This window comes from Equus asinus, chromosome 16 (assembly GCF_041296235.1).
Source record: "Equus asinus isolate D_3611 breed Donkey chromosome 16, EquAss-T2T_v2, whole genome shotgun sequence".
In the NCBI taxonomy this organism is placed as follows: Eukaryota; Metazoa; Chordata; class Mammalia; order Perissodactyla; family Equidae; genus Equus; species Equus asinus.
The window spans coordinates 51124825-51413182 of record NC_091805.1 but is presented as its reverse complement, the minus strand read 5'-3'; the positions used below and the strand labels follow the sequence as shown (position 1 = coordinate 51413182).

The 288358-nt window shown below is 41.4% G+C and overlaps 3 protein-coding genes across 52 annotated transcripts in view; 2 read left to right on the top strand and 1 right to left on the bottom strand.

Annotated features, from left to right (window-relative positions):
- Window positions 1–15391: 15391 nt before the first annotated feature.
- On the top strand, window positions 15392–39623 carry LOC123288017 (NBPF family member NBPF6-like). Its single transcript, XM_070486366.1, has 11 exons — window positions 15392–15636; window positions 21956–22170; window positions 26682–26733; window positions 27672–27753; window positions 28493–28614; window positions 29434–29646; window positions 32488–32537; window positions 33164–33378; window positions 34474–34526; window positions 35312–35483; window positions 38444–39623. The coding sequence occupies exons 4-7, from the start codon at window positions 27676–27678 to the stop codon at window positions 32495–32497; spliced, it is 423 nt and encodes a 140-aa protein (XP_070342467.1). The 5' UTR covers window positions 15392–15636; window positions 21956–22170; window positions 26682–26733; window positions 27672–27675; the 3' UTR covers window positions 32498–32537; window positions 33164–33378; window positions 34474–34526; window positions 35312–35483; window positions 38444–39623.
- Window positions 39624–71072: 31449 nt separating this feature from the next.
- PDE4DIP (phosphodiesterase 4D interacting protein) lies at window positions 71073–270178 on the bottom strand. Of its 50 annotated transcripts, none has more exons than XM_044749294.2 (48): window positions 269757–270178; window positions 230487–230542; window positions 225600–225751; window positions 208776–208886; window positions 181834–181910; window positions 179126–179249; window positions 178768–178943; window positions 175535–175652; window positions 149804–149935; window positions 148949–149068; window positions 148617–148709; window positions 148265–148477; window positions 147219–147377; window positions 146233–146346; window positions 145904–146041; window positions 144804–144983; window positions 143707–143901; window positions 140885–141052; window positions 140632–140713; window positions 136486–136577; window positions 132507–132623; window positions 132060–132197; window positions 130950–131062; window positions 129745–129872; window positions 119276–119364; window positions 113840–114072; window positions 110503–110938; window positions 109441–109633; window positions 108424–108540; window positions 107452–107980; window positions 105764–105999; window positions 104687–104738; window positions 103380–103603; window positions 102562–102714; window positions 100350–100535; window positions 96556–96807; window positions 95180–95311; window positions 94394–94513; window positions 85682–85871; window positions 84949–85073; window positions 81717–81950; window positions 77295–77411; window positions 76520–76746; window positions 75538–75681; window positions 74304–74442; window positions 73979–74025; window positions 72816–72867; window positions 71073–72134 (listed from the first exon to the last, which is right to left on the bottom strand). In XM_044749294.2, exons 1-48 carry the CDS (start codon window positions 269990–269992, stop codon window positions 71989–71991), a joined length of 7605 nt encoding a protein of 2534 aa, XP_044605229.2. In that variant the 5' UTR covers window positions 269993–270178; the 3' UTR covers window positions 71073–71988. The 50 variants fall into 50 exon arrangements, 41 of the variants coding, with proteins under 41 accessions (XP_044605229.2, XP_044605241.2, XP_070343271.1 ...); XM_044749306.2 differs by lacking the exon at window positions 269757–270178 and adding an exon at window positions 248053–248419; XM_070487170.1 differs by lacking the exons at window positions 72816–72867; window positions 81717–81950; window positions 269757–270178 and adding an exon at window positions 248053–248419 and having other exon boundaries at window positions 71073–72078; window positions 95186–95311; window positions 102562–102663.
- A 17614-nt stretch (window positions 270179–287792) lies between these two features.
- The window catches only part of SEC22B (SEC22 homolog B, vesicle trafficking protein), a 21071-nt gene continuing 20505 nt past the window's right edge, over window positions 287793–288358 (top strand). Inside the window, exon 1 of the mRNA XM_014831046.3 lies at window positions 287793–288101. Coding sequence (XP_014686532.1) covers window positions 288027–288101 — 75 coding nt within the window. The 5' untranslated portion in view covers window positions 287793–288026. The remainder of the gene's footprint in view (window positions 288102–288358) is intronic.

Below are 288358 nucleotides of genomic sequence, written 5' to 3'. Positions count from 1 at the left end.
TTTAGCTCTGAAGCTAGTGCCCAGGGCTTGGAGCCCTGTCTGCTGCATGATATCTCATTTAATCATCCACCACTCTAGTGGTCAATGCTGCCTTCTCTATTTTACATTCTACATTCTTCTCTATTATATGTGAGATAAATATGCTCAAAGAGGGTAATGAAATCCTCCACAAAAGCATTCTGGGTCCATGGTGGAGCTGGTCTTTGAACTTCTGACTGCCTTTCCTAAGGCCGTGCTTTTGTTGCTGCAACACAGACCTGGGATAGGGTTTGCCTGCAGATGTGGTTGGGACCAGAAGAAACCAGCAAGAGTTAGTTATTCCTGGGAACTCCTATTTATCCACTTGGCAAGTATTTCCTGAGAGGTTTATCTGGCGGGCTCTTGTGGAGGCCCTGGGGAGATGGGGTGGACAAGGCAGAGAGTGCGCCTGCTCTCAGGAGGATGATCTTCTGACACAGGAGCTAGACGTTTCACAGATAACCACAAAAATACATTTTTTCTTTAAATATTGGCACCTGAGCTAACAACTGTTCCCAATCTTTTTTTCCCTGGCTTTTCCCCCCCAAATTCCCCCAGTACATAGTTGTATATTTGAGTTGTGGGTCCTTCTAGTTGTGGCATGTGGGACACTGCCTCAGTGTGACCTGAGAGGGGTGCCATGTTCATACCCAGGATCCAAACCAACGAAACCCTGGACCACCAAAGCAGAGCCGGTAAACTTAACCGCTCGACCACAGGGCTGGCCCCTCTAAGTACATTTCAATTGTTGCTGTGATAAATTGTATTTAATACTTACGTGTGCACTGGTCTCATTGTGTCAACTAGGCTTGAAAACTGACTGAGTATATATAAGAAGAGTATAGAACTGTGATAAAAGAATTGTCCCAGACAAGGCCCTTCAGATATTTTTGTTTTAACACTGGAAATACTGATGTTTGATCCAATGTCCCTTGAAATTCAGACGTGGGTTCCTGGAGGGTTTGGTAGGTGCTTTTCGACATGGAATCTTGTGGCCAAGGCTTGTGTGGGGGCTCTGCTGCTGTCAAGTGGTGAAGGAGCCTGGGAAAATCTCCTATTGTCTCTGGGCCTCAGTTTTCTCCTCAGTAAGGTAAGGTTGTTATTCAAATTCTCAAAATCCTTTCCTGCTCGGTTTTCTCTAAGTGCATGAGGGACTAAGTTGTATTTTAAATGTGCCCTGGGAACTGCAGCCAAGAGCTGACCTTGGTCCCTTCTCTGTGTGTCTCCTGTAGTATCCTGAGATGAGCCTACACACTGAAAACACAGAACTGAGAGAGCAGATGGAAGAAAGAAAATCAGCAGGTTTGGAGGATGAGAACAAGCCAAAGAATGGCCAGGTACTGGTGGAGCAGGTGATTGCCAAAGGAGGTGAGAATCAGGCCAAGTTAAGTTCAAAAAAGTCAAGGGAAACTGAGGAATGCATACAGCATCACCCAGCTCCGCATGAGCAGGCCTGAGCTGAGCAGTGAGGAGTGGGAGAGCAACTTACTCCACAGTGAACCTGTGCACCTGCCAAGGAGATCCAAGGATGGATCGGGGTTGGTTTTTACTTCTGGGAAGCACCAATTCCAAGAAGAGGAGGAAGCGACCATGAGGCTCTGCCCTAGAACCCCCCCCCCCCAGCCTCCACCTTGGGGCCACCCTCACAGTGGATGCCCTCCCAGTAAGTGTGGGCTTAGAGGGATAAATGATGTTTGAGGAAAGGCTGGAGATGTCCATTCTTACTTTAAACAGTTGTGCCCTAAAGCCAGGAGGGCCATGGCTAGGGAAACCCTTGCATCTGAATCAGTGATACTAATAATATTCTTCTGCATTTATGTTGAGAAAGGCTTTACACACAATATCTGTTTAATATTTGTTAAGGGCTTAATTTTCCTTATGCTGTGTAAAGAACTTGGAGTTCAGATATCAGTGAGATTTCCCTGAGGAAATCAGAGCAGTGAAAGGAAGAATACAAGCAGATAGTTTCAACCCAATGTGATAGCTGTCGTAAGCTTGGGTGTCGTGGCAGCCCAGAGGATGGGAGGGGAGGCCGAGGACATCTCTTCCTAATGACAGGGTGAACCATTGAGTGGAATCCCTGAGGACAGTCCCGTCATCACCAGAGCTGACCCCAGGTGAGTGTCATAGGGCATAGAGAGTGTAGGGCAGGCTCCTCTATAAGGATGGGCATCTGCTACATCCTGAGAGAGAGCAGAGCATTCCTCATGCGACATTTGGGACAGGAATGTAGTGAGATGATGGTTTGCTACCACTTTGATTCGACCAGTGAGTCAACATCACGAGAGTCTTATCAGGGCTTGATTTGGTGCTGGGAGCCATGAATACATAGATGAAGAAAATATTCTAGCTTCACAGAGCTCTCAGTCTAGAAACCAGGAAATCATGAGAAGTGTAGTGGTGATGGGTCATTGGAGGAAGTGGCCAGTGCTGCCTAGGGATGACCTCAGTGGTTGTCCTGGTCCCCTTTCTGTTTTTTCCAGCAGGTGGATGACCTTTCCTGGCCCAGTGACACTAGACCTCAGCCACATTTCAGCCTCTGAGGATACAAGCAGTTGGACTCCATGTTGGCTCAAAGTGTTCAGCACTGCCAACGTCTCCAGAGAAAACTGCTGATCTCAGTAGCTACTGACTATGTCCTGGGTGGCTGGAGAAATAAAGAGGCAAGTCTAACTAGACTTTTTCTTTAATTTTAATTTTTTTATTTCTTTTATCTTTACTGAGGTAACATTGATTCATAACATTCTATAGATTTCAGATATACTTCATTATTATTCAACTTCTGTTTACATGACATCATGTTCACCACCAAAAGCCTAATTTCCCTTTGTCACCACACAAATGACCCCCTTTACACATTTTGCCCTCTCTTCTTCCCCTCTGGTAAACAGTCTTCTAGGGTCATCTTTGCCGTAATGATAAGTGATGATCTATTTTCTCTCTGAAAAGTTAAATGTTTACTAGACTTAAAGATTCTCTCCTCACATCAAAAATAATTAAAATATCAGCTATGTTCCTAAAATTTTTGAACTTGGTATTTCATCCTCAAATTTCAGATCAAATAATGGAAGTAAAAATGGAGAAATGGAGTAAAGCAACTTCCAAGTTTGTAGTGAGAAGGTAGGGGGTCTGGGACTAAAACCTGTCCCCTTTAGAAAACGATTAAACAGATATACATAAAACACATTTAAAGGTATTTGTGAGCTATGTTTTAGCCCATCAAGAAAAAGCTTTAGGAGAGATACACAATGACAAATGGATGCTTTGGTCTTTCAGAGACAAGTCATTTCACTCACTGGGAATGAGACCTCGTGAGTCATCCAGGTGAGCAAGCTTTACATGATTGGATGGAAAGGTCAGTGACTAAGGAGATAATTTAAATATGCTACATACACCAGTCATGGCATAATTTGAACTAAAGGTCATTCACCCTCTTTTGGGGGGAATGAAGCTGGTGCAAAGGGACTACAGATTCTTTTGCAGCCTCAGGGTTCTGATGCTGAGTGAACACATACTTCTGATATGGTATAGGAGGCAGTGTCTAGGCACCAACTTATGATATTTGAGGGCTATATCTTTGCGTACCGTTCGAAAGATTCTGGCAGTACATAATGCTGGAATAAATTATGGAAGACTAAATGAAATAATATGGGTGCAAACTGGCCCCTAAATCTTGTAACTGGCATTGCAGCTGAATACAAGGATAAACTGGCAGCCTCACCAACCGAATGGTTACTTTTAAGGAAATCTTACTCATGAACACACAAAACTTTTCACATTCATTAGTCCACAACAGCCCTCCTACAAACACCTCCCAGCCACAGGACTCATGGGTTTTTATTATCTTCTTTGACCTGATGATAAAGCCCCACCTGAACTGAAGAAAATTCTTCTCACTTGGCAAATACACAAGTCCCCAAAGCTGTGGTCACTGCCAGATCTGGCTTGACTCTGAAGCATTTGTTTCTAGCAGGATACCAGGTCAATATACAAAAATCCATTTTATGTCTCTTAATTCTGGTGCACAACTGAAATGTAAAAAATAATAGTATCAAACAAATGAAAGTACAAGATGTTGGTGAAAGAAATTAATGAAAACCTAAAACATGAAAACCAATTCCCCATTCATGGGTCAGAAGACTCATTATTTTTGAGATGTCAGTTTCCCCCAATTTGGTCTATAGATTCAATGCAAGCCAACTCAAATCTCAGTCAGCATCTTAGGGAGAAAGTAATGTCATGATTCTAAATGAATATGAAAATGACAAAGATCTAGCGTAGTCAAAACATTTATAAAATAAAAAACAATCTTGGAGGGCTAGCTCTACCTGATTTCAAGAACTATTATAAAGTTGTCATGTTCAAAGCAGTACAGTATTGGTGTAATGATAAGTCAACAGGTCAGTGGAGCCGAACACAGAGGCCAAAAATAAATTAATACCTATAAGGAGACTGATTTTTTAAATTTTTATTTCATATTTTTTTGAATAAGAGTAGCCCTGGCTAACATCTGCCACTAATCTTCCTCATTTTGCTGAGAAGAATTGGTCCTGAGCTAAAATCTGTGTCCTTCTTCCTCTACTTTATATGTTGGATGCCTGCCACAGCATGACTTGATGAGCAGTGAAGAGATCGCCACCTGGGATCCGGACCAGTGAATCCCATGCCACCGAAGTGGAGTGTACGAACTTAGCTGCTACACCACTGGGCCAGCCCCAGGAGACTGATTTTTGACAAATGCAAAAAGACACTGCAGTGGAGAAAAGATAGTCTTTTCAACAAATGAATGATAAAGAATGATCTTTTTCAAGCTTTTCAACTAGTGGTTGTTTATATCCACATGAAAAATACTTAAATAAATAAATAGAATTGAGGTCTCATACAATATCCAAAAATTAACTCAAAATAAATAATAGATCTAAATGTAAACCTTAAAACTGTAAAACTTCCAGAAGAAAACAAAGAGGAAAATATTGGTGACTTTAGGTTGGACGAATATTTCTTAGATTTATACCAAAAACGTAATCAATAAAAGAAAACATTTAGAAATGGAATGTCATAAAAATTGAAAACATTTGCTTTTCAAAAAACACTGGTAAGAGAATGAAAAGTCAAGCTATTGTGGGTTGAAAATATTTGTAACTCACTTATGTGAGAAAGGACTTATACCCAGACTATACAGGAGATCTTAAAACCAAATCATAAAAAGACAAACCAATTTTAAATTGGGTGGAAGATTTGTATAGTAATTCTGGAAATAGGCAATGTAAGCTATCCATCTTTCATCTACTTTTGTGAAATTGCTTTGATAATTCAAGATCATTTGTGTTTCCATATAAATTTCAGAATCAGCTTGTCAGTGTCCCAACAAACCTGCTGGAATTTGGATTGGGATTGTAATAGATCTGTTGATCTGTTTGGGGAGAATTGACGTCTAAAGCATCTTGAGTTTTCCAATCCACAACAAGTTTCTCTCTCCATTAATTTAGTTCTTTAATTTCTCAAATTATTGTTATGTAGTTTTCCGTGTACCTTTCTTACATATATCTCATATGATAAGATAATGCAATAAGAGAATTGGTCAAAAGACTTGAGAAAATACTTCACAAAAGAAGATATGTAAATGGCCAAAAAGCACATGAAAAGTTGCTCAACTCTGTCATCCTGGAAATAAATTCATACTGCAATGGTTACCATTCCCCATCCATTAGCATGACTGAAATTAAAGAGACTAGAAATACCACGTGTGGTGAGGGTGTAAAGCAACCAGAAATCTCTTGCACTTGTGGGAATGAAAAATGGGACAACCACTTTGAACAGCTGCACCACAGTTAAACATGCACCAGTCATGTGAAAAGCTGTTCCACTGCCAGGTGTTTACATAATATGTCCACAAAACAATCCGCACAAGAATATGCACAATAGCTTTATTCATAATGGCCAAAACCTGGAAACTACACAGATGTCCATTAGTAGACGAATGTATAAATAGACACAACACTGCCATACAAAAGAATACCCATTTGCAATAAAAAGGCATGAACTCTTGATGCCTGGAGTAATGTGGATGGATTTTAAAATCATTATGCTGCATGAAGAAATGCAGACATGAAAGAGTACATGTATGGTTCCATTGTATAAAGTTGTTAAAAACGCAAACCCATCTGTAATGACCGTGGTTGCCTGGGGATGGGGGTTGAGGGAGTGATGGACTGCAAAGGGGTGCAAGGAAGGTCATGAGCTAATGGAAATGTGCTGTGTCGTGATGGTAGCAGTAGTTTCATTAGTGTATAGTCTGTCAGATGCATTTAATTGTATACTTTAAAGTGGTGCAGTCTATTGTACCTAAATTATACCTCTGCAGCATTCGTATAATAATCAATTGTATTTCTCCATTCTAGCAATGAGTTATTGAGAAAATGAAATTCAGTAAAACAATATGAAGATTACCATCCACAATCATTAAATGCCTTAGAACACATATAATAAAGACCCCTGAAAACTATTACTGAGAGAAATTAAAGAAGATCTAAATAATTCGACAAAAATCTATGAAATTCATAGACTGGAAGCTTCAATATTGTTAGAATGACAGATCAACATTATCCCAATTAATATTGCAGCAGGCATTTTTTGGGTAGATTTTCAAGCTAACTCTAAAATGTATATGGAAGTGAAAGTACCTAGAATAGCGAAGACAACCTTGAAGAAGAATTAAGTTGGCGGACACACTCTACTACATTTCAAAATTCACTTTAAAGCTATAATAATTACAACATTATAACACTGGTGCAAGTAAACACAACACAAGCAAATTAATGTGAAAGAGTCGAGAGTAAAATATTTACCCACATACACACACAATTATTTGATGTTTTTTTAAATAAAGTCACCAATACATTTCACTGGGGAAATAAAAGACTTTTCCATAAAAAGTGTTAGAAAAAATGAATATTTATTTAAACATAAGTTAATATGAAAAACCACTTCCCACCATACATTGAAGTTAATTGGAGATGTGAAAGTTAAACCTATAAAACCTTTGAAAAAAATGGGAATATTTTCATGAACAATGAAGAGGCAAGGATTTCTTAGACATAATACCCAGGAACCCACTATAGATGAAAAATGGATCAAAGTGGATTTCATAAAGTATCGATTCTTTAGCTTATCATACATGACTGTTTAAAAAGTGAAAAAGCAATTCATAGGCTAGAAATAATTACTTGCAATACTTATATCTGACGAGGAACAGTAAATCCAAAGTATGCAAAGAACTTATAAAGTCAGAAGGAAAATTACAAACAACCTCATTTATTAATGAGCAGATTAGAAAAGCCACTTGACATAATAAGAGAGTCACTTGGCCAGTAAGCTTTGGAAAACCAAGATGGCAAACCACTACACAGCCTGCAGGATGGCTAAAATTAAAAAGACTGAGAATACTAAGTGTTGGGGACTATACTAGAGAGACTGGAAGTGTCCTGTATTTAGGGGGAAATGTAAAAGGATACAACTCCTTTGCGAGAGTCTCTGTCAGTTTCCACCCTTTCCCCAGGCAATTCTGTTCTTAGGTGTATGTACCCAGGAGACTGGGTATCTCCACAAGTGAATATCCCCATCAAAAATTATGTATGAATATTCACAGTTGCTTCATGCATAATAACCAAAAATGAATCTGTCCATCATCAGAAAAATGGATAATGAAATTTTGTGATAACCATAAATGAGAATATTTCTTGGCATGAAAAAACCAAATTACTGAGATAGTAATCTGTCAAGATTGAACCTCAAAACCAGATATTGAGGGAAAGAACACAGAACAAAAGAGAGTATACTGCATCATTGCGTTTATATGAAGTGCAAAAATAAGCAAAATTAATCTCTGGTGAGAGAATTCAGAATATGTTTATCTGTGGGGGATGGGTGTTGACTGGCAGGAAGTGTGATAGAACTTTGGGGGGTGGTGGGAAATGTTCCGTTTCTTGGTCTGGGTGGTGATTACACAAGGCGTGTGTATGCTAAATTCATGGAGCTGTCCTCTTAAGTTTTGTGCATTTTCTTCTAGGTAAATTATACCTCAATAAAAAAAGTTAACAATAAAAAAAGAGAGATGATGACAAAGAGTAAAAAGAGTGACAAATGACAGAAAATTGATAATAAATATTCAACATAAAAATAATATGAATCCCTTGAGAAGAAACCCAAAGCAGTGAAACAGAACAAACACTGAAAAGTATAGTTTAACCAAAAAAGATAATGAAATTTAAAAGCTCTAATAATATTAAAATGACACACTGTTACCTTAGGAAAATCACCCTAGAACAACAAACGCTGAGACTATTCCAGCAAAAGTACTGCCACTCAGTTTGACATCATGGTACGAGGCTGACTTCGAAGGCCAAACAGAAATGGTTTCTAGTGCTCAATCCTCTGCTTACTCGATGTGTGATCTTGGGAAACTGTGTAGTCTTTCTGGGTTTTCTCAGAAGAGGATAAAACGTGACTAATAGCATAACCAGAAGGACCTGCAATGGAATATACAACTATGTTATACAGCTATATACTGGGGGGCTTTGGGGAGAAGAAGAATAAAAAACCTGACTAACAGGATACTTCATAGGATTAAATATGAACACCCGAACAATAATAGGCCCTAAGGACATACGTGACGTTGAGTCCTCCTTTACTCACTGTAAATCTATAGCCAGAAAACTATTGGCAGACAGCAGATTAGTTGTTCTTAAAAAAACATTTTTTCCACCATTTCTGGAAAAAAGTCGTGGATGTAGTAAAAAGAATTGGAGAGGCACAAGAGCCTCTTGAACAACCATCCCCAAACCCTGAAGCAGGACTCGTTTCCATCAGAGACCAGAGAGGAAAGTCTTGCCTAAGCCCAACCCCTGCAGTCTTCCCTGTCTGGAGTGGACTGAGGGCGTCCACTCTAGCTCTAGAACAAGCTGGGCTCCCAAGGGTTTCTCAGAAAAACACTCAATCAGTGGTTCCACCCTAAAGATATTGAACAATTTTTGAAACCAGGAGAGGTCAAGGAGAAGCTGAAGCACGTAACCAGAACTCTCTCCTGAATCAAAGCCAGGATGTCAATAAATACCATTTCCAAGATCTCTGTTCTTTTTTTTATTTTTAATTTTTGGGGAAGATTAGCCCTGAGCTAACTACTGCCAATCCTCCACTTTTTCCTGAAGAAGACTGGCCTTGAGCTAACATCCATGCCCATCTTCCTCCACTTTATACGTGGGATGCCTACCACAGCATGGCTTTTGCCAAGCAGTGCCATGTCTGCACCCGGGATCCGAAGCAGCGAACCCGGGGCCACCGAGAAATGGAACATGTGAACTTAACCGCTACACCACCGGGCCGGCCCCATAGATCTCTGTTCTACTACATGGATGCTCCATCGGAGTGGTGGGCAGGCCTGTGAATATCAATCAAGAAGGATATAAATATATATCAATTTATAGGAATCAAAATTCAAAAATGTCCCCCTACCCTAACCCAGGAAAGTTCTAATTCAAAGCAGTGTGTTGAAAAAAACAGAGGTGTAAATCTTTGTGAGCTTTGATTAGGTAATGATTGCTGAGATATGACAGCGAAAGCAAAAACAATCAATGAATAAGTAGATCGATTGGACTTCACCAAAATTAAAATTTTCTGTGCTTCAAAGGATGCTAACAAGGAAGTGAAAATACAACCCACAGAATCAGAGATGACAGCTACAAAACATGTATCCAATAAGAGTGTAGTACCCAGAATATTTAACAAACTTTTACAATGCAACAGTAAATAGAGCTGATGTAGACATAGCAATTCCACTCCTAGGTATACATCCAAGAGAATTGAAAACATATGGTCACAAACAAACTTGCACATGAACATTCATAGCAGCATTATGCATAGTAGCCCAAAGTAGAAACAACCCAAATATCCATCAACTGATGAATGAACAATATGTAGCATAGCCATAAATGAAATATTATTAAAGCATGAAAATAATAAAAGTACTGATACATGCCAAACCATGGATTAACCTTGAAAACAGTATGCTAAGAAGCCAGACACAAAGACCACATGTTGAATGGTTCCTTTTAGAAGAAATGTCCAGATTCAGCAAGTCCATAGAGAGAGAAGGTTGCCAAGGGCTGGGAGAATAGGAGAATAGGGAGTAACTGCCAATAGGTATGGCGTTTCATTTTGGAGGTAATGAAAACATTCAGAAATTAGGTAGTGGTGATAGTTTCACCACCTTGCAAATAGACTGAAAGTCACTGACTTGTACACAAAATGCTGAATTTTACTGTTTATGAATTATGCCATGATAACAATAAGGCAGCACTGTGACTTTGCACAGTCCCATGCCCTGTATTTTCATGAAACAGTGTGTCCCAAATTAATAGCCGGTGGCCAGAATATGATGCTGTTAGCGTTTTGTGAAAAATATATTGGATGAAAAAATTAGATTCAGGAAAATTTTGGTAGAAATGAGGTATAGGCGAAGAAAGTACCTCCCAGGGAAGACATGACACAAGAATGAAAATGTGGGAAGAAGATTTTGGGGGAGAGGGGGACTACCAGACCCCTGGCTTCAGCCCTTACAGCCAGAAGACCTTGGGCCAGTTACAGACCCTCTCTGTGCCTTGGTTTCTTCATCTGCAAACCAGGGAAATGTCATGCTTTCCTAACAAGTCAATGGTGAAGGTTAGAATTAATAGTGTATCTGAAATAATCATCCCCAAACTGTGAGGAAGGTCGATGACAGCAGTGGGCCCTCCACCTGTTTCGCACCTGAGTAACTTCAGCAAATACATTCCATGCCCCACCTCCGCCCATTGAATCAGAATCACTACAAGTGAGAACTGTGAACTTGATTTGTAGTAACCCTCCCAGATGATTCTTATAATGATTCCCTCCCTTGGTGGGAAACGCTGAGCTGTGTAACTTTTACCCAAAAGACAAAAGTGGGACAGAGCAGAACCACAAGGACATTTTCAATCCATTCTCTAAGGCAGAAGAGGAACTGTTGGAGGAGCCTAGAATTGAAAGGCACCTGTACCATCTGACCCCGTTTTAACGTCATCCAGTTTACAGCAGAGACACAAGCCCTTGGGGATGTACTCCTGAGGAACCTGACAGTTCACCTTGAAATAGTGAAAGCCCTCATTTCAAATCCCGGCTTGCTTTGAACGGAAGTTAAATTCACCCTCTTTTGCTCATTGAAGGAACCAGTCTTCCACAAGCCTCTTACCTCAAAGCAATCACTTATTTGCTCGTATAAATAAGAACTGTTTTTCGTATTTTTTTCTATTTTTAATTTGGCCAAGTAAATTACTCAATGCCCCTCTTCTTCAAGTTTTTTACTTTTTGCTTATGGACAATAATATTACCTGAAATGATTATAATGAAAATAAGGTGCCATTCTATGTGTACAGAGCTTCTTAGAAAAATTCCCTGCACAATGTTACTCAATGCACTATGACTGTTATTATGATTACTATAATTAGCACTGCAAAACGCTCCTCCCTGTGACCTCAAGTATGTCATGTAACTTTTGCAAGCCTTCAGTTTCGTCACTTTTAAAGTGAAGGAATTTGACAATTTTTTCTTTCTCCAAGCGAAGGTTGGGTCCCATAAACACTAGAAAATAGGTTTCTTTAAAGCCTTTGACAGATCTCACTCATCAATATCATTCCACAGCATAGTTGGAGGATGGCATGGGATGAGGGAGCAGATAAGCTTCCACAAGTGGTTGATCCAGGCCTCCATCCTTCACTTTGACATGAATGCTGGGCCACACATGGTCACACCAGTTGCAGCCTTAACTCAGGCAAGTCCAGCAGCTAACCTGAAGAGGCCGATGCGACAGCGAATCTGCCAAGTCTCAGGCTCACAAGACCCAGTTGAGACCAGATGCAGAGAAAGTGAAGAGAGGGTTCAGGGCATCGTTTTTCCTGCCTTGCTCTCCTTCTCTTTGAAACCTCAGCATCATTGTCACTGAACCCCATTGCACATGTACACTGTGGATCATCAACCATCCCTGACCCTTGACCTTGAACTGACCGTGTTCTCTTAGTGGAATACAACTACAGGTCAGTGGCATGAGGACAACTTAAAGTGATCTATCTAGCGATGTTCCATAAAAACTGCCCTGGATCTGTGTCTGTGCAATATGTAGATGAATTGAAGGAACATAGAAAAGTATCTTCATGTTTACAAATCTTTCCAAAAGAAATGAGCACGACATGTATTCCGGGATGTATACCTAAACTATTTTAATCATTTTGACAGCTCAGAAAGAGCTCTTGTGGGACTAGAATGAAATCCATGAGTAAGAAATATGACGTATGTTGTTTAGCGACATTAAAAGCATCCTCTTCAAACATGGTGAACAACATTTTGATGAACAACATCCAAAAAGCAACCAAGAAATGGAGGAGGAGTTTGGGAGGTAGGGATGTTAAACTTGACTTGCTGCCCCAGTGATGGAAAAGAAGCCAACGTGACACCAGGATACAGCAAACAGAATATTTAGAGTTTCAGGACAGAGCACATTTTTTTAAATGAGTTCATTCTTTTATATGGTACTCTGCTCTTGTCCTACATTTTTTAATGGATATAGAAAAAATGGTAGAAGAACATCATCATGAGAGTCTAAAAATTTGACCTCTTTCCCTTGTGGAAAAGCCTTAAGCTCTGTTTTAATTTAAGGAGAAGGTTGCATGACTTCATGACAGCCCTCAAGAAAATAAAACTTGTTGGGAAACTATTTCTGCCTTGATGTTTTTCTAAACATACAAGAACGAACACTGAGAAACTGTTATGCTTAGATATGTCTTGGAAAGAGATAGGTTGGTACTATCAGCACAAGGGTAGACACCTCTTCAGAGTGGCTGCTGAGGGGTGGTCCCCATCAGTGGTGACCTTCAGAAGAGACCAGGTGGCCTTATGTATCAGCATGGCCTAGGCAACTGGAAGGCAGGGGCTCGTAAGATTCCGTGACAGCCCCCACCTTCCAATTCTGCTATTGAAACTCCAGATGGTTACCTGGCACTCTGGTTCCTCCCTCCGTCACTCATGTTGGAGTGTGAGCTACAGGCAGTGCATTGGCTCTGAGCTCTGGCGTCTTGAATCTTGTTTTGGGGGTTACAGACTTGCTAGTGTTGTGGGGTGTTGATCACATTGTTCCCAACAGTAAGTTAAGAATTCCTGGATCCTCACACCTCAGTCCTCATTAAACCTATTCGCTTTCACTTGTTTTTAACCCATTCTGTCTCTGGGTCTCTTCTCCCCAGTCCCTGACCTACCTCTTCTGCCCCACGTCAACATGGCAGTTTCTCTTGGCCCTGTGTGTGATCCAGGGGCCAAAATGACCCTCCTGGAAATCAACCAGGAGCTTCAGTCCTAGCTGTAACAAAGGAAACAGGACTTTCGAGACCTCAAAGAGAAGTTCCTTGTCTCTGAGTCCACAGCCTACATGCTGTCCAACCAGCTTCAGAAATACAGTAAGTCCTGCAGGTCACCAGAGTGATGAGTGACCACTGTGTTCCCCCTAAGAAACTAAAAACTCTCCAGACCTTTTCTTCTGTTCCCCTAGGCAAAATAAACTTCATTCTGACCACAATCCAGGAAAGGTACAAGTGGGTATTTTACCCTCAGTTTTTTGAGCATGGACAAACCGAGGCCCAAAGAGTTGAGGGATTTTTCCAGATTGGCAGTGAGGTATAGGTGGGATTAGCATTAAAATCCCAGTGACTGATTCCTGGTGCAGGCACAGAACTGCCTGTTTCTCTGTGTAACAGGCTAACCTGTTTCTGCCAGCATCCTCTCTGTACAGAATCAGATCAGCATCACTCTTGGCCTAAGTGTCCGGGACTAATGAGCTCCATCAGTTCAGGCTTCACTGAGGTCCCACTGGCAAAGCTCTGTGCTCCTTACACTGGGGAGACGGGGTGATGGTACACACTGGGGGAAGCAGGTGATGTTCCTGCTTTACAGGAGCCTGAAGATGAGTGTGCTCCTCACTGACACTGTGGTATCCATGAGTGATGCCATCAATACAGGGACAACCCTGCTGAGCGGGAAGCCATGCTTCCTGAGCATAGGCTTATTCTTTCTGAGTCCAAGGAAGCCACTTTGCTTCTTGCAGTGAGGTAGAGGGTGTTTCTGGGGAAATGAGAGAATCCGTACCCCCTCTTCTGTGTCTCTTTGAGCTGGTGAACCTTTGGTGATACAGGACTGCCAGCAGGTCCGGGTGACCTTGAGGGTCTGGGCTGTGAGACATGGCCAAAGTGAGAATGACGGTAAGTGGGGGTGGCCACCAGCCCCAATAAAAACTCAAGCCATTGTCTGTGGCAGGCCCTTCCCTCCCACAGTCAGCCTCGCAATTGGAAGCTCAATCACCGTTCAGTAAGACGGGGCTGTGGTGACGAAAGGGATCGTGAGAACAGGGGCTCGTGCAAAACAGAGTGATTAGAAGGAATCTTGACAACTCTGAGTCTGCATGGGTGTTATTTTCTAATAAACCATCGTGGGAGTGGTTAATTTAAAATGACTGACGCAGAGAAAAGCAAACATTGAAACCTGCTATTTAAGAAAGTGAAGAGATGAAGTTTTGAGAAGGACTAAGTTTTCCTTACAGCTTTTTTTTATAGGCGTAACATAACTGTAGGAAACAAATTTTGAAGATGATGAAGAAAAAAGATGTCACCCAAGATCTTGTGGCGAGGTAACACAGTGCATTGGTGAAGACTGAGCCAATCTTCCTGGACTCAGATCCAAGCTGTGGTTTTTGCTGAGCTTCACAGTTTCCTCCTCCATTAGTATGGCGCTGTCATAGTGCCTACTTCTTTGAGTGGTTGCAATGAATTACATGAGTTATTTCTGTAAAGTTACTAAAACAATTCTTTACACTCAGGAAACACTATTTATTAGTTCTTTCTTGTACTGCTTTGAATTGAAAACAACTTCTTTTACAGCCTGTGCCTATTTCCTTCAGGGATTGATGGTCATGACTTGTATTTTTCAGATTTGCATTCATATACATTTATATTTCATCGTGAAGGTACTTGTCCTTGAAATTCTGAGCTCAGAGGACCCAACCATCAGTAGGCCCAGGGGCCTTCCCCAGCACACAGGGATCGCTACTTCATGCCGCTGCTTAGTGTTTTACTCAAGAGGCTGCAAGTCTTGGTAAAGTGGCCCAGGACTCGAGGTCAGTCTCAGGACATGTGAATTCTGACCTTGCCAAACACCAGCTAATCTTGTCTGGTCACTTTCTCTGCCAGGGAGCTTCTTTTTGCTCAACTCTCAAATGAGGAGTGACCAAATGCCATGTATTTGGGAGGCTGAGCAATAGGATGTGGAAATCTCAGTGGAAGCCTGGTGCTGGGGTTGTATTTCTCTCTGAGAGAAGAAGATGGAGCCTGCCTCCTCCCTTGCAGGCAGTGACCACAGCAGCATGGCCAGTTTCCACTGAGGCCGGCCTCTCTGTCTTTCCTCAGAGTGTGGAGCATGCAATGACATCATTGAATTGGTGCTGGGGGAGAAGCTGCAGTTCCAGGAGGGGAAACCGACAGAGAAGTCAACGTTAGTGGAGAAGCTCAAGTAAGGTGGGCTCTGTGCTGGGCGTCTGGTGGGAAGTTGTAGGAATGTCTGAAGGGGGCAAGGAACAACTCTGGGCCAGGAGAATGGCCCAAATTTTCATGGCAGCCACATGCATAGGAATTTGCATAACACGATTAGAGAACAATAACTGGTAAATTATGGACTCCAATTACTCAAAGTTTCCTTGACTCTTTTTTTAAAATAAAATGTATTGAGGTGAAATTCACATAACCTAAAGCTGACTAAATTCGACTGAACCATTCAGTGGCATTTAGGACATTCAGGATGTTGTGCAATCACTGCCCCATTTACCTTTAATCACAATCACTTCCTGACTGACTACAGTTTGTCAGACTTTCTCTGAAAAAAAGCTGTCTTTCTAAAGTTTTTGAGAAACCTCCACACTGTTTTCCACAATGGCTGCACCAATTTCTATTCCCAACAACAGTCTAGGAGGGTTTCTTTTTCTCCACCTCTATACGGAATGTATAAAATAAACCAAACAAAACAAACAGACTCATAGACACAGGAAATAAACTGGTGATTACCAGAGGGAGGAGGGGTTGGGGGTGGGTGAAATGGGTGAAGGGGATTAACAGGTACAACCTTTCAGTTATAAGATAAGTAAGTCATGGGGATGGAATGTAGAGCATAGGGACAGTAGTCCACAATATTGGAACAACTTTGCATGGTGACAGATGGTAGCTAGACTTATCGTGGTGATCATTTCATCATGTATATAAAGACCAAATCACTATGATGTACACCTGAAGCTAAGACGATATTGTATGTCACTTATACTCCCCCAAATGTTTCTTAAATGCTGTTTTCTTGGCACTGACCATCTCGTGTTCTTTCCAATTAGCACCAGCTCTGCCTGTCTACATTTCTGTGCCTGGATTTGTGTCCATTCAAAACCTCAGGCACTATGTGCATTTTTCCATGGAGTGGACATGGCCATCCAGTAAGGAAGTGAAGGGACATCTTTATGAAGCAGCTTTAGGGAGACATTTGGTTTGCTGAAAGAGGAAAACAGAAAAGGAATATCAAGGGATCCTACAGGAGCACTCTCGGATACACAGGAACACTTTGTTTTACCTTCTTGTTTCTCTTTGCCACAGGCAGTGTTACCACCTACAAACACAGGTTCTTTAACTGCCACACAAGAGGAGCCAAATGGAAACTGGGACACCAGGTTTATGGCAAGGAGAGGGCTTCTATTTTGGGTAACATAAGCCAGGAGATGAGGGTGAGCCCTCACATTTGTCTCATTTCATCTCATGTCCCTGAAAGAGGGGTGGTGAGCGCTTTTAAAAGTTTGTGAGAAATGTGATTGCTTGTAGATGGCAGAGGAAGTCGGTGGCCTTACTGGTCGGAGCTTTCCCACCAGCCTGCATTCGGCCTTGGGATGCTGTTTGCAGGGAGGAGGAGGAGATGATAAGGCACCCAGGTGTGGGACCTTGGCCACTTTTCTCCATGGCAGATAGTGTATTCTGGAGTCAGAAAGTAAGCAGGCAAAGAGTGCTTTGGTTTTAACCTCACATATGTTGGGTTTAATGCAGGGGAACTGAGATCAGGGCTGGCATCAATTCTCCCCTATTGTATGTTCATTTCTCAATCTTGAGGGATTTGGGGGTGATGACTGATCTATCTACTTCCTGCTAAATCAGGGCATAGGTTGTCCCATCTCATTGAACCAATCGTTTAATAAGGTGGCGATTCAGGTGGGCTCCTAAAGTTAGGCCTGTATTATGTAAGTAAGTAACCAGGTATTTAATAAGAAGCATTTCCAGAGAAACAGAAAGAAAAGAAAGAATGTTAATGGTTGGAGCAAATTATTAATTAGTTCATGAGCCCAGGCGGAAGTCAATTAAGATTCTTGGAAGTCATAGTCAAAGCATTTTCTTGTTTTGAGTAAGATTAGCCCTGAGCTATCATCCACCGCCAATCCTCCTCTTTTTGCTGAGGAAGACTGTCCCTGAGCTACCATCTCTGCCCATCTTCCTCTACTTTATATGTGGGACACCTGCCACAGCATGGCTTGACAAGTGGTACAAAGGTGCACACCCAGGATCTGAACCAGTGAACCCCAGGCCACTGAAGTGTAACGTGTGAACTTAACCACTGTGCCATCTGGCTGGCCCCACAGTCAAACCATTTTTTGTGGCTTGAAATGTCTCTGATGGTGTCCTCGGGCACTCAGGTACCTTTCTGAGTGGCTCACACAGCAGCAGGCATGAATCTCTCCTAAGTTTACATGAAGTCCTCCAGGTTCACTTTTAAAGGCTTCAGGAAAACGGCAGGTTTAGTTTTCAATGATTGCAAATGGAAATGACGGAAAAAAATGGAAAACATTATTTTGGAGATTTGTTATTTCAGATATTTGAGGAGAGTAGATGAATTCAGGATCCAGTCCAGATTACAGATGTAAAACAACAATTTCAAAGATAATTAATGGAGCCAGAATCTAATATTCATGAATGTGTATTTTAGTCTGTATTGAAACATAATTTTTCTCTCTAAAATTACCCTCCATTTTACCAAGCATAGCCAAATGAAGAATAACTGGGCTGTAAAATAAGTTTAGTTTTAATAAATTTGGCCCAATTATTTACATAAGTACAGCAAGAATAGCAATTGATCGTATCGGCTCTTTTAAATCTGTTTGGCTGGAAGTTCTTATAAGGAATCTCAGATTGAATTTTAAAGGCTTCTCAAGGCTAAGAAAGCCAGACCAAGCACTTGTCATCAGATTCCATGTGCCAATACCTACAGATTTGGGTGAATTCCTCTCTTCACAGGTCCCCAAAATATTGAGGTTCCTTGTACCTGCCAGTGGGAGTGACATTCTTTACTTGACCTTCCCAGGTTTCTGGGAACCCATAAGCAAGGGACCAGGCCAATATTTCCAAGTGTCATAAAATTATAATTATCCCTATCAGTTTACTTAGTTTTATGTAACCAATTCTTGATTTTCGGATGGCAGTTTCATGAGGCCATCAGTTATCCCATTAGAGTTCTGCAAAGTTTTACCCAGTTTAGTTTTATTATCTGAAACTTTCTCAGAAACCTGTATTCTAGAGTAAGCCCCAGAATCCTTTCCGTGAATTTCTTTAAAGATGAAAGATATTTGTAAAAACACCAGAGTAAAATAAAAACTGTCTGTAAATAATAAAAGACTTAATAATGGCAATTGACAAAGAAACTTGGCTATTTTTGGTGACACATAACATTCCGAGACAACAACCAGAATTATGGCTGACAATCAGGACAGGTCAGAATTATAGTAACTTTACACAATTTTTAAAACATTTATATCAATGACATTTACCCATATAATATCATAGGTCCCTATGAAACGATGTTTACTTATCCCTTTAACCACAGTGACAGTTAAAGAATTTTAGGTGAATGCAGAGAATGATATATTTGTAAGAAAAACCCTAGTGTCTGTGACTAAGGACCCGACAAAAACAATATAGGAAATTTATTCTGATAAAACTTTATCCTTTTACATCTATTTGGTTTACCTGTTCTCAACAATTATATTTACATCATCTACGAAAACCTCATGAGACATCGAACAAAATGAGCTGTTATTCTAAGTTATTACTCTTGTTGACAAATTTTGTAAGAGAGAGAGCATGAGCTCATTTGACGAGTAAACCCAGGCCGAATGTCTGCATTATATCCGCTGCTGATAACTCTGAGAACATGTCTATTTTAAATCAAACCAGCAAACTTAAACAGGCTTTTATTTACCAAAGTTCATTTTACATCCCGTTAAATAGCTTTGTCTTTTAGATGGTTCTGTATGTTAATTAAAGACTGTGTTCCGTTATAAGAGATTTTGAATCCTCTCTTTGAAGGGTGACCCCTCAGGTGGACTCATCTGAAACAGCGGTTCCCCAGAGTGGCCATTATAATTCCAAATTATCTCAAAAGTTTCCCTATTTTCAGTTGTTTCGTTTCAGATCAGGCATTTTGGGGGAGTTGAAGTGGCAAATGTCAGTGAGAGAAGAGAAAGAAGCAGCAGGCTTGGCTTCTGCCCTGGCATGTTTAATTATTTGATTATTTTTCTCTTAAAGAGGCAGTAAAATATTTCTTATTATCTTTAGAAGCATCAAAAGATTAAAATAGGCTTCCTGTTGTAGCTGGCTTGTTCCGATTGCATGTATCTGAGTAAACTGAAACTGCCTCATTTTGGCCATTGTAAAGTGAGATCTCCTCTACATCTTCAATTCACAGAGCCTGAAGGGTGGGTTTATAAGCTCTTGCAATATCAGGCAAGGGACACGTTCCCCAGCGACACATAATGTTTATTCCCACAACAGAATCTATAATACAATCCAGCAAAACAGATGTAATAGTTTTACAGAAGGTCTATTTACATACACCAACTTTTACAAACCTTTATCTTAATTTTTTCAACTCTTGTACCCCTAATTACAACTTATATTAGAATTCCATTCACAAGTTTTGGCATTACAATATTATGTAGGGAATGCATTCTCAGCTAGGCATAATATTTATTCCCAAAAAACATCCAGGCAAAGTTGACATAACCTCCTCATATAATATTAGGGTAAACACTTTAATCTTTATACTTGTACCAACCTGAGCAGCCTAATTGTTGCCCCAAACAAGTGTTGATAGGTTTCTCGCTGTGATTTCTGCCTACTGACTTTTAAAAATTTTTTCAAACTGGGGTAAATAGAACAGGTTTGTCTGGTATTCTTTAATGTTGGGGGGCCAATAGGGGGTCCCTTTAGCCCATCCAACCTTAGGCAGTGTTTTAGTAGAAGCTTCGTTTTGACTTTATTTTGTGTCTCTTCTATTCACCCTACTCTTTCTTTTTAATGACTAAAGATTGCCATCCTGTTGGAGTGAGTTCTGTCACTCTTCCCTTCTTCACTTCTCTTTGTTAACTTGATGTTTCCATTTGCATCTGTGAGACCACAAGAAGAAGCTGAGACCCCAAGTTTGATTACGTTTCTGAGATTAGTCATTGTATTTTCCTTTTAATTTGGTCTTTTCATAGGTACCAATACAACAGCGCTTTATGAAGACAGCTCTCTAAAAGTTTTCTAACATAAGGATCCATTGTTTGGCCATTTTCTCTCCAGAGTTTAAAGAATATTGTGGTCAAGCAGTGTCACAAAAGAAAATCACCTGTTTCAGACGTTGGCTTATAACTATAATTAGACCATCTACTCAGAATTAACCCCAATGAGCTCTGCTTGGCGACAGACAGCATGTTTCCCATTCTGATACACAGAGATCCAGACACAGAAAAACCAGACACCAGCGAACCAGTTCCCAGATGGAGGGCAGAAAGTCCTACAACTGTTCCCACTCCAAATGCGCGCCCAGACGGCCCCTCCGTGAATGGAAAGGACCCCAGATAGCCCTTCCATGAATGGAGGGGACCCCAAAAGAGGGGAAGGAAGTTCACGGGCATCTCCGAGGCAACTTACTCTATTTCAGAGTCCATCGACTTCCCAGAAGGAAGAAGAAGCAAACAAACCAATCTAGAACCTGTTTCCTTGCCATAAGAAAATGGGCCTAGGGTCAGTGGCTCCAAGGCAGATGAAAAGTGCTGGGGGCAGTCCCTAGGGCAAATGACCTAGGTGGCTGCTGGACTGCTTCCCAGGAAATCCCAGTTGGCCTGGGGCCATGGACCCGTGGACAAGAGCTTCCCGTTGGCTCATCAGATGGTTACCACCTACAAACATAGGTTCTTTACCCGCCACACAAGAGGGGCCCAATTAAAACTGGAACACCAGGCTTATGGCAAGGAAAGGGGTTTTATTTTGGGTGACATGAGCCAGGAGATGAGAGCGAGCCCTCACATTTGTCTCATTTCATCTCGTCTCACTGAAAGAGGGGAGGAGAGGGGGTTTTTAAAGTTTTGTGAGGATTGTGGCTGCTTGTAGATGGTGGGGGGATTCACTGGCCTTGCTGGTCGGAACTTTCCCACCAGCCTGCATTCGGTCTGGGGACACTGTTTGCAGGGAGGAGGAGGAGATGATAGGGAACCCAGGTGGGTGAGCTTGGCTGTTTGTCTCCATGGCGGATGGTATATTCTGGATCCAGGGAGTAAGCAGGGAAAGAGTGCTTTGGTTTTAGCCCCACATATGCTGGGTTTAATGTAGGGGGACTGATATCAGGGCTGGCACCAGCAGGTTGCCATACATGTGCCAGAATTCTGCTACAATAGCTCCCTGGGGAATGTTCTCACAGAAATCTCCATTAAAAATCTTATAATCTATGGTTCGACTCTTTGCATGTTTAAATGGTCTCTTCTGTGCCACCCTAGGAAATATGATGTCCTAATCCAAGATCAGGCTCAAGAGCTGGCCCAGTTACGGCAAACCATAGAGAAAGGCATAGAGGTCTCTGTGCTCCTCAAGCAGCACCTCAGGAACCTTCTCACCCACGATGACCCTACCAACTTCCAGGGTCAGGGCTTTCAAGAGCGACTGGCTGAGGGATGCAGGCTGGCGGAGCGCCTTGGCCGAAAGCTCAGCCCAGGTAAGGCAGTCGTGTGCCCTGATTGCACTGAGCTGCTCCAAGAGATTCCACTCACAAGGATTTTTTTTCTTTTTAACCTGTCGCTCTGGTTCTCATGTCCCATTTGGGGCCATCACGGGACCAGCACTGGCGGGGTGGGAACAGAGAGGAGAAATGCACTGGGTACAGGCCACAGTGGTCCAACTAGATGTTTCTTTCCTGATGGACAGTGAATCACATTAATTGAGTTCTGAGTGTTGAACCCCCTTTTCATAGCTGGAATCAATCTCACTTGGTTGTGGTGTATAATTCTTTTTATACTTTCTTGGATCCAATTTGTCAAATCTTGTTGATGATTTTGGCACCTATGTTCGTGAGACTGATTGGCCTGTAGTTTTCCTTTTCGTAACATCTTCGTCTGGTTTTTGTATTAGGAGAATGCTGACTTCATAGAATGTGTTAGGATGTATTTCCTCTGTTTCTATTTTCCGGAAGAGATTGTAGAGAACTGGCCTAATTTCTTCCTTAAATATTTGATAGAATTCACCAGTGAATTTATCTGGGCCTGGTGCTTTCTGTTTTGGAAGATTCTTTCGTTGTTTCAATTTCTGTAGTAGATATAAGCCTATTCAGATGATCTGTTTCTCCTTGTGGGAATTTTGGTAGACTGTGTGTTTCAAGTAATGGATCCATTTCAAACTTCAGGGCACAGATCGGTTCCTAACATTCCTTGATTATCCATTTGATGTCCATGGGATCAGTAGTGCCAGTCCCTCTTTCATTTTTCATATGAGTAACCTGTATCTTCTGTCTTTTTTCTCATTTCTTCTCAGCATAGTGCCTGCCCTAGAGAATGTTCCATGTGAGCTTGAGAAGAATCTGTTTTCTTCCCTGGTTTGATGAAGAATTGTAGAAGTGTCAATTCTATCAATTTGATTGATGGTGCTGTGTGTTTCAACTATATCATTCCTGATTTTCTGCCTGCTGGATCTCTCTGTTTCTGACAGAGGGGTGTTGAAATCTCCAACTGTAATACTGGATTCATCTACTTCTCCTTGCAGGTCTCTGTTTTTGCCTCAGTTATTTTCTTGCTCTTCTCCTAGGTGCACCTTAAAAACTGTTATGTCTTTGGAGAATGGACCCCGTTTTGTTACATAATACCCCTCTGTATCCCTGATCATTTTCATTCGTCTGAAGTCTACTTTGTCTGAAATTGTTTGAGCTACCGCAGCTTTGTTTTGATCAGTGATAGCGTGGTATATCTTTCTCCATCCTGTTTCTCTTATTATATCTGTGTCTTTTTATTTAAAGTGGATTTCTTATACACAACTTCTAATTAAGTCTTATTTTTTCATCCACTCTGACAGTCTATCTTTTACTTGGTGCGTTTAGACCACTGACTTAGAAGGTTTTTGTTGATATACTTGGATTAATGTCTACCATATTAGTTACTGTTTTATATTCATTGTTCTTTTTCTTGGTTTCTCTTTTTTTGTCTTCCACTCTTTTTCTGTCTTCTCTGGTTGTAAAAAAGAATTTCATATGATTCCATTTTTTTCTCCTCTCTTGGCATATCAACTGTACTTTTATTTTTTCTTTCATCTTTTTCAGTGGTTGCCCTGGAGTTTGCAATGTACATTTAAAAATCATCCAAGTGCTCTTTCAAAGAACAGTATACTTTTTCATGCCTAGCACAAGTGCCTAATAACACAGTATTCCCAATTCATTCCACCCATCCGTTAGAGCATTACTGTCATTCATTTCACTTATCCATAAGCTGCTTATCCAAATCCATTATTGCTACTATGGTTTTGAACTGTTATCAGTTAGATCAATCAAGAAAAAGACAAATTATTGCATTTGAATTCATCGCTTCAAAATGCTCTTCCTTTCTTTGTGTAGATCCCAGTTTCTGACTTATATCATTTTCCTTTGTTCTGAGGAATTTCTTTCAACATTTCTTGCACGGCAGGCCTACTGGTGACAAATTCCTTCTATTCTTATTTGTGTAGGAATGTTGTCTTTTTCTCTTGCTTATGAAGGATAATTTACTGGATACAGAATTCGAGGTGGGCGGGGTTTTTTTCTTATACTCCCTTCTCTTCTTGCTTGCATGGTTTCAGAGAAGTCTGATATACCTCTTATCCTTACTCTTCTCTGGGTAAGATATTTTTTCCCTCTGCCTTCATTTAACTTTTCTTTTGTCTTTGATTTTCTGCATTTTGAATATGAGATTCTTTCCTAAGTGTATGCATTTTGGTATTTCCCTGGTTGGTATTCTCTGAGCTTCCTGGATCTGTGGTTCAATGTCTCTAATTCATTTTAGGGGATGCTGGCCCCACGGCCGAGTTGTTAAGTTCACACGCTCCACTCGGCAGTGCAGGGTTTGACTGATTCAGATCCTGGATGCGTACATGGCACTTCTCATTAAACCATAATGAGGTGGCATCCCATATGCCACGACCAAAGGAACCCACACTAGAATGTACAACTATGTGCTGGGGGCATTTGGGGAGAAAAGGCAGAAGAAAAAAAGAAGATGGGCAACAGTTGTTAGCTCAGCTGCCAATATTTAAAAAAAAAACCTTTGAGCGGCAAAAACTAAAAAAATTTTTAGGAAATTCTCAGTCATTATTGCTTCAAATACTTCTTCTGTGCTCCTTCTGATAGTCACATTACACATATTTACACATCTTGTGATTGTTCCAAGTTCTTGGATAATCTCTTCCTTGTCATTCTTTTTCCTCTTTACATTTCAGTTTTAGAAATTTCTATTGATATTTCTCCAAGCTCGCAGGTTCTTTCCTCAGCCGTGTCCAGTGTATTGCTGAACCTCTAAGGCACTCTTCATTTCTGTCCCAGTGTTTTTCATTTCTACCATCTCCTTTGGATTCTTTCTTAGAGTTCCCATCTTTCTACTTACCTTACCCATATGTTCTTGCATGCTGTCTACCTTTCCCTTTGGAGTCGTTAGCATATTAATCACTGTTGTTTTAAATTCCTGGTCTAGTAATTCCACCATGTCTGCCATTTTGGAGCCTGGTTCTAATGCTTATTTTCTTTCTTCAAACTGTGTTTTTTTGTCTCAAATATGTCTTTTAATGTTTTGTTAAAGCCAAACATGATATACTGGGTAAAGGATTTGAGGTAAGTAGGCCTTGGTGTGAAGTTTTGTCTTTATCTGGCTAGGGGTTAGGCTGGTTTTCCTGTTTATTGTAGCTGTGGATGTCAGAGGCTTAAATCTCCTCTAGAATTCTAGCTTTTGTGTCCTCCTCTGTCTTGAGTGTCCCTGGAGATTTCTGCTTAAATGAGGCCTGAGAACTTGCAGTTCTTTCAGTTGTATCCTTTCAGTTATATTCTTCTGTTATCATACAGGATCCCTATGGATGTGCTGGTAAGGTGTGTGTATGTGTGGAAAAATTCCATAGTCCTATGATCAGGTCTCAGTCTTTGAGTCAGCCTGTGTCCCTGGGCTGTGGCATTCACAGGAGCTTCTCCGGGTTCACCTTTCTGCTCTCTTCCATGGAAAAGGAAGGCTAAAGGGGCTGGAATTGGGTATTTCCTTTCCCCAAGGTCACTTGGGATGTGGTAAAATCCCAGTTGGTTAGGCTCTGGTCAAATAGTTTCTTTGAGAGCAGGCTTTGTCAAGAAAAACAAAATGCTCTGGATGTAGCTCCCAATAGGTACTTTCCTCTCATGCTGCCAGAAGTGTAAGGAAATTTTTCTCTTGTCTTCACTGTGAGAAACTGATAGGGCTCCTGGACATAAAACTCTCCAGAACTCTTGGGTTTATCCCATGACTGGGCCCCCTGATGCTTTTAACTCAAATTTCTCCACCCTGAGTCTCCAGCAATTAGTCAATACATGCTAAGTTTTCCTACTCTGGTCCTGGCTCCTGCCTAGGTTTCTGCTTCAATAAGTCGTAATTCTCTGTGTTTGCCTAGCCTGTCTGTATCTCCAGTTTGGGGGGCAGTGGTTTGCTCTCTGACCTTCATTCTCTGATGGATCTAAGAAGAGTGGTTGATTTTCAGTTTGTTCAGCTATTTTCTTGTTGTGAGGACAGGAGTGGTGACTTCCAAGATCCTTACATGTTGGACCAGAAACTGGAAGTCTCCTTAGACATCTTGAGGGGAGACTGAGAGGATTGCTTATGGTCTGCTTAGAGAAAGTTCCCACTGTGTTTGAGAGCCAGCTTTATGTCAAGACAAACAATATAGTTGTAGAAGTCCAGAGGGAATCTGGTAAAGTACATGTTGATCTTGGGAACAAAAGACGTTTCTAACATTTTTTCCAGTTTCACGTACAGCATGCCATCAGGGAAACTGTCTGATGGATCATAAGAACAAGAAAGGGCATTCGTTTAATACAAATAAGAGACCTTTCAGTATGATTCTCTCAGTGTATCCTGAAATTGTACTTGGGTATTTATGTCTTCATGACCAGACAGGCCATTGTGTTTACAATGAGTGGCATGGAACTCCTTAGTGCCTGCTGGACATTTCTGAATTTGGAATTTCTCAATTTGTCTGCAGAAAATCATGCAGAGGAAGAGAACAAAGAAGAAAAAGCATCAGTGGACCCCAGGTAACAAGGAATGATCAGGGCCTGGAAGAGGATGGGTAAAATATGAGGATGGTTCCCAAATAAAGACCAAGAGGTCAAGACTAGCCACAGATTTCTAAGGCAAAAGTGACAGGAACTGCTGGTTGAATTATTCCATTCACTTAACCAATCAGGAAATAGCCTTCTAAAAAGTTTGTCATTTGCTTTTGTGATACTTGTCATTCTTACGTAAGGGAAATGAACCAGTCTCGGGGAATTTGTTGTAGTCTCAGAATCCATCTGTTCTCTCCTCTGTGGCTAAACCTAAGATGAAATGGATATCTGCTTTCTGCATGGTGGGATTTAGCTTGTTGGCGTGCATTTCATAGCAAGAAATGTAATCAGACCAAAAAAATCATGTCCTTCACAATATTGATAGAAAGAAGTCTAGAAGGCACAATGTCTCTGGGCAACTATGATGTGTCAGGAACGTGTGTTCCTTGGGTGGCAGTGTGTAAAATTCAACACCATTTCTGCACACGGTTGAGCCACTGTTCTGGTTCTCTGTGTTTGCTGAGTGCAGTTTCTGTACCATACAGGTAGAGTTGATTCTCCTTCCTCATTTAGTGCTATCTGGCCAGTTCACTGAGCGCCCACTCCCCTCTCTCCTGCCCTCAGGGGCAGCCAGAACATGCCCTCATCATAGGAGGATTGTTTACCTTCTCTTTGAGGGGACTGTCCCTCACTTTCTGTGACCACTCTCTCTACCACCAATCAGGACCACCTGGGACTCTGGCATTCAATCCTTCTTGGTTTCATCATATCCTTTTTCCCCTAGCCTGAGAACAGAGCTACAGGAAAAAGAGAGTGTGAATGAAGCCCTGATGGGTTCAGTGGATGAAGGCCCTATGACTTCTTCCAGTCACCAGTACCCGTCTGGTTCACACGAGCCTCCCAACACCAATGTTTTCTTGTCTTAGGAGCATGAAGACTTCTCTGCTCTGGTTGCAGCTACTGAGTACTCTCATCAACAAGAGAAGAAAGCTCCAACAGGTCTCCAAGGTAGTGTCCATATTCATGTTCTCCACGTCCCTGTACAGGTCAAGATATGTCATCTCTTCAGTCTGGCCCTGAGAACTTAACTTGGTTTGAATCAGAATCTAGGACTCAGTTTTAAGCATACACATCAGGTGGGTCAGGTAGTTCAACACTCTTCCGAGTCCCAGGCCAAATCTCTGTCATCCCCGTTACCATGCCTGCTCCACTCCAAACAGCAGTCTCTGTCTCCTCTAAGTTGGTTTATCCTCAGTAGGGAGCCATTGAAGTGTCAAAAGATAAACACCTCTTGAATGTGTCTGGAATTTTCCCTGAATGCGTGGTGTGAACCCTGGGATCCTCCACCACTTTGTAGAGCAAGAATCCTGTTCTCTAGGTGGCACCATAGATTCTTTCCTATTTTTGAGTAAGTTTCATCCATCAGTCTAGTCTCGGTGTATAACTTCATCCAAACCAACAGCAGCCAGCATATCTGATGGAGTTAGAGCAGAATCTTGCAGGAGCCTTTCCAGAAACCAACTAGATGAGCTCCTCATGACCTCTGTAAGAATATGTAGAACTCTTTGCCCAGGTTCAGGGAAGAGAACTTCGTTGTAGTGATCTGCTAATTCAGAGACAGTCTGCCCTATGACTCAGGAAAGGAAGCCTGGTCACTTTTCAGAAGACCCAACCTGAGGCCTCCTGGAATATTCTCAGGCTATCCTGTTCTCACGCTGAGAATACTTATGTCCCTGTGTTTAAACAGGCCCCTGGCTTGGTGATGTGTCAAGAAGCAACTTTTTATTATGACTGGCCCTGTCCAAATTTATTTGCAGAAATTCAAAAAGATCAGAAGGATGAGGAAAGAGACAAGCCAACAGCCCCCAGGTAACTGATAATCCTGGTTGTGGAAGCAATGGTGACATCTGAAGATCTCAAATCCAGGGGAAATTAGAAAGTACCAGTAGACCTATTTCATCCCATCAAACTACGATGAATTACCCCTTTTAAGAATGCTGTCTATTTTCTTTGGACTTGTCCTGTTAGTTTCCACTTGGTATTAATTTCTCAAGTTTAAGAACCTAGAATCAGTTTGACACAAGGCAAACTAACCAATCTTAGAGATTTCCTGCACTCAGGGAGACCATGTGTCCTCTCTTGTTTGGGGAAAACTAAGATAAGATGCATAACTTCTGTCTGCACATTTGGCCTGTTTAATGCTGAGGATTTCATAGCATGACATATAGCTAGACAAAAGTGTGTATATGGTATTACAGTATTGAGAGAAACAGGCCTAGAAGGCACAAGACGTCTGGGAGCCCACAATGCCCCAGGAGCCTTTACTCACTGGGCCTCTGTAAGAAAAGTGGAACAGAAGTTATGCTTTGGAGTTGTAGGAACTCCTGTGGTTCTCGTTGTGTGCTCTGTGTCATGACTGTGCCATAGAGGAGAGCTGAGTCTCCTTCCTCATTAGCATTATCTGGACAGGGCAGTGAACACCTGCTGCCCTCCCTCCCCCCACTACAGCAGCCTCACTTAGTTGCAGTCATAGAAGGACTGTTATCTTCTTCCTATTTCAAGGGGTGCCCTCTTTACCTTCTGTGACCTCTCCCTTAGTCTTCCAATCAGAAGCAGTTGGGAAGTTGTGGTGTCCAGTCTTTCCTTGTTTAATATATCCTGTTATGTTTGTGCCTCTGGGCTCGGCAGGGAGCTCCAGGAGGAGGAGGAAATGAATGATGCGTGTCAGGATTCTTTGGATGAACAGTATTTGACTCTTGCCAGTCACCATGACTTGTCTGAATCCTGCCACCCTCCCGACAGTCCCACCATCCCATCTGATGAGCATGAAATCTACTCTTGCCTGGATGGAGCCCATGAGTACTCTTTTGTAAAGAAGACAAGCTCTGAATGGTCTGCCAGGTAGCCTCCATGTTCTTTGTGCTCACACCTCTGTCCAGGTACAGAAATGTCTCTTTGATGGCAGGCCTTGGAGACCCATCCTGGTTTGAATCAGAATCTAAGATTCAGTTGTAAGCACAGACACCGGGTGGGTCAAGTAGCTGTACACCCTTCCAAGTCCCAGATCAAATCTCTGTCACCCTGGGACCCAATGCCAAGCACAGGGTGGTGAACACCAGGTAAACCAGAGTGGGGAGATTGAAGAGATCATAACACTCTTCCAGCCACCACTGATGCTTGTGCACAGCAGGAGTCTCCATGAGCTCCTATAAAGATGGGCCCTCTGCTCTCTCCTGTAATTTTCTTCCTAATTGAGTTCCTGAACTGAGCATTAATGACTGTCCAAGTAGGGTGGTAGTCTTGCCTATCTCTTTGAAGATGTTGTTACCATGGTTCCTCAGCTCTGGACTCTGGTCCTTCTCACCTCTGAGCTATCTTGTCCTTGCTCAGGAACAAGACAAAGATACCTGTGTCTTTCCATGTCTGGAGTTTTCTCTGAAATCAAGGCATGCGCCCTGGTACCCCCACCTCTATGAACCACCCAGGATCCTGGCCTCTCGAAAGCACCAAACACGCTTTCCTCCGCGGGGCCTAGGGATTCCATCCATCAGTCTCGTCTTGGTGTATAATCCCATCTGTCTCACCAAAGACCAGGGTGTCTGCTGGGGCCAAGCTGACTCTTTCAGCAACACCTATTGAAGGCTGCTAAAATGTTCCCTGTGATCTTTGGTGAAAAAAAGGACATATTTAAGTGTTTGCTCGACTCAGGGCAGAGGATATGGGTGTGATGATGTACCAGGGCTGGGCCAGTGTCTGACTAGACATTTCTGTATTTGTTTGCAGAAAATCATGAAGATGCGGAGTATGTAGAAGAGAGAGAACCACTGTCCAAAATGAACTATCAGGGGAGGGTAAAGGACAGGGAAACTATGGAAAGGGTCCTAGAAAGAACAAAGAATGCAAAGGTGACCACATCTGTGATGCAATGGTCACCCAAACCTGCAGATTGCACTCCTGTCATTCCCACAACCAACAACATAGCCCTCTTAATGGGGTTGTGCAGTCTTTTTCTGGTACTTGTGGAGTTAGTCTGAACCAAGGTGAACTAACTACTCTCATGGATTTCCTGTACACACGGACATCACGTGTCCACTCATGGATGGTTGGTTAAAAGGCAGGGTGAGATTCATATCCACTTACTGCAGAGTTCATCTTAGGTCGTTGGCAGGTATTTCACAGCAAGGAAGGTAACTAGACCCCCCAAAAATTGTATTATGTTAAATACTGAGAGAAGGTGGCCTAGAAGGTACAAAAACGCTGGAGTCGGCAATGCCTCAGGAGCTGGTATTGCCTGGCTACTGATGTAACTTTCAAAAATATTTATGCATTTGCCAAACATGTCCCAAAATTCTGTTTTGAAGGCAAATGGGCGAAGTTCTCACAGAAACCTCTGTGGAGGTCCTAAGAACCTTTCACTCAAATTCCAATTAAACGTTTTCCCTTCTAACCCACCATAGGGAGTTTGATTTTCTAATTGGAGTTCAGGCATGAGAGCTGACCCAGTTAAGCCTAAAGACATGGGAAGGAAGAGAGCTATCCGTCCTGCTTAATCAGAACCTCAAGGACCTCCTGGGCCGCAGTGAAATTAACAACCTCTGGGGTCAGGCCTTCCAAGAGCAATTGGCTGAGGGATGCAGGCTGTCCCAGGCCCTTGTCAGCAAGCTCAGCCCAGGAATGGGGCCACTGGCCCTGATTGCACTGAGCTCTCCAAGGTCCCCGGCTCACAAGAGCCTCCACTTCTCCCCTTGTAATGTTTTTGCCATTTGTCCTGGTTTCCACATCAGACGTGGGGTCATGACAGGACGAGGAGTGGCTGGGTGGGAGGACAGAGAGGAGAAATGTACAGGGTGGTGTTCCAAGTGCCTGCTTCCTCCATGATGGGCCATGGCCCTTGGGACAGGGGGCAGCCTTCACCGAGTGTTAGAGCACAGAAAGGCAGACATGATAGGAGGCAGCTAGTTAGGCTGAAAAGAGCCCTGAGCTAAGCGTGGGTGTTCCCAGGCTCCAGCCTGAGTTCTGTCTTTTCCAACAGTGGGCGAGGGACGGAAGTATCCTTCCTGGATTTCAGTTTCTTCATCTCTAACGTGATTAACACATGTGTTGCATGCTAGCTGTAGCATTCCAATAGGGAATGTCTATGAGTGTACTTTCACAATGCTAGAGTCACTCACTGGGGTTGATTTCAGTCCTGGGTATGATAGATCTGGTAGTGGGATGTGGGTTTACTCTAGAATACTTAGCAGTTAACGAGGTGAGAATTTTCCTGGTGAACAGTAGACGCAGACGTGGAAGTCCCCACGAAGGTCCAAGTCATGTGAGACTCGTGGGACAGAATTGCTTTTCCTCTCCTGAGAGAAAGGAGGAGGTTCTCTGTGAAAGGCATGATGAGACACAGAGTCACTGAGCTTGGGAACCAGCCTTGTGGCAGGAGGGAGGAGAGAGTGGGAGGAGCCCCTAGGAAAGCTGGAGAAGCATCTCTTGATCTGGGTAACAAAATCCATTTTTAACTCCTTGCCCAATTCAACCCAGAGCATGCCATTCTGGGATCCATCAGATCAGGGCCACTTTGCCTGATCGATCAGAATACCATGGCAGCCCATTTCCTTACAGACAAAACATGACACCTTTCTGAACTCATGTAGAGATAATTAGTGTCTCCAGGCCCAGAGAGGCACCTGTATTTGTAACGGGTGAAGTGGAACTAGCTAATGTCTAAATGGACTTTTCTCAATTTCTTTGCAGAAATCCATGAAGAGGAGGCTGAAGAACAACTGGGATCACTGACCCCCCAGGTAACAGTGAAGGATCAGAGGAGGGTAATGTACAAGTCAAATGCAGAGAGGGTTCTGGAAAGAACAGATGCAGAGGTCAAAAGTAGCTACTTGCCTGAAGCAAGGAGGCACAAAACTGGCTGATTGTGCTGGTCTCCTCCACTCCCCCCAACTGGTCGTCCATGTTCTTTGCAGCATGTGGAGTCTGTCTCACTCACAGTGAGGTAACCAGGCCTAGAGACGTCCTGCCCCTTCAGAGATGCCTTCTTCTCCTCCAGAGGGTCAAAACCCAGAGTAAGATCCATACCTGCTCTCTGTATGTGGGCCTGAGCTTGTTGGCAGGTATTTCATGACAAGGAAAGTCACCAGACTAAATAAAAATTCATATTTTGTCTCAACCTTTAGAGAAGGAGGCCTAGAAGTTACAAGATCTCTTAGAGTCTCCAGTGTCTCAGGAGCATGTATTTACTGGGTCACAGTGTATAAAATGCAAAAGGAAAGAAGAAAAAATGTGGTCCACCAAAAATGAGCAGATTTCTACTGGGAAGGCCTTTTGGGGATATTCTCACCGAAATCTCTCTCAAACTCCTTATCATCTCTCATCACCCTGTTTCCACTCTGAGGATTTCTCTTCCCTCCCGCCTTAGGAAATACCACTTCCTAATTCATGATCATGCATGAAAGCTGACCCAGATACGCCAGACATCACGGGAAGGAAGAGAGGTCTCTGTCCTCCTCCATCAGCACCTCAGGGACCTCCTCATCCACAGTGACCTTGGCAGCGACTGGGGACAGGGCTTCCGAGAACAACTGGCTGAGGGATGCAGGCTAGCAGAGCGCCTTGTCCACAAGCTTAGCCCAGGTAAGGCGGCCACATGCCCTGATTGCACTGAGGCTATCCAAGGTCCCTGGCTGACAAGAGCCTCCGCATCTCCCCTCATAATGATTTCGCCAGCTGTCCTAGTGTCCACATAGCACATGGAATCATGAGAGGACCATGGCTGTATGGGTGGGAGCAGAGGGGAGAAATGCACAGGGGGACGTCATAGTGCTCCAAGAGTCTGCTTCCTCCCTGAGGGACCGTGCCCTTTGGGGCAGGAGGCAGCCTCCACCCGGTGTCACACTGCAGAAAGGCGGGCGTGACAGGAGGCAGCCTGTTAGAGTGAAAAGAGTCCTGGACTGAGCATGACCTCCTCAGGCTCTTGCTTGAGCTCTGGCTTTTATAACTACAGGCGAGTGATTGACATCTCCTTCTGGGATTTCTGTTTCCTCATCTGTAAAATGGGTCAAAAGATGTCTTGCATGGTAGCTGTAACTATTAAAGAAGGGAAGGCTCATGAACGTACTTCAGAAAAGGATGATACTCCTAACCGTTTGGAGTTTATTTAGTTATAATCCTAAAATGTGGGGGCAGACACATTGATTTGTAATAGAACACTTTCCACAAAGAAAATTTTCCCCTCTAATGCTGTAAAAGACAATTTGGAGTTCCCCATGAAGTCCTGGGATGTGTGGAGATGTGAGTCATGGAGTTTTTTATCCTCCTTTTAGAGAAAGGAGTAAGGTCTATGTGGGAGTTCTGAGAGGACATAGAGTCACTGAGACTGGGAACCTGCTTTGTGGAAGGAGAGAGGATAGAACTAGAGAATTCCAGAGGGTAACTGGAAAAGTACCCGCTGATCTGGAGACAAAAGATATTTGATCTTTGCCCAGTGAAACTCAGAGCATGCCATCATGGGGACCCAGCAGATCAAGGACATTTTGCCTGATGGGTCAGTGCACCCTCCCAGGCCATTCCTTCAAAGTCAAACATGGGGCTGTCAGCACAATTCTCTCAGTGTGTCCTGACCTCATACACAGGTCATTGCTGTCCGTGCCCAGGCAGGCCTTTGTGTCTGTAACGGGTGAAGGGGCACTATTTCATCTCCGTCTGGACATTTCTGAATTTTGTTTGCAGAAAACCTGGAAGACGATGAAGATGAGGAAGAACAAGAATCACTGACCCCCCAGGTAACAATGAATGAAGAGGGGCTAATAAGCAAGGGTAAAGTGTGGGGAGAGTACCTGAAAGAAAGACCCTGAGGGCCAAATAGCCCCAGGTTTCACATGCAAGGGGGAACCAGCACTGCCCCTCCCCTGGTGCTGATTCGAGTCACTCCAGCAACGATGGCAAAGCCCTTTGAACGAGGTTGTCTGTTGTCTTTGTGGTACTTGTGGCCTCAATCTGACAAGGGGAACTAAGCAGTCTCAGGGATTTCCTGCCCTTAAAGAAATCCCTTGTTCTCTCTTGGAAGGCTAAAACAAGGATGAGATGCATGTCTGCTTTCCCGACTGTTGGCCTTAGGTCCTTCATAGGTATAGCGTCACCAGAAAAGGAGCTAGACAAAAATTAAAAAAAAAAAAAACAATAACATAAAGGTCACAGTATTGACAGAAAATGGCCTAGAAGGCACAAGATCTGTGGGAGTCCACAATGCCTCCGAAGCCTGTATTCACTCGGCTGCCATATGTAAATTCAGCACAATGTATTCACAAACTGGAAGCCATTGTATTGGTTCTCCGAGTGTGATGAGTCTGCCTTACAGGGAGAGTGCAGGCCCCATCATCATCTCGTTGTCTGGCCGGTGTACTGAGCACGTTCTGCTCACTCTCTTTTTTTCTCTCTCCCTCTCTCCTGTTCCAGGACAGCCAGGCTTTACCCCAGTCCCTTGGACCACCCTTCAATCAGAACCAGCTGGGATACTGTGATGTCTAATCCTTATTCATCTCTTCTTCTCTCTTCCCTCTCTTACCAGTCTGGAGAGGGAGCTGCAGGAGGCGAATGTGAATGAAATCCTTCAAGATCCATCAGTGAACAGAATTTGACTCCTTCCGGTCCTTGTGATCTGTCTGCCTCCGGGGAGCCCCTCAGAAGCACTGCCTTTCCATGTGATGAGCCTCAAGTCAGCTTGGCTCTGGAGGCAGCCAGTGAGTACTCCTATTATAAAGCAGATAAATCCAAGTGGTCTCCCAGTTAGCCTCCATATTTTTTCAAGCTCACCACGGCTGGCCATGTAGAGAGATATACTTTCTGCAGGCTCTTGGACCAAGTTTTAAGTACAGATTTCAGGAGGGCTTCAGAGCTGTGCTGTCAGCCTGTCCCTCAGTGGCATCTGCAAGCCATTTTTCCCCAAGTGAGAGAGAGAAGGGATCATGACCACCTCACAGCCACCAGTACAGCAGGGGCACAGTAGGTATTTGTCAGACCTCTTTCTTTAAGATGACACATCTCATCTCCTGCAGTGTTTTTGCTAATTGCGTTTCCTGAGCAGTGTCTCCCACTCTTCTCTGGCCATCCACACATGGAACAGTTTTACTCAATTATTCTGGAGGTCTGTTCTCATGATTTTGGGTTCAAAGCTGATTCTCTACTTCCTCTGGGGTGACTACCTCCCTCTGAAGATTTAAAAACGAGATCCTGGATGCCCCATCCTGCCTGTGCCCCTTGGTTTCAGTGAAGCCAAAGCTCTGGCTCTGGTTTCCCCTCCTCCATAAATGGCCATGGGTTTCATTCTTTGTGTAGGCTCAGTGACTTCTTCCATGTGTGGGTTAGAGCTTCAAGCATGAGTCACGTCTCAGTGTTTTACTATCATGTAAATGTCAACAACCAGTGTGCCTGATAGGACCCTCGTTTAACTTATGAGCAAAGAAGAACATGAGGCCACAGGACAGAAGGACTACAAAGGTGGGGGGGGGAGGAGTCTGCATGTGTATAGTTGGACCATGATGAGAACAGGACTTCTGGGTGATTAGATTATTCAGACGTTTGATCGTGTGGAGATGATAGGATCAGAGAAGCAGAAGGAGATTCATGGATCCAGGTGTCAGTGATGAGAGTCTCATAGAGTGTGTTGTCAGGAATCTACATGGTAACACCATCCCAAATGACATTTTATGAAACATGTAAAATAAACACTTGTGGCAAATAGGATGTGCAGAGTGGAGGAGAAAGGGGAACCCACAGTATTTTTAGAAAGCTCTCAAGTGGTTTTTATGCAGCTAGAGATAAGAAGAACCCTTTGTCTCCTATGACCTCAGGTTCAGCATAGAAATGTGCCAAACATTTCAGTGCTTCATTGAAATGTCTGAGTGTCCATCAGTCCTTGATGGAATTGTATTCCTCTCTCAACTGTACTATCTGTATAACATGCAAGAAAATCAAGAAGAAAAAGAGGTAGATGAATGGATTCGCTTTAGAACAACTCTACTTGGAAAAGAGTTTCTCCAACTTTTTAGAATACAAGATAAAATGAGAAATAAACATTACATAGAAACCCAGTTTACAGATAACAATGCCTCCCTATTACAAATAACAGAATTTAATACTTTCTTTAATTTTTTTCTTTTCTTTTTTTTTTTGTGGTGAGGAAGATTGGCCCTGAGCTAACTTCTGTTACCAATCTTCCTCTTTTTCGTTGAGGAATATCGTAGCTGAGCTAACATGTGTGCCAATCTTACTCTATTTTGTATGTGGGAGTCTGCCACAGAATGGCTTAATGAGTGGGGTGTCTGTCCATGCCTGGGATCTGAACCCGGGAACCCCGGGCCACCCAAGCAGAGGGTGCAAACTTAACCACTACGTCACCATGCCAGTCCCTTCTTTCATATTTATAATGTAAAACTTGAAGTTCACATTCCATCAAATGGAAATCAAGTCCAATGGGTTCGATACTACACAGTTGGAAAATTTTACTATTGATCAATTTTTGTCATTAAGTAAAATCCTCAAAGAGAACCATTATATTCATTCCCCTAAAGAAAATATAATAGTAAATAAACTGAACGTTAGGAAAATGAGTTAGGTTTATGCTTCTTTATGCCATTGTTTACACTGGCGTAAATCCTGAAAAGGAACCTTTCCCGAGGGAGTGCTTTAGGGGAATCAAAGGGCGGGTGGAAGAGAACCTAGTCAAACCAGTTGCCTTACGCATTGCCTTCAGAGACTTTCTGGTCTAGACCTTGAGACTATTCCTAGCAATGGCCTAAGGTGTATCCTGGTGTGGAATCAACAGGAGGACTGAAGGAAAACGAGTGCATCCATGGTTATACTCCTTGCTGTTTTTTTGCTAATTCTATTGTGAATTTCTCCTTGTGGGGTTCTTCCTCAGTCACTCTGGAGAATATTTCTCTGTAAAGCCTTACTCTCATCCAGCCAAGGTGACCCAACAGTATCTACTCCTTGTCAACACCTCTGGACTGGAGACTTTCCTCTCACCTTCCCTGAAATGTACACAAAGGGAGAGGCCTGACTTCTGGCCCGAGGGTTGTCAATAACGGCTCAGGTGGCTGTAGTTAGGCCTCAGCCCCCTCGCATCCCCACTCCTCATCTGCAGAAGTTGGAACTGGATTTGGATATATTCTGAGGTCCCTGTAGGCTCTTTCATTCCAGACCTCTTCCCATCGCCTGCCCTTCCTCCCCAGAGTACTGGGACAGAGAGAGAAAGAGGGTGTGCCTCTCTGCCAAGGGTCCTCTCCTTCCGACAGCAGTCTGCTTCTGAATGTGTGTGATGGATGCTGAGCACATCCCTCCCTGGGAGGTGTGAGACAACCATCCCTTTGCTCCAGACGAAGGGGATTCAGGAGTGAAGTGGCTGCTGAGGATAGGGTGGTGGGGATCTGGCTAAGGCTCAGCAGACGCTCTGTTCTCAGACGTCACCAGCTCCTGGTGGGCGAGGACAGGGGTCCCTGGATCCTGCACCATGGACTGGATGGAAGTTTAGGGAGGTTCTTCTTCTAACTTTGGATCTTACTTTCCCCTTCAGCTCCTCCTCCCAGTAGGAGCTCAGCTTAGTCCTGGCCTCTGTCACCATGTAGCCGGCCCTCCAGGCTCAGCTCGCAGCAGGACCTGACAAACACTCACACTGGGTTGTTTTTGCTCTCTCTCTCAGATACCAAGTACTTCTGAAACCAAGAAAAGAAGAAACCCCATTATGAAAAGTCGCTTTTCCACTGGATGAAACACATCTAAAACAGCCAATCCAGTTCCAGCCCAAACAGAACACCAGAGGGATCCTTTGCTGAGAATCCACATCACTACCACAAACCACTCTCCAGGATGTTTACTCCAAAAGCCTGCTTCGATGGGAGCAATCCCAGCCCCTCAGCCTCCAGTTGTGGTACATCGCGAAGGAGCCCAATGCCTAGATGCACACACGGTTCTGAGAGACCTTAACCCTCGCTCCTCTCAATTCCCATCCCCTACGAAACCAGAATCAGGAGCAAGTGGGAAAAGACAACATGTCGAACCGGACGTTCTTTGCCACCAGCAGGGCTGTGCTAGGAGCAGGCAGCAGTAACCATGCAGTGTTCTTGTTGAGAATGTGCAGGCTGAATTTCATCATGAGGTCATCAGACAACTGCAGGATGTAGACCATTGAACAAGACAACTGGCCTTTCTTCCAACAGTCAGTGCCACCACAAAGACAATGACAAAGAGGAGAAGAGATATTTTGGGTTCCTAAGGACTGAAAAGATTATGTAATTATATTTCTTTAGTCCTTTTGGACCAAAAATATCTCCTCACCTTTTTGTGGTTGTCTGTGGTGGTGGTGACGTGGCCTTGTTTGCAGGGGACAGGTCAGTTGTCCGGTTCAGTGGTCTACATTCTGAAGTTGTCTGACCATTTCCTCATGATTAAATTCAGACTCACCCTTCTGCCAAGAACACTATACAGTTAGTTTCTGCTGTGAGCGTCCTAGCGCAGCCCCCTGGAGACCAAGGATGTCTAGTTTATCCACCACCGTTACTGTGAGACTAGCATGGGTCACTTTGTTCTGGAGGGCCTAACGAGACCAGTTCATTGTAAAGACACATTTTTCTCTTCTATCATTAGTAATTTGATGAGTAGTGGTTTGAGAATGTTTGAATATCCTCTTCTCTAAAGATCTTTCTCTGAAATTTTTACCATCGTTAAATAGCCCTGCTGTGTGTCACTTATCGTATTCCTGTTTGTACACTGGAGATTTTCTCATTTCATCATTCCTCTATGCTTGGAGCTGCTGGCACAGTGCTGTGGAAAAGAACTTTCCCTCCCCCTATCGTACCATTAAAGTTTCTGTTGTGACTGTCACTGTGGACTCGTGAATGTTTTCCATTCATCAGCCTAATCCATTATACTCAGGATTGATTTTGTTGGATATGGATTTAAGTCAATTGAAATATTCTTGTTCCTCCTGTTCATACTTATGTGCCAAAGCTTCCCCCATGAATAAAATTTCCTCAGTCATCTCTTATTGGGTAGAGTTGGTCCTGAAAAGACTTCCCGTGATGGAATCAGGACCCCCCGGGGGTTGCATATTTAACTCTCTTGTTCTGCTCCCTGATGCACGGACAGCTTGGCAGAATGTAAAGGACTTCCCCACAATGACTCTTATTCAGATTTTAAAAAATATTGTCTTGCTCTGTTTGTTCTGTTGAGATGGAGAATGTAAATCCATTTTCTCCCAGTTGTATGTGAATTGGCTTTGAGGGGTGGGGAAGTTTGGGAAGGTCTGAAACTTGAGAGGAATTTGTTTTTCTTTTTTTTAAGTCTTTTAGTTCTAAGAGGATAGAACTTGGAGTTCACCATTCCAGTCTATTTCTCCCAGGTATCTATGATTTTCTCTCTGATCCTTTCTCAATATCTTTTCTTCACTTTTGTTCTGCTTGATACTTTCTTTACTCAATGTCTCTTATAATTTTGAACAAATATGCTGCCCTTATGAAACTTGCCATTTAGCCTTTTTTCAGAGAATTTTCTTTTGCTTCATTTTTTTCCTTGGTTCTGCTAATTCTAGCTTCTCATTTCCTGTTTTGTACCCAGTTCTCTTTTGAGTATTTATGTGAAATTTTGTTTCTTCGTATCCACAAATTATTTGTCAGGAACATTTAATTCAGTTAAGGATGTCATTTTATAGTGACCCTATGTTTGCTCATTGCTTTCGAGGGGAATTTTTTCATGAGCTGAACTCTTTGACTCTCTAGTTCTGGTTTTTTCTTCAGTCATTTCTTAGGTCTGGATCTCTCTCTTTGGTGCAATTCGTCTAAGAGACGTGAGGTTACTTATTAAACGATTGGTTCAATGAGATGGGACAACCTATGCCCTGATTTAGCAGGAAGTAGATAGATCAGTCATCACCCCCAAATCCCTCAAGATTGAGAAATGAACATACAATAGGGGAGAATTGATGCCAGCCCTGATCTCAGTTCCCCTGCATTAAACCCAACATATGTGAGGTTAAAACCAAAGCACTCTTTGCCTGCTTACTTTCTGACTCCAGAATACACTATCTGCCATGGAGAAAAGTGGCCAAGGTCCCACACCTGGGTGCCTTATCATCTCCTCCTCCTCCCTGCAAACAGCATCCCAAGGCCGAATGCAGGCTGGTGGGAAAGCTCCGACCAGTAAGGCCACCGACTTCCTCTGCCATCTACAAGCAATCACATTTCTCACAAACTTTTAAAAGCGCTCACCACCCCTCTTTCAGGGACATGAGATGAAATGAGACAAATGTGAGGGCTCACCCTCATCTCCTGGCTTATGTTACCCAAAATAGAAGCCCTCTCCTTGCCATAAACCTGGTGTCCCAGTTTCCATTTGGCTCCTCTTGTGTGGCAGTTAAAGAACCTGTGTTTGTAGGTGGTAACACTGCCTGTGGCAAAGAGAAACAAGAAGGTAAAACAAAGTGTTCCTGTGTATCCGAGAGTGCTCCTGTAGGATCCCTTGATATTCCTTTTCTGTTTTCCTCTTTCAGCAAACCAAATGTCTCCCTAAAGCTGCTTCATAAAGATGTCCCTTCACTTCCTTACTGGATGGCCATGTCCACTCCATGGAAAAATGCACATAGTGCCTGAGGTTTTGAATGGACACAAATCCAGGCACAGAAATGTAGACAGGCAGAGCTGGTGCTAATTGGAAAGAACACGAGATGGTCAGTGCCAAGAAAACAGCATTTAAGAAACATTTGGGGGAGTATAAGTGACATACAATATCGTCTTAGCTTCAGGTGTACATCATAGTGATTTGGTCTTTATATACATGATGAAATGATCACCACGATAAGTCTAGCTACCATCTGTCACCATGCAAAGTTGTTCCAATATTGTGGACTACTGTCCCTATGCTCTACATTCCATCCCCATGACTTACTTATCTTATAACTGAAAGGTTGTACCTGTTAATCCCCTTCACCCATTTCACCCACCCCCAACCCCTCCTCCCTCTGGTAATCACCAGTTTATTTCCTGTGTCTATGAGTCTGTTTGTTTTGTTTGGTTTATTTTATACATTCCGTATAGAGGTGGAGAAAAAGAAACCCTCCTAGACTGTTGTTGGGAATAGAAATTGGTGCAGCCATTGTGGAAAACAGTGTGGAGGTTTCTCAAAAACTTTAGAAAGACAGCTTTTTTTCAGAGAAAGTCTGACAAACTGTAGTCAGTCAGGAAGTGATTGTGATTAAAGGTAAATGGGGCAGTGATTGCACAACATCCTGAATGTCCTAAATGCCACTGAATGGTTCAGTCGAATTTAGTCAGCTTTAGGTTATGTGAATTTCACCTCAATACATTTTATTTTAAAAAAAGAGTCAAGGAAACTTTGAGTAATTGGAGTCCATAATTTACCAGTTATTGTTCTCTAATCGTGTTATGCAAATTCCTATGCATGTGGCTGCCATGAAAATTTGGGCCATTCTCCTGGCCCAGAGTTGTTCCTTGCCCCCTTCAGACATTCCTACAACTTCCCACCAGACGCCCAGCACAGAGCCCACCTTACTTGAGCTTCTCCACTAACGTTGACTTCTCTGTCGGTTTCCCCTCCTGGAACTGCAGCTTCTCCCCCAGCACCAATTCAATGATGTCATTGCATGCTCCACACTCTGAGGAAAGACAGAGAGGCCGGCCTCAGTGGAAACTGGCCATGCTGCTGTGGTCACTGCCTGCAAGGGAGGAGGCAGGCTCCATCTTCTTCTCTCAGAGAGAAATACAACCCCAGCACCAGGCTTCCACTGAGATTTCCACATCCTATTGCTCAGCCTCCCAAATACATGGCATTTGGTCACTCCTCATTTGAGAGTTGAGCAAAAAGAAGCTCCCTGGCAGAGAAAGTGACCAGACAAGATTAGCTGGTGTTTGGCAAGGTCAGAATTCACATGTCCTGAGACTGACCTCGAGTCCTGGGCCACTTTACCAAGACTTGCAGCCTCTTGAGTAAAACACTAAGCAGCGGCATGAAGTAGCGATCCCTGTGTGCTGGGGAAGGCCCCTGGGCCTACTGATGGTTGGGTCCTCTGAGCTCAGAATTTCAAGGACAAGTACCTTCACGATGAAATATAAATGTATATGAATGCAAATCTGAAAAATACAAGTCATGACCATCAATCCCTGAAGGAAATAGGCACAGGCTGTAAAAGAAGTTGTTTTCAATTCAAAGCAGTACAAGAAAGAACTAATAAATAGTGTTTCCTGAGTGTAAAGAATTGTTTTAGTAACTTTACAGAAATAACTCATGTAATTCATTGCAACCACTCAAAGAAGTAGGCACTATGACAGCGCCATACTAATGGAGGAGGAAACTGTGAAGCTCAGCAAAAACCACAGCTTGGATCTGAGTCCAGGAAGATTGGCTCAGTCTTCACCAATGCACTGTGTTACCTCGCCACAAGATCTTGGGTGACATCTTTTTTCTTCATCATCTTCAAAATTTGTTTCCTACAGTTATGTTACGCCTATAAAAAAAAGCTGTAAGGAAAACTTAGTCCTTCTCAAAACTTCATCTCTTCACTTTCTTAAATAGCAGGTTTCAATGTTTGCTTTTCTCTGCGTCAGTCATTTTAAATTAACCACTCCCACGATGGTTTATTAGAAAATAACACCCATGCAGACTCAGAGTTGTCAAGATTCCTTCTAATCACTCTGTTTTGCACGAGCCCCTGTTCTCACGATCCCTTTCGTCACCACAGCCCCGTCTTACTGAACGGTGATTGAGCTTCCAATTGCGAGGCTGACTGTGGGAGGGAAGGGCCTGCCACAGACAATGGCTTGAGTTTTTATTGGGGCTGGTGGCCACCCCCACTTACCGTCATTCTCACTTTGGCCATGTCTCACAGCCCAGACCCTCAAGGTCACCCGGACCTGCTGGCAGTCCTGTATCACCAAAGGTTCACCAGCTCAAAGAGACACAGAAGAGGGGGTACGGATTCTCTCATTTCCCCAGAAACACCCTCTACCTCACTGCAAGAAGCAAAGTGGCTTCCTTGGACTCAGAAAGAATAAGCCTATGCTCAGGAAGCATGGCTTCCCGCTCAGCAGGGTTGTCCCTGTATTGATGGCATCACTCATGGATACCACAGTGTCAGTGAGGAGCACACTCATCTTCAGGCTCCTGTAAAGCAGGAACATCACCTGCTTCCCCCAGTGTGTACCATCACCCCGTCTCCCCAGTGTAAGGAGCACAGAGCTTTGCCAGTGGGACCTCAGTGAAGCCTGAACTGATGGAGCTCATTAGTCCCGGACACTTAGGCCAAGAGTGATGCTGATCTGATTCTGTACAGAGAGGATGCTGGCAGAAACAGGTTAGCCTGTTACACAGAGAAACAGGCAGTTCTGTGCCTGCACCAGGAATCAGTCACTGGGATTTTAATGCTAATCCCACCTATACCTCACTGCCAATCTGGAAAAATCCCTCAACTCTTTGGGCCTCGGTTTGTCCATGCTCAAAAAACTGAGGGTAAAATACCCACTTGTACCTTTCCTGGATTGTGGTCAGAATGAAGTTTATTTTGCCTAGGGGAACAGAAGAAAAGGTCTGGAGAGTTTTTAGTTTCTTAGGGGGAACACAGTGGTCACTCATCACTCTGGTGACCTGCAGGACTTACTGTATTTCTGAAGCTGGTTGGACAGCATGTAGGCTGTGGACTCAGAGACAAGGAACTTCTCTTTGAGGTCTCGAAAGTCCTGTTTCCTTTGTTACAGCTAGGACTGAAGCTCCTGGTTGATTTCCAGGAGGGTCATTTTGGCCCCTGGATCACACACAGGGCCAAGAGAAACTGCCATGTTGACGTGGGGCAGAAGAGGTAGGTCAGGGACTGGGGAGAAGAGACCCAGAGACAGAATGGGTTAAAAACAAGTGAAAGCGAATAGGTTTAATGAGGACTGAGGTGTGAGGATCCAGGAATTCTTAACTTACTGTTGGGAACAATGTGATCAACACCCCACAACACTAGCAAGTCTGTAACCCCCAAAACAAGATTCAAGACGCCAGAGCTCAGAGCCAATGCACTGCCTGTAGCTCACACTCCAACATGAGTGACGGAGGGAGGAACCAGAGTGCCAGGTAACCATCTGGAGTTTCAATAGCAGAATTGGAAGGTGGGGGCTGTCACGGAATCTTACGAGCCCCTGCCTTCCAGTTGCCTAGGCCATGCTGATACATAAGGCCACCTGGTCTCTTCTGAAGGTCACCACTGATGGGGACCACCCCTCAGCAGCCACTCTGAAGAGGTGTCTACCCTTGTGCTGATAGTACCAACCTATCTCTTTCCAAGACATATCTAAGCATAACAGTTTCTCAGTGTTCGTTCTTGTATGTTTAGAAAAACATCAAGGCAGAAATAGTTTCCCAACAAGTTTTATTTTCTTGAGGGCTGTCATGAAGTCATGCAACCTTCTCCTTAAATTAAAACAGAGCTTAAGGCTTTTCCACAAGGGAAAGAGGTCAAATTTTTAGACTCTCATGATGATGTTCTTCTACCATTTTTTCTATATCCATTAAAAAATGTAGGACAAGAGCAGAGTACCATATAAAAGAATGAACTCATTTAAAAAAATGTGCTCTGTCCTGAAACTCTAAATATTCTGTTTGCTGTATCCTGGTGTCACGTTGGCTTCTTTTCCATCACTGGGGCAGCAAGTCAAGTTTAACATCCCTACCTCCCAAACTCCTCCTCCATTTCTTGGTTGCTTTTTGGATGTTGTTCATCAAAATGTTGTTCACCATGTTTGAAGAGGATGCTTTTAATGTCGCTAAACAACATACGTCATATTTCTTACTCATGGATTTCATTCTAGTCCCACAAGAGCTCTTTCTGAGCTGTCAAAATGATTAAAATAGTTTAGGTATACATCCCGGAATACATGTCGTGCTCATTTCTTTTGGAAAGATTTGTAAACATGAAGATACTTTTCTATGTTCCTTCAATTCATCTACATATTGCACAGACACAGATCCAGGGCAGTTTTTATGGAACATCGCTAGATAGATCACTTTAAGTTGTCCTCATGCCACTGACCTGTAGTTGTATTCCACTAAGAGAACACGGTCAGTTCAAGGTCAAGGGTCAGGGATGGTTGATGATCCACAGTGTACATGTGCAATGGGGTTCAGTGACAATGATGCTGAGGTTTCAAAGAGAAGGAGAGCAAGGCAGGAAAAACGATGCCCTGAACCCTCTCTTCACTTTCTCTGCATCTGGTCTCAACTGGGTCTTGTGAGCCTGAGACTTGGCAGATTCGCTGTCGCATCGGCCTCTTCAGGTTAGCTGCTGGACTTGCCTGAGTTAAGGCTGCAACTGGTGTGACCATGTGTGGCCCAGCATTCATGTCAAAGTGAAGGATGGAGGCCTGGATCAACCACTTGTGGAAGCTTATCTGCTCCCTCATCCCATGCCATCCTCCAACTATGCTGTGGAATGATATTGATGAGTGAGATCTGTCAAAGGCTTTAAAGAAACCTATTTTCTAGTGTTTATGGGACCCAACCTTCGCTTGGAGAAAGAAAAAATTGTCAAATTCCTTCACTTTAAAAGTGACGAAACTGAAGGCTTGCAAAAGTTACATGACATACTTGAGGTCACAGGGAGGAGCGTTTTGCAGTGCTAATTATAGTAATCATAATAACAGTCATAGTGCATTGAGTAACATTGTGCAGGGAATTTTTCTAAGAAGCTCTGTACACATAGAATGGCACCTTATTTTCATTATAATCATTTCAGGTAATATTATTGTCCATAAGCAAAAAGTAAAAAACTTGAAGAAGAGGGGCATTGAGTAATTTACTTGGCCAAATTAAAAATAGAAAAAAATACGAAAAACAGTTCTTATTTATACGAGCAAATAAGTGATTGCTTTGAGGTAAGAGGCTTGTGGAAGACTGGTTCCTTCAATGAGCAAAAGAGGGTGAATTTAACTTCCGTTCAAAGCAAGCCGGGATTTGAAATGAGGGCTTTCACTATTTCAAGGTGAACTGTCAGGTTCCTCAGGAGTACATCCCCAAGGGCTTGTGTCTCTGCTGTAAACTGGATGACGTTAAAACGGGGTCAGATGGTACAGGTGCCTTTCAATTCTAGGCTCCTCCAACAGTTCCTCTTCTGCCTTAGAGAATGGATTGAAAATGTCCTTGTGGTTCTGCTCTGTCCCACTTTTGTCTTTTGGGTAAAAGTTACACAGCTCAGCGTTTCCCACCAAGGGAGGGAATCATTATAAGAATCATCTGGGAGGGTTACTACAAATCAAGTTCACAGTTCTCACTTGTAGTGATTCTGATTCAATGGGCGGAGGTGGGGCATGGAATGTATTTGCTGAAGTTACTCAGGTGCGAAACAGGTGGAGGGCCCACTGCTGTCATCGACCTTCCTCACAGTTTGGGGATGATTATTTCAGATACACTATTAATTCTAACCTTCACCATTGACTTGTTAGGAAAGCATGACATTTCCCTGGTTTGCAGATGAAGAAACCAAGGCACAGAGAGGGTCTGTAACTGGCCCAAGGTCTTCTGGCTGTAAGGGCTGAAGCCAGGGGTCTGGTAGTCCCCCTCTCCCCCAAAATCTTCTTCCCACATTTTCATTCTTGTGTCATGTCTTCCCTGGGAGGTACTTTCTTCGCCTATACCTCATTTCTACCAAAATTTTCCTGAATCTAATTTTTTCATCCAATATATTTTTCACAAAACGCTAACAGCATCATATTCTGGCCACCGGCTATTAATTTGGGACACACTGTTTCATGAAAATACAGGGCATGGGACTGTGCAAAGTCACAGTGCTGCCTTATTGTTATCATGGCATAATTCATAAACAGTAAAATTCAGCATTTTGTGTACAAGTCAGTGACTTTCAGTCTATTTGCAAGGTGGTGAAACTATCACCACTACCTAATTTCTGAATGTTTTCATTACCTCCAAAATGAAACGCCATACCTATTGGCAGTTACTCCCTATTCTCCTATTCTCCCAGCCCTTGGCAACCTTCTCTCTCTATGGACTTGCTGAATCTGGACATTTCTTCTAAAAGGAACCATTCAACATGTGGTCTTTGTGTCTGGCTTCTTAGCATACTGTTTTCAAGGTTAATCCATGGTTTGGCATGTATCAGTACTTTTATTATTTTCATGCTTTAATAATATTTCATTTATGGCTATGCTACATATTGTTCATTCATCAGTTGATGGATATTTGGGTTGTTTCTACTTTGGGCTACTATGCATAATGCTGCTATGAATGTTCATGTGCAAGTTTGTTTGTGACCATATGTTTTCAATTCTCTTGGATGTATACCTAGGAGTGGAATTGCTATGTCTACATCAGCTCTATTTACTGTTGCATTGTAAAAGTTTGTTAAATATTCTGGGTACTACACTCTTATTGGATACATGTTTTGTAGCTGTCATCTCTGATTCTGTGGGTTGTATTTTCACTTCCTTGTTAGCATCCTTTGAAGCACAGAAAATTTTAATTTTGGTGAAGTCCAATCGATCTACTTATTCATTGATTGTTTTTGCTTTCGCTGTCATATCTCAGCAATCATTACCTAATCAAAGCTCACAAAGATTTACACCTCTGTTTTTTTCAACACACTGCTTTGAATTAGAACTTTCCTGGGTTAGGGTAGGGGGACATTTTTGAATTTTGATTCCTATAAATTGATATATATTTATATCCTTCTTGATTGATATTCACAGGCCTGCCCACCACTCCGATGGAGCATCCATGTAGTAGAACAGAGATCTATGGGGCCGGCCCGGTGGTGTAGCGGTTAAGTTCACATGTTCCATTTCTCGGTGGCCCCGGGTTCGCTGCTTCGGATCCCGGGTGCAGACATGGCACTGCTTGGCAAAAGCCATGCTGTGGTAGGCATCCCACGTATAAAGTGGAGGAAGATGGGCATGGATGTTAGCTCAAGGCCAGTCTTCTTCAGGAAAAAGTGGAGGATTGGCAGTAGTTAGCTCAGGGCTAATCTTCCCCAAAAATTAAAAATAAAAAAAAGAACAGAGATCTTGGAAATGGTATTTATTGACATCCTGGCTTTGATTCAGGAGAGAGTTCTGGTTACGTGCTTCAGCTTCTCCTTGACCTCTCCTGGTTTCAAAAATTGTTCAATATCTTTAGGGTGGAACCACTGATTGAGTGTTTTTCTGAGAAACCCTTGGGAGCCCAGCTTGTTCTAGAGCTAGAGTGGACGCCCTCAGTCCACTCCAGACAGGGAAGACTGCAGGGGTTGGGCTTAGGCAAGACTTTCCTCTCTGGTCTCTGATGGAAACGAGTCCTGCTTCAGGGTTTGGGGATGGTTGTTCAAGAGGCTCTTGTGCCTCTCCAATTCTTTTTACTACATCCACGACTTTTTTCCAGAAATGGTGGAAAAAATGTTTTTTTAAGAACAACTAATCTGCTGTCTGCCAATAGTTTTCTGGCTATAGATTTACAGTGAGTAAAGGAGGACTCAACGTCACGTATGTCCTTAGGGCCTATTATTGTTCGGGTGTTCATATTTAATCCTATGAAGTATCCTGTTAGTCAGGTTTTTTATTCTTCTTCTCCCCAAAGCCCCCCAGTATATAGCTGTATAACATAGTTGTATATTCCATTGCAGGTCCTTCTGGTTATGCTATTAGTCACGTTTTATCCTCTTCTGAGAAAACCCAGAAAGACTACACAGTTTCCCAAGATCACACATCGAGTAAGCAGAGGATTGAGCACTAGAAACCATTTCTGTTTGGCCTTCGAAGTCAGCCTCGTACCATGATGTCAAACTGAGTGGCAGTACTTTTGCTGGAATAGTCTCAGCGTTTGTTGTTCTAGGGTGATTTTCCTAAGGTAACAGTGTGTCATTTTAATATTATTAGAGCTTTTAAATTTCATTATCTTTTTTGGTTAAACTATACTTTTCAGTGTTTGTTCTGTTTCACTGCTTTGGGTTTCTTCTCAAGGGATTCATATTATTTTTATGTTGAATATTTATTATCAATTTTCTGTCATTTGTCACTCTTTTTACTCTTTGTCATCATCTCTCTTTTTTTATTGTTAACTTTTTTTATTGAGGTATAATTTACCTAGAAGAAAATGCACAAAACTTAAGAGGACAGCTCCATGAATTTAGCATACACACGCCTTGTGTAATCACCACCCAGACCAAGAAACGGAACATTTCCCACCACCCCCCAAAGTTCTATCACACTTCCTGCCAGTCAACACCCATCCCCCACAGATAAACATATTCTGAATTCTCTCACCAGAGATTAATTTTGCTTATTTTTGCACTTCATATAAACGCAATGATGCAGTATACTCTCTTTTGTTCTGTGTTCTTTCCCTCAATATCTGGTTTTGAGGTTCAATCTTGACAGATTACTATCTCAGTAATTTGGTTTTTTCATGCCAAGAAATATTCTCATTTATGGTTATCACAAAATTTCATTATCCATTTTTCTGATGATGGACAGATTCATTTTTGGTTATTATGCATGAAGCAACTGTGAATATTCATACATAATTTTTGATGGGGATATTCACTTGTGGAGATACCCAGTCTCCTGGGTACATACACCTAAGAACAGAATTGCCTGGGGAAAGGGTGGAAACTGACAGAGACTCTCGCAAAGGAGTTGTATCCTTTTACATTTCCCCCTAAATACAGGACACTTCCAGTCTCTCTAGTATAGTCCCCAACACTTAGTATTCTCAGTCTTTTTAATTTTAGCCATCCTGCAGGCTGTGTAGTGGTTTGCCATCTTGGTTTTCCAAAGCTTACTGGCCAAGTGACTCTCTTATTATGTCAAGTGGCTTTTCTAATCTGCTCATTAATAAATGAGGTTGTTTGTAATTTTCCTTCTGACTTTATAAGTTCTTTGCATACTTTGGATTTACTGTTCCTCGTCAGATATAAGTATTGCAAGTAATTATTTCTAGCCTATGAATTGCTTTTTCACTTTTTAAACAGTCATGTATGATAAGCTAAAGAATCGATACTTTATGAAATCCACTTTGATCCATTTTTCATCTATAGTGGGTTCCTGGGTATTATGTCTAAGAAATCCTTGCCTCTTCATTGTTCATGAAAATATTCCCATTTTTTTCAAAGGTTTTATAGGTTTAACTTTCACATCTCCAATTAACTTCAATGTATGGTGGGAAGTGGTTTTTCATATTAACTTATGTTTAAATAAATATTCATTTTTTCTAACACTTTTTATGGAAAAGTCTTTTATTTCCCCAGTGAAATGTATTGGTGACTTTATTTAAAAAAACATCAAATAATTGTGTGTGTATGTGGGTAAATATTTTACTCTCGACTCTTTCACATTAATTTGCTTGTGTTGTGTTTACTTGCACCAGTGTTATAATGTTGTAATTATTATAGCTTTAAAGTGAATTTTGAAATGTAGTAGAGTGTGTCCGCCAACTTAATTCTTCTTCAAGGTTGTCTTCGCTATTCTAGGTACTTTCACTTCCATATACATTTTAGAGTTAGCTTGAAAATCTACCCAAAAAATGCCTGCTGCAATATTAATTGGGATAATGTTGATCTGTCATTCTAACAATATTGAAGCTTCCAGTCTATGAATTTCATAGATTTTTGTCGAATTATTTAGATCTTCTTTAATTTCTCTCAGTAATAGTTTTCAGGGGTCTTTATTATATGTGTTCTAAGGCATTTAATGATTGTGGATGGTAATCTTCATATTGTTTTACTGAATTTCATTTTCTCAATAACTCATTGCTAGAATGGAGAAATACAATTGATTATTATACGAATGCTGCAGAGGTATAATTTAGGTACAATAGACTGCACCACTTTAAAGTATACAATTAAATGCATCTGACAGACTATACACTAATGAAACTACTGCTACCATCACGACACAGCACATTTCCATTAGCTCATGACCTTCCTTGCACCCCTTTGCAGTCCATCACTCCCTCAACCCCCATCCCCAGGCAACCACGGTCATTACAGATGGGTTTGCGTTTTTAACAACTTTATACAATGGAACCATACATGTACTCTTTCATGTCTGCATTTCTTCATGCAGCATAATGATTTTAAAATCCATCCACATTACTCCAGGCATCAAGAGTTCATGCCTTTTTATTGCAAATGGGTATTCTTTTGTATGGCAGTGTTGTGTCTATTTATACATTCGTCTACTAATGGACATCTGTGTAGTTTCCAGGTTTTGGCCATTATGAATAAAGCTATTGTGCATATTCTTGTGCGGATTGTTTTGTGGACATATTATGTAAACACCTGGCAGTGGAACAGCTTTTCACATGACTGGTGCATGTTTAACTGTGGTGCAGCTGTTCAAAGTGGTTGTCCCATTTTTCATTCCCACAAGTGCAAGAGATTTCTGGTTGCTTTACACCCTCACCACACGTGGTATTTCTAGTCTCTTTAATTTCAGTCATGCTAATGGATGGGGAATGGTAACCATTGCAGTATGAATTTATTTCCAGGATGACAGAGTTGAGCAACTTTTCATGTGCTTTTTGGCCATTTACATATCTTCTTTTGTGAAGTATTTTCTCAAGTCTTTTGACCAATTCTCTTATTGCATTATCTTATCATATGAGATATATGTAAGAAAGGTACACGGAAAACTACATAACAATAATTTGAGAAATTAAAGAACTAAATTAATGGAGAGAGAAACTTGTTGTGGATTGGAAAACTCAAGATGCTTTAGACGTCAATTCTCCCCAAACAGATCAACAGATCTATTACAATCCCAATCCAAATTCCAGCAGGTTTGTTGGGACACTGACAAGCTGATTCTGAAATTTATATGGAAACACAAATGATCTTGAATTATCAAAGCAATTTCACAAAAGTAGATGAAAGATGGATAGCTTACATTGCCTATTTCCAGAATTACTATACAAATCTTCCACCCAATTTAAAATTGGTTTGTCTTTTTATGATTTGGTTTTAAGATCTCCTGTATAGTCTGGGTATAAGTCCTTTCTCACATAAGTGAGTTACAAATATTTTCAACCCACAATAGCTTGACTTTTCATTCTCTTACCAGTGTTTTTTGAAAAGCAAATGTTTTCAATTTTTATGACATTCCATTTCTAAATGTTTTCTTTTATTGATTACGTTTTTGGTATAAATCTAAGAAATATTCGTCCAACCTAAAGTCACCAATATTTTCCTCTTTGTTTTCTTCTGGAAGTTTTACAGTTTTAAGGTTTACATTTAGATCTATTATTTATTTTGAGTTAATTTTTGGATATTGTATGAGACCTCAATTCTATTTATTTATTTAAGTATTTTTCATGTGGATATAAACAACCACTAGTTGAAAAGCTTGAAAAAGATCATTCTTTATCATTCATTTGTTGAAAAGACTATCTTTTCTCCACTGCAGTGTCTTTTTGCATTTGTCAAAAATCAGTCTCCTGGGGCTGGCCCAGTGGTGTAGCAGCTAAGTTCGTACACTCCACTTCGGTGGCATGGGATTCACTGGTCCGGATCCCAGGTGGCGATCTCTTCACTGCTCATCAAGTCATGCTGTGGCAGGCATCCAACATATAAAGTAGAGGAAGAAGGACACAGATTTTAGCTCAGGACCAATTCTTCTCAGCAAAATGAGGAAGATTAGTGGCAGATGTTAGCCAGGGCTACTCTTATTCAAAAAAATATGAAATAAAAATTTAAAAAATCAGTCTCCTTATAGGTATTAATTTATTTTTGGCCTCTGTGTTCGGCTCCACTGACCTGTTGACTTATCATTACACCAATACTGTACTGCTTTGAACATGACAACTTTATAATAGTTCTTGAAATCAGGTAGAGCTAGCCCTCCAAGATTGTTTTTTATTTTATAAATGTTTTGACTACGCTAGATCTTTGTCATTTTCATATTCATTTAGAATCATGACATTACTTTCTCCCTAAGATGCTGACTGAGATTTGAGTTGGCTTGCATTGAATCTATAGACCAAATTGGGGGAAACTGACATCTCAAAAATAATGAGTCTTCTGACCCATGAATGGGGAATTGGTTTTCATGTTTTAGGTTTTCATTAATTTCTTTCACCAACATCTTGTACTTTCATTTGTTTGATACTATTATTTTTTACATTTCAGTTGTGCACCAGAATTAAGAGACATAAAATGGATTTTTGTATATTGACCTGGTATCCTGCTAGAAACAAATGCTTCAGAGTCAAGCCAGATCTGGCAGTGACCACAGCTTTGGGGACTTGTGTATTTGCCAAGTGAGAAGAATTTTCTTCAGTTCAGGTGGGGCTTTATCATCAGGTCAAAGAAGATAATAAAAACCCATGAGTCCTGTGGCTGGGAGGTGTTTGTAGGAGGGCTGTTGTGGACTAATGAATGTGAAAAGTTTTGTGTGTTCATGAGTAAGATTTCCTTAAAAGTAACCATTCGGTTGGTGAGGCTGCCAGTTTATCCTTGTATTCAGCTGCAATGCCAGTTACAAGATTTAGGGGCCAGTTTGCACCCATATTATTTCATTTAGTCTTCCATAATTTATTCCAGCATTATGTACTGCCAGAATCTTTCGAACGGTACGCAAAGATATAGCCCTCAAATATCATAAGTTGGTGCCTAGACACTGCCTCCTATACCATATCAGAAGTATGTGTTCACTCAGCATCAGAACCCTGAGGCTGCAAAAGAATCTGTAGTCCCTTTGCACCAGCTTCATTCCCCCCAAAAGAGGGTGAATGACCTTTAGTTCAAATTATGCCATGACTGGTGTATGTAGCATATTTAAATTATCTCCTTAGTCACTGACCTTTCCATCCAATCATGTAAAGCTTGCTCACCTGGATGACTCACGAGGTCTCATTCCCAGTGAGTGAAATGACTTGTCTCTGAAAGACCAAAGCATCCATTTGTCATTGTGTATCTCTCCTAAAGCTTTTTCTTGATGGGCTAAAACATAGCTCACAAATACCTTTAAATGTGTTTTATGTATATCTGTTTAATCGTTTTCTAAAGGGGACAGGTTTTAGTCCCAGACCCCCTACCTTCTCACTACAAACTTGGAAGTTGCTTTACTCCATTTCTCCATTTTTACTTCCATTATTTGATCTGAAATTTGAGGATGAAATACCAAGTTCAAAAATTTTAGGAACATAGCTGATATTTTAATTATTTTTGATGTGAGGAGAGAATCTTTAAGTCTAGTAAACATTTAACTTTTCAGAGAGAAAATAGATCATCACTTATCATTACGGCAAAGATGACCCTAGAAGACTGTTTACCAGAGGGGAAGAAGAGAGGGCAAAATGTGTAAAGGGGGTCATTTGTGTGGTGACAAAGGGAAATTAGGCTTTTGGTGGTGAACATGATGTCATGTAAACAGAAGTTGAATAATAATGAAGTATATCTGAAATCTATAGAATGTTATGAATCAATGTTACCTCAGTAAAGATAAAAGAAATAAAAAAATTAAAATTAAAGAAAAAGTCTAGTTAGACTTGCCTCTTTATTTCTCCAGCCACCCAGGACATAGTCAGTAGCTACTGAGATCAGCAGTTTTCTCTGGAGACGTTGGCAGTGCTGAACACTTTGAGCCAACATGGAGTCCAACTGCTTGTATCCTCAGAGGCTGAAATGTGGCTGAGGTCTAGTGTCACTGGGCCAGGAAAGGTCATCCACCTGCTGGAAAAAACAGAAAGGGGACCAGGACAACCACTGAGGTCATCCCTAGGCAGCACTGGCCACTTCCTCCAATGACCCATCACCACTACACTTCTCATGATTTCCTGGTTTCTAGACTGAGAGCTCTGTGAAGCTAGAATATTTTCTTCATCTATGTATTCATGGCTCCCAGCACCAAATCAAGCCCTGATAAGACTCTCGTGATGTTGACTCACTGGTCGAATCAAAGTGGTAGCAAACCATCATCTCACTACATTCCTGTCCCAAATGTCGCATGAGGAATGCTCTGCTCTCTCTCAGGATGTAGCAGATGCCCATCCTTATAGAGGAGCCTGCCCTACACTCTCTATGCCCTATGACACTCACCTGGGGTCAGCTCTGGTGATGACGGGACTGTCCTCAGGGATTCCACTCAATGGTTCACCCTGTCATTAGGAAGAGATGTCCTCGGCCTCCCCTCCCATCCTCTGGGCTGCCACGACACCCAAGCTTACGACAGCTATCACATTGGGTTGAAACTATCTGCTTGTATTCTTCCTTTCACTGCTCTGATTTCCTCAGGGAAATCTCACTGATATCTGAACTCCAAGTTCTTTACACAGCATAAGGAAAATTAAGCCCTTAACAAATATTAAACAGATATTGTGTGTAAAGCCTTTCTCAACATAAATGCAGAAGAATATTATTAGTATCACTGATTCAGATGCAAGGGTTTCCCTAGCCATGGCCCTCCTGGCTTTAGGGCACAACTGTTTAAAGTAAGAATGGACATCTCCAGCCTTTCCTCAAACATCATTTATCCCTCTAAGCCCACACTTACTGGGAGGGCATCCACTGTGAGGGTGGCCCCAAGGTGGAGGCTGGGGGGGGGGGGGGGGGGTTCTAGGGCAGAGCCTCATGGTCGCTTCCTCCTCTTCTTGGAATTGGTGCTTCCCAGAAGTAAAAACCAACCCCGATCCATCCTTGGATCTCCTTGGCAGGTGCACAGGTTCACTGTGGAGTAAGTTGCTCTCCCACTCCTCACTGCTCAGCTCAGGCCTGCTCATGCGGAGCTGGGTGATGCTGTATGCATTCCTCAGTTTCCCTTGACTTTTTTGAACTTAACTTGGCCTGATTCTCACCTCCTTTGGCAATCACCTGCTCCACCAGTACCTGGCCATTCTTTGGCTTGTTCTCATCCTCCAAACCTGCTGATTTTCTTTCTTCCATCTGCTCTCTCAGTTCTGTGTTTTCAGTGTGTAGGCTCATCTCAGGATACTACAGGAGACACACAGAGAAGGGACCAAGGTCAGCTCTTGGCTGCAGTTCCCAGGGCACATTTAAAATACAACTTAGTCCCTCATGCACTTAGAGAAAACCGAGCAGGAAAGGATTTTGAGAATTTGAATAACAACCTTACCTTACTGAGGAGAAAACTGAGGCCCAGAGACAATAGGAGATTTTCCCAGGCTCCTTCACCACTTGACAGCAGCAGAGCCCCCACACAAGCCTTGGCCACAAGATTCCATGTCGAAAAGCACCTACCAAACCCTCCAGGAACCCACGTCTGAATTTCAAGGGACATTGGATCAAACATCAGTATTTCCAGTGTTAAAACAAAAATATCTGAAGGGCCTTGTCTGGGACAATTCTTTTATCACAGTTCTATACTCTTCTTATATATACTCAGTCAGTTTTCAAGCCTAGTTGACACAATGAGACCAGTGCACACGTAAGTATTAAATACAATTTATCACAGCAACAATTGAAATGTACTTAGAGGGGCCAGCCCTGTGGTCGAGCGGTTAAGTTTACCGGCTCTGCTTTGGTGGTCCAGGGTTTCGTTGGTTTGGATCCTGGGTATGAACATGGCACCCCTCTCAGGTCACACTGAGGCAGTGTCCCACATGCCACAACTAGAAGGACCCACAACTCAAATATACAACTATGTACTGGGGGAATTTGGGGGGGAAAAGCCAGGGAAAAAAAGATTGGGAACAGTTGTTAGCTCAGGTGCCAATATTTAAAGAAAAAATGTATTTTTGTGGTTATCTGTGAAACGTCTAGCTCCTGTGTCAGAAGATCATCCTCCTGAGAGCAGGCGCACTCTCTGCCTTGTCCACCCCATCTCCCCAGGGCCTCCACAAGAGCCCGCCAGATAAACCTCTCAGGAAATACTTGCCAAGTGGATAAATAGGAGTTCCCAGGAATAACTAACTCTTGCTGGTTTCTTCTGGTCCCAACCACATCTGCAGGCAAACCCTATCCCAGGTCTGTGTTGCAGCAACAAAAGCACGGCCTTAGGAAAGGCAGTCAGAAGTTCAAAGACCAGCTCCACCATGGACCCAGAATGCTTTTGTGGAGGATTTCATTACCCTCTTTGAGCATATTTATCTCACATATAATAGAGAAGAATGTAGAATGTAAAATAGAGAAGGCAGCATTGACCACTAGAGTGGTGGATGATTAAATGAGATATCATGCAGCAGACAGGGCTCCAAGCCCTGGGCACTAGCTTCAGAGCTAAAGATGCCCACATCAGAGACAGTGTGGTGCTTGTTAAAAACCTCTGGGGATAAGGCCCAGAAAGCCGCTTTTCACATAAAAATTCCATGGAGAATCTCATGCAAAGAGAGAGCCCCACCATTAAACAAACAAGCTAGGGTGGAAACTTCCAAAAGCTCTGGTGGCAGCTAGAAAGACTCAGGTGGAGCAAAGCAAGTCCCTTGTCCCAGGTGTCCTTTGTACAGGAAATTTCCCCATTTCCAAGAAGGGTTCCTACCTGATGTGGGACACAAGGAGGACCCTGTTTCCACAGTCGGGGCTTTTGGTGCCTCCATTGTCCTTTAGGTTTTCTCCTCTGCTCTAATCGCTGGGGATCTCAACCCTCATCTGGGTCATTTCTGTCTGAAGACCTCTGTGATTTTATTCTCCTCTTGGAGAAAGAGATGGCGGAGATCAGTGCTGGGGCTCCACAGTTCTAGGCTTTCTCCTAAGCCGCCTAGGTGAGCAGAAAGAAATCATGATGGAGAGAAATCAGGTCAATAAAGAGGACCCCAGAGGAGCATGAGATCGCAAGGGCAGCCCCTCATGGGAGACAGTCAGAACCCCGACAGGGTCAATATCAGACCTATTCAGAGGGAGAGGACACACCAACCAATTCTGTGAGCAGAGAATGCAGACACATCCATCCAGACTTCTGACCTACAGAACTGTGGGATAACAAATGTGTGTTATTTTAAACTACTATTTTTGTAATCTGTTACTATGCAGGAATAGAAAACTAATTCAGATGCTTCTCTCTACTCTCCTGATTTTTTAATTTTCACAAATGCTGTGTAAATCTTGTGTTCCCCTTCATATGACTGTTCCAAAGCCCTTGTATCATGAAGGACACTATGAAGGGCATTTCAGGCACTGGAGGAACGTCTCTTTAATGTGATCAACCAAACCTCTAAAAGAGTAAAGAGGCCACAATACTTCACTCCCCATAACATTATCTACGAATCCATCATCTATCTCTATTTTCTATGGCAGATTATGTTTTAGCTCCTTGTTCTTCTGAACTCACCAGACAAGGTTTCATAGTAAGTACCAGTTCCCAGCATAGGTGAACCAATTCAAGGAGAGCAATACAACCACCACCATATTAAGTTCCCCAAATAAATTATTTACATTGAATGCAATCTCTCCTCCTATTTGGACTAGAAATAAAGAACAGTTCTATCTTTTGAACTCCATTTCAAATGAAAATTTCAACTTAAAGGTCTCTATTTTCCAGTTTTTATTCTGCTCAATTCCAGTCATGGACACCTCAATCCTTAGGGTTGGCGAGTTCCCAATGCCCTGCAGCCTGGACTCTCTCAGTGGAACTCAGGGGAACCCAACCTCAAGTCTCTTCTATGAAGCAGCCGCTCACCCTCAAAATCCAGGACAGTGTGCAAACCCAACAAGCAATAGCATCCACCCAGCAGGAATGATATGTTTGCACAGCTCTTGGCCCAGATTATCTGAGAGACCAGAGTAGTCATCAAATAGAAGACAACAGAGAAAAATCATACTGATTTCAGCTTTTCCAAGATGTCAGTTAAGTTGGACCAATGAGCCTAAATTCTTTGGAGGAAATTGGACAACACCTATGTATAGTGGTGCATCCATACCCTGAAAAAGAGTGAAGCTGTTTGAAAGAACAAGGCAGATAATAAAAATGCTGATGGGGATGGACTGGGAAGAGCTAAGATGTACTGAGTATTTACTCTGTGCCAGACACTGGGCTCAATGCTTTCCCTGCACATCTCATTTAAACCTAGGAGAACCCAGGGAGGAAGAACTCCTATTTGACCCATTTTTAAATGAGAAATTCAGCTATAGAAAATTCAAGAAACTTAGTCAACATCACACTGTTACCCAGTCAGGTTTGCACCTACAGCTTGTGAGACCAGGGTGCTCTCTTTCCTGGTTCTCTATTTTAGGGATTTCCAATGAGAAAGAAAAATACCAGTCTCCGATGCCCTGAACTGTTCTGACACTCACAGCCTGACCGTTTTGTTCTCACACTGGAAATAAACAATCTCACATACAGAATATCAACCTCAGATGAGATTACTCTGAGACCTGAATAAAATGAGACAAAACAAGGCTACCTCATAATTTTGTCCAGGCACAGACCAAGACAAGGTCACTATGCAACCTACAAAATCCCAAACATCCTCCTCTTTTCCTAAGGAAATGGCTGTTACTTCTTTAGCCCAATCATAGACTTGCCCCTGCTGACAACAGTATTCAGTATGGAACAAACCCTGCCTCCTTCCATCCTTCCCCAAATCACCCAGCCAAAGCCAAAATCCTATAATAGGTTCCTTCTAAGTCCCTCTTGCTTTGACAATGGGGTGTGTTCTTTCTGGCTGCAAGGAATAAAAAACCCAACTTGTTTCATGTTCCTGGCGATTTGGCTTAAGGGAATTGATACCAGCTTTCCAGGAATGAGCAGCTGTAAACACTCAGCCTCAGGAAAAATGGTTATGTTCTCCTGAGATACCTAGGCTCTGGAACACCACAACTTCTTTTCACCCTTAAAGAAAAAACAGATTCATTCTACCTAATCCCTTTAGTAATCAACGTGAACCTTAGGAGTTTAGGCAGGACTTTTCCACGTCTGATTTAAAGTAGAGAGATTGAGGATAAGGTTAAGAGAGAACCTAGTTGAGAGAGAATGTGCAGCACAAACATGGCTTAAAAGGACCTGGGATTAGTGAAAACCCAGTGTCCCTCGCGGGGCCTGACCACCCACCCTTCATTTGACAAATGAACAAGCCCACCGATTACCCAACGAAAGGCGGGCGCTGGTCCTCTCTGTGAGGTCTCTCTAGCCCCAAGCTGCCGCAGCCTGGGCTCTTCTCCCTTGTCTAACTGCGCCAGCGCCAGAAGACCTTGAGCCCAAGAGTCGTGTGGAGATATCTACAGTTACCATTGTGTGATATCCTAAGAACCAGAAATTTCTGTTGGTGACAAAGTGACAGGACTGTCATATGCCCACATTCAGATGGAAAAGCTACATTTCTTGAAGAAATTAGTCAAGTAAAGACGTCATTATCCCACCCACCTTAAATGTATGACGTTTTGCAGTGCATGTCTCTGGATCGCGTGGCAAGGGCTGTTCTAGCCGGTTTTGGTGACCGGGGGCCTCCATCAAAGGCATGGAGCACTTGGCTGGCTCTGTGGGGTCTCTTCCCACAACGGTGCAGGGCCCCTCCCTCCCCTCCGCTTCCCAGGAGACTGCAGGACACTGTTCCCAACTCCTTTCCCCTGGTGAGTGTGAGAGCTTCATAACAGCTCTTTTTTCCCTGGAAAGCCTGTTCCTCATATCTGTCCTTACCAGACACACCTTTTGAGTTTATCTTTCTTCTCCTTTTAGTCCCTTAAAATCTTGCTCCCATTTCTAAAACACATCCTTGGCCTGATCCTGAAAGTCTTTTGTTGTCGTTCTTCTTTCTATGATAATTTTCATTTTCAAGAGCTCTTGATCCAAATTTGCCTGTGGATGAATCACCACCCACAAGAATGCAGCATAGCACCCCATGCTCGGCCTAAACCTGGAGGGTTGATGGCGTCACTTTCTGCTCAGTTTGCTGTCCCGCTATTGGCCGGGAGGGTGGAGTGGGAGGGGAAAAGTGCGGGCAGGAGGCAGTGCGTGGGTCAGAAGGAAGTAACAGTGAATCATACCAGGCCAGGGGCGGGTCTTATGCAGATGAGGCAGCTCCAGGGGGTGCTGTTCAGACACCTGTTGGTCACAGACTCTATGACTTTCTGAGCCACAGGGATGGCGTCCAGGATAGTTGCCTGAATTTGAGAGCAAGTTCTTTGTAGAGGAGCCCGAGGGCTGGGGGAAGGCGTCCTAGAGACTGGGAGAGGACAGTGTAAGACTATAAGGCTATGCCAGGGCGGCAGGGAGTGATGTTTCATGCACTGTGCCACAGATAGCCCCAAATGGATGTGCTTCCTCAGGGTAAGGTTGCTGAATCATACTTCGTAGTTTGTTATCCCCGCCATTTTCCCAACTTTGAGGATCTGACTGTGTAATATGTGACCCTGAGTCATGGAGCATGGGCTATGTCCTGTTTGGGATTTCATTGGAGCTGTCTTAATCCCGAGCTGTTCTCCTAATTTTTCTTTCCTTCCAAGTTGATCACTCTAGCTCTTTCATTGATCTAGTGCTGTGGGCGCTGAGTTCTCTCCTGCTGCCTTCATGAGGCCTGCCACAGACTCAGGGGAGAAACAGCACTGGCCAGGTCCAGGGTCTTTACTGTCTGTTGCTTGGCTCCCGTTGCCATCGGCTAATGGTTTTTCTTTGGTTGTTGCTCTGTGAGTGAGTGTGTTTTGACACGTATTTACATTGGGGATGAGCTTTTGGGGACACACGAGAAAGCTGATGCTGGGAACCTCAGGCCACCTTCTGTGTGTTCTGCTGCTTCTCTGGCTGTCTGTTCTCTCCCGGTTGTTGACCTCTGTTGGAGCCCACTGTCCCCTCACCTCTGCATTTGAGCATTTCCTGTCTACAGGCCTCTGACATCCTTGGAATGCTCTGGCCACCCTCCCCTTAAGAAGCTCTCACCAATGAACCCACAAAATGCCTGGGGTAACTAGGAAGTCCTCTTCTCTGCCGTGTTTATCAAACATACTTCCTTCTTAGAAGGTCCCATGAGTTAGGACAATGCTCTGAGTCCCCCCACCCCCCAATAAAGCTTGGCATCTCAGTCCATGGCTCTAGAATGCACTGGATTCCAAGCTCCTCAGAGATACCCGCTGTTGGTCCAGGGACAATAGGTCAGAGCTATGGTTGCCAGCACCATGTTTGTCACACAGGACCTCCTCCAGTCCTGGTGTCACCACTTGTCTGGTTGGGACCAGGGCCCACCTCCTGGGCTTCCCCTGTGGGTCACATGGATGTAATAGTGTCGCACACCTTCTAGTGCTGTGCATATTGAGATACCCCAACTGCTCACTTAGCACAGTGTGCTTCCTGGTAGGATCTGCATTGACAGAATGATATATTTTCTTCAACTGGATAGCACAATATGCAGAAGGCTGCATAAAACATAAACGTACACCTTAATGAGTGGCTGTAAATTAAAATAACCCCTATCTAGAGCAATGCCTACAACATATGAGGCTTCCAGAAGCTTCACACATGCCCCTTCCTAATCACATTTTTTTCCCTGCCCGTAGCAGTGACCACAGTCTTATGTTCATGGTGTTCCATTCCTTGTTTACTTCATAATTTCGTTCATTATGCACTCTGCACAGGTCTAGATTTTAACCTGTAATCATACAGTATATATTCTCTTCTGTCTGGCTTTTTTCACTAAAAATTATGGATTTAGAAGTCACCAGTGATTCTTCCATTTTCATGCCTAATGTCCTATACCCTAATTTAGTTATCCATTCTATTGACGATGGACATTTGGGTTGTTGCCAGTTCGTGGCTCTTTCACACAATGAGGCTATGGTTCTTATTGTGCAGGTGTCCTGAACTCAGTGGATTACACAACAGGGAGTGGAATTCTGGGGTCCTGTATTACGCCTGTCCAAGACTTTCTGAGGTTAAAAAAACAAATTATAATGCAAAGCTTGCAGATTGTCCTGGGTCTTTTCCTCAAAGAAAGAATGTAAAATTTTACATATTCTTCTTTTAGTCTCTACTAATCTTTCGTTCCCTTTGGAGAGTGTGGAGTCAATCTGAGAATAATACTCTACTTAGTTTATGACTAGGGAATTTGGCAAAAGGATATTTATCCCAACGGCAGATTAGTATTATTCTTTTTTTTTTTTAATTTTTTTTTTAAGATTTTTTTATTTTTTTCCTTTTTCTCCCCAAAGCCCCCCGCCGTTACATAGTTGTATATTCTTCGTTGTGGGTCCACCTAGTTGTGGCATGTGGGATGCTGCCTCAGCGTGGTTTGATGAGCAGTGCCATGTCCGCGCCCAGGATTCGAACCAACGAAACACTGGGCCGCCTGCAGTGGAGCGCGCAAACTCAACCACTCGGCCACGGGGCCAGCCCCCCATTAGTATTATTCTTAACATTCATATCATAATGCTGACCCAGTTTCCCTCCACAGCAACATAGTGGGTTTCATATAACCCAGGGAAGGCAATGTTGGCATCCCGGTCTCCCTACTTCATCCTTTGTTGATACGTGTAGTTTGTTTTGTTCTTAGTTTCTGTAAAAATTAAACTCGGTATATGTAACTTATGAATTTCATTATAATTCCATAGGATCTCTTTCCTGCTCATCAAAGGCATTTAAGAATTTCACATACAGCACCTTGAATACATGTAGCAAATCTATGATATTAATTGTATTTGCCTTTGGACAAGCAATATATTCAATAGGAATAGATGCAACAGCAGTTTCTATGGAAAACTATGGCTGGATCTGCCTGTGTTGGCACATACCAGTGACCTGTGGTTGTGTTTCTCCGATGGATGGGAAAATATAGGCTATGACCAGGGGCAGGAAGGATATATGCCATGTATGTACAATAATGTTTAGTAGCACAGCAGCTGGGGTCAGAAAGAGAGGTGTGGCATGAGAGAGAGTCATCTTCTAACCTGCATCCTACCCATGGTTTGTGAGCCTGAAAGTGGGATGTCACTCTGATACATGTGTCTCTGTAACTCTATTGGGATTGGCTAGGCTGGTGGTTTCACAAGGGTGACAATGGCCACGACCTCCAAGTGTTCTACTAAGCACTCATAACTAAGTGAAGGAAGGATGGGGCGCATTACTTTTTTTTTTGTAATTGACATCATATTGGCTCGTAACACCATGCAAATTTCAGGTGTACATTATTATATATCAGTTTCTGTACAGACTACATCGTGTTCACCACCAATAGTCTAGTTTTTATCCGTCACCATACATGCATACCCCTTTACCCCTTTCACTCTCCCTCCACCCCCTTCCTCTTTGGTAACCACTAATCTGTTCTCCTTATCCATGTGTTTATCTTCCACATATGAGTGAAATCATACAGTGCTTGTCTTTCTCTGTCTGGCTTATTTCACTTAGCGTAACACCCTCAAGGTCCATCCATGTCATTGCAAATGGGATGATTTTGTCTTTATTTATGTCTGAGTAGTATTTCATTGTATATAGAGAGAGAGATAGATACACCACATCTTTCTATATTCATTCATTCATGGGCAGTTGGGTTGCTTCTATGTCTTGGCTATTGTGAATAATGCTGCAATGAACATACAGATGCATAAATCTCTTTCAATTGTTGATTTCGTGTTCTTTGGATAAATACTCAGTAGTGGGAGGGCTGGATCATATGGTATTTTTATTATTAATTTTTTGAGAATCTCCATACTGTTCTCATGGCGGCTGCACCAGTTTGCATTCTCACCAGCAGTGTGTGAGGGTTCTCTTTTCTCCACATCCTTTCCAACATTTATTTCTCGCCATGTTAATTATAGCCGTTCTAATAGGTGTCAGGTGAAATCTCAAGGTAGTTTTGATTTGTTGTTCCCTAAGAATTAGTGATGTTGAACATCTTTTCATGTGCCTGTTAGTATATCTTCTTCAGAAAAATATCTATTTATATCCTCTGCCCATTTTTTCATTGGGTTGTTTGGTTTTTTTGTTGTTGAGTTGTATAAGTTCTTTATTTATTTTAGAAATTAACCCCGTGTCAGACAGATGACTTGCAAGTATTTTCTCCCAGTTGATGGGTTGTCTTTTTGTTTTGTTCATGGTTTTGTTTGCCTTGCAGAAGCTTTTTAGTCTGTGGTGGTCCCATTTGTTTATCTTTTGTTTTGTTTGCCTTGCCTGAGTAGACATGGTATTCGAAAAGATCCTGCTAAGACCGATGCCAAAGAGTGTAGTGCCTATATTTTCTTCTAGGAGTTTTATGATTCAGGTCTTACATTCAAGTCTTTAATCCATTTTGTGTTAATTTTTGTCTATGGTGTAAGACAATGGTCTACTTTCATTCTTTTGCATGTGGCTGTCCAGTTTTCCCAACACTACTTATTGAAGAGACTTTCATTTTTCCAGTGTATGTTCTTAGTTCCTTTGTTGAAGATTAGCTGTCTGTAGATGTGTGGTTTTATTTCTGGGCTTTTAATTCTGTTCCATTGATCTGTGTGTGTGTGTTTTCTGATGGTACCATGCTGCTTTGACTTCTATAGCTTTGTAGTAAATTTGAAATCAAGAATTGTGATACCTCCAGCTTTGTTCTTTTTTCTAAGGGTTGCTTTGGAAATTTGGAGTCTTTGGTATAGAATCATGTCATCCACAATCAATGAGTGTTTTACTTCTTCCTTTCCAATATGGATTCCTTTTATTTCTTTTTCTCACCCAATTGCCCTGGCCAAAACTTCCATTTTTATTTTGAATAAGAGTGGCAAGAGTGAGCACCCTTATCTTGTTCCTGTTCTTGGAAGAATGGTTTTCCATTTTTCACTGTTAAGTATGATGTTGGCTGTGGGTTTGTCATGTATTGGCTTTATTTCATTTAGGTATTTTCCTTCTATACCCATTTAACTGAAAGTTCTTGTCATAAATCTATGTTGGATCTTGTCAGATGCTTTTTCTGCATCTGTTGAGGTGATCATGTGATTTTTATTCCTCAGCTTCTTAATGTGGTGTATCATAGTGATTGAATTTTGGATATTGAGCCATCCCTGTATCCCTGGAATAAATCCACTTGATCATGGTGTATGATCCTTTGAATGTATTGTTATATTTGATTTGTTAACATTTTGTTGAGGATTTTTACATCTATGCTCATCAGAAATATTGGCCTGTAATTCTCCTTTTTGTGTTGTTCTTTTCTGATTTTGGTCTCAGGGTAATGAGTAGAATGAGTTAGCAAGTATCCAATCCTCTTCAATATTTCAGAAGAGTTTGAGAAGGACAGGTATTAAATCTTCTTTGAATGTTTGGTAGAATTTACCACAGAAGCCATATGGTCATACACTTTTGTTTTTTTGGAGGTTTTTGATTACTGTTTCAATTTCTTTGCTTTTGATTGGTCTGTTTAGATTCTCTCTTTCTTTTTGACTCAATTATGGGAGGTTGTATGATTCTAAGAAGTTAGCCATTTCTCCTAGGTTATCCAATTTGTTGGCATATGCCCTTTCATAGTATTCTCTTATAATTCTGTATATTTCTGTGGTATCTGTTGTAATTTCTCTTCTTCCATTTCTCTTTATTTGAGTCTTCTCTCTTTTCTTTAGTGAGTCTGGCTAAGGGTTTGTCAGTTTTGTTTCTCTCTCAAAGAAGCAGCTCCTAGTTTCATTGATCCTTTCTATTGTTTTTTAAGTCTCTGTTTTATTTATATCCCTTCTATTTTAATTGTCTCCCTCCTTCTGCTGACTTTGGGCTTTGTTGGTTCTTCTTTTTCTAGTTCTGTTAGGGTAGTTTAAGATTATTTATTTGAGATGTTTCTCCTTTCTGATAGCCTCTTATCTCCATTAGCCTATGCAGGTCCTGTCCCTTTCCTCTTCTTTTAGGTTTCATTGTCACAGATTCTTCTCTTTTGGGTTGTAAGTTTGTGAGCTAAGTGGATTAGCTCTAGTTGTTTTTTATGCTTTCCCTTTATCTTTTATGTTATAATTGTTTACTAACCTATTCTAAAATAGAGCTTCAATTTTCTGATTCTGTCTGTCTATTTATCTCCTTGCTCAAGATTTTGTGGAGTTTTGCTTTTTAGTTTTAGATAGGAGGGCTCTTTTCAATGTTTTTTGTAACACAGGTCTAGTGGTGATGAACTCCCTCAGCTTTTGTTTGTCTGGGAAGGCTTTTCTTTCTCCATCATATCTGAAGGATAATTTCATTAGATAGAGTATTGTTGCTTGATAGTTTTTGTCTTTCAGTAGTTTGAATCTATCATGCCACTCTCTCTTACCTGCAGGGTTTCTGCTGAGGAATCTCCTGAACGCCTAATAGGGGTTCCATTGTAAGTTATTTTCTTCTGTGTTGTTGCCCTTAATATTTTTTCTTTGTCATTGGCTTTTGACAGTTTTGATATTATATGCCTTGGAGGAGGTCTTTTTCAGTGAGATAATTAGGAGTTCTGTTATCTTCATACACTTAGATATCCAGTTCTTTCCCCAGGTTTAGGAAGTTCTCAGCTGTTATTTCTTTGAATAAGCTCCCTTGTCCTGACACCCTCTCTTCTCCTTCTGGGATACCTCTGATGTTTATGTCGCTTTTCCTAATTGAGTTGGATATTTCTCAAAGGATTTATTCATTTTTTAAAAATCTTAGTTCCCTTTCCTCCTCCGCTGGATTCACTTCTGGGTTTCTATCCTCAAGCTCACTAATTCTGTTCTCCATAATGTCAGCTCTATTTTTAATGCTCTCTTCATTAGTTTTCATCTCACTTATTGTGTTCTTCATCTCCAGAATTTGTTTGTTTTTTTTTAGAGTTTCAATCTCCTTGGTGAAGTAGTCCTTCTGTTCATTAATTTTATTCCTGCACTCGTTTAACTGTCCTTCTTGGTTTTCTGTAACTCTTTGAGTTTCTTTATGACAGCTATTTTGAATTTTCTGTCATATTGCAATCTTGTGTGACTTCAAGTTTGGTTGCTGGAGAGCTGTCCTTCTCCTCTGTCCTGTTACTGCAGTTCTTCATGGTGTTGGATGAATTGGTCTTCTGCTGGTGCATTTGTGGGAGTAACCACCTTTCTTATTTGGGTACGACTTTGATTACTTTGGTTCCGTGCTGCTTCTGGTTGTATTTGAGAGCCTACACATTCTTCTCTCTGCTGCCTCTGCCAGGGGCATTGTCAGTGCCCTTCTTGCGCTACTTGTGACTCTGAGGTTGCTGGTGCGTTCACTTTAGTTTCAAGTGTTTCCATCAGGGTCACCAGGCTGCAAGCCTTCTACTGCTTCTGGGGTCTCCTGGGTCTCTTGTTCCTCCACTGGATCTCCATGGGATCTGATGTGCTGTTGCCCTTTGCACCACCTTGCAGCTCTTCCGGGGCTGTCTGGTGGAGCTGGTTGTACTGCAGCCAGGGGTGCTTTGTTCATAGGTGTCACTGTTGCTGCCAGGGGCCCAAGGATTGGGAGAATTGTGTGCAGCCCTCACTACTGGTGGAGCTGGTGTTAGGGATACCACCACTGGCGGCTGGGTCACCTGTTCTGCTGTGGTTCCTGAAGCCTCTGGTCACGGGTTCTACCTGCCACCACTAGAAGGGAGCAGGAGCTAAGCAGGTCAAGGTTTTTATTGTTGCTTGCTGTGCAGCCTCTGGTCTCTAGTGCTAACCTGTTTTTTCTTTGTAAAACCCAGGTCAGAGTGCCCCACCTCAGCCAGGTAAATCTTGAGTTTTATTTACTATCCCTACTGTTGGAAGAACCTGGGTACTGCCTCCATAGGGGGAGAGGGCATACACAGGCAGGGAGCAATCTGATCCACCCTCTCCACCCCTGCCGGGACCTCTCACGAGCATGCAGGCTAAGTCCTTGGGGAGACAGGCAGGGAGTGCTCTGATCCCCACCCTCTACTCCTGTGGGGCTGCTTGTGGATGCGCAGCCTAAGGTCCCTAGGAGATGGGCAGGAAGCAATCCAATCCACACTCTCTGCCCCTGCTGGGCCGCTCAAGCAAGCCCCACCTGTATTCTGGCAGGTGTGCAGGCCAGTGTGGAGATCTGTGCCCTTGATAGCTGCTATGGGAGAGGGGGGTGGGCTGCTGCCCTAGTTCCACTACCTCCCAGGGGTCCAGTCCACCCACCTTCAGCTGTATAGATGCCTGGATCTCTCTCGTGCTGTGTAGAGAACCCCCTGTTGGTCAACAGATGCCCCACTGGTTGTAACACAGACAAGAGAGACAAAGGGAACAACTCACTCCACTATGATGCTGACATCACTCTTCTGGGCAGATTACTTTTCAAAGTTGGAGTCCCACCTCCCTCAACATGGTTCTTATTTGAATTATGGCAAATTGGAAGACATTGGTGGCCACACAGACTGATGGAATGAATATAACTTACAGAAAGTTAAATATTGGAGAGTCCTCCTCTCCAAGATATGTTTTCTTGCAGCTATTTTTATTAAGGCACGGAGCCATGTCTTGACATTTCAGAAAAGGTGAAATAGCATGGCTTTTAAGGCTTTTCCTCAAAAGTCAATTGTGACTAGATCCTGACCAGATCTGAGATTTATATGATGTTGTATGTTCTTACTTTCATAACAGTTATGCACAGAAAATGAATTTTTGGAACAATATTTGAGCTTTCCATTGATTATGGATGATATTCCTCAATGCTTGCCAGCCGGGGTGGCACAGGGATGAAGGGAGAATCGCTGGGCTGCTTGAATAACCACAGGGCAAGAGGGCCTCAGATTTTGCCACTTTAAGTAAGAGCTACGAGTTCTGCTGACTGTTCATCTGTTCTGCTCGTTCCGCCAGTGAGTTCCTCCATGTTGACAGCCAGGCACTCATGGAAATACTGAAAGAACCGAGTGGAAGAGCAGATGTTGACGTCACTCCATCTGCTGCGAAAGTGGGGCTGGTCTCTACCTTAGGCATGAGTCTGCTGACGGGTCTTTTTGTTACTGTTGTTGGTGGTAGTGATTGAATTTTTGTCCTTTTTGTTGTTGTTTGTTTTAATTTTCTAACTGCTTCTAGGGTATCAATGTGCAGAGATAGCTTTAATTCTGAAAGGCAAAAGGACATAACTAAGGACTTTTCCCAAGGAATATTTTCAGATCTTTATGTCAACATTTATGGAATGCCTTACACACATTTCAAATAAAGTTTGTAATTAAACTAAATTTACTCATACTTTGGTTCGATGTTATAGAACAATGTGTTTTAAGCAATGCAGCTCCCTGCATCAGAATCACCTGGGGTGCTTATGTAGACAATGCGGATTCTAGGGCCCCAGACCCACCAAATCTCTTGGGATTGGAGCCCAGCAGGTAGTTTCTATAATCTCCAGCTGATTCTAGGACAACCCAAACTGAAGAAGCACTCTCAGAGTTTTAGACTGGGGATCCTTCCACAAGGGCAAAGAAGGCAAAACCTAGTCCTTTAAACGTAGACTTCAAGCATTAGACTCTGAGCTTCTTCAAAATGGCTGTCTTTCCTGTTTTACACACTCAGCCTGGAGTCTGGCGCAGAAATGGGAAACAAAGCAGGCGAAGAAAATCTTTTTATTTCTTTATACACATTTTGCTTTAATAGCCTCCAAAAAGACTGTTTCATTTCCTCTCACTGACCCTGTCCACCAGTTATGTTGGCCTTCGACACGTCGCTATAGCCACATATATAAATATATATCATACATTTATACACACGTACGCACCTTCTAAAGTACTGTGAAGACAGACTAGGCTTCAGTACAACTGGGGGCCTCTCACATGCCACTTAAAAATGATCACTGGTTTGCTTTACACAAGACTTCCAATGGGCTTGATCTGGCCAATAGTCCCAATTCCCCAGAGAGAAGTTGGGATAATAAAATGGGATAGCATATTTAGAGTGAGGTCAGTACACTTTGGAGATTGGAAGAGAAGAGAAATAGGAGGTGCTAGGCTAAGCAAGAGATGGCATCTAGGAAGTCACCACTTTCACCGTGTGGATTCAAAGAACTCAGGTGCTGCAGTGTAGACTGATGCCGAGCCTCACTGTGACCCAGCCGAGCTGCCCCGGGTACAGTGTGGATCTGTGGGGAGTGCTGGCTGAGCCCCACTGTCCAGCAGGGCCCTGCCGCTCAGTCGTGTGCTTAGAACTGCTGAGGAGCTCCTGTGTTGGGACCGTGTGCCCCATTCGCAGGAAGCAGGGTCCTACCTCCCCTGAGTTGACGCTCTGAGGACAGGAGCTGAAGCAAGAAATGTGCTGTGGCTGGTTCCCCTGCCACTGGGCATTGAGAAGCAGTGTCACGAGGTCCTATACCACTATGCATTTTGCTTAGTGCTTGGCCAAGCAGCCCCTGGCTGCTGGTATTCCACAACCGCAGGAAGGCTCCCTGCCTTCACCTGACCCCACCAGGCTGCCTCTCTGACTCCTTCTAGACCCTCCAGCAGGGTGCGAGGAGTGGGGCCCAGATCTCCTCAGCAGATAGGTAGCTGTGCAAAAGGTGGGCAGGCCCATCCTTCCTGCTGCTTGAAGGACCTCTGGTGGCTTCGCCTCTTGCAAGGCTCCTGGAAGGCAACGGTCACAAGACGGGAGTGCACGGCAGAGCCCTTAGGGATTTTGCCTGGAGATGGAAATAAAACACACAAAGTATGAGTCTGTTATCAGGCTCTGCTGGTGGCTAACTGGTGCTGGAGTGAGAGCTGAGTGGTGACAGCCAGGAGCATGGTGACAGCCTGTTAAGAGGATGAGCTGAGGGGATGCACTGTAGTCTGAGGAGCAACTAGTGCCACCAGCTTAGAGGAAAAGCTTCCCCACCACCTTGGGTGGTGATATTCCTGCCCAAAGCCACTGTACACCAGGTGGCCAGATCCCACCACTCCCTCTTCAGTGGCCAGTTCACCCTCCAATTTACTTTGGAGCAAAATGATGGCTTTTGTGATTTCCCAAGAAAAGAAGTGCTTAGTATGAAACACGCACATCTAGAAATAGCCTGTTGTAGGAGGGAGAGCACATTCTGCAGAGCAGTCCCCCTGTGAAGTTTATGTCCCATTTACTTAACGGGGAGATCCGAGAGGGGCCAAGTCAGCTCAGACCTCAGAGATCATCTGAGTCTAGTGTCACCTCCTACAGATGAGGGACAGTGGCTCACAGAGGCTGAGGGGCCAGCCAAAGCACAGGACCAGTGAGTGACAAGCCTGGGATTAGAGCCCAGGCCTTGAGCCCTTTCCAATGGCCTAGAGGAAGTGGAGAGGGAACTTCCAAACTGGGGGAAGCCAGCAGGTACGTGAGGCTGTTGGGTTACCTTTGCTGGGACAGGAATAAGGCTTTACAGAGGCAATCTTGTAAGTGTTCTTCTAAAAAGGCTCAGGAAAGAAAGGAATCATCAGAGAAAAACACAGGGAATTAGCAAAAAGCAAAAAAAAAAAAAGCAGACTTAAATCATGGCTCAACCCATTTTCATACTGTGGAATGAACATTCTCTCAGGTTACAGTTCAGGAACATTCCTAGGAATATGCTCAACTGTTTATGGCAAAGCTTTAAAGTCCAAGTTAAAAGGTTTAGTTTCTGATTTTTAAGGCATCTCTAACACCTTAAGTTTTTCTTCAAAGTACTTGCTAGGGAATGTGTTAGTGTTTTAAGTAAATGTAGAGAAGGTCTGCCATATATATAAAATTTTTCCCTTTAAGTTTCAGTTTTTATTTATTATCAAACTCTCTTTTAGGTCAATAAGACCCAACAGTTTTCTTTTGTGATGTTGCTTAAAGAAAAAGATATATCAAAGTCAAATTGGTGTTCTCAGCTCAATAGGGTGCAGTGAAATCAGTTTATTAGGCTGCAGCTTGCTTTCATTTTTTCATGATGTGGTATAGGAAACATGAGAACATGTAACTGGCCCCAGGATCCCTTCACGGGAAGCTGATTCAGAGGCAATCTCCCATACACATCCTCTGACCTTGAGAATCAACTGAACTGCATTTCTCAGACTCCTGACTTGGAGTACTGAAATGACAAAACAGCCCAACAAGGCAGACATTACCAGCTGGGCCCATCCTTGCCTTGGGTGTGCGTGTCTTTCTGGACACTCAGCTTGGGGTCTCCTGCTGCCCCCCATGCCCCCTCCCCCTGCATCCAGGATTAATCATGGCACAGCAGGATTGGGGACACCACACCAATCCCCTCCTCCCCTCCTACATAAAGGAGGGCTAATTGGAGTAAAGAGAGGAGATGACGACAATGTGAGAGTGAACCCAGATATCAGGCGAGGAAGCTGCTTGGGGTGGGAGGGGTGATGGGGATGGAAACAAGAAGGATGCTTATTGAGGTCCTGTGCTCCCACAAGGGGACCAGAAATCTTCTCCTGGAAGGTCAGAGCAGGTCAAGGATCACCTGCAGACTCTGGTGCCAGATGGCGATGCGTTTGGGGCAGGCTCTGGGGCTCTGACCAGGTGCAGTGGTTTCCCTACCTGTAAATTAGTCCTTGCCTTCTTCAAAACATCATGTGTCCTGGTCACTGAAATGTCAAAACAGCCCAACAAGGCAGACATTACCATCTGGGCCCATCCTTGCCTTGGGTGTGCGTGTCTTTCTGGACACTCAGCTTGGGGTCTCCTGCTGCCCCCCATGCCCCCTCCCCCTGCATCCAGGATTAATCATGGCACAGCAGGATTGGGGACACCACACCAATCCCCTCCTCCCCTAGCCTCTCTGGTCACTGTCCATTCACAGCACATGGGGAGTCTGGAAAGCCGCCCCATGTCCTCTCCCATTCCCTATCTTGGGGGCACCCACACTGGCTGAAGATGAACTGCTCCATGCTCTCCTTCTGCTGGTTGGCAGTCCTCAGACGCTCAGCTGTGCTCTGAAGGAGATTCTCCTGTTTGGATAGTTTGGTTCTCAGTTCCAGAAGTTCCCTTTTCATGGACTCTCCCTGGGGAAGAGGAACAGGTTCTATGTCAATGGTCAGAAGGCCTAAAGCACCCCTGCTTTGTGGCTCTCTATAATCCAAAGTAGGATCCTAGAATCTTCTTAACTATTTCTGGACTGGATTCCCCCCATTAAAGCCTCTAAGACCCTCCAGCTGATGACAGCTTAGGATGAGGCCACTAGGTGGGAACACTGAGAACCTGGGAGCCCCCCATGCAGGTTAGCACAGGCCTATACTCCTGTTGCAGAAGAGAAGCTGACTCCAGGCCAGGACTCAAACTCCCGTCTGTGAACGAGAGCTCAGATTTGGTACTGACATCAGTTATGCCACTCAGACATCACAAGTAAGCCTTGATGGTTAGGAACATTATGCCTGGGGACACAGGACTGGCCTAAGATGGTTGGCAGTTTTGTCAATATTTCTTCCAACCTCAAGATGGCAAACACCCCTCCCTTGGAGTTGGCATGGTTGGGTCCTTCTAGGTGTCAGTGATATTAATGTAGCATTAGAATCCCTAGGGAGAGGATTCTGAAACATGCCTGTCAAAGGTTCCGCCAACCAGAGAGCTGCCCTGAGGTCTGAGAGCACATGGGGGTGGCTGACTCTCCCCAGGCCTGACCCAGAGATGCAGATTTAAGTGATATATTGTGATTTCACTGGGTGGCTGAAAGACACTGGTAGTCTCCTGGTGACATTCTGGGATCATGCATGACTACATGGACCTGGGGAGGTGGCGGCAGGAAGAAGTGCTGATGCCTTAACATGTCCCTGAACTTCAGCTCAACCAGACTTCATAAAGTTAAAGAAACTGAACATGTATGGGTTACCAGGGTTCTTATGGCTCTGCCTTCTCCACATTCTTTCCTTTGCCTCTTTGATTTCTTATCCCAGGGTCACAGCTGGGAGCAGCAGGGATGGAGTCAGAGCTGCACTGAAAGCAGCCACCAGGAATGAAAGGTCTCCCTCCTGGGACACATCCTTACAGTCCCGTCTGTCTGTCCCAACTCACCACTGGGCTCCTGAGCTTCAGGATCTGCGGGACTCAGGGGGCAGAATGATTTTTGGGGGCAGAACCAGTACAGGATGCTGGCCTCTTACCGCTTGGCCAGACAGTGCAGGGCCCCAGGAGCTTGGCAAGGCCGCCCGCCAGAACATGGTGAGGAGGGAGGTTGACTCCTCCAGCATGTGGTGCAGGGCACTGGTGCTGCTCCGAAGCTCGTGTATGCCCTCGCTGCCAAGCACCTGGGAAAGGGGGGAAGGAGCCATGGACATCACTGGGGCTGAGAGATCACTTTTTTTTCAAGTTCAGGGCTTAAGCTTCCTCTGTGAGTGAGGCAGGGATAGGGGCCAGCTTGGACCGGTGACACCCTTTTCTAACCGGGAAGCCCAGCATCTCCAACCTCAGCAGTAATCTCCCATTTACAAGAATTTACTTGATCCCAGCCTCCCTCTCTCTTTAAGCTTCTGGTCCTGCTCCAAACTCTGAGTCTCAGGTCCCTAATATTTGCACTGGTACCCCCTGCCCTTCCCTAAGCCACACAGTAGGCTTCAACTGGGCTCAACCATTTATAACTCCAGGGACTAAGGTGTCACTCCCTTTACCTGATATGTCCTCCTCCACAACCTCACAGAACCGACACATCACCCTAGTGGGTCCTCTAGAGACCTGTTACTCTCCTGGCCTGGGATAATGGCCAGCTCTACATTCCTGCCCTCACACCCAGAGGATGACTTTTAACACTGTTCCTGGAACCCCCTGTTGTACGTATTGACTCCAATGTATGTCTTCCTCTCTAGTGTGTGTCAACACCTAACAAACGTTCTACTGATGAGGGCCACATGCTGCACAGGATTTTGTTATTCTGAGGGGAAAGACCGAGTCAGCTACATCTGGAACAGAGCAGAGTTTACTGTGCAAAGAGGAAATGGAGAAGAAAGGCCTGGCTGGGTATAAAGGGAAGATGTATCCTCAGCTGTTGGGAGATATAGAGCATGAAACAAACAGTGGGAGAAGAAGCTAAAATCAGAAGAAGAAAGGGCATGAGGAAAAAGTGCACTTAAGAGCTGCAATGTGGATTACCTCTGCGCCCTGAGCTTCAAGGCCAGGGAAGGTACAGGCTGATCTCACAAGAGATGCTATCTTTTTGACCAGCAGTTTGCCCTCCCCAATCTGCTGTCTTAGGGCACTATAGTCATCAATGTGGCCAATGACATGGCGGCCATGCTTATTGGCAAAGGAGCCATCAGCAGCATCACCCTCCAGCTTGGGAGAGTTCTTTATTACTGGAGAAGCATCCAAACCCAGCTCTGAAAGATAAAACCGCAACAACACTGTTATTTATAATCATATCCTCAGTTCACGTCAATCCAAAGGACATCAATTAGGGAAAGAGACTAGGAACAAGAAAGGCAGTCGTGGAAAGTACAAACAGGGTGTGAAGTCCATAGATATTCTGGTTCTATATTTTTATAAGCTTTCCTACATCATCTCATAGTGATAAAACTGGCAGGAGTAAATTTTATCTTTATTGACAAATGAAGGACAAATATTATTAATAAAAAATTTAAAATTTCCAGCTTGAAAAAACACAGACAAGGAAATTAAGTGGAATACAGGCAGCAATTTGAAGAAAGGAGAGATTACAGTGCAATGAAGCAACAACAGAGTGATGGGAAAACCATTGACACAATGACAAGAAAGGCAGCCACAGAAGGTGCCATGAGTAGGGTGAAGGCCTGGGGACATGCAGAGAAAAATCTGTAAATTCAGATAATGTGTGTAAAGAGAGCCAAAGGTTACTTACATTAATAATTTTCCATCATCAGTCCCTGAACCCTTAAGTTGCCATATTTACCATTTGTCCTACTAAAGATGGTAGTCTCTGAGCCAGGAACCACAGAAGAAGAGCTGGGGAAGACCAGAGCTGGAGAATTCACGCCAACATCCTGAACTGGAGGGGAGGCAACTGAATCTAGGGAGTAAAGACAACCACAATTTTCAGGAACCCCGGAACACACTGCATACGAGCACATGGACAGCCCAGTCTTCACCTCTGGAGACTAAGGCAGCATGACTCACCTCTTAGATAATCACCACTCATACACCACAGTCAAAAGCAGTAGCAGGCCACTCAGTTAGTTTGGAACAAGAAGATGTTCCTTTACACTGGGATGGTTCAACATCCACAAATCAATCAAAGTGATACACCACATTAACAAAGTGAGGAATAAAAACCACATGATCATCTCAATAGACACAGAGAAAGCATTTGACAAGATCTAACAGCATTTATGATAAAAACTCTTAACGAAATGGGGATAGAAGGAAATTAGCTCAACATAATAAAGGCCATATATGACAAACCCACAGCCAACATCATACTCAATGGGGAAAAACTGAACGCCATCCCTCTGAGAACAGGAACAAGACAAGGGTGCCCACTATCACCACTCTTATTCAACATAGTACTGGAGGTTTCAGCCGGAGCAATTAGGCAAGAAAAGGGAATAAAAGGAATCCAAATAGAGAGTGAAGAAGTGAAACTCTCGCTGTATGCAGACGACATGATCTTTTATATAGAAAAGCCTAAAGAATCCATCAGAAAACTATTATAAATAATCAACAACTACAGTAAAGTTGCAGGATACAAAATCAACTTACAAAAATCAGTTGTATTTCTATACTCTAATAACAGACTTACAGAAAGAGAACTCAGGAATACAATTCCATTTACAATCGCAACAAAAAGAATAAAATATCTTGGAATAAATTTAACCAAGGAAGTGAAGGACTTATACAATGAAAACTATAAGACATTATTGAAAGAAATAGATGATGACATAAAGAAATGGAAAGATATTTCATGCACACGGATTGGAAGAATAAACATAGTTAAAATGTCCATACTACCCAAAGCAATCTATAGATTCAACACAATCCGAATCAGAATCCCAAAGAAATTCTTCATGGAAATAGAACAAAGAATCCTAAAATTCATATGGAGCAACCAAAAACCCCAAATTGCTAAAGCAATCTGGAGAAAAAAGAACAAAGCTGGAGGCATCACAATCCCTGACTTCAAAATGTACTACAAAGCCATAATAATCAAAACAGCATGGTACTGGCACAAAAATAAGCACACAGATCGATCAATGGAATAGAACTGAAAACCCAGAAATAAAACCACCCATCTACGGACAGCTAATCTTCAGCAAAGATGCCAAGAACATACAATGGAGAAAAGATAGTCTCTTCAATAAACGATATTGGGAAATCTGGACAACCTCTTGCAAAAGAATGAAAGTAGACCATTATCTCATGCCATACACAAAAATAAACTCAAAATGGATCAAAGACTTGAAGATAAGTCCTGAAACCATAAAACTTCTGGAAGAAAATATAGGTAGTACAATCTTTGACATCAAACTTAAAGTGACCTTTTCAAATACATGTCTTCTCAGACAAGGGAAACAAAAGAAGAAATAAACAGGTGGGACTTCACCAGACTAAAGAGCTTCTACAAGGCAAAAGAAACTAGGATAAAAACAAAAAGACAACCCACCAATTGGGAGAAAATATTTGCAAATCATATATCTGACAAGGGGTTATTCTCCCTAATATATAAAGAACTCACACAACTGAACAACAAAAAAACAAACAGCCCAATCAAAAAATGGGCAGAAGCCATGAACGGACATTTTTCCAAAGATACACAGATGGCCAATAAGCACATGAAAAGATGTTCAACCTCATTAATCATCAGGGAAATGCAAATCAAAACCACACTAAGATACCACCTTATACCTGTTAAAATGGCTATAATCACTAAGACTGAAAATAAGATATGTTGGAGAGGGTGTGGAGAAAAGGGAACCCTCATACACTGCTGGTGGGAATGCAAACTGGCGCAGCCACTATGGAAAACAGTGTAGAGATTTCTCAAAAAACTAAAAATAGAAATACTATATGACCCAGCTATCCCACTACTGGGTATCTATCCAAACAACTTGAAATCAACAATCCAAAGTGACCTATGTACCCCTATGTTCACTGCAGCACTATTCACAATAGCCTAGACATGGAAGCAATCCAAGTGCCCACTGACCAATGATTGGATAAAGAAGATGTGGTATATATATATATATATATATATATATACACACACACAATGGAATACTACTCAGCCATAAAAAAGACAAAATCATCCCATTTGCAACAACAGGGATGGACCTGGAGGGTATTATGTTAAGCAAAATAAGCCAGACTGAGAAAGACAAACACCATATGATTTCACCCATATGTGGACTATAAACAAACACACAGACAAAGAGAACAGTTCAGTGGTTACCAGGGGAAAGGGGAGCACTTATATGGGGACAGACAAGAAATAATGTATGACTGAAATTCATAATGATGTAAACTATTAGGAACTCAATAAAAAAATTAAAAAATAAAAAAGGAGATGTTCCTTTGATTGAAGTGTCCCATGAGAAAGCAACTTCTAGTTTGAAAAATCATCACATATATTTTTCTAACCCCAGTTTTGAATATAATTTTGTATGTGGTGTCTAAAACAATGCCTTGTAACTAAATGTAAATATGCATAAATATATGAAGTAGTGTATATGTTAAAAATATTGAATCAAAGAATGAATGGATTTATGGGCAACTAAACTCAACATTCTAATCACTATTCTGATGAGACAGTCCTAGAAAAAATGTAGCAGTGTGAGAAGAATAGAAGACAAAGGCCTCAGTGGATTAGAGATGCCCTGTTGGAGACCGGGCAACAATTGTACAGTGCAGGAACTGGAAAAGAGCATAAAGAAGACAGAAGGGATCCTGCTCAGCCAAATGTGGCTTAGAGCCCACTTTCCAGCTCAGGCCTCTGGTGGGTGAGGAGGAGGAGCAGTGACTGAGCCAGTGGGGCTGCGTCCTGGCTGGTGTTATGGGGAGGCAGTGAGAGGGGAAAGCCTAGTTGGGGGAGAGAAAGAGACACACTGAACACTGCAACCATCATGGCAGCCCCAGCAAGCGAAGCATCCACCTCACATAGGCCCGGCAGTTTCTACCTGCCAGGCACTATGCTTGGCAGTCCACATACACTTTCTGATTTAATGGCCGCAACAACATGATCTCAGGAGTATCACCTTCATTTGACAGATGAGATCATTGTCTGATAAATGAAAATCCAGCAGAAGCAGGAAAAAAAATAAGAATTAACATGTCCCAGGAATCATAGGCTGAAAGTCTAAAAGCTCAGCTCTAGATAATCCTGAGCAGAAGCGGTTCCTAGTTAGAACGAAATTGAGGCTATGGCCGTGGAGGTGAGTGGAGATGGTGAATTAAATGGTGTATCCAAAGGAAAGAAAGAAGAGGAAGTAGAAAGAATGTGTCAGGATACTGGGATGTAGGGGCAGTAATAATATTCATATTAAAACTAGGGGAAGTGAGATTGACGAAGGGAATTGAGAAGAGAGGGCGAGAACTGGTTAAACATTTCTATCTGGAGAGGCAGGCAAGGGAGTGGGGGCAGAAGAAGAGGATGACTGCCACCTGAAATAAACATGGCACCATCTACTTCTCTCCCATGACCAGGATTTCCTTAGGGACGGGAATGTTTTGCCATACAGCTGAGTTCCCACAAATTAGGGAATGGGAAGCCAGGCTGGGGAGGCCAGCAACACTGAGACAGAGCATGGTGAGGTGGAAGGAACACAGACTGGAAATCCAAACATCTGGGTCGAGTCCTGGTTTGGTTTCTTAGCTCCTGTAACCCTAGCGTGTCAGTGACATCTCAGTGCCTAGGTCTTCTCATGTGAAATACAGAGACAGTAAAACCTGCCCCGGCTCAGATGAATTATTTGAAAAATTACTTGAAAACATGGTAAATTTTAAAGCACTCCACAAATATGAGAAATAGTTATTAACACGCACAGGCGTTAACTGTTGAGCAATTCTTATTGCACTTGTAAATTATTTCATTTAATGCTTCAAATAACCATACAAAGGTATATATTATTATTCTTCTCATCTTGAAGATTAGGCTTAAATAACTGAGGAGTATAATCACCTTGCTCAACACAAACTACCTGTAAATCACAAACTCAGAATGTGGAGCCAGGGCTGACCCTGAATCCCATGCTCTTCCTCAAGGCACTGTATTGAGGCACCTCCGACGTCACCTGACCCTAAGGACCATGGGAGAGGTAAAACTGCCCCTCTTTGCTGACCTCCCTACCAGCTGAGGGGTTCCTGATTCCCCTCTCCTTCCTACCTTGGAAGAGTGGCTGCTTGTTTCCAGGGTCAGTGTTGGCTGGAAAGTTAAGAGACAAGGGGCTGAGGCTGGCTTTGCCAGCACCACCATCCAACTGCTGCTGCAGCTGCAGTCGCAGACAATTGTTCACCTGGATGCTCTGCTCCAGCTGCCCTCTCAAAGCTCGGATGTCTGCCACCAGGTGGCTCAAGTCACTGCTCAAAGGGACTTGGTGACAGGCATCCCAGATGTAACCTGAAAGAACAGAGAGAGGAGGGGCCTGGTGGCACTGATCCAAGTATCCAAGCACTTGTCAGAATACTCTTCTGTGACATTCCTTTCTGCCAAGGACCCCATTGTAACCTCAGGGTCCCAGGCAATACATCTGTGATGGAGATGTCACTTTCGCTGTGTGGGGCCAGGCACACACTGAGATGGCACACACTCCAGTCTGGAATTTTCCTGAGGCTCAAATGGCCCATGTGCATCTAGAGGGCATCTGATCAGCAGATGAGGTCAAGCCTATTGTTTCATCTCCATGTTAACCTCAGTCCTGCAAGCTGGAGAGCAGGGTCTCCCAAGACAGGAGGTCAGCATTGAACTAGAGAAGGGCAAGGGCTGAGGGAGAAGATTTGATGACCTCCACACTCAGGAAGCAGCGGAGAGGAGGAGGAAGGCATCAGGCCTTTTGGTGGCGTGTAAGAATGGGAGCTGGGCACCACACACCAGAGATCATAACTAATTGAAGTTTTCACCTTCTCCACGTTTTTTACCTCACTCACCTCACATAGTCTATTCCCATGTACTGGGGATGAAGAGATCTAGGAAATAGTCTACAAGACCAGACTGCTTATCTGAAAACTTTGAAGCCAAATGTATTTCAAAAGGTAGAATTCGTTTTGGTTTTTAGCAAGGCAATAGGACACATATTCCATATAATACATGCACCCAGTTGCATCTGGGCCACAGCCCCTAATCAAACACATTCATATTTCTGCAATGAGCTATGTGAATACTCTCACTGAGTGGGATAAATGAAGACTATGAATACCCTTTTGTCAGTTCAATTACGTTTTGTTATCAAATAAGTATATAAAACAGATGTCAATTCAGAGCTCTTACTGGGTTATTGAATTAAGGATAAGGGATTATGGGGCTTTAGTGGCAGTAGCTTTGAAATAAAGCCTAAAAGACCTATAAAAAGGGAGAACATCAGAAAGGGGAGGTAGTTCAGGATGAAGTGGTTTCTAGATGCTAACCCCAAATTTCCATGATGCTCCTCCCTCTCTTTCTTTCCCTAAATCCAAATTCTCACAAAGTTTTACTTATTTTTCTTAAAAAAATGTTTTTCCTCTATCCATTCCCCTTTATCTTGCCAATAGCACCTTATGTTAGACTCTCATCACTTAATGCCAGAAGATCACCACACCCATTCAGTAGGTTTCCCTGATTCTAACGTCCAGCTCCAGTGTGTCCTACAGTCTTACCATCTCAAAATTGTTTCTGTCATGCAACCTATTTTGCTTGGAAAAAACCTACTCATTTTCCACTGCCTACTGCCCAGAATGTAAACTTTCATGCTACCTTGTAGGCCTTCTGTACACTGGCAACTCTCCTTCCAACTAAAGTGACTTCTCACACCCCTGATACAAAGTTCTCCTGTAGGCAGGTTGGCCTTCTTCCCAAGCCAGTACTCCCCTGACTTTGTACATGAGCTATGCTCTCAGCCTGCTGTGCAGCTGACATTTCTTCAAGTTCTGGTTCACCTTCTTATCAGCAAATTAGAAAATTCAATCAGGTTTTGTGAAAATTCAAATTTGGTTGAACAGTGAAAATTCTTAATATAATCAATCATGTTGCTTGAGGAATTTTTAAACATATAATCAAGAAAACTTAGAATTGAAAGGCTTAGGGAGTCAACATCTCATCCAAAGCAAGAACTGCTTCTATGGGATCCTTGACAAATCATCCCTTTCTATTCAAATAGAGCGGGATGGGGAGCTTACTCCTCCACAAACCAGCCATTCCGTCACTAGAAGGCTCTCGTGGTAAGGAAGCATTAATTATGTAGCTCCAAATCCCACCCCCTTCACCCATTGGCCCTTGTTCAGCCCTCTCCAGGGACACAAAACACATCAGCTCTTCTTCATCTAACAGTTCTTCAAATATTTAAAGCCAGTTCTCATCTCCTCATGATCTTTTCAAAGCCTAGACACTTTTAGTTTCTTCAATCAGTTTGAGATTTCTGGTACCTCAGCATTTTGCTCCCCGTCTTCATTATGCCTCCTCGTTTGTCGGCGTCCCTTTTACAAGATGGTGACTGCCCCACAACCCAAGAAAATTTCTGACACGGTCTCACCATATGGATACTACACTTATACTAATGTGGTCACAGGCTGAGTTGGCTTTTCCAGCAACCTTGGCCTGCAACTTCCTTGTGTAAATGTGTTTCTTCCTAACACCCCCATCCTCAAGCCCATGAATGCCTAGCAAGAAGAGCCAGGCCTCCCCATCTTGTACTTCTACCTCTGATATTTTTAATCAAGCTCAGGATTTCTTTTTTCATCTTTGCTCAATTTCATTATTTTGACATCAGCTCTCTGTTCTAGCCTGCTTGGATTCATTAACTTTGTGTTTAGAATACCCTCCCCCATTTGAAGAAGAATGGGGAAATATAACAAGATTCTCAAGATACTAGATTATTATTTCAGCAGGTGGCAAAAGTGCTCAATAAAAGAGTTTAAAATTTAAATCCAGGCTTGAAATTCAAATCTTATTAGTGGTATTGTCGTAAAACTTTTGTATCTTTTAATTTTCTCACTGGGGAAAGGGTCAGGGTGGAGGAGGTTGCCTGCTACACTGACTGCATGGGTGGCCAGTGTTATTAGTCACAATATTCCAGACCTTTTCAAAGGATGATACCATCAGGACAGTTCTTTGTATTTAAGAAAATCATTGCATTCTCCGGACTTTGATTAAGTTGCCTCTGGCCATCTAAGCAGGTAAAGTTTGACTCCTGTGGGCTATTTTTAAGGATGCCTAGGCTGGATCTTGCTCATGTCACCAACCCCTGGGCTTTGTGTGTGAGAGCTCCCCTCTCTTCTTGTGGGAGCCCCAGGCCTGGATGAGGGTTTTTCTGAGACTGAACTCTGAAGCTTTCCAGACCTCTCCAACTCCCAAGGTAATGACCTCACCAGGATCCTAAGCAAGCGCAGGAAGCTCATGGGGTGGGGGAGTAGAGGGGAACACATACCTTTCAGCCCCTTCTTGGAATTGCCACAAAGTGCCTCGTAGATCTGTAGCTCTGACTGGAGGGACTGGAAGAGCTGCTGTTTCTCTTCACACTGTTGCTGCAGGAGGGCCAGCTTCTGTTGCAGCCTGCCAGGGGAGAGGCAAGGGTCTGCTGAGCTGTGGGGCCACTCAGCCTCACCAAGGCAATAAGCTGTGAGCCAACCTTTGCAGTATAGACTTTTAGCCCTAGATGTCAACCAGGAGTCATGAGACCATCACTTTTATCTTACAGATGTGGAAACAGGCTCAGAGAGGGAGAGGAACTTTGCTCGGAGTTGTGCCATTAGCTACTGTAGCTCGGAGCAGACACCAGCCCGGTGTTCTTACTGGTCCTACAGTATTCTTTTCCTGTGGACAAGCAGTTATAGGACCTATGCTGGGAAGCAGCAACACAGCTGGTGTCAATGCTGCCTATGCGATGGTGAGACCAGTGTCCTCAATCTCACTGAAAGCAGAAGAACGTTCTTCCTCCAGTATCTGATATGCTGAAGTGTTCTATAACAGGGTTTTACTCTCTCAACTTTGGAATAAAAAAGCACGTTCCCAGAGAAGCCCTTCCTTCTGCTCAAACCATAAATCAAGAAAGCAGAGGGGAAACTGAGGTTTCAAAAATGGGCAATTAACTATATTGCCAATATCCCTTTTTCTAAATCTGAAAATGGGGCTACCTTCCTCATCAATGGGCTTCCTCTAACCTGGAATCTTTCTCCTGGAGAGAGAGTCGCTCCTCTCGGAAATGCAAGATCTCCTGCTGCTTCTCCTTCAAGTCTTCCAAAAGCTGCTGCCTTTCCACCTTTTGGTGCTCCAGCTGCATTTCCAGCTCTTGAAGCCGGGTTCGAGAGGTCAGCAGGGCCTCCCTCAGGCGTTCCGTTTCCTGGGAGTGCTCTGGTGAGCAGAACACAGGAGTGTTTATAGTGTGAGGATGAACGTCAGCAAGATAAGCGCAAGCACATGCGTGCTGACAAATAGAACCAAGGTGAAAGGGAGGCCAGTATATGCTGCGACCTGCCAGAGGAGGCGAAGAGAACATGGGCCCCCTACATCCCCACACCCTGGGGAATGGGGTACTTCCATCTTTGCAATGCCTTTGATATTCTGATTTAGTAAGACCAACCTTACTTTTAGAGAAATTTTGGTTTCTACCACTTACTATTTTCTTGTGTGTGGGTGTGATGTCTTTTTTCTTCTTAATTTATTTAATTATTTTACTGAGGTCATATTGGCTTATGACATTGTGTAATTTCAGGTGTACCTTATTATATATCAGTTTCTGTATGGACTGCATCGTGTTCACCACCAAAGGTCTAGTTTTTATCTGTCACTATACATATCTGCCCCTTTACCCCTTTTGCCCTGCCCCCACCCCCTTCTCCTCTAGTAACCACTAATCTGTTCTCTTTGTCCATGTGTTTATCTTCCACATATGAGTGAAATCATACAGTGCTTGTCTTTCTCTGTCTGGCTTATTTCACTTAACATGATACCCTCAAGGTCCATCCATGCTGTCGTCAATGGCGCAATTTTGTCCTTTTTATGGCTGAGTAGTAGTCCATTGTATATATACCCCACATCTTCTTTCTATAGGCGGTTGGGTTGCTTCTACATCTTGGCTATCGTGAAAAATGCTGTGATGAACATATGGATGCATAAATCTCTTCGAATTGTTGATTTCATTTTCCTCAGAAAAATATCCAGTAGTGGGACAGCTGGATCATATAGTATTTCTATTTTTAATTTTTTGAGAATCTCCATACTGTTTTCCATAGTGGCTGCACCAGTTTGCATTCCTACCAGCAGTGTATGAGGGTTCCCTTTTCTCCACATCCTCTCCAACATTTGTTATTATTTTTCTTGTTAATTATAGCCATTCTGACAGGTGTAAGTGATATCTCATTGTAGTTTTGATTTGCATTTCCCTGAGAACTAGTGATGCTGAACATCTTTTCATGTGCCTGTTGGCCATCTGCATATCTTCTTTGGAAAAATGTCTATTCATATCCTCTGCCCTTTTTTATTTTTTTTGGTGAGGAAGATGGGCCCTGAGCTAACATCTGTTGCCAATCTTTCTCTTTTTTTGCTTGCAGAAGACTGGCCCTAAGCTAACACCGGTGTCAATCTTCCTCTATTTTGTATGTGGGATGGATGTTGCAACAGCATAGTTTGAGGAGTGCTGTGTAGGTCCACACCCGTGATCCAAACCCATGAGCCCCTGGCCACCGAAGTGGAACATGTGAACTTAACCACTATGTGACTGGGCCAGCCCCACCTCTGCTCATTTTTGGAATGGGTTGGTTGTTTTTTTGTTGTATGAATTATTTACTTATTTGGGAAATTAACCCCCTGTTGGATATATGATTTGCAAATATATTCTCCCAGTTGGTGGACTGTCTTTTCATTTTGTTGATTGTTTCCTTCGCCTTGCAGAAGATTTTTAGTCTGATGTAGTCCCATTTATTTATTTTTTCTTTTGTTTCCCTTGCCTGAGTAGACCTGGTATTCAAAAAGATACTGCTAAGACCAATGTCAAAGCATGTACTACCTATATTTTCTTCAAAAAGATTTATGGTTTCAGGTCTTACATTCAAGTCTTTAACCCATTTTGCGTTAATTTTTGTGTATGGTATAAGATAACTGTCTACTTTCATTCCTTTCCATGTGGCTGTCCAGTTTTCCCAACACAATTTATTGAAGACACTTTCTTTTTTCCAATGTATGTTCTTGACTCCTTTGTTGAAGAATAGCTATCCATAGACGTGTGGTTTTATTTTGGGGCTTTCAATTCTGCACCATTGATCTATGTGTCTGTTATTCTGCCACTATCGTGCTGTTTTGATTACTAAAGCTTCGATTACTAAGGCTTTGTAGTATATTTTAATGTCAGGGATTGCGATACCTCCAGCTTTGTTCTTTTTTCTCAGGAATGCTTTGGCTATTGAGTCATTTGTTGTTCCATATAAGTTTTAGGATTCCTTCTTCTATTTCCATGAAGAATGTCATTGGGATTCTGACTGGGATTGCACCTGAATCTGTAGATTGCTTTAGGTAATATGGACATTTTCACTATGTTTATTCTTTCCATCCATAAGCATGAAATATCTTTCCATTTATTTATGTTTGCTTCTATTTCTTTCAAGAATGTCTTATAGTTTTCATTGTATAGGTCTTTAACCTCCTTGGTTAAATTTATTCCTAGATATTTTATTCTTTTGCTTGCAACTATAAATGGGATTGTATTCTTGACTTCTCTTTCTGCTATGCTGATTTTGTACCCTGCAACTTCACTGCAGTTGTTGATTATTTCTAATAGTTTTCTGGTGGATTCTTTTGGGTTTTCTACATATAGAATCATGTCATCCATGAACAGTGAGAGTTTAACTTTTTCCTTTCCAATTTAGATCCCTTTTATTTCTTATTATTGCCTAACTGCTATGGCTAAAACTTCCAGTACTATGTGGAATACTGGCAAGGGTGGACACCCTTGTCTTCTTCCTGTTCTCAGAGGAATGGCTTTCAGTTTGTCACTGTTAAGCATGATGTTGGCTGTGGGTTTGTTACATATGGCCTTTATTGTGTTGAGGTTCTTTCCTTCAATACCCATTTCATTGAAAGTTTTTATCACAAATGGGTGTTGGGTCTTGTCAAATGCTTTCTCTGCATCTATTAAGATGATCATGGGATTTTCATTCCTCATTTTGTTAATGTGGTGTATCATATTGATTGATTTGTGGATGTTGAATCATCCCTGCATCCTTGGATCATGGTATATGATCCTTTTAACGTATGGCTGTATTTGATTTGCTGATAGTTTGTTGTGGATTTTTGCATCTATGCTCATCAGAGATACTGACCTGTAATTTTCCTTTTTTGTGTTCTCCTTCTCCAGTTTTGGTATCAGAGTAATGTTGGCCTCACAGAAAGAGTTAGGAAGCATCTTGTCTTCTTCAATTTTTTGGGATAGTTTGAGAAGGATAAGTATTAAATCTTCTTTGAATGTTTGATAGAATTCACCAGAGAAGCCTTCTGGTCCTAGACTTTAATTTTGGGGAAGGTCTTTCATTACTGTTTCAATCTCTTTACTTGTGATCAGTCTATTCAGATTCTCTATTTCTTCTTGATTCAGTTTTGGGAGGTTGTATGATTCTAAGAATTTATTCTTTTCTTCCAGGTTATCCAATTTGTTGGCATATAGCTTTTCATAGTTCTCTTACAATTCTTTCTATTTCTGTGATATCTGTTGTAATTTCTCCTCTTTCATTTCTGAATTTATTTGAGTCTTCTCTCTTTTTTTAGTGAGTCTGGCCAAAGGTTTGTCAACTTTATTTCTCTTTTCAAAGAACCAGCTCTTAGTTTCATTGATTCTTTCTATTGTTTTTTAAGTCTCTATTGCATTTACTTCTGCTGTGATTTTTATTATTTCCCTACTTCTGCTGACTTTGGGCTTTGTTTATTCTTCTTTTTCTAGTTCTTTTAGGTGTAGTCTAAGATTACGTATTTGAGATTTTTCTTGTTTGTTGAGGTGAACCTGTACTGCTATAAGTTTCCCTCTTAGTATGGTTTTTGCTGCAACCCATAAGAATTGGTATGTTCTGTTTTCATTTTCATTTGTCTCCAGGTATTTTTTTATTTCTCCTTTGATTTCTTCATTGATCCAATAGTTATTCAATAGCATGTTGTTTAGTTTCCACATATTTGTGACATTCTCAGCATTTTTCTTGTCACTGATTTCTAGTTTCATGGCATTGTGGTGAGAAAAGATGCTTGAGGTGATTTCAATCTTCTTGAATTTATCAAAGCTTGCCTTGTTTCCCAACATATGATTTATCTTTGAGAATGTTCCATGTGCACTTGAGAAGAATGTGTATTCTGCTGTCCATCTGATCTAGTGTTTCCTTTAAGGCTACTGTTTCCTTGTTGACTTTCTGTCTGGATGATCTATCCATTGATGTAAGTGGGGTGTTGAGGTTCTCTACTATTATAGTGTTGCCGTCAATTTCTCCCTTTAGATCTGTTAACAGTTTTATATACTTTGATGTTCCTGTGTTAGTGTATATATATTCATAAGTGTTATGTCCTCCTGCTGGAATGTCCCTTTATCATTATATACTGCCCCTCTTTGTGTCTCATTATCTTTCTTATCTTGAAGTCTGTTTTATCTAAGTACTACTACACCTGCTTTGTTTTGCTTGCCATTTGCTTGGAGTATCATCACCCATCCCTTCACTCTGAGCCTATGTTTGTGTTTAGAGCTGAGACGTGTTTCCCGGAGGCAGCATATTGTTGGGTCTTGGTTTGTTTTGTTTGTTTGTTTTTTGAGGAAGATTAGCCCTGAGCTAACATTTACTGCCAATCCTCCTCTTTTTGCTGAGGAAGATTGGCCCTGAGCTAACATCTGTGCCCATCTTCCTCTACTTTATATGTGGGATGCCTACCAAAGCATGACTTGATAAGCAGTGCACAGGTCTGCCCCTTGGATCCGAACCGGCAAACCTGAGGCTGCCAAAACAGAGCATGCGAACTTAACCACTATGCCACCAGGCCAATCCTGTTAGGTCTTGTTTTTTAATCCACCAAGCTACTCTGTGTCTTTTGATTGGTGAATTCAATCCTTTTGCATTCAGAGTGATTACTGATGTATGAGGGCTTAATACTGCCATATTATCTCTTGTTTTCCAGTTGTTCTACGTTTCTATTGTTTCTTTTCCCTTGTATTTCTGACTGTCATTTCAGTTTGGTGGTTTTCTGTGATGGTTTTCTGAGTTTTCTCTTAAGATTTGTGATTCTGCTCTGATTTTTTGCTTAGTAGCTGCCCTGAGGTTTGTAAAAATGATCTCATATATGAGATAGTCCATTTTCTGATAGCCTCTTATCTCTACTAGCCCAAGCAGGTTCCATCTCATTCCTCTTCCCCATCTGCATTATTGTTGTCACAAATTATTCTTTTTTGTGTTGTGAGTTTGTGACTAAATTGAAGTTTTTATAATTATTTTTGATGTTTTCTTTCCTTTTATCTTTTATTTTGTAATTGTTTGCTAACCTATTCTCATAAAGAGGTGCAATTTTCTAATTTTGTCTGTCTATTTACCTCCTTATGCAAAACTGTGTAAACCTTTGCCTTTTATTTCAGATGGGAGGGCTCCCTTCATCATTTCATGTAAAGCAGTGGTGATGAACTCCCTCAGCTTTTGTTTATCTGGGAAAGCTTTTATGTCTCTGTCATATCTAAAGGATAATTTCACCAGATAGAGTATTCTTGGCTGATAATTTTTGTCTTTCTGTATTTTGAATATATCCTTCCCTTCTCTCCTAGCCTGTAAAGTTTCTGTTGAGATATCTGCTGAGAGCCTGATAGGGGTTTTTTTTGTCAGCTGTTGTCTTCTGCCTTGCTGTCCTTAATATTTTTTCTTTGTGATTGACTTTTTTTAGATCATTTCTTTTTATTTTAAGAACATTTTATTTATTTTTGCTGAGGAAAATTTGCCCTGAGCTAACATCTGTGCTCATCTTCCTCTACTTTATATGTGGGACGCCTGCCACAGCATGGCTTGATAAGCAGTATGTAGGTCCACACCTGGGATCCGAACCAGCGAACCCTGAGCCACCAAAGCAGAGCATGCAAACTTAACCGCTGTGCCACGGGGCCAGCCCTGTGATTGACTTTTGATGGTTTTAACATTATATGCCTTGGTGAAGGTCTTTTTGCATTGATGTAGTTAGGAATTCTATTGGCTTCATGTACTTGTATGTCTAGTTCTTTCCCCAGGTTTGGGAGGTTCTCAGCTATTATTTCTTTGAACAAACTCTCTGCTCCTTTCTCCCTCTCTTATCCCATTGGGATACCTATCATCCTTATATTACTTTTCCTAATTGAGGTGGCTATTTCTTGAAGAATTTCTTCATTGTTTTTAAATCTTAGTTCTCTCTCCTCTTCCACCTGAAGCATTTCTATCTTTCAGGTCACTAATTTTTCTCCTCCATAAGATCTGCTCTATTTTTTAAGCTTTGTACATTTTTTTAAAAAAATCTCGGTAATAGTGTTCTTCATATCCAGAATTTCTGTATGGTTTTTTTTTAAGGGCTTCAATGTCTCTGGTGAAGTATCCCTTCTGTTCATTAATTTTGCTCCTGAGGTCACTGAACTGTTTTTCTGTGTTTTCTTATAACTCGTTGAGTTCCTTTATGACAGCTATTTTGAATTCTCTGTCATTTAGACTGTAATCTTCTGTGACTTCAGGTTTGGTTTCTGGAAAGTTGTCATTTTCCTTATGTTCTGCAGTGTCACTATAGTTCCTCATGGTGTCTGACGAATTGATCCTCTGCAAGCACCTTTGTGGGAGTAATTACCTTTTCTTATTTGGGTACAGCTTTGATTACTTTGGTTCTGGTCACCTGGGTCTCATGATCCTCCACTGGGTCTCGGTGGGCTCAGATGCTGCTGTCCTGTGCACCACCTGTGCTGCTGTTCCTGGGTTGTCTTGAGGTGCTGGTTGCACCACTGTCAGGGGAGTTGGGTTCACAGGTGTCAGTGTAGCTGATGGGGGCCTTTGGACCCCAGGACTTGTATAGAGCCTCCACTGTTGGTGCAGCTGGTGTCAGGGTTACCACCACTGGGCGCTGGGTCACAGGTTCTGCTGTGATTCCTGTTGACCCTAGTTGTAGATTCCACCTGCCACCACTGGTGGGGGGACAGTGTTGTGTTTTCTTTTCCTACTCCATCTGCTCGTACTTGTGCTGGTCAGTCCACTCTGTATTTGTACAGGCTGGCCACAGCAGCTCAACACGTCTTGCTCACCCAGCTGGGTTGCTGTGCTTCATGCTGGCTGAGCTGTTGACACTGAGTAGGGAGTTTTTATGCAGGCAGGGCTGCCACAGTAGGTGGATACACCTGCGGGCCAGGCTACCATTCAAAAAGCATTTGTGTGTGGGCTGGGCTGCCCCCATTTACAATTGTACCAGCAGCTTTGTGAGGATCCATGATGTGGATCACTGATGCCAGGGATGGGGAGGGGTCTGCTCCCTTAGTTCCACTGCTTCCTGGGGGTCCAGTCCACCCACCTTCAGACATATAGCAGCATGGATATTCCAGTAATCCTGTTGTGTTGTGTAGGGAGTCCTCTGTTGGTTAATAGATGTCCATTTAGTTGTAACTTACAGGGGAGAAACAAAGGGAACTCACTCTGCCATACTGCTGACGTCACTTAACACTTACTATTTTCTAGTGCTCACAAACCCTCGGTGCCATAGTCCATTCTTGAATTTTGCAAAAATCAACATCAAGATTTTTTGTCTAGAGTTTTTAGAATATATCATTTTCATCATTTTGAAAATGGAGAATCTGTTCTTTTCTGGGCTTGCAGCATCTCTCTGATCTTCATGATGTCTCAAAGACTATTGACAGGGATAAGGCTGTAGGTGTTGTCAGTCATCTGGGGTGGAATTCCTCTGGGCCTGGCAGATTGTGGCAGAAAACAGTAAGTATTAAGTGCTCATTTAAATCTTTCTATCCTCACCAGTGAGATGTGTTCTAGTCTTGCTAGGCATGCGCTGGTAGTTTAGTAGTCCTGCCTTCTTTCTTATCTAAAACTTTTGTTGTTTTCCCCAAGCAGTGACCTTCCCTCTCACATCTTCTTGCTCTGAACTGGCCAATTTAGAAATATCTCTTGATATCTTTTTCCTTTTCCACAAGCATTCTAGGCTTAATCCTTTTGGACACTATTCTTAGTCTTTTATGGATATTTAATAAATATTTGTAAAAAATAATTTGTTACTAATAATACATTGATTTGATCAAGTCAATTAACACTAAGGTCAGCCGTCTCCCAGGCCACACAGGAGTGATGCCCACTCCTGGATGTCCAATGAATAGGGTTGGGAGAGCTCTGGAGGACACTTTGCTGGCAGCTTCAGATACAGAGTCGTGATGACTGACCAGAGAGGAGCCTGAGTGTACGAGGGAGGTGACGTGGTAAGAGACATGAGGATGGCTGAGCAATACTTGGAGTGACACACAGAATTACAGTAAAGTCTGGAGAAACTTGGCAGGGAATACAGGCACTCACATTCCTTCCTTTCCTGGGTCCAAATCAGCTAGAACTGAAAGGAGGTAGGACGACACCTCACTGGTACCCAGTCTGATAGCTAACGACTCTGACTATCTGCAGGCAGCTTTGCCTAGAAGTTTGGACTCCCTAGACCTATTCACCCCCAGAGCCTAGGGGTCTGAGATCCATGGTGGGGACCTCTCAGGAAGTAGCCCTTTCTAGACTGAGAAGAGCTATGGGAACTTGGGGTTGTAGATCTGGGTAGCCCTATCTCCACCTTTTCTCTCTGCTTCTCCAGTTGGTGACTGGTGTGGTCAGGGAAGAAAGGGACCCGGGAGTGACCACAGTTTGTGGTTTTTGACCACTGACCTCTGGAAACGTGACTCAGCTGAGCCTGAAGGCTCCGGTTTTCCTCCCTAAGGACTCTGTTCTCATTGTAGAGCTGAGGGGTGGACTCCAGGCCTGGACTGTAGAAATTAGAGGTGGATCCTGTTCCAGAAAGTGCAAGCAGGTAAGTTACACATTTGGGTAACAGATGCTTTCAAAGTTGCCCACTCTGTATCTCCCAAAGATACTGTCCAAACCCAGTAGAAACCTCTGGGGTGCTTGAGGCCTCGGCCTAAAGCCTGAAGGGCCAAATGCCTGGTTTTCGTGTGCCTCCTCTCAGAGGGCTCTATGCCCTGGCTACACTTGTTCACAAGGCTCTTTCCCCCAAAAGCCGCTGCTGTGGGGTGGTCAGGACAAGGGTATTTGTCACTTGGCTTCCAAGTGACAGCAGCCTGGGAGGAGAGTGTGGGGAGAAAGGCCACTTGGTGAAGTGGCTGGGGGAGGCCCCTGCAGATACAATCATATGACAAGGGCACAGGTAAGTCAGCAGGTACTACATGAGCAGATCAAGGATGAGATGAGAAGCCAGACAACTCTGGGGACCAGACTTTGTTAGTTCTGCCATGAGGCAGTTACTCTCTGAGCTCAGATACTCTACTGAGTGAGGACAATATACCTGCCCCACCGGCCTTGCTGGACTGTGTATAAGGAGCAGGGGGAGTAAAGCCCCCCAAAGTACTTGGAAAAACGTGGAACTCTGCTGAAGGGCCCTCCCTTCAGAAGCTCCTTGATTGTGACCAGAAACAAGAAGGCCTAGGCCTCTCCTACCACTACCGCGGGCAGTGGAGCTGAGACGGTGTTCCAGCTGCTCCCGCAGGCGGTCGTTAATGCAGATGGATTCCTCCAGGCGCTGGCGCAGGTTCCGGATTTCACCAAGATGCTCTTCTAGCAGGTCGGCCCCTGCAGCCATCCCACCAGGACAGGAGAGAGGTGGGAGATGGATCACTAGTGGGTCCCACATTGTGGGTGGGGCTGGGACAGTGGCCTCTCAGTAAGATTCCTAAACATAACCACCCTTCTGCCAACTGCTCCTCTCACATGGGCACCCAGGAACACAGGCAACTTTGTTTAAAGAGTAATTGGCTTTCAAATCCAGGACAGCTAAGCAAGCCCCTGGTCTCCTCCCATACAGGGTAAGTGTAAGTGTAAGGGAGTTCCATGTGGTTTAAAAAAAATAACTGAAGGATATGGACATCAGACCGGCATCTTGAGAGGTATGGCCACTTCCCAAGTGTGACTTTGCATGTGAGAGGAAAGGCCTCCCTCTGCCCCAACACCTTTCCTCTTATAGACACTTGACTGAACATTCTTTAACAAGGGGCAAAGCCCTTCTCCACCCTTAAAGAGAAGGCCTCAGGTAAAAGGACATGAACATAAGCTCGTCCTCTGTGGTTAACGACTGCTACTGAATATCTCCCGCAACTCACTTTTAATATGGAAGGAAGAGAGGAGAGACTGCACTGATCAAGGGACTGAAGGCTGACTAGAGAGGAAGAAAAAACACTCCCATGGGAAGAAAAAAGATGCATAAAAGAGAATGGGGAGGGGTGCTTATGACAGACAACATCAACTGCACCATTTTGCTTTGGGTGCAGTCTTTTTCTAAAAATCACAATGGTCTTACTGTTGGAACTGAGCTGCATCCCAGCATGCACCTGTATAGCTCCACCTCCTCAACTGGTAAGATGTCTCTTGGCCCTGACTGGGAAAGCTAGGAGCTACAGGAACAGTTTGAACTGGGCTTGGTACACAGGATATATTTATGGGGTCGGGAGCTGTTTAGAAACACCCTCTCTTCCTTTAACAACTCCTGACTGATGGAAGAATGTCCTGTGAATGTTGGTGACTGGCATTCTGGAAGGCTCTAGGAGTGGGCTGCAAGGGGTCAGGATGCAGGATGAATGTGAGAGCACAGAGGTGGGTCCTGGACATTCCCAGGGCCCTGCAGAACTCCGAGGCCCTGGGCAGGGAGGATGAAGGGATGCTTTAGAAAGGACTAAGTACAGATACAGCCCTGTCATTTTATCCCAACTCTGTGAGCCTGGGATGAGAGGAGGAATGAAAGGCCCTGCCCAGGTAGGAAAGGGGTAGACTCTAAATGGGATTTCACTTCACAGGCTGACTCGCTCAGCTCTGTGCTTTACCTGTGGGTTTGGAGTTAAGCTGGTACATGGAGGAGCCTGAGGATAGGTCCCCAGACATGCTCCCTTTCTGAGGCCTCATCACATCCTGCTGGCCAGTGCTGCCCAGGTACCCGGGTTCCAGGATTCTGCCCAGTTCGATGGTGGCCCTCAGAGGAGAGTGGGGCTGAGCAGAGTTGAAGTAGTGGGAAGAACTGGCCTCTAAATGCTTGCTGGGCAATGTAGCTGGGGAAGGAGGATGGACGGTGCTGACACCTGGGCAGAGAGAAACATGAGTCAGAAGCAGAGTGTCAGAGAGAAGGATCAGCAAGGAAGTGCTTTGAAAACTGTGAAGCTCTGCCTAAGGGCCCTCCCTTCAGAAGCTCCCTAATTATGACCAGAAATAGGAAGACCTGAGTCTCTCCTACCACTGCCACAGGCAGACGAGCTGTGAGTCAAGGAAGTGTGTGATTGCTAAGAACAGACACTAAAGGGGACATGTGGGATGTCCGAGATCCCAGTCCACTGCAAACACCAATTAGTTGAAGACTCACAACCTAGAGGCTCTAACTTTCGCCCCATGTATTTGCTAGCAGGAGACACTAAGAGGTAAGGGATGAATAAGTATCTGAAAGTCACCAGTATACACAATGGAAAAGTCCAGTGGCCCCACTCCTGGCTCCTACTGTAATTCCTCATGATAGAGTTCAGGGAAGTTCCAGAAGTAGAACTCACCTCCAAAGTCAGAGGTCAAGAGTATGATGGCATGTAGCACTGAGCATTCCTGTGAACAGGAATATTTGTTTTTCTATCAGTATTTACCTTCCCCAGAAGCTAATCAGCCAGTTTTTCCATTTCTCTTTTGGGGTTGTAGAGGAGAAAGGGGGCATGAAATCCAGCTAGACATGGTGGCCCCAATTCCTCTGACTGAAGAACTGTCTGCTGAGGCTGGGGAAGTTCTATGTAAGGCCAGTAGTGATTTAGATCTCACCCAACATGATCAAGGAATTGCAAAATGTCATCACTTCTGTCTAAAGACTCATGGAACACTCTTCCGTGGATGGAGGTAGGACTTTTCATTCCATAGGCTGATGCTTTCATAGATCCTACGAAATCATGGGCCTTCCATTGAGCCCCATAATGTCTGTTTCTATGTAAAAAGAAGCCCAGCTTTGGGGAGAGAGAGAGAGATAGACAGAGCCATAGTTTAGGATATTCATATTCAGAAGAGTGCTTTCTTCCAGGGGTTATCAACATGAGCAGCAGAGTAAACAGGTAGCTCCACCTAAGCAAATAGGAATGAGGTCATTGTTTCTTCCAACCAAGCCAAAGGCCCCTGAGGGGTCAATGCAATTGGCACTGCCAATTTTTATCCCCATTGATAACTGGTTCTCAAATTTGGCTACATACTGGAATGTAATAATTACATATGGGACAAAGTAATAAAAAATATACTGATGCTTAGATCTCAGAGATTTTGTCTTAATTGATATGGAGTACAGCTTGGGCACTACATGTTTTAAAATCATCCCAATAGATTCTAATAAGCAGAAAATTTTGAGAAGTATTGTCGTAAGTCTCTCCTTCCCCAATTTGCAAAACACTAGATATTCATTAGGATCACTGGGAGTTATAGACAGGGCTGAAAAATGTAGGCATCTAAACGTTAGTTGAGGTTTCATAAAGGTGTGATTTCCTACCTCTTTCACACCCATTTCAACCCCCCCCCAAACACAAAGCAAAAAGGGGAAATCAGAGGTTGTGGACAGCCAGCTTACTTTTTAACCAACATGACAGGAGGGTCCAAGTCTATGAGTAGCAGTGGTCAGTAATCTCATGCTCCAGTCTCCCCTGGTCACACAGTACAGAGCACATGCCCTAAACCATGCACAGACGCCAGACAGACTCTTGCACAATGAGATTTTAGCCCCACGGTGACCTGAGAAGCTGCCATGCACCACTGTCCACATGGAAGCATGGTTCAAAGCAAACAAGGAGTGCTGGTAAGTGGTGGTCCCTTGGAGAGGACAGTGCTTCAGAAGAGAAAAGAAAGGGCTACAACCTTCCTTACCAAGACTAGTACCACCCAAACTGTCGTTAATGGCTCAGACTAGACAAGACTCCAATTCAACCCACATCAACAGACCCTTTTTCATGCACAGTGCTCTCCTTCCCTTGGTCCCTTTGGACAAAGACAAATTGACAAATGTGGGAGAATAAGGAAAAGAAGGCAGGGAAAAGAAAAGTAATATAGAGAACACTCTTGCCATTGTGGCATGAGATAAATTTTTTATCCATCAATTGTTGGTTCCAGAACTGCTATAATAACAAGTTCTAGGTCAGAGACACCAGCACCTCCTACTGATCTCTAAAGAGAGAGAGAAAAGACTATTGCAAGGAGCCTCCAGAGTCTGTTTACCTGAGCTCAGCTCCATGCTCTGAGCAGGATGGCAACAAAATCAATGTAGGTAGAAAAGATATAATGGAAACATGAACTGGGAACAGAAGACCAGGATTCAACCATCTCTCCCACTTACAAGTGACCTTGAACAAGTAACTTCACTTCAGTAACAGAGATCACTGGGATCTCTGAGCCTTAGTTCCCTGCTCTGGTTCTACCATCACAAAAGTTTTGTGAGGCTCAGGTGAGAACAGGTTCATGTTGCTAGACTGCTGTGCCTGATAAGCAGAAGAGGCAGCCTCTTAGACTTCACTGCCTGAAGAAAGGAAGGTGTACAAGCTCTCCTAAAGACGGTCTTAGTCTATCTGGTTCTGGAAATCACAAGAGGGGCAGAGTAGACAGTGTATCCATTTTCAAGGTTGACAAAAATCTGCTGCTCCTGACATTTGTGGCTTCAGGTCTACAGATTTGGGGCTGTGGTCTTAGGTCACTGGACACCCTTTGTGTGGTGACCCTTACCATCAATAGCTGGCTCATCTGAGCTTCTCTGCAGGCACAGAAAGAGGTTTTAAGGTAATTTCAAACTGCTTTCTAGTTGTTTTTTTAAAGCACTACTAGAGAGCAAATTCATCATGTGAGGTTCTTTTCTCATTTTTTCTAAGCTATAAGTCATCACACACAAAAAATTTTTATGATTAAGCATCCAGCCCATATATACATCAAACCCTTCTCTAAAAGATGACTGTGCACTGTCTACGAATTCCATAACTACATAAGATCAATTATCTCTGGAAGTCAGAGGACAGAATTCACAACCAGACATCACAGCATGTGATTCTGGTTCTAGCTGCCCATATGTCACCCATCTATGGGCAGAAATTAACCTTATGCAATAGGAAGAGGGCCTTTATCACCCCCCACTGAATCCCTCTACCACCACCCATTTTGCCCCCAACCTGATTATGTTAGGATCCTAACCTGATTAAAAGCATTTCACAGCAGGAGGATATAATAGCTATGGAAAGAATCCTATTGAATGTGGCCACCTTTTTCATGCCCACTTCATCCTGCACAGGCAAGGCAAGAAGCTTTCTCCCATGCCCCACCAGGAAATATGTCACCCGTGCGTCAGGGCTTCAGTATACATGGTGGTACCTCACACCGTGAGCATTGCGAGAGGACCAGGTCCAGGGCCTGATGAACATATATTCCTGTTAACTGATGAAACACACACACCAGAAAGATAACAGTAAATACACTTCCAGAAAAAGCAAGCAGAGCTATACCTCAGCCATCAACTGGTAACATATACCCCTCTGTTGTTTTTTAAAATTCTGCCATCAAGCCAAAGCCATGCAGAGCAACGTGGGATGGGGCTGCCATTCGCAAGCACACAAATGCAGCAGCAAGTGCTCACTTTCTCGCAACTGCTTCTGCAGCATCTGCAGCTCCTGCTGAGCCTCGGCCAAGGAGACCACAGGTGTCTCACAGCAGCCAAGGAGGGGAGGGCCAGCGGAGCTGAAAGGCAGGAAGCTGGGTGGAGCTGAGGGCAGTGGTGCCTGGGGGAGGCTAACCAGTGTGGTTATGGAGGGAAAATGAAGACCTAGAAACAGAAAGTTGGGGAGAAGGAAGACACATCATTAGAGAGGAAGTAAGAGAAAGAATGGGTGAAAGATTGAGAAGGTGAAACTATTCCCTGCCCATAAGTCTCCTTGGCGAGTAGCTGTCATTTAATACAATGCTGGCTGGGATGGCTAAGAGTGATCTTTGCCATGGCTACGGGTGATCACTGCTACTCGAGAGGTTGGCCTGGCTGACCCCTCCTCTTGCTGCCCTGCCAGGGCTATGCTACATACATATTCTATGCTCATCTTGAAAACAATTGGCTATAAAAGGCAAAGTGGCATAACTGTAACCCAGGGAGCCATCAGAGCCCCATCCCAGCCATCCTGGGCATGGATAGGTCAGGATGGCTGCGCCTGGATACTCTCAAGGGCCCTGAGGTCCCAGCATGTGCCAGTCCCTGCCCCTGTGACAAGAGTTTCCCTATACCTAAAACTCCTCTTACAAAAGCATCAATGCTCACCCTGAGGAGGGCAGGAGTGGACTAAGACTATGGGAAAATTTGCATTACTAATACAAGCAATTTAAGACTCTGATGGAAATAAACTTTAGAATCCCAAAGCAATGTGTTCATCCACCAAAGGAAAAACGAGACCTTGGCAAAGTGACTTAGATACAATGGCTTACAAACCGGTCTGGGCATTTGAATCACTTATGAAAACTTCTTAATACATGCAGATTCTCAGGCCCTAAGGCAGACCTACTGAATCATAAACTCTGGGAGTCGGGTTAGGAAATTTGCATTTTAAGAAATTTCACGGGTGATAACTATGCAGCTCATCTACAGACAGGTCTTTAGGAAACTTGATAGGTTCTGAGTCTGAATCTGTCTCCTCTTTTTCCTAAAAACAGATGCAGGGCAGGTAGCCCAAGGGAAAAGCAGAAACCAAGACTGATCTATGGACAATGTCTAACATGGAAGACAGCAATTACATTCTAAAACACATCCTTGCCCCAGAATGCTGACACGGTATCAGAGCGGTACTGCAAAGACACCCCAATTGCCAAGTGACAAGCCCACGCATCCTTCAGGGAGGTACTCCAATTTTAATACCCTTGGCTTTCTGCTCTGCGACCCCAAAGCATTTATGCAAGTGCCTACAGTGCTAGGCGACAGCTTTTCCCCATGATTTCCTCGTCTAGCTGCCGTCTACTCCGGCCCAGAAACTTTGAGCCCAGGCTCAAGAAGAGTCAGACACATCCTCTTCCTTATGATTTTGGTCGACTTGTCCTCAGCAGAGACAGGGGTGGCCAGAAAGAAAGCACTGTGCTTTCTGGGGCACCTCGACACAAGTTCAACCTCACCACAAACCACTCTGAAGACAGCCAGCCAGTCGTGGAGGTGGATAGGAGGCAAGGACAAGGTTTGCTTTTTCCCTACCATCTCTGGCGTGGAGCTGTGATTGAACAGTGCACCCCCTGGCAACTAAGCCGAGGCAGGTAAATGAAATGCACCCCTCCAATTGGCCCCAGGGTACACACCTTGTACATGTCAAAGACTGCCAGCCTATTCATAAATCCATGAATGATAATGTCCTATGAACAGAATCTTGTCTGAGGATATGGAAACATCCCCAGCTATGAAGTAAGCAGCCCCACCTACTGTAGAGGCCACTGTGCAGTTAAAATGGATAACATGTAGAGGGGAGCAATAGATGTGAATTTCTTTTTGTTCTTTGGCTTTTGTAATCCTGAGAGGAACACTTTGCTTCTTTGCTCCCAGAGATGAAAAGAAAGAAAGAAATGAAAATGTTTATTTTAAAATGATTAGCCAACTACTGGTCAAAGTTGGTATGCAGATCAAAGTCTGTTGTAGATTACTTATTTTCCTAAAATATTTAAAACAAAGAAAAGCCCTATGCAATTAGCGAATTAGAATGGTCTCTTGATTTTGTCTAGGATTTGATGCATATAAGCCCCGAACAGTGGAAACATTTATCCCTGAAGAAAAGTCAAACAGGCAGCTGGGGAGAGATGAAGCCCCTGCCCCGCTGGCTGTTGCATACCTGGCTGGGCCTGGCTGGCCTCCTGGGGGAGGTTCTGGGGAGCTGGCAAGCTGATGGGGTTGCTGCTGGGTTCGGCCTTAACCCCCTGAGGTGCAGTGGTTGCTGATGGTTTAGAAGACAGTACAGCAGAATTACTTGAATGATGAATGGAATCTATAAAACCCATGAATGAAAGAAAATGTTTGACGTTCTACAGAGAACTGGAATCTGGCCTTATATTTAACCAGGGGTACCAGGCAGAGCCTTGCTTTCAGGGCAAGCACCAAGCATAAGCACTGTGAGCAGTGTTCACTTCCTTGCTTGCAGACAGCTCCTTTAGTGAGCAAGCCACCTTAGGTGATAGTGGGGCTCAGAGCAATGGCACCTCCAAAAATACCAGGCAAGACTGGCAGCATCTGTGGACACCCACAGACACTCAGGGGACACTGTTCAGGAACTGCAGCCAGCAAGATCATTGCAGGAGGGAGAAGATACCCCATCTTAAAGAAGGAGGTCGATCAGACAGATTTGTGCTTATGAGGCAATGGAGAAGAAAAGTCTGCCATGATCTTCTCACTCTCCCGACTTAGGCTTGCCTTGGGTCCAACAGCAGGCACATGCTGGTGGAGACCCAGTAACTTGTATAGTCTGGTGGAGACCCAGTAACTTGTATAGTCAGTTGCAGAGCAAAGACTCTGACCCACCAGGGCCTGTGCTTCGCACTTGGTCCCAGAGCCACGTTCAGCCTGATACACACCAGGGTGGATCTATAAGGCCTGGTTATGGAAGTCTCCTCTCAGCCTAGATAAAAGTGGTACCATCCAGAAAGTGGTGGCTACCTGAGTGACCAGGTGAAGCTTTCTTCTCTTCATAGTGTATGTACTCGCTGGCTATGTCCATGTCAGAGCAGACTTCCAGCTCATCACTCAGGAAGGAGGAGCTACTGGGAGAACGGTGGGAGTCAGACAAGGCATGGCTGCTGGAGGGTGTGAGGGACCGGGCATCCAGCTTGGCCTGCAGGACTTCAATCACTTTCTCCTTCTCCTGCAGCTCCCTGCTGAGCCTAGAGGAATAAGGGAGGACAACAGGTGAGATAGCAAGGTCACCAAGTGAGCTAGTCGTGACTAAGGCACATGGGAAAAGCCACATAAGCCAAGGAGATCATTCCTGCAAAGTATAATCAAAATAACCCATCTCTGATTAGGGGTGGGGTGCAGAGGGAGGGAGAGAAATAGCTACCCAGCACGCTAGCCACATGATACGCTGAGAACAGTGGCGCCTCAGCCAGCCCTCTAAGGCACTGCCGCTCTAAGTGTGGACACCAGTACAGCTGCAGCCCAAGAACTGTTGGTCACCAGTCTCCAACAGGACAAGAACAGAAACGTAAGCCTTGAGGTAAGCGTTGAGATATATATAGCAGCTGGCATTGCCACAACACTCAAGAGCACAGTAAATGGAATCATCTGGTTGATTGAGGAATAGACCATATATGTGTCTGTGATGGATTAGAAATGAAAAGAAAATCAAAACACTTGGTCCTTCACCACAGATATTCTGAGAAGTACTACATGGTCTTAAGCATACTCATGACACAAAGGGGCTAGAACTAATGGCCACAACAGACTGAGCCCACAGTTTTTTTGTGCATTATGAGATTCTATGCAGTGACTCACTGAAAACTGTTTCCAAAGGTGCTGGAGCCCCCCAGGGCTGTATATCAGAAGAATATGATTCTTCTTTCCCAAGAAAATTGGGTGGCTATTAAACTAGACGCCAACGCAGCTCGGGGTAAGTCAACTTGGCAAAAAGTACATCCTGGTCTTGAAACACACGGTGGGGGGTGGGGAGGTGGCGGGGGGAGGCATACAGGATAACCAAGGACACCTGAAACCTGGCTAGTTTAGGACAGACTGACTCTAGGTTACTAAGCCTGGAGAATAAATATGCAAACAGAAATCAACAGAATTATATCAGAAGAGAGTAAAGAATTAAGCAAAAAACACCAGTAAGTTGTTCTATGAAGAAATGAATTCATTACAATCAGCATTTTCCTTTTTCTTCCCTGTGATTTGTGAAGTTTCAGCCTTCCTTGACCCCTTTTTGGGCCTTATTCCTGACTCCTTTACCAGATCCTATTTTGCATTACCTGAGGGCCAGCGGCTCCAGTCCAGCTTGATCTTTCTCACTCTTATGATCCTCTGCAAACCAAATTCAGAAAGAAAGAGTAAGAAATTAAACAGATCCCACTTCACGCATAAATGCAGGAGCCTACTTGGGTACAGATAGTGACGTCTCTATGTGTGTCCAGGATATGTAGGGGAATTATTCTGGGAGGTCCCAGACTGTGTCTTTAGAGAAGAGACCTGCAGGCTCTCCTTAGCCCACCTGGCTGACCTTCCCTGACTTGGTGATCACCATCATGACTTCCTGTGCCCTAAATCAATGCAAAAAAGTTTAAAAGGCACTTGCCCAGCTTCCCTCTGCAACATTCCAGATTCCAAGCTGCCACAGACTGACTCCCAGACATACGGCTCTGTGTCCCATCACAGCTTTCACGTAGAACCCACTCTTGACCTGAGGAGATGACAAACAGTCCCGTCCCACCTCTGCACCTGCTATCAGGACATGGGATGTTTGGCCCCCAAGACAGATCCTGCTGTACTCCCTTGGGTAGTCTCAGGAAATTATTCCTAAATAAAGGGCTCCAATAATAACCAACATCCCTGGCCCTTGTACTACGACATTCGTGCCCAAACCATGTCCAAAAGGGCATGGTGCTTGATTCATATTTGAATTACATTCATGTACAGTACCACGTAAAAACTGAAGAAGCAGAGACACCAAAAAGAAAAGCCATTTGCCCAAAGCAAGTTAATGGCAGCATCTAGACTGGAGCTTGGGTCCTGCAACTCTCAGCTTCAGGCATTTTTCACTATAATGAGGTCCTCTGATCTCTTCTGTCTTTCTCCCCTTAGCACTGGATGGACACAGCCTGCTTTCCTAAAGGTCACATTCCCTGAGTGCTGAAGTTTATACAGGCTTCTCTAACTCTGTGTCTTCCTCCTCGATGCTCCCCACTGGCCAGTCCTGATCCTGTAATGGACCCCGGGAAATGAAATGGAAGCTGGACCTGGGTTAAAATGCTGCGGTGGAGGTGTGGTGGCCATCTGGGCCTGGGGCTGTGGGAGTGAGTGAGTGTCCCAAAGCCCTGTGGCCAACTTACTGGTGCTGAGTTTGCTGGTGAGTCTCTCCACCAGCTGGCTTCCCTGGGCAAGTTGCTCCCGGAAGCTCTGCCCCAGGTAGTAGTCGATATCATTGCTCCTTAGGAGGTCCTCAAAAGATTTTACTGTATCTTTGGCATGCTGGGTGAGAAGATAACAGATACCTCTCCCTTCTCGTATTTTCTGGCGTAGATAGGATAGTTCTCGGGCCTGATCCTGAATCAGGGAATCATATTTCCTAATGCAGGAAAGAGTAAGAATGGGAAAGAGGGAATTTTAAGTTCTGGAGGCTTCCATAGAGATTTCTGTGAGAATATCTCTACAGAACTCCCTCAAGATGAATTCTGGCACATAAACCAAAGGAGGTATTTAAAAGCAAATTCTTCTCTGACAAACTATTGCATCAAACAATTTAGTATACCACTGTTCTTCTACTGTTTTATATGTGTTAGTCATACATCCAAAATGAACAGTAAGTTCTGTGGGGATAAGTACAGTGCTATATTTAATATCCCTTACAGCACCAATATAGTGTAGATTCACAGTTGATACTCAATAAATACTAAAAATAAATTAAGAGATTAGAATCACTTAATCCTAAGTCTGGATAGGACCTTTCATGTGTTCTATTTCAAAGACCATCTGTGTTACGGCAGACTGTATTTTGCAAAGATGGCCATTACACAATCTCCCGTTCTACATGCTCTTTCACAATGTGGTTCTGCCCCCTTTCATTAGGAGATGGAGGCTGTTCTCTACCTCCTTAAATCTGGGTGGGTTCTGTGACCACTTTGACCAAGATAATATAGTGGAAGTGACACTGTGCCAAGTCTAGGAGTAGCTATTAACTGGCTTGGCAAATTTTACTTCTTGTCTCTTGGAAGCCAGCTGCCACAGAGAAGTGAAACTACCCTCAAACACCACACTATGAGAGGCCCAAGCCAGGAAGAGAGGTCCTGGAAGACAAGAAGCCACACAGAGAAAGAGAAGCCAGGGAGTAACACATCACCAGACATGTGAATGAAGAAGCCATGTCCAGCCCAGCCAGACATTTCAGATGACTCTAGCCCCAGCCACCATCTGAGGGCAGCTGCATGAGAGACTCCCAAGTGAGAGCCACCCAGCTAAGTCCACTCAATCATATAAATTATTATTTGAAGCCACTAAGCCTTGAAGTGGTTTGTTACTCAGCCTGGAAGTCTACTCAGTATTTTTCAACACAAAGTGTCAATAACAATAATAATTATGGCAAATAGTATTGAGAGCTTAATATATGGTAGGCATTATCAGAAGCACTTGCATTAATGCATTTAAGCCTAATAACCACCCTATGAGATAGGTTCTCTCATTATCCTCATTTTATAGGTAAGGAAATAGGCTCAGAAAGACTAAGTAGGTTGCACAGCTAGTAAGCACCAGAGCTAGGGTGCAAACCCAGGCAGTCTGACTCCAGCCTGACCACTACACCACATATCCTGTCACTGTATGAATAGATTCCAAAAAGGAAATCCCAGAGACGTGGCATCTCCAGCAGGGCCTACCTGTCCTTTCTTCAGATCTTCGTTTACCATTTAAAGAAGGGCTCTTATTGTCCTGAGGGTTCTGTCTTCCACCTGCCTGGGCTATCCTACTTCAAACACAAACTCAGACACCATCAATCAAGTAAAGGTTCGAAGAGGGCCCTCCTTACCCAGGCCATGAGGCTGATCTTAGCTCCTCGGCCAGCTTCCCTTCCACTCCAGTTTTCGGGAGCTGGGCCTCCAGCTGGGACACTCTCTGGATCAAACTCTCCAGATCCTTTTTAGCCTGAAGCCCAGGGGGATAGAAAGCCCCAGTGCCATCAGACAGCCACCCTTCATCCTCGTCAGTGACACTATGAGGTGAAGATCCCCCGATGGTGCCAATGGGCTTCAGCTTTCGGGGTCTCTCCAGACTAGATGAATAATCGCTTGTAACTGAGAGGGACCCGACCCGGCTCTTGAGGTTTTGAATGACCTTGTTGGCGGTCTGCAGCTGGGTCTTCAGATCTTTGATGTCCTTACGTAGGACACAGATGTCTTCTGACTTTCCATATGCCTGGAACTCCTCCTGCTTCCCTAGCTGCTTCTCCAAGGGCTTCTTCCCATGGGGGCTGGCCAGTGTTGAGTCCAGCCGTCCCTGCTCAGAGCACGGCCCCTCCATTAGGACTGTTTCCCTGAGGCTGTTGGGCTCCTCACACTCTGAGAAAAGACAAAGGCATCTTCCTGAATAAAGCTGGCCCTGCTGCTGGAGCCACTCCCTTGATAGTCCTTTTATCATGGAAAAACCATTTATTTTACTTACGGTTTGCATATCCCTAAAAACTCATCTGGTCTTTTCATTAATAAGCAGGCCTTAGTATTTTTTTTCTATAATAATCAGTTGGATAGGACTTTTTTTTTTTTAATTAATAGTAGTATACTGAAAACTAATTGTAGAAATTCAAACTTACACTCAGCCTCATTTGGGGCAAGAGCTCTCCTCCAAACTCCCTGTCCCACTCTGTCCTGTGTCCCCTTCAGTCTACAACACTCCCTCACCACCCCGTCCCCGCCCCGCCATCAGCTGTGGTACTGGCCAACAGCACCCAGAGGTGAAAACTGATTCCAGGGAGGGAAGGTGAGCCCCACAGTGATACTCTTACCAGGACTGATGCTCTCCTCCCGCTCAGCCTCATTCTCACTTCGGCCACAAGTCTCATATCCCAGATCCTGGAGGTCCACCTGGACCTGCTTGCTGTCCTGTTTCACCAGGGACTCACCTGCTCCGAAAGAGACAGAAGGTATCACATGGCATCTGAATTTCCCACATACACCCTCAACCTCAGTGGCACATATCCTCGCCGGTAGTGGGCAGGGAGGTGAGATCCAGAGTGGGACAGATGCTTCTCTGGACTCATGTGGGAGAAGAGACAACCCACTCTGGGCAGAAGGACTTCCTTCCACCAGGATGAGCCTGTTTGCCATTGATGATCTCACCTACAGATAACCTAGGCTCAGTTGGGACTAGACATCTTTAAGTAGGGTATTACCTACTATCATCTCTAGAAGCCCCAGTGAAACTAGCAAATGCTTTGTTCGCAGGGCTCAGTATATGTTTGAATGGAGCTGAACTAATTTAGAGTCTCAAGACATCTAGATCTACACTGTCCAATAAGGTAGCTACTAGCCACATGTGACTATTTTATATTAAATTAATTAACATTAAATAAAACAAAATTCCTGAGTTGAACCAGCCACATTTCATGTGCTCCATAACCACATGTGATGTAGATATGGAACATTTCCACCACTGCAGGACGTTCTATTAGAAAGTGCTGATTCTAGACCAATGATGATATGTTTTTGTAGAATCTGACATGGTACAAAGAGGAGCAGAAGAGAAACAATTAGTGTATATTAAGAGAGGTAAGGCAGTTTGTTGATGCTACCAGAGATCAAAAACCTAGATGTTAACCCCTACACTCTCACTGCAAACTTGCCTTATTGCCTTATTCTTCTCTGCCATCTGCAAATTGAAGTTAAACATCTACTTCTACAACTCTGGGACTGTGGTCAGGATTAAATTTGTTTTGAGGCTGGGGAAGAAAAGTGAAGTCTGCCAAGCATGCAGCTTCTCAAGGGGGAGACAGACACTTTGGTGATGTGAACTGAAGACTCACTAAACATGACTCTGTACTTCTCCAGCTGGTTGGCCTGGGCAAAGACAGTGGCTTCTGATATCAGCAGCTTCTCCTGGAGATCTTGATAGCGTTCTCTGCATTGTGCCAGCTGGGAGCGCAGGTGCTTGGTGGATCCTGGCAGGCTAAATTCTGACTGAGGCCCAGGGTCCCGGGCCTGGGGCTGGTTATCCAGCTGTGAAAAGAGCCAGCACAGGGATCAGGGCAGTCTGAGGTCATCCCCCATGCAGTGATGGCCACTTCTCCTTCTGAAGCCTGTGGACTTTATTCATGTGTCTGCCACAGCACTCTTTAGGCCATTTGGCAGTTACTTGCTTTCCAGACTGAGCTCCTGGAGAGCTGGGATAATGTTTTATTCATCTCTGTATCTATGGCACATAGCACCATGCCAACTGAGTCTACCAAGGAGCTCTCAGAAAAGGTTTGTTCAATGGTTGAAAAGAAAAGGGGTGGAAACCTCCACTCATCTCTCCCTGTATTTCTGCCCCCATTGTCCTCTCAGAATCCTCTGCATTCTCCATTTTACTTAATCCTCAGCAAAGCCCCTTCCCTTAAAAGGATCCTGATAACTCCTTCTAAGTCTCAGGAACAGACACCTGTGATGAGCTGTGACGAAAATGTTAGTGATAAGAAAGAGATGTTATTACACACCGCCTGTCTGGGCTCCCATAAGACCCCATGCATCCCTACTGCATCCTATTGAAATGATCTGTGTTTGTGCCGTCTTTCCCCAACATATGGGGTACCTGAAGGACAGAGTCCAGGTCTTAGTACCCACCGCCAATGCCTAGTGTGTTATCTGGAAAATTAAGCATTCAAGAAATATTAATGGAAAATTAATTACTCAAGTAATATTTATAAGATAATGCTGTAAAAGCCTTTCTAAAGGCTGAATGTATGAGGAATATTACTATCATCGCTTTTGGTACAAAGGTGCCCTTCCCTTAGTACCTCCTGACCCACACGGCAGAACTGCTTAAGGTAAAAACTGACATCTCCAGCCCTTCTCCAAGGGTCTTCCATTCCATCTAACCCCCTACTTACTTGGTGAGCATTCACTGCGAGGGCAGACCCAAGGTCAAGGCTCTGGGGTCTGGGGCAGGGCCTCATGGTCATGTCCTCCTCTTCTTGGTGTTGGTGCTTCCCAGGAGAACAAACCAGCTCTGTGTTCATTCTGTCGATCTCCCTGGCCAGGTGCACAAGGATCTCTGGATTAAGTTTACTACTGCCTTCCTTGTTGCTCAGCACCAGCTGTTCTCTGAGGAGGTTAATGATGTTGTGGGCATTCTTCAGTTTTCCCTGGAGCTTTCTGAACTCAGCCTGAAGGCTATTCTCATTCGGATCCCCTTTGGCTACCACAGTGTCCACCATCACCACGCCCTTCTCCTTGTCTTCTTCAATCTCCCATCCATCAGACATTGCTTCTCCCATCTGCTCTTTCAGCTCTGCATTCTCAAGGCAAAGGCTCAGCATGGTGTTCCTGCAGGAAACATGTACAATCAGGGGCCAGGTATGGTCTTGGCCTCAGTTCCTAATAGCCCCTTTTGCCCACATCTCAGTACATCAGAGACTCAGAGACACCCCTGAGCATGAAGCAACCTCAGAGACCTACAACAACTCCCTTATTTTTAGACCAGGAAACCAACACTCAAGAAGAATAAGAGACTTGCCTGTACTCACACAGCTACCTGGCAGCAGTGCCATTACTAAAAATCTTGGACTCAAGACACCTGGTCTAGTTCTCTTTACCCGTACCATGCAGCCTCATGTTCTAATTTTCAGTGGCCTCTGGAATAAACATGAGTACTTACACTATTTAGAAAAAAATAAGAAGGACCTTGCTTAGAACAAATTTATTATTATGGATTTTACAGTCCTATTAATTATCATCAGTCAGTTTTCAATGACTAGAAGAGAAATCAAGACCTAGGAACACAGAAGAAATAAATAATACTAATGAAAACTACAATAAAATGTGCTTATGTAATTATTTGCTTTACATCTGGCTCCTGTAACAGAAGGTCATCTTATGGGAGCAGGACTCTGTCCCATTCACCCCGCATCCCCAGAGCCTCCACAGTGCTGGTCACACAAAACATCATATTTTTTGACAAAATAAAATGGACTAAATAACTAATTTTCACCATGACATTCTAGACCCACCCTTTCCTCCCACCAAGCCCTTCACCAGGGTTGGGTGGAAGCAATAAAAACATGGCTTTAACAAGGCAATTCACTTAAATAGGCAATTCACTTAACCTCTTTAAGCCTCAGTCTCCTTTTATATAAAATAACGATTATAACACTTACCTAGTAGACTTATTGGACCCTTAAATGAAATTACATATATGGTATGGTTAGCTCAGGGTCTGCAACAGAGAAGTCTAATTTTGCTGCACTAGCTGTTGGCCTGAGGAACGAACATCAGAATCCTATGAGGTGCTCGTTAAGAAAGCTTTAGAGCTGAGGCCTATAAATCTACATTTTACTTAAGTTCCACAGGTAATTCTTAAGGATGCTGAATTGAGAACCACTGACTAGAAGAGGGAAAGGAAATAAGCACAGCCATGTGCCACATAAGGATGTTTCAGTCAACAACGGACCACATATATGATGGTGGTCCCATAAGATTAGTACCATACAGTCTAGGAGTGTAGTAGGCTATATCATCTAGGTTTGTGTAAGTACACTCTACGATGTTCGCACAACAAATCGCTTAACAACATATTTCTCAGAATGTATCCCTGTCTTTAAGTGACATATGACTGTAATTCACAATCTGAAGGATCAGCAGTTGGCTATGCCTTTAGATTGGATTTCTCAGAAACCTGAAGTCTTGGAACCAAGGGCAGAGCTTGTCAAGCGTGAATCAAGGAAGAAAATGGGGACATAGGAATCAGACAGACTATAAGAGAGTTTCCTCAGTGGAGAAAAAGGGGACAGGTATTTTACCAAAACTGAGGTGTAAAAGGGAGAAAAAGAGGCACATGTATAGTATAGAAAAGAATATTTATTATTATAACTTTACGTTTTGGGAAAAACTTTGCTATTTTGACAACACAAACTAATAAAAGAAAAGCTCAACAAAATCTCAAAAGATGGGCTAGGCATTAGATAGATTCTACTACATTATCAGTGATTCTTAAGGTTGGATAGAGTTAAATCAGAGTTTCAGGTTAGTAACTCTGGAGGAAAAAGAAAATAACCCACAAAGGTATCTACATTTGGTTTGATTGTACATCCAACTGTAGGATCAAAAGAGATGCACTGTTCTTAGCCACAACAGCTCAACTAACTTTACACATAACAAAGTTAAACACATTGTTTAACTCAAGCAGAATTTAAGGAAAGAAATATCAAGAGATTTCAGAGTAGAAGAACCAGCATTCTTCAAAAGAACCAGAGCAAAAGAACCAAGAATGATCATAAGAATATTTCAGAAATTGTTTGATAAAGTTTATAGCACAGAAGAAAAGGCTTAGAGTTTGAAAACTGGGAGCCAGGGGTCTAGACATGGACTGTTACGCAACCTTGAGCAAGTTACTAGAACTTTTTAGGCCTGAGTTTCCTCTACTATGAAACAAGGACATTAGGTAGATGCCAAGGTCCTCTTCAGTGCTAATATTATTCTATGATTTGGGGATGTTTAAGTGGGATATAATAGGCAGGGAAACAACAGGGCATGAATGAGAAGTTGTACATTTGCACAGCTGTGGTCTAAACAACAGGCCATGATGATTACAACCCTCAGGGATGAATAAATAAATGGATTAGCCCTACATTAACAGCATGTTTTCTTCCCAAGCATCTTTAGAAAAAGCCATTAAAGAGAGATCAGCCAATCTAGCCAATGAATCAGCTGTTTACCACTTTTGTAAAGTTAATAAAACAGCAGAGACTATTAAACTTGTTCTTTCATGATTTAAGCATTCATGCTGCCAAGAGAGAGCTAAATGGAGACGGAAGGGCCCCTGTATAAATCCCCCTCCCTCATGGACTGTTCTGGTTCTGCATACAGCAGTGAAGGGTAGCAGGAGATTCCTTTTATGTTTCAGTCAATTCAAAAGAGCAATTCAAAAAATCTCCTAGTCACACAACTAGGAGTTTTCCACTCAGGGCTCTCATTTGTATGGCTAGTAATGGGCATTATTATACTGAATTAAGATCAGATTTATTTGAGTAATTTGAATGGTAATTATTCATAATTGCCATTATCCAATATTATTAACTGTTCTCTAAAGAATTCATTAATGCATGGAGCCTGGGACGTGGACCAAGAAGCCCCATGGCAGTATGAATGCTTTGGCTGCAGCAAGGTGAGTCCCTTGGCTTTGGTGACCTCTCAATCGGCAGTCTCCCCTTCTCTCGGGGGATGTCCTACCTGATGTGGGCCACAGAGGAGAATCCTGCTTCCTCAATTTGAGCCTTTAGCTCCTTCAGTTCCCCCTCAGCTTTCCTCTTCTCCTCTAAGTGCTGGTGCATCTCAGCCCTTAGGTGGAGCATTTCCTCCTGAAGACCCCTGTTACTCTCCCCTTCTGTGGGGGAAGGAGGAGGAAGAGAGATATTCTGGGTCTCCACAGCTGCCAGGCTTTTCTCCAAAGCCACCTTGATGAGCTGAAAGAAAATCATGGTTTAAAGAAGTTAGGTCATTAAGAGGATCCAAGAGGAACATCAGATGGCAAAGGCAGCCTTAGTGGGAACAAAAAAGGAAGACCTAAATTGAGGGCCCTGTAAGGACCTCCTCAGCCATCAGGACCCTGGAGGCTGGTTTGGGAGGGGTGGACACCAGGCAAGGAGGAAGACTTGCTGCCATGGGTAGGAAGAGGAGTATCCATAGGTGGGTGAGGAAAAAACACATGCACACAATAAATTAAAAACAAATGCAAACAAATGAGGTGTAAACAGGTCTGGAGAGTGCGGATGCTGATTCTTCTCTTCCTGAGGGGACAGAGTTCTCGAGAGTCTTCTCACAAGTCAGGAAGCTTCATCAGCTCAACACTTGAGTCCTTGACTCAAAGCAAACATCATGGCTTGAGATACAATGCCCAAAGCCTGAGGGCGTGCCTGTAACTCAGACTCGAAATAGGACACTAAGAGAGAGGACTCCAGCACTCAGATGTCAGGAGTCACAGTTAAAGAACTAGAATATGGGCGGAGCTACAGGTAACACAGAGCCAGCTTAACTTCATTGGCAGCAGGCGCATCACACCTACTACTACTGAGAAACTCAACTGAGGCCACCTGCCCAGCAGCCAGTTTCACTTGTTGGCTATTACCCATGGCTGCTGCTGCCAGCCAACTCTCTACAGACCTAAGCATCTGAGAAGAAAACAAGGCAGAAACAATTTCCCAACAGCTTTCTTTCTTTTTTTGAGAATGCTCTTAAGCTACCCTTCAATATTTCAACCAAGGCCGATCATATAGTTTTTCCTCAAGTGAGAATTTTTTTAACTTTAAGACTTTCCTATTGTTCATCTTGGGCTTCTCTCCAGTTTTTCCTGTGCTTTGAAAAGTCTAGAAACCAAAACCTGAGTACGATAATCTACTCAGTGTATGACTAAGTATTTCAGTACAAGGATTTCTTGCCTGTCTGTCCAAAATTAATATTAACACATCCCAACGTCATGTTGGCTTCTTTTTCTTCTCAGTGGCAGCACTTTGGGATTCTACTTAACTTCAGGTCTGTTTTGACCTCCCAACTTTCCACCGCTCACTCTCAGCTATTGCTGTGTCATGTTGTTTTCTTTTATTTCTATGAATAATGTGACTTGTACTTGTCACTTAGAAATTCATTCTGGCTATACAGAATCATTTCCCAATTATCAAAGTCATCAAAATATTTGATGTGCATCTCCGGGGCCAGCTCAGTAGCATAGCAGTTAGGTTCACGTGCACGGTTTTGGTGGCCCAGGGTTCACGTTTGGATCCTGGGCACGGACCTAGCACCGCTTCTCAGGCTATGCTGTGGTGGCATCCCACATAAAATAGAAGAAGATTGGCATGGATGTTAGCTCAGTGACAATCTTTCTCAAGCAAAAAGAGGAAGCTTGGCAACAGAAGTTGGTTCAGGACCAATGTTCCTCACCCAGACAAAATATATATATATATATATATATATATATGTATTTGATGTACATCTCCATAAGTCCTGTAGTGGCCACTTGATTAGGGATAACTTGTAGAATTAATTATATGCTTTGTACCTTCACTTAGGTCACATATATATTGAACAGAACAGGGCCCAGAGCAGTTTAAATGGATCAATAATTGACAGAACTGCTTGGCCTAGCACAAAGCTATTGACATTTCCTTTTGACCTTGTAACAAAGCATGGTAAAATCTAGCCTATGGGTATGTGGTGGGGCTGATTCACAGCACGTAGGCACAATGGTGTTTAGCGACGCAGCAGTTGAGGTTGCAAAGAAGAAAGCAAGAAGAGATGCGCAAAGGTGCTCATTTCCTTGGCATTCCTGGGGTTGTACGCCTGAGACCTGGGTGCCTCCTGGGTACGTCTGTCTCTACGCCTGTGCTGCCAAGCTTAGACTGGTGGCCACCTCCACAAGTGCCACCAAGCATTTGTGACAAAATAGAGGAAAGGAGACTAGATAAAAACACTTTTGAAAGTTTATGACCTCACCTCTCACTTAAACTATGTGACTTTTTCTATATAAATTCTTTCCAACTAACATAAGTAAAATAAACATTGCCATCAGCTTTGAATAGGGGCACAACATTTATTCTTTTCTAAAGCTTAAGGGTTCCTTCTGCTTAAAAATAATGTCTAACTTTAATGATACTTATCTTTTTAAAGTGCCTTCTGGATGTACACTATCTTCTATTGATTTAAATATACCTATTTTCTTTAAAAAGAAAAACTTAAGACCCACGAATGTTAATACCAGAAGGGACCTTAAGGTTCGTCTGGGCTAATTTCCCACTTTAAAATGAGAAAATAGAGATCTGATTTGCTCCCAGGCTAATTTGGGAGCTTACTTTGGCTAACTTGTCTCTAAAATTTAAATGTAAATGCATGAAAAGTGACTCAGGATCTAGCCTTTTTATTAGTTTTTTTTTTTTTTTTATCATTTATGGAAAGTTAGTATTTCTAATTTTTCCCCCAAATAAAACCCCAGGGTTCCCAGTATGTAAGGTGATAGTATTACTCCTTTAGGTCTATTGTTAATTATATCTCCAATGAGTTTTTTCTTTTGCACATTTCCTAATTCATCTGTTCTATTGCTTCCATGGTATAATTCAGCTTGTTTGTGTCCCGGGTTTTCATTTACCCTACAGAGGTCTAGGTGTAGACCTGATCTCTTGTTTGATAGAGTTGTTTTGTTTTTACCCTATTGCATCATATCTCACATCTCTCTCTTAAGTCAGTTCTCAGACAGCATTAAGGTCACTAAAAATGATCTTTTCTCAAATTCATAACAGTAAGTCTACTGACTTTTTTCTCCTCCTTTGCATTTGAATCTTGAATCTTGATTAAGTTTTCTCCATTGCAAAAGCTCAAATGAAAACAGGCAAGGATTGATTCATTTCTTTTATAGGAATTTCCTAAGTATTTATTACAGATCTTACATTTGCTTGAGAATGGAATTTTATGGGAGGTATCTGGGGGAAATTCCCATCGTGGCGAGTTCTCAGACTTCCTGAGGTCAGTGAGTCCAAAAGTAAGGACCAAGCAACTTGCTTTGGCCAAAAGGTGGTTCTTGCCTTGGAAGGAGCACAAAGTTGGATGTGTTTGTTAGGGGAAGTGTATGTATGCTTGAGGTGGAATGGTAGCTTGGTGTCAAGAATAAAGTGTACCTTCCAAGGCCACAACAAGGAGGAACTAGGAGTCTAATCTTAAGGGACCATTTCCCCAGAAACTAGCAAACACATTTTTGAGAATCTGGACACAAAACAGTTATGGCAAAACAAGCTTTATTTAGTTGGTAGCAGAAGAGTCACACCTTCAAACTCCAAAAAAGATGAAGTAAATTTACAATGATTTCACACACCAAGGTTCCTCCAACCAAAACTGAAGATTGATTTTCAAGGAAAGGTGATGGAAAGAAAAATGATGCTTACCCAAAATATTCTTCATCCAGCAGGTATATACTTTGTCTATCATGAGTCAAGCCCCAGTCCAAAGGTTTGTTAACTAATAATTTATTAAGTGTCTCCTATACCAAGAAATAGGGCAGACATTGCAAGAGAAATACAAATGCCCCAATGTGAAGGTTTATTCCATGGCTGAATTGACCCCAAAATGTGGTCTGGTCATTTTCTCCATGCTAGGCTATATGAAAGAAGGTTGAGGAAGAAATGACTTTACAAACCAGTTTGCCTACAACTGAGCATTAGAGCAAAGGACTCACACTACTAGGGGTCATTTTGATGGTGTCACTCAGGATCTGGTTCTCTTCATATCTGTGTCTCTTGTTCATTTATACTGAAGTCAATCCTAAACCCTATCCCACATGACATCCCAATCTAGCCCTGTCTTACAGTGGACATTTATCTATCCTGTAGATCCCTCTCCCTCACCCAAGATCCTCAGTGAAATCAGGGAGTGAGAGCAGAGGGATCTGTCTGGAGGGGCAGTAGTGTACATAATTAAAGTTATGAGCATCAGTTAGGAGGACTCAGAAGCTGTTCAAGCAAAAGGAAAAGTGGAGCTCATACAGGAACTCAAGGGAGAAGTTAGGGTCAGGTATGGCTAGAGCAACAAAAAGGGGATCTTGGTAGAAAATAAAGAAAATGTGTTGAGGATGTGAGGTATTCCAGACAACTACTCATGTCCTCAAGAGCCAAAGACTGTGCCAAATCCTGTGAAATTTGAAGACAGCTCACTTAGGCTTTCTGTTCATTTATTAGATGTCTCTTCTTTTTCTTATGTAGGAGATGCAGCGGTAGACCCAGAAAGCCTCATTTCCCCTACAGTTTTCCTAATAGCTCCCAAGAAGCTATCACTGGAAAGCCCAGTTACTTCTGCAGAAGGACAGATACCAATGACCTACTTTTTCCTTAACAACACGGCACAGGCATGGTCCATCTAGGAGACATGATTGGCAAATGTCCCTGGGCAAGGTGGAGGCACATAGGGGTACCAGTGAGTGCTATGGAATCACTATCAGTGACTTAATGTCTGAGGTCCAGGATATTTAACTCTTGAGCTTGAGAACAGACTGGTTACAACTTCACTGCTGGTTGGTGGGTACAGTGTTTCAGCCTTGAATATCAAGTTCTGAGGGCTTGCTCTTAAAGAGTCATCTGCCGGACCTTGATGTGTCACAACGTGGGTGGTTTATCAGGTTGCCCAACAAAGTTCTCCTTTGTATAATAAAATTTCACCAAGAATGATCCCTGCTTTTGAAGCATTCTGATCCTCTTGTAGTTTCTCAGAGAGCACTCTCCTGAAGCAGGCTAGGCCTGTCACTTCCCCAAGCAGCCCTTCGAGGACTCCCTGTCTTCTGTGGTGTGTTTCAGTTACAAAAGCCCAAGAGAGGAAATGTCCATGATCTTGTAAGTAAAAATTCTTCTGAAGCTATAGCTATAGACGGTACACAGGGGCAAAAGTGGGCAGGAGGGGGCAGGGAGCAGGAATAAGAGATAGTAAAAACAAAAGGGTAGATTGGAGAGAAAAACGGAGTGAGGATAGGGGTTGGCAAGGTGGCCAGGAAACTCAAGGAGGGCAAGAAGACGACTGGGAAGTGGTTTGTAAAAAAGATAGCTTCTCACTCTAGGTCCGCAAGGGCTGCAGGAGACCACACACCCCGAAGGGCTATCAGCTTTCCAACCTGGGACCCAGAACCTGACTCAGACTTACTTGCTGGTGGCTATTGTGTGCAGCCTCCTCCTCAATACTGTCAGTGAACTCAGTGCTCGCATCTTCGGTGTCGTCCCCTGTAGATGCACCTAGAAGTAAGTCCAGAAGAGAAAGGTGACTCCCTTCACAGATGGCGTCCAGACAGCAGCTAAAATTACACTTTTTGCCATCCACCTCTGATTTCTTCCTTTCCCCATATGCACAGCCCCTTAGCCAGCAGGGCCAACAGAGAAGGCAGAATCAATGTGCCAAACCTGTAGAAAAGCCTTCTTGCTGTATCACTGATATTTTCTTTCAAACACTCAAGCTTCAGTCTCAAAACATAAGCTTCCTTTGACTGCACAGACCTGTACCTGAGGAGCTGATGTTGGGTAGAGTGGTTACCCCTCTCACCGATTTCCAGGAAGCCTGAATTATTCCCTGTCCTGCCAACTGACTGGTTGTGTAACAACTCTCTCTTCTGTAACATGGGCCCAACGTGACTAACGTTTTTCCCACCACTGAGTGCTGAGAGGGTCCCCGATTTTCTGAGGATTAGGGAAGCCCAGCTCCTCTCACACTTTTCCATTGTTGGGATCGTTTGTGCATGGGGTGACAATCTCTCTGAGGAACCCTCCTCTAGGGGCACTGTGTTCTACAGAAGCTCAGGTCTAGTCAAGACCCAACACACAGAATGGTTCAGCTGTTTCCTAATTCCTTTCTCTAACCTCCCCTCCTCCCCATCTCTCTCAAACTCTTGCTCAGTGCAGCATCTTCCGCCTGGGCTGTTCCTTATACTGCTGTGTCCAAATGAGATTTAATCAGTTCTTTCATTCCCCAAAGACGGATACAGTGACTCTAGGGCACAAACATCTACACCCTGCACTAAGGGACAAGTAGCTGCAGTTTGTGGTCTGGGCAAACGTCTAAGGCAGTGCTGACCAACAGAACTTTCTGCAATTCTATGCCTGTGCTGCCCAATGCAGCAGATAGTAGTCACATGTGGCTACTGAGCACTTGAAATATGGTTAGCATGACTAAGGAACTGAATTTTTTATTTAATTTAAATTTAAATTCAAATAACCACATGTGGCTAGTAGCTCCCATATTGGACAGAACAAATCTAGGGCATTTCTCCCTCTCCACATCTGTTAAAATAAACGACTGTCCATCCAATTTTAGATTAAGACCTGTGGCCCACATTACTTACTTCTTCTGAAAGTGTAAAAATGTATAGTGGTTAATTCATTTGAACACCAAAGAAAATCTACCATGACACTCCCTGGGTCTTGAGATCTAGTTCTGACCCCGGCCTCAGTAACCAAACTGTTAAAAGTCCTCTTCTGACCACTGAGTAACCAGGACCTCAGAGATTAGGTGGCTTGTCCAAGGTTACACAGTTAGTCCTGACAAGAGCTGTGCCGAGAAGTCAAGTCTCTGGACTTTCAGACAGAGGCAACTCACTGTTCCTTCTGTGATAAATCAGATCTTTATCTTTGTTTCTTCCTCTAAGGCCAAAGATCCTGCTACTGAGCTCAGACATCCATGGAGGAAAGGCTCTGCGTGAATAAGGAGCATTTGCTACCTTCTGCAGATAAGGTGAACAAGGGCAATTCACACCTACATTCAATCTCTTGGCATCTGCAAGTTCATGCCAGAGTACCTGCAATGGCCCAGGCCAAAGTCATTAAGGTACTAAAAGGTAGTAAGTATGTTGTCCTAACAGCTTAATCTTATGATTCATTCCCTGATCTTCACCATGAGTGTTGTGTTAACTTTGGACTGAGGCAGTACCCTGCTCAATGAAAGCCCTACTCACAAGGAGGCACCTCTACCACTCAGAACCTTTAGAAACCTATGGCAGACAGTGTACGAAAGGGATTTCCAATACTCTTCCAAACCAGCCCCAGAACCATCTCATTCGGGATCCTGGCTGTGTAGAGGTGAAGGAACACACTCCCTAAGCTTTGGCTGCTGTAGAAGCTCACTGAACTCAGGATGCGAACTCAGTTGAGGACAACCATATCATATAGTATGCCTACTTTGGAAAATCTTTTCCTGTACAACAGTAAAGATCATAATCTTTTTTTTCCCCTACAAAGAAAACAAATTGCCCCACTCAGTGACGGATTGAGAAAACATACTTTTTACATTGTTTCCCCTCTGAGTGTTGAGCTAGAGAATGACCCTGTGGTTGAAGAAAGCTCAGCTCTCAGGTTAGGACCCTCATGCCTATGCCATTCTTGGTGGGCTGAGTAGCCTTGCTGGGCCCACATCCCAAGGTGGTTCCTGTACTAGGTTCCAGGAGTAGGGTAAGTGGGGATTAAAAAGGGTGATGTCACTGGTCTTGAAGGCTTTTGTCTAATTTTCTACCCTTTACTTACCTTTGTCAGCCTTTCTGATGCCACATTTGCATTTCTAGATAATGCTCTCTCTTTATTCACTCGGGGGCAGAATACCATGGTTTTGACTTCATCAGCAGTTAAATGGAGATCAAGCAAGAATGCCCATTTCATCCTGACACTCTACTACATAGGAGGTTTGCTTTCCTTATTTATATTTTCAGGTAGCTTACAGTCTACCATACTTCCTTCAGGGCAGTTTTAAGAGTTGCTCAGCCTTTCACAAATTTTAATTAGGATGCTGAAAGCTTCTTTGTATGTGTTTGAGAGGGAAAATAAGTTGAGAAAATTTTATAGAAAACACTGGAGTGAATAAGTTACCCCACACAAGGTCCTATTATATAAATTTACATTAGACATCCCTCTTTCTGTTATCATTTCTGTTTGTTTTATAAATGACAATAAAAGAACTCTTTTGTGGGGAATAACCTTTCTAAGCTTTTACAAGGCAACAAAACCCTACCTTCAGAACTAACTTGGAATACTTTAACTTTCTAATTTAAATTAAAGGTACTATATATTGATGAATCTAAGGCTTATTTTTGATAAATATGAAATAAGTCTGCTATCTTTAAAATCTCTGAAAGCTAGGAATATGTTTATTCAAATTTAACTTGCTTCTCCAGGTTTTATCTCCAGGGTTAAGTTTTACATGCTAGACGAAATTTTATTAAAACCTTATCTGAGGCTTTGATGATAGTTCTCAAGTTGTGGTTCTTGCAAGTTTCTACGCTCTAAACCACACATGATGGAGGTGGTACCAAAACCTTTTTTAGATTTAGAAAATTATTTTCTACCAACTATCTGACTCTATAAAGTACACAGAAATGAAACAAACTCCTAACCTATACTACTACAAAACCCTTGGGTGAAAATTTAAGCTTTATGCAAATATAAGATATTCTTTTTATCACTGAGGTAAAAATTCATACTTTTCTTTTAAATTGAGGATGGCATAGTTATTAAGAACACGGACTCTGGAGCCAGATTGTCGAGGTTAGATTTCTGCTCTGTCACTAGTTATGTGACTTTAGGCAAGTTACGACCTTTCCCTAACTCAGGTCCCTCACTTATCAATTAGGGTTAATGATGCTCTCCATCCTGCACAGTTGTGAACTTTCAAGGGTTTGCTGCTTTTGAAGTGCTTTTGAAGTGCTTAGAACAGTGCTTGGTATACAGTGTGTACTCAATAAATATTGCCCTTAAACAATATTATTGTTTTATTAGTGTTGTTGGTAAACTTCATTATCGTTGTTGATCTTTGGACTGAAAAGTTGAGGGTTGAAAAAGGCGGCCATGGAAATTAATGCTATTAACTGGATGATCTTGATTGAGTCTATCTGCACTTCTTCACTCCTGAATATCTTTCCCCCAAAGGGAGGCGTGAAATAATACTCTTTGTTCTCTCTGCTTCACAGGACAGTTGAAAGAAGACAGAGCTGTCAGTAAAGTAGGATGAACTCTTGAATAGGTGCTTTACACAGGGTTCATCATCATTAAATTATACCTGCCTTAAAACTCCATCACACATGAATAAGCCTTAGAGGGAAAGGCATGAAGTGTTATTTTAATTCCTCAGTAATGGGCCCAAGACCATTTTCCCCAAATTCTACTCTATAGTCATTATCTCCCCTTTAAGCCCTTTATATGCGACCAACAGAAAAGGGGGAGTATTCTCACATATAGTTACTCAGAACACAGAAGGAGTCATGTTTGACTAATTTTGAAAAGGGGATTCAAAGAGCTAAAACTTTACAGCATGAATAAGTTTGCAGCGCCAAGTGCCCAGCTGTTCTTTCCCTCAGCGCCAGGGTCTCGCGCCAGGTCCTCTGGGCCCATCTCACTCTTACTCCTGGGCACTCTGCCATGGGCTCAGCACATGGTCACAGCATGAACCAACTACTGCTGACTTAAATATGATGATGCTATAGGAGAGAATCCAAGAAAAAAGGTCTCCCGTCAAACTCTGCAATTTCACCTGCATCCACTTCCTTCTGGACCATAAGAAAACTTTAAGATTTAATATAGTCCTCCATAGCTTCTACCAAGAAAAAAAATTCTTTAACTAGACAGATCCTGATCTTGGAACAGAAGTAACTAGAAAAGAAAACTGCTGTCTGTGGCCAAGCCCCCTTATGGTGTATCTTTGTCTTTAAATTGCAACATCTCTTAATTAGCCTTCCAGCTTGGACTTGTTTCAGAAAGCAACTGTCTTCAGTGACTTAACATTCTGTAACGTCAAGGAATTGTTCCTGCTCATGGCCTTTTTCTTTCTTCAGAGGACACAAGAAGCAAGCCTTTCCAGGAACATTTACAGGGATAGCACCACACACCATAACAACTGGCTCCTCACATTTCCATCCTGCTTTCCACTGCTCTCCTTCAGAAAGGAGTGCAAGAAAGGGTTTTTAAGGTAAAGTAGTCCATTGCACATTTTTAGGGGAAATATAATGCTGTTTCTTTAGTCTCACTTCCTTGAGAGCAGGAAAATTCAGGTTTCTTCCTCTTCCTTCCTTTAATTAAATAATACAACGGCATTCACCCACTCCAGAGCCTTACTTTGACTTGGAATTTTAGTATAATGATCAATAGACTGATTCTCCTATAAGGGAAACAAGAAAAGATATGAGCTTTCTCTACTTTTTCTCTCATAAATCTTTTAAGAATGAAACCAAATAGTTACTGTTTGGCCTTTGATACTTTTATTGGATCAGTAACAATTTTTTGTGTCTCAACTAATGTAGCTGAAATTCTAAAACTTATATATAAAAAAAAGTACACTCTCCATTCCAGCACAAATGTTAACACAGTTCAACACAGCACAGCGCCATGAAGAAAGGAAATTCCAGAGGAAAATATACAGCTTATTTTGGTGGGGAAATAGTCCCGGAAATAATCTAATGCCAAGTGAGTGGGTCATTTAACATGCCACTTCCTTCTTCATTTAAATTGTTATGAATCACTTTAATTTTTCTCAAAAGCCCTAGGATCAAATTTTAAGTGATAAAAAGTAAAGCTGCTTTTATTATCAAACTGATAATATTTCATGGAAAAAGACAAATTCATGATTTATAAAACATACTTGTATATACACATGCTTTACAGATTGAGAGAGAGGTCGGTATTTTAGAGCAATGATTCTGATGGCAAAAGGAAGTCCTGCATACCCGGGTTATATACTGAATGCAAACCTACATGCATTTGCTAGACAATTATGAGTTCTTAAGAGGAACAGGAAGCTGATTTGGTTCATGCACTTAACACCCCTACTCTTCATATTTTTTTAGATCAAATATTTTCTGACATTGCTGAACTTTCTATTTTATCCTTCCAGCTTTAGCAAGAGGAAAACAGTATGATAAAGATTTTTATTTCTGGAATTTGACTTTAAACAACAAAAAGGGAAAGCAAAGCAAAAAGAATTAATACATCACTTTACAAGTTTAATCACCCTTATTTGAAATCCGGTAAAGTTAGTATTGCCATCTCTACAGTGTTGTGTTTCCCTCCCACTTTCCATTCTTTGTTGGAAGCAAATTACAACACTAACTTTTTATTTAGGAAACTCATCCTGGCTCAGGGGATTATACAGAAAGAAGCTGAGAACTTACCTTTTGTCAATACTGACTACTTAAAAGTGACATCCTTGTATTGTAATCATAATAAAATGGTTCAACAAAGTTATTACTCCAAAAGCCTAGTGAGAGTGTGGCTTAAATCCATATTCCAAAATGCATTAAGACTCAGAAATTACACCCCACAGAAATCACTCTGATGTATTGTCCCATTGACTCATTCCTGTTTTTTATTATTGGTTGTCTTATGAGTTCCATATCCCTAGCTATTCTTTCCACAGTACAAATGGTTCTATACTATCAAAGGGAGAGGAAAAGCTCTCTGAGCTTTAACCCTAAGAGAAATGACAGACAATACTCTATATGCTTGCGTTTCACAGAAGTTAGTATCTGAAGAAGAAAGCTAATCTCATTTATTCTGCCTCTAGTACAGTTTCTTCAAGGCAAGATAGAAAATGGACTTTAAGTGTGTGGGTTATTATTTCTTCCTAACTTCACAGGAGGTTTGTCACAGTTCCCTGCACGACACTGGCTGCAGACCTGTAGAATTACCACTGAGGCCCTAGTTGAAGAGGCAACTTAAGTTTTTCAGGGATGTCAAATGTGAAGATTCTGTGACTTTTCATATGAAAAGACCATAAAATAAGAAAAAATGACTTTACCCTAAGAACAGGAACTAGAGTTTTCTAATACTAGCTCAAGGAAAGCAAAGGTAGTAAATTTTTGTTCCCTCTAAGGTTTATCGTCCAAAGGGAAGTGACATTAGGTGGGTCAGTCAACCTTTACTCCTCAAAGAAAGGAGTAATTTTTGGTGTAATCAATCTGCTCCTTCTTTCCCTAATCAGAGGACTCTAGATCCAACTGGAAGACTGAAGCAGAGAGAACTGAAATCAGTTTTCTTGAGCTGTTCTGAAGCTATGAGCCAAACTTCTCAGGACCAGATATTAAATTAGGAGCATAAACAACATAATAGTGATAGGTCTTTTATGTATATCTGCTACAGATGTCACTTACGTATAAACTGTGCAAGTAAAATATACAGAAGAACCTTCTAAAGAAACTTCTTGTGGCTAGGATCTAATATCCTATACAGATCAAGATTTTCCTGATCTTTACTAGATCTCTTACTACAGTCATGTGCTGCATAACAACATTTTGGTCAACAATGGGCTGCATATACGGCAGTGGTCCCATAAGTTACCATACAGCCAAGGTGTGCAGTAGACTACACCATCTAGGTTTGTGGAAGTACACTCTATGATGTTTGCACAATGATGAAATTACCTAACGATGCATTTCTCAGAATGCATCCCCGTCGTTAAGTGACACATGACTGTATATACAATGATGTTGACAAATCTTTTAAAATCTTTTAAAAACATGAAAAAGAAAGTAGAGGTACCAAAATATTGCTGCTGTCCACAACTGAATGAAGAGAAGTGGGTGTGGAAAGGGCTAGGGATGAGAGCACATTCTATCAATGTAAAAGGTTGACAATACTAAAATAGCCCAATCACACCTTTTCAAAAAAGTTATCACTTGGCTAAAGAGCTAAAAAGAGAACACCAGAAAAATGCTGAATTATACTAGGCCCTAACAATCATCAGACTTCAATAATACAGTTTAACCCTGCAACAGAAAAGAGTTTAGTGGAAACATCTGTCAAAAGGATTTACATTTCACTCATTAAATAAATCCTCTTGCAGATCCTTTTCAACTCCGTAGTTCTAAAAACTATAGACTTCATCTACCCTCAACTCTTAAAACCATTACTAGGTACATTTGCTATTATTCAAAAAGGAAACATGAGAAAAACCAAATCTATCAATATGGGTTTTTCTCAATTTGTTTATGCTTGCAATTTAGCACGGCCTGAGAATTTCATTTATTCATCTTCTTTCATGATTTTTTATTCAAGCACAAGGTTCTATTACCACATGATGCTTTATCTAAAATTACTGTATTGTTTAAAAATGCCTGACAAAGGTAAAATAATCTAGTAAGAGAAACGGTCTGTGCTCCTGAAGAGAAAATGGAATCATATTATATCATGTTAAATATGATTACATGAATGATGTGGCCAATCACAGCATCATCTATCTGTGGGTTAGAGAACAAAATTCATCAGAATTGTATTCTCTAATAAGATGCAAAATTATCACACAAAATTTTTAGACCAGCAAATTCTCTCCAGGTAGCACTGTTTGCAAGCCTCATTCCAGCTATCAAGACCAGAAAGTTAGTACCAAATTTTAGTCAAATCTATGGTATCAAAATCGAACTCAATTTATCCTTTGCCACTATATCACTTAATTTTCTAAAATACTTCCCAAAGACCAATATCAAAGATAAGTAACTATAGCACAAGTTAGTCTGTCTTCTCAGGATCCAAATCAGGACCAGAATTATCTTACTTTTTTCCCTAATCTCTTTTGATAATTTTTCAATAGGAAGTTGAGTTTCTCATTATTCATCCAACTACCTTAATATTTCTAACACTTAGTAACAGTTCAAGTTACCAAAGGAAATTCCTACTCTTGTTGGAGGTTGTTAGAATCAGAAGTGGTAATTAACATAAATCATTGCAATCACTGTGAACCATCAGAATCCAAGAATCATCCATGGTTGAAATCTTAAGAGGACACTTAGAGAAAGCTTCCTTGGTCTAGTAAGGGAAGACATTTCCAAAATGGCTTGTAATGACATGACAGACTAGTCTTTGGTGGGTTGTCATTTCTACACCTGGATTACCCCTCCACCTCACTTCTAGAAAGTTACAAAAAGCTTTGTGCAGGAAAGAGTCTCTAAAGATTGGAAGACTAAAAAAAGAGGATGGGCTCTGCTTACACTTCTTATCTCCTCCCTTAAATGACTCTTTTTCCCTCTCAAGGGCCATTGAAACAGGAAAGCATTTCCATTAAGAGGAAGGCTTCTGGCTATCAATCCTTTGCAAAATAATCAGAAATTTCCACGGTGTTTCTCCAGTAGAACATTTTCTTCTTCAGTTTGACTGATGCTCTATCTGCTACAGGCATGGCTAAGGTTACAGAAACTTGGATGGAATTTAGAATGTAAGGCAAGCCATGTCAACACAGGAATGTGAAAGAAATAAAAGTGCCATGTAAAAAATGGATGGGAAACAGAAAAATCATTGTGCTCTGCTGTTTAGAAAGGGTACTACGTTACATCTATGATGCTACAAAGCCTCAATCCTTGTTTACCAAATTCCATATTTAAAAACTGAAATCTCAGCTTCTAATCTAGGAAACTTATATCCAGTAGAAGTAAGAAACCTAATAGTGTTGAATCCACAACACTCCAAAGTAATCTTGGTTACTTTTTATACTCTTGGTATTTAAGATACCAGAAATACAATCTCCAGTGCCCTTTTCTTTACACCTGTCATGTTGCCATAAGAAAGCACAGAGACAATGACCAAAACCTATGAACACAGATCTGTGACATTTCTTTACAAACTATTTAAACACCTCAAAGCTGAAGCTTATTACTTATTTTAATATGGAGAAATGTAAAAGCACTAAAAAGTGAAAAACACAGGACTCCATCTAGTGCCACCACTAAATGGAAGTATATGAGCAATATTCTCCTCTGGCTATAAGGAGTTATTTGGTGAAATACTGAATTTAAAGTGGGACATTACAGTTGAAATTATCTTTTTACATCGTGAATTTTGACTCTGGAAGACTTGGGAGCTTTCTTAAAGTCACGTTCTGACTAAACAGCACATTCTTGGTTTAAACAAAAAATGTTTAATGGAATTTAATCTGCACCTAATCTAACTTTACTGTCATTCAATAATCAACTCTGAAACAATATTAGAGGTAAAGGTTTACCATAAACACTTTTAACAGTCTTTGCCTCCACTCTTTAACTTGACCCTCCTAATACTCAGAGTCTACTATTGCAAGACTTGGTTTTGATCACCTTCTGAAAAGGATTATACCACTTTTGCAAAGTCATTCTTATAGACTTTCAATCTCTCTCTCATCTTGAAACTTTTAATTTGATTAAAAAATTGCTCTCACTCAAAGAGCAGGAGTTGATTGAATGGCACAAATAATACACACGCATGCATTTATGACATGATATGGAGCATATGAAATGGATGGTGAAGTGGGGGAGGAAGAAACTTTATTGGCCCATTGAGGGGATGAGGGAATAAGAAGGAGGTGCTAGGGAAAAGAATGAATATGGGTGGGACAACTAAAACGGAATGATTTAAAATGAGCAAATACACTTTGTAACCTCCAACACTCAACTTAGAGATAGATATGTACAGCAAAATACAGGTAGACTAATGTGAGTTTCATTTTGCAGTTGATGCTACTTGTACCAGTTCTATCATTAGTAAATCACCACTCAATTCTGCCAAAGTCAGACAAGGCTCTTTCTGGTTAGTGCAAACAAGGTTTTCCATCCTGGGCTGCAGTCTGACCCGCCAGTGCTCAGAAGGCATGCTTGTGAAGAACTCGCACACTTTCCAGTTCCCCACCTCCAATGGCAGCCAGGGTCTCCAGCCTGCTTAAGCGCTCCAGGCTTCTTCCAAGAACTTCTTCTAGCCGACCGCGTAACACCTGGGCCCCTTCCAGTTCCACCTGCAGAGTTCGGTCTCTCTCAGAGCTGATTAAACATGCCACACGGAAGGAAAATGGATTAGCCATCAACTGTAATGAGTCCACAGAGGTATCCAAAGAGCCATCAATGCCACTCTGAGCCACGGACTTTCTAAAGTAATTGTTCTCCGGACACAATAAATGAATGCAGTCTTTGTTGTAGCACTTGTGTTCACTGCTGGTAGATTAGCAAGGCCTGCTCCTTTCTTTAAAGCTTGTCCCTTTATCCTAGATTCCTGGCCAATCTCACATAAAATTATGTTCCTAAGATTTATCTCATACTCCTATGGCCCATGTAAGAGAAATTTCATTATTTGACCAAAAGCATTAGTTTCTGAAAAACCAAAACCCAGAAAAAATTAAATGCAAACTGAGGCAATATTGAGCCAAGTAGGACTGAAATTGAAGATATCTGTTCTCTTATTCATTAACCAAACTTGACAGTGCTCTGAAAACGAATCTGGTTCACAGAGACTAAAGATGCAGAGATTTTTAAAAAAGTAACACAATCAAGTGGTCCTATTGTACCTTTCCTCTGCCTTCATTTTCTTGAAGTAGAAATAAAAAAAAATTATAAACCCAACAATAAACTAGAAGAAACTGAATAATAAAAGAATAAAAATTAGGAAAAAGAGGGGTTGGCCCAGGGGCGTAGTGGTTAAGTTCGTGAGCTCTGCTTTGACAGCCTGGGTTTTGCAGGTTCAGTTCCCAGGCGTGGACCTAGCACCACTCATCAAGTCATGCTGTGGTGGCATCCCACATAAAATAGAGGAAGATTGGCACAGATGTTAGCTCAGCAACAATCTTCCTCCAGCAACAAGAGGAGTGCTTACTATATGCAAGGCATTATTTTAGATACCTGACAAGTGTTCTCATTTGATCTTTGGAATAGTTGTATGAAATAGGTACTACTTCTGACTAAAGAACTAGATTAGATACTCAGGCTCAGAGCAATCCACACAACAAATGACAAACTGGATAGTTCCTGTAATTGTCTCTGTTTTCTTTTTCTCCTCTCTTCAATACTGTAAGCACCTGCACTTAATGAGGAATAAAAAGAAAAACAGTGTGGTCTGTCTCTTACCTCTCTGGATGGGCATGGAACTTCACCAGACTGCTATAGAGCTGTCTCTCTGCTTGTAATGCCTCATTGAGCCGACTCCGTTCATCCACCAGTCCTTCTAGCATCAGCAGCAACTGAGGAAAGAAGAAGAGAAGCAATATGCATATGGAGACATGACACACGAAGCCAGTTAATCCTAAGAATGAGAGCAAAAGAACGCATTAGCATGTATTATGACTAAAAAAGCTATCTTCTTACTTAAGCTTTCTGTAGTATTTTAGTTTTCAAATCAATGTCATATCTATTACCTTTTTCTTATCTTTAAAACTCTATAAGGCAGAATTCAAACATGGAAGCAAGAAGAAGAAAAAGGAGAGAGAAGAGAGAAGCACAGGAAAAAGTCTAAGAGAAAGGAGTGGAAAAGAAAGAGAGGAAGGGCGAGAAGGCAACATACACCAGGGCTTATTAGTGTGCTTCATTCAGTCAGTACTTACTGAGTGGCTTCTATGTGCTAGGCTCTGTTCTAGTGATAAGCTAGGCAAGGGAAAAGACAGTCATCAATCACAGACATGAGTCACTGTGAGCTCTGACAGGTGCTATAAAGAAGAGCTATGACAGTGTAGTATAACCAGCAGAGATCTAGTTAAGGGCACTGGGAGAGTTAAAAGCCAGACTGGAGAGAGATGAAAAGTTGGTAAGAGAGATGATGATGGAGACAGGGAGTAGAGGCAAGAAGGTCTTGAAAAGTTTGGCACTTGAAGAAAAGTTAGAGCTAGGGCAGGGGTAGGAGCTACAAATGAATTTGTGGCAGAGGCAGAGTTCTTTATCTTAAGCTGGGAGAGGTGTGAACATGGTTAAATGCAGGTAGATGAGAGGGATTCAGCTGGGAGAGAGGTGACTTATGTATGAGTCAGGGATAACAGTGTGTGTCCAAAAAGAACTCCTGCTCCTTTCATAATTGCCACTGTAAGAAAGGAGCATCTGTGCCTGCCACTGACCAAGGCAGGAGACCTTAGAGCACAGATTCTCTACGAAACTCTATCAACGGACCTCTTTATAAGTAATTGAGATTGACAGCTTTCTCATTGTTTTTTCCACAGTAAAAGTAAGGTTTGTATTCCAATAACTTACTTGCTGTCTTCGGTTTCCTGAAGCTTCTTGACCCTGTGATTCTACTGAAGCAACTTTTTCCCGAAGAAGTAAGACTTCCTGGGTCAGGCGTTCCATAGCTGGTATGTCTTCAGGATCAACCAGTTGCATTTGAAGGTCCTAGAAGTCAAAAAACAAGAATAGTAATAAAAACACTATTCAGTAGAGGAACAAAGGAGCAAATGCTCCTAAGATAGTCTGCTATACTTTCAAGTGGGATGTTGATAAGCCATATATTCTTCATGAAATCTTAGCAACTCTGATACAAGTCAAAGAGAATATGATAATATTAAGAGACTCAAACTAAGAGTGCATCAAGGAAATAAGCACGGGCCGGGGGCTCAACATATCCAAATGTTGTTTGAAGATGCCCTACGGGTATTATGAGCTGTAATTATTTCCAATGGTCTTTTAAAAGCTGTGAAAGACCTTTATGAGGTCTTCTTTAATCTGCATGTTCCGGGTCAGAGACTCCATATCCGCAGCCTGCACCTGCAGCTCTTCCTCTTGCACAGCCATCATGGACTGTAGAGCAGAAAGTTCCACCTGTGGACAGAAGAAATCCTGAAGTTAGTTGGACAGAGAAAACAGTATTTGTCACACTTATATTTTAACACTGAGCAAATGTTTTTCCATATCGTATCACTATCAGCCAGTAATATAAGTAAAAAGTAGTCAATAGTAGTGCTCTGCTGGATCTGATCAGGATGCAGCATGGAAGAAAGGATATTTTATGGGAAGCTGTAATAGTGATTTTAATAATGTCCTCCACTTTAGTTAGCACTATAAAACACCAAATCTGTTTAACTAATGAATTTATTATAATACTTAAAAAATTGGTCACATTTTCAGATGCAAGAATAGATGAAGTTTTTCTTTATATAAGTATTTCAACTAACGGAAGAAAAAATGACAAAGTATCTCCATCTTGCAACCCTTAATGAGTTAATGGCTATAGACATCAAGCACCAATAGCTGCTACCATCACAAGAGATCACCAAACACTACATGCCTCCTAATGGAAGAACACACGCCACCTCCTACGAAGAAGCCCAACAAAAAGTTCACACGGTATGCCCTAAACTTTCCGTGTTGCATCACCCATCTCTCCTCACCAGAAAATGACAGCCAAACATTTCATCGTGACAAAAGTTCACTAATAATCATGATCATAACCATAGCTATTAACATTTACTAGGTGCTTACTATGTCCAGGCACTGTAATAAAAGCTTTGGATATATTTAATCCTTTTAACAAACCTAGTAACCTGGCTCCCACCTACTTCAACTTCAATGCCTACCATCTTACTCCTCACTCATGATTCCCTAAGCACACTCGACTTCTTCTGTTCTAGGAATACCAGACTTTCTCTTGACTCAGGGCCTTTGCACCTACTATTCCCTCAGCCTGAAATATCTTCCCCAGAACTGTCTCTTTCTCATCCTTGGGCCCCAGCTTGCATGTCATCTCCTCAGAGAAACCTTCTTCAGCCACTCTATCTAAAGTGGTCCTCATCCATGTTACTTTCTACTATTCCCTCATATCACTTATAATCTATAATTGTATTATTTATTTGTTTAGTGTCTGTATCTCCTCAGTAGAAATGAATTACATAGGGTCAGGAATCTCGTTGATTTTGTTCACTGCCTCATCCCCAGCACTAGCCCTGGCTTAGAAAAGGTACCATACAGTTGATGAATGAATGAATGAGTGAACCCTCAAAATGAGCCTATAGGATAACTACTCGTCTACTCTTCAATTTACAGATGAGAAGACTGGGGCCGCAAGAAGTTAAGAAACTTGTTCCAAACCACAGAGCCAGGAACTAGTAGATCTAGAATGTAAACTCAAGGAAGCAGACTCAGAGCCACTATCCTATAATGTCCTTCCTGTGGTCACCACACATTTATATATTCTTTATGGTAATGGCAAATTATTTGTAAGCAAACATTTTAAGGAAATATTTTGAGATAGTTTTAAAAAATAGGTGTGACAAGTGAAGACAGATGGCACACAGCTAGTTTAAGGTGTAACCAAGCTTCCTAAAGGAAGGAGCACCTCTTTCTTAAATATATAAAATGTAAGCGATAAGCAATAAAAATTTTACTTGTATATCTTCTACTTCCATCAACGCTTAGAGCATCACTGTGTAGCTTCCTGACTTATAACTACACCAAGCTATTTGATGGCTCTGGGCTACTGTGGTCTGTTAGGAGGAAATGCTTTTCCTCACACTGCCTTCCATGTGAAGGAACTCAGTCAGTGTAATTCCTGCCCTCTCTCTGCCCCCTTACTCACTCAGCCTCAGGCAAGCCGAGGAACTCATCTTAATGGTACACAGGGGAAGAACACACCAGGCATGCTTGACTTAGTCCTACCTTTCCTCTCCTGGGGAGACGGCTGCCTGAAGGAGGCCTGTTTTTGCCACTGCTTCTCTAACGCAGGCTCTTCCCCACCATGTAGAGCAGTCTGCCTAGGCCCACTGTTGCCTGTGACTGCATAGACAAGTCTACCTAATTCTGCGGCTCGGCTAGCATGCCCACTTGGCTCTTGCATTAAGTTCTCTACCGAAGCCTTTATCAGTAACACAGTTGATAAAGTGCCAAACTACCTGCCACTACTTCATTTTATTTCTCAGTTTGTTCAGAACTTGTGTATAGAGAAAAGGGTGTTATTTATTAGGCCCTCTGCCGAGACCTCTATTATTATATACCCAGGTATTTGCTCCACTGAAGAAAAATGAAAACATGAGGAAGAAAACATTACTGCAGCATAATGAAGGTCTTCAGTCAGACATAATCTTGGCATAATCTCCCTGACAAGGCATCTAAACTGAGCTTCAGTTTCCTCAATTGTAAAATGGGAATACCCACTTTTCAGGGCTTTGTGAGAATACGGAAAATGTATTTAAAGTGCCTGGCACATGGCAAGCAATCAATGAATGATAATTATCACTACAATTACTACCATTACCTCAAGACAGTAGGGAGAATGTTTAAAAATTTGCAAAAATCGAAATGACTTTTGGTAAATATATGATAATGAATACACATGGCACTGAACTGAGAAGTTGGTAGTTGATGAAGGACACACGAAAGTAAGCAATAAAGCTAAATATAAGTCACTCAAAATATCCATTTATAGTCATTATAATTTTATGATCCTAAAAACAGGACAGAACCAAAAAGTAACATTACTCTGAATTGAGTATCTATGAGAAAAACAGGAACAGCATGTAGAAACTAAAATGTCTAACATTAATAATCAGATAATGGCTAGGTAGAATCAACAAAAGGGAAGGGAACTAGGGGATTATTAAAACGGGTATTTTAAAAATGCCACACAATTTCAAATCCTCAAAACTTGAGTCATATAACAAGAGTCTGTTTATAAGGAGAAACATGGTAATGAAAAGAGAAGTTCAGAGGTACAATAAGACAATTTCATCACAAATATGAACACAGGTTTTATACTATAGATTTAACTATGGTAAAGAAGTGGAACAAAACTGAGGTGCTACTAGACTAGAGAGCCAACTTAATTCAGCGGCCCAGGACACTGACTGATCTTCTAAAACAGATGCCATGGAAACACAAAGGCTTTTAGTTTTACTCTGTAACTCTACACTGTGGCCCCAATATTTCTTCCTCATCATAGTTTGACATACAACTAGCTGTATAGGGAGGCAGAAGGGGGTAGGGATTCTGTAAGGCTGAGAGGCCTCTTCTAAGAACATTAATGAAAACTCTATTGCTCGACATCGAGCATAAGGTGGGAAATGACCTTCTCCAGGAAGTGGCCTCTTAGGAGGTATTAGAGTCACAAAAGACTTGAGTTTAAGTCTTAGCTTTGATAACTTTTAGTAATATGACTATTCCCCACTTCGTGTGTTAAAAAAATCAGTGTTCCAGCTTGTCCATCTATAAATAGGGCCAATACCACTTACTTTGGCTAGATTTGTAAGTATTCATGCTAATTTAAGTACCCAGAACAATGCATTCCATATGACAAGTACTCGGTAAACATTATTCATCACTCTCAAATTTCTCTTATTTCATCTTTCTAAAACTAATTTCATGGATCTAATGTCATAATTCTAAGCAGCAATCATATAGTACTTTGTTTTTTTCCACAAGTATTCTACAATTATTTTATTCCAGTTAGAAACGGGCAGAGAAAACTGTGGTGGTTCAGCACCTAAAAAGTTTTAATGGTCCCCATTTTTAAAAACAAGAGCACCTTGATAAGATAATGTGTATATGAAATGATTTCTATTTTTCTCCAGAAAGGAAAAAAAAGGCATTTGGACCCAGATATTATACTTGGAGAATTGTGCTCTTTTAAATATAAACTATTTTGACAGAAAAAAATAGAAATTTAGAAATTAGGCTTGACTAGAAAACTCACCCGACTTTCTCTCTCCTTTTTAGCCATAAGCTCAAGCTCCTCTTTGGCATGACTCAGTTCTTTTTCCAGCCCTGAAACTGTGTCCAAGTCCCCTAAAAATGTAAAGTTGTGCCAGCTTTAATCACTGTTAACATATCATCACCTCTGCTGCCTCATTTCTGAGGAATTTTCTCTGAAGACAGTCTCCAACAATAAAAAACAACATACACGCACAGCTCATTCTTTGCAGCATTATTTGTAATAGCTAGATACTATAATCAACCGACAAGTCTATAAAAAGAAGACTGAATAAACCACAGTATGTCCACACAATGAAGCCACACACACATATGCACACAGCTATGTATATACAGCTGTAGGAAAGAATGAGGAAGTTCTTTATAAACCGATGTGGAGTGTCTTCCAACATCTATCATTAAGTAAAAATAGCCTGGTACAAAAGAATACCTCTAGCGTAGTATGTTTTACATTAGGAAAAGGGAAAAATAAGAACACACACATACACATCACATATACACATGTGACTGATCTGCTTATTTTTGCAAAAAGACACACAGGAAGAATAACCCAGAAATAAAACAGGCTGCCTTCAGGCTATGAGTGGAAACAGGAGAGACGGGCCAGGAAAGTAGATAGGACTTCTGAGTGCATCTTTTTATATATTTGAGTTTTGAACTATGTTAATGTTTCATGGTTTTTTTAATTTTAATTTTTTGCTCAGGAAGATTCACCCTGAGCTAACATCTGTGTGAATCTTCCTCTGCTTCATCTGTGGGTCACACCACCACAGCATGGCTGATGAGACACGTAAGTTCGCACCCAGGATCCAAACCTGTGAACTTGGGCTGCCGAAGCGGAGCGTGCTGAACCTAACCACAATGTCACGGAGCTGGCCTCAATGTTTTATTTTTAATGGGTAAAGTTGGTTCAACAATAATGGGGGATAAAAAGCCTAAAATAAATAAACCCATATGGCAAACATAAACAGCATAACAATATAAATAAATAACATAAACAAATGTTTATAAATAAAAGAAATAAACAAATAGAAATAAACAAATCTATATGGCAAATAGATAATATAACAACCCAGAATAAAAAAATTAATCCAAATAATTTTTTTTTGGGGGGGTGAGGAAGGCTGGCTCTGAGCTAACATCTGCTGCCAATCTTCCTCTTTTTGCTTGTGGACGATTGTCCCTGAGCTAACATCTGTTCCAGTCTTCCTCTATTTTGTATGTGGGACGCTACCACAGCATGACTTGATGAGTGGTGTGTAGGTCTGTGCCCGGGATCCAACCTGCAAATCCTGGGCCACCAAAATGGAGCACACGAACTTAACCACTATATCATCGGGCCGGCACCTAATCCAAATAATTTTTGAACTCAGTATTCTAACTGTACACCCTCAGTGGGAAATATTCTAAGGTTAAAAAGAATTACAAACAAATCAAACATCATTTAAGAGAGTTATTGTCAATAGTGGTATTCAAGTAGTGATTCTGAAACTATTTTTGTGTACTGTACAAATGTGTAAACATACTGAAATATATTGACATCATAGGTAACCAGGGTTCTCAATGTTGGAAGAAAGCAGATACAAATACAAAATAAAGGAACGAAAGAATTCATATTGTTAAACTGGAATTAGAAGAATCAGTATCTATCTATATATACATATATACATCAAGTATATACATCTCTATATATCAAATATATAGATAGATATATATACATCTCTAGCTCTGTCCACTTTTAAAAGGGCCTAGAAGCAAATGACATTCTTGTAGCAATGAACACACATTATGCCCAGATCTTAGCTTCTAGATGCCATTACCCACTAAAAACCAGAGAGCTCCTTGAAGTAATGTATGATTCCAAGGCTGAGGCAGGGAAAGCAAGATGTGATCACAGAACATCCTATTGTGCCAAAAAGTATGGAAATGTTCAAAAACTGGTGAGGAAATATCAAAAGGACAGAGGAACAGGGGCCGGCCCTATGGCCAAGTGGTTAAGTTCACGTGTTCCACTGCGGCGGCCCAGGGTTCCACTGGTTCGGATCCTGGGTGCAGACATGGCACCACTCATCGGGCCACATTGAGGCGGCATCCCACATGCCACAACTAGAGGGACCCACAACTAAAGTATACAACTATGTACCAGGGGGCTTTGGGGAGAAAAAGGAAAAATAAAATCTTAAAAAAAAAGGACAGAGAAACAGCTTGAAGAGGCTCCCACAGACCAAATCTGGGATAATCTGCACATCCAAAGGAATGACAGAAATAGATAAGAAATGATTTAAAAAAAAGAATCTATTAGTCCATACTGATATAAACAAACAAATGGAGTAGGGAGGATAGGCGAAGGACAGCTCTTCTTTATAAAAGAATATACACTAATAAACAAAGAAGAAATTTTAGAAATAGAAAATCACTTTTTAAAAATACCAATGTAATGGTTCAGGCAAGGCTCAAAGGATGCTAAACCACTGGGTGAATGATTCGGGAAACAGAACTGTCAACGTCTCAAGGTACTAGTGGGCAGATCGCTTATTAATTACAAAGGGAAAAATAAACCTTTACAATGACGAAACCTGGAAGATACACTCTTAATGAAATGACTAAACTTAGTATCACCAAGAATAATACCGACTGATATCACGTGCTCCTGATGTGACGCACCAAGAAAGACGTCGCCCATGTAGTATTCTTGCCAAAAATATTCAACTTGAATCTAACGAGGAGGAAACAATCAGAGCCAAACTGAGGGACACTAGCTGGCCCAGAGACTTCAAAAATGCCAATGTCAAAAAAGACAAAAAAGGCTAGAGAACTGTTCCAGAGTAAAGGAAACTACAGAAACATGACAATTAAGTACAATGCTTGATCCACGAAGGGAAAAAAAAACCCCAGCAATGGAGAACATTATTTGGACAATGGAAACTCTGAATACGGACTGCATATTAGATACTAGGATAATATTAAGGTTACATTTCCTGTGTGATAATTATATTGTAGTTATGTAGGAGAATGCCCTTGTTCTCAGGAAATACATAATGAAGTATTTAGGAATGAAGTGCCATGGTATCTATAAGTAATTTTTAAATGGTTCAGAAAAAACATTATATCTGTGTGTGTGTATGCAAAGAAATAATGCAAATGTGGCAAAATGTTAACAATTGGTGAATCTTAATAAAAGTGTATGGGGTATTCACTGTACCATTTTTGCCACTTTTCTACAGGTTTGAAATTTGCAAAATAAAATATTGGGAAAAGGTACTTTTTAAAAATAGGTAAATAGGGAGTAAATTAAACAAATCCAGCATTCTTTACTCTTTGACTAGCATAAAGTTCTCCTACTAGAAAGTGACTACTTGCATGACTGACCTATGGAATTCCGTAATACCTACACTATGACATAGGCACAAAATTTTTACATTCTTAATATCATTAAAAAATGGTAAGTTAATTCTCCTAGTCCACAACCTTTCTTACCATAGCACTATAATCACTGCTTCATTAATCATGGTGAGTCCTGACTTCTGGAACTCACTGGGGACTGTCTTCCTTGAAGCTACCGTACATAGATCCCAACCTTTTGCTCTGTGAAAGTCAGAGGCTCTAATCCAAGGCATCTATATGAATTTTACTCTCACCATGCACAGAATTTAGTTGTTTTTAGGTAAGGCCTACAACCATCCCTTAGGTGGAGCTGAGTTTGGCAAATAACTCAATGTATGCTACCTGGCCCTCCCGACACTGCCATGTAGGTGATGCCAAGTTATAATGAGTATCCTCAGCCTTCTTGAAAGATATCCAGGAGAAGGTGTCAGCCCCAAGGTCCTGCTATGCAGCTTTGGAAACACTACCTCCTGCATCTCTGAATCCCTACCAAGCTATCTGAAAAGGAGAATTAAGGTGAAGTTTCCCTGGGCCAAATTGCATACCCAGAGCAACAACTTCAATTCAACTTAAGATAAGGGTAGTTTTTCCTAGACTAGATATGTCTTCAGCCTTTCAGGGGAATCGAAACTTATTTCTTCCATTAAGGTAGGGAGAGAAAGAGAGTCTTGGCCAAAGCTGTTAACAGAGAATTGTAGGAAGGAAAGACAGAAGTTTCCTTAATGAAATTAAATTTGATACTTACCTAATGAGGAGCTGGGTATGCCGGTATCCCCTTTGGCAGGCAATGAAGTGTCATCATCTCTGGAGCGTATATGCATTGAAGCCTAAAAATTGGAAAAGTTGGGAGATTTAGGAAAATGCAGGAACTATGATTACGATGACAAGGACTTGGAGTGTTCTCACACAATTTAGTATTAAAATTATCAAACTTATGTCTCAAATATAAAAGGAAAATGCAGTTAGCATGAATATCTACACAAGTCTATAGTCCTTACTTGATCTGTCTGCTCTCCAGGTTGGGGGCTGATGGAGGTAACTTCAGCTGGTTGGTGAGAGGTGAGTGCTTGGGACACCATGAAATCTCTCCCTCCTAAGTATTGGCGCAGGGCCTGTAATTCTGAATTTCTTTCCATTAGGGCTTGTACCATCTTCTCTGCAGCAGCCTAGTAAGGAAATCACACATAACATTGGAAAGATACTCTAATAAAACAAAATGTACGTTCTTGATATTACTTGTTAAAAGGCAATCATTTATGAAAAGCCAGTGGGTCCCAAAGACATAGTTTCTTTGCTTTCAGTTCATAAGGAAAAATACAGTGGAAAGAAAGTCTGTGATAGGCAGAATATTGGAAAAACTGGATATAACATATCTACTAAAAATAAAACATTCTGAAATTGGTTCCGCTAGAACTCTATCAGGCTAAGGTGTTAAGATTCTGGTTTGAATTGTCCATCTTTACTGTGGCAACATGTGCCTTTCACCTAGATGTTCTTTACCCAAACATTCATTTGGTTTGCTCGTTTTAGGTCTTTGTCAAATGTTACCTTATCAGACTGGCCTTCACTGCATATCCTATCTAAAACAGCAATCTCTCCTCTACTCTCAATTCCCTTTATGCTAAATTATTTTACAATGCACTTACCATTTTCTGATATATCTGTTTATTTATTTATTTATTTATTTATTTTGCTGAGGAAGATTAGCCCTGAGCTAGCATCTGTGCCCATTCTTCTACTTTATATGTGGGTCATTGACATAGCATGGCTGACAAGTGGTATAGGCCCATGGCTGGGATCTGAACCTGCAAACCCAGGCAGCCGAAAAGGAACGCGCCTAACTTAACCACTGTGTTTCAGGGCCAGCCCTATATATCTGTTTATTGTCTCTCTCTCTCTCTCTCCCCCCCAACTGCATGTAAGCTTCCTAAGGACAGGTACTAAGATGTTTTGTTAGTGCTGAATCCCAAGCACCCAGAGGAGTGGCTAGCACATAGCAGGCACTTGATTCATAGGCACTCAAGACATGTATATTGAATGAATCAATTACACAGAAACATCATTATCAGACCATAAGAATCAGGAGAATCTGGACCTCAAAACCACCAAACCCTGTTTATTTCATTTCAAATCCCACAGTTTTATAAGACAGGTGATGGCACAATAAGGAAAAGATCTAGAACATTATTTGTGACCATCACCACATAGAAAGGCTCCATTTTTACCAGAAAATCTGGAAATAATAAACTAAGACTTAAATTACTGGGGTTATAAGATGATGAATCAGAACTATATTAGCTTTGTCATGGTACCGACTGTCTCTGAGGAGAATTACTACTGTTTTAAATGAGAAGCTGAGCTTTTGTCATAATTTCTAAGGGAAATAAAAGAATAACCTTCCATTTTTAGTAAGTAAAATTTAGGCTCTTCAGGGATTTGGGCATAACCACTTAAAGGAATCAGTACATTAATGTGCCTTAAAAATCTCTATGAAAATTATCATAGGAAAAAAACATAAATAACATACAAGATATCTTGTGCCATATATATGATTTATCTGGCTTAGTATTCTTTTTCTAGTGGTGGTGTTTTTAGCAGTGATGCTCCAAGGGCGGTCCATGAGCCAGGTGTGTCACCATCACCTGGAAGCTTGTAAGAAATGCAAATTCTTGAGTCTCACTTATACTTCCTAATTTCTATCTCTGGGGGTGACCTTGGGAATCTATGTTTTTAAAACACTATCCAGGGGATTCTTCTCCCCGAAAATCTGAGATGCAGGTCCAGAAGAATACAACCATTACTCTCCTTCTTGAGTTGAAAATCTTTTAATTTCAGTCATCTCCTAGGGTTCCACTATTTTACGACTATCAGGTTATAATATTTCTTTCTGAGGTATAATAAGACTAATTCTTTCAAATAACAAAGGAGTTAAAAAGAAAACTCAAATAAAGGCTTGTTAGGCTCTTGCCAAAGATTTAAATAATTCATAATGATTTTGTTAGGTCTATTCTAGAAGCAATTTCTGCAGCACATGGCAGCCTGTTTCCAGCAAAATGTGTATTTACTTCTGCGGGCTTGAGAATGAGAAGAGTGGAATATCCCTGTTCCATAACATAAGGAAGCATTAGAGAAGATGATGGTCAAATAACACAGGCAAGTGATAAGAATTAGTTCCCTCTAAAAGTTGACAAGGGGGATTCTGAGTGACTGATCTCTGAAATGCAGCCCAAGTCAACTATACCAGTCTGTAGCCTTGAGGAGAAAGACACATGGAAATGAGGATAAATTAATACTTGTGGACCATTATTTGGAGATTAACATATCCCATATTATTATGAGATTATTTATTTTCATCATGGCCTTTGAAAAAACACAATTTTTTTTCCTCCTATAAGAATTCAGATTTTCCAAGAATTAAGAGAAAATACGAAAAGTGTAAGTTTTCCCATACCTTGGCAGGAAATACAAAACATCATTCAAGTCTTGATAATTTAAAATCAAAATCAAAACACGCCAGAACCCCATATTACTTTCTGTCGAAATGATCAGATTATGAAGGAAAAGACAATGTACATAATGAAGTTAACAGGTGGGTACATGTATTGTTTAGGGACACTTCTAGATGCAAAGTGTTCTAACAGTATTTCATACTTTGCTGATTGATGTAAAACTGTAGTCTAGTTAATAGATTGAAGGAAAAAACTAATAGAACTGACTGTGAAATGACATAAACATATATGTTACAAGGTTCAGATGCTTCCTATTCGCAGACTACAAATGAACTAAGTGATACTTCTCTGAAGAGGGTATTGGTCCTTACTCGGCTCTCTTGCTCCCTGGTGCTCATAGACTGAAGCAGGCCCTGAATCTCCAGTTCATGTTCCACCATTTGTTTGTTTCGATCACTTAGAAGGTCCTGCAGCATCCTTTCCTTTCGCTGCAGACGCTGGCACAGCTCCTCAGCTATCTCACTCTGCCCTGGTCCGAGTTTGCAGAGCAATGTTGCACTAAGATCCTAATACAGAAGGGACAGTGTAAATTCTGGAGGAAAAAATTCCCTCTACCAAATATCAAAGGGCTTATAAGACTCTATCATAGAAGAAAGAGCGGTGAGATTCTGGAAAGCAAGTATCCTGGTTTATTCATCTTTGTTTCCCCAGATCTAGCACAAGCCCGGCACACAGAAGACTGTAAACACATGCTCAGTGAATGAACACTAACAATACAGAAAAATATTTATAATGACAATTTACATATTATTTTCTGAAATAAATCCTTTCCCTATTTGCTCAGGGCACATAATAATTAATATTAGATGAGGATAAATGGACACTCAGTTCATTCATTCCATTTATTTTCTCCCCAATGTAACTTGATAGGGGAACACAATATGATAAGCTGAAAAAGAAAAATGAGCACTATATTTACTAGCATGGTGATGTAGTTCCTATTTCCACACTGAGAGGTAGGACCTGGTGGTTAAAACTATAGAGTCATACCACCCAGATTGCATATTGGCTGTGCCACTTATTAGCTATGTTACTTTGGAAAAGTCATTTCACTTCAGAAGTCTGTTTCCTTGTCTGTAAAAGAAGAATAATAACTCATAGATTTGTGAGGATTCAATGACTTAATATCCATTAAGCTCCTAAAACAGTGCCTGACACAGCACAAGCACCATAACTAATAAAGGTTAGCTGTCATAATGTAGGCGCGTTTTTTAGATCTCATTAATTCTCACATAACTTCTCTGAGAAAGGTAACTGTCTCCCTGAGTTTACAGATCCAGTGAAAGCCAACGACTTGCCCAGGCACAGAATGGAATTAAAGACTTGGGTCACTGGCCTCCCAGACCTCCAGATTCCCAATCCAAGACTGAGGCTATGTAACCTGCCTTTAAGTTAGCTAAAGTCTTACCTCTACTTCTTTGTTCCTGTCATGCAGAGATGTTTGTAACTGCTGAATGATGCCTTCTTGTTCCTTCTGCCAATGGCTAAATTTGGTTTCTAATTCTTCTTTCAGCCACTGGAGGTTTTGACAGGTAGCAGATAACTGTTCCACTTCCAGGCCTTTGGCCCTCAGAAGACTCTCCATACTCTACACAATCACAAAGAAAGCAACCATACGTCAAAGGGCCGCCCCACACTCCTCAGGATAAACAACAAACTTGATCCACCTTTAAATTATCTCCTAAATTATCTACCAATTTTTTGCAAAAGGAGAAAACTTAGTATCTAATCTAACAATGCCAGACTAATCTACTTTTTGTTTTTAGACACTCTCATCTAATTTGTAGAGAGATAAATATAATGTACGTGATAAATGAAGTATTTCAGAGGAAGTAGGCTATGCTACAGAGGAAGTGAAGGACTTCTTTAAGATGTGGCAGATGATTAGACATATAAGCTTTAAAAAATACATAAAAAATAGCCCACAGTAAATGTTAATAAAATAAACAAGTACTCTGATTGTGGCTACACAGGGACATGTATACATAGTCATGTACCCACACAATGACATTTCGGTCAACAACAGACTGCGTGTACGACAGTGGTCCCATAAGATCAGTATCACATAGCCTAGGTGTGTAGTAGGCTATACCATCCAGGTTTGTATAAGTATGCTCTATGATGTTTGCACGACAATGAAATCACCTAACAATGCATTTCTCAGAATGTACAAGACTGTAATATTAATGAGATAAACACAATAACTGCATCCTCGCAATGCTTCTGTAAAAGTATATAGATATTGACAAGGCATAGAAATAAATTAGAATGATCACTGAAATCCGTATTCACTGCCTCTTCCTACCAAGTTCACAGCAGAAGTGCTAAAACTTCTCACTTCCTAATGTATAACAATGGAACTAATGACTGCTATTTTATTTGTTTTTAATTTTTTTTTCTTAGAAAGCAAATTCCCTGGGTTTCAGAAAATCATGGAAGGGGCTGATGCTTCAGGCCCAGAATCCAGATGGGAGAGGGATACCAAGCCATGGCTGATTTCACCCTTACCTGCATGGTAGCTTCACTAGAGGAGAGGATGCTGCGCAATCTCTCCAAATCGTGATCTCGCTCTCTCACAGCAAGATGAAGCTGACGCAGCTCTTTTTCTTTCTCTTCTAGAGTGGAGAATTTTTCATCTATAGCCCGCTGCAAGGAAAGTAAGGACCCTAAAGCTCCATGAGATTCACTATTGTGATCACCCTCATTCAACAAGATTCCAAATATAAAGGAATGGAAAACCAACTCCAAAAAGTGGCAAATTAAGTAGACACACATTTCTATAGTACCTATGTGAATAGATTAATCCACAGAGTCAAGAACAAAATTATGGTACATACCTCTAGAGCAACATCTCTATCTTGTATTCGCTGCCGAAGTTTCTCAAGCAACATTTCATTTGCTTCAAGGGTTTTGTCTGAGTTATCTCGATACTGCAGGAGCTCCCGAAATTCCTAATGAGACCAAAAAGTATTTTCCATTATTCATTTACCCAATATTAACTGAATTCCTACACTATGTCTAGCAATTTGTTATTCAGGATAAAAACCAAAATGTGATCTCTCTCAAGGGGACCACAGTTTAGTAGAGATAACAGGCACATAAATTGTTAACTATTCTGCAGCACATATACATGTGTATATGTATACATATGTGTGTGTGTGTAGCTAGCAACTGGGGGAACAGAGGAGGCATTGTCTAACTCTGCCTGAAGGTGTCCCTAAAGACCCTTCACAAAAGAGGCTACATTTGCTCTGAGTCTTAAAGGACTGGCAGTTTCCCAAGCGAAGAAGTGGTGGAGGTATTTCTATCAAAGGAAAAGTGTATGTGCAATATATGTGTCCTGTGAAAACTGTATGCTCAGCAAGAGGACTGAAGCTTAGAGTAGGCGGCGGAACTGATCACTCTTCTTTAGTGTTCCATTTTTCCCTAAAACTTTCATCTTATCATCTAAGTAACTGTGGAAATTTCATACAGATGTCTTCACCTACTAGACTGAGAGCACGGCCATATCCTCTCTCTCTTCCCAGCACCCATCACAGCGCCTGACTCACACAGCTGCTCAATAACGATTTGTTGACTATTTATTGCTTAGGTCTTCCAGGCCTACATTTATTGTTTCCTACATGTGCTGCTTAGCTTCTTGGCTCACAGACTGTACTTTGTATTTATTTCTATTTCTGTGGAATCCTCCTCACTCCTACCTCTCAATGTTCCACATGTAGCAGGTACTTAACACAGATGGATGAATACCTTGAGATTATAGGAACAGAAATTTTAGAGCTCTCTGAGCCCAATTTTAGTTGAAATCATTATGTAGACTCACTTGAAGCAGCTGCTCTTTGTGACTCAGACTATGGTTTAGGTGCTGAATGTGTTGCTCCTGGGTTCGAATCTCATTGTATTTTTCAACCTCCAGGGTATGAAGCTGTTGGCTCTTATTCTGCAGTTCTCCTTGTAGCTGCTGCAAGGCTTTTCGTAATTCCTGAATAAAAGAGATTCTCTTTTTTAAACAATCAAAAATTTTCACATGGTCATTAGACATGGAAGCCTTAAAACTTTCAAGGCATGTAGAACGAAATATAAAGTAGCAGAAAGTGCCATTCTTAAAATTACTATAGAAACATACATGAATCAAACGGGATGCGGGAAATTGTGGGAACTGTGGATGGCGGTGAGACATAAATTTGACATTATAGTTCAATATTTATTTTTGGTTTAAAAATCATAGATCTATATAACTACTAAGTTGGACTCTGTCCCACTGTAAACCTGGATCCTTTACTTTACAATAAGCTCAAGGATAGGATATTTTTACCATTCTTTTAAATCTTAAAAAGAGAAATCGATAGCATGTGTTTTAGGCTAACAAGATAAAGGAACCATTTAAGAGTTACGTGATTTTTTAAAAATATATATATACACGGCTAATTGTGTGTGACATTCCATTGACCTCGGTTGTTCTTCCCCACTTTTCTGTCTTGCTGACTTTTACCTATCCTTCAGGAATAACCTCAGATATCTCTTCCTTCATGAAGCTTTCCCCGACTTGCTTCCTCAGTCTCTACTGTATATTCCCATAGGACCCCATACATGCTTCCTCTACAGCATTTACCGCACTGAATTTCTGTTAATGTGACTGTCTCTCATAATAAATTACAAGTAACTTGAGAGGAAAAAGCCTGTGATGTTTACTCTTGCATTTCCAGAACACAGCCCAACATATGGCACATGGTAAGGGAGAAACAAATGTTGAACTGAATAACTTAGATTAAGCAGGCGAACTCAAGGGTTCAACACAAACTGTCCTGATAAAAAGTTATTATCAGGGCAAAGTCAGCATTTAGGGCCACAAAATGATTAATGATTTACCTGGTTATGTTTCCAAGAAGCCTCTTTCTGCTGTTCTCTCTCACGGGTGGCAGCCTCCACAAACTGCACGCATCGTTTGGCATCAGCCAGCTGGCGTTCTTTTTGTCGTACCGCCCTCTGGAGCTTCTGTATCTCGAGCTGGCTGCAGAATAAAGCGCTCTGAAGATCAAGCAGAGCCACCTGTTGCTGAGCTGGGGAGGTACCCTCTGAGCTCTGAAAAGACAGTAAAAATCATCATCACAAGGGGGGCAAGCCCTGAGCAGCTGAGAACACCAACAAAACCAAGACTGTGATTGAGAATGTCACATCCCCAACTGGGGTCTCGCCTCCTGTCCTATGTGGCCTCACATACATGAAGCTGTCCAAGCTGGCTTTGGTGTAGCATTTCTCGGAGCTTTGCCATCGTGTCGTTTTGACCTTCAATCACCTGGTACAACTCCTCAGTCTGAAAAGGAGAGAGGGAACACCAAACATGTTAGTAAACTAAATACGAATTCTATTATCATACCTGTACAGATTTTAATAACAGGACTATTCCAAAATACCAATTTAGACTACACTACAATTTCTCTAGGCTAAGATCTGTTAGTCTGATAATACCCATTTCTACAAAATATGGAATACTTGTCTACTTTGATGGGGTAAATCATTTCCTCACAGGTCCTTAATTGTCAAATATTTTACCTCACTTTCCCTGCTCTTCAGAGTTTCCTTGAGGCTCTGAATTGTCCCATCTTGCTTCTGAGATGACTCCTGAGCAGCCTTTAGTTCACAGCTCATTTCACTCATTTTCTCTTGAAGAATCTGAATTCAGCAAAGAAAAACAGTTTGTTAGGTCAATGATTTCTTTTAACCTCAAATGCAACCATCAAGTCCTTCCTAAGTATAGGTTTAAAGGATTTCTTAGGGAATATGACCATGTTATTTTTTCCCCATATATAGTAACCATTAAGGTCCTATCATCAATCACAGCAAGAGAAAGTAGCAGGGAATATGAAATACTTCCTTTAGTGCTCAATTGCTTCAATTCTCAGGCACTGTGCTTTCTCTATGACGGCAGCCATACCAAGCACTTCTCCACATGAGTCACTGTGGATCCTTTACACACAGACCAAGGAGCTTCTGTTATCTAGTATAGGACAGTACACCACACAGACACACTAGCCCAGAAGCTCAGCAACCCAAATTGTGGGAATTTTCTTCTAAATAGATGTTACATCCATGAGCTATAAAGGGGTGAGAAGTTAAGCTAAAGTCAAAACCACAAACCCCCTGTCTCGGCGCCTTACATAGTTACAGATTGCATTCAAGTTTTAACTAAACATCTGAAAGGCACTAGAAATTCTGACCTGTGCAGATGAGGCTAAAATCTTGATGAGACATAAAAGAATCACATTCTTAATCAAATATCCCCTAGAGCTCCAGGAATACATACTATCTATCTCCTAGGTCCTATTCAGAGGGGTTACCAGACTCAGGTAGAGCCAGTCACATCCTCAGGAAACTCTGTGATCTCCAAGGGCATGCTATCGATCATACCTTGTTGGTGGCCTCTGTTTGCTGGATTTTTTCCTGGAGTTCTGCCAAGTGGGAATCAGATACAGACTGTTGAGTTATAATGGGCTCATGTGAATTCAGTTTCTGTTGTTTGAGTAACTCTTCAGTCATGGGCTAGGAAGAAGGAATAAGACAAGTAAGTTGAGTTAAATGTAGCCAACAATAAATTTTAATTTTATCTTCAAATGTTTTTAGCATCTTTTGCCAGAGACTTAAAAAACCAGAGTGGTTGCATGCATTATCAGTATGAATTCCTGAAGACTGTCCTGTTTCTTATTAAGAGTACTGATTCACTTCCATCCTTATGATACTCCCTAACTCCCCTCCCTACCTTTCTCCCTGAATTCACACAAATACTACATATTCAGTTAAAGCAAATAATTCAGAGTGTAAAGAGAAAGGAGGATTAAAAAGGGAAATGCTTATGAAGACCAAATGTATGCTTTATCCTATTTTCAATCAAGGAACTCAAAAGCTGCATCAAACTTAGACAATCCCTAAGAGAGGGAAAGCTATATTGAAACTACCTTTTTTATAACATGCCTGTTCACATTATTGGGAAAATGGGGCAGATTTTGAATACAGACTATCCATTAGATAACAGTATTTTTTTTTTTTAAATCTCTGTTAGATAAACTTTTTTTTTTTTAAGATTTTATTTTTTTCCTTTTTCTCCCCAAAGCCCCCCAGTACATAGTTGTATATTCTTCGTTGTGGGTCCTTCTAGTTGTGGCATGTGGGACGCTGCCTCAGCGTGGTCTGATGAGCAGTGCCATGTCCGCGCCCAGGATTAGAACCAACGAAACACTGGCCCGCCTGCAGCGGAGCGCGCGAACTTAACCACTCAGCCACGGGGCCAGCCCCTAGATAACAGTATTTTATCAGTACTAAATTTCCTAAATTTGATAACTGTACCATAGCTATGTAAGAGAGGTCCTTGTCTTTAGGAAATACATGCTTATTTAGTGTAAAGATGCACAATATCTGCAACTAATTCTCAAATGATTCAGGAAAAAAATATGTTTATATAGACAGTGGGAGTGATAAAGCAAATGTAGAAAAATATTAGCAACTGGTGAATCTGGGTAAATACTAACAAGTGAGGAATCTTGGAGTTCTTTGTACTTCTCTTATGACGTCTCTGTAAGTTTGAAGTTATTTCAAAATAAAAAGTAAAAAAAAAGTTAAAAACAAATTGAAAAAATCCATAGTCATCTGAGAAGGAACTGTGTTTTATAGGAATATCAACTCACCAAAAAGATTCAGGAGAAAAAAACATTATTTATATATGGGATGATCAATCTGACTAAGACAAACTTATTGAACTGTACCTAATATTCATTATAAGCTGAGGGTACTAAAATAAACTTTAGGAATTCAGTGTGGCATTAAATTCCATCTCCTCTCTCCCTGCCCTGTCCCACTCACTCCAATCAGGAAAAATATAAATCCATTAGGAAGAGAAAAAAGGTAACTGCTATTCATTTTTTCTTTCCCCTCACACTTTCCAACTCTGATCACCACCTTCCAGGTAGCGGGGTTACAGCTTACCTTAAATCTCTTCCTGCCAACAACTGACTGGAAGTATAAAGATTTTGGAAGAAAAATCTTTTTCTATTCTTCCAGGGCTCTTTACCAATTGTTTTTAACATCTATTAAGTACCATAATATGCAAACCACTGTGGGAGCTGGAGTGGGGAGCTACATAATAAAGGAACAAGGAAATACACAAAATATCAGTAGTGACAAGCCCTACGCTATAAGATAGGAAAGCATGATAAAGTGGTTCAGTTACTCTAAATTGGTTGATCAGTGGAAGGTCTCTATCAGCAAGCATTTAAATGGAGATCTGCATGACAAGGAGCCAGTCCTGCAAAGATCTAAAGAACAATCTAGCCAGGGGGAACAGCTAATGGAAAAGGGTACATATGAGCTTGGGAAAGAGAAACACCTATGTAACTAGAATAGCACTTTCCAATACAAATATAATGTGAGCCATATGTGTGATTTTAAAGTTTCTAGTAACTTCACTGACTAAAGTAAAAATAAATAGGTTAACTTAATTTTAATAAAATATTTTATCTGATCCAATGTATTATATCCAAGTTATCATAAACGTGTTTGATATAAAAATTATTAACAAGATACTTTACATTCTCTTCATACTGAGTCTTTGAAATTAGGGGTATACTTTACACTCACAGCACACCTCAATTCGGACCAGCCACATACGGCTAGTGGCCACCCTGCTGGGTAATACAGGGCTAGTAATATTCCATGAGGCAGTAAGGCAGGCAGGGGCCAGGTCATACATGGCTTCTGTGCACCCGGGTGAATGAGGGTGGAGTTTATTCTCATTGAAATGAGAATGGACTGCAGCATTTCTAACAGAAAAGTAATCCAATCGTATTTAAATCTTAAAAAGATCACTCTGGCTGCTCTGTGGTGAATGTACTGTTGGGGAGCACCAGGAGAAACCGGACCGGCTGGGAGCCTACTGCAGTAGTGTAGGTAAAAGATAAGAGTGGCAGTGATGGGGAGGAGAGAAAGGGATAGACTTGGATCTGTTTTGAAAGAAGAGTCAACAGAGCTAGTGGGAGAAAGAGAAAGATAGAAGCAGCAGGGATAATGACTCCTAGAAAAACTGGATTTTTGTTCTTAGGGGTATAAGAGGGAGCCTTGCCCTGAAGCAATGTCAATTACGTCACACTATGGGAAAGGTAACTATTTTAATAGATATTTACAACAATTCTAACTGATAAATAATTTTATCATTTATTTAATAATAAAACATACTCTACAAAACTTAGCTTCTTACTTCCTCAGTGTAAAATATCTCTCCAATAAGTTATTATATTTTTCAAATTTAAACTATAACAAGCAGAATTAAAGAAAATAGCTTCAAGTTTAAAACGGAAGGTGCTCATATTTACTCACTTTACACCAAAGAATCTTAGAGCTGTGAAGAAACTTTGTAAACCACCCAGTCCCATTTTATGTTTGAGGAAATGGGGACTTAGACAAGGTAAGTAATTTGTCCAAAGTTACACAAGAAATCAGGGAACAGGATCCAAGTAAACCCAATGCACTTCCGTTGGTAATGCATCTGTTATCTCTGTAGACCCATTGCCTACCAGAATGCATGGAATATTGCAGGGACCAAAATGTGTTTAGTAAGTGAACAAGAACAATAAAAATAAAAGCAAAAAAACAAAAACAGGCCTGTCTCCTAATTCTCGGCCCAATGTTCTAATATTTCAGTGGCTCTCATAGAAACAACACCAGATAGATAGATATCTAATACAGATATTTCAAGAGCAACTTTAAAGCCAAACAGTGCCACAGAAAAGTACATAATGAATATGGGTCTCATCTGTACCCATCTTGGCATGAATAATCACAGAAAACCCCTACTTCTGTAAACATAATGTTTTCACTTAAAAACTGGAATATGTTTCTTCTTTATTCATTATGCTTCATTATTTTACATCTTAGAAGAACGTCCCTTCAGATAACAGTCTGCCAAAAGAGCACTTAGCAAAGGCCCCCTGAGTCAACAGCTCATCATGAATTCTTGTGAAGTATCAAATACGTAAACGATCACTCTTACAAAGATTTTGTAGAGCCTGAAATCAGTAATACTTGACTTGGTTGAATCAGTGTTAATCTCCAGACTATCAGCCACTAAAATCATGTTGTAATAATAATAATATTTTAAGTTAAGTTGCTTTTGACTCAGTTACGACAAATGCTTTCCAGCATCAGAAAAAACAACTGCTCCCAGGCCTAATGTTGCATAATGTGAGACCTTTAGACTAAAAGGCAGTTATTTAGATCTCTGGGTTACCAGCATTCTTCTTGGCACTTTCCTAGTCCTCACAATAGTAAGTCATAGATCTCAAACTGCTGTAATTTTCTATCCTACTGTTAATAATAGAAGATACACAAGAACCATCAAGTAGTATAAAATTAAAGGCCTAATCTTTGACCAGCATCTAATGCTTACACTTTTCAAAGGGCCTGATTAGGTTACGGAGCTAAGCTATGGGAGGGATGAATTTACCACAGTCACACAGGAGCAGACCTTAGCATTGCAACACTTGAAATAAAGAGCTCCTTTTCTTTGAATTTAGATAGAAAAGGAAATTGCACATGGGTCAGAGCTAAATTGATGTTTACCAAGGGACCACACCCCTCCTATCATAGCTTTTCTAGTTCAGAAAAGCCAGACAATAAAGAAGGAAATTACCAGCTGGAATAAGGCTTCAAACCTTTCTTTACATATCTGAACAACCCTGGGTCTTCAGGTATAAATTCTGTAGAAGGCAAATAAATCAACTTGTGTAATATCAGAAAATTAGTGAGCAGGAGAACTACTCTGTTGCATTGTTCTCTAATATAAGAAAGTAAGAAGGAAAGAGGGAAAGAAGAAAAGCAATCAGGAGGAATGCCGATGGTGACATTTAATAGTGCACAGAATGCGGTAAGTGGAGGATTAAACAAAGGAATCAAAGTGATCTTATAGAACAATCTCGCTCTTTAAGACAAGAGCTTTGCTTTGCATTTGTAATAGAATTTAGCTAAAGGAAATTCTTTTGCTTTCATGGTTTTTTCTTTCTACAAACTAAAAAGAGAACTAATAAAAGTAACTTACATTTATTTCTCTTCTTTCCACATTCGTTCAAAGAAATAGACAAAAACCAGTCTGCCTTTGTCCCACTTAGCTCTGGTTTTGCCATAAAGCACAACAGGGCTTAAGGAGCTTAAAAGTCAACCAGACTTAAACAACAGATCACAGATCCAAGATACACATTTTATTTACAAACACTTTGAGCCCAATTTATCTAATTCCTCCACATCCCTAATCATTTGAGAAAATGGCACAGTAATTAAACACCATGATTCTTCAAGCTGAATCTTATTTTCTCCCCCCTCTTGAAGTTTTATTATTCTACAGACAGTAAAGTATGTAAGCCAGGTGACAGCAGAAAGGTCATACACTACTGTTTTAAAGGTCTACTTTTCTAAGGTCCAAATTTAGAGAAGTAAAGTGACTTGACCTAAAGATACAGTTACCATAGTATAAATATGCTCATCAGGATGATAATTTTCCTCACAGAATCACTAAAGAATCCTTCTGGAATCCTCAGGTTATACAAAGAAGGCTCTTCATTTAAAATAAGTACTTATTTAATCCAATGTACATCAGGCAATGTGGCTTAATACACAGAATTACAAGGTCTTGGCTGAGAATGGTTGGGAATCTTCAGCTCTTGCCTGGGCTAAGCTATTTAAACCATGAGCTTTCCATATCTCTAAACTGAGAGCCTGAATGAGATGATCTTTAAAATCATTCCCAACTCCAAAATTTGTTGAGTTCAGGCACCGAAAGATAGCATTTTTAATTAAATAGAGACAAAAAACTCCTTTTGTTTTGCCTGTAATTTTCTAAGTCTTTACCTTTCTACAATATTGGCCATATTTGAGAGGGGAAAAAGCTTATTTCCCACCCATCCTGCCCAGACTACTTTTAGATCCTAATATGAAAACACCATATTTAATTTATGACATCTATGTGTCTGGTCACAGAAATACCGTAATGCCCAAATTTAGCTGTGAGGCTCCACTGAAAGAAAAGGAAGCGAAAGAAAAGAAGTACACAAGCATCAGGCATACTAATACTTACCATTTTATACAAATGAAAACACATTTTAAAACTTTCTCCTATTTATACTTATTTCATAACACTTTCATATAGGCTGTTTCTGACAATTTGTGTAAATTTACAAATTTCTTCCATTTTTTGCTTAAGTTCTTATTGTGATGCAGATTTTATATATAATAGAACTACTTTTCAAAAATATCAAGTGACAATCCACAATTTCATTTATTATCAAGCTCTACATTTCTAGGACGATGTTGACCGGTAGCAGGCTTTCAAAAAATGCCTTCTAGATTGTCTACTTTTGTAATGGTAACACTAAAGAATTTGTATCATGTAAAACATATCAGATGTTTCACAAAGTTAATTGAACCTAACATTTACTGTTGCTGTAGAAACAAAATAGCATCTGTCAGGTCCCTGTATACAGTTGAATTTAAAAGGTTCGTATGAAATCAGTTGGGCAGATATGAATAGCTTAAATTAAGATCAACTGCCATCTTCCAGTCATTAAGAAATTCAAAAGAGTATGATGGATGAAACCCTATCACCCAATAATGGATGAACCTTTCTTAATATCTAATATCTTCTAAAAACAGCTCACTAGACAAAGGGGCTGTGAATAATTTTCATCTTAACATTTTAAATGACAACACTTGCATTCCCAAGTCTCTTTTATGAACAAGTCATCATTATTCCTCAAATGACCTACTAATTTATTATAAATACTGCCCAGATGTTACAATACTTTGGTGGATTAATAGATTTTCCCCAAAACTTTCCCCTATGCTCTAATCAGTTTAAGGCATATCTGGGGATGAAAGGCTTAACGTTCCAGGGAGAACTCACTCACTTACAGAATGGGAGAAAAAACCATATATCTAAAAATGAAAACAAAACCAAAAAAGAAGGGGGGAAAAAACCAAAAAAGAGGTAAGAGGCAAGAATTCTAGTGCCAAAGACTAAATATCTTTTTATAGGGTAAAAATGAATTAGGAGTCTTTATCTTTTTGTCTCTAAAAGGTGCAATTTTGATAATTAACAGGAAGACAACAGATATTTTACAAAGAGGATTGTGAAAAGCAAATTATTTTAGTGTGAATCACATTTACTAAATGGGACACAAGCAAAAGGTGCAGCAAAAAAGGGGTCCAATGATTAACTTCCTCCAGTCTGGAATATTATTAACCTTCACCTAGACAAATTATGTGATGCCTGAGGCCAGCTAACTATGATCAGAAAGGTACCATGTTGCCATTTTGTCTACCTGGACCCGGAGTGGCAAATAATCTTCACAGAGATCATCCCACAGCTCCTGCAGATCTGAAATCTCCAAAGGATAACTCACAGGTGTCTTGTAAAGGGGTTTCAAAGATCTGTTAAGGAAACCGGAACTAACTCCATCTATCATGATATGGCCAGGCCTGGCTCCAGGTGGGCTGGATTTCACTGGAATAGGAAGCTTGCTCCCTCGGGGACTCTGGATGGGCTTATAATCAAGACCTCTAATCATGCTAAGAGCTAGCTCCAGCTTGTGGTGACACATATGCTGTGGAGCCTGTTCATCCGAACAGCAGTCACACTGTACAAGTTCCTTTGCACTTCTCTCAGTTTCCTCATCCTTTTGTTGTGGAGCACTAGCCTGGACACTTGCATCCAAAGATTCCACAGAAGATCCCGGTGTCCCTTCCTCCATGCTTTCTCCATCTGGAGGTACCTTTGTGCTTGGTAAGTCCGGTGGACCAACCTCAGACAATGCTGGTTCTTCAGTGCAGATGCTGGTGGACCACCTGGTAGAAGGGCCACACGAGATACTTCTGGCCACCTTTCGAGGCACCTTACAAACGGCTTCATAGTCAGAATCAGCAACCCGCAAAGCTGCACAACCACGGCATCTCCTGGGTCGGTTTCCAGGGCCTTCCGAAGCATGACAGCTGTGTAGCTCCTGAATCTGATCCTCATTTTCTATCCAACACTCAAACCCCGAATAGGCAAAGTCTTCCTGGAGCAGCGCAGAGTATCTTACATCGGGTAAACCGGAAATGTCAACCGTCCCATTCCCCGCCTTGGTCTCCGCGCCAGCGTCATCGTTATTCTTCCGATACATGCTAGCAATGCAGAACTTGAGGCGGTCCTTCTCCAGCAGCAGCTTCTGCAAACGCTCAATAGAAAGGGCTTCGATCCTGGCAATAACTGTGTCGAATCTATAGATCCGATCAAGCATGAAAGCACACTTGCTGCAAGCAAACTCGGCTTTGCCATCGCGAGAGACATCCTTGCCCAGGACGTGCGAAAGCAGAACCTGGAGGTTGAGCTTGGATGCAGTGTGGAAGATCCAGCGCCGCTGGTTTCCACACAGCTCCCGGGCACAGATCCTGCAAACCTCCTTCATCTTCCCTCCTAGCGGTTGCCGAGCTTCCCGGAGGCGACTGCTGCGCGGTGATCACTCACTGGCACTTGGTTGCGCTCCCTCTCCCGCCTCGGTGGCCTCTGGCCGGCATGGCACAGCCGGGTGGGGTCCCCACTCTGCAGGTGCGCACCTCTGCCACCCTCGCGCCCGCAGTGGGTACCAGAGTGGTCAGCCCCGCCCCTCGGGGAGGAGGCGGGCGTAGAAACGCCTCCGGGGGATGCTGAGTGACAGCGGCGCAGGCCGCGCGCGGAACCTGCCCTGTCTCCTCCAGCTGTCTCTCCCGCCAGCCGCCGCGTCCTCAACGTCCTCCCTTTCAGCAGGCTGAGTTCGCGGTACACTAGCGGCCGCCCGCTGCTGACGCAAAGACTCAGAGATGGAGGGCCAGGTTTCAAGATGGCGCCAGCAGCTCCGCGCCTGCGGCCACCGGCACGTTCCTCTGGGAGCTGTAGTCCGCAGGCCGGCTCCCCGCTCTGCGCATGCGGACTGGCGAGTGTGTACCCCTTACCCCAAATCCAGTCACTGCTCCTCGCGGTGTAACGCAGACCTGGCTCACAATGGGTACCGGGTGGAGAGCAGCATGGACGCTAACCGCTGCCACGCCGCTTTCATCTATTAAGACTTCACCAAAAAAGCGCACCAGTTCCCTCGTAGATCCTCCCTTCTGCCCCTGGGGGATGTCCCGAGGCTCTGCGTGGGGAGGAGAAAGCCGATTCCCCTCCCTCCCTCTCCACGAGTACTGCCACGTACTCTGGATGAAGCAGCCTGGCAGCGCCACTAGGTACCGCTGCGCGCCGCCTCCCTCCCGCCTGCAGACCCACCGTTTCGCCCTACCCAGTTCACTGCCGGGATTAAAAGGCCCTGGGGCTGTGGTCACAGGCTGGGAGAAAGGGTGGATAAAAGCAGAGGGGGCAGGTAGGGCGGATTTTAGGAGGTTCGGTTCAACCTGTCCCTCGACCATTGGGAGTATCTAGAAAAGAAGACCTGTTTCTCCTCTCGCGATGTTTGAGGGCGAGGGGGTGGTTCAGCACCCCTGGATAATTTGCCCTTTTTTAGAAAAGAAATCAAGAGGGCACAAAGCAGTCACCTGAGAAAGAGTCCAACAGATACCACGTGACTGCAGCTTGTTAACCAAGATTTTGAAGATAATAAGAGAAAAAAGGGACTTTTTCAAGAATGTAGATACCTGAGAGTAGATTACCATCATCGAATTCTCTTTCAGGTTCAGGAAGACTGCAGTGTTTATTTTGGGGGTGGGAAGGGTAGACAAACACTAGAACAAAAGACCTAGTTTCCTTGAGTGAGTCCAGAGTGTCAGGGAGTGCTGCCCTCTGCAGAAATAGGGCTGGGAATTTCACTGACTTCAGCTAGTATCCTGTCTTATTCAACACTATGCAGTGTTGGGTATAGAACTTGTAATGCACACAAAAAGTAGGGGGAAGCTGGAGCTCTCTCTAGGTGGAATCCAGGTGCCAACGACCATTTATAATAAAGAATTTTCTCCCTCGCTTGAGAGGCATGCAGAAACCAGTTGGGAGGGGAAAACAATCCCAGAGATCAGCTGGAGTTCCCCAGAGCAGGACAGTTCCCAGTTACAATAATGCTAAATCTCACCAACTTGACCTTGTGAGCTAATAAGGCCAGCAACAGTCTAAATATTTCTGAACCTCATCTCCAGGACAGAGCCCATACTCCTAAGCTTGAAGATACCCAAATGCCTTCAATGAGAGCTCATAATAAACCAGCAAACTTCTTACTGAGGATTAAATGAGATGATTTGGAGGAAGTACTTTAACAATGTTTGGCTCATTAAATAATAGCTAATATTTGTTATTTTAATATTATAATAAAGGGAATATTTTAAAGTAATTTTAAAACTTTATGGGGGACTTCACACATAGATTGCATTGTTCTCTTATTTAATCACCAAAACAAAATCTTAGTAGCTCCATCGTGAGAGAGAAGGACTGGCCTTACAGCTTTGGGCTTCATAGGTTACACAACTTGGTATATGTGATTTCACCTAAATATGGATGTTCTGGCCCTAAAACCAAGAAGGTAAAATAGAGTTCCAAGTAAAACTCACTAGAGCTGCATTTTTGCCTGCGTCTAGGTATATGAGCTTCAAAGTCAGAAGAAATGAAACAATAGTCTAGAATACACAGCAAACTATAGATAGGCAAAGAGTTTCTGGACTCACCCTACTGACAGACAGACTGCCTGCCAGGACACTTACCTGCTGTACCCTGTCTTAAGTATTGTCCTAAAGAGCAGCAAGGACTCAAAGGTCCATGAAAGTGCCAATTAAGACATTAATCAAGGCCTCATCTTTGACAGTCAATGCAAGCCACATTTTTGCTACTGGGGAAAATACTCATGAAACAAAGTAATTAAGGAAACAAGCGCTCTTCAGGAGCAAATTCAAAATAATACTTTGCATTATTCTCTATTCCTTAAGATTTTGCATCTGACCCGCAGTCTCTAAATTTTACTAACAATATGTAGATAGCCTAGTGCACAAGTGCAAGTCAGTACAAACGCTGAAAAGACATTTCCCATTGAAGGATAAATATGCTTGCTATAAGTAAAGCTCAACATACTGAATGAGAGATCTATATATATCTAGGCTTCCAACAACAGATAGGAATAAACCACTCAACAATCAAAGAGAATCTTAAGATAGCACTCTATTCAGTCCTAGAGAAAATATTTAAAAACCATTTCTCAAGAAGTGGATAGTAAATTATAGTATTAGAACTAGTCCTAACATGATTATTTGGTATTATAAAATAATTTAATCCCAACTGAAAGATCACTGGTGTATAGATGACAAAATTTGAAAATAAAATTAAAAAATAAAACAGAAAAATTATGTGATAAATTCAGCACTTCATGGTCTTTATCAAGATCATCTTGGTCAAGATTTTATTTAACACTGGCTACCTATGGAGAGGCAAGAAAAATGGAGGGCTGAACAGGAACATTTACTTTTATTCTATATACAATGTATCCTTTGAATGTTTGGCAATGAATGTGTATTTATGTATTATTTAAAAATTTTTTAAAACAGAATATTCTATAGTTAAAACTAAGAATTGTGCCAATTTAACACACTAATATCAGAATCTAAGTGGTAAAACTTGAACCTAAAATGAGAATGTTTGTAATATATGTGTTAAATATTAGATATTATATATCTGTGGACAACTTATATAAACAATAGTTCAAAGGGGATATACAAGTTATTAAATAGTGATTATGTCTAGAGAATGGAATTATGGATACTTATTTTCTTCCTTCCTCATCTGCATTTTGTAATTTTCATTTGTATTCTATAAATAAGCATGTATTGCATTTATGTTAAGAAAAAAAGTGTTACTAAGAAAAAAGTAGGATAAACACATTTTGGTATATTTATACAATGCACTATTAACCAGCAATAAAAAAGAATGAACTCTGATACCCACAACATGAATGAATCTCAAAAACGTGTTAAGAGAAACAAGCCATATACAAATCAGTACATCCGGGGGCTGGCCTAGTGGCATAGCAGTTAAGTTCACACGCTCCACTTCAGCTGCCTGGGGTTCACTGGTTCAGATCCCAGGCACAGACCTAGGACCTATGCACTGCTTATCAAGCCACGCTGTGGCAAGCATCCCACATATAAGGTAGAGGAAGATGGGTATGGGTGTTAGCTCAGAGCCAATCTTCCCCAGCAAAAGAGGAGGATTGGCGGCGGATGACGTTAGTTAGCTCAGGGCTAATCTTCCTCAAAAAAGAAAAACAAAAAGAGGAGGACTAGCAACAGATATTAGCTCAAGGCCAATCTTCCTCACCGCCCCCCCCCAAAAAAAGATAGTTTAAAACAGATTGCTGGGACCTACCTCCTAGAGTTTCTGATTCAGTTGCTCTGGGATGTGGGCCCAAGAATTCCTAACAAATTCCCAGATCTTGCTGATGCTGCCGTCTGGGAACTACACTTTGAAAACTACTGAATTAGAACTATCCTAAACTGTATTCAGAAAAATCTCAGTCAAAAGATTAGAAGTTCTGCAGATAAATGGAAACACCCATCAATGATGAAGAACTAGTTACAAAATTGTTGAATTTGGAGAACTGTATCCTCATTTGGAATAAGATTCCTAAGTATTATTATGGTAGGGACGTTTGGCACTATCTCTATTTTGATCTCTAGATTGTGGGGCCTAAGAAGTATCTCTTAGAACTGTAGCCACTTTTGTACCCCCTGTGTTGTAATGTTTCTAAGACCTAATTCTGAGCTGGAAGGGAGTTTCCAAAAGAATCTGAGAGGTGGAAAATCCCCTTGTCCTAAACCAGTTGCATTAGGTTTCATTGCCCTAGTTATGACATTGGAAATAGCTGTTCTAATTACTAAAAACTATGCCAAAAAAAAAGAAGAGATTCTGGCAGAGAAGTTAAAGCAGAAGAGGAAATGGAAGAATATCAAAGTAAAGCCCATTGGGATTTATGGTAACACCACAAGCATGTGCATGATTTCCCTGTGCTGGTTGGAAATCTTTAAGAAACCAGAAACAATTATGCTTTGCGTTAACTAATAACACAGCATTTCGAAACACTCGTTTGAAAGCCAGGAGATTTCCAGTTCAACTACAGATTGCCTTAATAGGGCTATCAGCAGAATACATCTTAAAATAGTAAACAAGAGTCTTTCAAGTTAAGTTATTAAATACCCATAGCTGTTGAAGTGAATTTTAAATTATACGTTAAATCAATCAACCAATGAGCCAGAATCTATGCAATCTCAGTATGTCTTTTCTCTGTCTTCAGTGAGATTTCAGTTTATTTGAAGGGGAGAAAATGTGCATACTATGATTAAAACAATTTATTGGTAAACTAAATGGTACTGATTTGAATTCAATGTCAGTGCACGAAAGTTGAGATTAGTATGGGCTAATATAGTTGAAGCGGGTAAGAGTGGCACTTGAGATGGGTCTTAGAATGAAAGAAACAAAGGAAGGGACTCCAGAAAAAGAAAACAGCATCAGCAGAAGTCTTGGAAAGTTCGGTTTAAACACAGTGCTAGGCTGCAGCTAAGGGGAGATTTTGTTTGACATTTGAATGACCAGGTTCATCCTACGCCATACATCTTATCCGCTATAATTGCTCATTCAAAGAGCGTGTATGAAGGGCCAGCTGTAAGCCAGACATTCAGCTGTGGTACTATGGAGGGCCTTGGCAACTAAAATTTGGTTAATGTTTGGCAAAGGCAAAAGAATTTGGACTTACTGTTATGGCATGATGAAAACTTTATTTTAGGAAGATGAGCCAGGCACTTGGATGGACTGGAGTTTCAGGGAGAGATTATGGGATGGTTATGGGAAGACCTGCTAAAAAGCCACTGCAATTATTCATATGTGGGTAAGAAAGGTCTGGTGTGGAAATGGAAAAAAAGTGGTAAATATGAGAATCATTTTGAAGGAATGAAAAGCAGGACTTGATGACATACATGCAGAGAGGATGAAGGAAAAGAAAGGGTTAAAAATGGAGCTAAGGTTTTTGGTCTGGAAGACTGATAGAAGAAATGGTCTAAATGAACAAAAATGTGGGAGTCGGAAGAGTCCATTTAGAAAAGTGAAAAATTTTGACTGGGGACATGCTGAGTTTAGGTGATCGAGAAAACTAATGGAAAAACTAAGTGGAACTCTTCTGCAATCAAAGCACACGTAAGAGGGAGACAGAATCTCAAGAATGAGAGGGATGGGGGCCAGCCCGGTGGCACAGTGGTTGAGTTCGCATGTTCTGCTTCGGCAGCCCGGGGTTCATCAGTTCGCATCCTGGGTGCAGGCCTACGTACCACTGATCAAGCCATGCTGTGGCAGGTGTCCCACATATAAAGTAGAGGAAGATGGGCATGGATGTTAGCTCAGGGCCAATCTTCCTCAAAAAAAAAAAAGAAGAAGAAGAAGAAGAATGAGAGGGATGGTTAACACGGTCAAAAGCTAGAGAGAGATCAGCAAGAGAGATGCGGTCAGGCATATTTTCCGTAACAGGGTTGATTGGGCAACTTCAGAGTTGTTACCTTTAATTCCCCAGAATCATTCCCTGTCAAGCCAGACACTAAATTCTTTCCAATCCTTTTTCTGAACATCTCTTGCATGTTGAGAAATGTTTCTTAACATTTTCACTACACTTTTCATTTCAGGTTCTTGAAACCTGAATCACGTCACTGTGAAAGACGACATGAGTGGAGCCATATTAAAATAGAGCCAGAGCAGCCATTTCAGAGGAATTGCCTTGCATGTCTTGTTTTATCTTGTAAACTGGACCAAACCACTAGCGTTCCAAGAAGTCAGTAAGGACAAGAATATCCTGTCTGTAAGGACTGATGAAATTGGATTTTGCTGATGACAGGATTACTAACCAATCATTGAAGTACAAGTCTAGCCTTTTCCGGAAGATCAACCTCAGGTCAATCCATGAAGTACAAATCTAGCCTCACCTTACCCAACACCAATGAACATTTCTTTAACACAACTCACCTCATCCTCCCTTTTTCCCATAAAAACCCTAAGCCCCTCTCCTGTAATCAGGACACTATTTGGGTTTCTACCTGAATCTATGCTCCCTCAATTACAATTATTTGATCCCGAACAAATGCTTTGCCTCTTAAACTGGGTTCTGTTTGTGTAGGTTGACATCACACAGCCCTAGAAGCTTACCCCTCTAATCATTCTGCACACTATTTCCAGGACATTCATAGTAAAGATCCATCACTGTCCACTACCTATTGGATGAAACCCAAAACCTTAGCTTAGCACTTAAATATCTCTACAAAAATATCCTAATCTACTTTTCAGCTTCATCTCATACTTCTTATCTAACCAGATAGTGACAGGGTAAATTTTTGGATTTAAATTTGTTTTGTTACCCGTACACCCGTCTCCCTCTTTTCTGGTCTAATGGTCAGGCCCTTAGCAGTCCCTTGACTAAGAGTTTTTGAAGGGTAAAGAGCAGAGGCTGAAGTCAAATGCATTTCCTGACTCTTAAAAAATTCTAAACCAAATGAGAAGATTAAGCCAAGTGTCCCAGGGGGGAGAGGAGAGAGACAAATGTCTTTGAGGTCAATAAAAGAAGAGAGAGTGAGCTTTCACCCAGATGGGGAAGAGACTGGGGGTCAAAGAGTAACAAGGACCCACCTCCATTCCATATCAGTGCCCTGGGGAGGCAGCAGGCCCTGGGGGGAGAAGGCAATGGGTGACTTGGACAGGCCAGACTCTAGGTCAAGGGGTTCTGCTCCAAAAAGATTCCAATGTAGCAAGCTGTTAGTGTTGGCAGAACCATGAGTGCCAGGGCATGGGTGCTTCAGTGGTGGGCCAATGATGAGAGTAGTCTCCTTAATGCTTTGGCACCTGATAAAACCTAGGGACCTTCACCTTCACGTAACTGAGAGAGTGGGGAGGAGGAAGTACCAAATGGATGAAATTTAATTTCCCACCAGCCTGATCAGGATAGGGACTCAGGGTAACATTAAATTGATTTAAACAAAGTAAAGAAATGTGCTATTTCCTGCATGACTGAATTTGTGAATTCAGAGTAAGACTCATACCCGCTACGAAACTTTTGTAGGTGTTCACTGAGGCTCAGTCCTAGACCCTTTTCAGCTCTTTCTTTTCATTCTCTTTCAGTGTCATCTCATCCTTTCCTATCTTTATACCAGTAACTTCCAAATTTATATCTGTGATATGGTGATTTATAGTAAGAAACATACACAACCAGAGGCACTCACAACTAGGATATACAACTATGTACTGGGGGGCTTTGGGAAAAAGAAGAAGAAAAAAAAAGAAGATTGGCAACAGATGTTAGCTCAGGTGCCAATCTTTAAAAAAAAAAATGAAATATATATTTGGTGTCCATCCTGTTTCTGGCACAGAGATCCTAAAACCCTTGGAATTTCCTAAGTGATGAGAGTGGCAAAGGTTTTTGTTATATTAATGAAGTGACTTTTAGAATGCCCTTAGGTCACCTAAGGGCTGGTTTCCAGAGAAACCAACCACGTGATTAGTAGGTTGGAACTTTCAGTCGCCTTCTACCCCACTCCCCACCCAACTTCTGGGGAGGGGGAGAGTGACTGGAGGTTGAATCAATCACCAGTGGCTAATGATTTAATCAATCATGCCTATGCATAAACACCCAAAAGGACTGGGTTTGCAGAGCATCCGAATTGGTAATTCTGGGAGAGTGGCCTGCCTGGACAGGGTGTGGAAGCTCCATGCCCCTTCCCACATACCTTGCCCTATGCATCTCTTCCATCTGGCTGTTTCTGAGTTGTAACCTTTTACAATAAACCGGCAATCTAGTAAGTATAATGTTTTTCTGAGTTCTGTGAGCTGCTCTAGCAAATTAATCAAACCCAAGGAGTGGATTGTGGGAAGCTCTGATTTATAGTCAGTTGGTCAGAAGTACAGGTAACAATCTGGACTTGCAACTGGTACCGAAGACCTAGGAGGAGGTTGTTGGAACCGCCAGTTGGTCAGAAACACAGGTGGTAACCTGGGCTTGCGACTGGTGTCTGAAGGGGGCGGGAGACAGTCTTGTAAGACTGAACCCTTAACTTGTGGGATCTGATGCTATATCTGCATAGATCATTTCAGAAGTGAGTTGAATTCTCAGACGCCAGTAGGTGTTGTGAAGTGTGGGAAGCCCCACCCCCCATCCCACCCCGCCCCAAAACACATGTTAGAAATGGTGATCAGAACCACTAAAAGAATATCTTAATCTCAGAATTCTCCTCTGAGTTCAACTCTCAAATAGCCAATTACTTATTTGTATTTGCATATGTATGTGTCAGAGACATCTCAAAATTACCATAGGAATGACTGAACTCTTGATTGCCATCTTCCCCTTACCTATAGTGCCTCCCCCTCCTTCCTCCTAAGTCTCTATTAGGGTCAACAAACTATGGACTCCGAGCTAAATCCGGTCCCCATCTGTTTTTGTAAATAAAGTTTTATTGGAACACAGTCATGCCAAGTCCTTTATGTATTGTGTACGGCTGTTTTTGTGCTACAGTGGCAGAAATCTTATGACCTGCAAAGTCTAAATTATTTACTATCTTTTTTACTACCTTTTGCAGAAATTTACCTTTTTACCACCTTTTACAGAAAAAGTTTGCCATTCCCTGCTCTTTGTTTTCTTCAATATACTTATCACACTTTGCAATTACTTGTTTGTTTGTTTTATTACTTGGTTATCTGTCTCCCTTATTAGAATGTAAGCTCCCTTAGGGGAAGGACTCTGCCCTTCTTATTCTTACTATTTATAAGCACTCAATAAATAGTCATTGACTGGAATATATGAATGAATGAATGAATGAATGAATGAATGAACTGTTTATTATATCTTAAAATTTTATTTCACTCTTTTGCCTTAGCACAAAATTTCCTTTCCTGGTTGCACTCTGACTCATATTTAAGTAATAGAGTTCCATAACAACTAGTCCCCTCAACTTCTTTCTCCTCTACTCTGTCTTCATTCCAGATTAATCTTTCCAAAACAGATCTCAGATATATCACTTTTCTATACAGTAACCTGGAGACCTAATGACTTACTCATCAATCATAAACTTCTTAACCTGCCATCTAAGGCCCTCTGACTCTAGCTTCACCCTATTTTTCTAGCCTAAACTCACTGTCCCCTTACATATATTCTATTCCAACTACTACTTCCTTATACTGAATTTCCCTACCTCTTCATCTCATCTACTTGGAATATTCTTTCTAACATGACCACCTCCACCTGTCAAAATCCTACCTGACCTTCAAGTATTTTCTTTAAGCTGCCTTTCTTAATCCCCTCAAAAGACATAGCTTTCTCTTCTTTGAACTTCCAAAGCACTTCTTGCACCTACAGTAATTTGTGTCATTTCTCCATATTGCCTTCTTTCCATTAGCTGGTAAGTGCCCTTAAGAAGAGGAACCATACCTACTTCAGCTTGTTATCTTCTGAGGTCCTTAGAACAGTATGTTCTTAGATCTATTCAATAATCATTGAAGGAGTGAATAAATTGATGCCCTTCCTTTTCATCTCTTATTAAAAATTCTACTCATTCCTTACAGATCAGAATCTCCGCTGCCCACTCCAGCCCACGATGATTTTTTCCTTTCTCTACTGCCTTGTATTTTGTTTCCATCAGACTTTCTTACCTTCCAATTAGATTGTAATCTCTAGAAGGCAGACACTAAACCTTATACATCTTTGTGTTCCTCTTCCTTCATCTAACAGTACCTTGTGCATTGTAAATGCTCAATAAATATTTTCAATGAGGCTGTAGAGAAGCCCCTTATTTTTCAACCTCATTGCTTCTCCAAGGGGTCAGAACTATGATTATCTTAGCTGATAAGGCCTGTTTCTGAGATATGTTACCAATGAAGGTTATGTCTGGGAGACAGCGATGTTGCATGGGAATTTGTACATGAGTCTCCAGCTTCAACATTCATCAGCTTAAGAAGGAGATACTGAAAAGCTGCTCTAAAAATAATCTTACATGAAGTTGGCTGGAGCTGCCTGAGCTACTAATCCCTGCAAGGTTTCCAGTCTCTGCCTTGAGCATTCAGAGCGCATTCTTGCCTGAGCCTCCACTCCACGGCAGATCTCTCCATGGTAACGCTGAATGTTTGCTATTTTAGGAAATATGCCTTACTGCATGCAGCGCTATTTACATTAGGCGCCAAACCAGCCTTAAATGCAATGGCTTGAGTGTCTGCTGCTTTGTGTGAGTAGGAAGGTCCTGATTGCTAAATGGATGCCTCTCCCTAATGCTGTTGTCCTGTTTCATTTTTTTAGGCCAACCACCGTGTAATTACATGTTAATAAATATTGGGGGGAAATAGAAAAAAAAAAAAAGGAAAGAAAGAAAGTAAGAATGCCTCCAGACCTTCCTCTGCAAGTACATTACTTCCCCCTGCCTTCACACCCTCCAGGTCTGGTTTCATTTAAAAGCTTCTTTGAGATGAAGCTTCCACCATTCTGTAGAAGGGAATAATATCAATAACTGGAACAATTGTCAGCTTTCCCTTGCAACCTTATGGATACTTTCACTAACAAAGAGAAAAACGCTCTTGGGGCTGGCCCCGTGGCCGAGTGGTTAAGTTCGCGCGCTCCGCTGCAGGCAGCCCAGTGTTTTGTTGGTTCGAATCCTGGGCGCGGACATGGCACTGCTCATCAGACCACGCTGAGGCAGCGTCCCACATGCCACAACTAGAAGAACCCACAACGAAGAATATACAACTATGTACCGGGGGGCTTTGGGGAGAAAAAGGAAAATAATAAAATCTTTAAAAAAAAAAAAAACGCTCTGTAAACTTCACTTTCGTAGATTTTCAGAGTCCCTAGTAAAAAAGATATAGATAAGCTACTGCTGCATGACAGCTATATCAAAAAGCTCCTGAGCACTCTGATCCCTACACCACGCTGTCGATCTGTCTGGACATGGGAGACTGGAAGCAAACATGGAAGGTTGTCAATCAGTGGCATGCCAAGTTTTTGTTGTTCTGTGAAGCTAATTATATCATAGAAGTTCATGAGTATTGTGCAAGTACACTCCAGCTAACATGGATGCTGTACAATGCTTTGGTAGAATGGAAAAGGAAAACAGCTAGAGGGGTAGTAAAATCAATCCAGTCAAATGATCTTTATCAAAACTATCTTATTTGAGAGAATTAAGGCTCTGAAGTGAAACTTCCTGTACTCAGAGATTATACCCCAGTCTGGACTTTCATACTGGGATCACATCAGAAATCCTTGTTTATGGGAGGTGGGGTAAGATGAGTATTCTTCACTTGGACAACTCAAACCCAGCAGCATCAGATTGGTGAGTTCTCTTTCTTCTAAAGCCCAACAGTGGTATTCCCAGTTGTGAGGGGTGGGGAGAGGAGGAGGAAGTAAATCAGTACTCAGAAGTCAAGCTTCTTCATCCTCCAACACCTGTAAGGGATCCAGGGCTGGGAATGGCTTTGCTGGGGATAAGGAAGTTCTTCAGTCTCTGCAGGGTAGGCCCAGAGGTGAGAAATTGAACTTGTTCCTTCCACACTGTAGGAGTGTGGCTCCTGTGTTGAGAAGTGGCATGGCAGACAAGCTTTGAGCATAACACAGTAGAACTAAGATGCTGCTACTGTTAGCAGACAAGGGTAACACTCACAGCAAAGGCTTCCGGTGTCACAAATGCAAGAGTTGCCACACATTACTGTACACAAAGAGGGGAGATGAAGTACTTTATAATTGGTTTTATAATATTCTTTACCTTTACCTAATTTACAGAAGGGACTAGAGGAAGCAGTTAATATCTATGTCAAACTATGATTTGCTATCTCAAGAGGTAACATCAATTATCTGGTCAGTCAATCTTTAGTCTAAACAACCACCAGGATTGCTTTTCTAAAATGCAAATCATAAGCTTTTATTCCCCTTGCTTAATGTTTTTTTTTTAATTCTTCATTGCATACACGACATCCTTATCTCGATATTCATGGGACTTTCCTACTATGAATGTATTTTATCATTCTCCAAAACTTATCATATATTTGGTAATATTGATTACTGCCAATTCCTTAACTATGTTCCACACCACTGTATATATTGTTCCCCTGCCTAGAATGACCTTCTCCTAGTTTCTGCCTGGTGTACTCAGCCTTTAAGACCCCAGATCAAGGGTGACTTCCAGGTAAGGCTTTCTCTGATTTCCAAAGGTAGAGTTAATCCCTCTCATCTGTGGGTCCCTTTAGCACTATACGTATATTTCTCTCTCATCATTTATCACCCTGTGTCAGTTCTTTGTTTACATACCAATCTCTTATTGTACTGTAAACCCTTCAAAGGCTAGGACTCCCAAGACCAGTCATTCTTACTGAGCAACTGTACCATATCCTAGAGTGCGTTTTGGAAATTTGTGGGGGTGTTTCTTATTTTTCTTGTCCTCACAATGATGAGTGGGGCAAGGGGTGTGAGATAACTTGCAATGGACAGAACAAAGCATTGTTCCAAAATCTGAATGACTTTCGATTGTTCCACTGGGCACTGATGGAACTCACAAAATTGTTTATATAATCATCTGAACCTAGGACTTAATTCTCTTGTATATATGAACACAACATCAATATACCCTGAATTTCCCACAAATTAAACTGGTATGTAATTCAAGGGAGGGCTGTTTTATTGTATTTATTTAATTAATTAATTAAATTTTTTTTTTTTTTTTTTTTGAAATTTACCAAGAGTTTTTCACCTTGGCATTGTCCCTTGCTCATTACTATTGCCATTGCCCCTTGCCATGTTCGGATTGCCAACATAACATGCCTGGATCAGATTGCATTTGAACTGTGACATTCACAGTGATTTCCCATACAGGTAAAAGTACCTGACTATTTCTTTATATCTTTTAATACAGTTGTGCCCCAAAATTTACATATTTAAATAAATATTACTTTATTATAAATTAATCTCTTTTTATGTTTCTTATATTTCATTATCCACCTCACAGGGTTGCTTTGAGGCTTAAATTAATTTGAGTTAATATATAAGGTATTTAAAGAAGTGTGTGGCACATAGAAAATGCTACAAGATATTCTGATGTTATTACTACAGAAAAGTTGTTGAATATTAATTGATAAATATTTTAAATTACATTTGAAATAGATATTTAAGAAATTCCATGAATTCACTTCTACATTTTATATTATAATAATCTGAATCATTTGACTATGACTAAATGTTCCCAAGATGTTATAGAAAGTGCTTTGATATTCCCTTTTGTCTAGGAGATTAAAGTGAGATATAATTCCCATCATGACCAATTGGCCCTGAACAGTTCACATTCCCTTGTTATTGCTCCTGAGCAAAAAACAAAAATGACAATTTTGAGTTTGGTCTTTGCCTACAAAATGGTTTTTCTATGCTCCAGGCTAACAGGTCCAGAGGGAGAATTGTGACGATTAATCTCACAAATAAATAACTGCTATACTTATTAATTTTGTCTTTGTCTTTTGTAAGACAAAGGTAGTTATAACGTGAGTGAAGTTTGCAATATCTGACTCATTGACTATGTCCTTATAGCCTAATCATTTTAAGAATAGCTCTCTTTCAGGTTCTTCATATGGACAATGATAATAGTAGTTACCATGTTTTGAGCAATATCCTAGGCACTTCTTATCTATCATTTCTGCTCTTTACAAATAGCTGAACATTAAGTATTTTTATCCCTATTTTACAGAGGAGGAAACTGCACTCGGAGGGGTTGTGTAATTTGTCCCAGGCCATGTATATAAAAGTGTTGACACTGGTATTCAAATTCCAAAACCTGAGCTCATTCTTTCATCCCACTTTGCTTCTCTAGTTAAAATCCAGGAGACTTCATACTAGAATCAGTTATTGAAGGATCAGATTCTTTCTCTAAACTTGGACTTAACTGTATCCTTCCATAAGGCAATCTGTACCACTTGAGTATGGCTAAACGTTCCCAAGATATTATAGAAATCATTCCAACATTTCTTTTTGTATAGGCCACAGAATATAAGATAGAAACACAGTGACCAAAACCATGTCCTTTCTTTTGGAATCTGAACACACACTGGGAGAAGAAGGAAGTTTTCAGAGGATTATCTGGATGCTTGCTAGAAGGCTGCATCCTCTGCCAGGCCTCTTTGGGCTGTTTTAGAAATGATAATATACAATAATTGTGTGCACACTGGGCAGTACTTAGTGCCTAATTTTTTTCTTCATACGGCACAGACCAAAAGGGAGAAACTAGGACATGAGCTGTGGGAGGCTTTCTGTCCTCCACATCTGAGAGGACTTCCTGTCAGAGGTCCCCTGTGACACAGCTTTCCAACTTGGGTGTTCTAGCCAGTGTGCCTCAGAGTGGCCCATCCTTGTGCTGAGATGCCATCCCCTCAGCTCTCAGATGGTAGATGGGTCCCGAGGTAGACACAGGCAATCAGTCCAACCATGACCAGCCTCAGTCACTTGCTTCAGAGTACCACAGACACACAATAATTTCCTAAGAAAATGAACTTTCTATGAAAGAGGTTAGGAAACACTGATTTACAGAATTAATAGCTCAATATGATCAGATTTATCAGTGTACAAAGAGTTGGGTAATAACAATAACCGTAAATTTTTAGAGGTACCAGGCAACACTAAAGAAGCATATCAATTTAGTACAATTAAGGTGACTTGATACATTTCTTTTTTCTACCCATGCAATGTTATTATCCTCTGGATGCTGTATTTATCCTTGTTCTAAGTATTCCTCTAAAATAGAATATAAATAATTTAGTCTCTCTGAAATTATAATCTTTCTGTGCTTCAAGTCTGTTCTGAAAACTGATAGCAGACCAATTTCCCTCATCAGGATTGCAAATATTGAACTACATATGCCCACTTCGGTACTTACCAAAGATACTGATGAAAATAAGTATGTGTTCAAAATATATCTGTATTTATGATCTGTAAATATAAAACTAGAGCAATAGGGGCCGGTCCCATGGCCGAGTGGTTAAGTTTGCACACTCCACTTTGGCGGCCCGGGATTTAGCAAGTTCAAATCCTGGGCACAGACCTAGCACCACTCATCAGGCCATGCTGAGGCAGCATCCCACATAGCACAACTAGAAGGACCTGTGACTAGAATATACAACTATGTACTGGGTTGGCGGGGGCGGGGGGTTTGGAGAGAAGAAGAAGAAGAAAGAAAAAAGATTGGCAACAGGCATTGGCTCAGGTGTCAATCTTTAAAAAAAAAAAACTAGAGCAATAGGGTGATTTTATTTCAGAATTTACCTGAGTAATATGCCTTTCAAAGTGCTCACCTCGGGGACTATAGACTTTTTCCAATGATGCTGGACTCATTATAATAGAATGCCAGAACTATAGGACACTTTGGAGATTCTTCAGGCTAATTTTCCCATTTTATACATATGGAAGGTGAGAAGTGGTGTGTCCATAGTCACAAGTTAAGAAAGAAAGAATCAGGATAGAAACCCAATTCTCCCAATTCCCAGCCAAGTTCTTTCTAATTAAAAAATGTTGTGGAATCTTTTCAAGAGTCCTTTCAGAAACCTTCCATATATCTCAATAGGTATCTTGGAAAAAGCCTATGAACTTTAATTTTTACTCATCTCTGTCAAATTACACGCATACACATCATTGCCTGAGTTTGTTAACCAGAGCTTTCCAACCAAAATGGAGCCACGTCCAAGAGGATTACAAGTGTGGCCAAGGTAGTGATTTCCTCTGCCCTCATTGTGGCCTAGGCACCCAGGCTGGCCCTCTCCAAGTGAGAAGCTCCACCCATTTACCACTACACCTTATAAATGTTATCATTTGCTATTTGTACTGTGACACAGGAAAGGTTGGGAAGCACCACTTTAAACATTCTTCTCACTGCTCTTTCTATCCTGACTCCAACCTTTGTATCTGTGAGCCAATAAATTAAACTGTGCACGTTTTGCTTTATCACTGGTCTAAGACCTGTAAGAATACCTGGTAATTGTCTATATTGTTGAAACACAGGCATATTCTTAGAGTTCCTTTAGAAAGTATCTTTTTAGTAAATTAAAAGTTGAGTGGAGGAGGGGAGATCCCTGTGAGGTAACCTCCAAGAACTACAATATCCATCGATGCAATTATTTTCACAGCAGTGAGGGTTCCCTCTTCAATATTAAAACCACATTCCATGTTCTGTATAGTTATAAACCACTCAGTGTGGTAGGCAGAATTCTAAGATGGCCCCCATGATCCCCAGCCCCTGGTATCCACACCTTTGCATAATCCCCACCCTTTGAGTGTGGGTGGGACCTGTAACTCGCTTCTAATCAATAGAATATGGCAAAGGTGAAGGAATACCACTACATAGTTATGCTATGTTATATGGCAAAAGTTAAGGAATGTTGCAGATGTAATTAAGGTCTCTACTCAGTTGAATTTAAGTTAATCAAAACGGATAGTATGCTGGTGGGCCTGACTTAATCAGGTAAGCCCCTTAAAAGACTGTCTGGAGGTGAGAGAAGCAACAGATACTCTTTTTCTCTCTCTCACCACTGCTGGCTGTGAAAAAGCAAGCTGCCATAACTTCTACAGCCACAGAGAAATAAATTCTTCCAAAATCCTGAGGGAGCTTAGAAGCAGATCATTCCCTCAGTGAGGCTCCAGATAAGAAAGCAGCCTGGCTGACACCTTGATTTCAGACTTGTCAGGCCCTGAGCAAAAAACCCAGCTAAGGCATGCCTGGACTTCTGACACACAGGAACTGTGGACAAACAAATGTCTGTTGCTTTAAACACCTAAGTTCCTAGTAGTTTGTTACACAGTATAGTCACACACCACATAATGATGTTTCAGTCAATGATGGATGGCATATACGACAGTGGTCCCATAGGTTAGTACCAAAGAGCCTGTGTGTGTAGTAGGCTGTACCAGCTAGGTTTGTGTAAGTACACTATGATGTTCGCACAACCACAAATCGCCTGACTCACTTCTCAGAATGTAATGCTGTTGTTAAGCAGTGCATTACTGTAATGGATAACCAATACACTTACATATAGAAAGAAGTAGGGCTCGTGAAAGCATGAAGTAAGAGCCTCAGGAAGCACAGCCCAAACCTCACCTGCACTTCCATGCTAGTTGGCTCCTCCAACAGATGTAGCAGTTGTTGCTTCTCTTGAGATAGCTGTTCTACAAGCTTCTCCTGGGCAGCCAGGCTCTGACTCAGTTCTTCAATTCTTCTGTAGCAAAAAAAAAAAAAAAAAAAAGTAAGAACAACAATCATAGTCAGGATACCATTATTATCTTTATATTTCAGCCCACTCCAAAGACTGCATGGTCCACTAGAGTACTTTTTGGGTCACTGAACTCTTTGATACTTTTCTTCAGTAAGCCATGTATTCTCTGCCCCAGCCGCCAAATATACACACAAATGACTTTTTGCTTACATTGTAACTGGGTTCATAGACCTCCTGAAGCCAAGCTATGGATCCATCAACCATAGGCACGTAACTCTTGGAATAAGGGCTCAGAAGTTGTGTTTTTTGTTGTTGTTGTAATTGTTGTTCCATTCAAGAAACAATTATTGGGTAACCATTATGTACACTCAATACCCTCTACCAGGTACTGGGAATATAAAGTTGGAAGAGGCACAATCTCTGCTCTGTAGAAACTTAAATTCTTTTGGTGTGTGTGCCAAGGGTTTGGGGAGTGGGAAGACAGCTATATATAAACAAATAACAGTAATAGAATGTAATATGTGCTACCATTCCAGAGGGATATACCATATAGTACATTGGGGCTGCATGGAGTTGTAGGAAGAAAGATAAAGAAGAAGTGATTCATTTGACCTGGAAGAGTCTGGGAGAAGTGTAGCAGAAGCGATTATGAAGCCTGGGTTATCTTCCAGGCTTGGAGGGAGGAGCGTGAACAAAGGAATAGGCATGAAGATACAATATATTTGGGGAAGAGTCACTGGAAGGGGAAAGAGGGAAAGACTGGAGGAAAGAGAAAATGGCTGGAGAAGAGGCTGGAAATTTGGACCAGGATTAAGTTGTAGAAGACTGTGCATGCTGTGCTGAAGTATGCAAACCATTTGTTCAAATCAACAGTTATTCCTCATCTACTATGTGCAAGGCATATCTTGCTGTTTCTTGTAAGTCTTAGAGTACTGGAGACACCTTTCCTTAGAAAACGTGCTGGTCCTAGATGAAATGTTTCCAATTGTTATTATTCCTGTGTAAGTGTGTAAGATAATGATAGCACCTTGGGAGGAAAATAGTTTGGCAGAAAGGTAAAGGGTACCAGAAAATCAAGTAGGAATCTCATAGGCAAATTACAAATTCACTTAGGGTATGAGGATCAGCTAAGATTTGGGGATGAGAAAGAACTTTAAAAACTTAAAAACATTATACAAATACAGGCTGTAATGATAACCATGATGATGAATGTGGCCTCTATATCAAATTCCCCATGGGATCTGTGCTAGAACGTCTCTACTATTCTCAAGGCTCACCTCACTCATCCCTTTGACCCTCGGTCTCTACAGATGATCTGCTCTCCTACTTTACAAAGCTGTTGAAGGCCATCTGATATGAACTCCCTCAATTTATTTGTCAGGTACACATATGTTTTCTGTTCTTTTTTTTCCCTTTAGTTTAATAAGTGTTTATTAGGATACAGAGATGAGATAGAGTCTCAGGGAATCTAGCAGGGAAGATCTGAAAGAAAATACACCACCACCCTGAGAAGTGTGCAATAATGGATGCATATATAAAACAAAGCAGCAAGAGAGAGACTTAATTCTGCTGTCACAAAAGCCTTCACAGAAGTGACGACTGATGCCTTAGTGAGTTTTGAGGAAGGAAGAGGAGTTTGCCAGGAGGGAAAAAGACAGATGTTTCCCATAGAAGAAAGAGCACGAGCAAAACTCTAGAGACCTGACATAGCACTTTAGGCTTTTGGAGCAGTGAGGCCTCAGGGTTTGGATTCCAGCAAAGCCTGAAACCATGTTACATAAGTCTCTAAATACCAGTTCCTTCATTTACAAAATGTAATAACCCCTATCTCATGGGATGGTTAGGAGAATTAAACAAGAATGTGAAGTACTCGGCTCACTGTGTAGTAATTGCTCAACAAGCCTCAGTCATCATTATTATTACTTGTCCAGCATCACTGAAGTGTGATGGGGTCGTGGTGGGGGATGAGTCTGGGAGAAATCAGGGGTCAGATCATAAAAGGCTTTGACGTCCATGCTAAGGAGAATGGATCTCTCCTGAAGATGGTGAAGAGTTTTTAAACGGCTCTTCAATAACATGATCAGATTTGTGTCTCAAGAAGCTCACGTAGGTCATCGTGTGTATATTGTGTGTTTTTCACCTATTCAGCTAAAAATCACTAAAGACTTTTTATGCCAGTGTAGTGTCATGCATCTAAGAGGCTAAATTATTTGTCAATTTGATATTGTTGAATTTTCCACTTCAAAACAGCTCTGAATTGTTAGATTGGGATGAAATGGAAAAGAGCAAGACTGGAAGTAAAGAGAATAGGAAGGTGCTGCAGTAACCCAGACAGGGGTGGTCTCGGCAACTGCCCAAGTGCCCTTAGGAGAACATTCAAGTTCCTTATGATGGCAAACAAAGCTGGCACGATCAGACCTCTATTCTCAGGGCAGCTCAACCTCTCACTAGTCTTCCCTGGCCCGTCTGCTCTAGTTCTGTAGAACTATTTGCAGGTCTCGAAATATGCCCTTCCCTGTGTCTCCCCTCCACGGTTTCTCCTTCTGCACAGAACACTTCCCTTCCCCACCCACTTCCTATGCTGTTTCTTCTAACTCCTATTCACTAGTCAAAACTCAGCTCAGATTTCACCTCCTCCAGGAAACATTCAATGGCACCTTGCTCTTTTAGTATGGAATAGATTACAAGCCTAGATGTCCCCAGAGTATAGCTTGTTACTTCTATCAGAGAACTTATTAAAATCACCTAACATGTTTCTAGATGAGAGGAGCTGGGTCTTTCTTCTCTGTAACCTTAGTGCTTAGCCCAGTGTCTGGCATGTGGCAGGTACTCAATAAGAGTACGGAAGAGAATCCACATCTCCTGCTTGCCACCATCTGACCGTTGTTCTGCTTATACCTACTGAAGCCTCCTGATTGTCCACAGTTGAGTTCTGTTAATGGATACAATTGAAGACTGAACCCTAAAAAGAAATTCTTTGATGTGGGAGCCATAAAGTCTTGAAAATGGTGAAGGCCCAGGGTAAGTCCTTAAAAAGGAACAGTGCAGCTGCTATATGCTCTCAAAGCCTCGAGAACAGACAAAAGAAAGTGACAGGTAGAGCACCAAAGGCACCTACCTGTCTCTCTGGGCCAGGGCCTCCATGTGTTGATCCGGCTTGGCTCGGTCTCCTGGTGCATCCTCCCTTTCCGTGCTGACTCCCTTCAGTCTCTCCGAAAGCTCCAGGTTACACTCTTTCTCTGCTTCCACCAGAGCTGCCATCCGCACGGCTTCATTCTTTGCTAGTCTGGATTCCTGCAAAAAGAACAAAAACCGAGAGGCTGCAAAGTCCCCACCCAAGTTAGGAGCCCTGAAACACAGGGACTCTTGATAAGTTTAAGAAGGAAAGTGGGGAGAGAAAAGGGGAACGCCAGGAGGCAGAGTGGTAGGGAAAGAGGTAAAAGAAGACTCTGTGGACCCCTGCAACTCCTACTCACCTCCTGCAGAAGCTGGATCTTGTTCTCCAGGAGCTCGTAAACATGCTCCGTTTCCTGTTGTCTCTCCTCAAACTGGCGCCGGAGCTCAGCTTCATTATGGCTGTTGAGATTCTCCACATCAGCCCTAAAACCATAGAGCGGCAGCCACTCAGAGCCCGTCACATAATTTAGCAAGTGGACCCATTAAGGTCGTTTCAGTAATTCAGAGTCACACAGGTAAGAAGAAAAATGAAGGCTTTTTTTCTCTGCAGTTATTTGTGGAACTGCTCTTTCCAACCTTTCCAGATAATCTTTCAGCAACTCCAGGTTTCTGTTGCTTGTCCATCAGAACAGACTTGACTCCCTAGAGGCTTCGTTAATGCCATAGCTTCCAGAGGAGATCTTTCATTTGGAAGGCAGGTAGTCATCAAATGGTTCAGAACACTACACTCATGTTCACTATCATCTGTTCCTGGACTCTTCCAGTTAGATTGATCTCCCAGAGTGCTTTGCTGGTTCCCTGTCGTTCTTGCTATTTGAATTTAAAGTGATCCTTCTATTTAGGTTGTTGGGATGGAATACCCATTTGGACAGCCACAGAAATGCTCTCCTCTTTTACAGCCACTAACCTATAGATTGTCTTGAATCTGGGCTATCTATTCAGAGTCCTATCCAGTTTTCCCATGGTCCATGAAGAGAGCAGACATTTAATCTATAGAAGCACAGGGTCCTGGCCCAGCTTTGCTTCTCTGATGTTCTTAGGAATGAATGTCCAGGCACTAGCACGAAGCGGGTAAGGTGTCACCAGCTTATTTATAGCTAACAACAGCTGCCCTTGGATGTTTGAGGATTAGAAATTTTGGTGCAGTATCAAGTGCTGAATGATCTTAATTCCGGTTTTGTTTTATTCCTGTTTTAAGACATTTGTTGAGAACCACGGGCCATCTTCTTGATCTCAGGGCAGAGAACAATATAGAACCTTCACAGGCTCATGATAAATCAAAGCTGCTCTAAAGCCCAGTAATACTTTAAGATTTGCCCCAGAAGTTTGTGTCCATGGAGACCAAATGCAGCTTCCCTAAAGATTACAGGTTTCATTGGTTATGGTGGACACTACTCAGCACTGTCCCAGAGGCTATATTTATCTTGAGCTCCTGTGGCATTATACAGCCTTTAGGAGTAGAAGGGTGTCAGTCATAAAAGGGACACAAGTCAAGAGAATAACCCAAGACTCCCAATAGGCAGACCTCAGGAATCATTAACTTTCACTTTGACTCCATATTCCTTGATAAATAGAACAGCTAACGACCATATCTTGAGAATGGAAGTTATACATTTTCTGAGTACCTCAGTTAGCCAGGAATGCCTGACTGAATAGGCTACAGCTGTTGTAAAGTCAGAAGAGCCTTGAATTTGATGCCAGAAGATGTGGGCTCTGCCATTCATTTGAGAGGACTTTAATACTCTGTACCTTAGTTTTCTCATTTCTAAAAATAGGATAATGCCACCTAATTAAAAGTCGAAATGACATAAAAAAATTTTCAAAAGCATTACACAATTCTCAAAATTACTCAATTTTTATTATAAGTTTTCTTAAAATCTATTAGCTCACTTAACGCCTTAGTAAGTATTTAGTAATACCAACATATTGTGTGTAAATGAATCTGTTTTTGAGTATTCTGATCTCACTGGACTGTCTCCTAATAACATGAAATATTATAGAGATAGAAGGGATGCCAGATGAGATGGAATGTATACTCATCCCAGGATATAATCTGAAAATTATTTTTAGTAACAATTTTAATAATACTTGTCCTTAAAAACTTTTTTAAATTATAAAAACCATAAATTATAAAAGTAACCAGTTTAACAACACAAAAGTATATAAAGAAAAAAAATCTAGTCTTCTCCCCATCACAAACTCCAGTCTCACTCCTCTGATAAAGTAATGTTAAAAAGTTAAGTATGTAACCCTCCAGCTTTTTTTGGTGCATAATCAAGCAAACACACGTACACACAGAGAGGACTGTTTATCTTTACCCAAAGGGGCTTATACTATAAACATCACTCAGGACTTTTCCCCCTTACTTAGTCTATCAGGGACTTCTCACCAGGATAATAATATATAGCTAATTCACTCTTTTTAATGACTACGTAATATTCCATGGTATGGTTATATCAAAACGTCTTCAACCATTGCCCTATTGATGGATAGTTGTTTCTAGTTTTTGCCATTACAAATATTCATGCAGTAAACATCCTTATACACTTCTCCTTCCATATTTGTACTTTTATTTATGAGAAATAGATTTCTTCTAGGGATTATTTGATCAAAGGAAATGCTTATTTTTTACTTTGGTAGGTAGTACCTACCAAAAATGTTGCCACAATTCACATTCTCACCAGCAATGTATGAGAGTGCCCATTTTCCCCAAATTCCATGTCAGCCCTTGATGTTATTATAAGACCGTTGAATAGGAAAAGTATAACATTAGGTCTTGTGAAAGTACCAACCCATGGCAAAGTCTCTCAGACTTATTACTAGACTTAAGGGAAAGAAAGCATTTTGTTTCAGCTCCTCAGTTGGAGACAGTATTCAAACGCCAGATTTAAGGTTAAGGAATTTGGTTCCAAATCTATTGCTTTCAGATTAATGAGCCAGAAGGGACCTGGGAAAGGTCCAAACTTGGAAAGGACCAAGAATTCAACCAGCTCAAACTGCAGCTCACCATGTTTTATCCAGATGCTGTTTCTTGTCCTGGAGTTCTCGTTTCAGGCTCTCTACTTCAACCTTCAGCTCGATGTTCTGAAAAGCACACAGGCATTAATCATCAGCTGCCACAGACCCTCTATCCTGGAAACAGGTTTGAGTTTTGAGTCCATAGCTTCTCATCTCATCTCAGCCATCTTCACGGCCCTTGACATAAATGGGGATTCAGATGGATCAGTAACCCAGAGAAGGATGAACGAACTGTACAGCCTCAGGATTTCCCCCAAGCTACTTATCCATTCTCCCAACCTTTTCCTCATTGACCCTGGATGATGACACTGCCCAAACCTGTTCGCTCACTAAAGCACTAGAGGACAGGGTACATATAAAAATAATTTTTTCTTACGAACTTAGGTCTGTTCCTGAAAACCAAATTGCCATACATTGAATTGCAGTTTAAATATACCTGGGGATTTAGTTATTTAAAGATATTAATGTTGTGGACATTTTTGAAAATCATACGCTGCCTTTATCATAAAATTGGACTTTCATAAAATGGCTTCTGATGATAAATCTATGAAGGGAACAATTTATTTTTTATTGAGGTGAAGCACCAACAAGTAAAATTTTGACAAATAGAAAAAGGAAACAAAATTATCCCAAGTTGGGGCTGGCCCCGTGGCCAAGTAGTTAAGTTCATGTGTTCCTCTTCGATGGCCCAGGGTTTCACCGGTTTAGATCCCTGGTGCAGACATGGCACTGCTCATCAGGCCATGCTGAGGCAGCCTCCCACATGCCACAACTAGAAGGACCCACAACTAAAAAAATATACAACTATATACTGGGGGTATTTGGGGAGAAAAAGCAGAAGGAAAAGAAAAAAGAAGCTTGGCAACAGTTGTTAGCTCAGGTCCCAATCTATAAAAAAATAAAAATCCCAAGTGAAGTAAAGTATGGACAAAGATTTGGTGAGATGTCATGCATGAAGGACCTAGGACAGATTAAGTGGCCTGGTGTGTGGTGAGGAGTGGAAATCAGTATAGAAAATAGCTTACAACTAGTTTGTGAAAGTCATGCTAAGAAGACCAAATAGTAATCAGTAGAGAACAAGAACTCATCAGGGAGTTTTAGGCAAAATATTGCCATGATCAGGTCTGTGTTGAGGAAAGAATTCATGGCGGATGCGAAGAATATGGATGAGTCAGGAGGCAACCAACCAGAATAGGGATGGAGACTGTCTGAGGCCAAAGAGGTACAGGGAGAGAGACTCAAAAGACATTTCAGAGGTGGAATCCATAGGGCCTGCTGATTTGTGAGAGATTCAGACTAACCAGAGAGTGGAGCAAAGCTGATGCTGAGATTTCTGGGTGGTAATGCATACTATTAACTAGAATAGGGAACAGAAAACGAGGAGCAGGTGTGGGGGTACTTAAAGGGGGAGTCTACATGTTAGTTGAGGGATTTACTTTATCTAGGCTTAGAGCTGAGTGCACAGAGGGGAATTAGTCCCTTCCCTGATGAAGTCCCTAACACAGCATGAAGCAGGAAGAACTTTATCAATGCTACGTTAGGGACTTCATCATAGGAGCCTCAGTTTTCTCAAAGATATGGGTGGTTGCTTTCTTTTTTTAATGAAGATAATAATGTCTATTCCACAGGGGACTTTGTGAGGATTAAATGAAATAATGCACACAATTCACCTAGAACCCTGCCTTACACACAGCTGCTCAACAACCTTCCTTCGCTTCTCCTTCATTCCCAGGCTAGCTGTGCCACTTCAGCGCCACCAGGAAAAATATTTAAAGCTGGAGGGAGGAAAAATGGAGGATGTAAATTATGTGAGCTCTATCTATTCTAAATCCTAGATAGCAAAATGAAGTCAGTTCTTGAATTAATTTAGTGAAAGACTCACAGATTTGAAGATCTTCGCATTTATGTGTTGCAGGTCCTTCACTTTAAAGAACAGGAAATTGAAACACAGAAGGGTTCCTCTAGGATAAAAGCAATAATTGAACCCAGCATTCTACTTTTGCTTCAGCACTTCAGCCCGAGACCAGCTCAGGAAACACTGCCAATTTTTGCCTGATTTATTAGAATGTGGTAAATTACAGAATTAGGCAACATGCTGCATTAAGTCAACTCTTGAGAGAACACAGATGGACACAGTAAGTATAATGGTCAAGAGCACAGGCCTTAAAGGTGAGAAGAGAACTTGGCAAGTCACCTGTCCTCTCTAGAAGCCTCAATCTCCTCATCTATCAAGGTGGGGTCATTATGGTACCTATCTTTTAAGGACATTAAGAATAATAAATGAAATAATGCACAAAAAGCACATTGCACAGCGCCTGGCATGCAGTAAGCATTCAAAAAATGTTACTTTTATTAATGATAAAAATAACAATTTACCCTGTCAGACTAGGATAGCTGAAGTTCTTAGCCATAATCACATGCTAAACTAATATTAGGTCATAGAAAGGAAAGAAAATTATTACACCAAAGGTGGGCTATGCAAGGCACCTGCATACAAATACACACCCAATCTGAACATTCTTCACATTAGCTTTATCCTTCTGAGATAAGCAGAAAAGAGGGGAAAGGAAAGAAAAAAACAAGAGGAAAGATTAAAAAAAAAATAGAATTACTTCTCTAGGCTTTAGCATTATGTCTATTCAATCCAATAGACAATAAAGTGTATGAGTCTCACACAGAACTGCTAAAATAGTTTCATCTCCACAAGAGTAGATCCTAAACCTTATGATCAATTATTCTAGTGGATCAAAGTAATTTCATGGGTGCTACAAAATCTTACCACATGGAAATGCAAGTGGGTACCAATTTACAGCATTAAAGTCTAACCCTTCTGTAACTTCTTCCTGCAGGAAAGTCACTGCATAGTTTACAACATTTCTCCATTCTCTATTAGGTTATCGCATTTATTCACTCTCCATAGTAAATATTCATATGTAAATTGTTAATTTCAAGTATAGCTGAAGTGGATTCCAAATTAGCTGCATTTGCTTATCTTATCACCAAATCTCGTCAAGGCTTTGTCAAGGTTTCTAAGAAGGAGCTGGTCTGGCAGCATAGTTGTTAAGTTCGCATGCTCCGCTTTGGTGGCCCAGGGTTCACAGGTTCCAGCGTGGACCTACACACCACTCATCAAGCCATGCTGTGGCAGCATCCCACATACAAAGTAGAAGAAGATTGGTGCAAAAAAATATTTCTAAGGAAATGTAAGTACTCAAGAAAAGGGTGGCTGAGGAGGAGAGAATCTCATTTTCTCCATGTCCCCAGAGGAGTATTCACCCATTTACTTCAAGGAAAAGTTTCAAGGATGAAGTTGAAATTAAATGTGAAATACAATAAACTTTCATCATAATGTTAGTAGCTAGAACTAGAGGACTGGGCTAGCGATGAGTTTGTAGATTAACTGTGTTTAATCAGACTCTCCATGCTGGTAGCTTGTGTTGTTTCAGGAAACATCCCTAGACCAGAGCTTTAACAGCAATCCAACACAGGATTCTCCAGAATTGGTTTCCACCCTGGTGTTTACTGTAAAGTTCAACATAGATTTGGGTTAAAAGCAACGGGCAGTGACCAGTTACCTCGCTCCTATCCAATGCTCCAATTTTACCTATATCAATTGATCCACTCTCATATAATGCACAATGTGGCTACCCCTTTTAAAAATAATAGGATTTCCAAAATTTTGCTCCAGTAGAAGCCATGGCACAGCGAACCCTAAAAAACTACTGTTCAAAAAACAGAAGAGAAATGGATTTGTCTAGCCAATTAAAAAAAAAATCTTAATGCAAAATAAATCAATCCTTTTGGCACTAGATTAGAAGCATTATTACTCATTATATTAACTAGGTCAATAATAGTCACACTGTCGCCCACAAATATTCCACAAGACATTTCTAGGAGCGGAGGAGGGAGACATTTAAACTGAAAAAGCGTGGCCACAGCCAGGGAGCATTAATGGGTCTGCTGAGACTCGTAGGCCCTTGTCCTCCAACTTAACCTTCTCAGTGTCAAAAGGCAATTTAAAGGTTCTCTGGGGAATAAGGAAGTTGTCTAGAATGGATTTCTTACACTCAGTATGCTTGCAATCCAGTTGAGGAGACAAGAGGAAAATTCCAAGGTATGGATGAAAAATGCTAAAGGCGATCATTGATGAGGAAATTCAGATATGGCCTAACCCAGGGAAGAATTAATGGGTGAGGAAGATAGAGAAGGGTGGAAAAGGTCATTGTAGATAGGGAAATACAGTATTAAGATAGAAATTGCTATACAATCCAAATGTACAAGTGCCATTCAGTAGTTCACTTATTTCAAGCATAAATATTTGACACAGCAAAGTTCTAGAATAATTTTAAAAATTTCATCCATTGATGAATGGATAAACAAAATGTGATATATCCATACAATTAAATATTATTTGGCTGTTAGAAAGGATGATACATGCTACAACATGAGTGAACCTTGAAAACATGCTAAGTGAAAGAAGTCAGTTACATAGAACCACACATTGTGTGGTTCCACACACTGTATGATTCCATTTATATGAAATGTCCAGAACAGGCAAATCCACAGAGAAATAAAGTATACTGGTGGCTGACTCAGGCTGGAGAGAGAGAAGGGAACTGGGGAGTGATGGTTAATGGGTTAGGGTTTCTTTCCACAGCGATGAAAAGGTTCTAAAATTATAATATTTTCACAACTCTGTGGATAGACTAAAAACATTGGCATGTACATTAAATTGTATAAAGGGGTGAGTTATAATGGTATGTGAATTTTACCTTAATTAAATTATTATGAAAATGTTTTTAAAAGCTCTAGGAAGTTATAATACTTAAATGACAACAATTACTACATATTGCATACCACATATGCACTTAGAACAGTGTCTGGCACATAGGAACATTATTATTACATCTGAACTACAGAGCAAACTATACGTTCTCTTCAAGTTTCTCTAACAGAGATTAGCACTGGGCATTTCAAAATCTCTTTCCAATCCTGCCCTTCCTTGCAAGCAAGCCACACGGTTAGCACGCTATGAGGTACTCCTTCTTTCTCACTGGGATCAGAGTAAATAGTCTCCTCACTGGTCTCCCCAACCTCAGTCTCTCCACCATTTAAACGTTTACTAATTTAGTCAGAGATAAGTTTACTCCCTTTATTCAAAACACTTTTAATGGTTTTGAACTGCACAGCAATTAAGTTTTACACAACTGAGTCTGATAATAGAGTCTAAATTTGACCTCACCCTGCCTATCCAGGTTTATCGCCCATCATACTCTGCCAGTCTAACTGGATTTCCCACACACAACCTATGCTGTCTCAGTGCCTTGTCATTGTTCTCCCTTCCGCTTCATCTTTAACTGCCATGTCCCTTGTGAAGACTTACTTTATCTCCCCCCAATTAAAAGTCATTTCTTATGCCCCTGATTTTTCATAACATCATTGTTTTTGTACTTCAATACTGACACATCATATAAGGTTTTGCATTTCTACATGTCTTATTTACCCTTTTAAATTACAGACTCCCTAGGGACAGAAAAATGATGGTGTGGTGGAACTAGCCGGATTTGCCCTTCCCTTTTAGCTTTGTGAGGCTGGGACACAGGTCTCAGAACAGTAGAGCCCCAAAGGCCTTTCTGCCACTTACTAGCTGGGTGACCTTTTTTGTGTAAGTTATTTAACTTCTTAGAATCTAATTTCCTCATCTATAAAATGGGGTTAGAAAAATTACCTTAGGGGTTGTAGGGAGGAATAAATAAAACAACCTATGTAAAGAACCCAGCACAGTGACTAACTCAAATAACTAGCAGCTGTGACTAAGCTGGGGCCCTCATATACCTTGGTCTATGTGCTCTGTGTGTAACTCTGTGCGCAGTAAATGCACTGAATGAGTGAACCAACCAAAAAACAGACTAAGGGCAGGCAGAAGTGGAATGACAATATGTGTGAGTGAGTAAAAAGGGGGATAGGATAACGCTGTGTGACTGTGCAAAGAGCTTTCTTTCTGAAGCCTTTAAAAGACTTATTCTGTTTTAAACTGAGAGGTATCTTCTCCAAGAGGTATATTATTATCCCAATGAAGATAAAAGATTGCTAAAACTGAGGCATAAAAAGGAGAAACTGATACTGGCTCAATACAAGGTTGGCCAAAGGGAAGCCATATTATGGAACAGAAACCATATTGTAACTTTGAATGACCTCTGATTACCTAACCCAGACATACTCTGTAGATTTTTATGGCCCCTCCCAGCTGGTATAAGTTGATAACTTTGTTCTTTTGAGTTCCTTAGGAATGTGATGACCCCTGGGCAGAGAGTCTATGCTGATAGCCATCATCAATGACAACTGAAAGATCAGGGTAGAAGGTGTTGCTCCAGTCTCTGATGCACATCCAGTAAAACAAAAGACTCTCAGAACTACGACCAGATGTCTGCCCCAACCAGACACCAGATGCCTCCCTCACCTGAAGACCAGCACCCTATGATAACTGGCCTGTAGTCTTTGCTCTGTAAGGTGGGTCTTTCGGACATTAGTCAGCCATCTTCCCCCTTGCTAGCAAGCTGTAATAAAACCCCTTCTCTCCTACCACCTTGCCTCTCCACTATTGGCATGCCTTGCGGCTGGCGGATGACCCCCCCCCCCCCATCTTGGGTGGTAACAAAATAACTTGCCCCAGGGCAACTCCAGTCACTAGAATTCTCAATACAGCTTAGGATTCCAGCATCCTCTTCCTTTTCATAAGATCTGTCTGTCCTGACCAGGGCACAAGGGGCTTATCCCTCACAATCCCTAGAAACACATTTTAGTAGCTTCCAAGTGAGTTCTTTTGTAGATGAAGTTTCTTTCCATTTACCCACTTTTAAAGCAAAATAGAACCCTAATGGGTCTAAGTATTAGGCTCTGTCATTAACTAATTGTGTGACATTAGACTAGTCGCCCTCAAAGCTTTATGTTTTCATATAGTCAATTAATTTTAATCAAAGCCTCTCCCTTTTGCCCATAAGAATTATAATACCACATGCATTGCTCATCTTCTATGTTGATATAGCTGTCTAGCCAGAAGATGTTCAAATGCAAAACATTAAAGTCCTTAGACCCTAGGGTGGAGGAAAGATTTTATTCAGAAATACAATCCTTGCCTTTCTACAAATTTCAGGTTCTCCGTCTTCTACTAGTACAGTTAAGCCCCGAATTAGACACACAGATTGCCCTAACATGTGACAAATGGCCTTCATTGACAGGGAAAGGACAGTAGGGCAGTGTCCTCAGCCTTGGTAACCAGAAGACTACAAGGCCAGGCACCTTCCTGCCAGAGCCTGCTTTAGTGTCCAGCCCCTCAAAGACATGGAAAAAAACCAAGTGGAAAAGTTTCTGTTTATACAATACAAAATACAAGGATCCACATCCAAATGGCAACACTCCTCTCTTCAAGTCACTCTTTCAAGCCCAACCCACGTCAGTCCTTAGTAGAGGTCTGAAAACAATGCCATTCCCTTCCCAGCCCAGTTTACCTTGAGAAGACAAACACAGACATCCACACCTGCTAAAGTACTGAGGCCATGGACTAGTTCTAAGGTGACCAGGTATTTGGACAGACACAGGGCGTGTGTGTGTGTGTGTGTGTGTGTGTGAGAGAGAGAGAGAGAGAGAGCGAGGGAGAGAGACAGACAGAATGAGAGACAGACAGGGTATTCATTGGGCAGAGGACAGGATAGCTGACTTGTGCAATAGTAGCATTTGTTTTTTTCATCAAATATTTACTGAGCACCTACTCTGGATGTGCAAGCACTGTAAGAGGGTACTAGAAAGAGCAAGGCAAACATAATCGTTATTCCCCACCTCAGTCCTTAGGGAATTTACAGCCGGGTGTCGGTGGGGGGGGGGGGGGGTTGGGGGGGGTGGCGGCAATTCAACAGCTGTTTATAGCACAGTGTGATAAACAGAAGAGACCCAGAATCAGATCACTGTATGGCAATGCTCACAGGTGGCAGATATAAATAGCAGCAGATACACAAATCAATGCAGGTCCATCCTGTAATTCCCAGCTTCAGCCTCCAAAGAAACACCCGCAGACCGAATGCAAGATACGTCATCCCTTGGGTTGCCCTTCCTCTCAACAACCCAGTCTAATCTTTTAGTGAGGAGGGATAGAAATCTGAAACTACAGCACTGCCAAGGGAAAATAAAGAATCTGGTCCTTAGGGCAGTGGTATGGAATAATGGAAAGAGTGTAGACTTTAGAACTAAACTAGCCTGGGTTCAAATACTAACTCTGATATTCTACTGATTGAATCACATGAAGTGCAGATATTTAGCCATTTTTTACAGTTTCACATGTTCCACATACTTCATCTTCTGTATTCTCTAGAGGTAAATCTCTTTACCTAAGCTTTAGTTCCTTCAAGCATCAATCGCTACCTTTCAGGGATATTGTGAAAATTAAATGAAGAGATGTAAATGAAAATACCTGATACATAGTAAATGTTCAATAAACACTCATTTCCCCAAAGGCAGTAAGATGCATGAATTGTAAGGAGAGGGAGCTATTTCTGGTCAACCCTGAGTTTAGGAAACCAAGCAAAGATAGATTAGGGGCCTACACAGTGGCATAGTGGGTAAGTTCACACGCTCCACTTCAGCAGCCTGGGGTTCACAGGTTTGGATCCCAGGCACGGACCTAGCACCGCTAGTCAAGCCACCTTGTGGAGGCATCTCACATAAAATAGAAGAAGATTGGCACAGATGTTAGCTCGGCAGCAATCTTCCTCAAGCCAAAAGAAGAAGGTCAGCAATAGATGTTAGGTCAGGGACAATCTTCCTCACAAAAAAATAAATAAATGAATAAATGGGGCCAGCCCAGCAGCGCAGTGGTTAAACTGGCACACTCCACTTCACTGGCCTGGGGTTTGCATGTTCAGATCCCGGGCACGGACCTACACACTGCTCATCAAGCCAGGCTGTGGCAGTGTCCCACACACAAAATAGGGGAAGATTGGCATAGATGATAGCTCAGGGACAATCTTCCTCAAGCAAAAAGAGGAAGATTGGCACAGATGTTAGCTCAGGGAGAAACTTCCTCACAAAAAGAGAAAAAGATACATGAACATGAGGTTTCCTTGGATTTTGATGGTGGGAGAGACTGTGCGTGTGGGGGTGGAGGGCAGGCGCAATATGGGAAATCTCTGTACCTGCTGCTCAGTTTTGCTGTGAACCTGAAACTGCTCTAAAAAATAAAGTCTATTTAAAAATATGGGGAAAAATATGAGGTGTCTTGGGCTTGTTTTATTTAGACTCTGAGCTCAGAGGTCCCAGTATACACACTCCATGGTGTTCACACTGATTTCCAACTTGAAGCCTTCTCAGTCACCCTGTTAAAATCTTGGTAGAGTCCCAGAAGCCTCTGTTGATCTGGTAAGTGAAAACATACACATAAATACCGATGATCTCAGTGGTTCTCCCCCTCTCCCCGGCACATTCCTTTGCAGCACAATCTCTCTCACTTGGCTGGAGGCTCTCTGTTTACAAATAGGCCTGACTGGGCTTAATTTAGCAAAGTACAGGCCTCCTGTGAGAGCCGGGTGTGAGGCTGGAGCCCAGCAGTCCCCAGGACACCTTGCGTGGAGACAGGACCTAGCCCCATGGAAGGGGCTGAGAGGGATGCTCGGAACGATTATTTCCCTCAGCACTTACGAGCTGGAGCTCAGGGCAACCATCCTGTGCTTTCTGTGACTTCTCTTGGGGCAGCAAGGATAGCACCGGGGCCTAAGTGGAGTTTAAAAGTATAAACTAAAAAGCTACTAATTTTTCTATAGATAAATTGGTGCATAGAAAATTAATGGCCTACTAAATATTTTAAATTCTCTGTGACATCTAACATGATCTGACATTTATCCCCAAATTCAGCTCTCAATTCTGGATTGATATTGGTGCTTTGATCTATTCTCCAAAAAGGATAAAGCCACTCATTGGTGTCCTACAATGTCCAGGATAGTTTTTCTTACATTGAAGTTTACATTACAAACTGGAGTCTAAGTTCCAACACCCGGCTGTCACTCCTCTTGAAAGCCTAGCTGTGTCCTGAAGCCAGGTCCTATGATCAGGCAGCTCTTCTGAAGCTATACCTCTATCTGCGACCCGGGACAACACTTAGACCAGAGTCTACAGCTACACCATCCAGGACGGCAGCCACGAGCCACATGTAGCTATCGAAGCCTTGAGATGTAACTGGTCCAAATTGAAATATGCTGTAAGCACGTCAAAGACTTAGTACACACTGGATTGAAGACTAACCACAACCAAAGAACATAAAATCTCAATTTTTAACGACTGATTTCATATTGAAAAGCTATTTATTTATTTATTTATTTATTTATTGGTGAGGAAGAGTGGCCCTGAGCTAACATCTGTTGCCAGTCTTCCTCCATTTTGTATATGGGACGCCTGCCGCAGCATAACTTGATGAGCAGTGTGAAGGTCCATGCCGGGGGTCTGAACCCACAAACCCTGGGCTGCTGGAGCAGAGCACGCAAACTTAACCACTGTGCCACCAGGATGGCCCCTGAAATGCTAATATTTTAAATACATTATTAACATTAACTTTACACGTTTCTTTTTACTTTCTTTTAATATAGCCACTAGAAAATTTTAAATTTCATCTGTCACTTGCATTATATTTCTGTTGGACAGCGTTGCTTTATGAGATGTTAGGCAAAAGATCTACTAGCTTAAGCACATTACACGAAGACATGCCCTGACCTGCATCACAGTTAAGCCTGTGGTATAAGAACCCCTTTAAGAGTTTTATGGGGTGATGGCATTCATCAACCAACAAAACACAGAACTGACTCCAGCGAACAATAAATGAAGCAGAACTATCTTAGGGGGTGATAATAAGCATGACACTGAATAGGAGTCAGATCACAGGACTATTCAAACAATGTTCAGACACTAAACTGTAAGTGTCAGGAAGGCAGAGACCTGCTCCATCTTCTCACCATTATATCCCCATTGCTAGCAGGGGTCCCACACGTAGAAGAGGATTATACATTTATCCAAGGAATGGATGTTGTTCAAAATAAAACAACCCACACTTAAACAATTCTCACTGTCAAGAATTTCCTCTTCTTCCACTGTTCCTTTTCTCAATTTGTCTGCTTCCTACTTCTGCTGGCCTTTCTCTTGGAGAGATGGCTCAGCTCCAAGAAGAGTTGGAAGTTCACGCAGGGTGCTTGAAAGCACAGCTTCTGGGCCTCTCAGGTGGAGGACACAGCAAAGGATAGAAACATGGTCTCCCCTTCCACCTTTTCGGTACAGATGAGCCCCACTTGCAACTTCTAGGGTGTTTGCAATCAATCCACACAAACTTTCTGAGTTTCTATTATGGGCTCAACAATGTTGAAGATTATGTTGAAGGGCACAGAGAAGGTTTGAGATCAATCCAACCCACAAAGTGTTTATAATCTAAAGGAGAGATACATGGAGAGATAATTGCCAGCCAGGGATTAAACACATGCCAAATAATGTATCTGAACTGTAATTGCTGGAAGAGCACAGAGAGTGAAAGGTGATTTCTCTCAGTGGTGATGAGGAAAGGCCCACCTGAGCAGGAGGAATCCGAGTTGGACTCTGAAACCTGAGTAGGGTTTGGATAAGCAGAGAAAAGGGATACAGACATTGCAGGTGTAAACAAGGATGTGTCAGCAGGAATTAGTACACATGAAGGAGAGTGACTCACTCTAGGAACAAGTTTGAAAATACACAGTGGGAGAAGAAAGCTTGCTTCCTGCCTCACTGAGGATATTGAAACAATAGAAGAAAACTCTGACAGTCTCCTACCACCATATCTGCATATCTACCAGCATCTATGTTCACACGCTGTCTTCTCACTTGTGACCACAGATTGATTATCCATGCTCCTATCTAAAGCCAAACATTTCATTACGCTTTAGGCCTTATTTTACCTCTCAAAAATAACATCCAGAAAGTCTCCCCTTCTCCCCTCCATCAATATTTCATTTTCTATTGGAAAATTCTACTGGTATACAAACAAGCTATTATTCATCCATCTTTTTAAAAATCTTCTATGGACCCCCTTACCCTTACCGTCCCATTTCTTCACTCTCCTTTGCAACAAAACTCCTCAACATCATCAGTCATACTCATTGACTCCAATTCTTCTCTGATTTTTTTGTTAAACCTACTGCAATCAGTCTTTTGCCTCCACCAGTCCACCAAAGCTACTCTAATCAAGATCACTAATGACACTCATGTTGTAAAATCCAAAGGTCAATTCTTAGTCATCACATTACTGGAGTTAGCAGCAGCATTTCAAAAGGTTGATCCCTCCCTCTTCCATTATACACTTTCTTTATTTGACTTCCAGGACTCCTGACTCTTGGCTTTCCTCCCACTTCACCAGTTGCAGCTTTTCTATCTCCTTTGCTGGTTCTTCCTCCTTTCCCCAAACTATTAATGTGAGAGTGACCCATGGTTAAATCTTTGATCCTCTTCTCTTCCCCCTTGGTAGATGTAACTCACTTGGTGATCTTATACAGTCTCATGACTTTAAATGTCATCTATATGCTTACAACTCCCAAATTTACATCTCCAGCCCAACCCTTCACCCAGAACTTTAGACTTATATATTCAACTGCTTACTTGAGATTGCCACTGGAAATGTCCCAGAAATTTCTCAAACACAAAATGTCCAAAATTAAACACCCACTCTCCACCCTCAAACCAGCTCTATACATATCCTTCCCTATTTAATTATGGTAACTCCATCCTTCCAGTTACTTAGGCCAAAAGCCTTGGAGTCTTCCTTCATTCCTTTCTTTCTCTCACATTCTACATCCAGTCCATCAGCAAATCCTGCTGGTGCTACCTTCACCCTCACATCAGTTGTTACTACCTTAGTCTGATCGCCATCATGTTCTACGTGGATTGTGGATTACTGCAATAGCTTCCTAATAGCCCTTCTGCCTTCTACCCTCACTTTTCTACAGCCTATTCACAATACTGTAACCACAATAATCTTTTCAAAGTCAGATAGGGCTGTAATCTGCACTCCTCCGTGCAAAACCCTTCAATGGCTTCCCTTGTCAATCAGAGGAAAAGCTGAAGTCTTTAAAATTATCTATAAGGGCCTATCTGAGGTACACCAGCCCCATTACCTCTGGGGCCTCATTCCCAGCATTCTTGCCCTTTCTCAAGCTGCTTCAGCTCCCATGGCTTTTCTCTTTTTCTCTCCCTGGAATATTCTATCTCCAGTTATCTGTTTAGCTAACTTCCTCATTTCCTTCAAGTTGTTGCTTAAAAATCATTTTCTGTAGCATACCCACTTTGGAAAACAGTTTGGCAGTATCTTATAAATTGAAATATATGCTTATTACATGACTGAACATTTCCACTACTGGATATCTACACAAGAGAAATAAAGACTTATATATGAATATTCATAGCGGCTTTATTCATAATAGCCAATCACTGGACACAATCCATATATTCATCAACAGGTGAATGGATAAACAAATTGCATTATATTCATACAACAGAATACCATTCAGCAATGACAAGCAATGAACTACTGACAAAAACGACATGGATGATCCTCAAAATCATTATGCTAAGTGAAAAAAGCCAAAGATGAGAATCTATACTGTATGATTCCATTTATATGAAATTCTAGAATAGACAAAACTAAACTATAGTCAGAAATCAGATCAATGGCTTCTTGCAGGCAGAGGTATGAGAGAATTGGTATCACGGGGACATATGGCAACTTTTTCGGGTGATGAAAATGTTTTAAATCTTGATTGTGTGGTGGTTATTGCATGGATGTATATATTTATTCAAATTCATCAAACTATACACTTAGTAAAGTTGATTTAAACAGAAAGATGAAAAGAAAAACAGATATGATAAAGGAAGTGGCAATGCAAACAGCCAAGTGCAAAGGGTGAGCAAGGAGCTCAGCACAGAGACCACCCATCTGGGATGTTTTCATTGTCTCAGGTCAGCCTTGAGAGCTATTAATGTTCTAAAGGTAAAACCTAGGAACAAATCTTCCTCCATTAGTCACTCTCATGTTTATTTACTTCCCTTTCCATCCCATCTCTGCCAAAAAAAAAAAAAAAGTGGGAAGGATCATATGGTAGATAGATTCTAACATGGCTGTCCATGATCCCATGTTCATGCTTTTCTGTAATCCTCTCCCCTTGAGTATGGGCAGGATGTGTAACTTGCTTCTCCCCAATAGCATATGGCAAAGGTGATGGAATGTCACATTTGTGACTATGTTAAGTTTTAAGTCTCTGTCTTGCTAGCAGCCTTGCTCTAGAGCCTCTCCTTGCTGACTTGATGAAGTAAGTGGCCATGGGGAGAAAGCCTACCTGACAAGGAAAAGCAGGTGGCTTCAAGGAACTATGGGCAGCCTGTAGCCAACATCCAGCAAGAAGCTGGAACCCTTAGTCCTACCACCACAAGGAAATGAATTCTGCCAAGAACCCACATGAGCTCAAAAGCAGATCCTTCCCCAGTCAAGCCTCCAGATGAGAATTCAGCCTGGCCAATACCTTGGTTGTAGCCCAGTGAAACCCTAAGCAGAGAACTCAGCTAAGCTGTGCCTGGATTACTGGCCCACATAAACAGTGAGATAATAAATATGCACATATGCTTTTAAAATCACTTTCTAAATGTGGCCTCCCCTGACCACTTTTTAAATATGCAACCTGCCCTCCACTCTTATGTTTTTCTTTTTTTTTTTCCCCAAGAGGACTTACCACTTTCCAACAGACTACATATTTATTTATTTATAAAGTTTATTGTTCATTGTCTGTCTCCTCATGCCAGAATATAAATTCCATGAGGGTAGGAATGTTTCTCTATTTTGTTGATTTACATTCCAACCACTTCCACCTAGCACACAGTAGGTGCTCAAAAAGTATTTTTAAATGAATGAGGCTTCATGCTTATGTTTAAACTAGGATCAATCTATTTGTATTCTCAGCAGAAACAGGGCAAAGCTAATGACCATCTGTCACACACAGAGACTTCAAGTACCTAACATCTATTAGGTTACTTCTGACCCTGTGCTTCCCCAAAGTGAAAATTCCAATTCCATTGCCCTCTTCTCATAAGCCTCATTTTCTAATTTTTATTTTGGTTTGAGTACTTTCCAATTTCCTCTGAATTTCTGGAGCTTCAGGCCAGACTCAGCACAAGTCTGACAGGGCAGTGCACAGGGATAAGGACAGCCTGGTGTCTATTACATTCCACGTGGCAGTTTGCACCTGTTTCACAAGTAAAAATGAGGTCAATGCCACCTTTTACTGCAGATACATCAATGAGACAACGCCTTCTTCCTGCCACAATCTCAGCGAAAGCGACTATGAAAATGGGTATCCTTGACTAGAGATCTTTCTCTTTAGTCAAACCCTAACACAATGTAGAGTTATTCACTAAAAAACATCGTTTGCATTTGAAAGAGGGACTAACTTTAAATTCTAAAGAATGTGCCAAGGCCTTGCTATTAACCGAAGAATTTAGGCCATGGGGCCGCTGGGACACCAGGTACACTCCCTGAGGCTATTAATGGAAAAGCTGGTCCGCGAAAATGGGGACAAGACACCAACTTCATAGGGCTATTATGTGGTTGAGATTAAATATGTATAACATGCACAGCATAGTGCCCGGCACACAGTAAACACTAAATGGATTTCCTCCTCCACAGGGTTTAAATAGGAAGCGTTTAGCATTTCTTTTCCATGTGTATATGTGAAATTGGGGAAAGGAGAAAGGATATGTGACAAAGGACAGAAAGAGCCTAAGAGTGGGGAGAATCCTGATACCAGAAGTTTGGACAAGACCTGGATCTAGAAACCTCTCCTGAAGACAAGTAGCCTAGAAAGGACAGAGAAGTCCTCTGGCTGTTTTCCTCAGGACGATTTATTTTCCTCCATCTTATATCAAGACCCTTAGGCACTGATGACATACCCTGACACCTTGAAGAAGTAGGGGAAACAGGAGAGGAATGAGAGGAGGGAGAAAATAGGAAGTCAGCAGCTGAGGGCCAAAAGAAGGTAGAGAAAGCCTGAGGTGGAGTTCCAGTTCTATTTGACATCACCACCCTCTAGCTGGAGCAGTTCAAGCAAGCCCCTTTAGGTGGTCCTACATAACCAAGCTTTCCACAGCTAACAGAACCCCTATGGTTCTCACCCCCAGCTTCACAGAAGCTGGCAAAGATCAGTTATTATTATCCTGCCTCTGCCTCAGTCCTCTAAGGCTCTAAACGGTCTGGTAGCAAGCTCGGCTTCTTCACAATCCCACAGACTGGAAGGGGTCGGAGAGAAAGAACCAGACTTAGAAGAGAGACTGCTCCTCACCTCTAAGGGATCTGCTCCTCTGAGCCCCAGAGGTTCACTACCTTCATTTGATTTGTGTGCTGGGAAGACCCTAGGGTCCAGCTCTGGACTCAGGAGTTCCTGACTTTGGAGCAGAGTCATGACAACACACCTTATCATCAATTGAGTTGTCCTAGGTGGGCAGGACAAGGTTTATGTTTGCATTGAGTAGATACTCAGCCTAACTGGAGAGAATCTGGATAACAGGGAGGTCCATTAGAGAGTCTCTGAGAGGGAAAGACACTCATGTGGCCTCAGAGAGAAGCTCTGAAACCCATCAAGAAAAAGTGACCTGGAAGGACTTGCTTACTTCTGGCCCTCAGCCAGTGCCTGGACTCTCCTCTTGCAGCTCCGGGTCATGGCCTTCAGGATGGCAGCCTCCCTCCACTTGCCTGAGGGGCCTCGGAGGAGGGCTTCCTTCTCAAGCCTCCATGTGGGCTTTCTGAGACCCTGTGTGCATAAAAATGTGGCTTCCTGCCCTTCATGGCAGGGGGGACTTGCATGAGGTTGGGAGATGAAAAGCTGGCATTACAGGGCAGCCTGTGCCTTTCTTTGACTCCCAACCTCTTCAAGCCAAGTTTCCAAATAATAGGGATGGTAACTGCCCAGCGTAGCCGACAGTCCTTTCTAAAGTTACTTGGCAAAAAGCCACCTATTACTTAGCTCTCCACAGAACGGCATGTACCAAGTCGGATCAGTCTTTTGGTGTGTGGGTGGATTAGCTGCTACTTAATACGATAGGGCGGGCCCATTTCCAGTTTGCACCAGACCCCAAGCTGTGTCTTCTCCAAGTACAACACAGCCTCATTTCTCTGTGAAGTTGAACTTGCTTAGATGAGATGGCAAGGACCAGAGGAGGAAGCAATGCCAAAAAAAAAGTTCACAGTGGCTTTTAGGAACATATAGATGAAGCTCCTGGGGAAGGGGCATGCAGGCTGAAGAACTAAATATTTTCTTTTGGCAGGAGGCACAGGGTACAGAATCATTTATCTGTGACTTACTCTAGCTCCTGCTTTACGTATTCTATTTTAGCCCAGGAGGGCAAAAGGGAAAAAAGTTTAAACTTCTGACAAGCATAGAAATTCCTTGATTTTGTTGAAGATCGAGGAAGTCACTGAAAGTGCCTGGAAAGGAAGCAAGACCTCCTGGATTCTAGTTTCAATTTGGCCATTAATTTGTCGTGTGACCTTAGGCAAGTCATTTACCCATTCTGGGCCTCAGTCTCATTATCTTTAAAATGAAAGGCGTACTCATTAGAGAAAGCTGAATGAATGGTATATAAGAACTCTCTATACTATTTTTGCAACTTTCCTATAAGTCTAAATTTATTTTAAAATAAAATGCTTTCTTAAAAAGTGAAAGGGATGGGGCCGGCCCAGTGGCGTAGCGGTAAGTTCACGCACTCTGCTTCGGCGGCCTGGGGTTCGAGGATTCGGATCCCAGGTGCAGACCTACACACCGCTTGCCAGGCCACACTGTGGTAGCATCTCGCATACAAAACATAGAGGGAGATTGGCACAGATGTTAGCCCAGGGACAATCTGTCTTCCTTACACACACACACATAAAAAGTGAAGGGGGTCTACAGACTGTCTCCAACACCCTCTGTGGCTCTAAACCATGATGCTATGTTCTTATTTGCCTCCTTCAGGTGAAATAAGTCTCTTTCCGGCTATCCACATAATATCAAAGCAGAATTTTGCCCACTCCTCCTACCACAGATAAGATGTTGAGTAGCCCTAGCACAAACCTATTTTCTGCTTTTAACGTATTTCACACCCTGGGCAAAAACTGAATTCTCCAAAAACACATTAAAAACACTCCATCCATATTCACTTTGTTCCTGCAAACAAACAAATTCATCCAGTAAGGAAAAGCTGTTTCTGGCAGTCCAACCTTACAGAATCTCAGTTTTTCCCTAGCAACTGGGCTAATTATAACTCCAGCTACCTGGTAACAGCACTAGATTTTCCTGACACAGGCTGGCGGTTTTAAAGCCTTCTCAGCTCTGCGGGTGCCTCCCTTACTGAGAAGGCATCAGAGGAGCTGAGAGACAGAGAGAAGAGAAGCAACTCCCTACTTCAGGGTGAAAGTCCAAAGAGGCTGCAACATCATAGAACTCTGGAGCTGGGAGAGATGTCCAGCTCACCATTTTATACATAAGAACCAGAGGCCCAGAAAAAGTGACTTGTCTTAGCTAGGAACTTGGCAGTCTTCTTGATTGCTTTCCCTCAGTCTTCCCACCCCATCAATCACCAAGTCGTACAGATATTTTACCTCCTAAATATTTCGCAGATCAGTTCCCTCCCCTCTATTCCTATTGCCAGGGCCCTCATTTAGGTCCTCATCATCTCCTGTCTGGCCTGTCTGTCCTCCTGCCTTATCTTCCTTGAGTCCATCATCCCCACCCACCAGAAGGATCTAGCCTGTTCCCTGCTGCTTAAAGCCTATCAATGGCTCCTTATCACCTCAGGATAAAGTCTACACTCTTTAAAACGGCACAAAGGATTGTGCCCTGCATAATCTTCAGCCTCATTCTATACCCAGTACTTAAGTTTAGCAACAGAAAATCACTTATAATTCTCCACACATCCCATATGGTTTCTTGTCTCTAGGTTTTTGCTTCTGGCAAGAGCCCTTTGTTTCCACCCCACCATCCACTGACTAACTAAAGCTTACTTCTCTTTGAAGACAAAACTCAGGGGTCATCTCCTCAAAGAATCCTTTGTAGATTTTCCTTCCATCTACTCTATCCAGTTGAGTTAGAGATGCCGTATGAGTTCCCTTATGCTTTGTGTGCATCTCTATTATTGCTTTTTCACCACATTCTATCACTTGTGTTTTATTCATCTTTAAAGTCCCAACTTCCAGCATAATACTTGGCATATAGTAGGCACCCAATTACTATTTATTAATGGATGAGTGGATAAATCCAAAGCTCTCTATGATCTGTCCTCTGCTTATCTTTCCAGTCACATCTTACCACCACCACAAGTCCTCGATACCACTAGTTCAAGCCATACTGAACAGCTTGAAGTACCGCCAAGCACACAATGCTTTTCCATGCTTCGGTGCCCTTATATATACTTTTTATTCTGCCTCAAATGCTCTTCCCCATTCTTTGTTGTGTTATTATCTTTTAAGATTCAATTCAAATGTCATATGCTTGGCAAGCCCTTTCCTGGTGGATTTTGCCATTCTCCTTAGTACTATAAAGCAAGTTACACATACTTCTTTGGTAGCCCTTATTATATCATTTTTATTTATTTGTTGATATCTTTCTCTACCAGCATCCAACACAGTAGCTCATATATAGTAGATAGTCAATAGACACTTGACTGAATGAATGATGTGTGCAAACATGAGTAAACGAATGGCCACGATGATAATACAAATGAGGGAAACATCTGAGACAGGAATTCAGAATGCTTATCCTTTCAAGTATATCATACTACTTCTATCAGTGTGTAAACCTGGATGTACTTAACTAATAGGAAGAAGACGTGGCTTTTAATAAGTTTATGCAGAATCATGTAGACATAGGTAAGGGGATAACTGAAAGTGGATTAGAATTAAATCAGGCTCCAGAATTTAGTTTTGATTTGTTCCCCAGTGGATGGAAGAAAAGGTTTTAAGTATTTAAAGGAAACAATTTCTTCTTCCCTTCTTCCTTATACATAACATAAAATTTACGATTTTAATCAATTTTTAAGTATATCGTTAGGTGGCATTAAGGTCATTCATATTGTTGTGCAAATGTCCATCTCCAGAACTTTTCCCCAACTGATTGTGCCCATTAAACAATAACTCCCAATCACCCCCCTCCCCCCAGTACCTAGAAACCACCACTCTACTCTCTGTCTCTATGAATTTGACTGCCCAAGATACCTCACATAAGTGGAAACATATAACATTTGTCCTTTTGTGACTGGTTTACTTCACTTAGCATAATGTTCTCAAAGTTCATCCACGTTGTAACATGTGTCAGAATTTCCTTCCTTTTGAAGGCTACATAATATTCCATTGTACTATGTACCCCATTTTGTTTATCCATTCAGCTGTCAATGGACACTTAGGTTGCTTCTACCCTTTTGCTGTTATGAATAACGCTGCTATGAATGTATGTACAAAAATCTGTTCGAGTCCCTGCTTTCACTTCCTTTGGGTATATACCTAGAAGTGGAATTCCTGGATCATCTAATATTCTATGTTTAATTTCTTGAGGCATATCCATACTTTTTTCCACAGCAGCTATACCATTTCATATTTCCAATCAGCTATATACAGTGTTTCCAGTTTCTCCACATCCTGGCTACCATATGTTATTTTCTGGGTTTTTTTTTTTTTAGCCATCCTAATAGGTCTGAAGTTTACATTTTTTAATTTTTTTTTTTTTTTTTGTGAAGAAGACTGGCCCTGAGTGACCATCTGTGGCAATCTTCCTGTATTTTATATGTGGGTCACTGCCACAGCATGGCTTGATGTGTGTGTAGGTCTGTGCCCAGGATCCAAACCCACAAACTCCAGGCCACCAAAGCAGAGTGTGTGAACTTAACCACTATGCCACCAGGCCAGCCCCTAAAAAAATCTTTAACCAAGAACACAAATATTGGCTGCAACTATTTAATGAATAGAGTTTCTCTACTTTCTTCCTACTGCCACTCCCAAAAAGAAAAGGAAATGGACAAGCAGGGCTTCAAAGACCTCAGAAGGTGAGAATGAGGAGTTAGCACACATAGTGTGCACAGATATGAACACACACAGACTATGTTCATACCAGGCTTCCAGGGAACTGTGTAAAAATAGTTTGGCCAAAGTAGTTCTTACTTCTCTTTCTTTACTTATATTTCTCCCCTCTCTACTATACACATTTCTTAAAGTTCATGTAGGTAAAACATGCGGGGCCAGGTGAGGGTAACCTGAGCAGCTATCTAAACAAGATATCCAATTGTAAAAAAGCAGAGTCACCTCTGTTACATATAAGAAGAAACTATTCCACACCCCACCAGCAGCTGCTGCGGTCACTTTAGATAATAATCTGAGAAGGTGCATACTCTCTAGTATGTGTCTGCAGGTACACAGGACTGCAATAATCCTTTATAGTTATTTAGTATCTAACACATTAAAACATGCCTACCTATGGAGAGGAGGACAGGGCAGGAATTCGTGCCTCCACTTCAGGAGACTAAGGCCCAAAGAAGTTGAGACCAAGGCCAACGACATGCAGTAGGCAAAAGTAGATTCAGAATTCAGGTTTTCTGATTGAGTCCAAAACTTGTGTCCCTACACTGTGATATCCCTCAAAGATGTTCGTCCTTCTGTAATAGCCTTCCATTGGCTCGAGGAGAGTTTCATACAGCCTGATGGAGTTCCTTGGGACCTCACTGAACTTTTGGGTGCTTCTTAGCACAGCAAGTCTGCACGTACAGTATTATTCATCATATTGCCCAAAGCCTAAAGAAATCAGGCTAGGACTAAAGAAAATTAACCAGTGAGCCAAAGGAATTTAATAAGGAGAGTAGATCTTAAAAGTTCCCATCAAAAGAAAGGAAATTTGTAACTATGTGTGGTGACAGATGTTAACTAGACTTATTGTGGTGATCTTTTCATAATATGCACATGTCAGATCATCATGCTGCATACTTGAAATGAATATAGTGTTATATGCCAATTATATCTCAATTTAAAAAAAGCTAGGTCTTAAAAATAAAAAACAAGCTGAATTTAGAGCCAGATCAAACTACAGCACAAAGTATTAAACCAAGAAGATAAAAAATTTTGAATTATAACCAATCACAGTGATAATAATAATAATTTTTGTGAAAGCAAAGGACGTTGTACCATTACTAAATACAATATTTTATTTTTTAAAAAAGAAACTTAACAAATCCAGCCTTTCTTATTTATTCTCTTTGAAGAAACATTTGTGTTTGAGGGCGACAGTAGATTTGCTGCAATAGGAACACAGATTATATTATGTTATTTATACCTGGGCAAACTAAAATGGAGAATTGAGATAAATAGGACAAATGGCCCCAAATCCACTATTGAGGGGGAAAAAAACTGATTTTGAATAAAAAAATCATCCAGATCAAATGTGTCCAGTAATTGGACTTACCTGGACAATTTTATCATCTCAGTTTGTCACAATAATGGCAAATATTTCTTGAGGGCTTACAATATGATAGGCATTGTGCTGATTTCAAGTAATTGGCTCACTGACTCCTCCCCCAGACCCTATAAAATAGGTGCTATTACCACACCCAGTTCAGCACAGAGAAACTACAGTATTTGCCCAAGTTAACACAGATAGCAAGTGGTAGAACCAAGATTCCATCTTAGGTCTCTCTGGTTCATCCTCTTAACTACTATACCCAGTGATAGCAGAGTAGTAGAAATGATGAAAACTGCAAGTAAAGTCAGTTGGCTGTTCATCGTGATTTTTAAAATCGAGTAGCAGAAATATGCTATGTATAAGCTTCAAAGTTTGCTCAGGAAAAGTGTTATCCAATCTGAAAGATGAGAAACCACACAGCTCAAAGAAGTCAGGTAGTTTAAGAACCATAAAAAGAATGGAACACAACTCTTTGAATTCCCATCTAAAGGACAGATCCACTTTAACCTTCTACCATCAAATATGTCATATTTAAACATTGACTCTATCTGGTCCAGGATGACAACATTCAGTTTCTCCTGCTGCTTTTGTTATTGGATCTAGCCCTGTCAGGTTTTAAATTCCATTTTTAGAATGGAAGCTTAAATCTTTTTTAAAGCAGCCTTGGGTGATAATAAATTCACACAAGTTTGACAAGTGAGTAGTCATCATGGGGAAAAACACACAGTGAATGGTGGTTGTGTGTGCTGTTTGGGGACTGGGTGTTTACCACACAGCAGTGGATTTCATAAATTCCATGGTCAGGCGTATTTCTAATGGCGGCATCCTCAGCTATCATGAGAATATGCTGGATTAGATAATCAACAGCAACGAGGAAGTCAGCTAAGTTGCCACCCAGAAATTATTTACCAGAGCAGCTGCAGTCCAGAAATGCTAACAAGCCAGTCTCCCTAGGAGTGGGCCATACTCAGCTGTGGACCACTCAGCACTTTCTCACTTTACTTTGCTCCTGAATCAGGAGCTGTATGTTGTGCAATGGTTTTTCCTTTCCTTGCTTCACATGTTCAAAATTGTCTTCCCAAAAAACTGAACCTACAATTAATATTTGCTACCAAGAGGGGGCAGTGGTACTTAATCATACAGGTGTATGCCTCAGTTTATCTGTGCTGAGTGTAAGCAGCCTCCTCCTGTGTGTGTGTGTGTGTGTGTGTTTTAAATTACTTACAAATATTGAAGCTTAAAGGATAGTTTAACTTAAACAGTCAACAGAAAAGTAGCCAATCTCACAGAACCAGTTTTTATGTATAATTTAATACTATTTTATTAACCCATTACTAGTATGAGTCCTAAGATTATTTCTGAGTTCTCTGAACAGCTTAAAAGACAGAAACTCTTAACTCCTTTTTTACTTACTTGCTTGAAGTTGGTACTTGTAGGTTTTCACATAACTCTATCTTACAACTTCTCATACAATTAAACATCCTTGCAGCTTCCTTTACAATTAAGGATTATATCTGTTTTAGTCTCTCCCTCAATCAAGTCTTTAAAGGAAGACTTGCCACTTGGAAAGAGAAAGATTGAACCCTCTCTCCAGGCCTTTTCTCCTAAAGTTTCCCATACTGCCCTTCCCTGCAGCCATCATGGTGAAATGCTTGACTGTCTCTCACAAAGACGTAATTTTCACTCAAGTACAAATATCTCAACAAAAATCTGCCGTAGCAAAAATTCATAAGATGATAAAATAATTACTATTCACAATAGACCTGCATTACATATGTTTCATAAACAGTGTTTTTCTTTAAGAGAACCATGCATGCAGCACCCAGATTATTGCAGATTCTAACTCAGTTGGATGTGATTTAATGTTTTTACTATATTTAAAGAAGTATCCTTCCAAAACTAAAGAAAAATCAAGATAAGTTTGGTCACAGAACAGGGCTCTAAATACCCATCTGAACCACCTGACTTACCATCTGATGCATGGCATGTCACTCTCAAGGTCTCTTCACCAACATTGCTGCTAATTAATCATTCTAACCTGGTGGAATCACAATGTGACTAAAAAGGATGAACGTTAAGACACATTCATGGGAATATCTCAGGGTGATATTAAAAGAGCTAAACCTCTTCCTCATTTTTAAATATCATACTATCACTACTAGTAGGCATGTAACTACTATCCCCTCATATATGTATGAAGCTGTGAGGTTTACAATGTGTTTTGATATAAGACTTCTTATTCAGTCTTTATGGCTGCCATTTATCCATACTCTCAACAAAGAATTTCAGTGCCGGTGGTGCTGTGTGTTATTTTTAATGCCAGTTCTACAGGGGCTAGAACAGGCTGAGAGAGGTTAAGTAACTCGCCTTGGTCCCTTAGTTGTCCAGGGCTCCTGATATGGTCGTTTTCTAATCCTTTGCCATTCCATCAAAATGGAACTGCCGTGGTTTCTATTAATCCCTCATCTCTACGTAGTGTGATAAACTAATTTCAACTGTGATGTTAATGATTGAAAATGGCTTTGCGTGTTATGCTTCCAAAATATAATAAGAGCATTTTAACCTAAGCCTTTAGTGTTCCCCAAATAATCATAGCCAAATGGGATGAGTAATGTGACAGGTGGACTGAACAAAGATTTGGTGAGAAGGGAAAGGAGGGGACACAGTAGCTTGAGACCTCTCAAATCATATGATGCCAGTAGCTGCCTGACTCCTCTGCACTTAGGACTAGGAAGAGATAGGGCCATGTCTACTCCCTGTATGGGACTAATGACAATAGTAGTCTAACAAAAGGGTTGTCACCTCTGCATATGACAATGTCCTGTGACTGCCCCCCAGCTCCTTAATCACACTTCTCCAGGACAGCAATGGTGTCCTCTCACACCCCACCCAAAGCATTCCCTGAAGACTATCTCCTTAGCCAGTGCAGAGCAGAGGGTGAGACCAGATGATTCAAGCAGTCAGTTGATTCAAGCTAAAAATATCCTTTCTCTCAAGTTGTCTAAGAAATTGTCCTTCCTTCTGCCTTGCTTTGGAAACAGTTAATGAGGAAATGCTCCTCCCTCTGCGTAGTGAACAAATTCATTCACTATTCCTACCCTGAGGCAAATACTGTCACTCATCCTGCCCCTCTCTCCATCTCTCTGAGTTACCAACCCTCACTAGGCAATATCCTCCTTGACCCCTGGCGACCCCACTGAGGCACACTCACTATATAGCCACATACAAGAGGAAAGGTCATTCTGGACCAATTTCAGGAAAATTCCAGTTAAAATATGGAAATTCAAGAAAGAAAGAAAATAGGGCTAAATCTCCCAGACTTAGCTGTCCACATTACTTGAATTTACCAAACACTCATTTGGGTTTCATAGACACCAGTTACTCCTCTGAAACAAGATATTTAGTAGCCTGTAATGCTTCCCAAGCTTCTCAACAGGACAGAGCACACATAGACAATGATAATCTTTGTATAGTCTTCTGGTGTAAAGAGCTGGAGATTGAGAATCTCTGATAAAATCAGAGGCAACCAGCTCCAGGTCACTCAGGCTACATCAGAGCTTGTGCAGACACTAAGAAGGCTAAGGAAATCAATATTGTGGTAATCAGTTAGGCAGCTTAATCCTTATAAGCCATAGCCTAATGTCCTCTTACCAAGGTGCTGTCTCGCCCCACCCCCAACTAAGCCAATCTCCTCCATCTTCCTTCCCCACCCCAACCACTCACCCATCAAGCAAGACAGCCCTTCCTTTCAGGGAAGCTGCCATTCCCCCTCCCATCCCGCCTCAGGCCAGCTCCTATTCCATCAGTACCCTTTTCTTCATTCTAAGGTGAACTATGCCTAAGACTGAAATGCCTAAATTCTGTCCTAAAAGCTGATCTGCATAATCATCTTCAAAAGCAAACAAAAATCTCTCAAGGAACAGAAATGTCCTCAGCCCCTGCCCTTGTCTCCAGAGCATCCCTCTCCATCCCCATTGAGCCAGAGCTAGAAGGGGCACTTCTCTAGCGGAACACGTGATCTGGAAACTACTTGCTCCAGAGACATCTCTGGGGCTTGTGTAAAAATGCAAAATTTGAAGCTCCCAGTTACTAAATCAGAATCCCTGTGGGTGAGGCATGGAATCTACATTTTAAACCAGCTCCCAAGGTGATTGTTCTGTTCAATTCCACACCAGAGTTGGAGAGCCTCTGATTTAATCCAGCTTCCTCTCTCTACTGAGAAGGAAAGTAGAAAACAGGCACAAAAGAGGTGAAATGGGTTGTCCAAGGTCACACAGCATTAAGGTGACTAGACCGGGCCTGGAACCCGCCTCCCTGGCTAATTAGCGGAGCAGAGCTAGCAAAAGCCTGGAATATCGATGACTCCGGTGGGTCCGCCACCAGCCCGCGCCGGCGATGAGTCCATAGCCCCTGCACTCACCCGCTTGTAGATGTCCTCCCGGCTGGCCTCATACTTCTGCTGCATGCGCTCCTCCAGGAAGTAGATGCGCAGCTTGAGGCTGAAGTTCTCCTTCTTCAGGTCATTGAGGTGCTGGGACAGAGTGCGATATCCATTAGACATGGTGGGCAACCCATGGGGAGGAGCATGCCCAGTCGCACCCTCACCCCAGGAACTTGGTGCAGCTGCAGGGCAACATGAAGCGAGCCGGCTGGGACGCTGCTGAGGCTACTGCGACATGGCCCTGACGGCTGGCGCTCTCTCGGGGACTTGGGACTGGGCTCACTGTTCTGGGTGCTGGAGCACAGCGCACTTTCCTTTTTTACCTCCGGGAGATATTTGCGGAATCCCTGACAGAGGAACATGCTGCGTGAACTCAGACACAAGTGGTGTAACCTGACTCCAAGCCAGGACTCGGCTGTCACCCTCCCAGAGCCTCCCAGGTCCAACTGCAGGCAGTTAACAGATTCTCAGAAAAAAGAGAGGACTGATCCCGAGAAGCTTCCAGGAAATAGGGAATGGAGTAATTCAAGGTGATGGGGAGGTTGCAAAAAAGAGAAGGAAATGAAGGGGGTGGGGGATGTGAATGGGTATTTAAGTTCCTGGTGGCAGATTTGCACAATAAAATCCAAAGAAGGGTGGCCAGAAGAAAGAAATAAGTTGTTATAGGAAAGAGCACATGTGTACAAAATGGTGACCACATGTCAAATAGCCCCTCTCTGTCAGGCGCAAATCTTAAAGAACTACTAACCGCAGGGGTCTCTAATTTCCTTTGAGGATTCAGACGCTCCCCTCTAATCAGTTCCTTCCCCATTTTCCTCCCTGGAATTTTCAGTCCCTGAGGCAGTAAAATAAATAGGTTTTATTACCAAGCACCTCCCCTCATACACACTACAGCCACCCCTAAAAGAAAGAGTGAATCTTAGAGTTCAGTAGAATCTTTGCAAACTCTGTTTACCAGTCACACAAGCTCACAAAGAGGCAGGGTCACAGGCTCCTCTCCGCAAGGGATGAGGGAAAGAGAGAGGGAGGCGTCAGCCTGGAGCCCAGAGATTTCAGCCAGTCACTGGTTCTTAACTCCGGCACCTGCCAAGTGGAGCCGGGCACTCATCACCAGATCCTGCTCCGAAAGCAATTTAAGACTCTTGAATGACAGGTGCAACATTAGCAGGAAGTATTATTTATACCACACCACACGGGACATTGAAGGTGACTGGGAGACAACCCCACAGCACAGACACCAAACATAGGTTCTCGGCTGGAATAATACTAGGTTCAAAAAAAATTAACATTAACATCTAATGTAAGGGAGACTAAAAACTTTACACTTAATTCCCAAGTACTCAATTATTCCTCCCCAATTCTTCTGCTCTCCCTTCATCTAATTCTTTCTTAACTCTACATAATAATTCCAATCACTATCTCCTGAGGTAGTATGGTGGGTTTGAGAAATATAAAGATGAAGACAGTCCCAACCCTCAAAGAGCTAAGTGGCTATACACACATAGGTATGTGTTTTACACTACAATCCTCCAAGCTTGTGTTATTCAACTTTTTACATTTTATACTGCAATCCAGTACACACACATACACACACACACATAACTGAAGTGGAAGTTTCACAAAGTGATATTACCATCACCATGGTGATACACTTAGATATCATCCATTCCATTTCTCTTTCTGTGAGTGACCCACTGAATTGATTTCATGACCCACTAATAAGCTTCATTCTAAAGTTTGAAAAAAACTGAATCTATGGGAATCCAGAATAAAAAGTGCTTAATTCTTACTGGGATGATGAGAGAAAGCTTCACCTGGAGTTGAACTTGCACTTTGCTTTGACAGATAGAAAAAGTTGAGTGAATAAAGTGGCCCCAGGAGAGCAGAATTAGAAATGGGCATTCTCTCAAATAGATTTGGATTAAAGTAAGGCGACACGTTTCTTACCCTAGACCATGACTTAAGACAAAATATTCCTCATTTAAAAGAAAAATCTACATGTTGTCGACGAAAATAATCCATAACCAATCTATAAATGAAAATTTGGGTGAGTTTATTCTGAGCTAAAATGTGAGGACCATGCCCCAGGGCCTTTCTTCCCCAAGGAAGAAAGGGCACCGAAGAAGTGGGGTGCACAGAGTGGTTATATACCCCCAGAGAGGATGTTTCACATATGATTGAAATGTCCCTTTTACAATAGTCGCGAGACTGCTCTGTCGGCACAGCGATTGATGGACATAGCAGGTAGGTCTGCTGTCTCGGTGAACACAGCAGGGTGGCAGGTCTGTTGTCTCAAGCTGAGTGGTCACAGGTGAGCTGGGTGGTCAAAGGTGAGCACAGCAATCAGTTCCTGGCCTAAGGAAAGATGCTTATCCTTAAGGAAATGCCAATGTGGGGGGAAGTTGTACCTTTATCTCAAGGGCCTTTGTTCTTGCCGTAGTAAATGTTTAAAGCTGATATACAAGGCACGCTCAACGGCCATGGTCAGGCCCTTTTGGAAAAAACAAAGTCAGGCCGAATTAGGTTTACACCGGATGACTTCCTCATATACTCCAATATATCCTATTGCTTGCCATTTCTATTTGTCAATGCTTAAAATTCATTTAGCTATTTTCATTAAATCTGTGCTCTGAGAATAAATTATTTTCATTTAGGCTTAGAGACAGGAAGAGAAAAGTCTAAAGTAAAACTCAGAAGATCCTTTTCTGGTCCCAGTTCTGTTACTAAATAGCTGAATGACCTTGGAAGTGCACTGCTCTGGAGGCCTAACTGCTCTCATTTATAAAACGAAGTGGTTGGAAACTAGGTGAGTTTTAAGGCTCTTTTCTTGGTCTAAGCTCCTAGAGGAATAACCTAGTTATTATCACCTCCATTTTGCACGAGGGGAACCAGGCTGCCAGAGTCTAGATTAGTATTTAATCACGCTTTTGATGTCTACTTGGATTCCTTCATAATATAATTTATTAAAACTTTTATGCAAAGTAAAATTGCATATGAATGCAGGGTATTCTCATCCAACCTACATATCTTTTTCTACACATTAATGCCTATTTTTTCTTGTGCCCAGCGATTCCCTGTTCTCTTATCTCTGTGGCCTCTTTTCTCTGTTTTTTTGCCAGTTCCTTCAAGCAGGTGCTTAAACGATGGTTAGTCGTTAGCTTTCTGATTTTTTCTCTTCACACTTTCTCCCTTAGAGATTTTATCCACTTTTCGGGCTATCACTCTTGCCTCCCGAACAAGCCCCAAGTCTCCAACTGAGTCCCCTCACCCAAGATCTAGCTCTACACATCCAAACGTTTGCTAGATAGTTCAACTGGAATGTCCCATTCTTACAACAAACCACATAGCGAAACCTTTGCAACAGTCTCTATCGTGACTGTCAGAATTCACTCCAGCCATCTTTTCTCTGTATTACAGCTAAAGTAAAGTTTTCAAAACTGAAATCTCATCCTGTTGTCTCCCTTACTTAAAACCCTTCACAGGCATCTCATCACTCTTAGTAAAAGGAAAACCCCTCACATCCCCTCAAGACACCCTGGTTCTTTTTCAAGGCCTAGTTGGAATCCCATGCAAAGACATCCCTGCTTCCTCCGCCTAGAAAGACTCCTTCCTCTTTTGAACTCCTAAGGCAAATATTAACATTCGACAAGCGTTCACATGCTGCCTCATGATACTGCTTTTTATTGTCTTGAAAGGTTATTTACACCTTTTAGAGCTACTTTTCATGTTAAAGCTTACATTAACTTTTCATGTGTTTACATCTCTCCAACTAGTCTGGAAGTTGCCCAAGGAAAGAGTCAATGACTTATGTATCTTTCTATCCTCCTTCAGCTCCCACAACAACCAAGACCTCTCCAATAACATCTATCACCCATGCAGTTTACAGTCACCTCAACCAGACTAGAGTGTTTTGAGGGCTGGCAAGCCATATTCTGTGTCTTTGTATTCTCATTGCATAGTATGGAGGAAGCACTCTCCAAATATGTGTTGAATTAATGAATAGATAAGTATCTCATAAATATTTTACTTTTTGCTGATTTGATTTGTTAAATATGGGTTAGCTTGCTTATATTATTGTTATAACTTTCCAATAATACAGAAAGATTTGTTTTAATAGCTCCAAAGAAACTACATTTGCTAGAATGGTTACTGTAGAAAAATGATTTTTGTTCACTTAAACTTCTAAGTTTATAGGCCCATCTTGACCTTTTTCCTGAACTCCAATCTATATCTGACTTCCTGGTAGAAATCTCCCCTTGATTATAGACATCTCATACTCGTGATACCTGAAATGGAACTCCTGCTGATCTCTCCCATAAGGCCTAAGGCCCTACATAATCTGGAGCTCTCTCATTGCCCTCTCTTTTACTTTCTTCCTACTACTCTCCCTTACACACTCTGCTGTAGCCACAGTTTCTCCTTGCTATTTCTCAAAAACAGCAAGCACCTCCCTCCTCAGAGCCTTTGAGCTTGTTGATCCTTCTGTATGGTACGCTTTCTCTAGATATTTAAAACTGGAACTCACCCTATGCTCAGTCAGCACTCCAATCTCCCTTAATTGTTTTTTTTATTCTATAGTACTATCACCTTCCAAAATATTATGTTGACTTATTTGTCTTGCTTCTTGTCTGTCTCTCCCCACTAGCCTGTAAACTCCATGAGAAAGCCAGGAGTTTTGCCTGTTGTGTTCACTGCTACATCATCAGTACCAAGAATCGTACCTGGTACATAACAGGTGCTCAATAAATATTTGTTGAATAAAAGAATTGAGGAATAATTAACCTGTTAACTTGGAACTCACTGGGTTTAATTCTAATAGAACCCAATCTGTATACAAAATTATGCAGCTGTTCTAGGAGGAAGAGCATATCTAGAGGCATTCCTCTTTAAAAAAAAGATTATTTTATAAGTAAAATAAATTATTCTAACAGACTAATTTTTATACTCAATGCCGAATCTGAACTTTGTATAAAAGTTCTGAACAAATGGGAAATAATATACAACAAATTACAACCAAAGGACAATACGAACTGTACAAATAGTAAAAACTATAGAAATTAGGAAAGAGAGGCTGTCAGGGAAGTTTCCACAGAGAACTGGTGTTTAGCTCCCTTAAAAGATGAATCGAGTTTGGGTAGGCTAAGGGGAGGACACGGGGACATCTGGGCAGGTGGGACTTGAGCAAAGGTGCAGAGGGCTGACTGGATGGAAACAAACGGCACATACTGTCCTGTAATGGGGAACAGACATGATGGGAGTGATGAACCATTTTAGGGAAATCTTGAGTGTCAGGGTGAGGAGCCTGAGTTTGTTCCTCTAGGCAGATCCTGGCCCTCAATTTGGACAAAGAGTGAGGAGAAAGGCCGCAGGGGAGGGCCAGGAACTGCTTACTAAGAAGACTGTTTGGTTTGTTTTTTGCTTATGTTTTGTTTTACTCGTTTGGTTTTTATAGCTTTAACAAACAAATATGCACATACTGGGCTGCACACTAGACCTTCTGGGGGCAGCTCCCATGCCTATATGTTTTGACAGGCTCTGTATTGCTTAGGAAACAAAGAAACACTGAAGGTTCTTGAGCAAGGCACAGGGTTTCCGTCTTTGTTCTTTTTTATATAGTACATCCAAAATCTTTACTCTTCTCTCAAAATATTTTTCCAAATGTTAATAGCTCTCCCCTGCTCTTTCCTTAATTTCTTTTTCCCACCAGTTCTTAATGTATTAGTCTAGACTGGAAATAAGACTTTAATAAGGACTCAATCAATGCCAACAATAGTAGGAGGATTACAACCCAGCTGTTGTATGTCATGCCCCATTAACATAACCAACTGTAAAGTCAGCTTTCAAAAAATCTCAGCTTCACATTTGCTTAACATATTCAGACCCCCCCAGAGAGCTCTTATAATGAAATGCTTGAAAACATAATAATCTCTTACCATTCTCTCAAGAATAAAGTTCCACTCCACTAAAAATGATTAATCATCTTAATTGACACCTTCTTTTCAAGTATAATAAAACTTCTGCAACGTGAGCTCTACTAATTTGATATCTGTGATAATTCATACCTTTACAGTTCATGAAAATAAAAATATCCTTAAACAACTTAATATGGTAAACTTAATAAATAATAGTGAATAGTGAATAGAGAATAGTGTTTTAAGTAACCTTGACACTGTACTGTTCATTTACAAATAGGCAATAAATATTATCGCCATTATGCATGTCATCTAGATGGGGCAGTGCAGCATTGTGGAGAGAGCAAAAGCTTTTGAACTAAGGAGACCTAGGTATTTGCCGATTGTGTAACTTTGGGAAAATTACTTAATAGTAATTAACCGTAGCGAAGGAGCCAGAAGAGTGGGATCTGGGTAGGCTGCTAAGGAGGTTGCAACTGTATCTGTAATGCTAACTTTTGTTTTTGAATCTGAGGCAAATAAAGTGAAAATAATATTTGTTAAAATTTAGATATTGGATACACAGACAAGTGTTTTATTATTTTTTGTACATTCCTGTTTGTGAAACAGCTCATAATTTTAAAAAGCTATTTTATGAGCAAGGAAACTAGGAATTAGAGGGAGGCAGCTACCAATTAGATACAAGGATAAATTCTCCAGCAGAGTTGGATGTCATAAACTTATTGCCACACCTCAGCCATACATTCATACGTCAAATATTTATTGAGCACTTACATTATGAGATAGTAAATCTCCTGTCACAAAAGGGACTCAACCAAAACTAAAGAATAGCTTGTCAGCGATATTGTTAGAAGTCTTCACACGTCAGCTGGGAGTTAGGTCAAGAGAACTTTTAAGATCCTAAACTATCCTGAGATTCTGTGTTCGAAACATGTTTTCTCACAGAAACAAGACTACTAAAGGCAGCACCGACGAGAGCTACCGCTTTTGAAGAATCTCAGAACACCCCACCAGCTTTCCTATAGCAGAGCCCTAAAAGGTAGTGGGAGTCAGCTGCTTTGTGCAGGAAGAGGAAAAGGAGATTAGTGAGCATAAAGGATGTCATATTTTCAAGACAAAAGCAGCAATGATGACTGGGACCCAAGGATGATCCCCAATAGACGATTTAACCTCTAACTTTGCTAACTGTCATATTTTCAAAACAGCTGTATGGGAAGGGCACATAAGCAGCTGGAAAGTATTTCCTGCTCTTTAGCATCCAGTGGAATCCAACCCAGGAACCTAATTTATTTTGGATTGGAGGACAGGGGTAGACAGGAAGGGGTGGGGCAGGGAGGAGGGCGAGGAGGGTTTTTTCCCCACATATAAATATTTTATTTATAATACATCTATGCGTCTGGGAGTCCCTAGGCTTTTCTGATAAAATCTAAATTGCAGGAATAACAGTTTAACTCCTGGCTGTTTTAATGACTTGGACTTGTATTACAAAATTAATTGGATACAGTTACACTGTCCTTACAACAACAATCACCTGCTAGGACTTGACAATTACAAAGCACTTGCACATATATTGTTTCATTCTATCTTGTGAGGTAAGCAGGTTACATATTATTATCCCCATTACTGTAGAGGAAAGTGAGACATCCAGAAGTTAGCTGAGTGGCTCATTTAGAAAGTGGAGGAGCACAGACTACAGCATCCAAGAGTCCGACCCATATTGCATACTCCTCAGGGCCTTAATCATGACAGTAGGGGACTCCTGTGAACTTGGGATTCCCTTGTGACTGATTACGTACTTCTACTTCTACCTTAGGTCCCTGGATCTTTTCAAAAAGTAACCTTCACTATAAATAATCTTCCTTGGGACCCTGGAGGATCTGACCACCTGAACCTATATAAAATATAGCTTTCAAGATAAATAACCAAAAGGTTAAACAGAGTTACCATATGATCCAGCAATTCCACTCCTAGTTATGCACCCAAGAAAACTGAAAACATACGTCCACAAAAATCTTGCATGTGAATGTTTATAGAAGCATTATTCATAATAATCAAAAAGTAGGAACATGCCAAATCTCCATCAACTGATGAATGGAGTTCATCAAAGTTTAGTATATCCATACTGTAGGATATTATTCATCCGTAAAAAGGAATGACATACTGATGCATGTGACAACATGGATGAATCTTGAAAACATACTAATGCGAAAGAAGCTAGGCACAAAAAGTCACACATTGTATGATTCCGTTTATATGAAATGTCCAGAAAAGGCAAATCCATGGAGAAAGAAAGTAGATGAGTGGTTTCCAGGCGCTGGGGGAGGGAGAACGAGGAGTGACTGCTAATGGTATGAGGTTTCTTTGGGGTGATGAAAATGTTCTGTAACTAGATAGTGGTAATTGCTGCACAACAATTTACTGAATTTACTATTTACTATTACTATTTCACATGAATGTATATTTACATAAATGTAAATTCATGTAAATGAATTTAAATATACACTTTAGTGAATATACTAAAACCATGGAACTGTACACTTTAAAAGGATGAATTTTATAGTATGTAAATTATATTTCAATAAAGCTGTTATTTTAAAAAGAAGAAAGAAACCCAAGCTAGGAGAAGTAACTTGCCCAGTCCTTTGCCTTTTACAAAGGATTTTTTTATGATAAAGATCAAACTTCAATTCAATTCAGTTAAAAGCAAATCATTCAGACTGATCATTTCTAAACATTCTGTATATAAATCCTCACGGGATTCTATGTTTTGGCAAGTTAAAAAGCTTCGTTAAAATCCTCAGATTAAACAAAGAAAACATATGATCCACTCTATATTTTGACACAGGAAAAACATACTCATTAGGCTCTCCTGAGGAATATGCACAACTTTTGCAGACTGTTCTAACAAGGAAACGTCAGTCAAAGTCAATCAACTTGGTCTTCCACTCATTAACACAACTTCCACACAGGGTTTCTGCCCAGCGTTCCAAAAGTTAACTGTTGAAGCCTGCATCAGAAAGCATATGGCAAATTCTACAAAGACCCGGATTTTTCCTCTTGGGTTGCACAATAAATAAATCTTTCTTCTGAAACTCTGTTTCTGAAATTCCAACATAATTCCTGAAGTTCGAGAGTCTTTTAAACGCTGAAATATTAATGTCATTCCATTTTCTCCCCTAAAACTCAGAAGCATATTGATATCTATCCTCTACACAGCCTTTTCTTGAAATAACTGGACTGATGACAGAAGAGCTAACAACAGAGCTATTACATCAAGTTGATAAATAAACCCCATCTTAGGCAGCATCACCGTGTGGATAAAGGATAGGATTTAGATGACGTTCCTGCTGCCTTCCCCCACCATAGATACACACCCACACCACCCCCAATCCTGGAATAACAAGGTGTCATCGTCATCATCATATCAGAGCACTGTGAACCATATAAAAACAAAACAAAACAAATAACAACTTCCCTGGACACCAAAAATAAATGGCCCAGCCAGAAATAGTGCTGTCAGAGACGGTTACATGAGCTCCATGGTAGAAACAACAGTTGAACTGCATTGATGCTGGGAACTCCCAAGGACTCATAGTCTCCAAATTAGATTCACCATGAGTTTGGCCCAACCAACACCAGCAGACTTGGTGCTGTTTGTTCACAATTGGTTCAACCCAGGAAGATTATCTGCTGAGCTTCTAGTATTCAGGGGGGCACATAGCAATTTATGGCCTCACCTATTTTTCTGGATTTTCAATAATCCTTTCTCCATCCTTCTCTAGGAAAGAAGGTGATTTCAAAGGTCCAGTTAGGACTTTCTCCAAGCATAAGAGCTAAGAGTTCACAATGATACCATGGGCGACCATGGCTGCAACAATAAGGCTTTGACCAGGAGTAGGGGGTGGATAGGGGAGACGCAGCCAACTTGAACCTCAGTCCACACTCTAGTGCTCCAGTCATGACAAAAAGCCTTCTATCTCTGAACTCACTGTGCTCTCTGCTCCTCCAGGACTTTTCACGGGTAGCAGCGATAGCCTGGAATGTCATTCCTCTTCACCTCCCACTCAGCTCCGACTTAACTATCTCCAACTTGCCCCTAAGGACTTGATTTAGATATTACCTACTAAAGGAAGCCTATCTGAGCCTAAACCCTGGTGAGGGCCCCTCCTGAGTGCTTCCACAGCATTGTGTACCTACCCTTATTATTGGGGCTATCTGTTTGACTGTCTCACCAATTAGATTTAGAGTTCTTTAAGAGCAGAAAGGATCTACTTATTTTTCTTCCAAAAGTGAAAATCACATTACCGGTTTTTGGTTTTTGTTGCTAGTGTATAAACGGCCATAAAAGTACTGCACGTGCCTGTACCAGTTGTTCCCTTTCTCTGTGGATGGCACCACCTAGTAGCGGTTCAAGCAAGAAAGCTTCACATTTATTCATTCAAAACACAACAAAGAAGAAAATAGGCATGCCTACAATGTAGTAGGCACTCCGCTATCGCTATATCTATTAGTGAACGAGAGAAACCCTGTCCCTACTATCATGGAGCTCAGATTCTAACAGAAAAGCCAGACTTTGAACAAGTAACTCATGCGATTAAAGGGAAAGTGCAAGGTACTCTGGAAGTTCACAATGGGTGACATCCCAGCCTGGGATGGGACTGGAGCAATGTAGATCATCTTTGGGCTTCTTCTCCCTCACTGGTTCTACATCCAGTCAATAGCTTGGCCCTGTCACTTCTGCTTCTGGAATCTCTTTGTATTTTATCTCTCCCTGTCTCTCACTCCTATACTATCAGCCCTACCTACCTTTGCCTGGAACGCTGCAGCAGCCTCCTCGCTGCTTAGACTTGACTCCTCCAATCCAGAGTCCATACTGAAGCCAAAGGGATGTTTCTAAAAGAAAAATCTGATCATATTACCTCCCTGTTTAAAAGCTTTCAGCCATTCGCCTATGAGCTCCTGTAAAATTTTAAAAACCTTTATGTAACTTGCAAGGCCCCATATGCTGGCTTCTCTCTCTCTCTTTTTCTCCAGTCTCAACTCTTCTCCACATTCCTTGTACCCATGCTCTAAGACATATTAACTTACTATGGTTCTTTCTTTAATCTGAATCTTGATTCATGCTGTTTCCTTTGTAAGGAACATTCTTCATTCTCCTACTCCCAGCCCATATGAGTGGCTAATTCCTATTCCTCCTTCAAGTCCCTGGTTAGACATAGTTTCCTCTAGGAAACTTTCCCTGAATCCTCCTACCCCCTCAGCCTGAGTTAGGAGTCCCAGCTATACTGTGCAGCACCCTTTACTTTCATCATAATAATGAGTCCAATCTGTTCTAATTGGTGAATCTGTAAACTCTATGACGGCAGGAACCATATTTGCTTATTCACTATTGTATTTTCAGTGTTTGAGACATTATCTTGTATATAGTAAGAGATCTAGAAACATTTGTTGAATGATTAGATGACTAAAATGAACACAAATTATTAAAATTTAGATAATACAGAAAGTTATAAAGAAGGCAAAAATCACAGCTAATTCCACCACTCAGACATAATCACTGTCAATATTTTGGTGCATATCCTTCCCGACATTTCTATTTTTTTTCTCCCTTAAAAACGAGATCTTATTTTATGTAATATTCAGTCAAATTGTTGTTGTTGTTTTGTTGTTTAATCCTAAGCTTGTTATTACGGACACCATTGCAAGTCAGTAGTACATTGCTCTCTGATGTTCTGCTGCATGCATATACCGTAATTGAAATAATGAATCCTCACCTTGATGGATATTAGATTATTTCTAATATTTTATTAGCATAAAGAATACCGAAATAAACATTCATCCTTGAACATATATCTTTGCATACGTTCATACTTGAACACCGTGCATGTAACAGCTAGAACAAGGCCTGGCACACAGGCAGGGTGAAGCCATATAGTGAGTGGATGAGCGGATGAATAATCAAATGCATACAGGGATCAGGTTTGTCCATAGAGAGGCATAAGAATATTGTGGCTAAGAATTCAGGCCCTGGAATCAGGACACTTATGTTGAAATCCCAGCTCTAGCACTTTCTAGCAGTCACTAGTCTTTTCCCTGGCTTCGTCTCCCTCTCTGTATCTGAAGATAACGGTTGCACTAACTTCAAAGAACTGAATAAGATAATGCAAGTCAAGCGCACTCATAGAGCCCAGCACACTGAAGCACTCAATAAACATTGGTATCATTATTTTTGTTATTATTTTAAAAATTTATTATTGGAATGGAAATTCCTCAAGGTCCACAGGAAGAAAGATAGAGCTTCTCTTCACACAGTGAGGAAAAAAGAAAACAGTTCTAACGAGAAAACAGAAAGGAGATAATTAAAAATGAAGAAGAATTATTCTCATTTGAGCTTCATTTTCTCCATGGCAGTGACAGCTCTTTTCCGTGGGAGTAACCATACCTTTCAGAATTTTCAGCGTTTTCAAATTTTTGTGATCTCAGTTTTTTTTTTTTTTTGGTGAGCAAGATTGTCCCTGAGCTAACATCTGTTGCCAATCTTCCCCTTTTCGCTTGAGGAAGATTGGCCCTGAGCTAATGTCTGTGCCAATCTTCCTCTATTTTGTATGTGGGATGCTGCCACAGGATGGCTTGATGAGCAGTGTATAGGTCCGCACAAAGGATCTGAACCTGTGAACCCCAGGCTGCTGAAGCAGAGTGCGCAAATTTAACCACTATGCTACCCAGCCGGCCCCTGTGATTTCCCTTTTTTTTTTTTTTTAACAAAGTTGCTTTATTAATTATATAACCAAACATGGGCTGGTATGTATAACTTTGTGAATTAGAAAAAATGTTTTGTCCCAATATTTAGATTTTAAAAACACATTTGTTTGGCAATTACTCTCATCTTGTGCTACCCCTTCCACTGTTGCCTTAGGGGTTATATAAATTAAATCTTGCGTAATTTAGATTTCTTCTGCCCCTAATCAGATTACATGCTCTTTAAGACTGGTAACTTGTATACTCCTCTATATCCTCTACAGAAGTAAGAATCATTCCTTTTACTCATAGTTCTTAAGAAAAAGATGATTGATTTGATACATATTTTTGGCAATGTTGCTTAAGGAGTGAAAATTTTGCTGAAATTCTGTGGAATGACTGTACGGAATCCTTCTGAAAAGCCATGTTTAAAAAGAAGAAAATCCTGTGCTTATGACTGCTGAAAGTTTAAGATTCTCCTCCTTCCCTTTTCACCTAATAAATTTTGAATGTCTCAAGACACCAGTGAAAACAAAATCAGCATGCTTGGGGCACTGCTGTTTGGAGAGCACAAATGCCATTTTTAAAAAAAAAATGAAAATGCACTTCACCGGTAGCATTCATTTTCCAAGGCTGTAATTTCAGAGAAACACTTAAAAAGCACTGAAATTGCTGGACCCAAAGGCAGCAGGGACATGACCCAGATTCATCTAAACTAGAACAGGAAACCCGGACTGTGATAACTCAAATATCCATAAAGGTAGAAAAGTCCCTTTCAGGACTTTTATTTTCCCCCTACAGGCTTCAAGATCCAAGGGGAAAAATGTGCCAGGATGGGTGGGGCCTCAACAGGCTGACTCACTGTGGTTGGATCCAGACTGCCAGGGAGAGCTGGCTTCGGACTATAATTAGGCAAACACTGCAGCTGGTCTTGCTGGCGTTTCCTTGTTAAAGACGACATTATTAGAAAACGTGTAAACAGGAGAGGGCAGTGGAGGCTCCCTCCAGACCTTACAGCCACGGACCCCGACCCCTCCATGGCTTTTCTGTAGCATCTGCCATTTTGATTCTATGTAGAAAACCAAACCACACACATTCCACCAACGTAACCTCTCCTCTGAATGGTGCTCCAATTCCCCAAGAACCTCAGCAATCACTGGCATTATCTCGGTTCTGTTACTTTAGACCTTATAGCTTTAGGCAAGTTAGTCGAGCCTTGGTCTCTTCACTGGTCTAATGGATGTAATAAGAATATCTATCTCATAAGTTAGGGAAATGAACTGAAAAATAGCTGAAATAAAATACATTAAGTGTCTAGAAAAGTGCCTAGTGTATAAAAAACATTCAGTAAATATCATCTCTTATTATTAGCTACTCTTATGATCTTAATAAATCCTGTCAAATATTTCAAAAGGTCTCTGCAGCTTTCTCTTACTTTACTTTTATAATTTTACCATCCCAGTTTAAGTGGAAAATCGTCTTCCTTTAAACTCATCGTTAAAAACAAATGTACTTTTCTTGACTTCCCAGTTTCCTATTCTAACCAATTAATATGTCCGTACACTCCTTAGAAGCATTTAACTTACTGTGAATACTAAGCAGAGACCAGGAAAAAACAAATCCAACAGAAGAGGCCGGAGGAAAAGAGGCCAGGTGAAATACAAATACAGATCCAACAAGTTTAATTTAGTTGATGAACATTTGTCTGGCACTTACTATGTACTGGCATCATGCTGGCTTCTAGAGACTAGAAAAGGATGAGCAAGAAGTGTTTCTGCCCTGGAAGAGCTTAGAGTCAGGGTGGATATTCTGAGACTGGAGGGTCAGGGAAGCTATCCTAAAAAAAGAAAATGGCACCTGCGCTGAAACTTGAAGGATGAGCAGGCTTTAACTAGGTAAAGGATAGGAGAGAAAAGGTATTCTAGGCAGACGGAGCAGTTGGAACAAAGACTCGGAAGTATGAAACAGCTTTGAATTGCAAGCAATTCAGAATTAATGGAGTAAAAAGCATGGCATGGAGACTACTGGGAGATAAAAGTGGATTTACAGCTTATCTAGAGAAGACAGAATTGCACTCTGTGCCCACCTACATAGGAGGAGCTCGTGGTTCCAGTCCCACGACCACCAAACTTTCACCAGCTGAGCTCCCCAACCTAGAAAGTAGTCACTATTTTAGGTCACAAAAACAACGAGTATTTTCAGGCCCACGTTATGAGACATTGGGTAAGTTCCTTTGTTACTCTTTCTGGTTTTATTTCATCAGTTGTAAATTGGGGTAATAACCATGCCTTCTTCACAGGGTTGTCGTGAGCATTAAATGAGATAATACCGCACACACTTGGAACAGTACCTGACACAAAGAAAGTGATCAACATGCGCTAGCTAGTATCATCCACGTGCTGCTATAGTCTCCGTCACCCCAGAGATGCTGGGGAGGCGAGGTGTGATCATTGAGACAGCATATAAGAAGAAGTTTTTCTTAACACATGGCCACGGCATGTCAAAATCTTTCTGACCAATAACCTGTCAGGATGTATGATCATGGTGCATGAACTCTGACTCTGAAAAAGTCACAATTTCTATGAGCCCCGGCAATGACTTTTCTGACAAAAAGGTGTGTCACAGCCTTGTGGTTATTTATTTATACTTACCACATAGGGGAGAGAGTTTTAAATATCTCTCACTGAGCTTTTCTCTGTGTCCTGGCTGGGTTTCTGTCAGTGGCTCCCAGCAATGAGAAGTCAGGCCTAATCTGCGATATTAGACCTGATGCTAAGAGAAAAGGACCCAGAACTCCACACCTGAAAGACTGCTGACCTCTGCTTGTTGCCCAGTTCAGCCTATTGTCTTCCCTCTCCCCACCACAGCATCCGACATTCAGTCCATCAGTGGAGGTGGCACCCCTCACTTCTATGTTCCAAACCACCTCCCAACCAAAGGAGCATGCAGGCAGATTGACTTTCAGACAGCACCCACGCAGCCCCGGGGAGTGCTGCAGCTCTGCTCGCCCTTTCTGCGCTGCAGCAGATGCCAAAGGTGAAAAAAGAGGAAGAAGCTGGGGTGTTCCCACCCCTCTTCCCGCCGCCAGCACCACCGCTGTTCAGAGGTTTAGTCTTCAAAAGCCACTTAATATTCCTGCAAACTCTGTGTCTTTTTTTTTTTAAACAGTATCCATGACAACTCTGAGCAAAAACCCAAGAGGAGCCTGTTTAGTTCTCAGGCATGTGTTCTATGGAGCATATTCTTTGTCCATGGGAATGTCTGGTAGGATGTGCATTAGGTCCTAGTGAAATATTTCTATTTACAAATTGAGGGAAGACAGGGTAAACCGACGTCAACACTGCTTTGTTAATCCTTTTTTAAAAATGGAATATTGTAATTTTGTGTCAAAAGCTATCAATTTAAGAATAAAAGAAACCCACATATCTCAGGGTATATTTACACAGTACTCATGTGTGGCCTGATTCCTGGATAACCCCCAGGGGGCACCAGAGAGCTGTTTCCTTTTTTAGTACACAGGGGGCTAAGAAATCCTGGGTGCACTTTCCAGGCCATATAAAACACAGTAGATGAGTTCTATTGTACAAGATGTCCTGGGATCAATCCAGGGCACAGGGAGCTAGGGATCTATATGACATGATCAGTAATTTGGCTCTTGGCCATACCCAAAGATAAACATACCAAGACACAGAGCTCTTCAGGAATTGAATCAGGAGTTTTGAGCAGCAATGCCAGATTCTCATTGAGATGGAAATGGTGTGGCTGAGCCACCTCATACTGCAGACAGTACCCAGATATCTGGAGTGGTCCAACCCAGCCACAGAGAATATAATGCCAGCCAACTGGGCTCACTACAGTCCAGCTACAGATTTTCAAGGTGTCATTTAAACTTCCTGAATCTATCTAAGAAGTAAACCAGGGGTAAAAGGGGTAAGACAGATTTATTGGTACAGGCAATTGTCCATGACCCACAGCCCTCAGCACATAGCTAAGACTGCATATGCTTATTGGGACACAAGCTCTTAAAAGAGACACCATTATGATAAGAATGCCCCTAATCCAGACTAAGCCATGGGTCATAGTTTTATAAGACACCCCTATCCCATGGTACTGCTTCTAATTGGGATAACAATTATCCACCCACGTGACTTACCTTCTCAAAGTCTCGAAGAGCCTGGGTCTGCACCTGAGGGGGCTTTTCAAATGCTCTCAAGGAAGGTGTCTGCCCAAAGGGGACCTTCTCACCACTTCTCCAGGTCTGCGACTGCGCTGGAGGGCCTCGATCTTTAGTGTCGCTAAGAAAAGCTGCCAGTGAAACAGAACAACCAAAAATTTTATATAATGGTGCATTATGATCATTCCAACGTGCACAGTCTAGCAGAATTTGGCTTCTGAAAAATGCAAACCAATTCTAGGCCACATAGAAACAGTTCACCTGAAGGAGCCTGTGGTAGATCATATTAATAATGGTGTTCAGTGAAACACACTAGTTTATGTCCACACCCCTCTGTAATTTGATGTTCCTGCTTCTCCATCAAGAAGTAGAGTCTATTTCTCCACCCCTTGAATCTGGGTTGGCCTAGTGACTTGCTTTCAATAAGAGAATATAAGGAAAATGTCACAGTATGAGTTCCAGAGACTAGGCCTTGAAAGGCCTTGCATTTCTATTCTCGCCTTTAGAACCCTTAGACCACCAGGCTGTGAGGCAGCCCAGTCTACCCTCCTAGAGGAGGAAAGGCCAAGTGCAGGGGGCAGATGTCCCAGCTGACAGCCAGTCACCAATTTCCAGACACTTGAGTAAAGCTTTCTCGGACCCTCAGCCCCAGGCAAGCTGTCAGAGGATTGCAGCTAGTTGAGTGATCCCAAGTGAGACCAGGAGAAGAAATGCCCAGTTTGCCAACGCACAGGATTGTGAGAAATAATGGACCATTGTGTTTTAAGCCCTGGGTGCACAAACTTTTTCTTCAAGGGTCAGATAATAAATATTTTAGGTTTTTAGGCCATATCATCTCTATCACAACTGCTCAACCCTCTCCTTGTAGCTCAAAGCAGACACTAAAATATGTAAATGAGCATGACTATGCTGCAACAAAACTTTAATTATAAGAATTGGCATTTGGCCCTTGGGCTGCAGTTTGCTGACCTCGTTTTAAGCCACTAAGTGTTACAGCGGTTCATCATGTGACTAAAGATAACAGAAATAGCCTCTTTTTTTTTTTTTTAAATCAAGTTACTAGCTAAAAAGTATTTCTAAAAATCTCTCTATAGAGAATCTCTCAGGTTATCATTTAGAAATAATAACCATTATTGTGACAACCAACATCTTAGCAGGCTTTCCAGGTTACAAAATAGTTTCACATGAAACATTTCATTTATAAAGTTATTGTAACCAGGGAAACAGACTGATGTGATTATTAAAACTATTTTACTAACAAGTAAATAAAGGTTCAGAAGTTTGCGTGTCCAAGACTACATTGTTAAAGAGTGACAGAACCAATTCTATGTTCTTTCCACTCAACCTTCCTAAGGGTATGCTAACGCTATGTTATTTTAGCAGCAAAGGGGATTGTAACAGGCCCAAGAGTCAGGGGAAAACAGGCAAAGGGGCAGAGACAGGACCATTCCACTGATCAAAGGAAGCACTGCCCCAGAGAAGCTAGCACAGGCTAAGCTGCTACTTAAGCCTCTGCGCGCCTTTGAGAAGAAACATTGTGAAAGAGGAAAACATCAGAGCTTTCTCAAGCATAGTACACAGAGGACCTCAAACTGAGGTGGGCTCAAGTTTGTAGACACAGGTAGAGAATACAGAAGAACACATCTTTTCTTGGCTGACAGAGGAAACAATGAGCCTTTTTTTTTTTTTTTGAAAGATTTTATTTTTTATTTTTCCTTCTCCCCAAAGCCCCTCAGTACATAGTTGTATATTTTAGTTGTGAGTCCTTCTAGTTGTGCCATGTGGGATGCCACCTCAGCATGGCTTGATGAGTGGGGCTAGGTCTGTGCCCAGGATCCAAACTGGTGAAACCCTGGCCGGGGAAACGGAGTGCGCGAACTCAACCACTCGGCCACAGGGCCGGCCCCAAAAACCTACTTCTAATGGCTTTGTATTGCCCCTGCTTACTTTACCAGCTCCTTGTCCCACCTCTGGCTTCCCAACTAAACCCTGAGCACGCTGGCTACTGGCTTTCTTCTTTAGTTCCTTGAATATATCATGCCTCCTCCTCTTCAGAGCCTGAAGGTAGGAAGAAGCATGGTGTTCACAATGAGCCTTTCTTACTGAACAATTCTTTTTTAAGTCAGAAAGAATGACAGCCATTACAATACTTAGCTCTGTAGACAGTGTCAGTGCAAGTGAGAGCAAAATGGGCTCTGGGTGACTCTGTGCCTCATGGAGGAAGAGTTAGACAGACCTGGACATAAGGGCAAAGGAGATCCTAAGGAGCCAAGAGACAAAAAGTCATCATAGGCTCTTTTTCTGTCCTTTCCTTTCCTTTGTTTTTTTTCATTTTTCTTTTCTCTTTCCTTCCTTTCAATTCCTCCCTCCTTTGTATATTCTTGTCTCTTTTGTTGAAAATTAATTGACTATATATGCATGGGCGCCAAAACAAAGGCAACAGAAGCAAAAGAAAGGGGATGACACCAAACTAAAAAGCTTCTGCTCAGCAAAGGAAACCATCAACAGAATGAAAAGACAACCTAGGGCATGGGAGATAGCATCCTCCTGCTCTCCCTCCTGCCCTCTTTCTTTCTGTAAACTCGCCAGAAGGAGCACAGGAGACAATCCTCAGATACTTTATTCAACTGCTCAGCATTTTTTTAAATGCTCAGAAAAAAGCATTTTCTACTTAAAAAAAAAAAATGAAAGGAAAGAAGGAAGAGGAGGAAGACAAAAAGGATCAGGAAGATGATGGTGAAAAGAAAGATGAAGACGACAATGAAGGAGAAAATAATGATGATAAATAGGGTGGTTCCAGTGCAGCTTTTCTCTTGTCTAAAAATAGTTAACTCCCATTACATTATTGATTTAAAAGAAAAAAAATGAAATGTAAGGCCATATAGATTGTTTTTAAACTGGACACTGTATAGTGTCTTTTCATTTTTGTAAAATTAGCATGCTATCAAGTGTGTCCTTAGAGAGCCCTGTCCTTAATGGTATTTTCAACAGCCGCTAACTTTGCCTGGCGGAGCATAGGGGCTTAAAGTAGCACAGAAATTTAAAGTAGGTTTTATCGGTGCACAGCACAAATTACTTATAGATGGAAGTGGTATTTTTTCCATCTTCAACTGTCTTTGATTCAGCTTGTACAAAATGGTTGTTGTTCTGTTCATTGTATAACACTCTGTGATTGCAAAATAATAATAATAATAATAATAGTAATAATAATGTTGTACCTGTTTTGTTGATATTCTGATTATTTCTAAGTAAATGCAAATGTTTTAATTAAGAGAAATTAGAAAGAATTCTGTCTTCTACATTTAGATGAAATTAAATAGGCTATTAAAAGGAAGAAAATGTGATGAAACAGAATGACAATACATTACAGTTAGATTAGTGGCATATGATGGGAAGAGAAGAGACTATGAAGCTTGCATATGAATCCTGACCACTAGCTAATTGTGGGAATTTAGGCAAATCTCTTAATTTTGCTGAGCTTCATTGCCTCTGTAAAAATGGGAATAATTGGCCAGCCCTGGTGGCCTCATAGTTAAATTCAGTGCACTCCACTTCAGTGGCCCGGGTTTAGCTCCTAGGTGCTGACCTATACTGCTCTGTTAGTGGCCATGCTGTGCTGGCAGCTCACATACTGAAAAATAGAGGAAGATTGGCACGGATGTTAGCTCAGGGCGAATCTTCCTCAGCAAAAAATAATAATAATAAAAATTTTTTAAAAAGTAAAAACGGGGGGCTGGCCCCGTGGCCGAGTGGTTAAGTTCATGCGCTCCGCTGCAGGCGGCCCAGTGTTTCGTTGGTTCAAATCCTGGGCGTGGACATGGCACTGCTCATCAAACCACGCTGAGGCAGCGTCCCACATGCCACAACTAGAAGGACCCACAATGAAGAATATACAACTATGTACCAGGGGGCTTTGGGGAGAAAAAGGAAAAATAAAAAAATCTTTAAAAAAAAAAAAAAGTAAAAATGGGAATAATAATACTTCTCTCACAGAGCTTTTATATGGATTAAACAAAACAATAAATGAAATGCCCACCCTAATATCTTGCCTGTAGTAGCCATTTTGTCTATTCCTTTTCCATTTTTGCCCTAGTCCTTTGATCTGACCTCAAAATGGAGGATCCTGATGCTCAAAATGAGTATGGTAGGCCCTTGGGATTTGTAGATTTAATATACACCATTACCAATGCTAATTTTAAGGGACTCTGAAGTCTTTAACACATTCAAATTAAAAATTTTTTTCTACATTGTGCATATGAACCATCTGCGCTTCAAGGCTGGTATGAAAAAGGTAAACCACTTAGCAAATGAAGTAAAACCCTTCAGTGATTAAAAGTTTTTGTGAAAAATGTTCCCCCAAAGAGAACTGTCTTCACTTTGGTTTTGTCATTCAGGTAGATCCCTGGCTAATGTTAGTGTGGTAACGGTATAATATTATTACGAATACATTAATAATAATAATATTTACTGGGTGCTTATTCCCTGAAAAGTTCTGTACTAAGAGCTTTTCTCACTTAATCTCACTTATACGGGTGACACTTAATTACCCATTTTAATGGTACATTTAAGAGTAGAGATTTCATTTTAATAGCAGAATCTATTTTAATCATTTTACAAGTGACTTTAATCTTACAACTACAGAACTGTTAAAAGTATGAAGAGTTCACACAAGTATTTCAGTTTTATGATTTACTGCACTGTGCTGAGAAGGTGGGGAATTATATGCTACACTAGTATGTGCAAATTTGGAAATTGACAAAAAGTCTGAGGATATTGCCGTGATGAATTTAAGGGGTCCATAATTCAAGCGAATACGATCGGCAGGAAACCAAGTATCTAGCAAGGAAAGGCCCACGGCCTCCTTACCTGCTGCATGACTTGTTCTGGGTACCATCTCCTCATCATCATCTGCAAAATAATCTCTGTGGAGAGAAACACATTGTTGATTAATGAGATAGCACCCCACACAGTCCCCAATCCCTGAGGTGGCAAGACACCTATGTTCTGTTTTCATTTCTTTCTCCACAAGAATTCATTAAGCTCCTGTTCTGTAGCAGGGACAGTGGTAAGTGCTGGAGATACAAAGACACACCCCACAGGAAGGGTTCCTATCCTCAATAAGTACATGTAGAGACAGCTATTGAACAAATAATTCCTGAGATGCAGAGAACATCAACCAGATGAAAAATGGAAACAGAAGAATATTCCATCATGAGGGAACAGCAAAGACCCTGAGTTGGGAAGGAACTTGAGCTGTCAGAGGAAGAGAGAGACCCAATGTTTCAACAAGACCATGCAGGGCTATGGGATGAGTAGGATAGTGAGTTTTATGTGAAGGACAATGAGAAACCACTGAAGAATTTTAAATGAGAAAATGAATGGTAAATGACCAGATTTAATTTCAGATATGTCATTCTGCCTGCTGAGTGAGACTGTGGAGGGAACAAAAGTGGATGGAGAGAGCAAGAAGTTGTGATGGTTTTCACTGAAGGAAAAGATAGTAGAGATGAAGCAAAAAAATTCAAGGTATGTTTAGGAAGTAGACCTGACACGGAAAACAGACAAAGGCTATTAATGGAAATGTTTAAAACACTACATTTCAGTAGCAATAGGTGTATCTGTCAAGCACAGTGAAGACCACCATCCCTAGCACAGAAGGAGAAAAAAACTCAAAATGTACTCAACAAATACTCATCAAGAACCTAGTGTGTTTTTATTTTTATTTATTTATTGTTTTTTGAGGAAGATTAGCCCTGAGCTAACATCCATGCCCATCTTCCTCTATTTTATATGTGGGACTCCTGCCACAGCATGGCTTGATAAGCAGTGCAAAGGTCTGCACCCGGGATCCAAACCAGTGAACCCCGGGCCACCAAAGTGGAACATGTGAACTTAACCACTGCACCACCCGGCTGGCCCCACACCTAGTGTGTTTTTAGACACTGTTTTAAACTATAGGAATGTCGCAATGAACAAAACAGACACCAGTGCCTGCACTCATGGATCTTACATTATAGTAAGGGGAAAGAAGTAAGTAAAATGTATAATGGTAACTGGGGACAGGCACTATAAAAATTAAAGTAGGGAACAGGATGGGGAGTGCCTAAGGTGTGGGGAGGAAGAGGCGATTGCAATTTTCAGTAGGCAAGTATTTTCTGAAAAGCAGTGAGGGTAGCCATTGGGTATCTGGGGAGAGTCTTCTAAGCAGAAAATATCGAACGCAAAGGCCCTTAGGAGTGAGCTTGCCAGCGCGTTCCTGGAGCAGCAAGGAGGCCAGTGGGACTGGCAGTGAGCCCGTGATGAGTAGTAGGAGGTGAAGTCAGGGAAGTAGTGGGAAGGCTGGGCAGGGGGCAGACTGTAACAAGCCTTGCGGGACATCGAGAGGCATTTAGTCACTGGAATCTTGTGAGTCAAAAAGAGAGATGAACTGAGTGACGACTCTTTTAAAAGGGCTGGCTGCTGTTTTGACAACAGACTGTCAGGGTGGAGAAGGCAAAAACAGATGATTGCAATAAACCTACAGAGAGATGCTTTCAACATTTAGCTTATTCCTTAAATCCTGGAGTACTCCTAGTTAGTTGTTCCAAAAATAATTCTGTAGAGAGAGATTTAGAGGGCTTCTCCTTTTAAAAGCCAGAAGACATTCACAGGAAGGTGGAGGAGAGCCTGGCATTTATTTAGAAATTGTTGATGTTCTTGCTTTTCTGCCTCAGGGCTGGATCTTGGCATGAATCTTCACTTTGTTAAGTTCCAGATGGACATGAAAGTACCAGACAGGGCACATTGGACTACATACACCACCTGGCAATTCTTTCTTATTCAAAAGCAGATCACCAGCTTGTGGCTTGTTGTTCTTCCAGGTCTCTTTCCCTTCTCCACTTGTCATTAAAAATTCTCTCTGAGAGTTAACAATGAAAGAGATGAATGTACTGCTTATGGATTCCCCTTGCTGAGATAAAGTAGGGGAAAGATGTTGAAACGATCAGCCAGAACAATGTCTTGAAAAATTTGTGGGGAAAAAACTCACACTTAGCTGCTGCTATTCACACATTGGATGGATTCCCTTATGCTCAGTCCACAGACCTAACTAACTGTGCATCTGCCGTCAGGAGCAGGGTCATTCCTCAGGCCAAATTCAGCCCATCCAACATGTTTCATTTGGTCAATACAAGGTTGACCCATTTCTAATGCCTCTTGGAAAATGAATGGGTCTAGCAACACTGGGCCTGTCTTTCCACATAGGGGGATAACCTGCCGCCTTTAAACAGAACAGACGTGTTCTACAGCTTGCCACAGTCCCTGTCACTCCCTATCCTTGTAGTCCCAGCTCATGCACTCATTTATGGTACTTTCCTGGCTCCTTATAGGTCTCTGAGGCTGTGACCCTGGTATAGATCAAGTGCAGATTTCATTTCTGCTTTCTGATACAGTCTTGAGTAAACTATTGGCTACAGCACATAAATAATTAATTTGTGATGATAAGCTACTAACTGGCTTATAAGTCACTTTTACTTCTCTGAGGTTTAGTTTCCTCAAATATTTGTAAAAGAAGTACATGAATTTCTAAGGGTCCTTGCAGTAATTATGCAATTCTATTCTAATAGATGCTTAACCATAAAACCCATTTTAATACTTTCCAAAGATCCAGGGAACTTTCCAGACTTGATCGCATTCAATCCTCTTTGCTCAGAAGATTCCACATTCTAATCAGGAGCAGGTTATAGCAAGGCGAGGCATGGTCCCACGAGACACCTCACCTTCTCCCCCCGACCCACACCCGCTCTGAGCCAGCTGCTTACCCTGTATGAATCAATAACTGGAAGGGTAGTGAGGCCACTTTGGATGGGTACTGAGTTAATGGGCTTATTGTAGTCTCAGGAGATTTTTTAAAAATCACTTTAACTCTATTAACAGCTCAAATTCCCTCTCTTATTGCCAGAGAGTGGGGCTCACTCAGCTGCTCCAAAAGGTTGGTGAGGAATTTGATGCTCCCCTAGGGAAGGGGCTCATAGTGAAGAAACACAGGGTATATGTCTAAGGGATTGCAATTTGTGACAACATCTGATAAAGCGAAGTGCAAAGAGAATTGAGGTATGTTAGAGACAGACTCCAAGCCTGGCCACACACACACACACAAAGAAACAGTAATAGATGTTGGTAAATTCTTCCATATTACCCTAGTCCAGAAAAAAACTTGGATGTCTTTGTCCTGGTTTCTCAAATTCAAATGTTTCTTGATATTTTTTTTTTGCGTCTGTGAGGAAGATTGGCCCTGAGCTAACACCTGTGCCAATCTTCCTCTATTTTGTACGTGGGTCATTGCCATAGCATGGCTTGGTGAGTGGTGTAGGTCCTCACCCAGGATCTGAACCTGCAAACCCAGGCCACTGAAGGGGAGCACACCAAACTTAACCAATACGCCAGTGGGCCAACCCCATAGTTTTTTTCTTTTAACATTAGTCCATGAATGACTGATGCTCAGGTAGCATGTGGTTCACCAAGGCACTTACAGCTCTCCTGCATAGATGCACATATATAATCTTTCCTCCAAGACACTTTTACCTTAAATATTGCTTTTCCTGTTTAAGTGAACTATACTCATCCTTTTTCTCCCTAACTCATCAATCTGTCAATACTGATACCAATTCTGCTAAAAGTAGATTTACTAATTTTTGCCCAGACACTCTCCTGCTTAATTTGAAGAATGAAGCATTTTGCAAGTACAATCCATCCACCCCCCAGCTGTTCACTCATTTAATTTCTGCATGGTATATTACCCACTTTTTTTTATTTGCTGATAAGTAGCTATGAAGATACTAGACTCAAACAATACATCAACATTCAACATCCCATATTACTAGCTTTTCCTAAAGTTTTCCAGGGTGATTAGGTTGAGAATGATCAGAACATAATTGCTCCTCTCAAAGCCATCTGCTACACTCTGATACTAGGATGCTGTCCAACTGTGCTCTGATGATATCTTCCAGTAATTCTCTAAATATGGTAGCTTCAACTATGTCAGGAATATCCAAGGCACTCAGTTTTGCTTTGCCAAAAAATGGCCATTGATACAGTTCCTTTCCAGGATTTGAGCGGCTTACGGGTCTCACTAGTCTAGACTCTCCTAACATTGTGGGGAGGGGTGGGAACTTGGGTCCTTCTTCCTTAGCAAAGGGTAACACTATGATGGAGCCTACAAAGAGAGATTTTCTATAAGGCAGCCATAGACTGCTCTTTGCAAACTGCATATTTGGTGTTATCGCTTTGTATTTTGGCCTGTTTAATCTGTGGACTAAGAAGAGCAATGGACTGTGTTAACGGACCACATTATTCACGAGCAATGGCACGATGACAATCGTACGACTTCACATCACAGAACAAGTTGTGCAGCAAGTCTTTGGACAGTATGAGATATTAGTATACCAGGTCCAAAGTCACCCCCAGACTATGTCTAAGGAAACAGAAATAGGCCTATCTAGGCCCCATTGCTTTCTTCTCCTCAGTCTCCCCTAGTAAGATAATTAACCCAGGGCTATTTCTTCCCATATGAGTGTCCAAACTCCCAAAGAGGGTGGGTATTTTTTCAGGCCCCTCCCCAGGGCAGTCACATACACTTGGGGTTTTCCAGCACCACATAGTCTGGCCCCCCTACTTCGTCACTCACCATCACCCTGGTTTAGCTTCTCTAAGCCTGGGGACAAAGGCCATCTTCCAGAGGCATTTTCTATCTTCCAAACTTCTTTTTATAAGGTTTCCTTATTATAAACAGAAATTCAGAAGGAGGAAAAACAATCTGCTATAGCAGTACTTAGAGCAAAATCTAGGCCTTGATTCCTATTTCTAGGGTTTTTCACTCCATTTCATAAACATTTATTGAGCAGTTGTTTATATGGCAAGCACTGGAAATACAAAGGTGAAAAAGAAATAGACCCTGTCACCAAGGTACTCAGAGTCTACTGGGGGAGGCAGACAGGACTCAAAGAGAGAATTATTAGAATAATGAGATTTAAAACAGATTTCAGAACATAAATGAGATAGAAATTAATTTTGTCCTGATTAGAGGGAGTCTAGGAAATCTATAGAAAACAGAGAACATTGAACCTAGGCCTTGAAGGATGGATGTGAATACATGATGAAACATGGCATAGGCCCCAAAGTAGGAAAATGAAAGGTGTATTCAGGGCTTTCCTTTTGTTCCCTCCACCTGAGTCAGCATGAACTGCTCCTCAGGACCCCCTTCAAACTTCCTTTTTACCTTCCCCTCTCTTCAAGCCTTCCTCCCCAAAATCCAACCCACACACAGGATTATTAAGGGGCGTCAACAGGGAAAACATTTCTCCATTTGCACATCCCTCCTCAAACCCTGTAGCTTTATCTAACTCTCAGAACCCCCAAAGATGATTTAAAATAATCAAAACTGTCAGCAAGAAAGGATAAGGACTAAGATTTGCACTGCAGTAAAAAATGCCCCGGTGGCCTAGTAGTTAGGTTCACACCCTCCACTTCGGTGGCCGGGGTTCAGATCCCAGGTGTGGATCTCCACACTGCTTATCAAGCCATGCTGTGGCAGGCATCCCATAAAGTAGAGGAAGATGGGCACGGATGTTAGCTCAGGGCCAATCTTCCTAAGCAAAAAAGAGGAGAATTGGTGGCAGACGTTAGCTCAGGGCCAACTTTCCTCCAACAACAACAACAAAATGCCTACTGATCAGAATAGGAGAGAATCTGGAGAAGTGAAAAGGCTGGAGGTTTAGGATGGTAGAAAATACAAGTGAATATCATTTTTTTTTTTTGCTATTTTTATACTAAATGGTTAATTCCCATTTAAAAAAAAAAACTGGGCAACATATTTTGATCTAATTTACATTGTTCTTCTATTTAATGCCCCCAATAAAAGATGTAAGGCAATAGGTTCAGTGTGGCCTTCTCAACAGCAGGGCTATTGGTATGACAGGAAGATTGCTGACGTCTGCTGTTTATTGGGGTGTCCCCAGTATTAGGCACTGAACCAAACACACATTCTGTTCTAATTCCCATATTCTTAAATCTTTTATTTTTTTGAGGAAGATTAGCCCTGAGCTAACATCTGCCACCAATCCTCCTCTTTTTGCTGAGGAAGACTGGCGCTGAGCTAACATCCGTGCCCGTCTTCCTTTACTTTATATGTGGGACACCTGCCACAGCATGGCTAGATAAGCAGTGTGTAGGTCCACACCCGGGATCCAAACTGTCGAACCCCGGGCCGCTGAAGCAGGTTGTGTGAACTTAATCGCTGCACCATTGGGCCGGCCCCCAATATTCTTAAAGCTTTTTTGACATGAGTTGCTAGATTCTAGTTCAAATGAAAGAAATGTTCCTAAAGTTCAAAGATCTGCTTTTCACATTTTTGATTTATATCCACATTCAGCCCTTGCAGATATAAAAGGGCTAGAAAGAGGAGGAGAACTGTGGCCTTTCTTTAATGCGTCAAGCTCTGGCTCTGAGAAGCTTTAAATGGTGGGTTTCACAAAGAGTGCCAACTTAGAAAGAAAGACATCTACAGGTAGCAGTCTCTGGCTTGACTGTGCATAACTTTACAGTTAAACATGTTTTTTACACTGGAATTTTCCTCAACACTAATCTTGCATTAAATGACCACCATCATTACTGTGGCCAACCAGCACAATTCACCACCAATGCGGCCACCACAATTCATTGAGTGCCTGATATACTTTCCTGAATCTCATTCAGTTTTCACAAAATCTGTAAAGTAAGTACTGTCACCCTTATTTTACAGATGAGGAAGCAAGAGGCCTAGAAGGATGAAGCAATCTGCCCAAGATCGTACAGCTAGTTGGTGTCAAGCCTGAACTGGAAAATTGTATCTGTCTGACTCCAAACCTTTACTCTGCCCAATATGCCCTATTTCTACCCACACATCTACCAGGAGCCTCCTTTGTACCTGCTTTGACTCCAGGGAAATGACCCCTGAGAAAGTGAGGTGCAAGGAAGGGCGGGCAGCGCTGCTGTGGGAAAGGGATGACATTTAGAGTCAAATCCAGACACAAACTCATTTCTTGGAACACCACTTCATCCCCGATGGACACCGCTCACACTTGAGTATTTGAATACAGGTATAACAGGTATTTAATGAATTAAAATCCTAAAAGGGAAGTGGCAAATATGACTTTTTATATAGGTCCTCTCTTGAAGAGTGGGTCATGCATTATTTTATACTTCCCTCTCTCTATCCAAATTCCCCCAAATATTCACGACTTCCCTGAACCCCTTCTCTGATAATGCTTGGCATTGCCCCTAAGGGACAAAGGCAATGAACTGACTGGGTGGAGAGGTGATGGAGATAGACTCAATCAAAATGGGAAAGGCCCTTAGTGAACAAGCCCTGAGACTTCGCCTTTTCAGATCTCTTTTTCTCTTGCCAAGAGAGACACTGAGCCTATCTTCCATGTTCCAAATATTGCCAAATACCCCCCATTTGGCACCAGAATTGCAAAAACACATATTCAAATGCAAATAGGATAGAAGTCACAGATGCAGAGCACAAGACTATTACATAATAAATACAGTGAGATTATAATTTTTCTCCTCTCAAGACCTATCATTATAACCTCTGCAAGCTAGGATGCTTAACTGGCAAAGCCTCTCAGAACAGAGAGAGCTTCACTTGTGCGTCTCCCTCTGCCCACGAAGTGTGGGCTTACTTGGCACCGATGCAGTAACATCCACTTTCTCCAGTCCAGGCTGCAATCACACCCTTCACTCAACACAGTCTATTCACTGAGCGTGGCCACAGCCCACTGGAACGCTGGGAGGTAGTTTTCTGGAGTGCTAAGTCCTCAATTGCTACAGGGAACTGCAAGCATCATTGTGCACCTGCAACACCTCCTCTGAGTTTTATGACTTCTTTTGCTCTCACCCTGAGTCTTTGTCCTAAAGGGGACTAACATTATTTTTCTTGCTGCTATCTATCAACGTTCAGAGAAACCACTTAATACTGTAAAAAGGTAAAGGCGGTTCAAGTAACTTTTCCCTCACTTTGCCCTATGAGGTTATCAGACATCTAACTATCTCATAAATTCTCCTCCCTGTCCCCTGAATCAGCCCAGACACTGATACCACTCTTTCAAGAGGGACATGAAAATAACCCGCCTGGATTCAGTCACATCACTCGGGGATGGTATATGGTGTCTCCCCTCACTTCTAAAACTTAGCTTGTGCTTTTTCCTTTTGGTCCTGGCAATACATTCTGTAGTTCTCAGTTTTCATTAACAACCACTATTCACCAGGCGCTGGGGTATGCCAAGGCAGTTGGCTCAGTCTATCTCAGAGACCCAGACCAAGCAAGCCTCAAGAGAGGGATGATTTCTTCCCATTCCCACCTACCTTTTTATTCACGTAATCTCTTAGTATTTATTTTCTTTATAATGCTTATTTTTAATAATTTTAAAAGAATTATGTGCTCCTTCTAGAAATTTCAGAAAAAAGAAAAGTGTGTAGAGAAAAATAAAAATAATAAAAAATGCTACCACCTAAAGGCAACATTGATTGTATTTACTTTTAGTTGTTCGTCAGTCCATATGCTTGTGTGAATTCTACAAAATAGAAAAAACACTGAACATGCAATTTATTATCTTAATTTTATTTATGTTATTGAAATCAAAGGTTCTGAGGAATGCATTTTTACGGAAAGAGGAAGAGTCAGGAGAGGAGGCAAGCGAGAGGAGGAGGAGGAGGAAGAGGTCTTAACAACATTACAGACCTGCTCAAGATTAGAAAGAATGAATTTAGAGTCTTCCTTCGCAGTATGGTTTTGTAATGTACTAAATCAAGCTTATAGAATCCTAAAGGATAAAAAATTGACTGAGGGCTACCAAGGGTTGGGGATTGTTAAGGCAGTAAGAGACTCTAAAGCAGGGCTGAGAACCATTCAAACAGCTGACCCTGAGGTCTAGGCTCAGTAGGCGGATGAATGAAGAGCAGATGGCCTGGGAGATATGAGAGAGTGGAGGAACTGGAGTAAACGATAAGGCAAACAATATTCAGAAAGAGTGAGGAGATGGAGGGCTTGACCTTGTGGTCAGGGAATATAATTTCAGAGTTAAGGATCCTAAGGATGGAGAATTTGGAGTGAAGATGAGTTACAAAGGATGGCTGTGCTTACAACGTACTGAAATGAATCAAACTTAAGGAATTGTGAGGTCAAGCTGTAACGGTAGTGTATACTCATGCCTGGTGACCCCTCTAGAGTGTCAGCACCTTGAAGGCAGGGTTTTTATATCATTCACTATCATGTATCCAGCATTTAAGAAGTCTAGATCATAATAGGAATTTTACACATATTTCTTAAACAACAAATAAATACAATTTGAATGTATAATGGCATCCAGCTTTGATAATCTGCTGTATTCATTCAATAATAAGGAGATGCATACCAAAGAGATATTCACATGAGCCTTGCAGAAATGTCCTCTGGAAAGTTCTTAAGCGAGTATCTGCTAAGTGCTAGAAACAATATACGATGCTGCAGATTTACAGACAAAAGATAGTCCTTTCTTCCAATAAACTTAGGATATGGAAAATACCAAGTAAACCAACTAGCTGCATGCTATAACAGAGAAGGCAGAGCGTGCTCTGGTTACAGAAAATATCCAGAGCTAGGTTCCAAAAATAATCCCCAAAGGAGGTAATGCTTAAACTAACCTCTGAAGGATAAACAAAATTGTCCTAGCAAAGGCAAGGCGAGGGGTGTGGGTGGGAACAACTGGTATATTAAGGCCCACTCATAATAATTTTAGCTCAGGTTGAGTAAAGCGACACTACAACCAGCTCCCTAGGTCTGCTGGCAATAATACTGCTCCTGTGGTGCCAATAATCTAGAAATTTCTAAGTAATACACAGAATAATCTTTCTAAAACTAACTCAGTTCCATGCTTTACAAGTTGTCACTTGGTAGACATAAACACAAATTTTTCCTGCTATAAAAACATATATTGACTTAGTTTTAAAGCACCATATAAGCAGTATTGTCCATAATCCCATAACAAAATACAGCATCTATTTTCTTTTTTATTCTTGCCTTGCAATAGACATCCTAATATATATACATAATTTTGATGTATTTTATATCCACTTTTATATCCACATTTTCTTATATTAAAATTTTCTGGAAACCATTTTAGGAGAAAGTTGCATATGGTCAGAGAGGTTAACAGTAACAGTGAAGCATTTCACCCTCGAGAGGGATACAAGCTCCGAATGTTGCTCCTGATTTCCCTCGTCTATCCCAGGAGACGCCACTTGATGTCAAGGTGCCTCTGTTTCCCTTTCTGCAATATAGGGACTCAGGTCTTGAAAAAGATATTTAAATGGGATGAAATAGCCTCTATATTAATATGAGTTTCATAAGTCTAAACTCTAAGCAATTTGTAATGTATTTTCAAGAACTAGAAGCGTGTGACATAGTTATTCCACTTCTGAACAGCTAGCATTCCAAAATAATCCTATGGAAGAAGATGCTTTACATCCCTCGAAGTTTATCAAGGATTAACTATAACAGTTAAAAACTAGAAACCTAAAGCCCTCAGGATAGGGGAATGATTAAGTAAAGTCATATAATTACACAGGACAGGCTATTCCACATTACGAATAATGATATTCCACAATAGAAAATAAATATATTCTTAAATTGTGTGAAATGCTAGAAATTATTCAATTTTCTTTGTCAGTCAAAGCTTTCTGTATACCAGCAGTTGTTGCTTCCTTCTATGCCTTCTGCCTGGGCCATGATATGACACCAGCCTCAGGTTACCACCTTCCTAGTTGGCCTTGGAGAAGCCAAGGGAGAAAGAAGTTTCTGCAGAGTGGAGCAAGCATAAAAGGACTGAAGAGAATAAGACAGATTAAGGTAAAATGTATTCGAAATTATTAAAGTGCTATGAAAGTACAAGTCATTGTTATTATTATAATTATAAACAGTCTATGACTAATGAAGTTCTTCAGCCATGAGGAGAAAAAGAAAATTCAGATCATGCTTGTCTTGCTGACCACAGAACTCAGAAGATGTTCTGAGACAGAGGAAAACAAATCCTCAGTACATTTGAATGTTTTAAAATAGAATCAGATAGAGCCACCTTGGGTCATCATGACATCTCCTTTATTCTAGACTTTTTTCTAACTTTAAATGCTATTTGAATTTTTGCCAGAGACAACTTGTGGAATGTTCTGAGCCCAGTTTGGAATTTTATTTATAAAATAAGGTCAATTTCAATAGCAGTAGTGTCCCCGGGCATCCACTGAATGGATGGATGCTCCACACAGCCTTATGTAAATCATCTCTGAGCCACGCAGAATGGACAGGGCACTATGATGAAGTCAGCTAACTTATCCTTTCAGGGACCACTCAGCCCATTCCCAGTCTTCTCGTATTTTAAATCCAGCCTTAGCATGTAAGCTGGAAGAAGAGGGGAGGGAGGTCCAGTCTGACGTAGTATGTGAGAAATAAGCAAGTAGGGGTGACAGCACTGATTGAGATAAATTCCTCAAGCCAAAGACCAAGTATATGCCTACTTAAAAGTAGATCAGAATTGCAAAGACAGAGATTTCCCATCCCCAAATGCAGAAAATTAATTGCTAGAAGTGCCAAATGTTAAACAGGAAATTCAACATCCAAAGATGTTTCAATAATACAATTATGAAGACGAGCTGTTTCCTAATAAAAAGTGCTACATTGCAAAGCAGCAGCACCACGGTAAGCAAAGATATCAGAATCAGCCAGACCTCCATGCTCCAACACTGACCTAATCTCTCCAGCCTCAGCTGCCACATCTATAAAATGGGGGGAAATGCCATCTCTGGTTGTAACTAAGCATTAGTAAACGGGACTACCTGTCAACTCACCGTGAATTCAAAGAGATAAATATCCCTGCTTCCTGTAGGCTAAGAGTTCATACTGAGCAGAATAAATGCAAATAAGCTATCAATGGGGATCTTTTAAATTCAATGTAACTATGGTAAATGGGCATCCTATCTTACTTGAAGGCTGCACTTTATGTGGGAGAGGAGAAACAAAATCAAAATTCTTGAATTTTGATACTTAAGAATAAACTTAACCAAAGAGGTGAAAGATCTGCACACTGAAAACTATAAGACATTGTTGAAAGAAATTGAAGAAGACACAAAGAAATGGAAAGATATTCCAGGCTCTTGGATTGGAAGAATTAACACAGTTAAAATGTCCATACTTCCTAAAGCAATCTACAGATTCAATGCAATCCCTATCAAAGTTCCAACAACATTTTTCACAGAAATAGAACAAAGAATCCTAAAATTTATATGGAAGAACAAAAGACTCCCAATAGCCAAAGGAATTCTAAGAAAAAAGAACAAAGCCAGAGGTATCACGCTCTGTGATTTCAAAAATACTACAAAAAAAAATACTACAAAGCTAGTAACCAAAACAGCACAAACTGGTACTGGCACAAACACACACACACAGATCCAGGGAAGAGAATCAAGAGCCCAGAAATAAACCCACACATCTATGGACAGTTAATTTTCAACAAGAGAGCCAAGAATATAAAATGGAGAAAGGAAAGTCTCTTCAATAAATGTTGGGGAAAGTGGACAGCCACATGCAAAAGAATGAAAGTAGACCACTATCTTATGCCATACACAAAAATTAACTCAAAATGGATTAAAGACTTGAATGTAAGACCTGAAACCGTGAAAGTTCTAAAAGAAAACATAGGCAGTATGCTCTTTGACACTGCTCTTAGCAGCATATTTTCAAATATCATGTCTGACCGGGCAAGAGAAGAGGGTGAAAGGAATGATAGACATGTGTGTAGTGATGGATCGTAATTAGTCTTTGGATGGTAAACATGATGAAATCTATACAGACATCAAAATATAATGATGTACACCTGAAACTTATATAATGTTATAAACCAGTTACCACAATAAAAAAAATAAAATACAAAAATAAATCTTGAATTTTGAGACCAAATCACTATTTTTCTCGGATGTTACTTCCCTTTTCCAAATTTTCACAGCCACAGCAGGCAAATACAATTAATGCTTGCACTTTATTAAATCAAATTACAGGGTAATGTAAAACAAAACAGACTAGTTAATTTGCTTTCCTTTCCTAACCTTCAATCTTACAGGTAGCCTTTAATAGTTCAAGTTCACTTTTTCTTGGATTATTTGTTCAGGGAAGTTGTATAAGGTTCAAATATGATCCACCTGACTTTTATTCAGCTCTCCCATATGCTAGAAACAGGAACATTTCCACCTAAAAGGGGAAGAGAATTAGTAATGACTTTTCCAGCATTTAACAGTGTGGCAGACTAGGCCCTCCAAAGTAGTCCACATTCCTAATCTCCAGAACCCATGAATATATCACTTTACATGGCAAAAGGGACTTTCAGATGTGATTAAGGCTTCTGAGATGGGGAGATTATGCTGGATTATCAGGGTAGGCCCAATGTAATCACAAGGTCCTTGTAAGAGACACACAGGAGAGTGTGAATGAGAGGAGGAGATGAGATGAATGGACAGAGGCTGGAGTGATGCCATGAACCAAGGAATGTGGACAGCCTCTAGAAGCTGGAAAAGGCAAGAAATGGTGTCTCCCCTAGAGCCTCCAGGAGGAAAACAGTCCTGCTGACATCTTGATTTTAGCCTAGAAGACTGATTTCAGAATTCTGCCCTCCAGAACTGCAAGATAATAAATTTGTGTTTTTGTAAGCCACTAAGTTTATGGTTATTTGTTCCAGCAGCAAAAGAAAACTAATACAAACAGGGACTCTGAAACACCTACAACCACCTCAGGAGTTGCTCGTCCAGATGGGTGAATGCTAAAAATTTAGAGCACTAGATTGATACTAGACTTATGAGGTGGGCGAAACTACCCTCATCATCAAGTTCCTCATCATCTCCATGAACTTATTCCTTTGATAACTCTTACCCTATTCCTGGATATCAGTTTGATTAGTGACAAAACCAGCTGTTTGTAGGGCCAATGTATTCATGAGAAATTTGCTATTCCACCACGCTTTCCCCAAATGATTTAACTAGAGTCTGGCAACAGTCAGGCAAGAGTCCTGGGAAAAAACATTCCCACTGACTTGTGGTGGGGCAGATGATGCACAACTGGGAGTAGGGGATATTTAACTTTCAGAACTCAAATACTCTGTGCTTTGTCCTTTGTGAGTAGACTGAGCAAGATTGGGTATGGGGGCTCATGTGAAGAACCCCTCAGAAAGCGGCCTTTCCAGAGCTGCCAAGAATGAAACTTGGAATCACAAGAATCACAGTCTTAAACTTATTCATAAGCTTAAGAATAGTCAGAATCAGTAGCTGGCTTCAAAACCAACTAAGAAACTGAGTCACCTACCAAACTCAACTCAAATGAAGCAATTAAGAGCATAGGCTTTGGAATTAGATCGTTCCAGACTGTAGCTCTTCCGCAGCTATGTGTGTTACCTGGGCAAATTATTTAATCTCTCTAAAGTTTAATTTTCTTGACTTAAAAGTGAGTATAATAACATTTACCACATACCTCATAGGGTTGTGAGGATTAGGTGAAATAAAGTATGCAAAGGGATTAACACACAAACTAATAAATGCAAGCTTAATAAATAGTCATTTTACAGTTAATTTTTATTCTTTGAATCCCCCAAGTTGTGCTTCTCCACTGTGCTCCCGGAGCAGCCAGTGTGTTCATCTGCCTCAGCCTTTTTCTGTGAGAATTACAGGCAACGAGAAAGCAAAACCTCCAAAGGCAGAAACCTAGTCTCATTCATTGCTTTACCCTCAGCATTTAGCACAGTGCCTCGCCTGTATTGGGCTCTCCCATTTTAAATAAATGTTTGTGAACTGATCTGAGCCGTGAGTGAGGAAGTATCTGAGACATCAGTCACCGTATATGATTATAGGATTCTTCCATCTGTGACCCATTAGGTGGTGAAACAAATTGAGTCCCATCAGCATTTTATTTTTAAAGAAAAAGAATAAGGTGGAAAAGATCAGAGTGAAAAACACATGGTAAAGTTAAGTATTGTTACATGAAACTTTTGTTTCAGTTACATATGGGAGTATACTTGGTTGTAATGTAAATACATTTCTTATTGTGGGTAGCAGTAAAAAAAAAAGTGTGAACGTTCTAACTCTTCCACCTCACCAACATTTGGTATTTTCTGTCTTTTTCACTTCAGCCATCGAGATATGTATGAGTGGTATGGCATGTGGTTCTAATTTGCATTTCCCTGCTGACTAGTGATGGGGAGCACCTCTTCATTGTGTCTCAGCTGTTTGGCTATTCTCTTTATAACCACTTTAGAAAACTATTTGGCAGCATCTACTAAAGCTGAACATGCATTTCCTTTACCCAGCAATTCTCCTTCTATATATTTACCCAATAGAAATGTGTACATATGTTCACCACCAGGACATGCACAGGAATGCTCATAGCAACACTATTCATAACAGCCTCAAACTAGAAACTACCCAAATGTTCATTAACGATAGAATGGATACATTGATACATTTACACACAATAGAGTCCTGTATAGAAGCAAGAAGGAATGAACTACAATGACACACAACAACACGGAGGAATCGGACAACACAAGACTGAGTGAAAGAAGCCAGATACAAAAGAGTACACAGCGGATAATTTCACTTACATAAAGTCCAAAACCAGTAAAACTAATCTACAGCGTTAAAAGTTAGGATAAAGCTTATCTTTGAGGTCATGAGGGCTTCAGGGGCGCTGATTATGTTCTCTTTCTTGATCTGGATGCCCATTACATGAATATACTCAGTTTGTGAAATATAATTGAAGTATAAACGTACGACTTGAGATTTTTCTAAATTATTTCTGAATTTGTCTGAAATTGTTACATGTAAATATAAAGTTCAAAAAAGTTAAAAAATAATACTTTGTATAAAAGTGTGAAAAAACACTGATAGAGAGCAAGAATCCCTGATACCCTCACTCTCGTTTCCCTCAGGTGGTCATCGAGCCTTTGCTTGATCAATTCCAGGCTCAGGAATCTATTTACTGCCCAGGTAGCCACTTGTTAGAAAGCTTTTCCCTTACACTGAGCCATCACTTGCCTTCTCACAACTTGCTCCAATCAGTTGTTCTGTCCTCCTAAGAGATTCCAGTCATCTCCTCTCTACCCCCAACTGCTCTTCAAACATTTGAAGGCAATTACCATCTCTGCTCCCTAAGTCTTCACTTCTCCAGACTAAAGGTCACCAGGTCCTTTGGTCACCTCTAAAAGTATGGTTTTCAGTCCTTTCATGTCTCTTGACTGCCCTCCTTCACTCTTCTAGTCTAGTGATGCCCAGAAAGGAAGACAGTCCTCTAGGAGAGGCCTGAGGAGAGCAGAAAACAGCAAAAAATAGAATCATCACTTGTAAATCTAGACAGTATACTTTTATCAACATACTCTAAGCTTTAATCTTCCCTTTCTTTAAAATTCACAGTACACAGTTCACTCCTGTTGACCAATCAGCTAAACTCCCCCAAGTCTTTTCACAAGTACTGTGAAGCCCCAAATTTATCTCGTGCATTGGTGCAGTCTGCCCTCTCTTAGGACTCAGAACACTCATTTGGCCCAATTCTGCAAAGCTAAATCCTAGAGATGGAGGAGCATCTGCTCTGGAAACACCTCTGAATACAGTCTCTCCAACCACCCTCCCACTGAAAAACAAAAAGGAAGTCTTTGTCTCAAGACATCATCTCTTATCGTTGAGTGAGCTCCATTTTAAAGTATATTTGCGTGAAAGAGTGGGGGACTGAGAAAACACAATTTCATTGGGCATCTCCAAACTCTAACCTAAAAGCAGCCTCTCTCCCTGACCTGCACAAAGCCTGACAGTGAAGGGCACCCGGGTCCCTTTCTTTCTCCTTTCCTCTCCCAAAGTCAGCTCCAACTGGAGACTCTGGAGATGTGCATTGCTAGGCTCTACTCACTGAGTCCTTTGCCTTTGTGTGACTAGTGGAGGGTGAAGTTGGGAAGGAGAACGTGGCAGGGGGAGAAGGAAATCTGAAATTTTTCAAGGTATCTGAAAATCGAAGGTATTTCTAAAGAAACACCCCTCGGAATCGCTCTCATCTGTGGAGCAAGGACAAGACAGAGAAGCATTTCTGCGAAAACTTCCAGGCAGCCTCACTGGGTATTTTTAACATCAGGAGAAGTGGAAGGAAGATTCATGAAGCAAGGAAAACACCAGAGAGCAGAACATGTGCAGTAGGACCAGGAGAAGTGGGCTGGGAATTTACGGAGACCAAGGCGATAAAAAAGAGAAGCTGTCAAAGGCCCCTAGCGGCGAGGGACGACCTCTCCAGAAGGACGCAGGGGCAGGGGCGGGGACGGGACACCAAATCTGGAATGTGGGGAGAAAGCAGCAGCTCACCTACCTCGTCCACGTCTGCTCCATTTTCCAGGTGCTGTCGGTACTCACAGGGCGCTCCTCACCCGGGAGTGGAAGCAGCCTGGGAGAAGGGGAAGCCTTGCCCACGAATCTCCAGTGCAAAGTGTAGCAGCTTTTTGCTCCCCAGCTCCTCTTTCTGTGTGGGCGAAGAAAGAGCTCTACTCCCTGCTTTTTTGGAAAACCGATTTGACGTGGCCGAACCTCCAGCTAACGGTGCGATGGGCACAAGGGAGGGACTGTTCTCAGCAGGAAGCAGGACGTGGAGCGAGCGGCGCCCGGGGCTGTTTTGGGAGCTGGGGCCAGAGGCAGCCGGCGGAGCGCGCACACACTCCCAGGCTGAGACACGACTGGCTGGCACGAGTTGCTCGGCACCAGCTGAGCTGTCAACCGCGAGGGAGGCGGGGCTCCCGACAGCCAGTGTGCTGGGGCTGAGCCCGCCCAGGTTGCAGCCGCCTGAACACGCACTCCTGTCTTCCCTGCCTTGATGATGTTGGCAGAAGGGCAAAGGGCTTACAGGACGCCAAGAGGACGTGCCAAGCCCTCTGTCCTTTGCTCATTCCACTGAGGGGCTTTGGAAAAAACCACCCAACTGTGGGGAGAATTCGGAGAGGATGTTCTCTTGTGTGCCTGCATCAGCCCATCCACAGGGAACCTCGGAGCCAGAGTTGGAGTCTGGGGAGGTTTCAGGTGCAATCCTGGCTGAATGCAGATGCACACACTAGATGGTAATAGGACATGATGTTATTTTCCTAGAGATCTGACATGTCAGTGTCTCCGTTAATCTGAGGACAGGAACATTCCTCATCCTAGCAAAACCTTGCAGCCTTATTAGCTGCTCCATCTCAGACATCTCAGACCTACCTCTCTGGGTCTCAGTTTCCTAAGCTAAGGCAACTGGGCTCTACCACAAGCTTCAAGGGAATAGAGGGTTCCTGAACTTCCCAGAACACTAGAAAAAACTTCAAGACATGGTCATCAGGACTCAGAATCTCCCCGTAACTGTTGCAAGATCATGGAAAAGGGCCCTTTGGTGATGGCACTGCCTGAGACTCCATACCATCTATTTATGTAACAAAGTTTAAACAAGTCAGACATGCTATAATTAAAGTGCTTACAGCCCTGACGTTCCTTTTTAGCTCTAAAATAAAACCTTTTTATTAAATGACATAATCACTGCTATTATTAGCATTGACCTTTTGTTGATTTGCAGAAAGCTTTATAGTACCTACATGTGGCAATTTTGATTTAGTTACACTTGTTTCACAGATGATAAATTTGAGACCCAAACAGGCTCAGAGTCTCTGCTAAGGCTCTGATACAGATTGTCTTCTACATGGTGTGGGCCCAGAGACATCTTCTCTGAAGATAAAACCAACAGGCTTCTCTAGACCAAACTGATTGTCTCAGGTGTCCTAGGAGCTTAACTCAGGAAGGCCCCTAGCATGCCTGAGTATTGGTGAGACTATGGGGAGCCTGTGTTCTTGGGGCAAACTGTCATCCTGACTCCCATCTGTTGGATGAGTTCCCCTAATTACCAGTACAGAATAGGGGTCGGGAGGGCAGGATAACATTAAAACATTTGAGAGTTCAGAGAAACTGTCTAAAAGTCCCCTAGTCTGGAATCCTCCAACCTCAACGCTTAGCTCACACCTGAGACCACACTGCTCCTGAGCTCAGAATGTTTCCAGGAAACATTTTAAGGCCCAGCTTGACCTGAGACAAGGCTCACAGGCCACCTGTCCTGAAAAGAATCTCCCGCTACCTCTGAAGCAGAGAAAATAAATTTTTTTAAAAAGGGCGGACAGAGTCAGATTTCCATCCTCCTTACCAAAATTGGGGCTATATTTAGTTCTGTCTCAAATCAAATTACGGGCTACTGAGTTTGGGGAGGAGCTCTGTCTACAGCCAGACGTGCTGCATTCAAGAAATGACAGCATTAAGAGATTGACTGCGGGTCTCAGAAGTGAGGCTAGAAAATATGCTCATTTATTTTAAAAATAACTTTCTTACAAAGTTCATAACACATTCATTGTAAAACATTTGAAAAATACAGAAAAGTATGTAGAAAATAAACTACCCGTAATACCCAGAGGTAATGCTTAAGTTTGTTTCTTTCCCATCTTTTAAAAATGTATCTTCTAACCCAAACACTGACTCTCTCTTAAAACACACTAGAGCATATTCTTGAGAACTTTCTTTGTTGTTTTTAAAATTACATTTATTGTCAAAAGAACAAACTTTTTGTGTTGTACTTTAAAAGAAAAGTATTCCCTCATATCTCCCTCCTCCAGCACAACTGTTTCAATTTCTCCACATTCCGTCTAGTCATTGCCCACGTGTGCTACATACTGATCTGTATGGTTGTGATTACAGCTTAGACATAAGTTTACGTCTTCCTGTTTTCACTTGGCAGATATTTGTCCATGTTGTTAGGAGTGTTCATATTCATTATTGTACTGATTGTACAATATTTTATAATATCAATATAACCATAGTTTACTTAACAATATTCTATTATTGCATGATTATGCTGTTTCTAATATTAAATTCTTATAAACAATGCCTTAATGAAGTTTTCCTGCCTTCATTATTCTATTCTTTTAAATTATTTCCCTAGGATAACTACTTAAGGCATAGGAATTTTAGGGTAAAAGGACATCCTAATTTTATCCTCTTATACAGCCTCAACAGCACTAGCATTTATCATTTTAATTTTTTTTCTTTTTTTAATAGATAAGAAATAATTTAATAGTTATAAGATGTTTTAGATACATATCTATATATATTCCACATATTATGCAAAAATATATGCAGAAATAGAAAACTAGTCTTAAAAGGTACACAATAATTCTGATATATTATCTCATTCATTTATTTATTCAAAAAATACTTCCTCAGGACCATTATATGTTAGGCACTATTCCACACACTAGGGACACAGTAGTTAAAAAAAACAACTGCAAAGACCCTGCTTTCACGGAGTTTACAGTCTACTGGTATAGATAGACAATAAACAAAGAAATAACTACAACATGCCAGATGGTGGTAAGTGCAATGAAGAGAAACCAAGCGGCATTAAGAGAGTGTCCCAGCAAGGCAACCTTGTTTTATAAATGAGGAAATGGGGCCTTAGAGAAACTAAATGACAGGCCAGTGAGAGAAGCAGGTTCCCAGGTATAATAAAACTGGAGTTCCATGTGGTGAAAAACTGTCCCATAGAGATCATAATGGACTCTGTCCCATAGAGTCCATTATCTGTATTATTAGTGCAACAAAGGAACTAATAACGGGCAGAACCGAGGCTTGGAGAGATGTGCCTAGTCCCCAGGCCATGGAAAGAACCTGGAGAGAAAAGGCTGCATGTATATGAATGGAAAGATCTGCCCTTTGAGGAGCAGGAGCCGGGCACGGGCAGCCCCCGAGGACTATACATAGCAGGCGAAGTGGCAGCTGTGCCTCAGAGGTCAGAACCAGGAGCGGTTCAGGAGAGATTGGGAAATAACCCTTGGGACAAGCAGAAATACTTGGGTGCGGAAAGCGGACTTTGGAAAAGACTTCATTTCCTAAATGAACAGGTGGGAGTTCAGAGGTAGCTAATGCTCATGGGACTTAATTTATTCCCACAAACATAAAACTCAGGGTCGATTTGGTTACCTTAGTTCATTCAATTCAACATTAGTTCAACAAACACTTACAGAGCGTATGCTCAGCATCTGTTCTACATATTTAAAATCTAGGGTAGAAAGCCAGGCAGGCATTCATCAAACCACAATACAAATCAGATTGTGTAAGGGCTAAGTAAAGGTACAAAGAGGAATACAAAGGAAGGAGTGATTAATTAAATTTGACTAGAGAAGGTTTTATAAAGAAGATAGCATCTGAGTAGGGGCCTGAAGGATGGTAGTAACACAAAACTTTATCATAAATTAGGATTGCAAAAGATAGTGCTTTTACTAAAAACTTTAAATTTTCATCGGTAAAAGGAGAACTGTTCCCACTGTCTCCTGAGTGACTGCCTAGGGCCCCATTCATCCGGAAAAGCTGTGCAGAGTAGCTGATGTCACTGGCATTACTACAGAGTGGTTAAGATTACTAGCCCTTGAGTCAGGGAGACTTGGGTTCAAATCCACCCCCTCTATCAATTTCCAGCCCTGTGATTTTGACAAGTTACTTAAACTCTATGCTTTAGCTTCCTCTTTTATAAAGCAAAATTAATGATAATAACTACCTAATAGGGTACTGGTGGGAATAAAACAGACAATGTATGAAAAGTGTTCAATTCATTGCCCAGCACATTTTAAGAGTTCAGTAAGTCATAGCTATTTTTTTAATTAATGTTTGCATACCAGGCATGATTCCAACCTTATATGGAAATTGTGAATTTCAATTTCAGTTCTGGCTCCAAACTGCTCTCTAGGGCTAGGCCAGTGACCCAGATTTTCCATTTCTCAGCTCTCTGAGTTATCTTATGAGACCACGGCACGGGCAAGGAAGCTGAACAAGCTGGTTGCCTCACTTCGTGGCTGACTTCTAGGGACAAAAATAAGTGGCTATTTCCTCCATCTTGTATTCCTCCCTCTGTATCTTCCAACCTCCTCCCCTTGTCTTGAGGCCTGTGTGTATGTGTTATTCAGACCCATCTCCTTCACCAGTTAGCCTTGTCTGTCAGCTGTAACAAAAACCTCAAGGAAAGAAATTATGACCAAGCCTTCAGACAGCTGGTGATAATTTACTCATACAATCCCATTCGTCGTTTCAACACCCACTATTTATGTGTATCTGATGTTGGAGGAGGGGAAATCAGGCAAGAAATGCGACATGTAAATTTCTAGGAAGAGGCATAGAGTGAGGAAAGATGTACAAATTACCTGGATAATTCTCCTTGCTTTGAATATAGATATAGGGCCTTAAAAATTGAAGGGACTGATGTAAGGGTTAATAAATAAATTTATGGAACCAGAAAAAATACTGGAATAAATTCACAAATACCTTTCAAGGCATTCATGACAATTGCACCATCACTAAAACCTGTCATTTTCTAGGATGGGACAAGCAGTTCCAGTCGAAGGCCAACGAGCGTGCATCAGCCAATCTGGGCCTCTTAAGAAACCCATAGGGAAGATAACTAAATGCAGCGCACGATCCTGGTGTAGCGCTCAGAATTTCTGAATCAGAAAACATATTGCTGAGGACAAGGCAGCCATACAGCTACGGTCTCTGCCTTTGTTTGTGTATCAGACCATCTACTGGCTTGTCCCCCAGTAGAACAAGATGGATTTCTCTCGATTTAAAATTCTGGCAGACACTGGGATTCTCTGGTGTTCTGTCTCCTCTACAGATGGGATCTTAAAAATGAAGTTTTTAAAAATCAATGTTACATTTCACATATATGTATATATACATTTTCATATACATATATAAGTATATATGTATATACATTTATTTATAACTTAAATGTTTTTAAAATGTTCCATTTTGCTAAAAATTTAAAAATTTTAAACATATGGAAAATAGTCCAACGAAGTCCTGTAAACCCTTCACTGGATTCACCAATCGCTAACATTTTGCCACATTTGTTTTCTCTCTCCCCACCCCCAACACACAATTACTGATGAACCATTTGAAAGTGACATGTAGACTCTTCATCCCTAAATATTTCACTGTGTCCCCTAATTGTAATTAAAATTATTAAATTACTCTGATGATTTAGAAAACTACACCACTTCTCCCAGGTCAGCTTTTGTCACTATTAAACAGAATCTGAAGTGTTTGCATTGAATTCTTTAACTACCATCAGGAGCTAGCCCTGTCGGCTATGTGGCTCAAATCTGTACAATTAGGACAGCCCAGCCAACAATCACTCCCAGGACAAACATGAACTATACAACAAAGATAGAGTCCCTCTTCTACATCACAACTACTGGAAGTCAGTTTCCTCGCAGTTTAGAACAGATGCTTGTCGTTTCTTCCAGCTGGCCAGGGTTCAGAGATACTGAGATACAGCCTCAGAAAGCCTCACACAATCAAGAAAAAATTTTCATGAGAAAACTCCAACAACTGTGTATTCACTTTTGTTTTAATTTTCATCTTAGCATCTAAAAAGCCAAAATACTGAGCTGTGCAGTTCCATACCAAACATCTGGCAATCCGACATAAAAAATGAGCATATCTCAACAGTCCTTTAAACACATCTTGCAAAGTCCAAGTGAGTCTAGTGGCTGTTAAGAGTAAATCCCATTCTCGATGATATAATTCAGTAAAAGAACAAACACACCCAACATTAATCACTACAATTCCTTTCAACTAAAATAATCTTTAAATTAGACAAAAGTATCTCATTTTTAGGCTAGGTCTGTGATATAACAACAGGTACAGAAATACTAGCTGACTCTAAATCAGCTGTGATATACAGAAAAGATTGTAATATACAGAAAATAATGATTGCATCATCTATTTGTTGGCCTTGGTAAGTTCTCAGGAGATGGAGGGCAGGGAAAATCAAAGCTAGAAGGTCCTGGTGCTGATGAACTGGTTTCAAGCTTTTGTGATTCAACTTTTTTTTTTTCCTGAGGAAGATTAGCCCTGAACTAACATCTGCTGCCAATCCTCCCATTTTGCTGAGGAAGAGTGGCCCTGAGCCAACATCTGTGCCCATCTTCCTCCACTTTATATGTGGGATGCCTACCACAGCATGGCTTGCCAAGGTGTGCCATGTCCACACTTGGGATGCAAGCCAGTGAACCCCAGGGCAGTGAAGCGGAACGTTCAAACTTAACCGCTATGCCACCGGGCTGGCCCATGATTCAACTTCTGAATCACAAGTGATTCAAGCTTTTGGCTCAACTGTGAAGGCGTTTCAGGGCTGGACCTAGGGTGGGGGAAGGCACTCATCTGTGGTGCAAAATTTAAGGGATGCCAAAATTTCAGTAATCAAGGTAAATGATATTTTAATGCAGTATTTTAAAAAACAAAATGAGTACAAAAAATCCATGATGAACAAAATGTCAAAATTTTAAATAAAGACAGCATCGGCCCCGCATTTGCACAATCCTGGGAGGGAACACTTCACTTGCTTCACTCTAGTCGGGGCCTGGTTGTTCATCCACATAGTGTGACAAGAGGCAAACTCGTACTCTAGAGTGCTCTGTTCTGCTGATTTTGTTGGCAACAGCTGTCTGCATTATGAACTGACAGACATCGGGTGGCACTTTTAAGACGCCACAAGGCAAAAGTGACTATCTGAGCCAAGGCCAGTTCTTCTAACTTTCTTCCCAAATAGTTTCAGGCCTCAAGAGCAAGTTTCTGTGACGTATAGGGCATTGGGGAGATGGTAGAAAATACAGAAAAGGGAGATGGTGGGGAGGAAAAAAGAACAAGTTACGTCATGAGTTGCTGCTAATGTAACTAGCCTGTCCTTTTAAGAAAACCCTGAGGCCCAACTCTCAGTTTGAGGTGCCTGCCCACTCAACTCAAAGACCAAACTTGCCTTCCCTTTGCTCTTCCAATCACACGGACTGCAGTTGGTTCTGGAAATCAAAGTAGCCATGCTACATCCTCCATGCAGGCCCTGGTGAATTCAAGCTGCTTAGGAAACTTCATCCAGCTGGAGCCTCTCCTTTGGCAAGAGCTGCGCATCCTAAGTACCAAACCTGGTCTTGCCACAGTGCAAACCATCTACAGGTGCCGCCTGCTGGCAGAACCTGTCTTACAGAATTGATCTCACAATGTACCTTGTTTGGAACTTACACTGGACATAAACGCTCCAGGTAACCACAGTCACCAACACTACCCACTATGGTGTTGCACCTGATCTGATCACTCATTTATGTTATCTATCAGGCCATCTGTATGTTCCTTCAGGCAGCTCACCTGGTTCCTAGTGGCAGGGCACCCTAGGCCTGCCTCCTCCCTCTCTACCTACACCTGCCTCACAGGACCAGCCCGCCTCACTAGTCTTGGGTCCCTTGTGCCATTTTTTTTTTAACTGATCCTCTGGGCAGAACACTTGAGTCACAGCTCTGAACCTCAACCTGGATAACTGAAACCATTTGCCAGGCTCTTGACAGTCCTTCACCTAGGGCCAGACTCTGCTTCTGGTTTTCTTTCATTGATGTATTATTACTCGGGGCCCAGCCCAGTTGAAGGCAGGACCCTGGTTCTTCAGCTCAGTTTGCGACGGCTTTATTTTTAGGGATGAGGCCCTGCTTCTGGAGCTCCTTGACATCCAGTTTCTGCCTATGAGACTAGGACTGACAGAGTGGGGCACTGTCCTGGGAGGATGGGGTAAAGGGAAGGGAAGTCTTCAGGGCTGGAGGGAGGTAAGGTACACGGAAGTCTTTTAAGGTTTCACTGAAGCACGGAAAAGAGAAAAAGCTGCAGCCACTGAAGAGCTGAAGTTGGAGGCTGAGAAAAACTAGCCCCTGTGTCAAACTAGAAGAGTAAAAAGAGGGTTTAAAATTTAGAGATGCACCAAAGTTCGGCATCACTATTGAGCTAAAATCTGCCATTTGGTGTCAGCTTTACAAAACCCAATAGCTGAATACTGACTTCAGTATTGTTTCTTACATCTCTAAACTTATGCTCATGTGGGTTACCGTAATATCTAACGAGCATAAGATGTCAGTAATACAAATAAAGTATGCCATTTCAGATTTTTGTTAATATCTGAACATTCATTCTCAAATACAGGCAAGTATTCTAGATTTAATTCTGAATGAAAATCTCTTTATACACTTTACATGCTGAAATTCTGTTAATCATTCAAAGCACAACATCCTAATTATTACTTAAGGAAAGAAATGATGTAATAATTAAAAATGATTGTGAAAGCTATTAATTTAAAAATCAATAGTTACTACTTTTATTAATGACATTAATATTACTATGAAGCTATTTTGACTGCATATATGCCCCCAGTTGCTGGCTCTACTAAGCCGTGACCAGTCTGAGGGCAGCGCTGCTAATTTATATTAGAAATACACTCTAATTTGGTGGCAAGTACTGTTACAGAGTAGTGCATATGAGGGACAATGGATACACCAGCTAGAATCCTTTCTTGGGCAAACTTTAGTGAATGAATAGTGGCTAAGGGACCATCACTGTAAACTACATATACAAGGTGGTCTCCCAACAGGTCATCTAAGGCAGAGCTTCTCAACTGGTACACCTCTTGTGCTGCAAACAGGTTACATTATTTGCCCAGAAATCAATCCCTTCAACCCTTAAGGCATCCAAGAAGCCAGCCAGAGCCAGTCACTGCCAGCAGTGTCTTCCAGGGATGCTTGGAGGGCTGACTCAGCAAGCAGAGTTTGAGGTTTTTACTGTTCTGAGGATTCAGATGAAATTCTTTAACATGACATCCATCGCCTGGCATAGTCTGCAGCCTCAGTTCTGGTTACACTCCTCCTTGCTTTTTGTGCTTGATTTGTACCAGACTCGTTCCAAAAGGAAGGATTCCACTATAACTCTAAATTCCACTATAAACTCTATTCTCCAGGAGTTCAGGTAATGGATGCAGACTGTGGTAGAAAGGCTCTATGATGGTCCCCAATGATGCCTGGCAATCACACTCTTTGTATTGAGAAGAAATCTATTTTAAGGGATTGGCTCGTGTGATGACCAAGGCTGAGACGTCCCACAATCTGCTGTCTAGAAGCTGGAAACTCAAGAAAGCCAACGGTGTAATTCTGAGAACCAGAGGGCCCATAATGTAAGTCCCAGTTCAAGGTCAAAAGACTAATATCCCAGCTCAAGAGTCAGACAGAAACAGCAAATTCTCCCTTCCTCCATCTTTTTGTTCTACTTAGAATCTGAGTGGATTAGATGGTGGCCACCCACACTGGGAAGGGCAACCTGCTTTACTCAGTCTACTGATTTCAAACGTTAATTTCACCTGGAAACACCATCACAAACTCACCCAGAAACAGTGTTTAGCCAAATATCTGGGCACCTTGTGATCCAGTCGAGTTGACACATAAAATTAACCATCACAGCTGCTAAGTTTTGGGGTAATTTGCTATGCAGCAATAGATAACTGATATACAGACTCCTGAACCTTCTCTCAATCCAAGGTCATGCTGTAGAGTTAGAGACCCAGCCCTCTCATTCACAAAGAAGCTGTTATTCTCTTTACAGTAAAGGACAAAGAATTCAGAGTACTTACTTAGGCTGCACAACAGGAAACTAGATTTATGGTGAAAATTAAGGGAGTGATAAGTAGTACCTTTGTAAGACCATTCTGTAGAATACACTGCCTAAGCATTCTCTCTCCAGAATGTGCTTTTAATTACTACCAAGAACATTTCCTTAGAAGATACTGCAATCCATGAAAATCTTTCTTGTTGAGATTACAATAAAGCTGTACATTTTAGTTTCAATATTTAGTTGGAGATTACAAAGTCAAGGTTTACATAGCAATGAAGCAAAAAGATCTTATAGATTTGGATATTATTATACATCTGGACTAAAATGATGCTAAAATACGATATTGTTTCCTTTTGTACACTAAGGTTACTTGTTCATGTTAACATTTCTTTTATTGGTTCCACTTTCTCTGAGCTAGTATTATATGGTTAAATGTGGGTGTCCATGAGCACACACACAGTTGACAAAAGCACCCCATTCTGTGAATTCATGTGCCTATTGTTCTGGGCAGTGAGCCCAGCTTGCGTTAAGTCTTTGTTATTTGAGTAGTGTCCCAGATTCTCCTTTGAAATGTGCAATTCACCCATTTTATTAACCTGAATATGGAACTCTCTGATGCTTTTTTGATGGATTTCTCGGTCATGTCCAGGCACACTCCTTTTTATTTTAAACAGGTCACTCATTTCTCTGTACTGACCTTCAGGCATTTTGCCATATGAATTAGAAAGAAAATCCTCACAAGGTCAGGTTTTAATGATGGAGCTTACTACTTTAAAACAGATGACATTTCACACTTGTTAGGCCAATTTGGAGACCAGACCATTTTTGTCCAAGCTCTATGAAAGGCTTTTTGTCGTTGTTTTTGTTTCTTTTGATTTTTTTCTTAAGGTAAAGCAAATCTAGGGTCATTAAAAGAAAAAATTTTTAAAGCGTACAATGGGGACAAAAAGAACTACTCAAATGCACATGAAACAAAAATTTAGCATGTGCCAATTAAACATCCCCTGTACCACTTCATAACTGTGCGATCTTGTCAAATTATTTAACCTTTCTATAAAAACAAGGATAATAATAGCATCTTTCTCACAGAATTGTAGTGAGGATTAAATGAGATTATGCTTACAAATTGCTTAAGACATGGCCTGGCACGTAGCAGGTGCTCAATAAATCTTATTAACGATACAAATTATACATGTAACAATGCTAACAATGGCACTGCCACTGCCATCGATGTCAGTGAAAAAGATCTACATTACATAATTCTGTTTGGAACCCTTGTGAGATTTAGTACAATCCCCTCTATTTATGAGGCTAATCTGGCAAATAAGGCTGAGAGAAGAGGTTGGAAGAAGAGGGTTGAGCGTCCCGAGGCAAATATCTCCCTGCCTGCTACCATCTTCCCACCGCGAACACTACCACCATCCAGTCATCATATGCAGTCCTCTCTGAAGATTTTGTTTTATATTATCCAGGGTCTTCTCCATTGGAGTGACTTCCATCTCTTTGTCCCATTGCCTAACCACCCCCACTCCCATACTGAGTGGGTAGAAAACTTCAACCACGTTAAGCAAAAAACTTCAGCCAGAGGTTTAAACAGAGCTTAAAATAGAGACTCCAACAATGTCTCTCTTCTTCTCTCAATTATTTTCTGTGCTGGTTTTATTTTCAGTGTCTGCAAGCTAGCAAGTTATCCGCCAGCAGGTCCAGGCCTACGTTCTCCCTTAGGTTCAAATCCATTAGAAGAAAGGCTGCCTCTCTCGGGAGGCTCCTAAAGAATCCTGTTTGGACTTGAGTCAAGCGCCCATCCCTGAACTAATTCCTGAGGCTATGGGGGAAAACTACAATTTTTTTTTTAATTGACATTAAATTTTTTTTTGTTTAAGGACTATTTTAGAGCAATTTTCTATTTAAATTATTCTTTTTTAAAACGCCTGTGATACCTCCTTTTAAAACTTCATTCCCCTCATCCAATACACCCGCAAATCCTGATGGTTCTACCTTTTGGAAGTTCCACACTAAAGTAATTCATTTCCCCAAGCTGCTTCTCCTACCGTATTATCTATCTCAGTTAATGATATTACTAATCACTCCATAATTGACCCAGAAATTTAAGAATCACTCTTGTTTCCTTCCTCTTCCTCATTTCCCACACTTCACTGATCAACAAGTCCCATCAATTCTACCTCAGAAATTCTCAACTCTATCCCTTATTCACCATTCCTAAAGCCACTGCCCAACTTCAGGCCCTCATCTCCTCTGACCCTGAACCACTTGTAACAGCTCCTCAATGATCCCCTGTCTCTTTGCTCAACCCACTTCACCCCATCTCCCACACTGTTGTCACACTTATGGTTCTAAAACAAAGACCTAAGTATGTCAGTACCCTGCTTTAAAACTTTCTACAGCTCCACAGTGCTTATAAAAAAACAAAACAATCAAATATGCCAAAACAAAGCAAGCATCTTTGTGTCTTGGTTGCAGCGACAGAATACAGAAGTCTCTCAGACTGTTTATAAATGCAGTAGTTTCTTTAATTCAGTGGCTCTCTAACCCTGCTGCACATGAGAAAACTCTGAGTGCTTTTAAAGAATACTGATGCTAGGGTCTCAATCTGAAAAGTGTGATGTAATTGATCTGGAGTAGAGCCTGTACGTCAGCTTTTATAAAACCCTCCCCCAGGTAATTCTAATGTGTAGCCAAGGTTGAAAACTACTAATTTAAAAGATGGCTGGAAAGACACTTTTACTTCCAAATGGTATAAAGTAACAGGGTCTATATTTATTCTCCCTCACCCCTGATAGAAATAACTAAAAAGTTGGACAAAATATATGAAACAAAGATTTTCAGACACTGGATATCGGGCAGCATAGATAGTGATCCTATAGAAAAGAGAAAAAAACAAAGTGAGCCACACAACTACCCGAGCTTACTTCCTGGAAAGAGTTTATAGCTCATAGTGGTAAGAGAGAGAATCAAGGCAGAGTTATCTCCCTAAGCTGAGATCAAGCTAAGAATCCGGGAAGGCTAAGATGGCTAAGATTCACAGAGCAGAGTACCAGAAAAGAGAAAATTCCAGAGATCTGCAGAGGGGTCCCGTGAGCATTCAGCTGAGTACTGATCAGCATGTTTGTATGAGGAAACAGAGGCTGGGGTAAGAACCACACAAGAGAATCACAAGGACAATCCTCTTGGCTCACACAAGGCTGCAAATAGTTTGTTTCCTCAGCAATCAAAATGTAAAAAAAATTCATAATTCATAGGATATTGAGGAGAGTACTCAGAAGAATATCAGCCCAGTAGTGGGGAAAGCCAACTGTATATGAAGTGTTTGCTGATTTCACCTGGCAAACCTTAAAAACAAGACCCAAAAGGGTCAAATTGTTTCTGACTAACTTAACTATGTCCCATAATAAAGCTCAAGGATATTTACAGACATACAAAATTATCTAGCTCCCAACAGGTAAAATGTTCAACGTATGGCATCTAATCACGTATTACCAGGCATACAAAGAAGCAGGAAAACACTACTCAAAATGAAAAGAAAAATCAATCACTAGAAACATACTAGAAATTGACACAGATGTTAGAATTAAAAGTTATTATAACATTCCATACATTCAAGAAGGTAGAATAAGGATTAATCAAGTTAAGTAAAACACATGTAAGTTATTAAAAAAAGACACATCAAACTTCTAGAGATGAAAAAGACAATATCTGAAATGAAAAATACACCAAATGAGATTATAGCAGATTAGCCAATGCAGAAGAAAAGGTTAGTGAACTTGAAGACATAACAATAAAAATGATCCAGAATAAAACAAAGAGAAAAAAGACTGAAAAAAAATGAGCAAAGCATCAGTGATCCTTGGGGGAAAAAAAATCAAGTGATCTAAAATACACATAATTGGAGTCTCCAAAGGAAAGGAGCTAGAAGGGATAACAAAAAAATTTTGAAGAAATAATGGCTGAAAATTGTCCAACTTTAATGAAAACTCTAAACACACAGATCCAATAAGCTCAACAAACCCAAAGCACAAGAAACTTGAAAATAACTACACCAAGGTACATTGTAATCAAATTGCTTAAGATCAGTACTGACAGAAAAATTTTAAAAGCATTCAGGAGGAAAAAAGACCCATTATACACAGAGAAACAATGATAAGAATGAGAGTAGAATTCTCATTGGAAAAAAATTGCAGGCTAAAAGATAGCAGAACAACATCTTTAAAATACTAAAAGGCAAAAACATGCAGTAACCTAGAATTCTATAATCAGCAGAGTAGACTTCTTGTGTGTGAAACTTGTGTAGTCACACAGGGTACTATGCTCAGAAGGACTGTATTTGATTTAATGTTCTACCGTTGATGGCTTGAAATTCTTAATAATTTTTGAACAGAGGGTTCTACATTGTCATTTTGCCTCAGACAGTCCTGATAACCAGCAAAATATCTTTCAAACAGAAAGATGAAAAAAAAACTTTGTCAGACTTACAAAAGCTGAAAGAATTCTCCACTAGCCTATCTGCACAATAAGAATAAGAAATGTTAAAGGAATTCTTTTTAGGAAGAAGGGAAATGATACCAGATGGCTAAATCTAAACAAACTAATGAAGAGCACTGGAAATGGTAAATATGTGAGTAAATGTGAGACAGCTTTAAAAAATATCTCTTACATCACTAATCATTAGGGAAATGCAAACCAAAACCACAGTGAGATTCCACCTCACACCCATCAGGATGGCTATAATTTAAAAAAAAGAAAAAACAGAAAATAGTAAGTGTTGATGAGGATGTAGAGAAATTGGAACCCTCGTGCACTACTGGTGGGAATGTAAAATGGTGCAGCCACTGTGGGAAATAATATGGTGGTTCCTCAAAAAATTAGGCATATAATTACCCCACGTTCATAGCAGGATTATTCAAAATAGCCAACAGGTTGAAATAACCCAAAAGTCCATCAGTGGGATGAATAGATAAATAGAATATGGTATATACGTATAACAGAATATTATTCAGCCTTGAAAAGGAACAGAATTCTGACACATGCTACAACACGATGAACCCTGAAGACATTATGTGAATTTTCCTCAGAATTCTATCAAACATTTAAGGAAGAAATAATGCCAATTCCACGCAAACTCTCCCCAAAAAATGAAGAGGAAGGAATACTTCCCAACTCATTTCATGAGGCCAACATTGTCTTTATACTAAATCCAGACAAAGACATTATGAGTGAAAAATACAAAGCAATATCTCTCCTGAACATAGATGCAAAAATTCTTTAAAAACTTTAACAGATCTAATCCAACAATGTAGAAAGGATAGTCCACCACGACTCAATGGGATTTATCCCAGGAACTCAATGTTGATTTTAACATTCTTAATCAATTGATGTAATTGACATACTAACAGAATAAAAAAGAAAAATGATACAGGTATCTCAATAAGTGTAAAATTAAACATACACACCTAATAAAAACTCTTAGAAAATTATGAATATAAGGGAACTTCCTCAACCTAATAAAAGGTACCTATAAAAAACCTACAGGTAACATCACACTTAATGGTAAAAGACTGGATGCCTTCCTCCTAAGATTAGGAACAAGGTAAAGATGTCTGCTTCTATTATTTTAATTCAACTTTGTACTAAAGGTGCTAACTAGTGCAAGAAGGCAAAATATAAATAAGTAAAAGACACAGAGATTGTAAAGAAAAGTAAAATTGTATCTCTCTCTATGTTTTTGTAGATGACATAATCATCATGTAGGAAGCTCTACAAAATCTACAAAAAATCTACTAAAACTAAATAGCGAATTTGGCAAAGCTGGTGGACACAAGATCAATACATAAAAATCAACATAAACTAGCAATGAACAATCAAGAATTGAAATTTTAAAGACGTCATTTATAAAAGAATTTAAAATATGAAGAATTTAGGGACTAGTGTCTCATAAATCGTGTAAATCCTATATATTAAAAACATAAAGCACTGCTGAGGGAAATTAAAGAAGAGCTAAATAAAGGTTTCTCAACCTTGATACTACTGGTGTTTTGGCTTGGATAATTCTTCGTTGTCGGGACTGTCCTGTACCTTGTAGGATGTTTACCAGTATTCCTGACTCTATCTACTAGATGCCAGTATCAACCTTGCTGTGAGTTATGATAACCAAAAATGTGTCCAGACACTGTCAAATGTCTTTTGTGAGGCACAATTGCCCCGACTTGAGATCCAATGACCTAAATAATGGAGAGATATACCATTTTGTGGATCAGAAGCCTTGATATTGTTAAAATATCAATTCTCCCCAAATTAATCTGTAGACTCAATACAATCCCACTCAAATTCCCAGCAGGCTTTTTGACCATTTTGACAAATGGATTCTAACGTGTATATGGGAATGCAAAAACACCTAGAATAACTGAAGCAATTTTGAATAAGAAGAACAAAGTTGGAAGACTTGCACTATATGATTTCAATGCTTATAAAGCTACAGTAATCAAGACATTATGGTACTGATATAAAGATGGACAAATAGATCAATGGAACAGAACCAAAAATTCAGACATAGACTCATATATATAGGTCAACCGACATTCAATAATTGCCAAGGCAATTAAATGGAGAAAGGATAGATTTCTCAACAAGCAGTGTCAGAATCATTGGATATCTATATGCCAAAAACAAACTTTGATCAATATATTGCACTATATACAAAACTTAGCTCAAAATGGATGAGACCTAAATGTTAAATGAAAAACTATAAAACTTCTCAGAGAAAACATAGGATAATATTTTTATGACCTTGGGTTAAGCCATGATTTCTTAGACATAACATTAAAATGCCATAAAAGAAAAATTTGATAGTTTGGACTTACTTCAGCAAAATTTAAAAACCTCTGGTCTTCGAAAGACATTGTTACTAAAATGAAAAGAAAACCTATAGATTGGGAGAAGGTATTTGCAAAGTACATGTATAATAAAGGTTTATACTTAGAATATGTAAAGAACTCCCAAATTTAACAATAAAAAAGCAAACAACTCAGACCGGCCAAGTGGCACACCAGTTAAGTTCGCACTCTACTTTGGCAGCCTGGGGTCTGCCAGTTCAGATCCTGGGTGCAGACCCATGCACTGCTTGTGAAGCCATACTGTGGCAGGCGTCCCACATATAAAGTAGAGGAAGATGGACACAGATGTTAGCTCAGGGCTAATCTTCTTCAGCAAAAAGAGGAGGATTGGCAGCAGATGTTAGCTCAGGGCTAATTTTCCTCAACAAAATAAAAGTAAACAACTCAATAGAAAATGGAAAGAATATGCCAATAATATATAGATGGTAAATAAGCACATGAAAAGATGTTCAGTATCAGTAGTCGATGGGGAAATGCAAATCAAAACCATAATAAGATACCCACTAGAATGGCTATAATAAAAAAGACAGTAACAAATGTTGGCAAGGATGTAGAGAAATGGGAACCTTCATGCATCACTGGTGGGAATGTAAAAGGTACAATCCCTTTGAGAAAGAGTTTGACAATTTCTTAAAAAGCTAAACATATGCCTACTTTTCTACTCCTAGAAATGTACCCAAGAGAAATGAAAGCATATGCATACATAAAGCCTGTACACCAATGTTCATAGCAACTTTATTTGTAATAGCCAAAACCTGGAAACAACTCAACAGCTGTGAATTAAAAAACAAACTGTGGCATATCCATTCAATGGAATAATACTCAGCAATGAAAGGAAACAGACTACTGATCCCGCAATGGCATGGATAAATCTCAAGATAACCATGCTGAGTGAAAGAAGCCAGGCAAAAGCAAAGAGTACATACTGTGTGATCCCATGTATATATAATTCTAGAAAATGCAAACTAGCGTATAGTGACAGAAAGATCAGTGGGTGTCTGTGTGTTGGTTGGGCAGGCAGAGACAGGAGGGAGGGATTAGAAAAGAGCAGAAGGAAACTTTTTGTGATGATGGACATGTGATGATTTCACAGATACACACATATATCAAAACTTTTCAAATTGTGCACTTTAAATTTGCCCAGTTTATTGTATGTCAATTATATCTCAATAAAGCAGCAAAAAACAATAATAACAAAAAGAGAGATGGCTAAAGAGACATAATGGTAGATGTTTGAGGTTAAAAATTTTCTGAAACTTCTTTGATATCATTCCCCCTGACAGATGACTGCTGATTCCAGGCTATCCATCTAGAATGTGCAATTTGCTAAGCTTCAAAAGTGCACACTGAGGCAAACTGCCATCAGGAACTCACTTAATTCCTCTTTTTAAATAGTTGTGTATTTGAAAGAGGATCACCTTTGAATTAAATCCTCATAGAAACGTTCTATCCCAGTGTGGGTCTCACTTTAATAAGGCATTTTCCCAGGGCCATACATCTGCTTGTATCCCTGGGCTAAAAGTTGCTTTCCACTCAACCCTGACTTCATTCTCTTCCTAGGCCAGACAAAGTTCATCTCCTGTGTGTGTGAAGCCCTCTCTGATCCTCCCCTTCTTAGTACCACATCCAGTTGCCATTAACCACGTGGTTCATGTTGCCAGCGCATGGGGGCTATAACAAGGTCCCCCAATCCCTCTTCTCTCTCCCATCATGAATTTTACCTAAGAAAAGTAAGCTCACCATTGGAATTTAAACTTTGAAATTAAGACAAACTGGTTCAGAGAAGAGATGTGCAGACACTTGAAACAGATACAAGGATTCCCAAGTCAAACAGACTATGACCTGGTTGAAAATATTTGCATATCAGAGATAGAAAAAAGGTGTACATGAGAAGACAGGTTGAGCATTAGTGACACTCACCACCCAGGGAAGAAAAAACCCATTTGTATCCCTTGATACTCTGTTTGAAACTATTAAATTTATATTTCATTGATTAATTCCACTTGTTCTAAATTTTAATTCACAAACAACTTTTTCGTTATAATTTAGCTTCCAAATGTGGCAAGTATGCCAAAGAGACCTCACTGAAATAAAAAAAGAGTGTCTAGTTCCCTAAGATGTTAGAATCCTAAGTTAATAATTTGCCATTCTGGGCTTATATAGTAGTCTTGTGGATTTGTTGAATATCAGTCTGAGAAACAGACTCAACAAGCTAAAGACCAGATCCTGACATATTTTCCAAGATAACGCCACCTTGTATGGCTTCTTGAGACACACTCAGTCAGCTTTCCCTGGAGATTCTTTTATTTAGTTTTTATTTCCATAGTTCATCCTTTTGCTACAGCACTTAGTCCATACTATACATAGTTAGATGAGCACAGTTAGAACTATACATTCTCAGGTACCTGAGGGTAGTTTTACGTCCAGTTTTGTACTGACCTTCACCATCGTGGCTCAATAAGTAACACTGAATTAAACTGAATCTGGACAATGTGCAGAGTCTCTTTCTTCCATTTTTTGGTTGATTGGGAGTTAGAAAATTGGATACCAAAAACACCCCTTCCCAAGTACAAGCCTCTAATTCTCATAAACCTCTACTATTATAGCTAAGACAGGGATGTTTTTAAATGTATGCTGCACATTTCTGAAGAACTAATTTTTTTTTCCGTAGGGAAGATTTGCCCTGAGCTAACATCCATTCCCAATCTTTCTCTTTTTTTTTTTTGCTTGAGGAAGATCAGCCCTGAGCTAGTCTTCCTCTGTTTTTTGTATGTGGGATGCCTCCACAGCATGGCTGATGAGTAGAGAAGGGTCACGTGTGGATCAGGTCTGGGAACCGAGTGCCGCAGAAGTGGAAGGTACAGAACTCTAACTGCTCGGCCGCGAGGTGGCCCCATTGGAGAACTAATTTTCAAATGAAGGTCAGTGTAGCACCAACCTCAGTGAAGTCCTTAGACTGTTTCCTTTGGGAATTCCTGAAATGTTTGCAAACATTGCAAGGCTCGACATTACATCAACTAAGATGAATGCAGAGTAACTATTAATGAAATGATGAAAGCATGCTATTTAACAATTAAACCACAATTCTAATCCTACAAAATTTTTGTTACCAAAGCAACAAGAAAAATCACATCTTTATGATAAGGAGTCATGATCCACTTAAAATTTTGCAATAGTAATGCTTCTTTTGATGAAAAGATTTCACCCCAGTGTATATAAAGTATCTAAGAAGATTTTGAATTATAAAAACTTATTCAGATTAAATTTTTTTGTTTCAGGCTTTAAAAAAAGTCCAAAGTAATCTGTGAAAAATATTCAACACCACATAGATACACAAGTTTAAAAAAAGTAATTATGTTTGGGTTAAAATCTCACTATATACAAAATCAAATAATGAATACTTTTTGTTTCATTCCTTCTTAAAAACAGTACTTTATTATGGGTTTCTTAATAGAAATGTGATTCCTTTAAGCACTATTAACTGAATGTCTGACTCAGTTTTCTCAAATAAACAGTGGACAGTATGATGAATAAATACAATTAAGTATCTGTAAATAAACTAAGTTTCCTAGTTCACAAATAAAGCATAGTCGTGAACACAGAGTACAGATTCCATTAATATTTAATTCTATAATAAATACTCAAAAGATCCAAATCCTGGTTTTACACATAGGAAACTGAGGCCTAGAGAAATGAAGTAACTTTTTTCAGATCCCAGTTAGTTAATGGCAGCTTAGAGACTGAAACCATTATTGCCTTGTATTTTAATTCACGGGTACTAGCTTCTTATAAAAGAATAAGCCAAAGATGCTATGACAAGGAAATGCTTATTTCAAAAAAGGCAGCAGCACCATCTGTCTCTTCTCCAAAAAATCGTATGTATGGCAGATTCTCATCCTCCTGCTGCTACGGGAAGAAAATTGGGGCCTAACTTGCCTGATCTTCCAAACCAGGGCAAAGGAAGAGACTCGGTTTGGGGGGAGCTTGTCCTGCACAGCCTCATCCACCCAACACGCAGGGCTCCAGCTCTGCAGGGGAAGAGAGGTAGCTTAGGGAGAAGGGACCGTCACCACCCCCCATCCTGCTGTCTATATCGAAGATAAATAGCAAAACACTAAAAATTTTAAATGAGAGTGTAAAAGAAGGCAGCGCGTACTCTTTCAACTGTACATCCATGTGCATTTCCTGATCCTTTACCTTCTTTTACTGTCCCTAATGCTTCCACCCTGGCATGGCCTTCTAAATCATATGTTCACCTCCCTTTTGATTCCACCCAACAGGCATGGCCTTCAACCTCGTCTCCACCAACAAAGCGGGTGTCTACACACTAAGCAAAGACCTTGGGTAGAGACTAGGTTTCCCAAGATTTAGTCCGGTACAATCCAAAACCACATCTTAATTTCTAAGCAACTCTCCACTGTCTCTCCCCCTCCAGCCCCTGCCACTAACTGCATCACCCCTCACCCCCGGTGCCCTCCAACCTTCTCCAAACTAATGTCACTCGCAGCCAACCCCTCCCAGGCGCCCAGGTCTCCAGCCCCTGGGTCCCAGCCCCAGGAGCGGTTCTCGAGCCCAGCGCGCGGCGCACCGCCACTCCCGGCGCAGTCTGCAGCCTCCCGCGCTCCCGCGGTGCTCTCACCTCATCCAGGGTGCGGCCGCCGCGACTGCCTCTTCCTCCTCGGCCGCCGCTGCCCAGCTCCCAACCTGCTCCGGATGCCGTCGCTCCCTGCCGGGAGACTGCCGCGAGGGCTGTGGGGCTTGCGCCGCGTCCCCGAGCCAGTAAGGCGCGTGGTGCGCCCGGCGGGGCGCGCGGCAGCAGTAGCTGCAGTCGCAGCGGCGGCGGCAGCAGCAGGATCCGCTGTCAGTCCCCTTCATGGATTTCCAGAGCCTGGCCACCCCAGGCTTAGTTACCGTCCCTGGTTGGTATTCCTATGGTCTTCCCGCACCGCCAAGGCGCATCCTCTAGGCGTGGATGAGTTTCCACACCAGCTGCCACCCTTGTGGCGGAGACCTGGAAGGACTAGGCCTCCTCCGCGGCTGCCTCTGCCACCTGCTCCGCCCAGATTGCCTGTGTCCCTCTCCCACAAACCCCCGCCGCTGCCTCTTCATCCTCTCTCATCTCCCCATTCTCTCTCCACCTACTACCTCAACCTGGAGATATTTTCATTCCCGGACCTCATTCTTTTTTCTTCCTATCCATTCTATTGTCCCCATCCGCAATTTCCAGCCTCAAAAAGTTTCTCCTTTTCTCACTTCCTCACTCCATATCTTCCCGGGTTTTGTCCTCATCCTGCCTCAAAATGTCATCTTCTTATATTTTATATTATTCTCTCCTCAGAATCACTACTTCTCCAGATTGTTGGCTAGCCTCTTAGCTTCTTTCTCCCTTTCTCCTTCTTTTAAAGATGGCCACCTGAGCTAACAACTCTTGCCAATTTTTTTTTTCCTGCTGCTTCTCCAGCACACAGTTGTATATTCTAGTTGTGGGTCCTTCTAGTTGTGCTATGTGGGACGCTGCTTCAGCATGGCCTGATGAGCGGTGGCGTGTCCGCACCCAGGATCCGAACCAGTGAAACCCTGGGCCACACAAAGCAGAGTGGGTGAACTTAACCACCGGGCCACGCAGCCAGCCCCTCTTTCTCCTTCTTTTAATATATTCTTTTCAATTTTCCCTTTAGTTGTTGTAAAAACCTTTCTCCTAAACGACCTCAATTTTCCTTTCACTTGAGACTTTGCGATTGCCATTTTTCATGAAGAACTCATAGTAAAGTACATACGGCTTGGTATCCACCATCAAGTCAAGGGAATGTTTTCATGGTTAAAAAAAAAGGTTTCATAGGTCAAACAAATCCTCTGTTAAATGTTTGTTCTAAAAACCCTCTTCTTATATTCCAAAGTGTCCTCTAAGAAGGGAAGAGTGAGTCTCCAGCAAAGCAGAAGGCTGCTGCTACACTATTCTATATAGCACAAGGCCTGCAAGGGAGAAAGTTTTCTTTGTACTGGGTACTATGGATCCCAAGGTTCATAGGCAATAGTCACTGTTGTTGATTGGCTCAGTGTGAACTATGAAAATTAATGAAGGGAAACTTCATTTAAAATGGAGTCGGGATGCTGGAAGAGAGAGCTCCCATGCAGTACCGTTGGAGGTCAATTACAGGAAAGATAGTCAGTTATAGACCTCAACAGAAAGAATCCTCTATTATAGGAAGAAATGTTAATCGCATCCCAAACAGAAATGGACTACCCCAGCAACTTAGCCAATGAGAAACCATCACCACTCTGAACTCTTGCTTTTCTCCAATGGACTTCCGTTCAAACCAATTCCTCCCAATTTCCTCCTTTTTCTGTAAAAAATGTTCCTCTCCCTTGTTTGTTGGATTTGCTGATGCTTCGCTATAGCATGCACATTCCAAATTGCACTTCTTTGACTATTCCCAAATAAATTCATTTTGCTGGTAAAATAGCTGGCTGTTTTATTTTTAAGGTTGACAGACCAAAGCTAAACTCATCCTTAACTCATTTTTCCTTCCAAATCTGCTGTTCAGTCCTGTTTTTTTTTTTTTTTTATCCCAATGCTACCATCCACTCAGTTGCCCACGCCTTAAACCTGGGAGTCACCAGAGACTTGTGTCTCTGACTCATCCATCTCATCCAGTTGTTAATTCTACGTATTTACTATTTCTTTATCTTTACATGATCCCTCCCAACATGATGCCAACTGCCACTAGGAAATGACTACCAGGTATCTCATCATTCTTTCTTTCAAATCTCCTAACTCAAGCTATCTCTTTGCCTCTCTTGTTTCCAATCTATCTTACCAGGGCAGTTTACCCTACTGCTCTCATCTCTACTAAGAAAGTCCTAATTATCTTTTGTTGTCTTTGTATCTTTGGCCTTCCCTTCTCCATTAGCTCAATCCCTAGCCTATAGACATGCTTAGGTCTTCTCATCCCTAAAACAAAGTCCTTCCACTCTAACCACCATCACAGCTCTCACTTTCCTTCATAAGCAATTTCCTTAAATACACTGTATTCATTTGATGTCTATCCTTCCAGACTTCCATTCATTCTTTACCACCTAATTCTCTGCAGTCAGGCTTCTAACAGGCTTCCTGTTGTTTAACTGAAGCTGCTCTCCTAGCAGACTCAGACTTTGGCTTTACCCACAGACAAGTGGTAGATTTTATCTAATAGACAAATTAAAAGGATTGGGGATCCTTAATTTAAAGAGGATGTGCCATCTTCATTAGTTGAGGCAGATAAATAGTTCAGCGAAATTATTACAGACCCAAAAGCAAAGAAGTCCTGAGACTTCCAGTTCCAGCCAAGATGGAGAAGCATGCATCAGACTAACATTTTCCTCCTGGGCAAGGGGTGTAGGATTGAATAGAACAGATAAATATTTATAAATATATAAATATAGAAAAATACAAAGAGAAGTCGTTGAAGGCATTGAAGAGTAACCAGAGCAGACAGGACTTGAATCTATGACCCTTGAGAGAAGAGAAGGACATGAGCGGAGCTCCCTACTCACCCTGGGATTTTTCTTATGAAGAAATTTTCCAAATCAGGTGCTAGAGAATAAAGGCCAAGTACAAGCCAGCAGTATTACTGGGCTAAAGAGTCAAAGGTCAAAGTTCAGGGCTGCCAAAGTGGCTGAGGCTTTGGGGAGAATACTCGGAGAGGGGAGAATGGCAGAGAAGTAGCTCAATAATCTAGGTACAAATTCCCCTCAGGACAGTGGCCAGTTCCTAAGCCCAGCATGCACAAAGCAAGGTGCCAGCAAACAGCAGTTTGGAGGCTAATGAGCTAGGAAGAGATTTCAGCATCTGACACAAGTTGGACTTGAAGCCTCTCCAAAGTGGAGAGAAACCTAGGGCTTTCAGCTGATACCCCAAAAAGGCCACATGCTCAGAGTAAGGGCAGTACAATACTGAAATAGAATAGATCTAACAAAGCTTAAAACCAAGTCTTTACAGGATCAAACTGATCCGCCAGTATTCTTTCTGCCTACCAGAACAAAACTTAACTCTTTGGAACTGGGGAGCATTATCCAGAGCTTCTACAATATTTTCATCCACAATGGCTAGGATCCAATACAAAATTATGAGTCATGCTAAAAATCAAATCCAAGTGACTAAGCACTAAGAGAAAAATTAATAGAAACAGACCCTATTAGAGTTGACAGGACTTCAAATAACTATGACTAATAGATTTAAGAAAATAGAGGAAAAAATGAACGATGATGAAAAATGGGTAATTTACTTCAACATAGAATTAGAATCTATAAAAAATCTACATTCTAAATATAAAAATCACAATAACTGGAAATAGGAACCCGTTAGGTGTGTTTAACAGCAGTCTGAATACAGCAGAAGTCAGGAGTAGTGAAGTAGAAGATAGGTCAATAGAAAATTCCAAAATGAAGGAGAGAAAAAAGAAGAAAAAAAAAGAACACAGCATAACAGACCTGTGGAATACAGTCAAAAGATATAATATATGTGTAATTCAGTCTCTGAAAGATAGCAGAGACAGAATGGGCTAAAAGCAATATTCCAGGAGATAAAGACCAAGAATTTTCCAAAACTGATAAAAGATACCGATTTCTTAGATTCTAGAAGTTCAGCAAACCCCAAGTAGAAAAAAAGACCAATATCCCTCAGAAATATTAGAAGCAGTTTCAATTCAGAAATTTGATGAAGACAATTCTGCAGTTGAAACAAAGTTGATCTTGATCAGGAGGCAGGTTTGGTAGCCCTAATCAATCCCATAGCGTTTACACAGTGGTGGGAGTTGCTGTGCAAGGGCTGAAAATGAGCACACACAAGAGAGTATGGAAACTATGGCACTAAATAGAACCTACACTCAAGTCAGCCCTTGGGTGCCAGAAAAAAGGGAGCTCAAAGGGGAAATGGAAATTAATAGGTTTTGATTATGCTGGTGGAAAATCAAAATCAATAAGCTTGTTAAACCATAGTTGGTAACTGGAAACGGAGACTACCAACCTGTAAATTTCTAAATTTTGTAAACAGGTAGAAGGATCTCAAGCATCCTTCCCTGAAAAAGGAAGCAATTTGTATAGGTGGTTTCCACCTTTATCTGCCATTTATTTTATTTTATTTTTTTCCTGCTTTATCTCCCCCAAATTCCCCGTGGTACATAGTTGTATATCTTAGTTGCAAGCCCTTCTAGTTGTGGCATGTGGGATGCCACCTCAATGTGGCCTGAGGAGCATTGCCATGTCCACGCCCAGGATCGGAACTGGCGAAACCCTGGGCCACCGCAGCAGAGTGCACGAACTTAACCACTTGGCCACGGGGCCGGCCCCTATCTGCCATTTATTAAACACAGCACCGAAAATAACCTCTTCATGGGAAACATTTCTCTCCGTTGAGACTATGTTTACAAGTCATAGCTTCAGACAACTGGCATAAAATGATTGGTAAACCAGAGAAGCTAAAACTGAAAAGATTTTCTCTTCTTTCTCTGTTCTTGACTATGCTGTTTGGTAAAAGCTGTGTGGTTCTGAAATGTCCCAAGTAGTACACTGGGTTCTGATAACATCATTTTGTTTGGATAGCTCTATGGCCTTGGAATTGACTTTCTGATTTTAGTGTTTTGGGTTAATTAATTTAATATTTTAATAATTTAATATATTACGTCCTACTACATTTTGGATTGTTTGAAAGTAAGATTCATCAGAAATTTTAATTGAATCAATTCCAATTGGAGATACTAAAGAAATTTTCCAGTAAAAGCACTTCAGGCTTATAGCGGATGAAAGAATCCACATTCTGCAGGCACTTGTTTAAGAACAATGCTGGCTGAGATTGAGTAGAATAAGTAACTGGAGAATAATGATTTTTGCTTTTTAATTTCTGTGAACTTCACGGAGTCTGGATTTTCCATGGGGTTTAATTTACAAAGAGAAGGAGATTTAATTTCCCAACTTTATTTCTCTCCTGAAAATTTGATAATGAAAAAAGTCTAATATCCTAATTTGAAATATCTTCTAATATTGTATAATTTTAGTGTCTTTCTCCTAATATTTTGTTGCATTATATATTGTTAGTGTACTATATTCTTCAACATAACAGGTTAGTAGTTTAACCTGGTAACTGGAATAGGAGATAGCTGGGATTCTATCTATTGGCCTTGCTTACAGTCAGACTTTGGAATTAATTTCACTAATATACTAGCTTGACCCATTTCAGAGCCTCTCAGCATAAAAACTTAAGTATTCCGCTGTGGTTTTCAAAATGGGGCTACATGAAGGTGGGGACAGAATTGTCCTAATAGACTTCTCTCTCCCCACTAAGAAGAGAGCCAGCCTCGGGTTTGGCTAACGGCAAAGCCCAAAGGGCTAAGAGAACAAAAAGCCTGAGAACGTTAGGAGAGAGTTCCTTTGCCTCAGTGCTCAACTTTCCATAATGGAGAGACTTCCATTCAGACACATTTTGGGATAACACTCCTTGCTCTTTCTCATCCCTTTCACTTATCATTCCTCTGCGAAGGAGTGATTCATCTGATTCATGATTTTTTGTTATTTTTTTTAAATTTTAGTAACTGAATTTGTTTCAGTTTTTTGTAACAATAAATTTATTTTAAAACAAGACTACAATATTTGACATAAAGGATGTTTTTAAAAACCCTAAAATGAGAGAGATAAAAAAAGAGCCCATAGGATCATATCCATTAGGATGGCTTCTATCAAAAACAAACAACCCAGAATATAACAAGTCTTGACAAAGATGTGGAGAAATTGGAACCCTGTGTACTTATGATGGGAATGTAAGATGGTATAGCTGCAATGGAAAACAGTATGGTGGTTCCTCCAAAAATTACAAATAGAATTATCATATCCAGCAATCCCACTCCTAGGGATATACCCAAAAGAACTGAAAGTAGGATTTCAAAGATATTTGTGCACCCATGTTCATAGCAGCATTATTCACAATAGCCAAAAGGTGGAAGCAACCCACGTGTCTATCAATGGATGAATGGATAAACAAAATGTGGTATATACACACAATGGAACATTATTTAGCCTTAAAAAAAGAAAGAATTCTGATACACACTACAAGATGGATGAAACTTGAGGACATTATGCTAAGTGAAGTAAGCCAGTCACAAAAAGACAAATACTGTATGATTCTACTTATGAGATACCTAGAGTAGTCAAAAATCATAGAGACATGTGATGGTTAATTTTACATGTCAACTTGATGGACCACAGGATTTACAGATATCTGTTTAAGCATTATTTCTGGGAGTGTCTGTGATGAGGGTATTTCTAGAAGAGATTAGCACTTGAATTGGTGGACTGAGTAAAGTAGATTGCCCTACTCAATGTGTGTGGGCAGCATACAATCTTTTGAAAAGCCTGAATAAAACAAAAAGACAGAGAAAGGTTGAATTCTCTGTCTCTGCCTAACTACTTGAACTGACATTTACACCACCGATGCTCCAGGTCTCAGGTCTTCAGACTTGAACTGGATGTATACTACTGTCTTTCCTGGAAGTCCAGCTTGCAGATGACCATTCTGATAGGTGTGTAGTGGTATTTCATTTCTATTGTATTTAGCAATTACTTAATGACATATGATGTTGAGCATCTTTTCGTTTACTTATTTGCCATCTGTATATTTTCTTTAGTGAGGTGTCTGTTCAGATCTTCTGCCCATTTTTAACAGGGGTTGTTTTCTTATTGTTGGGTTCTGTGTTCTTTGTATATTTTAGATAACAGTCATTTATCAGATATGTACTTTGCAAATATTTTCTCTCTCTTTGTAGTTTGACCTCTCATTCCCTTGACAGGGTCTTTTGCAGAGCAGAAATTTTCAATTAAAATTAAATGCAATTCAATTTATCAATTCGTTCTTTCACGGCTCGTATCTGTGTTGTATCCAAAAAATCATTGCCATAGCCAAGGTCATCTAGATTTTCTCCTATGTTGTGTTCTAGGAGTTTTATAGTTTTGCTTTTACATTTAGGTCTAAGACCCATTTTGAGTTAATTTTTAAGAAAGGTGTAAGGTCTGTATGTAGATTCATTATTTTGCATGTGATTATCCTTTCTCCATTGATTTGCCTTTAGTCTTTTGTCAAAAATGAGTTGACTATATTTTGTTGGTTTACTTTTGGGCTTTCTATTCTGTTCCATTGATCTATTTGTCTATTCTTTCGCCAATGTCACACTATCTTAATTAGTCAGCTAGTGTCAAGCCTCTGACTTTGTTCTCCTTCAATATTGTGTTGGCTATTCTGTGTCTTTAACCTCTGCATATCAGCTTTAGAATCACTTTGTCAATATCCACAAAATAGCTTGCTGGTATTTTGATTGGGATTGCGTTGAATCTATAGATCAAGTTGGGAAGAAATGGCGTCTTGACAATATTGAGTCTTCCTATCCATGAACATGAAATATCTCTCCATTTCTTTAGTTCTTCTCTGATTTCTTTCATCAGCAGTTTTTTAGTTTATTCCCAGAATTGTGCAACCATCACTACTATCTAATTTCAGAATATTTTTATCACCCCCAAAAGAAACCCATAGCCATTATCAGTCACTCACCATTTCCATCCCCATCACCTGCTCTCCCACCTCTCAGCCCCTGGCAACCACTAATCTACTTTCTATCTTTATAGGTTCACTTATTCTGGACATTTCATACAAATGGAATCATCAATATGTAGTTTTTTGTGTCTGCCTTTTTTCATTTATCATAACCTTTTCGATGTCCATTTACTTTGTAGCATTTTCCAGTATTCTATTCATTTTTATTGCTGAAAATATATGACATTGTATAGAAATGCCACATTTTGTTTATCCATTCTCAGTTCATGGACATTTAGATTGTTTGAGTTTTTTGGCTATTATGAATAATGCTGCTATGAATATTCATGTACACACTTTTGAGCAGACTGTTTTCAATTCTTTTTAGTAAATATCTAGGAACGGAATTGCTGGAGCATATGGAACACCATGTCTAAATTTTTGAGGAACTGCCAAAGTGTTTTCAAAAGTGTTTGCATGATTTTACATTCCCAACTCGAACTTAACCACCGGGCCACAGGGCTGGCCTCCCATTGCCCATTTTTTAATTGGGTTTTTGTCTTTTTATTGTTGATTGTAAGAATTTATATATGTATATACACATAATTGTGTCTGTATATATACATATTTGTGTGTGTATATACATTGTGTATGCACATATATACACACAACTGTATGTATATAGATATAGTGTGTGTATATATACAGTGCGTACATATATATATATATATATATATATGCAATTCCCTTACCTGATTTATGATTTGCAAGTATTTTCTACCATTTTGTGGTTTGTCTTTTCACTTTCTTGATTATGTCCTTTTTACTATTGAGGAAGTTTAATTTATCTTTTTTTTTCCAGCTGTGCTTTTGGTGTCATATTTAAGAAACTATTGCTGAATCCAAGGTCATAAGGATTCATTCATATTTTATTATATAAGAGCTATATTATTTTATATAAGATATATATAGTTTTATGTCATACAGTCAGGTTGATAATCCTTTTGATATAATTTTTATATATGGTGTGAGGTAAGGGGTCCATCCTTGTTCTTTCGTATTAGAGTATCCAATTGTACCAACATCATTTGTTGAAAAGACTATTCTTTCCCTCATTGAATTATCTTGGCACCCTTGTTAAAAATCAGTTGACCATAGATGCATGGGTTTATTCTGGATTCTTAATTCTTTTCCATTGATCTATATGTCTATTTTTGTCCCAGTATCACACTGTCTTGATTACTGTTGCTTGTAGTAAGTTTTGAGATTGGGAAGTGTGAGTCCTTCAACTTTATTATTCTTTTTCAAGAGTGTTTTGATTATTCTGGGTCCTTTGCATTTCTAAATGAATTCTAGCATGAACTTGCAATTTCTGTCCCCCCAAAAACAGCCAACTGGGATTTTGATAGGAATTGCAATGAATATGTACATCAGTTTGGGGATTATTAGCATCTTAACCTTATTAATCTTCTGATCCATGAACATGAGATGTGTTTCCATTTAGTTTAGATTTTCTTCAATTTCTTTCAACAATGTTTTATAGTTTTGAGTGTATAAATCCTACACTTCTCTGGTTAGACTAACCTAAATATTTCATTTATTTTGGAGCTGTTGTAAATGGAATTGTGTTCTTAATTTTATTTTTGGATTGTTCATTTCTAGTGCATGATTGCTTTTTCACTTTAATCTTGCATCCTACAACTTTGATGAACTCACTTAGTAATTCTAAATACTTTTGTGGATTTTTTAGAATTTTCTATATACAAGATCAAGTCATCTGCAAATAGATTTAGTGTTACTTCTTCCTTTCCAATTTTGATGGCTTTATTTCTTTTTCTTGCCTAATTACCCTAGCTAGAACTTCAAGTATAATGTTGAGTAGAAGTGGTGAGACTGGACATCTTTTTCTTGTTCCCAGTCTCAGAGGGAAAGCTTTCAATCTTTCTCTGTTAAGCATGCAGTTAACTGTGGGTTTTTCATAGATGCCATTTATCATGTTGAGGAAGTTTTCTTCTATTCCTAGTATGCTGATTGTTTTTAACAAGAAAAGAGGTTAGATTTTCTCAAATGCTTTTTCTGCATTTATTGAGATGCTCATGTGAGTTTTGTCCTTTATTATATTAATACAGTGTATTATATCTGTTGATTTTAATATCTTGAACCAACCTTGCATTCCCAGGATAAATCCCACTTGGCATTATGTGTAATCTTTTTTATACACTGCTGGAAAAAGTTTACTACTATTTTGCTGCTTATTTTTACATAAGATATATTGGTCTGTCATTTTCATTTCTTGTGAAGTCCTTGTCTGGTTTTGGTATCCAAGTAATGCTGGCCTCATAGAATGAGTTGGGAAGTATCCTCTCTTCTATTTTTTTGGCAGAGTTTGCAAAGGATTAGTGTTCTTTAAACATTTGCTGGAACTTATAAGCTAAGCCGACTGGAACTGGACTCTTTCTTGTGGCAAGTTTTGTTATCACTACTACTAATTCAATCTCTTTACTTTTTGTAGGTCTATTTAGGTTTTCTATTTCTCCTTTAATCTATTTAGGTAGGTTATGTCTTTCTTGGAATTTGTGCATTTCATCTAGTTTATCTAATTTGTTGGCATACAAATGTTCATAGTATTACCTTGTAATCCTTTTATTTCTGTGGGTTAGTAGTAATAACCCATCTTTCATTTATAATTTGACCCACGTATTTTAAAGAAAAGTCTCTGTCTCCACCAGCATCTCCTCCCCAAAAACAAAACCTCTAGAAACTTCCATTTGAGACAAATTTCAACAGTTACAACAGTTACAAAGACAAACTTAAAAAAACCAAAACACAAAATGTCTCTGGTGCACTTGTGATAAATGGGATTTGTATCCAGTCAAATCTGAATATAAACTACCTTATTGACCTTTTTCCTTCACTCTTAAAAAAAACTGGTTTAGGGGCCTGCCCAGTGGTGCAGTGGTTAAATTCACACGTTCCATTTCGGTGGCCCGGGGTTCGCCGGTTCAGATCCCAGGTGCAGACGTGGCACCGCTTGGCAAGCCATGCTGTGGCAGGCGTCCCACATATAAAGCAGAGGAAGATGTGCACGGATGTTAGCTCAGGGCTAATCTCCCTCAAGAAAAAAAACTGGTTTAAAAATTACACAAATTTTATAAGAGCTTCTGACAGCACTCAAATATCATCCATTACGCATAATATCTGTTCAAGTCCCAGAATCTTGAAACACTTTAAGGTTCAATTAGGGCTTCTGTCCAATTGATGGTTTCAGGTTTTCTCAGCAGCATTTCCCGTATTATTTTCATAGGATGTAATAAAAAATCTAGTGGAAACATAAATCTTGCTAAAAACCCAAACTCAATTGCAGTAATTTAAGCTGAGGTTTTGCCATTTGTGGCAACAAAAATGATGGATGCCAATGACAATACACATCTTATCCCCAAAGTATTATAAAAGTCTAATAATTTTACTTTTAGAACAAAAACTTTGTCATAAACTAGGGTGCAACACAGAGTCAGAATGAGGAGACTCATAAGAAATGCATTGTATCATACAAAATTTACAAAAGTCAAATACTCCACAAAAAGCATATTGTGATACAACTTTTTCCCAGCTAAAGGCTGGCAGAGAGAGAATAGCCGGAAGTCTGTGAGATCACCACAGCCACTAAACTGGAGGGAAACAAAGGTGCTAAGGTCATTTCTGCACTCTGGTTGGGCCTTGGTCCTCCTCTGTGTAGGGCTGTACCCAGTAACAGGTATTTTGGAGAAGATGCTGGTCTCGTGCAGGTGCATTCTGGCTTGCTCTCTGCTGTGCGGTAGGGAGGCTGCACGCCTCTTTGGGGAAGGCCTGCTCTTTCCCTGCTAGGTGGATAAGCCTACCAAATTCTGGGGTAAAATGTTAGCAAGACCTTTGGGTCATCATAGATCGAAATCCATGTTCTCCACTTAGTTAGGTCACTAATAAATGTAGTAGTATTATTTCTCTGTTTGGTTCCTATGTCTATTTCACAATTTGATCTCAGCTTAGAAGAGGAAGAAAGGATTGTTGTCTTGATCCCCTAAACCCCCAAGTCAAAGCTGCTATTGTAATATTTTCAAGAAGCAATAGGCTACATAAATAGCAGATGAAAAAGGAGAACTGTTCTGGGATTCTGGTTATCATCCGCCCTTATAAGGGCTTTGAGGTGGGCCTCCTGAAAGAGGAGAAATGACACACAGAACTTTGGGTCTGTCAGATTTTCAGAACCAGAGGATCATACCCCCTCACAAAGTATGGAGAAAAAGGTCCCACATCAGATAGTAATGGAGTGAGAGGGTGGGCTAGGGAGCGGGGGAAGGATGATCACAAGGGACTGATTAACAAAAATTGTGTCTTTGGAAGGTTGAGAAGTCACCACAAGAAAGCATTAACAACAAGTTAGGTTGTGCCCCATTTTGTCACATTTAATGTCATATTGGATTCAATTTTCTGGCAGGTATAGCTGAATAAGTCAAAGAAGGATAACAAAGACTAGTCAGAACTGAAAGATCTGACCCTTGAGATTATAATGAAAATCTCTCAGAGAGAAAGTTCTTCTCTAACTTCTGAAACACCAGTATGAGTAGAAGAGAGAGGGTCCAATGAAGAAGCAGGAGCTGAAGGACTATGAGAGGAGGAAGCCAAATAACAGTGGAAGTTGTTGAGACCACAGCGGCTAAGATCAGGAAATTGTAATGGCTGCTAGGAACAACTCAATCCACTTGGACTTCACAGAAAGGGAGTAGGGCTGCAGGTCTGAGGGCAGTCTGGGTGGACACTCAGCGCAAAAAAACTCACCCCAAGGCTTTTGTTATTCATGACTGACAAACGGGAAAGCTATGGAGTGGAGGTGGCTGGGGGTAATGGAAGAGACACAGAGCCAGGTAGACTGTAACCTCTACCAGCAAACATGTTTCTTTTGTTTACCTTGTATAAGCCAGTACCCGTTTTACTAGCCCATAGTAGTTGAACAATAAATATTTATTGAATAACTAATGGATGACTGAAAGGAATGGTGACGGATATGTCTTCACTTAGTACAGCACCAACTGTGAATTGTGCTGTAAACAACCAATGAAGCACTGTTTCAATCCATGAGCAATGCTGTTCATTCAATAAACATTAACTGAGCATTTGCTAGGTTCCAGGTACAGAATACTAGATTCTGAGCAATAACAAATGACTACCTTCTCCACTCTGAAAGGAGGCTAGTAGGGGAAGAAAGAAATCTATTAAAAATTTTTAAGTTCAATAAAATTATATATATATATATTTTTTTTTTTTTAAGGAAGATTTGCCCTGAACTAACATCTGCTGCCAATCTTCCTCTTTTTGCTGAGGAAGCCTGGCCCTGAGCTAACATCCGTGCCCATCTTCCTCTACTTTATATGTGGCGTGCCTACCACAGCATGGCTTGTCAAGCAGTGCCATGTCTGCACCCGGGATCCGAACTGGCAAACCCCAGGCCACAGAAGCAGAACATGTAAGCTTAACCACTGCACCACTGGGCTGGCTCCAATAAAATATTTTAGATGCTATCAAAACTACCCCATCTATCTTTTTTACCACCATGCTCGCAACATCCCAAACTCTAAGGGCTGGATCAGTGGGGCCTGCTTTCTGCCTGACTTTCCTGACAAAGTAGGGAAACCAGACAGGCATGATGAAACATGAAGCTTCATGAGCTGCCTTCTAGAAGGCAGAGGATAGCTTTGCTGAGCTCTATATTTGAAGCAGGCTATCTAAAGGACTAATTCTGTTAAATAGGGACTTTCACATTACTCACAATACATACTTTGTTCTTTTCTTCTCCTTCGTCCCCTAAATCTTTACTTTCAATTCACTGTCTGGAATGACTGTGGATGACATAGATAAGGTCTGTGAACAAATTGAAGAATGAACAAGACAAATTCCTGCTTTCATGAAGCTTACACTGTGAGAAGGTTTAGTCAGGGACGATCATTCAAAATAACCACCAGCACAGATGGTGTCAGTATGTCCAGCTCTGGCATACTTCCCAATCCAGCCAGAGTCTGCACAGGGCAGCAGCATGGCCGAAGGGCAGGTGCCAGAGTGGAAGGCGAGGCCATTCTAGATTCCCTGAAGGTAGCCAATGGCAAAGATCTAATTGAGATTATTCCTTGTCTCCTGGAGTATGCCAAAGAATTTCAGAAGAAGCTTAGTCCATGATTTACAGACTACAGTAAAGCCTCTGACTGCAAGGATCATGAAAAGCTATGGGCTGCTCTGAAAGAAACAGGTATACCTCAGCACTTGATTGTCCTGATGTGTAACCTGTATTGTGGACAAGAAGCCACTGTCAAGACAGAATATGGAGAGATAGAATGGTTTCCTATAGGCAAAGGTGTCAGACAAGGGTACATTTTTATCTCCCTCTCTGTTTAATCTGTATGCAGAACATAGCATATGAAAAACTGGGCTATACTCAGATGAAGGAGGAGTGAAAATTGGTGGAAGAAACTTCAACAATCTAAGATATGCAGATGACACCATCTTACTGACAGAAAACAGCAATGACTTGAAATGACTTCTGACAAAAGTGAAGAAGAAAATGCCAAAGCAGGGCTGCATTTGAACATCAAGAAGACAAAAATCATGACTCAGGACTACACAACTTGAATGTAGATGATGAATACATTGAAATTGTTAAAGATTTTGTTTACCTTGGTTCAGTTATCAATTCAAATGGAGACTGCAGCCAAGAAATCAAGAGAAGACTGAGACTTGGAAGGGCAGCAATGAAACAATTAAGAAAGATCATCAAGTGTAAGGAAGTGTCATTAGAGACCAAGGCCAAGATCATCCACACCTTTGTATTCCCAGTTACTACATATGGGTGTGAAAGCTGGACAGTGAAGAAGGCTGACAGGAAAAAAAAATGATTCATTTGAAATATGGTGTTGGAGGAGGGCTTGATGGATACCCTGGACTGCCAGAAAGACAAACAAGTGGCTCCTGGAGCAAATTAAGCCTCAACTATCGCTGACGGCAAAAGTGATAAAACTGAGGCTGTCCTACTTTGGGCACATTAAGAGAAGGCAGGATTCTTAGGAAAAGACAATAATGCTGGGAAAAGCAGAAGACAGCAGGAAAAGAGGAAGACCAACTATGAGATGGATTGAGTCCACAAGGGAAACCATAGGCCTGAGTCTACAGAAGCTGAGTAGGGCTGTTCAGGACAGGACATTGTGGACAGATGGAACCCAGATTGAAGGCACACAACAACAACAAGCCAACGGCCACCTGGGAGGCAGGGCTTTTGAAAGTGATTGGCATGAAAATCGACCAATCAGAACCTAATCTGGATGAACTGTAGAAGCAGAACTATGAGTTCTGGTGCTGTTGTGGTAGGAGATGTGGGCTGACGACGTGTTACTCAGGACAGTAGCTATTTACTAATCTGTAAGGAAGCATTTCAGTTTTTTAATAACTGGTGCGTATGGCCATACTAGTGCATATGGCTGGATATCAGTCCAGATATAGTGGCCATCTATTTTTTTTTTTTTTTGTCTGTCAAGAGCATTGCCTCATTCTGAGAAATGCTTTTTCCATTTATGCAATCACGTAATTCAAAGAGGACTTGCTATTTACTTGCAGACCTCTTCTTCCAAGCAATAGCATTTGGTCTGGGGCTAGATATATGGGCCACAGGCTGCTCAAACTTATCCATTCATCTTCATGACCTAGCTCAGTATCTGTAATTAGGTACTCAACAATTGTTTAAGAGTAAATGGACATAAGCCTCTAGCTATTGCTTCTTTTGATCTCACTTGTAAAATCTCTGTAACCTTCTGACTCTGCTTTAATGGAAAGTCTTAACCTGTTTTAGCAGCTTAATCTAGGTTGACTTAGATATGTGACTTTACTCGGTTTTTTTGATAAGTTTTAAGAATTTGCTGGAAGCTCTAACTGATATTCAAGGTTTCTGTTTACCTCCTTGCCCGCCCCCCACCCCGCCTCCTCCCCACCTAGTACAGTGTTTACAAGCTCCAAGAGTCTTCGTTTTGACCCATTTCACAGTGTTGTTGTCAGGTTTCAGGCAAAGGATATACATAAGCTTTATAAATTCTAAAGCTCTGAACAACTGTTTGTTGATACTCTTTTTTCATTTGATGTAAAAGAGTTGAAAACCTTCCATGTATTAATCACAGTGTTCACCATTATCACCCAGTCCTGTATTGCCCAAAGGACCAAGGGGCAGGAGCTCAAAGGCAATGTCTGGTGGTGAATGAGATGATGCTGATCAAGTCAAAAGCAAAAGCAACTCAGATTCCATATTTCCTGAGGTCTAAGTGTGGGGCAGTTTCAGACAGAGACAACTCTGGCATTCTTCTGATGGCTGTTTAGTGACCTAAGAACACCACTGTTCTCTCCTTCTAATAATAATTTCAGTGTGTCTAAAAGGTGTCAGAATCATCTAGTGCGTCTAAGAGGAAAAAAGTTAAGAGGTACAAGTATGAATATCGTTGTTTCAAGACAGGGTTTCTCCAGGGTGACTCTGCATTCCTCTACTCATTAACTTTGTTGGTGCTACTGTAAGTAACACAAACTAAGCAAAAAAGGGGGGGGATTTATTATAAAGAAACAATTACGGCTCACAGAGTCTGTGGGCAGGGATGTTTAGGGGCCTTGGGAAAAACCTAGAGCCAGAGACTGGAAAGAAGCCGGGATTTTTCCTCCAAATCTGCTTCTCAATGTGCATGCCTATTACATTGTTCTCTCTCTGCTTCTCTGGTCCACCTAGCAATATCCTTAGTTAAAATATTTTTACTATTAATTCCTCATTACTGCAATTGTTCCAGCAGAGGCTGAATGACCATTATTTGAGATTATGTTAGAAGGTATGTCCTTGTTGAGTGGGAGGAAGGGAAGTTAGATCAAGTTTTACTGTTGGGGTATTCTAAATCTAAGATACTATGATTTTACCAATTTAGGCTCCTATATACGCAAGGATTGCCTTCTTTTTCACTTTCTCCACTGTCTTTGTTAATAGCACCATTGGTTTCTTTATCTATATCCCAGTCCTTCATCTTCTGAGTGGAGTCAATCACTAGGTCTTCCTCCCAAAATCCTCTCAAGAAATAATACTAGTTTTCTCCTAACAGCTGTAGAACTGTGGAAAAGCTAACAAAAGCATGAGCTCTTTAACCTACAGTTAAATGTTAAGACCAGTTGCAACAGGATTAAGAGCGTAGGATTTGGATTCAGCCTCAGCTCTAATCTTGTTCCCATCACTACTAGCCATATCATTTTGGAAAAATTACTCTCTGAGGCTTTTTCTCCAACTACAAAGTGGGGACCTAATAGTGAACAACCTTACGGGGTTGTTTGGTTAAATAACTAGCACTTAGCAGTGTTCTATTAATGCAAATGCCAACTCTAAGTGCTCAATAAAAAGTAGTTGTTATTAATATAACAATAAATGTAAGAGTTGTATAACTTTTTTTTGGTTTACAAAACTCATGCACCTACATTTTCTCATTTACTATTAAAAATCCTGACAGACAAAAAACACCTCCATTCTGGAGATGGGGACATCAAAGAAAAGAGAGATGGTAACACTTCCTCAAGTAGAACTGCCTAGACGTTGCTCCAGTAGGTAGTGAATGCCCAGTTACTGGAAGTTCTAGCAAGGTTATCCTGCTACCCATCATGATAGATGTGGGAGAGAGCCCAGCTTTTGGAAGGGTGACTGACCTAGGTGATTTCTGAGGTCCTGTACTAGGCCATTTATTCACATACAATAAATATTTATTTTTTACCAGAAACAGCACAAACAAACAAGCAAAAACAAAGAAAGACAAAAATCTCTGCCTAGAAATATATGAGTAGGGAAAATATTATGTATAGAAAAATTAAATATGAAAATATATAGCCTGATTTTCAGTTTTTTCTGCATACCCATCATCTAAGTACTCATTAACTCCCATCCTCCTTCCCAGCTCTCTCCCCAAACTTAGAAAATCAGGAACTAGAAAATTCTGTTTCAGTTTGTGTGCCATGCCCCCTCAGGGGTCAAAGCTTATTCGAAGTTTCAAATCCAGAAAAGTGGGCGGGGCCTTGGAAGTTTCTGAAGGTGGAAGCAGAGACCGCGGAACTACTGTTCCGGTAGTTGCAGTTCTCGGCGGGAAGTCAATTCTGGGGACCGGTAGTGGAACGCTCTGGAGCTTACTTCCGGCCACCTCAGCGGGAAGCGGAGACGCAAGCAGCTGGATCTTCGGCAAGTAAGGTAGAGGTACGACTGCCGTCGCGGCGGAGGAAGTCAAGGCGACGCCTACGGCCGTGCGGGCCACTGTCGGGTCCCTGTAGCCTGCGAAGATGGTGTTGCTCACGATGATCGCCCGGGTGGCAGACGGGCTCCCGCTGGCCGCCTCGATGCAGGAGGACGAACAGGTGAGGTGCTAGGTCCCCGCGACCTCGAACCCATGCCAGAGCGGGCTGCTCTCAGCGCTGGATTCCTTCTTAGGAGACAGGAGACCCTTGCGGCCTCCCAGGCGCGCCGGACCCCTCCCACGTGCTCATTTAGCCTTTGGGAGCAGAGAGACTACCTGTTAGAAGAAATCGTTCCTGAAGGCGGAGGTGGATTGGTGTTACCTGTTTCTCTTTAGAAAAACGCTCTTGGAGAAGGGATAGGTTCGGCTGATTGTTAT

Bases quoted from the DNA above. Each gene is read 5' to 3' on its own strand.
- PDE4DIP (XM_044749291.2), bottom strand. From the start codon at position 157,875: ATGAAGGAGGTTTGCAGGATCTGTGCCCGGGAGCTGTGTGGAAACCAG. The intron at 132,624-136,485 runs GTGAGTTTTCTA...TTCTGTCCACAG, and splicing joins AAAAGGAGAGAGAAAGTCGG to GTGGAACTTTCTGCTCTACA. The intron at 106,000-107,451 runs GTAAGGAGGGCC...TTCCTGCATTAG, and splicing joins AGATCAGCCTCATGGCCTGG to GAAATATGATTCCCTGATTC.
- LOC123288017 (XM_070486366.1), top strand. From the start codon at position 27,676: ATGAAGACTTCTCTGCTCTGGTTGCAGCTACTGAGTACTCTCATCAAC. The intron at 27,754-28,492 runs GTAGTGTCCATA...GTGTTTAAACAG, and splicing joins AGCTCCAACAGGTCTCCAAG to GCCCCTGGCTTGGTGATGTG. The intron at 28,615-29,433 runs GTAACTGATAAT...TGGGCTCGGCAG, and splicing joins GACAAGCCAACAGCCCCCAG to GGAGCTCCAGGAGGAGGAGG.